The 288,358-nt window shown below is 40.2% G+C and overlaps 5 protein-coding genes across 5 annotated transcripts; 2 read left to right on the forward strand and 3 right to left on the reverse strand.

Annotated features, from left to right (window-relative positions):
* The first annotated feature begins 1,639 nt into the window (after window positions 1–1,639).
* Window positions 1,640–42,171, forward strand: Appl1 (adaptor protein, phosphotyrosine interacting with PH domain and leucine zipper 1). The gene is given in 25 exon segments (XM_038349839.1): window positions 1,640–1,772; window positions 6,159–6,257; window positions 8,934–8,993; window positions 9,665–9,736; window positions 12,970–13,057; window positions 14,533–14,574; window positions 17,423–17,481; window positions 20,956–21,102; window positions 22,182–22,264; window positions 23,179–23,337; window positions 24,527–24,715; window positions 27,458–27,476; window positions 27,478–27,501; window positions 29,153–29,162; window positions 29,165–29,196; window positions 29,199–29,210; window positions 30,800–30,891; window positions 31,843–32,025; window positions 34,902–34,954; window positions 37,116–37,290; window positions 37,388–37,424; window positions 38,013–38,159; window positions 39,313–39,363; window positions 39,773–39,862; window positions 41,128–42,171. Coding segments are annotated over 25 exon segments (2,124 nt in total). The 5' UTR covers window positions 1,640–1,718; the 3' UTR covers window positions 41,275–42,171.
* A 5,415-nt stretch (window positions 42,172–47,586) lies between these two features.
* Window positions 47,587–64,390, reverse strand: Asb14 (ankyrin repeat and SOCS box containing 14). The gene is made up of 10 exons (XM_038350090.1): window positions 64,254–64,390; window positions 64,011–64,065; window position 61,107; window positions 60,076–60,207; window positions 59,829–59,987; window positions 56,346–56,591; window positions 51,399–51,570; window positions 50,550–51,093; window positions 48,396–48,549; window positions 47,587–47,765 (listed from the first exon to the last, which is right to left on the reverse strand). Exons 1-10 carry the CDS (start codon window positions 64,373–64,375, stop codon window positions 47,587–47,589), a joined length of 1,764 nt encoding a protein of 587 aa, XP_038206018.1. The 5' UTR covers window positions 64,376–64,390.
* A 5,045-nt stretch (window positions 64,391–69,435) lies between these two features.
* Dnah12 (dynein axonemal heavy chain 12) lies at window positions 69,436–235,401 on the reverse strand. Its single transcript, XM_038349317.1, has 73 exons — window positions 235,232–235,401; window positions 230,765–230,846; window positions 230,594–230,620; window positions 229,173–229,362; window positions 227,653–227,725; window positions 226,619–226,777; window positions 226,215–226,410; window positions 223,809–223,997; window positions 221,704–221,860; window positions 220,702–220,793; window positions 216,478–216,656; window positions 215,097–215,232; window positions 211,966–212,091; window positions 210,678–210,812; window positions 210,139–210,332; window positions 208,982–209,225; window positions 204,732–204,917; window positions 202,657–202,857; window positions 198,358–198,552; window positions 196,175–196,296; window positions 195,797–196,079; window positions 189,601–189,720; window positions 189,186–189,342; window positions 188,830–189,002; window positions 184,294–184,446; window positions 183,812–184,051; window positions 183,054–183,299; window positions 182,592–182,711; window positions 177,499–177,608; window positions 174,427–174,610; window positions 174,153–174,293; window positions 170,065–170,148; window positions 169,352–169,540; window positions 166,818–166,937; window positions 164,776–164,964; window positions 161,865–162,016; window positions 160,484–160,622; window positions 159,274–159,440; window positions 153,608–153,863; window positions 150,271–150,570; window positions 149,343–149,521; window positions 147,919–148,111; window positions 145,627–145,788; window positions 140,726–140,920; window positions 136,891–137,024; window positions 135,364–135,526; window positions 134,626–134,706; window positions 133,653–133,841; window positions 129,891–130,022; window positions 129,137–129,226; window positions 128,195–128,335; window positions 122,565–122,806; window positions 114,205–114,352; window positions 113,746–113,891; window positions 111,164–111,378; window positions 110,299–110,491; window positions 108,604–108,796; window positions 105,551–105,723; window positions 104,843–104,983; window positions 101,395–101,553; window positions 96,202–96,346; window positions 92,459–92,609; window positions 91,852–92,105; window positions 91,434–91,574; window positions 86,996–87,133; window positions 84,376–84,609; window positions 82,056–82,244; window positions 80,550–80,653; window positions 76,888–77,092; window positions 74,629–74,766; window positions 73,657–73,748; window positions 71,653–71,720; window positions 69,436–69,626 (listed from the first exon to the last, which is right to left on the reverse strand). The coding sequence occupies exons 1-73, from the start codon at window positions 235,399–235,401 to the stop codon at window positions 69,436–69,438; spliced, it is 11,895 nt and encodes a 3,964-aa protein (XP_038205245.1).
* A 15,886-nt stretch (window positions 235,402–251,287) lies between these two features.
* Pde12 (phosphodiesterase 12) lies at window positions 251,288–256,392 on the forward strand. The gene is made up of 3 exons (XM_038349770.2): window positions 251,288–252,698; window positions 254,004–254,082; window positions 254,756–256,392. Exons 1-3 carry the CDS (start codon window positions 251,403–251,405, stop codon window positions 255,196–255,198), a joined length of 1,818 nt encoding a protein of 605 aa, XP_038205698.1. The 5' UTR covers window positions 251,288–251,402; the 3' UTR covers window positions 255,199–256,392.
* Window positions 256,393–260,463: 4,071 nt separating this feature from the next.
* Arf4 (ADP ribosylation factor 4) lies at window positions 260,464–275,297 on the reverse strand. The gene is made up of 6 exons (XM_038349416.1): window positions 274,949–275,297; window positions 269,244–269,324; window positions 268,966–269,075; window positions 264,301–264,372; window positions 263,597–263,722; window positions 260,464–261,423 (listed from the first exon to the last, which is right to left on the reverse strand). Exons 1-6 carry the CDS (start codon window positions 275,013–275,015, stop codon window positions 261,337–261,339), a joined length of 543 nt encoding a protein of 180 aa, XP_038205344.1. The 5' UTR covers window positions 275,016–275,297; the 3' UTR covers window positions 260,464–261,336.
* Window positions 275,298–288,358: the final 13,061 nt, after the last annotated feature.

The following is a 288,358-nucleotide window of genomic DNA, read 5'->3' on the forward strand; positions in this document are numbered from 1 at the left end:
ACCAGGCTGGTCTCGAACTCACAGAGATCCGCCTGCTTCTGCCTCCCGAGTGTCCTTCTTGATTATTATCAGTTATCTTTGTCTTTCTTTTTCTTTCCTTTTACACATTACAGTTTAAGCAAGAGGGTCACTTACCTTGAAGGTTTTCTTTCTCTTCTTCTTCCCTTTTCCCCCATGTCCTTCTCTCTTTATCTGGCACAGTCTCACTATATAGTTCCGGCTGGCCTGGACCCTGCTTGGAAGTTTTGTTTCCTTACAGCTGGTTGCATCCTGCTTGAGCTAGCTTAGTAAAAAGAGGTACCAAGAATAAAATACCCATAATACAATTTGGAACCTTTTATACAATGTAAGAATTGGCGTTGAACATCCTTTCTTCGAAACTAAGGGTCTCTTCAAGAGGGTGACTAGTTGGTGGAGAATCTAAGGGGTGAGTTCTCATAGAAGGATCATTAACCCTAAATTCTGTGAAACTATAATACAAGTCTATCATAAAACTTCTGAAACAATTTTTATCTTTCAAGAGCTCATGGGAAAAATCTAGGTGCTTTAATTTCAAACATGTAACTTCATGCTCATTGCCATATTTGGATTTGCTCTAGTATTTGGATTTGGTTCCATAGAAGTAGCTGGAGAACCAGGAAGCTAATGCTCTTCTTTCAGTAACTATACTTTTGGAATGACAGTGGAAGGAACTGGTGGGGTTAAATGGGTAGATTTTTCGGGAAATATTAGTGATTTTGTCACTTTCTCTGTACACTAATAAGCTTTGTGTAACATTACAGAGAAATAAAGCAGCGTGAAGCTGGAGAGAGGGTGCAGCAAGGCTGAAACAGTGAAAGGAACAGTGTTCTAACTCTTTCATGCCAAACCCCCCACCGTGTGAGCTTCACCCTACAGTCAAGGGCCATCAGGAAGCTATTTAAGTCTCTTCCAAACCTTCTGGGGAAACAAAAATGCCAATCAGTTTGCGAGATAAACACTTTACTGACAGAGTTCCCCAGCAACTGTATCCTTTTAATTTTTTATTATAAAAGACGTTTTCCTTTCCGGTGATCATAATTTCAGCACGTCAAAACTCCAAGGCCAGGTAAGAACTAGTGATTTGTCAACAAAAGCAAGGGTTTTAAACTAGTTTGAGTATGTGGATAGACAGCCAGGTGTACAGAAAAAAAACGATTTGGGGGTCTACTACCTACAAATGAACCGTAAGCCCCGCTAATGACAAAATTTCTGGTTTTAGAGATTTGTGAGTTAGCACTACTTTGCAGGAGTTAAGACTTCGAGCATGGGCCAGAAGCAGGGATTTTTTCCAAGGCTGCTGACGAAATACGGTGCAGATGTGAAACTGCCTCAAGTCCCCTCAAGCGGTCTTCAGGCTAGGCTCAGGTTCACCGCGACAGAGTCAGTGCCCTACACTCTCACAGCCGGGAAGGAGATGGACGCTCGCGGGCGGCCACTGCGGGCTGAGCGGGCGGTGGGGATGGAATCTCCCCGGTCAGCCCCGCAGCGTTGACGGGCGTCGCGGTGAGCCAATGGGCGTACGGGAGACGGGATTGACGGGCCGGAGGGGCGGGATTTCCCGCGCGGAGGCCTCTGAGCTCCCGGCTGGGGCGGTGGCGCCGGCGAGAGGGCGGGCCGGGTCAGCTGCTGCAGGCGGGGCCACGCGCGGAGCCGTGGGCGGCCGCCGAGTGTCCTGCCGCCGCCCAGCCTTCGCCACGATGCCGGGGATCGACAAGCTGCCCATTGAGGAGACGCTGGAAGACAGTCCGCAGGTGAGGCGCGAGCGGCGGCGGCGGGCAGCGCGCGGCCTAGCGGGGGCCTGGCGCCTCCGGGGCCCGCGGCCCAGTGGGCGCCGCCGCCGTTCGGGGTCGCTACCTGCCGGCCGGGACCGCACCCTATCCTCCGGGGCCGGGCTGGAGGCCCGCGCGGCCGGCCGCGGGCTGAGGCGGAGCGGCTGCCACTGTCTCCGGTGGGGCCTGGCCTGGCGCTGGAATCCGCGCCGGGTCTCCGTTGCCTTTCATGGGCGGTGCTGTTTGTATCGCGATGGCGAGTTAAGTCCTGGTAGTCGGAGGAGGCCTGGCGCGCAGGGGACGGCAGCGGCTGGTTTTCTTCGGAAGGGGCTGCGGGGCGGACGCGCCTGGCTCCCCGCGCTGTGGCGGTGTCCGAGTCTCTGCTGTGCGGTGGCTGTCACTTGAGCTGTGCACCACGCGGGTGACGGAAAGACGCCTACGCTGCTGAGCCTTGGCTTGCAGACTTGGCCCGAATAAACTCATCAGAATGGAAATCCTGCTTTCTGCGTTGGGGATGATGCTGGTGTGGTTGCTCTAGCTGAAGACAGTTTGGGAAAAATAGAACTGTTGGGTTTCTTCTTCAGTACTGGATGAAATCAGTTGTAATTTAAAGGTGTTAGGGCCTCTGACTTGCATCAACTTCCATTTTATATCCGCCTTTATATAGATAGTAAGGGCTTTTATAGATTGTTTTATATATAAAACAATGTTGCTGGTGGATTTCTTAAATATTACTTGCTGAGAAATGCATACTTCATGTGCATTTATAGTGTAATGTGCTCCCCTCCCCCCCCAAAAAAAAAGAAAAGGGCTAGAGCTTGTTTTCCATGGGTTTTGTGCCAATTTTGATTTCCAGGTTGAAATTTGGCTCTGATTGTAGAATTGATTTATTCTTCTCTCATTCTAAAAGCTATCTTTATAGGCCAGCTGCTCAGAGGTAATGTGCTCTTATCAGGCCTTATGAGAAAGAGACACCCCCATTCTGGGTTATCTCACGGCTGGTTTACATTTTGTTTAATGACTTTCTCAGTGTAAAATCTTAAGCTCTATTTATTTTAGATGATTTGCAACGATTTTGTGGTTGTATTGGTCAGAATAATTTTATCTTTTTGCTTTTTAAAAATTAAGACTCAGTACACTGAACTTCTTTTACCCAGTTTCCTTTTTATAGCCCATAAAGACTAAAAGAGAGTGAGTTGCACAGTGCCCTATCTGTGACTTTCAGTGTAGAAATAATCTTGAACTTTCTGTGTAGTTCATAACTTGAATCAGGCCCATTCTGTAGCCTAGGCTGGCCTCAAACAGGCCTCCTCCCGCTTCTGACTACTGATTGCAAGCTTGAACCACAAGTACTTTCAGTTGTTGTTATTTTTAATTTAAAATTTGTTTTTATGAATATGTGTGTTCTGGCTGCATGTGTTTGTGTAGCACTTGCATGCTTGTTGCCCCAACAGGTGAGCAGAGGGTCTTGGATCCCTTGGAACTGGAGTTACTGATTGGTTGTGAGCCACCATGTGGGTGTTGAAAATTGAACCTAGATTCTCTAGAAGAGCAGTCAGTGTCTTAACCACTGAGCCATTTCTCCAGCCCCTGTTTTTTAATTGAACACAATGATTTTTTTGGAACTGGAGACTGGATCCAGGACCTTGCACTTGCTAGGTAAATGCTGTATCACTAAGGTAAATCTTTAATCTTGCTTTTACTTATTTTTTGTATGTATATGTGTTGTACATGTATGTATATATGTGTTTACACATCTCTGTGTGTGTGCTCATGTTCATGGAGGCCCCAAATTGATTTATCTTCTTTTATTGCTTACCATTTATTTACTAAGACAGGGTCTTTCTCTGAACCCTGGGTTTGCTAATTCAGCTAGTCTAGTTTTCCAGCTTGCCCCAGGTTTCCTGTCTCTGTCTTATAAGTGCTGAGAGCACATATGATCTCCACACATGCACAGTTTTTACATGGGTTCTGGGGAAGCTGGACTCTGGTCTTCAAGGTAGCAGGGTAAGTGCTCTATCTACTGAGCCATCTTCCCAGCCCTTTCAGTGTGTGATTAAGTGTATGCAGCTACTCTTGTGTATGCATGCATGTATAGGTTAGATGACGGCCTGAGGTGTCGTTCCCTTAGAGACCTTGGTCTCTCAAGGGATCGTGTAGGCTAGGCTGACTCGCAGCAAGCCCCAAGGCTCGTTTATGCCTTCCCAACACTGGGATTACGTGCACCTGCCACCATACCCAGCTTTTACATGGCTCCTTTATAGCTTAAATCTCTTCATAGTATTCAGAATTTAAAATTCCAAGCCTGCATATTTCCTTAAGTGATTTAACAGGCATCTCTTAAAATATTTTATTAGCATATATTAATTACACATAACAATGAATCTTATTATGACATTTCCATTTTTGTTGTATTTTTCCCTTACCTCTCTTGTTCTCCCTTTCTCTTCCCAACAAGTTCTCTTTCTTTTTTTTTTTTTAAAAGCCATGAGGCTTTTAAAAAGACCTTTGTTTTGTTTTGAGAGAAAACTTGTGTTGCTCAGGCTAGCTCGAGAGATCCCTCTGCCTCAGCCTCCAGACTAGTTGAGGCTACAGCTGGTGAAGCTTATCCAGCTCTCACTGTTGTACTTTCAGAGTTTTTCCTAGTTCTGCTTTTATAAATAGGGCTAAGATTAATTTTTTTATATATGTCCTTCTCAGTTTATCTAGAAAGTAATCCAATAAGAATAATAAAGACTATGAAAATTCTCAAAGCTCCTAATGTACTCTTTTCTTTCTTTCTTTTTTTTTTTTTGTTTTGTTTTTTTGAGACAGGGTTTCTCTGTGTAATAGTCCTGGTTATTTTGGAACTCCAATTGTAGCCTAGGCTGGCCTCAAACTCATAAAGAGCCACCTGCCTCTGCCTCCTGAGTGCTGGGATTAAAGGTGTGTGCCACTATTGCCTGGCCTCTGACTTTTTTTTTTAAAGATTTATTTATTTATTATGTATACACTATTCTCAGTGCTCTGCCTGCAGTCCAGAAGAGGGCACCAGATCTCATTACAGATGGTTGTGAGCCACCATGTGGTTGCTGGAAATTGAACTCAGAGCAGGCGGTGCTCTTAACCACTGAGCCATCTCTCCAGCCTCGCCTCTGACTTTTTTTCTTTTAAGTTTTGGTTCATAATAAAGCTTTCAAAGTTCAAATCTAATTTATTTAACATAAGGGTATTATTGAAAGTTATATACTGGCAAAAGATCTGAAGGGATAAATTTTAATCTCTATTAGAACATGTTTTGTCTGTGTTGTTTTGAAAATAGGAATCACAGTGAATCTTGTTAAATTATTATTATTATTATTTGTTTTTTTGAGACAGGGCTTCTCTGTGTAGCCATAGATGTCCTGGAACTCATTCTGTAGACCAGGATGGCCTACAACTGAGAGATCCACCTGCCTCTGCCTCCCAAGTGCTAGGATTAATACCACTTATGCCTAACTTTCTTCTTTTTTAATGTTTTAAAACAGCACTTGAGAGACAGAGAATGGACCACTAGAGGGAAGAGGAGTCTGTTACATTTGGCCAGTGGCAGTGCATGTGTGTAAAAGTCTTGGTGAAGTAGAGTATGAGACTTCATATATCACAGAGGTCTTGTGCTACACCCTAAACCCAATTGCTTAAGTTTTTTCTTTGAATACAGGAAGTTAGTCAATAAAAATATAAAGTCTGTCCAGGTGTGGTGGCTCACGCCTGTAGTCTCAGCACTTCAGAGGCTGAAGCAGAATGAACACCGTGGGTTTGAGGCCAGCTTGCCATATCTTCAACCAACTATATGTGTGTATTGGGGTGAGGTAATATCATCCTTTAGATTTTAAGGTTTCATTGTCCCTTCATTGTCCCCTACTTTTTTTTCCTTTAATTTGGCTACCATGCATTGCCTTTTTTTTTTTTTTTTAAATCATGTATCATGTCTTTAGCTTTAATTTCAGGAATTTTAATTTGTAAAAAACACACCTTTGTTCTTCTTGCTTATGCTACTTTTGTTGTTGTTTTTGAGGCAGTGTTTCTTTGTGGTCCTGGTGTCCTAGAATTCTCTCTGTAGAATAGGCTAGCCTCAAACTCAGAGATCTGCTCCTCCTCTGTCTTCTAAGTGCTAGGATTATAGGTGTGCACCACCATGCCCAGCTTTAAACAGCTACTTTAATGAAATGAAGCAGAATAAAAAAATCTTTTGACTTCTTGACATTACTATCAAAAGTGTTTAAATAGATTACAAGTCAGAATTACTAAAGTTCTAGTATTTTACTGCTTTAAAAAAAGCATTTTATTGTCTGATTTATATACTGATTTATGTAAACTTGAATTTATTTATTTTTTATTTTTTTACAGACAAGGTCTTTACTGGGTGTATTTGAAGAGGATGCTACTGCTATTTCCAATTATATGAACCAATTGTATCAAGCTATGCACCGGATTTATGATGCACAGGTAAAGAATTAAAAGGCTAACACCATACTGGTTAAAAGAGACTCTCTTAGTCACATGAGGACAGAGGTAGTGTGTCTACATGACTTAACTGCTACGTACCTCACTGTTCTTAGGCATAGAGTAGTATCTATTGAAAGGACAAATGCATACTGTGGTGCTTTGAATAGGAATGGTCCCCAGACGTGCATGTGTTTGAATGGTTGACCCATAGGGAGTGGCACTATTGGGAGGCGTGACCTTGTTGGAGGAAGTGTGTCACTGTGGGGTAGGCTTCGAGGTCTCATGTTCAAGTTAGGTCTAGTATGGCATTTACCTCTGCTGTCTGCAGATCAAGATGTAGAACTTTCAGCTCCTTCTCCAGCACCATGTCTGCCTACGTGCTGCCTGCCATATTTCTGGCAATGACAATAATGGACTAAACCTTTGAAACTGTAAACCAGCCCCAGTTAAATGTTTCCTTACAAGAGCTGTGGTCATGGTTTCACTTCACAGCAGTGGAAGCCCTAACTAAGAGAAATCTACTAAGTATATTACAGAACTTACATTTTGTTAGATTTGTAGTATTAAAAAAGTGGCAGGATTGTAGGGTCCATTCCATCTCCTCAAATATAGTGAGAGCTTGCTTGCTTTTTTGTCTTTCTTTCTTTCTTTCTTTCTTTCTTTCTTTCTTTCTTTCTTTCTTTCTTTCTTAGATAAATATGCTAAGCTTTTTCTTTTTTCCTTTTTAAAATCAGGCACTTGTAAACAGGAGAGCATACACTAATTACATAACAATAGTTCTCGAGTAGCACAGTAAGCCATCGTATTATCATTAGCAGCAGCGCAGGACTGGAGGGTGCAAGGGTTTGGGCAGTATTGAAGGGAGAGGTGGGTTTATTTTTCTTTAATTGATGAAAATGTCATTTGAGAATCCTGACTTTAACACAAGAGCCCCCCTTCCCAGCCCTAGGGTGGGCACATGAGGAGGGACCACAGAGGATGCATAGGAATTGGGGTTAATGGGTGGCCGTGGAGGACACCACATGGGAAATGCCACAAGACGCCTCTGTCCCCTCTGGCAGATGAGCAATATTTCCTGAGTTAAAAACAACTCAGAAAGCAAGACAACCAGCAGGTAAGAAAAGTTTCTGGAAAAGGAGTTCCCATATACACGTATAATACAGTGGTGTGAAATGGGAAAACTACACGTGAGTTGTTTAACACTGGCTAGCTCTGTGTGAAAAGCAGGGTGTTGTGTTAGGAGTTAGCTGCTCACCAATGAGCGTTACTGCTGTTTTTTCCCCCCTTTGTTAAAAATCTTTCAGGATAGAAATGTTGAGTAAACCGATAAAGGGTTTAACATACAGGGAGAGTCGACAGCCAACATGCTGGAAACCTTTCCTCCCTTTCTCTGAAAAAAGATTTGCACCCTTCCTAGTAGGGAGGCAGGCGTGCAATGCCTGGTGCCGTGAGAGCTTTCTTACTGGAATCCACTCATGGATTAACTGAAAACCTCATATTGTTGTATTTCACTTGATCATGCTTTTAACTTTAAGGAGTCCCCCCCTTTTTTTTTTGATTAAAGACTTTGAAAGTAGCTAGCCTCTGTCTAGTTAGTAGAAGGCTATGACTAATTTTTCTTGTTGAATAGACATAAAACTTGAGGCTATGTTCATATAATTTATAAGCTTTAACAGCAGCCTATTTTCTATTAATGTACTTTATTTGGGATTAGTTAAGTCTATTAATTTTGTTTTGTTTTCCTTCTCCTGTCTATTGCTGTGATAGTTGTATCTCCCTCCATAGGTTTTGCAAAGCTTCATCCTGACCACAGATGTTCAGTTGATAAATGAAGCATTATTTTATTATATCATGACTGAAAAAAATTAATCAAAATACCATTCATCTGGCTGTGTTGCTTTGTTATGTCCTATGTTAAGCACATTGTTTTTACGTTATTAAATGCTCATATTTCTCTAGACTGATGATTAATCAATTATTCTCATAGAAACTACAAATTTCGCTGACATTACGTACAGTTTACTTCTAGCTTTTAATATATTTAATGTTTAGTTTTCACTAGCAGAAACACTCAAAACAAAAAGCAGGTAAAACACATAGACCTGAAGGTGGATATGGTAGTGCATGTCTGTGATCTCAGGAGGCAGAGGCAATAGGATCAGGTTGGAATTCAAGGTCATCCTCAGCTACTAGCAAGTTTGAGGCCAATATGGGCTACAGGAGTCCATATCTTGTTTGTGTTTCTTCTTTCCTTCCTTCCTTCCTTCCTTCCTTCCTTCCTTCCTTCCTTCCTTCCTTCCTTTTTTTTTTTTTTTGAGACAGGGCTTCTCTGTGTAGCTCTGGAACTTGTCCTGGAACTCCCTCTGTAGACCAGACTGGCCTTGAACTCATAGAGATCCACCTACCTCTGCCTCCCCGGAGATCACATCTTGAAGAAAGAAGAGAAAAAAATGTTACGTTTCTGTAATATTGCTGAATTCTTTGACAGTGCCTCTTTTCTGGTTTATATTTTCTTTTGAAGCATTTTTAGTGGTAGTTCATTTTCTATTGCTGAGAAGTTAAAAAATACGCATATAGTTTAAAGTGATAATAAATGAAGGTGGCCTAGATATCATCAGCTACATTTTTATTAACTCTAATCTTCTGCTGATTTGAATCCTGTTTTTTTTTTTTTAGAATGAATTAAGTGCAGCAACACACCTGACGTCGAAACTTTTAAAAGAATATGAAAAACAGGTACATATATTAAGGTTTAAAAGCATGATTTAACACATGTAACTATATATAACAATATATATGTAAAACTATATATATAACTATATGCACATATATATAACTATATATATGCACACACACATATATTATAACTTTTTTATCTGGAATCTTTTATGTTAGTTTTAGAGCAAGGGACGCACTATACAGTTCAGGCTATTCTCAAACTTATGGTCCTCCTGCTTTGGCCTTCTGAGTGCTGGGAATCCAGGCTTTCACTACCATAGCCTTTTAGGACTTCTTGAGTTTACAAAATATGCCATTGAAATTTTACTAAGTCCTTCTTGTTAGTGATTTAATGTTAGAACTAAGGTTGTCTGGCTTTTCAGAGTTCTCCTTTTTACTCACAAAGAAACTGAGCTTTGTTCAAGGTTATGCTGTTAGTTGTTGGATCAACCTGAGCTAAAGCCAAATTTTTGAACTTCTAGTATTGAGTATATTCCCGTATATCATGTAGTTGATTACTTTACAGACATTTGAAACAGTGTTTATTAATTATGTAGATTATTTTATCAAAAGGGTATTTTCGGATGTGTTCAAAATTTTAGAAGTTTCTAAAATTACTTGAAAGCACAAGTTGTGTTATTCATAAAAGTTTTTATGAATTTATCTCACCTGTGTTTCTTACTTCTCAGCGTTTCCCTTTGGGGGGTGATGATGGGGTCATGAGCTCTACTCTGCAGCAGTTTGCAAAGGTTATAGATGAGGTGAGTTTTGATCCTGTGTGAGTAGGTGGTTTATAATTAGTTACTCAAGTTATTTAGATTTTACTGAAAACTATAAACATTTGATTGCGTTTTATTTATTTCTGTGTGTGAGTACTAGGGTACCGTAGTTTACATGTGGCTGTTAGAGAACAACTGGCAGGAGTAGGCTCTCTGCTACCATCTGAGTCTTGGGATTAGATATCAGTCATCAGGCTTGGTCATAGGTGATTAATACCACTGCGCCATCTTTACAGCCTTTAATGGGGGAGCCAATATAGTTATGATTCTATAAGAAGTTTTGTTACAGAGTAGTATCAAAAGGCACAATTTTCACATGATGTTTGTTTTCATAAAATTAATATTTTCTTACCTAATTAAAACTTTTTCCCAAGAAAAAGCTTATATGTAGGCGTCTTCTATTCCTAGTCCATGATCATCCAGTTTTCTCACTGTTGTCTGATGTAGACAGAGAGGAGTGAAGCTGTCTGCTGTAGCTAGGCACTTTGTGGGTTTTCTTTTGCCCCTGAGCAACACTGTACTGTTCAATCCTCATTAATCCATAGCCAAATTAATCCAGTAGCCAAAATTAGTCCTTAATTTCTTAAACTGTTAATTGTAACAGATCATAAAACAACATGAAGACCTAGGAGTTAGAGGGAAGTAGTGAGATGCGTTTGGAGAACCATAACTGTTTTCTCCTCCTGCTGTGAAAGTTGTGAGTGATTGTGTGGTTGTTCTCGCGTGCATACATGCTTGGAATCCAGCCAGGGCCTCAAGCTTGCTAAGTCCTCCACCACCTAGCCCCAGTTTTTCTAATGTCCTAATAACTCATTATAGCAGAGTATTAGCTGAGGCTATCAGTATAAGTAACACTACTGGGTTTGGGATGTAGCTTAGTGGCTGAATACTTGCCTAGTTAGTATACGTGAGAACTGTGGTCTGACCTCCAGCACTTCAAATAAACAAAACAAAATATTTATAGGAGATGGAATATTTTTTATTTTTTTTAAGTTATAGTAAAATACATTAAAATTCATGATAGTTAATCCATTCACAGTGTTGTACAACCATAATAGTTACCTAGACCAAGAACATTTTCATTGCTGGGTGATGGTGGTACACGCCTTTAATCCCAGAATTCAGGAGATGGAAGCAGGCGGATATTTATGAGTTCTAGGCCAGTCTGGTCTACAGAGTGAGTTTTAGGACAGTCAAGGCAAAAGAGAAATCCTGTCTTGAAAAACCTAACCAAACCAAACAAAAATATCATCCTAAAAGAAATCTTTTCCCTTTAATCTATCACTTTCCCTCAAATTTCCCCAAGTCCTTGGCAGTGATTACATTTTACTTTCTGTCTCTATATATTTGCCTGTTTGGATAGTTCATATACATTAGTCTATATAATTTGTGGATTTTGAGATGTGTCTACTTTCATTTTGAATATAAGTTTATCTGTGCCAGTACTTTATTCCCCCCCCCTTTTTGGTTTGAATAAATTTTATTATAAAAATATATATTACCACATTTTGTTTATCTACTCATGGGTGTTCTGTTTAGTTATGACCATTCATATACTAGTTTGATCTTTTATTTTTTGTGTGCATTGGTGTTTTGCCTGCATGTATATCTATGTGAAGGTGTCAGGTACTCTGGAACTGGGGTTGCAGACAGTTATGAGCTTCTGTGTGGGTGCTGGAAATTGAACCTGGGTTCTCTGGAAGCACAACCAGTGCTCGTAACTGCTGAGCCATCTCTCCAGCTCCCTAGTTTGGTCTTTTAGACACCAGCTTTCAGTTCTTCTTTGGTATAGTCTCAGGAGTGGGATTGCTTGGTTTTATGATAATTTTATGTTTAACTTTTTTTTTAAAAGATTTATTTATTTATTATGTATACAACCTTCCTTCCCTGTATGCTTGCATGCCAGAAGAGGGCACCAGATCTCATTATAGATGGTTGTGAGCCACCATGTGGTTGCTGGGAATTGAACTCAGGACCTCCAGAAGAGCAGTCAGTGCTCTTAACCTCTGAGCCATCTCTCCAGCCCTATGTTTAACTTTTTGAGGAATCACCAGATTGTTTATGTGTGCCCTATAAGCAGTGTAGGGGAGTGCTATTTTTTCTTTATACTTGCTAGCAAGAATTTTTGTTTTAAAAATAATATTTGAGTTGGTTGATAGTGGTGCATGGTTTTTTGTTTTGTTTTGTTTTTATTCCAGAACTTGGGAGGCAGAAGCAGATCTCTATGAATTTGAGGCCAGCCTGGTCTACAGAGTGAGTTCTAGGACAGCCAGGGATACATAGAGAAACCCTGTTTTGAAAGAGAACCATGTAGTGGTAGTGAAGTGGTATCTCATTGTCATTTTGACTTACAGTGTTTGGATAACTAATATGATATTGAGCATTTTTTCATGTCATTATCAATCATTTCTAGTCTTTGGGGGAAGTGTCTGTTCAGATCCTGTGCCCATTTTTAAATGGGCTATTTTTTTTATCATTAAATTGTAAGAGTTCATTTCCTTGGTTCAGGTTTCTCCTGAGACGTGGCTGCCAAATATCTTCTCATTGTGTTTGTTATCTTTACTTATTGGTAGTATCTTCTGATGTACATTTTTCATTTTAATAGAGTTCATTTTAATATTTTATTTTGGTGCTTATGCTTTGATATATCGAAGGTAGTGTTGTCAAATAAAAGATCTTAAATTTTCTTCTAAAAATTTTAGGCTAGGCATGGTGAAGTGTGCCTTTAATCCTAGCATGTGGAAGGCAGAGGCAGATGGATCTCTGAGTTCAAGGGCAGCCGGGTCTACATAGTGAGTTTCAGGACTGGTACAGCTATGTAGAGAGACCCTGTTTTACAAAAGAAAACACATAGAAAAATAAGGATTTTTTTGTTTTGTTTTTTGTTTGTTTGAGACAGGGCTTCTCTGTAACCTTGGCTGTCCTGGAACTCACTTTGTAGACCAGGCTGGCCTTGAACTCAGAGATCCTTCTGCCTCTGTCTCTCAAGTGCTGGAATTAAAGGTCTGTGCCACTACCTCCTGGCACGAATTTCCTTTTTACCATATATTTCATATTATACCGCATAATTTTTTATTGTTTTCATATGTAAAATTATATCAGCCTTTTAAAAGACCAGATTCAAATTTCTATATAATTGGTAAATGTCTGTGTGTAGGCATTTATTAGTTGTGCCATTTGTTAGTTATTTGGTCTCTTTGGTTTTTCTTTACTAGCTTAGTTCTTGTCATGCGGTACTTTCAACTCAACTTGCTGATGCCATGATGTTCCCCATTTCCCAGTTTAAAGAGAGAGATCTGAAAGGTATGGAAGTCAACATTATGTTCATTTTCATCAGTGCTAGTAGAGTGCATTTTATATCTTTTAAAAAATATTTATTTATTTATTATGTATACAATATTCTGTCTGTGTGTCTGCCTGCAGGCCAGAAGAGGGCATCAGATCTCATTTCAGATGGTTGTGAGCCACCATGTGGTTGCTGGGAATCGAACTCAGGACCTTTGGAAGACCAGGCAATGCCCTTAACCGCTGAGCCATCTCTCCAGCCCCATGCATTTTATACATTATTTGAACCAGTTCTGACCACAACATGCCACTTTTACTTAAAGCAGTTACTAAACGTTTATGGAACTGCTTGATAGATATTTAACTAGTTCCTAACAAATAATAATGTTCTTTTCTCAAAAAGGAGATCGGTTAGCACTAGTCCGTGTCTTATAATTAGGGAATAGGTGCTCAAAATTAGGAAATGGTCAAAAAGGCTTCATCAATGACATGAATGAAGAAAACTGTGTTAAGAGAAAGGAGTTGTTCTGTTAGGGAGAATGGAATTCATAAAGATGTAGGTTGTAGAAATAGATCACTTATTTTGAGAATAATAAGAAATTCAGTGCTGGATGTGCTGAAGCAATCAAGAGATGAATGTAGAAATAGGTTAGATGGAACTAAAGCATGGTAAAGGTGTTGGATGTAAGTCTGTGAACAAAAACAAGCCAGTGGATTCTAAAGGAGTTAGGTGACACAGTCCATTTGTGTCAGAGGGAACACAGTGGATTTGATATCCAGGAGACTAAGAAGTTGTGAGTCCAGTGAGGGAAAATGAATACTGGAAGGTGATGGTGCTGAAGAGTGGAGGTTCATATGGGCTGGGGGAGCTAGGGGCACAGGCACATCCAGCAACCGAAGTAGTTAGTGGACTTACTAGTTGGTAGATAATGTCTCTAAAGTTGGTAGGTGACCAAATGAGTGTTTATTGATCTGGTTCTTTTTAATAATTTATAAACTCAAAGTAGGTTAAGAAAAATCAAGCACAGCAGTAAATAGGTTAGGTACTTAAAGACAAGTGTCTTTAAGAAGTGGAGCTAATAACTGAAATGATCCTTAAGAATGGTCAAGTCCAAGGTGGAAAGAATAACTCACAATCTCAGGAGACTGAATGGCACAATCTTTTCTTTTTCACTTAGTATTTGAAATTATTAATCATATATAAAAACATATTAATATGATAGATTCTAGTATTGCCAGTATTTGCATTTCTTAGCACTTAAAGTGACTTTTAATACTTGTTTGTCTTGTATTTGTGGTAAGTAGATCTTCTGGTGGTGTATTGTTAATGATTTTGAATCCTTTGTAGGCTTAACTGAAATTAACTTTTCCACCTTCAATATAAATTACTGGTTGAGTTTTAGTTATGGCTTGAACGGTACTAAGTGCTTTATAAATAGAATAAAACATTTCATAAGTATTGCTAAACTGAAATTACTTTTGAACTTTTTCAGAAATACTGACACTAAAAGAGGTATTTCAGATTGCTAGTAATGGTAAGCCCTAATATGTTATACACTAATTTCTTTTATTCATCTATTTATCAACATACATCATGGCTGACTTTTTGTAATAATTTTTAAAAACTAACTCAGCTCATTGGGAAATATCATCATTTATGCCCCAGCAATGCTTAAGCATGCATGGGCAGCCCGTTTATGATGGTTGTCTAGTTGTTCCTATCCTAGGCAGTCCTAGATGCTTGTGTTATTGTCATACCCAAGGTTCCACGTCTTCCTTTATGTTGTCTATCCAGCATTTTTTGGACCTTCCTCTTCGTCTTATCCTGGGCACTCCTCCAAGCAGTGCTATCTTCGGGTATCTGCCATTATTCATTCTCATAACATAGCTGAAGTATCTCAAGCGCTGATGCTGTTTCCTGTAGTTTACTTCCTTCTATAGATGGAGATATCTTTTAACGTCATTGTTGTACAGCCTATCTCTTTGTGTGAATTCTTCTGAGACATGCCATCGTAAACACATTTGGCCCCTGTGAGGAGCGTTTCATTGTCCAGGTTCCAGAGTTGTAAAGAAGGCAGCTCAAGACAAGCGTCTCATACACTTGTAATTTTGTTGTCGTATGTGTCTCTTGCTGACAAACCTTTCCTAGTGCCTGGAATGCAGCCCTCGCTAACCCTATTCACCTCTTGAGTCTGAAATAGTTCCCTCCTTTGAACTGAGCTTCCTGCAGGATAGACAAAGTTGACTGTCTGCTTGAGGTTCTGGTTCTTTATTGCAGTGTTAAAACCCTTGTGTGCCCTTCCCAAGTGTTGAATCTCAGTCTTCTCAGTGTTTGCTTTCACACCAAGCTTTTCACCACTCTGTTAACCATGGCCTGCAGCTCATCTGGACTTTCAGTAAGTAGTGCTGTATCATTGGTGAGATGTAAGTTATTGATTCACACACCACCTGTGTGCACGCCTATCTCCTCACCCTCCAGGGCTCATGCTATTAATTCCAGGATTATATTAAAGAGCAGTGGAGAGAGGATGCACCCTGCAGCACTCCTACGATTGTGGTAAACTGACCACTTAGTTCTCCAGAGACTTTGCCTAATGCAAAGGTATCTTTATAGGCATTTATCTAGTATTCTTGTGATTTTCTCTGGGTACCTGTAGAACCTCATTGTTTCCCAAAGTCTTCTCCTCCAAATGCTATCGAATGCCATCCTGAAGTTGATGTAACAGACATGTAAGTCTTTTCCAACTTCTTTGTATTTTTCTGCCAGTTGACTCAAAGTGAAGATCTGGTCAGTTGTGCTCCTGTTAGCTCTGAATCTTCACTGGGCCTCTGCTAGGATTTCCTCTGTTCTGCCCTGGATCCTCTGCAGGATAATGGAGCAGATCTTGCTGCTATGGCACAACAAACTCATGCCCCTGTAATCAGAGCAGTCCAGCTTGTCCTTCTTGTATATGGGAATTCTGACTGAGTGCTTCCATTCCGTGGGAATCTCTTCATGTTCCCATATCTCTCTCAAGAGTCTGAGAAGCCTCGGCCCCTGAGCCTATTGTAGCCACCTCTAGCTCCTCCACTGTGATGTCATCCACTTCTGGGAGCCTTTCTGCATTTGCTCTCTCTCTTTTTAAAAAATATTTATTTATTTATTTATTTATTTATTTATTTATTTATTTATTCATTCATCTATCTATCTATCTATCTATCTATCTATCTATCTATCTATCTATCTATCTATCTATCTATCTATCTATCTATCTATCTATCTATCTATCTATCATGTCTGCAGGCCAGAAGAGGGCTCCAGACCTCATTACAGATGGTTGTGAGCCACCATGTGGTTGCTGGGAATTGAACTCAGGACCTTTGGAAGAGCAGGCAATGCTCTTAACCACTGAGCCATCTCTCCAGCCCAGATTTTGCTCTCTTGATAGCTTCCTCTATCTTGCTCCTGTCAATATTTAATATTTCCTCGTGGTCTCTGGTGTACGAATAGCTGCTGAAGTGTTTGCCATTGTAGTCTACGTTGAAAGCATTAGGGTCATTGTATAGGGTGTCAAAGTTAATATAGAATGCTTAATATAGCATTATTTTTTTTCTTTCCTTTTTTTTGGGGGGGTGGGTTCAAGACAGGGTTTCACTGTAGCTTTGGAGCCCGTTCTGGAACTAGCTCTTGTAGACCAGGCTGGCCTCGAACTCAGAGATCCGCCTGCCTCTGCCTCCAGAGTGCTGGGATTAAAGGTGTATACCACCACCAGCTGGCTAACATTATTTAAATCAGTGGAGATACTTTGAATATACTTTTTGATAAAAAAATATTTGAATGGCCATTACATCAGTATTATAACTTGCTATTTTCATAATGCCTAAAGAGGTTGTAAATATTCTCTTTTACTTATTTCCTAAATAGTCCAGTTTTCTTTCTTCCTCTTTCTTTTCCTCTCATATTCTCTTCTCTTTCTGTGTCGGGTCTTGAAGCCAGGGCCTTGTGCATGCTAGGCAAGCACTCTACCACTGAGCTCTCCTATTTTTTTTTTAAAAAGAGTTTTCCAATTTAGAATTAAAAATATTCTTTCCTTTTTATTTATTCTTCTCCTATATAAAACATCTCGACCTCATCCTCCCCTCTCTCTATTCCTCCCAGTCATTTCCCCTCCCTCAGGTCCACTGCTTCTCCATTTCCCTTTGAAAAAGAGCAGGCACTTTTAGTAGATCATAGTTTTTTTGGAAATTAATATTTTCTATCAGTTTGATATATAGTCACCTAATTTAAGGGGGACTAGGCTGTGGGGAATTTGAACACAGTGGTCACGTGGAAGGGCATTCTTAACTAGCTCTAGTACTAGCTCTAGTACAGTTGTACTGTTAACGCTCATTTCTGTTTTCCAGATCATGATGCTGCAATTAACAGATATAGTCGATTGTCAAAAAAGAGAGAAAATGACAAGGTGTGTGTACACACTTTTAAAAACATTTTTAATTATTTTTTTATGTGTATAGCTGTTTTGTTGCAGGGATGTGTGTGTTAAATGCGAGGGGAGGCCAGAAGAGGGAGTCAGAGCTCCTGGAACTGGTTGTGAGCCACCATGTGGGTGTTGGAGTAGAACTTGAGTCCTCTGAAGAGCTGTGAGTGCCTCATTTACTGCTGAGCCATTTATCTCTCCAATCTCAGTATACGTTTTCAGAATCATAGTTAATGGTCATTTTATTAGGTGATTTAGTTTTTTTTTTTTCCTGTTTAAAAGTAGAGCAACAGATCATTGCTGGTGGTATTACTCTCAAATTATTTTTTCCTAGCTGTTTAGAATCTTTCTGATAACTGGTCTCTTAAACAAAATGCTTTTCTTCTGCCAGTATTTGATGTTATAATTAAGCATAACCATTTAAAAAATGTAGCTGATTTCCAGTATATAAAACTTATGGGTTTTTTTGTATTTTTATAATACTGCATATGTTCTGTTTTTCATTGTGATCACATATGTATTCAGAAATACCTTGTGAGATACAGTATATGCATGCAATAACAATGAATAAAAAAAGGGCATAAATTTTAAAGAGTACAAGGAGTGGTACATCAGAAACTTTAGGTGGAGGAAAGGAAAGGGAGAAATGTTGTGTTTATATTATAATCTCAAAAAGAAAGGAAAAAAACTACAAAAAGAAAAAGATAATTCAGTTTTGTGTTCAGGTTATATGAAAGTCTTTATGTAAGTATATAAATAAGTATTCATGGTGATTTGGGTGAGGAAAAGGTAACCTTAAACTGGGTAACACTCTGTGCTGGAAATTCATTAAAAAATTATATGATTAAAACAAAAAGAATAAGTCCCACACAACCTCAGTGAATTGTCACATACAGAACTCAATGAAATTCTGGTATGAGGTTTTCTCTACTTAAAGGAAATATTTATGTTTTGATATTTCTTTAAGGAATGAAACCCAGAAGTATTATTTGTGTACAAATGCACTTAAATAAAGATTAAATAAAGATTAAAAAAGAGAATATTACCAAGTTCTAGGTGATTTCAAGGCTTGAGATATAGCTTGTACTAATGCTTGCACATGAGTGTGTCTCTGTGCAGTCCTTGGTGTTTGTAGCCCTGGCCATAGCTGCAGGCAGAGGCACATTGACCGCTTGTGGGGACTGACAGCTGAGTAGCATTTAATGTGCAGCAGCCACTGTAACAGCAAAGGGAATGATTCTCACACAGTGATAATTCCTCCAAACTGGTTTTTGTTTCTAATTTAGTTCACAAATTGCCCAATAAAACATACACAGTTTGAAATTTTTTTGCCTTAGAGGAGTATATAAGGGTCTAGGCTATAACATTTGTCATATTTTATATTGCTTTTGGCTATTCCAAGTATTTTTAAAAAGCATTCATCTTTTTTTTATTAGAATAATTGTTGAACATCTATTTATCAAGCAGTATGTTGGATACCTTGGGGGAACAGTGTGAGTAGGCTCCACTCTTACTCTCATATACATGCCTTGGATGCTTTTGTGTGAATACGTTCCAGAGTACAAGGACGGAGAGACTATAGCTTAACATGAGATAAATGCAGTAATAGAGATTTTGCTAGTTGTACAGACCTTTATTGGTAAGTTGGAAAAAATACTTAGGAGGTGACATGTGCATTGTAGATAACTGGACAATACTTTGGGGATTAAAAAGGACTTTCCTAAACAAACAAAAAAAAATTCCAAACCAAAAACCAAAAATTCCTAAAACCAAAGCAGTTCTTCTGTGGAGGCATGTTTCTGGAGTTTGGGGAATATAAGGGTTTAGAATATTGGTGCTAGGGTAAGATTTTGGGGACATATCTGAGGTCTGCTACTACCTTACTTGAAATCACGTACTAGTTACTTACTTCCATTCCTTTATTCTCTATGTAAAACAAAAATCCACGAAACAATTGTGAAAATAAAATTGGATAATGAATGCAGAGTTTTAGCAGGTTTCACTAAATTTTAAGCATGCGGAGATGGGAGGAAACTATTACCTTCATCCTTCTTTGGATATGTCTGGGGAGAGATGGCAGAAATAACAGAGTAGGTGGGGGCTGGGTGTTGTAGCTCACACGTCATCCCAGCACTTGGGAGGCAAAAGCAGGCAGAGCACTGAGAGTTTGAGGCCACCCTGGAGTTCAAGCCTTGCCTGGGCTACAGAATGAGACGCTGTTTTAAAACAGAGCAACAGCGCCCCACCTCCCCAAGCCCAACAAAGAATAGTTTGGGCCCAAATTACTACATTTATGGCCTTGAAATTTGTGTTAGGGGAAGTAAGTAGTCATCAAAGGGTTTTAAGTGGGTAACATCATACAGTTATAAAACATAAGCTGTAATGAAAATGTGAAAGGGACAGTACTAGAGCAAATACAGTAAAAAGAGCCCTAAAATAGTTTGTATAGTTGTAATAAAGGTTCCTAGTAAAGGAGGAGAAAAAGGAGTTTTGAGAGAAGTAAGAAAAAACAAGGAAGGCAGGTGTCGTGAGGAAGAAGTGGTTTGAGTTTGTGTGTTTCTGTTGCATATAAAACACCCGTTTTTTATACTTAGAAGCACATGAAACCACCTATCCTCTGGTGCTTGAGAGTGCCAGGGAGGAGATGAGAATTTACCGCCACCAAGTCGCTGGTTGTGTGGGTAATGTGGGACTTGATAGGCTCCGAGGGAAGGGAGGGAAAGAGCCTAATACACATTAGACCTCTAGAGATGCTCAATGAAATTTGTTGAGCAAAATAACTCAGGGAAATAGGTTTATTTTAAATGTGAGTTAAGGAAAATGAGCAGGTACAGTATGAATAATAAAGACCCAGAGCAGATATTGGGGTTCAAGCTGAAGATCAGAAAAGGAAAACAGCCAAGCCACTAGAGAAGTCGTACCTCTGCCAAGACTGGGAGACTGCAGACTGAGCCCTGAGCCTCTGTCTCCTCCATCTTATAGTCCCCTTAGTGCTGGGACTAAAGGCGTGTGCCACCACTGCCTGGCCTCTAGTGGCTTAGTTTTACCCTCTGATCTTCAGGCAAGCTTTATTTATTAAAACATAAATAAACTATTACTATAAGCAGGTTCAAAAAAAGACTGGTAGTGAGACACCCAGAAGAGAGAATATGTGGTGTGAACAGAATAAGATAGGATATTACTGGCTAAGTATGATGGGCTCTCTTTGTCATGCTTGTTACAGATATTTACATTTGTAGTTATATGTAGATATTCCTTTTTGTAAGGGATATGGTTGGAAAACAGAAAAATCAGTTTACTCAGTGTGTATAATGGCTTTTGAATAGAGTAGAAAACAGAAAAGCTTCATTCATTGATTATTTATACACTGTTTTCCTTGGTAGACTCTTCTTCATAGCTTCTGTTGAAGATAATTCAAAATTATTTTACTCAAAAAATTATTTTACTCTTCATTCAAAGGTAAAGTACGAAGTAACAGAGGATGTGTATACTTCCAGGAAGAAACAGCACCAGACGATGATGCATTATTTTTGTGCATTAAATACTCTTCAGTACAAGAAGAAAATAGCTTTGCTAGAACCTCTACTTGGATACATGCAGGCTCAGGTAATACCATAATATGTTTTGGGTTATATCTGTTCTAAAAGCCTTGTATTAGGCTTGATATTTGCATTAACTCTAAGAATATTGTGAGCTGTTGTCAACATACTAATTTGTATTGTGGTTTTAAAATGTAAATTTAAAGACTGTAATGAGTATCCCATTTTAATGAGGTTGGGAGAATGGATTTCCTTTGCATTTGAAGTTCTAAAATGTTATAGAATAAATGAAAACACATTCTATTCAGACTTTTTCCATCACAGTTGGGTCAGTGAACAGAAAACTAGATGAATTTCAGTGTAATACCCACTGCTGGAGTTTCTTTTCATTATTGTTTCATAAACCTGAGAAAGGATGAGCAAGTTTGTATACTACCCAAGTCAAAAATAATAGATGAGGAGCCTGGAGAGATGTCTCAGTGGTTAAGAGCACTGACTGCTTTTCTAGCGGACCCAGGTTCAATTTCCAGTATCTGTAGGACGGGGGATCTGACACTCTTCTGAGCTCCAAGGGTATGTTCATACACATAATGAACAGACATGCACACAGGCAGAACACTGATATGCATGAAAAAATAATGTAGTTCAAATGCTCAAAAAGGTACGCCTTAGGAAAGAGGCTAGAAACTCAAGTTTGGGGAAATAGATCAGTTCCTAAAGAAATTTGCCAGGAGGTAGTGGTGCATGCCTTTAATCTTAGCAGTCTGGAGGCAGAGGCAGCCTAGTCTACAGAGTGAGTGCCATTCAGAGAAACCCTGTCTCAAAAACAAAACAAAATACCCCCAAAATTTCAATAATGCTTCGGGCATAAGAGTAGCCTGATGCCAGAGGCCACCCAGGGTTACACAGTGAGCAAAGCCCTCCTAAAATATGTAAAAAACTACATAGTGGAGTTTAATTCTGGTTTCCTCAGTGGCTCTGTGTCTGGTAGATATCATAAACCACAACCTGTTCCTTCAAAAATGGAACAATCCAGTATCATTTCTGTTTAATCTGTTGTCCTAGAAATTGTTGATGGGATTTACTCTGAATATCTTTTGTGTGCATGTTTGTGTTGTATGACCTTCCACTCCTCCTCCACCTTAGATAAGTTTCTTTAAGATGGGCTCTGAAAATCTCAATGGACAACTGGAAGAATTTTTAGCTAATATTGGAACAAGTGTTCAGAAGTAAGTATTTTGTTTCCATTAAAATGAAAGTATGGCACTGCATTAACTGCTGGATGCCATAATTTTAAACATTTACAATTTTTAGTTTTCCTGCCATGAGTGTATTTCTTAGCTTTATGACGAAATTTTGGAGTTTTTACTATTTTTTCCCTAGAATGTAAACTCTAGATTTATAACACTGTGAAATTTGACAGTTTTAATAATTGAAAGGTCGATTTTATATCTGAATAATAAAAATACATAACAGTAATTATTTCTAAGTGAAATTTTCTTTGAAGTCTCATTCATAAAAAATTACTTGGAAGATACTAAGCAAATCTTGTTTTTTGTGCTTCTACTGTTTAGGGAGGGACAACACTTGTGATCACCTCTGCTATCTGGGTAGCAGTACTGTTGATCTGGAGCACAGGAAAGATGAAATTGGGGATGTTTTATTTTCTTTTTTGCAGTGCTGAGGCTTGAACAGAAGTCTGCTATATAAGGAAGCATTTTGGGAACTGTTTTATAATTAGGTGTTTAGTTACTTCACTAGTGTTCAAATTTGATATTGTTTCCAAAAATCTAAGGTCGTTTTTGTTTGTCTTTTTTGTTTTGATTTTTGTTTAGTTTTTCAAATCAGAGTTTCTCTGTGTAGCTTTAGAGCCTGTCCTGGAACTAGCTCTTGTAGACCAGGCTGGCCTCCAATTCACAGAGATCTGCCTGCCCTCTGCCTCCTGAGTGCTGGGATTAAAGGTGTGTGCCACCATGACCTGGCCAAAATATCTAAGTTTTAAAAGGTGTTTAAAATGAATTTATGTTACTTTAGCTATCTTACAGTTTGCTTCTTTAAATAATTAAATTTATGGGCACATAGGATTGATACAGCATTCTTTGTTGGTTGTGGCTGGTAGTAACTGGTCTGTTTTCTTTATTAGTGTCCGAAGGGAAATGGATGGTGATGTAGAGACCATGCAGCAAACAATAGAAGACTTGGAAGTAGCCAGTGACCCTTTATATGTGCCTGACCCAGATCCCACCAAGTTTCCTGTTAATCGAAATTTAACCCGAAAGGCTGGATACCTAAATGCTAGGAAGTAAGAAAACTATTGCTATTTTTACATCTCATCTTGTAATATCCAATAAATATAATGTATAGTTAGTATTATTTGCCAGGTGTTTTGGTTTTACTAAAGGTTTAAACCTTTTTAAAAAATATGTTTTTATTTTCTTTGTGTGTACATATTTTTATTATTATCATTGTTATTTTGTGCATACGTGCTATAGCACAGTTTAGGAGTGGAAGGTAAGAGGACAGCTTGTTGGAGTTGGTCCTCTCTTTCCACTATGTGGGTGCTTGGGATAGAACTCAAATCACTAGCTATGGCAGGAAGGTACCTGAACCATTAGGGCCATCTTGGCAGCCCAAGGTTGAAACTTTTTAGTGGTGTATTTATATGAGCCTGATGACATATGAACATTTGTGAATACTTTTAAAAAAATACTATGTAAAGCCAGGTGGTTATGGTACATGTCTTTAATCCTAGCACTTGGGAGGCAGAGGCAGAGGCAGATGGATATCTGTGAGTTCAAGTCCAACCTGATCTACAAAGTGACTTCTAGACAGCTTAGGCTGCACAGAGAGACCCTGTCTTCAAAACAAAACAAAACAAGAAAATTTTTACCTTACTATTTATTGAATAATTTGGATTTATAAAAGAGATAAAACCAATTTGAGTCTAAATAAGTCTATCGTAATCACAACATTATATTAATAATAATTACATACCTAGCTATGTGATTATGTCAAGTCAAATTTGAGTTTTCATTTGAAACTGGGTCAAGTCCCCTCCCCCGCCCCATCTCTTTTATTCCCTTTATTTATCAATGTTGGCTTAGAACCCAGGCTCTTGAGTATCTTACACACATGCTACCCCATTGAGATAAGTCCCCAGCCTTCACTTGATATAGGATGGTGAAGCTGATTAATCCTAGAAATAAAATTGAATTTCTTCTCTTGAATATTGAACTAAAATAAACATTTTTGATGTGTCATTTCAACAGCTTCAACTTCTAATTTCTAGTCCTGTTTTTGAAATTGTACACACTTTCACACAAGTGAGTCAACGTGAATAAAATCATTTTAGAGTCAGAAAAAGTGGTATATCTTCTTGATATCTTTTGTCTTTTTGCAAGTTGCTTTGTTTTCACATGCTTTTTCTTGTGTCTGCGGATGATAAGGGATTGTTAGGTGTCACTATTAAAATATCTATGTACTTTCTTTAGTAAAACAGGCTTGGTGTCATCCACCTGGGATAGACAGTTTTACTTCACGCAGGGTGGAAACTTAATGAGTCAAGCACGTGGAGACGTGGCAGGAGGCCTGGCCATGGACATAGACAACTGCTCAGTGATGGCTGTGGACTGTGAAGACAGGCGGTACTGTTTTCAGATCACTTCTTTTGACGGAAAAAAGTTAGTATTTTTCTGCTGCTGCTAAGTCATACATTTAAAAATAAAATGCAGAATAATTCCTTTTTGTTTAATATAGACATTTAGAATTACTATGTATTGTTGGGGTGTTCTGTGTTGTGTGGGTTGGTCAAAGAAAGAGGTCACTCCAAGATGAAATTTTTAGGCCTGTGTGGCAGTAGGAAGGTTTAGCCTCTGATGAACTGAACACTCCCCAACAGCCATTCCAAGGCGTATTTATTTATTGTTCCACAAAGTTGCTTTTTGGGTGAAGTATTTCCTCATACAAGGTCTCTATCTCATCTGATATGCCTCTCTAAAAGAAGGCATTGCATGCCCTCATGACTTTAGTCCTTTTTTGTGTATATCTTTTGCAATACACAATAATCCCAGAGCCTCAGGTGTTCCAGACGCTTATAGTGACCAATGTCATGTGAAGGATGCAGTGCCCCTTCAGAAGACAGTTCTGCCATCACGGAAAACAATCACTGTTTCCCACAAGGTCAGAGGACTTCTAGAAAACAACTGTCTGCTGTAATGTTTACCTTGGATATAGTGAAAACTAGTCATTCTAATGTCTACCCTACAGTGACTGCTAAATTCCTACAGCGTTGTATTAAGGCAGTTTGCTTTCTAATTTAATAGACATGAGTTCATTTTTTTTCTGACTTAAATGACTTTTTTTAATACTTTGAAGTTGTCAAAGCAACAGATGGTGCAAACCTGTGATTTTGTGTTTGAGACTAGTCACTGAAGAATCCTGCATACTAGTGGGAAGACAGTATAAGTTAGAATACCAGCCAGGGGTATTATTTACTCTGTGTTCTTGGACAAGTTACTTATAACCTCTCTGACCTCTTTTTCTATACATCAAATATAGGGAGAGGAGCTGTCAGTTATTGTGAGTTGAAATTTAACACACCATATGTGACAGATTCTAATAATGGTTCTACTTTGAAATGTTAATCACTTACTTCCGGGTAGCTTATTTTGTCTATTATTATCATGTTCCTAAAAATTTCTATTGCCTCTGCATTAAATGAGAATCTATAGTGTAGGAAAATTCTTTTGAAAAGCATAAATATAAATAGGATAATAGAAAAAAATCCTATAATTTTATGCATTTTCCTTCCTTCCCTCTCCCTATCCCTCCTTCTCCTTTGCCTTGAACCCACAACCTTGAGCATTCTAGGCAATTCTTTACCACATAGCTAGAGCCACAGCCCTTATACAGTTCCATTTTGTGACAGGTTCTCAGTAAGTTGTTTAGACTGGCCTTCAGTTTGTGGTCCTCTTACCTTAGTCTCTGAAGTAGTTTAGGAGTGTGTCACCATGTCTGCTAAGTACATTTTCTTAAATAATTGAAGGCTATTCTGTATACATAAATTGCATCTGCATCCATTTAAAAAAATAAACAGGACTGGAGAAATAGCAGTTAAGAATACTGGCTACTATGTTGAGTCCATGGCCTGGAGAGGGAGGGAGTGGGAGTATGGGTGGAGGGGAGGGGGGTAAGGGGGAGGAGGAGGGAAGGAGATGGCAATTTTTAATAAAAAAAAATAAATAAACTGGAAAAAAAAAGAATACTGGCTACTTTTACAGAGCTTCTGTGTCCAATTCTGAACACCCACATCCGGTGGATCAAAACTGCCGGTAGTTCCAGTAACAGGGGAAACTGACACCTTTTCTGTCCTCCAGGGACACCTACACTCACGGGCTGCACATCAACTCAGAGACATATAAGTAGAACAAATAATTAAATAAAGTCTGTAATGGCTGCATTATAATTCTTAGATAAATACAACATAATTTAAACACTTTCCTAATGATATATATTTAAGTTAGCTGAGATTGATTTTGACCTTTGAACTTTCTTATTATTTAGACAGAAACTGGGGCTAGAGAGATGACTCAGAGGTTTAAGAGCACTGGCTGCTCTTCTAGAGATTCTGAGTTCAGTTCCCAGGAATTGAACATGGTGGGTCACAACCATCTATAATTGGATTCAGTACCCTTTTTCTGGTCTGCAGGTGTCCATGCAGATAGAACACTGCTACATAATGAAAAACACAGCAAATCTTTCAAAAAATGTATAAGAAAAAAAAGAAGAAACCTCTTGGTTCTCTGAAAGTCATTTTTTTACTCCATACTAGTAATGTACATTAAGGTACCCTTTTTCCATAATAAAGCTAATTTTGCTCAGTATCTTAGCCACATAGTATTTTCCTAGTTAGTCCTTCTACAGACATGCAGTTGAATGTCAGTGCTGTATATTAGAGTGTTCCTGTCTCCATTAGCAGGATTAGCAAGTTGCTAGCAAGTTATTATCAGTGTTTACATTTTTGTATTTTTAGTTTTTGCTAATGCTTGGCATAGTTTTCAATTTTTTCCTGAATTGATAGGAAACTAGAAAAACTGCAATTTTCTCTAAAATGTCAAAAACCATATATATATATTTGTGTTAGTGATTCATATGTTGTGAACTTTTATTTAACCTTATAGAGTGTGAAGCTGTCAATAATGAAGTTAGTGTTTTCTAGTCAAATCACCGGTAGACATGCCAGGAAGCTGAAGTGCATTTCTCTTTTACGTTCTGTCTTCTGAGTGTGGGTGCTCCTGTTTGATTTTGCACATTGTGCAGTAGAGAACCACTTGGATGGTTTTTCTTTCCAGAAAAATATTGTCACTGTGTTTTTTCTTTAATTTTAAAGTTGAAGCTAAGCTTTCACTCTCTTTTCCCTCTAGATCTTCAATTTTGCAAGCAGGAGAGTAAAAAAGACCACGAAGAGGTAAAATTTTTATAAAGTTAACTTTTCAGCAACATTTAACATTTAAAACTAGTTTTTTTTTTTCTGAGAACAAAACATATAAATGTATTCATTATAGAAAATTTGGAAAAATCCTAGTTTAATTAAAAAACCATTTTTAAAGTTTCTCTGTTCTCAAGCAGCAGTCTTAGTTTTCTAGCAGCTCTACAGCTGGAGGGGCCCCAGCCACCATCTCTGTGCGGTCTTAAGTCTTTTGTTCAGCGATGACCTTGACTCTCCTGCTCACTGACCTTGGGCACTCCTTGCTGTGGTAAGAGCGAGGTGGCCGCAGAGGAGCCAAAGCTTAGGACGCTGGGAAAGTGAAAGGCAGAAGAACAAAGGCTTGGGAGTCTCTGTTTCTTCCTTACAAGCCTTTTAGTTTTGGTCTCCACTTTTACTCCTAGTATACAACACATGGAAGGGTAAAGTGACGGCAAGACTGAAATAGTCTTCATGGAAATATACCATAGCTTACTTTCAAGCATTTTTATTTATATTATAATTTTATTGGTAAAAGACAGAGTTGGAAATTCCTTTATAAAATTTTTTTTTGTAATTTATTTTTTATTTTGTGTTCATTGCCTACATGTATATCTGTTTATATGAGGGTTGTCAGAAGCCCAGGAACTGGAGTCACAGACAAGTGTGAGCTGCCATGTGGGTGCTGGGAATTGAACCCAGGACCTCTGGAAGAGCAGTCAGTGGTCTTAACCACTGAGCCATCTCTCAAGCCCCTGTAGTTGGAAATTCTGTAGAGACCTACCTATATTTGTTTCTCATGGGAAAGAGTAGTTGTGGCTTTTGAGGACACAGATGTTTCTGCTCTCTGCGTTGTTTACCAGGGTATTAGTTTTGTGAGGCCTCTTAGGCACAGGGATCCTTGAGAGTGAGGCAGAAGATGTGGAATAGTGTTTTGTTTTTTTTTTTTTTTTAAAGATTTACTTATTTATTATATATACAGTATTTTCAGTATTCTGTCTGCATGTATGCCTGTAGGCCAGAAGAGGGCACCAGATCTCATTACAGATGGTTGTGAGCCACCATGCGGCTGCTGGGAATTGAACTCAGGACCTTTGGAAGTGCAGGCAATGCTCTTAACTGCTAAGCTATCTCTCCAGCCCTGGAATAGTGTTTTCTATTTTGAAAGAAGGAAGATATATAAAGTTCATTACCCAGAAAGAATTTGTGTTTAAATTTTTACATAGGTGTTATGGTGATGACTGAGTTCATAATACCATGGTTGGTGGGAACGAAGGGAAGATGTAGTATAAAAAGATAAATATATACTATTAAGTTACAATTTAATGTAATTACTATTTATAGCCTTATATAAATAAGTTTATTTAAAATAATTAATCTGATATTGCTTGCATGCATACGATTATAGCTAGGTCTCTTGTTTTGTTTTGTTTGTTTGTGGTGTTGGGGATTGAATCCAGAGGCTTACATGTTTTGTTAAGTATATGTTCTACCACTGAGCTGCATCCCCATCCCCAAGGTATTTTCTTATGAAGATTATGTGCTACTTCTAACGAAAATTCTGTTTTAGTTTAATAAAATGAATAGTCTTCCTTAGTAGAAAGAACTTTATTGAAAAAATTAGTAATCATATTTAATTATTTTTCCTTTTCAGTGGATTTGTACAATAACAACATATCTAAACAGATATACTTGAGTGGAAAAATCCAGAGGTATTATTTTTATTTTCTTATTCAGATCTATCAAAGTGAAGTAATTTTGTGATTTATGTTGCTGTTATTGACTCCTTTTTCAAATTATGTAATCTCAAGTACAGAATCCATACAGTATACCATGTATTGTCTGTCATAGAACAGTATTTTATTTTAAAATATACTGAAATCAGTTATTTCAACTGGTATTGACGGTTTAGCTTCATGGTGTAGGTAAAATGTGGGTGAAACTTCATGGCTTCCTCTAGGAGATATGATGGTAAGGGAAATGGTAGCAGTGTGACATTTTATGTACAACATGTTGGGATGAGAAACATGTGGTTTAAAAAACACACATGGTGATCACTCACAGGCTTACATTTTGAGAATGTTAGGATCAGTGAGGACTTTAATTTAGTGAAAATTCTGTAGAGATGATAGAAACCTGAGCTGTGTTGCAGATAATACAATAAAAACTAAAGCTTAGACACAGAAGTGACATGTAAATGAACCCAGCAGTGTAATAAAGTTTTTGGTCCAGAATAGAAAACTAGAGTCTACATACAGATAACCTGGAAATCTGCTCAAATACATATTGTGATTTTGGTACATCTGTAATGATAGCTTGAATTCTCAGCTTGTAAATTATTCTTTGAGCAGCAAGGGTTTCAACCTGGTGAACCTCAGCTTGTAAATTTAGCCATAGGTACAGTTCAGATGTGCAGGTAGAATCCAAAGGTACCGGTAATTGAAGGCGTTAGGATAAGACCATGCTGTATGAGAGTTGGGAAAAGACTTGGTCCTAGACAGGAGCTGTTCTGAACCCAGTCTTCGTGGGCTGGCTATGCTGTAAACCCGTGCTTCCCAGAGCTGGGTAGGAAATTGATGATTTCAGTTGAAAGTCTAAGTCTTAAGCTCTTTACGTACTCCAATAGGGTTTCTTAGATCTGCTTGTCTCTGCCCCTCTCCCCAGCCCAGATAATGGTTATGTTGCCACCATGCCCAGGTTAAGCTACCATTGACGTAATGGTGGATTTGATAGGAGGGTTCTGGACTAGTTAGTAATTGACTGAGTAAAAGGTAAATAAGAGAATGATAAAGATGACTTCCAGGTTTAAATTTAAAGACTTTTCATTTAGAAAAAAGAATTTTGTTTTTGTAACAAATGAGATTGCCATCCAGGATATTTACAATAATTTCATGAATAACTTTTCTAGAAGAGTTCTTTTATATTTAATGAGTATTTTCTATTTCTAAATTTTTATGTTCTATAAAATATTTTGAATTAGGCAGCGTGCTTGGTGATAGTACAAACCTTAATCCAAGATAACTGGTAGTTAATTAATGGAAGAGTATTTTCTTATTGTGTGTGTTCTTAGAAAGAAATAGAATTATTCTTTCAATTATAGGAAGTTCATAATGATTGAAATTATTGTACCTTACTAGTAAGGTCAGAGAATGGAAATATTCAGTAGCTTTAGTTTGTATTTTAAATGTAACTCAAAAACTTAGCGACCATTTTGAGAAATATACCAAACTTTTAGTTCTTATATTATTAATACTAATCTTTTTTTTTTTTTTTTTTTAAAAAAAAACCCAAAACAAAATAGGAAACTGCTGCACGAGTAAATCAGTCTGTTCTGGAAGCTGTCACTCCTTCTCCATCTTTCCAGCAGAGACATGAGAGCCTGCGTCCCGCAGGGTGAGTTAGTATACGGGGCTATGTAACAGACAGTTAAGTAAGCTGTAGTAAGCAATCTGATTTTAACAGTACTACTTAGATAAGTACCAGATCATCTCTGAATAACAGAAGAATATTTTCAAAACAGTAAATTCTCTAATAAGGATGTGTGTATATATGTACACATTCACATATATGTGCCTGTGCAGGCCAAAGGTTAATATAATGGAGAATTTTATTTTTGAGACAGGGTCTCTCACACACCTGGAGCTCATTGATTCGGTGGGCTGGCTGACCAGTGAGTTCCTTGAATCTACCTTTCTCGGCACTCCAGTGCTGTTGTTGCAGATGCCTGCTGCCATGGGCAGCTTTTCAAAATACAAGAATTTAAGATTAAAACCCAGGTTCTCTTGCTTAGGTAGCAGGGACTTTATTGGCTGACTCATCTCCCAAGTCCCAGTTTATGTTTTTTAATTGGAAAGAAACGAATCTTTTTGTTTTGTTTTGTTTTGTTTTGTTTTGTTTTTTTGAGACAAGGTTTCATTGTTTAGTTTAGTTCTGGCTGTTCTGGAACTCACTCTGTAGACCAGGCTGGCCTGAACTCACAGAGATCCACCTGACTCTGCCACCTGAGTGCTGGGATTAAAGGTGTGCACCACCACCATCCAGCAAGAAAGGAATCTTTTACTAAATAAATAGCTAGCTGACTTGGGATTAAGCTTTTACTTTTTGAGTCAGGGTCTTATTTTGAAGACAGGCCAGCCCAGGGTGGTGCCTCTGTGCCTTCACACCCTAAGTGCTAGGATAGCAGGTCAGTGCTTCTATACCTGCCTTGGTAATGCTTTTTATTGGAATTTGCTTTATACTTTTATTGACTTAAAATATTGTTTTCTTTTCTTGTAGTCTGTTAAGCATTGCACTTCTGAAATAAAAAACTAAATTCAGTGCCTTTTTGTTTTCCTTTGTCTTTAGACCATCTCGGCCACCCACAGCTCGGACCAGTAGTTCAGGATCCTTGGGATCAGAGTCTGCAAATTTGGCTTCCCTCTCTCTAGATTCTCTTGTTGCCCCAGATACTCCAATACAGTTTGATATAATTTCTCCTGTGTGTGAAGATCAGCCTGGCCAGGCAAAAGCCTTTGGCCAAGGAGGCAGGTGAGTGATGCTGTCATGAAGACAGGTGCCGTGATCTGTGAGAGTTAGGACTCTACCTGTGGTGCATTTCTGCATCAGCTGAGTTGTCTTTCATATCATTGTCTAACAACATTTCATAGGATAGAACCATAGAGATTCTTTTTTTTTTTTAAGTCTTCTATGTCAATTAAAGGTGTTTGGATAATCAAATGTCAAAAAATTTAATTCTGAATTGCTTATCAAGTCTCTTACTTGGGCATTTGCCCTGTCAATTGCAGGACAAGTGACAGTTTTATCTGCAGGTCATGACACTACTTTAAAACATCTATTTCAGAATAAGGGGTAGGAACGTAGCTCAGTTGGTAGAGTGCTCGCCTAGCATACTTGAAGCCGAACACCACATAAAACCTGGGCATGCTTATGCCTGCAATTTGGGAGTTGGAAGTAGGAGAATCAGAAGTTGAAGTTGCCTTGGCTGTTTAGTAAATTCAAGTCCAGTTAGAACTATGTGAGATTCTGTCTTGATGATGATGTTAATAATGATGAAGAATACTTGTCAAATTACTTAATCTCAGTGATGATGATGAAGAAGAAGAGGAAGAATACTATTGTCAAAGCACTTAATTTTGGGGAGGAAGGTGGACTAGAGAAATGGCTCAGAAGTTGAGAGCACTTACTGCTCCTGCAGAGTATCAGGTTCAGTTTATAGCACCCACATGACGGGTCACCACTACCTGTAACTCTGGTTCCAGGGGATCTGAAACCATCTTCTGGCCTCAGGAGTTCCTGAATGCATGTGGTGCACAATAATTTATATAGACAAACACATACACAAAAAGAAATGAAACTATGACATATCATTTATTAAGGAGTTTGGGCACTTAATACACTAAATTTGGATATGACATTGATATAAACATGAAAATTTGCATAAATATACTAAATATGCCTAGCATTTGGTATGATATACCAGGCTGATATAAGAGATCAGTATTGGGCTGGAGAGATGATTCAGTGGTTGACAGCACTTGGTGCTCTTGCAAAAGACCCAGGTCTGGTGCTCAGCACCTGTATGGTAGCTGGCAACCATCCATAAGTCCAGCTTCAGGGACCTGAAGCCCTTTTCTGGCTTCTGCAGCCACTGGACACATCAATAGTGCATATACATCATACATGTGTACACTCATCTGTATACCTACAATAAGAACAAATAAATGTTTTTTAGAAAGAGGTCAATATCTTTGTATGTGTGCGTATGCATGTTTATGTGTTTGCAGATGCACACGTACATTTATGTGCATGTTTGTGAAGACCAGAAGACAGCTCAGTTCCTCTGGTGCTAGTCCTCATTCATCTACCTTTTTCTTCTCCCACTGGCCAGGATCTTGCCAGGCTGACTGGCTATCCAGTGAACCCTGGGGATCTACCCATTTCTGCCTCCCCAGAGCTGGGATGACAAGTGTGCACAACCTTGCTTGGTCTTTTTATTATTCATCCATCCATCCATCCATCCATCCATCCATCCATCTATTTATTTATTTATTTGTGGGAGGGTGTTTGAGACAGGGTTTCTCTGTGTATCCCTGGCTGCCCTGGAACTACTCTGTAGACCAGACTGGCCTCAAAGATCCACCTTCCTCTGCCTTCTGAGTGCTGAGGTTAAAGATATGCATACCTGACTGCATGGCTTTTTTACATAAGTTTTGGGAGTTAAACCCATGTCTGACTGAGCCATGTTCTTAGCTTCTGTCCTGTTTCTAATGCCAACATTATTTTAGACTGCTGCTTCCAAGACTTCCTTTGAACTGAACTTTTTCCTTCTATCATTGTGGTTGTGTCATAAGCTAAGAATAGGAATGGGGGGAAGTAGCTTTTAATCTTTGGTTTACTTTTCCTCTTGCAATGTTACTTATATAAAAAAATATTTATTTATAGCCGGGCGGTGGTGGCACACACCTTTAATCCCAGCACTCGGGAGGCAGAGGCAGGCGGATCTCTGAGTTCGAGGCCAGCCTGGTCTACAAGAGCTAGCTCCAGGACAGACTCTAGAAACTACAGGGAAACCCTGTCTCGAAAAACCAAAAATAAAATAAAATAAAAATATTTATTTATTATGTATACAATATTCTGTCTGCGTACATGCCAGAAGAGGGCACCAGACCTCATTACAGATGGTTGTGAGCCACCATATGGTTGCTGGGAATTGAACTCAGGACCTTTGGAAGAGCAGGCAATGCTCTTAACCGCTGAGCCATCTCTCCAGCCCCCTGTTACTTATATCTTGAGAAATAAAGAGTTTAGTTTTGTTTATCTTTGTTTGGTGCTGGGAATCAAACCCAGGCTTTGTGTGCATCCTAGGCAAGCCTCCTAGTACTTATTTACACACGTAGTACTTATATATAGGCCCAGATGTAGGAAATACAATTAACAGGAAAAAGAATACGTCTTTTAAACTAGACAGTTTTCAAATCTTTTTAGTTAACTTGCAATTTGTACTTAACCCAGATTCAGATTTTTACAGTTCTAGGAAATCCCTGGCATTTTCATAAGTTTCCAGTATTGTTACCTTAGTCTCCTTTATGTTAGCTTGTTTAAATTTGAAAACTTTTGGAAAACAGTTTGAGAATTTTTGTTGTGTGTGGCTAAGTTTGTGTCTACTAAATAAATACAGCAACAGAAGACTGCAGTAGATGAATCAGTCAGTGCAGACCCATTGGGCTGGCCTGTTGCTCACTGCGAGAGTGATGCTCATGTACTCTGGCCGTCCTATTGGCCATCAACAGAGTTCTAAAACTTCTCTTTATAAACATGTAAATGTATGACTCACTTTTTAATTCTGTTCTCCATGTGGCTCATGGTGATTGACCTATTTGTTCATATTTTTTCCTAAACTTCAGACGTACAAATCCATTTGGAGAATCCGGAGGAGGCACAAAGTCAGAAACTGAAGGTAAAACTCATTGCGATATTCTTTTCGTATTGTTTGTATTCTTGCAATAACATCTGGGCATATGGACTTCTTAGTTTTGACTAATGTGAACAGAGCAAATTGGGTCACAAGAAAGGATGTACAGGTGGGTTAAGCCTAGAGCGGAGAAATGACTTAGGTGGAAGGAATCCAAGTGAACAGAGTGGATTGGGCTGGTGTACAGCATTTATTTTATGGTCCAAGCCTGGAGTGTAGGGCTAGGTATGGCAAGGCAGAGAGGTTGGATATGGTGTGTGAGGGGCTTGTAGGTTGCAGGTAGACAGAGTAGGTCTTGGTGGAATCCTAGAGGTTGGTTGAGGCTCAGCCTGGGGTGGCCAGACTAGGCTGAGACACTTGATGTGGGACCTGGGTGGGTTGGGTGGGGGAAGGGTATATGGAAGGGTGTGTTCCTTTTTTTTTTTTTTTTTTTAAAAAAAGAAAAAAGACAGTTCTCAAATAACTAGACTACCTTCAAATTCACTATGTAGCCAAGGATGACTCTTGCCTCCTTCCCAAGTACTAGGATTACAGGCATGTGCCAAGATACTCAGCCAGTAGTTGGGTTTGTTGTTGATTTTATTGTATGTATTGTATGTATGCGTGTTTTGTGTATCTGTGGGTTTTGTTTGTGTATGCGCAAGTGTGTGCGTGCGTGTGTGTGTGTGTTTGTCCTTGTGTAGGCCAAAGGTCCACACTGGTTATCTTCCTCTATCTTTTTTCTCCTATTTTTTGAGACATGACCCCTCACTGAATCTGGAGTTTGCTAGCCAAAAGTTCTCTCTCTGTGTGTCCCTTCCTTATGCCCATAAGCCCTGGGGTTATAGATACCCACTGTCTCATCTGCTCTGGAAGCCAGCTTTCATGTGGGTGCTAGGCATCTGAGGTTAAGTCCTCATGCTTATGCCGTAAATATGTAACCCATAACACACTGAGCCACCATTCCCAGTCCCAGCAGCAGCTGTCGTTCATTTATTCTTTCTTTCTTTTCTTTCTCTCTATAACCATCTGTCTTCCTCCCTTCCTCTCTCTCTTTCTTCTTCCTTCCTTTTTTTTTGCGGGGGGGGAGCTGGTTTGAAACAGGGTTTCTCTGTGTCACAGAGCTCTGGCTGTCTTGGAACTCACTCTGTAGCCCAGACTGGTCTCAGACTCACAAGTATCCATTTGCCTCTGCCTCTCAAGTGCTGGGATTAAAGGTGTGTGCCACCACGCCTGGCTGCAGCTATTTTTCTTAAATAAAATTTTAAACTTACAGTAAAGTTATAGGAATAGTACAAAGAATTCTTTTTTATCTGGAACTTAAGTTTCTATTACTGTGAGAAGACCTTATAAAGGAAAACATTTAATTGGAGTTGTCTTACAGTTCAGAGGTTTAGTCCATTGTCATCATGGCAGAAAGCATGGCAACATGCAGGCAGACATGGTGCTGGAGAAGGAGCCTAGTGTTCTGTACCTGGATTGGCAGGCAGCAGGAAAAGAGAGTGAGCCACTGGGCCTGACTTGAGCTATTGAAACATCAAATCTCACCGCCCAGTGACACAGTTCCTCCAGCAAGACCACACTACTACACAAGGCCATTCCTCCAATAATGCCACTCCCTGTGAGCCTGTGGGGCTGTTTTCATTCAGACCACCACAGACCATGTCACTGTAACATTATATTTTGCTGATTGAAACTGGGGCCTTAATTTTTCTATATCTTGAACACTGTAGTGTTAAAGGTTATTTTTTTAAGATTTATTTATTTATTACATATACAGTGTTCTGCTTGCATGTATACTTGCAGGCCAGAAGAGGACACCAGATCTCATTACAGATGGTTGTGAGCCACCATGTGGTTGCTGGGAATTGAACTCAGGACCTCTGGAAGAGCAGCCAGTGCTCTTAACCTCTGAGCCATCTCTCCAGCCCCTTAAAGGTTATTTTTAAATACCTCCTTTAGGTTTTATTTTTCATTTGAAAATCTAAAACCACACAGTATATTATTTTTCTTGGGAAAGAACTATGAGGTTTAAAAATACATAAATATTTAAGTAGAGTGGCATGTGCTTATAGTACCAGCATCTGGGATGCTAAAGCAGGAGAGTTGTGCTGCAGAACCAAAACCAAACACATCCCTCCACCATATGTACCATGTTGTGTTGCAGACTCTATTCTTCATCAGCTCTTCATTGTCCGATTCCTTGGTTCTATGGAGGTAAAGTCAGATGACCATCCAGACGTTGTCTATGAAACAATGCGCCAGATCCTAGCTGCTCGGGCCATCCACAACATCTTCCGTATGACAGAATCACATCTGTTAGTCACCTGTGACTGTTTGAAGTAAGTAGTAACCTCTCCAAAATAAACCTTACAGGAAAAATAATTTTTTAATTCAGCCTAATTAAAAAGTTGTTTTCCAAATTCTTAATTATTGTAGGTTAATTGATCCGCAGACCCAAGTTACAAGACTCACAGTGAGTTCTGTGTGATTCAAGCTTTAAGTATCTTTTGTTTATATATTAATTTTATAGTTTGATAATAATCTGACCCTATGTGTCCTAGTATGACAGTATCAATTAAGATTAATCTTTAGGCTATAGTTACCTATAGTGCCAGCTCCACAAAATTATTCAGCACTGTGTAACTTAAAGATTCAACACATTTTGGTGCAATTAATAGTTTTTATCTCTAGAGAGCTTATATGCCAAGGAAATTAGCAGTAGGAATCAAAACATAAACATAATTGAGTTTATTCTATAATTCTATATTTCTTTATAGGTGTAAGTGTATGTCTTTGTTTAATCATTTACTAAGTAGATTATTTTGTAGTTAAATTTGTATTGATAAATATGTTATTAAATAAGACTTAGTATTTAATATTGTTTTTGGTAATATCCAACCCAAATATGGTATTATTTGTTCCTAGATTATTATTCAATTGAAAATTTGTTTTTAATATTTTATTTACAATATTTTTAGAATTTAGCATGCGAGTTTATCATCTGAATGCTTCTGTAATGATTTGGAAGATCTCATATTTATTTATGGTATTTCTGTGGCAGTTTCCATTACCGTGTGTAGTTTTATATGCTACACACCAAGAAAATAAACGACTTTTTGGATTTGTTCTCCGGACATCAGGCGGAAGAAGTGAAAGTGGTTTGTCATCAGTCTGCTATATATTTGAATCAAACAACGAGGGGGAAAAGGTACCTGGCTTTCAGAATGTTTGTTTTATAAAATACCTATCAGAGTCACACTTTTAACCTAAAATTTTTGGAAAAAGCTCTCAAGTTATGCCTGGTCCAGCTGAGCTGCTTGATGAAAGCACGCTGCTCTGGAGAGAGCCACAGTGAGGAGTTGGGCCTGTCAGGTTCTGTAAGCTGTTGATAGCTGGTTCAGTTTTCTTGCCGCATTAACTTATCCTGGGAATATAATACATTCCCATAGTCATTTTTAGGTGTTACTAATTTATGTCAGTATCACCACCCAAAAAATTCATGTTTGCATGGCTTACTAGTTCAGTGATGATGTTGTAAAATTTTAAGTTTTTTTGTGTTTTTGAGAACTTCATACATGAGTGCTGTGTTTACCTCATTTTCTCTCCTCCCTCTCCTCTTTCCAACGCCTCCTTTGTCTGCCCTCCTTGAAAATTCATGACTTTAATTATTATTATTATTATTGGTGTATGTATGTGTGTATAAACCTTACTGAGTCCATTTAGTGTTGCTTTTATATGCATATCTTTAGGGCTGACGACTTAGAATTGGAAAACCTATTCGGGCTTGTCCCTGGACAAAACAGATTCTTCCACTCTTTGCAACCATTGGTTGCCTGTAGCTCTTCATTTAGGGATAGGTCTTGTTTAGGTAACCATATTGTTGAGATTTTATGGCTGCATCTTCCCTGTCCTGTCTAGGAGACACTATCTGCATCAGATATCCTGGTCTTCAGGCTCTTACAGTCTTTTCCACTCTCTCTCACATGATTTCCCGTAGCCTGAGGTATAGGGTTGTGCTCTAGATGAGTCAGTTGGGCCTGAGCACCCTACAGTCACTTATTGTCCGCACTTTGACCAGTTGTAGATCTCTGTAATCGTCTCCATCAATAATGAGTTGATAGAATGAGAAGTAGGATGGGCACATGATTGAGGGAAAAGCCAGCAGTAGAAGTTTCTTCAGAAGATTCTAAAGAAAACATGCTGAATTTTTTTTTTTGGCTGAAATATTTTTACATAAATTCTTATTTAAATTAGTATGTTATCTTACATTATTTTAAAGCTAGTTATATCATCCATTTGGGCATTTAAAAATTATAGTGTAATAGAAAAGTATCTGAGGTCTTTCTTTTTCCTCCTTTTAGATTTGTGATTCTGTTGGATTGGCAAAACAGATAGCACTGCACGCTGAACTGGTAAGAATCAGAGCCACATAAATTTCCAAGGATGTCTAAGCTAAAGCAGGGTAATAAAAACTCTTTCACACAAGCAAATAAATAAAATTGTTTTGCTAAACAAGATTAGCAGTGGTTGCTATTGCTCATATAGCATTTAGAACTGGAGGCAGGTGGTGGTGGCTCACGCCTTTATTCCCAGCACTCGGGAGGCAGAGGCAGGCAGATCTCTGTGAGTTCAAGTCCAGCCTGGTCTACAGAGTGAGTTCCAGGACAGCCAGGGCTACACAGAGAATCCCTGTCTGGAAAAACTATTGGTGTGCCTTATATAAAAGTACTGAAAAGTTACAAAGGTTATATTAGTTGAAACGTATAAAATTTAAAGTTGCTTCCTATTTAACATGTTTATTTTATTTCCCACCCCTTTTAGGATCGTAGAGCATCAGAAAAGCAAAAAGAAATAGAGAGAGTAAAAGAAAAACAACAGAAAGAGCTCAACAAACAAAAACAGATTGAGAAGGTATTCCTTTATGTGAGACTGGCGACGAGGTCAGCACTGTGACCCTCAGACAGCTTCCGAATGGAAGTCCATTTCCGCCTCCTAGCCGGATGAGGCATTGCATAGTAGCTGCCATGAAATAGAACATAACTTTCTCTATATCAGTAATAGACTTAATTGTCTTGCTGAAAGCCACAATGACTGTGAAAGGGAAAATACTTATATTATCAGTAGGAGTGTCATATTCTCATACACACACACACACAAGCATACATACAAACATGCAAGCACACTGCATTTAGCACAGGTTGGTCCTGGAAACCTGACTGGGGTAACAAGGGTTTGAAGAAAGGACAGACACTGAAGAGAGACAGACATGTGCACAGAAAAGCTGGGATGAGGTACTATTCCTGATGGAGTGGTGCCTCCTACTGCACAACAGCCCCAGAACTCAGAGTTTCTTATGAACGGTTTAGAGAAGGGTGAGCAGTCTGTAGGGCTCTCTAGGGAGCAGTCTCAGGTTGGAGTCATTCCTGAGGTTGGAGGCGGGACGAGGAAGCGGTTTTGCACACACTATCAACACAGACGAGAAGGTAGCTTTGCCAGTTCCCTTGGGTTTAAGACACTGTGGTCCCTGACAAGGCTGTGCTCATGTCAGTAATACACATTCACTCAGAGCTTCCTCCATTTTCCCTACAGCACACCCTAAAATTTTTTTGTGGTACTAATTATTAAACCTACAAAAGGGTAATTAAAAGTACACAATTTTCAGAGCCAAAACTTGATTAGGTGATTCTATTAAGGGTGGTGGCATTGATGGTAGAAAAATAAGAGAGAAAGTAACTGGGGCATACATATGTGAAGAGACCAGTAAGAACTGGAAGTGAGTTGCACAAAGACAGCACAGAAGGACAGCTTAACTGAGGGGAAGTGATATCTGGAGAGGAGCAGGGAATTGTGTTTGGAGGACAGTTTTATTCTCTGCCTGAGATACGAGGATATTCAGTACTTGGTTTTTAGCCATAGAACAAGAAAGGGAGGATAAAATAACACTTTTTTTGCATGTTTGTTTTTATGGTATTATTCATATGATGCCAAAGTTCACCCTGGTGTCTCATTTGCTGAAAATACTTAGCCTTTCTTTTAATCAGATTACCAGAATTATGCATGTGACAGGATTGGAGTGGCTCTCAGGTATAGTAAAAGTACATAGAAAACTAGGACACTGTGTAGTTTTCCATTTGACTGCTGACAGCTAACTTAGTTTCTTTTTATCTTTCCACCAGGACTTGGAGGAGCAGAGTCGGTTGATAGCGGCCTCCAGTAGACCAAACCAGACTGGTAGTGAGGGCCAGGTTGTTGTCCTTAGCAGTAGCCAATCAGAAGAGAGTGATTTGGGAGAAGAAGGGAAAAAAAGAGAATCAGAAGCATAATTTTTTGCTTTTTGATTGATTTTCCCCTTCCCCTGGAATGTGGCACAAGGTAACCATGTTAAAAGATCAAGGAGGAAGGAGACTAAGCTTTATATTTGCTGTTTCAGCTTCACTTAAGAAAGACTAAGCATGATAACAAGTCATATTGAGTATATACTTAAAAAATAAAATACTATGCATTGTCATCAAATTCTGCTTACCTAAATAATACCTGCTTACTTTCCTGTAGTAGATTGCCGAGAAGTCGTACTTGTTCAAGACATTTTACTTTGTGAACACTTTTTATTTTGCAGTGTAATTGGCTGTCTCCATAAGAAATCACTTATTCTTCAGATTCTGACATTGGTGTGTGTGCTCTCTCCCTTTCTTTAGGAATGTCTTGTTGGTAGTGAGGGAGTGTTCAACCAAATGAGCTTAAAATCCTTTCTGTTGAGAATTCTACAAGTTTGCTAATATTCTAACAATATTAAGTGTGCAGTAGGATTTGTATAAAATCACTAGGACAGTGGCAGATGGTGCTCTTGATTTCAGGGCATTTTCTGGACTTGCTCCATGTCTCTGATGTACTGTATCATGGTGTAGGAAAGAGACTCAAGTGTCTTTGCTGGTGTTTGATGCAGTCCTTGGTATTTTGTCACCATCTTCTCAGTTCTCAGGTTGGGACTTTACTTATTGCTGCAGAGCAGTGAGGGTTAGAATTTATTGAAAGATTTTTGTTGTTATTGTTCAAACATTTTATATTAGAGTTGACATGTAAAGGGAATGTTATAGAGTGATACATTGTATTTTCTGTATTGTGAAATAATTTTTTATTGATAATAAGTGACATTTCAAAAGATGTTGTATAACAATTATGTTTACTGCTTAGAATAAAAATGTGCAGTTTGGTTTAGAGAACATAATCTTTTAAATTTCAGACTGATAATCCCTGTATTTTCATAATCCCACATTTTGATAATGAATTGAATAGCCACTTTATAGCCACAAAGGCAAATAATTTATGAGTGTAGAATAATTTGTACTAATTATTGTAAATACTTTTACTTTTCAAATGAGCAAAAGATCTAATTCCATGAAAGACTGAAAAGGAATTAAACACCTCGTATAGTATAGGACCAAGGAAGGAGTTAGCTTGCTGCCAGGGTTGACATGTCCCTCAGTTCATCTTCTGTCAAACCTTTCCTCACTCAGATTTTAATCTTTGTTTATAGATTTTATTTTCATGTGTTTTACATGAAAAAGTGTATATATATGTATGTGTACAGGTTAAATATATTGAATAAAGTATTCTACATAGTCATACACTTATAGATTTTCAAGAGGTTAACCACTAATTTCACAAGTAATTTTCTCTTAGTTCTGAATTGAATATAGCTCAGTTTCACACTCTGTAAGTACAGTTTTCTGTAGCCAGGAGATAACTATATATATATTTGATCATGATACTTTTTTTAATTCATGTGCCAAATGGGACTAGTGCTTACTTAATACTCTTTAAATGTTTATGTTACCCAAATACACAGTTAATAAGTACCAATTTATGGAGCCCATTTGGTTAAAAGTCTGTTTTGTATTTTCTAAAGGGAATGTTTTCACATTCGTGTTTCCTTCTTGTTAAACTAGAACTTGACTAGTTGTGGCAAGTCTTGCTTTAAAGATTTTTTTGGGGGGGAGGGTGTTTCGAGACAGGGTTTCTCTGTAGCTTTGGAGCCTGTCCTGGAACTAGCTCTTGTAGACCAGGCTGGTCTTGAACTCACAGAGATTCACCTGCCTCTGCCTCCCAAGTGCTGGAATTAAAGGTGTGTGCCACCACCGCCCGGCTGCTTTTAAGATTTTTGAGATTGGTAAGGTTTCTGACTTTTATTGTTGGTTTTGTTTTGTTTTTGTTGTCTGTTTGATTTTAGCAGTGCTGGGGATCAGACCCAGGCTCTCATATATGCTAAGTAAGCCCTCTACACTGAGTTGCATCCCAACCCAAGTTTTCAGTTTCATGAAGTGTTTTCTTGATATAAGATGTCCTGCGTACTGCAGAGGAAATCTGTTTTACAGTAAGAGTGGTCACCATTAGGAGACAGCTTTAATTTCTGCTGCTATATATGGCAGCAAAATGCTGTGATTTGGATAAATATTCAGGCTAGGGGTGAGAGTTTTCTAATTCTTTTTAAGTCACGTTTCATAGGAATTCCTACAGTTGCTATCACATCCACAGGTCAGACCAGAATGTGTTCCGATGTCCTGGACATGTCCTGAGTGGACTGCACATTTTCGATGACTCAGCATCTGTCCTGTCGCTGTTGAACTTAGGGATTTCGATGACTCGGTGTCTGCTCTGTCGCTGTTAAACTGTAGGGTTTTGCACAGCAGCTTTAGTCAGCTCTCCTGCTCCAAGAGCGCTGCCCGTGAGCTCCTTCCTCAGCGTTAATGCTGACCTGTTCTCTTGTCCTGTCCTGCAGAATCTCTCCAGCTTCTTAGAAATTAACAACGTTTCTTTAAAAAGGAAGAGAAATTTAGCCTACCTAATTCTACTGTGCATTCTGTTACCTATATTGACAGTACTTACATAACTGTGTAATAAACTCAATAGAAAATCACTTCCTTCTGTATCCTTGCTAGAGACTTGCTGTAAACTTGCTAGAGACTGAAATTGTTCCTTTGAACAGAGTCCCTGAATCCCTGAAGCTAATCTTGTTTTTGTCGTGTATTTAAAGACTACTTGGTGTTTAATTTCAAAAAAGAATTCCTAGCTCCACAGTGTTGGAATGAGGAAGTAGCCATTATTTTTGAGAAAAGAATAGTAAGATGTACATAACATTGTAGGTAACATGGTTTTGTGTGGTGAACGCTTACAAATTACTACAGGAACCATACTATTTACAGTTGGAACTGACAACTCTGGCAGATCCTGAAAGCTAGTATCTTACAAAATCTTCTGGCATCTGAATGAAATGAACATATTAATTTGCTTTTGTTAACAAGTCTGAGCATTTGTAGTAAGCAAGCTTTTCATCTTGTTTTTAGCAAGTTTGATTTATATCTCTATAATGAGATTTTTATTCTACATTAATAACAGATTTGAAACTAGACCCATGGTGAACTTTTAATCAATCTCGAGCTACACTTGTAAGTAACTGACTTCAATTAATATGGATATTGGGGACTAAATGATAATTAATGTGCAAGACTGCTTTGTATATTCTGTGATTTTTATAATGTAAGTAAATTGATTAACTCTTATTTCACTGATGATATTAACCAACTGTGCAGTGTACATACAATTGAAAATCATGCAGCATCTCTCTTTAAAGTTGGATTTGTGATCATGTAGCTTGTGGGCAGAGAACTTATTTTTTCATTTGTCAAAATAGGTATTTGCTGACAGGGCTTCAAGAAGTATGTTGTTGGGTTTTTTAAATGTATAATAAAGTTCATGATTTTTTTCTATAAAGACTTTATGTATGAAATATTTGCTAGTTACTTTGAATTTTATTTCCCTACGTAATTTCAAATGTTTTCAGACTGGGGCTGGAGAAATAGGTTAGCAGTCAAGAGTACATATTCCTCTTCAGGGCCTGAGTTCAGTTCCCAGCAGCCACAGCAGATGGCTCACATTTGCCTGCAATTTCAACTTCCGTGGATCTGATACCTTCCTTCTAACATCAATGGGCATTGTGTTCACATGCACACCCCCTGCCCCCACATTACATATATATTTTCTGTAAAAAGACTACAAAAGTCACGGCCAGGTATGGTTGTGAACACTTGTGATCTTAGCTTCTGAGAGGCAGATGCAGGTGGATCTCTGTGAGTTCCAAGCCAGCAGAGGTACTTACTGAGTGAGAAAAGACAATCCTCAGAAGTAGCGTCTGCTATTTTGAGCACAAAGAAGTTGCATTCATACACTTATTATAAGATCAATACACAGTTTTAGAACTGGTTATATTTCAGTTACTTGAAATTTGTACTAGCTTCTAAGACAAGCCTAGTCGCCTATGATGACTTTGAATTCGAGGTCCTCCCCCTTTACCCCCTGAATAGTTTGGATTATAGGCATGTGCTACTGCATTTGGATGAGTTTTTGGTTTTTATTTTTAATTACCTTACAATTCTAGCCATGTGTTGAGAAACTATGTTCAAATTCTTTGTTTTGTTTTTTTTTTTTTTTTTTTTTTTTGTTGTTGTTTTCCTGAGACAGTCTCCTATAGCCAAAGCATCCTTGAATTTACCGTGTAGCCATGGATGACCTTGAATTCTTGATTCTCTGCCTCTATCTCCCAAGAGCTGGGATTACAGACGTATACCACCATTCCTGGTTTCAGAACTACTTTAAAATTTATCTTTGCCAATTTCACACATGTATATATTTTAATTATATTTACCCCCCATCACCACCTCTTATCCCCCTTCCATTCCTGCTGAACCTCCTTTTCCTCTTAATAAGTTGCCCTCATGCAAGTATGAAGACAGGTCAGTACAAATGTAACAAGTAAATAACCTGCTGGAGTTTGAACCACGTCCCAGGGTTACACCACTGAGGAAAGTGACTCTCCATTCCCTCAACAGCTGTTAGTTACCAGTAGCTCACGAGCCCTCTCTGATCTGTGATGGGTTTGTTTGTTTGCTTTATTCATTTAGAGAGAGAAGTGTGTGTGCATTTGTGTGTCATGGTGTGTATGAAGATCTGAGTACAATTTGCTGGAGTTGATTTTCTACCACTGGATTCTGGGGGTCAGATTCTGGTTATCAGGCTAATGTGGGGAGCATTTTTCCCCTCGGGCACCACAGTGGAACACTGGTGTGCTCCGTCTTGTGCAGATAGCCACAGTTTCTGTGAGCTCATGTGTCACAAGGACCATGTCAAGTACAGTGTTTCATAGCAACCCTGCCCATCCTCTCTCTCTGACTTGTGTGTGTGTTTCCTATCTTTTAAAATTTTATTTACTTTTTACATACCAATCCCAGGGTCCCCTCTCTTTTTTCCTGCTCTCCACCCTCCCAGTCCGCTCCTCAGAGAAGGGTAAGGTGTCCCCTGGGAGGCCAACTAAGTCTGTCCCATCACCTCATTGAGGCAGGACCATGTGTGTCTCATCTCCACCGCCCCCCCCCCGTGCCTAGGCTGAGCAAGGTGTCTCTCTATAGAGAATGGGCTCCCCAAAGTCAGTTCATGCACTAGAGTTAGATCCTGGACCCACTGCCAGTGTCCCATACACTGCCCAAGCCACACCATTGTCTCCTGTATTCAGGGGGCCTAGTTTGGTCCTCTGTCTCTGACCTGTAACAGGATTTCTGCCCCTTCTTCTGCTGTGTCTTTTGAGCCCCAGAGGGGGATATTATGAATGTTTTGTTTAAGGCCGAGCACTCAACAGTTATTTTATTCTTAGCATTTTCATCAGTTATGAGTCTTTACCTTACTTGACGCCTACCAGAAAAAGAAACCTCTCTGACCAAGGCTGAGACTAATTTAAGAATCTAATGTGTTTAAGAGGCACTTTGAGAACATGTTCATTTAGCAAAACAGCAGCAGGATTCTTCCTAGGGCTTATGACCTCTGCAGCCTGGGGCTTTAAAAACAACCATACACCTCCCCAAAAGCAGCCCAGGTTTATAGTACGAGGCTTGAATGAATACCTTCTTGTGGAGTGAGTCTCAAATCCAATCAGAGAGCAATTTGGTAGCTCAGGGGTACATGTTGCCTGGCAGTTCAGTACTGTCCCTAACATAGAGTCCCGACTGGGTAAGACAGTGATAGTTCCATACCCCGCCCCCAGATGCCTTCATAGAAGCTCCAGCTCTAGGAAAACTAGCCAGCAAGAAGGAAACTTCCGCTTCGTTTCTTAATATCTTTGTGTCCTGCAACAGAGTGCGTGATGTCTTCAGCAACATCATCTCACCATTAAGTCATAGTGGGCAGTCAGGAGCAAGAACAATAACCTGTATTGTCTGAGATACTTCTGAATCTCTGAACAGCTCACAGAGAAGAGTACCACACAGAATGGCTTTTTTTTTTTTTAGATTTATTTATTATGTATACAACATTCTGCCTCGATGTATGCCCGCACTCCAGAGGAGGGCGCCAGGTCTCAGTACAGATGGTTGTGAGCCACCATGTGGTTGCTGGGAATTGAACTCAGGACCTCCGGAAGAGCAGCCAGTGCTCTTAAACTCTGAGCCACCTCTCCAGCCCCCAGAATGGCTTTTTAAATGATGTAGACTACACTGAAGTTTTAATTACTGAGCAAAGAGAAAGTCATTTAAAACAAGTAAATTGTGAAGAAAATGCTGCAGATTATACCTTTTTCCTCCAGAATAGGTCCGCTACCAGGTTCCTGTAAAACTCTTTTGTCCGTAAAGGTCATATTCTTTATAAAGGATGTAAGCTTTTAGACGGTTGGGCAATGGAAGAAATGACATGAAAACAGGGCAACGCAGACGCAACCGTCCCATACACTTCCGGATCTTGAGGCGGCACAAGTGTTTTAGAGAACGAGGGTTTGCTAAAACAGAAAGAATCACTTTGTTTTTTGGTGACTGAGGGCTTAGTTGGCAAATGTGTTTGATATCTGTGTTAACAGCGTTGGTTGGCCATACTGTCTGTAGGGCAACAGCTCTTCAGTTCCACTGCTGTCTTCTGCAGTGCCAGAAGCACGTCAGTTGTGAGTCTGACTTGGTGAGACTCCCAGATATTTCAAGTACTTAAATATCAGCTCCCCCATCCTGTCTCTTGGAATTGGCTAAAAGCTCAAAGATCACCCCAGGAGAAGCAAGATATAAGAAAGTCTTATTTTGACCCAAGCAAGAGAATTCATTTGGGGGGAAGCATCATTTTATATGCTACAGGGTTAGAATGTAGTTTTCCCTCTTTCTATTGCCAGTTCATAACTTCTAATTCTTGGGTGTGTATTGTTCCCCATAGCCATAGGTTAAATGGATTGGGGAAAAAGTGTTATCTGTCAATAAAGTAAGTAATTAGATTTCATTTGATGGGAAAGATCACACATTATGAATAGCAAAATTAAAGGCTAGTATTTTTCTATTCTTTTTATGTCAACCTTTTAACCAGAAGAATGTCTAAAATAAAATAGATAAGTGTTTTGGTAAGAATTTTCCATAAGAAAGATACTTACTCAAGATCAAATGTATTTCTGGCCAGAGCTTCTGTTTTTCAAGCACAGCTTTCAATTTTGAGCAGATTTGCACTTGATCAACATAATCAAGCATCACACGGACAACTTTTCCAGAGAGATGCTGTAGCCATGACAAAGTTATGACTTCGCAGAACTGAGAGGAGAACAAGCAGAAAGCAAGTAAAAGAGCGCTGAGCATCTGCGGTTTGGCGGCGTAATGAAAAGAGCACTAAACTCAGTTCGTGAGCTCACCTGACCTCAGTGTGGCCCTGGAGCCTCACAAAGCAATGAGGTTTGGCAGGAAGTTACCTGTGATTGCTTCTTGGCTGTCTGCAATAAAGATGGCCTTGTAACTGACAGTTCTAGCCATCAGATGTGAGTGGGTAGCTGCCTAGATATCCTTAAAGTAAGACACATGCAGCCTTCTGGCTAGTTGGAATGTGGGTGTGTATTTCTCCTGTTAAACACAACACTGTCTAGTTTGGAAGATAACTTAGTTCTGGATCTTGTAGGAGAAAAGAATGAGACACTTGGGTTATTTTTAAAAGACATTTAGCATGAGTGCATGCTCATGCATGTGCATGTATTGAGGTCAGAGGACAATGTTCTGGAGTTGGTTTCTTCTTCCACTGTGTGGGCTCTAGGGATCAAACTCAGGTCATCAGGTTGGTGTTAAGCACCTTTAGTCGAGCCATCTTGCTAATCCTACTTTTTTTCTTTGGATAGACTTTACTATGCTGCTCAGGCTGACCTCAAGTCATGTCTCCTGAGCAGCTGGGACTGCACGCGCACGCCCAGTTGTCATTTCACTAAAGCTTTTCTGGTTTTGCATTTTCTGTTATCTATAACCTAAATCCGATCCTGATGCTGTTTCTGTCTTTAAATAATGTATGTGCCCTTAGACAAGATGCTCAAATGAGAAAGTTATAATGCATGTGCTGCTCAGAAATAATACCAGATGGTGTATGCCTAAATGCCCAATCAGGCCAGGCGGTGGTGGCGCACGCCTTTAATCCCAGCACTCGGGAGGCAGAGGCAGGCGGATCTCTGTGAGTTCGAGACCAGCCTGGTCTACAAGAGCTAGTTCCAGGACAGGCTCTAAAGCTGCAGAGAAACCCTGTCTCGAAAAACCAAAAAAAATAAAAAAAATAAATGCCCAATCAGTGTACAAAGTAACTCATACACTTATTCCCTGAAACACCACCTTTTCCTTCATCAAACTGTTTCAAAGTCTTTCATTCACCATCTTATTTGTTTTCATTTTTTTTTTTTTTGAGAGGGGGCATGTTTTGAGACAGGGTTTTTCTGTGTAACCTTGGCTGTCCTGAAACTCACTGTGTAGGCCCGGCTGGCCTCGAACTCATATGGAATCACCTGCCTCTGCCTCCCAAGTGCTGGGATTAAAGGTGTGCACTACCACCGCCCAACCCTTGTTTTCAAATTTTGATAATATAAGTTCAGGTGTATAGAACATCCACTGTGTACAAAGCACAGACCTAAAAGGCAACAAAATGAACAAGAACTGATGTTTATATATTTCTGAGGGGTTCAAAATAGTTAAAATGATAATTCTAAGTAAATGCTTTAAAAGAAATATCCACAGTAAGAGAATTGATTGAGGGAGGGAACTGTTAGGGTGGATAAGGAAGGGCCTGTGGGAGAGGACACTTGAAATAAGACCAGAAAAGTGAAAGGAGCCATTTGAAAGCCCTGGATAAAGTTGGTGAAGAAAATAACAGAGGAGCAATGGCAAAACCAAGAGACTGATGTGTGATTCTTTTCATCAGAAAGATGGCAAAAGGAAATGGGCTCATCAAATTTGAGAGCTAAAGAAACACAGTGATTATAGGTATGTGGAACTTGGAAACATTTTAGCTAAATAAATCAAAGAAAAAGTAGCTAGAGTACAAGATCTTTAAAACCTTGCTCTTGTGTTGAACTTTTGAAACACCTCACATTTCTGACTAAAGTCACTTTCTCCTCGGAGTTATTTTTCTACTTCTTACATCTTCCCGCTGTGGGTTTATCTTATGATGTAGCACACTAGAGTCTTCCCAGCAGGAGCTTCCCCAAGGGCGTATTGTATCTATTGTTACAGTTCCAAGACTAGAGACAATAACTGTTTACCAAATGCCACAAGTGCTGTGGACTTACCATAGTATCTTTAATAACTGTAGGTGTCCAGCCTTCAAAAGTACAAAAATGATGAACTCTGTCCCCGTGAGGACAATCAAAACATCGCTCTGTGTCATACCCATAATTCAATAGCATCCTGAGCATGACTTCGTCTTTCAATGAGTATTGCAGTGCTGATGGGAAATGCAAAGGGTTAACTCTGCAGAAGTAGTTGACGTTGGCCCCATGCCTCAGTAGTAGGCTTATGAGCTCATGGTTGCCCATCCTGAGAGCTATCTGTAGGCAGTTGACTGGGTCTTGATTGGGTAGAGCGCCAGCATTCAGAAGCAGTTTAACTGAAGAGAGGTCACCATTTGAAACAGCAAAATACAAGGCTGACTTCCTTTGATCATCATAATGTTTACGAATTCTCTGATCTAGCATGAAATTCACATCAAATCCAGCCTGAATGAGAATTTCCAGGCATCGGGGGTGTGCCCCAGCTGCTGCACAGTGAACTGGGCTGATCCCACTCCTCTTGATGGCAGCAATATCCGTAACTGGAACCAACATCTTTAGAGCTCTGGGAAAAAAATTTCAAATGCACTTCAGGTTGTTACAATGCAGAGTTAACCTATTTATGAGACTGTTAGCCCTACATTGAATGATATATGTTAACCAGATGGTATTTAGAACCCCTACCAAAAGTGTTAATTTCTTCAAGAAACTCAGATGTCAAGTAAAATTTAGTGGAACTACTGTTAAGGGAAAACTCTGAATTAGCCAGATCACCTGAGGCCCAAGGTTTCCCATGTTTCCCAAGCAGTTCTTTAAAGAAATTTGGTTATTACTATTTCCTGTTTTTTACAATTACAGAATTGAACTTACAATAAGTGGCCTTTGTCAGCTGCCACATGTATGGGCAGGTGGCCTGAGCTTTTAGGAATGTTGGCGTCAGCTCCATACTCTAGCAAGAGAGTCACAGAGTCTGGATTTCCTCCTCTAACGGCTTCAAGTAAAATGGAGGAAGAATCAGAGGCCTGACTGTGAACATCAGCTCCTAGAAAGAGGAGAATTCTCATTAGGTAAAGATTCTTTTCCACTATTGCTTAAACAATCTTAATATACCATCACCTCCACAGAGAAGCAGCTTCGCAGTTAAGAGCAATTGTTGCTCTTCCAGAGGACCAGTCTTTGGTTCCCAGCATCCACAAGGACAACCATCGGGAACTCCAGTTCCAGGGGGTTTGATGTCCTCTTCTTACCTCTGTGGGCACTATACATGCATGTGTTGCACATACATACATGCAGACAAACTCTAATACACTTAAATATAAAAATTTTAAAAACAATCAGCACTTGTTATAGTAATACACTAAGAACTGAAGACATAAAATATGTGCTTCCTTTTCCCACACGCTGTATAAACTAGTTGGGGAAGAAAACCATGGGATAAGTAGTTCAGTTGACTTTCAGAGTTGTTTAATAGATTGTTTGGCACTTGAAGTCCAGTAGGAATACTTGGTAAAAGGTAGCTTTCTTTCTAGACTGGCTTATAAAAGTCACCCTAACCCATAACATGCTTATATGCAGAGTGGCGTAAGCGGCTGGCTATATTTCTATGTCATCTAATGTTTTGATGACAAGCGGCATTAGTTATTTTTCAAATGATTACAGACTTCATAGTAAAAGACCCTAATTCTTCTTAGTTAAAGTTGAGGGCTGTCGATAGCTACAGAGGTAAGTGTATCCACACTTCGTCGAGTATGTAGGTTAAGTGTCCTCTAAAAGATCTAGGTCAGGGACTGGGAGGGGAGCTGGGAGCTGAAGAAAAGAAAGATGTCTGAGTCGATGCTAGAAGTCTCAATAAAGCTGAGCACATTCTGAGCATATTTGGAGCTCAATAAAAAGAATGTGCCTTTAATTTAGAATAGACTCCTTCATCACAAGGGCTGTACAAGAACCTCATTCCTAGAATGCAGTAAGTAATCTAATAACCATTTCTGAATGTTCACTATGTCCTGGTTCCTTTATATGTATAAAAATTTCTAAACTTGGGGCTGGAGAGATAGTGTAGTGATTAAAAGTACTTATTGCTCTTCCAGAAGACCTGAATTGAGTTTCCAACACCCAGGTTGGGTGATTCACAACCATCTTTAACTCCAGTTGTAGGGGTTCAATGGTCTCTTCTAGCCTTCTTGGACAGAGGGGGGGGAGGGGGAGAGGGAGAGAGAGAGTGAGAGAGGTAATTAAACAAAATATTGGACAAGAGTGATGATACACACCTCTAATTCCAGTACTGGAAGGCAAAGGCAGGTGGATCTCTGAGTTTGAGACCAGCCTGGTCTACATGGTGAGCTCCAGGACAGCCAGGGCTGCATAGAGAGGCCCAGTCACAAAATAGATTTAAAAAAATCTTATGGAATATCTAAACTTCACAATGAACCTCAGAAGTAGGTTCTGATATCCTCATTTAAAGGTAAAAAAATTCAGGCTTTCTGAGTTTAAGTTCCCCAAAGACACAGAGCTAGTAGACAAGCAAGGTGATTAAGATGAGAAAGTGGAAATTTTGATTGGTATTATTTATAAAGTAATAAAAAGAGGAAAAAACAGAACAACAACAACAAAAATTTGTGTGCACATCTCCATACCCAAGCTTACTTCTATGAGACCATGTTGCTACTGCGCTGCACAGGATGGTAAAGTATGATTTAGAGTCAGATATGACTTCAAATGCTGGCTCACTGGCTAGCAAATGATGGCTAATCTAAAGGGTTAAAAAAATTTTAAATTTGTTCTCTTTTCTCCATTTCTATATTTAAATCACTGATCTAAACAAAGGTTTACTCTTAGTCTAGAGATGTGGTTTATTTGAGTTCCTTTGAAGAATGCAAAAGACTGGTTTAAACCCTAGCAATACACACACACACACACACACACACACACACACACACGGAGGGAGGGAGGGAGGGAGGGAGGGAGGGAGGGAGGGAGAGAGAGAGAGAGAGAGAATCTTAAAGATGAAAGAAGATCTGGTATTTACTTTTTGTTATTCTAGCGAATAACATCTAACAATGTCTTTTAGATCACATATGTCAGGCATCATGCTAAAATTTAATAGGCATTTGATGGAAATCTGCTTCCTGTATAGAAAAGAAGTAAGTGTACAAAGGACAGAACTTTTCTTCAATATAGGGGACTCTGCCATCTAGAATATTGCAGACTGGGACTACCTATTACTAAAAACTAAAACTTCTGGATATAAGGAAAATAAAAAAGATACTTATACTGTTGGGACTTCATATACTGCTTCATTGGACACATTAATGATGATCTCAATAATCTATAAGTTTTCTGAGCCAAAGGTTCCTGCTAATCATCCCAGAATCTAAAATGGCCATCACTATAATTCAGTGTTGCAGTAAGGGAGTGGGTGTCCTGGAAGAAGTGTTGCAGCGGGTACTGCCTTTGATTCTCCTTCCTCAAGTGCAGGCTGAGGATGATATCTGCCTCACATATTTAAAGGACTCTGCATGGCACACAGCCTGCTAAATGCCTGTGGGACAGACAGTGCTCTGTAACATGAATTGTCCTCCCTGCCCCAGGAGTATGGCTGTTCAAGCAGAGGCTAGGACTCAAAGCAAAGCGGTCAGAAGGAATTTGCTCTTATCTTAGCAACTTGGTGACAAATTGCCTCAGTTTTGCCCTTGAGGGTGTGGAGGGAGAGAAACAGGGAGGGGATAAGCTAGCTAGCTAGATGATAGATAGATAGATAGATACACAGTAATATTAGTAGAATATTCCTTCACACTGTGTGAAGATACTTCACTGTGATTGATTTAATAAAAAGCTAAGCAGCCAATAGCTAGGCAGGATTTTTAGTGTAGTGAGAATGCTGGGAAGAAGGAGGGCAGAGTTGCTAGGAGTTGCCAGCCAGAGATGGAGGAAGCAGGAAAGCAGCATGAGCTGTGCAGAGTAAAGGTGGTAAGTCCATGAGGCAGAAAGTGAGTTAATAGAAATAGGTTAGTTTAAGTTGTAAGAGCTAGCTAGAAACAAGCCTAAACTATCAGCTGTGCTTTCATAATTAATAAGTCTCCGAGTAGTTTGGGAGATGGCTGGCAGGACAGAAAAAGTCTACCCATTCTAGTTGTAGTGGTTCAAGTAAAATGCTGCAGGTCCCCGAGGGGCGCAGAGGCAGAAATGCTGCAGGTCCCCGGAACCAGGGCCACGAAGGCAGCTGCATCCCAGGCAGGGAGCCCCCAAGTGTCCCGCGGGCCATGAGGGCCAGCAAGTCCTAGGCAAAGAGCTGCATGGTGGGTGAGAGACCAAGATGGGGTAGGCACACCATGTAGAGAAAGTGGGTATTTATTTAGTGGGTTATGGAGGGGTAAGGGAAAAGGGGAGAGGTGGGGAAGAACAGAGAGAGAGGCAGAGAGAAAAAGAGAGAGAAACAAAAGTTGGGGGAAGGGGAGAAGAGAGAGAGGCAGAAGCTGCGGGGTGGTGGGGAGGAAAGGAAGGACTCAGACTGGAAGCAGAGGAAGATCTGCCTGCCTAGTGGTGGATGGAGGGGAGTGGGCAGGGTTTGTCTCTTAAAGGGACAGGACAGACCATTACAGTAGTGTTTTTTTAAAAAATAATTTACTTATATTTTGTGTGCATTGGTGTTTTGCCTGCATGTTAGTCTGTGTGAGGGTGTTGGATCTCCTGGTACTGGAGTTACAAACAATTGTGAGCTGCCATGTGGGTGCTGGGAATTGAATGCTGATCCTCTGGAAGAGCAGCCAGTGCTCTTAACCACTGAGCCATCTCTCCAGCCTTGGTTAGTAGTGTTTTATATCAATGAGATATCTGTTTTTGTTTTGTTTTGTAAGCTGTGAGTAGGTACTGGATATTTATGTGGTTGAGACAAAGTTGAGAGTGAAGGAGAAGGAGGATTGTTGCAGAGACTTTGTAGAAAAGAACAACTAATGCAAAAGTAAAACTCTCTTAGCATGATGAGGGAGTACTGGGCAAAAGTCATCTGCAGCCTCAGAATTTGTAAAATTGTGTCACAAGAAATTCATTCCCGGGGCTGGAGAGATGGCTCAGAGGTTAAGAGCACTGACTGCTCTTCCAGAGGTCCTGAGTTCAATTCCCAGCAACCACATGGTGGCTCACAACCATCTGTAATGAGATCTGGTGCCCTCTTCTGGCATGCGAGCACACATGGAGGCAGAACACTGTGTACATAATAAATAAATAAATCTTAAAAAAAAAAGAAATTCATTCTCCATGTTCAGGCTTTTCTCTTTGGACAGGGTCTCATTGCATAACCTTGACTTGGCTGTCCTGGAACTTGCTCTGTAGACCAGGTTGGCCTTGCACTCTCAGAGATCCACCTGCCTCTGCCTCCTGAGTGCTGGGATCAAAGGTGAGTACCACCACCGCCCAGCTGAGTTCAGGCTTTTAACAGTCAAGATTCACATACAATTTTCTCAAACACTGGTCTTTATAAAAATGTTAACATGTATTATTTTGAAATACCCCATCAGGAGGAACTCTTAGGGAACCAGGAGAGATGGCTCTGTGGTTAAGAGCACTGGCTGCTCTTCCAGAGGACCTGGGTTCAATTCCCAGAACCCGCATGGCAGCTCACCACTGTTTTAATTCCAGTTTCCAGGCATCTGACTCCCTCTTCTGGCCTCTGTGGACTTTGCATTCATGTGGTAAATTTAAATAAGTATTAAAATATTAAACACAAATAAATAGATCTTTAAAAACAAGCACTAAACCCTTCCAACCAAACCCAGCCCTGGCTCTTAGTCCTCTTGTAATCAGTCACTAAGCAAATCTTGCCTTTCTGCAGTAATAGTTCCATGATTTCAGTATGTCCGCCTTGAGCAGCAAGGGCAAGAGGAGTAAATCCATAGGAGCTCCGTGCATCTGGGTGTGCCCCGGAAGTCAGCATCAGCTTTACCATGTCCCAGTTGCCTAGCTTGGCAGCTTCATGGAGAGCTGTCCTTTTGTTGGCACATTGCAGATTGACATCTGCTCCATGGCTGATCAGCAAGGTAGCCATGTCGTAGGAGTCTTTCAGAACAGCTGGGAAATTGTGAGGTAGACATTATAAGAGAGGCTTAAGATAAGTGGCCTATCAGCTAGTGCCCTTCAGTTTCTTAAGGACTTCCCCCTCCTCCCATGCTTCAGCATTCTGTTTAGTGTTATGCCCAAATCTGTGCAAATCCCGCAAGCCAACAAGGAGACTGAGTCCCATATGTAAAAGCAAAGAGCCTTTATTTTAACCAAGTTTGCAAACTTGCTCTTTCCACCTGTCCAACGTATTGGAATAACCGGAGAGCCCCGAGCTCATTTAGAATTGGGTTTTTATAGTGGTAAAGGTGGGGGTTAGGGGTCTCTGAGGTTCAGGACCGCTGATGGACTGACATTTGTCTAGGGATGTCCTGGTGAGGTGTGCTGGCAGGTGATCGTATCTACAGTAGTTGGAATGTCTGACTTTTCCTTTGAATGGTCTGCTCTTGGGTGGTGCTAGGGTGGTCTCAGTTTGTGGTTTTCTCTGCAACCAGGTATTGCCTCAGGGTAAACTACTGAGACTCAGGCCTCTTCTTTTTTTTTTTTTTTTAAATATATTTATTTATTTATTATGTGTACAATATTCTTTCTGTGTGTACATCTGCAGGCCAGAAGAGGGCACCAGACCCCATTACAGATGGTTGTGAGCCACCATGTGGTTGCTGGGAATTGAACTCAGGACCTTAGGAAGAGCAGGCAATGCTCTTAACCACTGAGCCATCTCTCCAGCCCCTCAGGCCTCTTCTTAAATTTATTGATGGCTGAGTTCTACTCTGGCGGGTGATAATGGTTGGAAGTAAAGAACTTCCTTTGGGTGATCTGTTCATATTTAGCTTATCATGGCTGGCCCCCACACTGTAAATAACCTCTCATCCATGTTTCTTTAAGCAACCCTAATTAAACTAACTGGATCATCAAAAACAAGGACATGAAGGGGGAGAGGTAGTGGCTGAAAAGAGGAAGGAGATTGGAGGGACAGGAGAGGGTAGTGTGGGAATAAACATTACAGAAATACATTGTACACACAGATGAAAGTGTCATGATGAAGGTGTATGCCTAAGTGCTAATGTAGGACCCAGGGCAGCTTGGTACACGCCTGCCAAGACAGGCTCTGTAGAGACCAACTGGAAAGTAGGCCTGAGTCTCAGTAGTTTACCCTAAGGCAATACCTGGTTCCAAGAAAGATCACAAACTGACCATCCAGTCACTGCCCAGGAACAGACCATCCAAAGGAAACTCCTAACATTCCAGCAATTGTAGATAGGATCACTTGACGTCCCTTAGGCCAGCACATACCCATCCCCTTTTCACCAGGGCATCCATAGACATGTCAGCCAATCAGGGGTCCGGAACCTTAGAAATACCCACCCCAACTGTGCTCAGGGCTCTCCAATCCTGCCAATACAGTGGACACACAGAATTTGAGTTCAAACTTGAGTAAGAATAAAGGCTTTTAGCTTTTACATACGAACTCAGTCTCCTTCTTGGTTTTTGGGGGACTCTGTGGATCTGGGCGTAACAGCTAAGTGAGTGTACAAACCAACCCCTCCTTGTGTTTACCACCTAAAAATACATCACAGTTTGTCACTTTGAAGAAATGTTAATGAAACCCAGTATAATGTGTAAATAATGTATGCTTTTTTTAAAGAATGAAAGAAAAGAAGGGCCTGTTATTATAATCCGTTGGCCTGGTCTGTCACCTGAGGACCCTGTCCCTTCAAGAGACAAGTCCCACCCACTCCCAACCACCCCCTTCTGCCTCCTCTCCAGCCTGTTCTTTCTCTTCCTGTCCCTCTTCGGAAGAGGTAACTACTGCCTCTTTCCCACTTCAGTTTCTCCCCTTACCCTCTTCCCCTTTCCTCTCCATAACCCATTAAATAAACTCTATACCCCAACCCTCTCTTCTGCATGGCATATCTGTCCGTCTCTCATCTGCTGTGGTCTCCCACCTGCCAAGGGGGTTCGCCACTGCCACACCAAGGCCTTGGGTGGCTCGCTGCTTCCCTGCCATAGGACAGCTGCCCCTCATGGGACCAGTTCTCCCCCCTCCCCACCGTGTGTTTATAAACTATAACACCAGTGAGATGGTCCAATGGGCAAAGGCACTTGCTGTAACATCTGATAACCTGTGTTTCATCCCTGGGCCACACATGATGGAAGGAGAGAACCAATTTCTGCAAGTTTTTGCATTGTAACCTCTATACAACTGCCCATACACGATGAGTAAATGAATGTAAAACTATTATGAAAGGGAAAGAAAACACATGTTCATCTATAAATCAATTAAGTGGACAGAAATGCTAAGGCAAGGTGACATCATTGTCTACTAAAATTACTCCTTCACCCATGACAGGGTGGTGGCAACAACTTTTATTTACATGTTAATTCTATTTTTGGAATTGTTTATGAAAAACATCTTTAATAAAAGTGAATTCTATATTTTTAATGAGAGTCTAAATTCTTAGTACAGTCCTAAAATGTCTGCAGCTGCTTAACAGGAGAACCCTAACAGCAACTGAAGCCACCTCAGCAAATAAATGGATAACTAAAATGTGATTTCCATCCTATATAGGAGAAAGGCTCTGCCCTGGGAAAGAGAGTTTGGACGTTCCCAAAGTTACAGTGCTCACTGATGTTCTTTCTGATGAAACTGATCATGGAGTTGCAACAACCAAATCATAGTACCGGCCTAGAGTCACAGCACCACAAACACAACATGAATAAATGAAAGGCAAAAATCCAGAGAGGAAGATAGCTGCCCACCATCACTGTGAAAGGCTTCAGAGTTTAATGTGTGTTTGCCTTTATGTGACTATTATCACTCCAGACACCCACAGTTTTGAGGGTGTGGGGCTGACCCGCACTCCTGTGGTGTAGTGCTCTGTAGCTTATGCATGGCCTTCTCAGAAAGACTCAGCCCCAGGAGACAACATAGGGGTGCTGGGAAGAATTACTTTTGTGCTGGGTTTAAAAAGCCAGCCATTATTATTCTTTGTCTTTCCCAACTATCTTTCTTCTTCCTCAGAGGATTTTTCTTTTTTAAGTTTTGTTTCTTGGGATTTGGTTTCAAAATCCATGCTAGTTTTCAGTTCACTGTGTGAGCTAAAAGCTGAGAATAGTTAGTTACAAGTGGAAGTCACTAGCTGTGTACAAGCTACAAAACAGGTTTCTCTGTCCAGCAGGGACCGAATGGACAGTGTGGGTGTGGAGGAGACCTAGACCCTTCTTTAAAGACGAGCTGCTCTTTACCTGTAAATAGAGGAGAATTGCCTTCAAGATTCTTAGCATTTGGGTTGCAGCCATTGAGAAGTAGAAAATGGGCATTTTCTAGGAGGCTACTGCTGACAGCCAAAAAAAGTGGTGTTTCTCCATTGTGGGTGGTTTGTTCCCACATACTGGGTTTGGAAGCTGAAATAAATCCATCACACCGCACAGGTTAAGATGCAGAAATAAACTTATTCTTCAGAAGCATCAAGGGGAGCGAAAAAGAGTTTACCATTCAGGGTTATTTCTAAGATGTTCCTATTTAACTGCACTGCCGCCATATGCAGAGGAAGCCAACCTTCCCCATTGGCTTCATCAAATGCAGAATGGTACTTGGTTAGGTGTGCCAGTGCATCTTCCTTACCTGGTAACAAGGAAAACAAAACAGATTCTTATTTGGCACACACGGGAACCCATGCTGCTTCTGGAATCTACACCAAAGCTGGTGTGAAGGAGTGGAATCCAAGCACCATCTTCAGTGACAGGCAAGTTTAAATGTCATGAGACCAACATTGAGGCCTTGTAACCAGCAGTCCTCACATCCAGACCCAGGAACACCCCCAGCTCTGTCTGCACAGGAGTTCTGGCATTCTTTGATAAGTTATGCTGAAGTATTTTATCCCAGAAAAGGCCACTTCAGATTCTGGGTCGTTCAAATGCCTTGTCTATAGGAGAATAGTAAAAAACCAGAGACAGATACTGGGGTTCAACCCGAAGATCAGAAAAGCAAAGCAGCCAGCCACTAGAGAGCTCTTACATCTTTGAAATCTTCAGACTGAAATAGGAGTGAGTTTCTGTCTCATTCTGCCTTATATTCCTCTCTAGTGCTGTGATTAAAGGCATGTACCACCACAGCCCAGCCTCGATGGCTAACTAGTATGGTTGCTGGGATTAAAGGTGTGTGTCACCGCTGTCTGGCCTGTGTGGTTGACTACTGTGCCTGCTTTGTGCGGACCTTCAGGCAAGCCTTATTTATTAAAACACAATTAATATACCAATATATTTCCCCTTTTTGTCTAAAAAATAAATAATATGAGAAACTATATATAGTAAGTTGGAATGGGACTAATGGAACATGCGACCAAACCGGACTCTCTGAATGTGGCCGACGGTGGAGGCTGACTGAGAAACCAAGGACAATGGCGATGGGTTTGGATTCTATGGCGTGGATGGGCTCTGTGTGGGCCTTGTCAGCTTGGTTAATCACCTTCCTGGACCTGGGGGGAGTTGGGAGGACCTTGGACTTAACATAGAGTAGGGAACCCTGATGGCTCCTTGGCCTGGAGAGGGAGGGAGTGGGGGTATGGGTGGAGGGGAGGGGAGGGAAGGGGAAGAGGAGGGGAGGAGATGGAAATTTTTAATAAAAAAATAAACCATGAAAAAGAAAAAGAAAAAAAATATATACAGGCAATAAATACATCAACAATATCTAGTCCACTTGCATTTGACAAATTCTGAGAAAATATTCCATATCTATACTATCTTGGTGAGTCCAAAGTCTTGTACCTAAATTACTTTCTATTATAACTTGCTTTCTGCATCTGGTAAATGGGGAAAACTATAACTATCTAGTCTTCAACTCCCTCAGAGACCCAAGAAGGAAATAATATTAACCAAGTAAGCAGGAAGTATGAGCAAGTGACTTCCAAAAAAATGTGAGAAATGACAGAAACAGCTGGTAGCCTGGACAGTCATCCAAAGTTCCTCTGCAATGTTGGGGCATCCATCTCCTACAGGATCCATCCATATCCTGTAGGCCTAGCACATCTGACAGACTTTTCTGTGAAGTAGGATATTCTGAGGGGTTGTCCCTCTTTGTCTTGACAATGTTTGACAGTCACTCTTTTGTGTCCTGCCTGTCTAATTAGGACAGCATACTGTTGAGGCAAGGGCACTTTCTTGACCAGTGGCTCACATTGAACACAATGAAAGTAAACTCCATGTGGAGTTTCTTCAATGCCCATCATCTTCTCCAAAGTAGATGGGTACTGCCAGGAGCAGACATGTCTCATTGTCATAAAAAAAAGAACCTATGTTATTAAACCATCTTAAATGGCATATTCTATAGATCTCTGAAGTGTTTGAAGGTGACCTGTTTATCTAAAATATATTTTTGTTTGACCTTGAAAACATACCTAATGTGACCACAAGTTTGATTATAATAGGTAATTCACTACTAACCTGCATTTTCTTATTATTCTAAACAGCAGTAATAATGTTCAAGGACTGAAAATTTACATTACATTGTTAAATGAGCTGTATAGATATAATACACTGACTAAGAGTAGAAATGTACATACAGTATGTTATAACAAAATTAAGTTCAAATTTGTATCAACGTACAAAATTTGTATACAATATACAAAAGATGAATGCATGCCATATGAGACTATTGCTTCCTTTAATCTTCTTTTTTTGTTTTTTTTTTTTTTGAGACAGGGTTTCCCTGTAGTTTCTAGAGCCTGTCCTGGAACTAGCTCTTGTAGACCAGGCTGGCCTCGAACTCAGAGATCCGCCTGCCTCTGCCTCCCGAGTGCTGGGTCCTTTAATCTTCTTAAATCTGATATTATTAGCACAGGAGTCTAGCTAGCTATAACAGAGCCACTGCCATTTGGCAATTCCTGTAAGGTTACTGGCTATATTAAGGTTAGTTCTATGAAAATTTTAAGCCGTTTCTTACTGTTCTTATAATGCAATGCTGAAACTGGCTCTCCATTAAATTCCTCTATCTGGATTTGAACATCTCTGTGACCTGTTCTATTTTATTTTTCTAAGGTCTGTATCTTAGCACTCAGATTATCTAACTTTTTTCTTTAGTGATAAGACAAAAATGATAAAGCTGATAATGTTTACAACTGAAATTACATAAATCCCATATAAATTAGATATCTTCTCATTTATTTGTTCCATTTTCAAACTGTCTAGAGTATTATCATACAGAGACCCAAATCCCTCCATTGTAATTATTTTTTTCCATTTTTAATGTGGGAATAATCTCTCTCTTTTAACTAACTAACTAACTAACTAGCTAGCTAACTAACTAACTAACTAACTCTTCCCTTTAAGAATTCTCAATTGTCTTACCAAATCTGCTAACGATGTTGATGAAGATGTGGGGTTTATCGCTTCTGTGTAGAACAGTAAAAGCCGGACTGAATTTCAAGTTACCTAGTTTGGCATCAGCCTGAAAAGGGCGTTCAGGGAGAGGGGCAACTCATGGTGGGGGGAGAGAGAGAGAGAAAGAGAGAGAGAGAGAGGGGGGGGGGGGGTGAGAAGGGGGGGAGGGGGGGTGGAGAGGGGAGTTGGTTATGAGGGGCAGGTAGAGAGAGCCGGAGATGAGATCGCGCGCTAGCCGAGCTACGACTAGATAGAGAGACGAGATCGACGTCTAGGAGAGAGCGATGAGAGAAGAGCTTGGCTCTCTGAAAAAGGACACGGGATTATTTCGAAAGCAATGTGTGGCAGATAAAGGTGTTGCGGGGCTGCCTGAAGGGCCAGGAACCAGCGACCATTCCAGGGCTGGTGAGTCCTGTGACTTTTGGAGCCCAAATTTTTCTGGAGTTTGTGTGGCAATTGGAGACTTTCAGAGAGGCTACAACAGGAAAATTCCAAACTTGCTCAGAGGCTCGGGGAAAAATAGAATAGAAAGCCTAGCCAGGTGGGGCAGGAGCCCCAGGTGCAGCTCTGGCCTGAACTGGTGGCTTTTTTGTGAATTCATAATCCAAATGTTGGGCACTAAATGTAGCATGAATAATAAAAGCCCACAGACAGATATGGGGGTTCAACTTGAAGATCAGAAAAGCAAAAGCAGTCAAGCGGCTGGAGAGTTTTTACCTCTTTGATATCTTCATACGGAAAGAGAAATGAGTTCCTGTCTCATCCTGCCTTATATTCCTCTCTAGTGCTGGGATTGAAGGCCTGCGCCACCACCATCCAGCCTCTGTGGCTAACTGGTGTGGCTGCTGGGATTAAAGGTTATGCCACCACTGCCTGGCCTGCATGGCTGTCTAGTGTGGCTGCTTTGCACTGACCTTCAGGCAAGCCTTATTTATATAACACAAATAATATGCCACTATAAGACTGTTTCCAGACTTTTGGAGCACGGAAGGAACACTGCCACCACTGTACCTCAGCACACATTGAAGGAGAATAGGAAGAGTACTTAACTGTCTCTATTGCTTCAACTATCTTCTTATGATCAGCACTCGAAATGGAATGGGACCTGCACAGAAAAAAAATATGTAGTTAGAAATATAATGTTTCTGATGGAAGCCCAAAAGAAAAGGCAAAAGCTTTTACTTGGGGCTGAATTCCTATACGAGGCAACCATGAAACCTAGCAGACCACTTGCCATGAGGGTGGGCATGCAGCCTAGTGTTAGAACTGCTTCTCTAACATGCACAACGTTACCTCTTGTCTCCTGATGTGTGCTGAGTTACTACTGGCTTGTAAATATCCAGCAAGCTCTGCTGAATGATGAGCTGGGTGTCAAAGTCGGCATCTGTGCCCTCATCACTGTTGGAGTTATCCATGTGGGACTCGGAGAGGTTCAGTTTCGACTCAGAATGAATTAAAATACTTTTCTAGTTGTGAAAAGATTCCCAACTGCTTAAAAATAGGAATGACATCTAGAAAACTAGAAAGTTTATAGAATTGATAAATGAAGAAAATGCACATTTTTGAAAACAAATATTCATTAAAAATTTTCCCATGAAATTAAAAGTTTTCTGGACTGCCATAGATTTGATATAAATTAGAAGTTTCTATAAATAGACATTTTTTGTTTGTTTGTTTTTCAAGACAGGATTTCTCAGACAGGATTTCTCAGTGTAACAGCCCTAGTTGTCCTAGAACTCACTCTGTAGACCAACCAAAAGAAAATGGCCAGTAAATATCTAAAGCAGTATTCAACATCAACCTCCTTAGCCATTAGGGAAATACAAATTAAAACTGTTTTGGAGATGGCTCAGTTCATACACAAACATGAAGACCTAAGTTTGCATCCCAGCACCCATGGGAAAGGAGGGTGTAGCAGCACAGACTTCTAAGACTAGCACTGAGGGGACAGGGTTACACATAGGTAGATTTCTGGAACTTCCTAGTCAGTCAGTTTAGACAATTGGTGAGCACAGGGTTTAGTGAAAGGCCTGGTGCCAAAACATAAGGTGGAGTAGATCTCTGCAGTCTCCAAAACAACACAGGCTGTTGCCATGACCCTTCTTTACTCACAATAACTGATAGTTCAGTGCTATCAAAAGCCCCCTGAGTCCAATCAGTGCTGCCCATTTCTGTACATGGGTGTGGGGCATCCCCTAGAGCATGAGCAACCTACCAGAAGCCACTTCCTGAAAGAGTTGGTGTGGGATAACTGTCTATATTCTGTCAATTATGTTTTAAATAAACGCTGATTGGCCAGTAGCCAGACAGATAGTATGGGTGGGACAACCAGACAGGAAGTAGAGGTGGGTCAATGAGAACAGGAGAATTCTGGGAAGGAGGAAGCCCATTCCTCCCCAGTCTTGTCCCAATCACAGAAGAAGGAAGATGTGATTGCCCCACTGAAAAAGGTACCAAGCCATGTAGCTAACATAGATAAGAATAATGGATTAATATATGTTATAAGGGTTAATAAGAAACCTGAGCTAATGGGCCAATTAGTTTATCATTAATATAGACCTCTATGTGATTTCTTTGGGACCTAATGACTGTAGGAACCAGGTAGGTCAGAAACCCAGAAAACAGAGAATGACCTTCCCTCGCTCAGCAGCTATCAAGTGTCAATGGTTCCCCAGTGAGATGCAGGGCCTTGCAGGGCCTCTCCTGCATCCATGCTAGCATTAGACGGGCTTCATTTTACGTAGGCACTGTGCTATAACCACAGCTGCTGTGCATTGGTGTATGCAACAGCTGTATCATGCCTGAAAGTCATTTGCAGCTCTCCTCCCCATCTGCGGAAGACTCTTAAAAACTTTGATGCAGGGCAAAAAAAATCAATCTCAAACCAACAGTAATACTCATCCCTGACGGCTAGCTTTCAGTAACACTCGAGACTCAGCAGCAGCCATGGTTACCTGCAGACCTGCACAAGGTCCGACTCTTCAAATTCAGGCTTAGATGGAGCAGACGATCTCTGACCCCATCCCCAATGGCACAACCATCGTCAGTTGCTATCTCCTAAGTGAGTGAAAATCATTTTTAAAAAGGGTGTGACTGATAGGGTGTCCACGCTCTGTGGGATGGCCCCACATCCACCCCCACACATGTGAACTTAGTGGGTTATAAAAGGAAAAAAAAACCCACAAAACAAAAGAAGGACAAGAAGCTGGGAGGATGACATGTTGGGGGACAATATATGATCGTATTTCATTGTATGCACCCACAAAAATGTCAAGAATAAAGGAAAAATTAAAGAGGAGTGGAGAGCAATCGAGAAGACACCCCACATCGCCCCGCCTCTCTGCCACACACATGCTACAGGACAGTAGCAAGGGACCAGAAGAGGATGTGGTCTTAAAGGAGGGGGAAGGGGACCAAAGGGAAGTGGTGAAAACATATGATATGAAAGTCAAAAGGGGACTGCATGGGCAAGGAAGGGCTGGGCAAGAGAGGCAGGGAGGGCAAAACCGAGAGAACGGAAGGAGGAAAGTATAACCTGTGTCTGAAAATGTCGTAGCGAAACCCATTTACATGCTAACTTCAAAATTCAAAGCAAGAAAGGTAAACCAACAACAAAAACAAACAAAACTACTTGCAAATAAATAAATGAAACTTGAAAGGGTTTTTTTTTTGAGCCCAGGCCATTTTTGCAATATTGAAATTGACTTATTTTAGACAGAACCTGTCTAAATGATTCTAGCACCCAGAAGATCTTCCGTATACACAGAGCATGTCGTGCTAATACGACTTTACGTGGTAAAGTGAAAGTGAGCACGCCATGGGAGTAAACACATCACAGAGAATAGGAAGGGCAGCCGCGAGAACAAGCCAGCGTATTAGGCGTATCTCCATGGTTTGAAAAGAACATTGCCATTCCAGTATAGAACAGGCTCTAAAGACTGACTTTACCTTTTGCTTATCCTCAGGACGGCTCTGGCTCCCATGTGGCAGGTGCATCTGAAGCTCCACTCCCCTCTGGCGAGCATTATAAATAGCTTTACTATAAATACTTGATCATAAGACAGTCTGGCATGTTCTCCTTGTTTTTCACATGTGGGTTTGTGCTGCCTGGAAATATGACCTCTTCTCTTCACTGCTAGATTCATCACATTTAAAAGATTTCATCCAATTTGGCAGATATAAAGTATTTGCAGGGGGTTGGCCATGGGAAAAAAGAATCATTTTGCCACTGGAGAGCAGAATTTCTCACTTAAGAGGAGGCGGCAGTTTTGCTCGGATGGCATTATCAGAGGTGACGTGACTCCTGATCCTAGTAGCACTGGCCTGCAACCCTGGCTGTTGGGAAGGCTAAGGCAGGAAGATTCTAGGCCCAGTGCCTGTTTGGGCCACATAGTGAGTTCGCAGCTAGCCTGGGCTACTTAGTGGCACCCTGTCTCAAAGTAGAAAGTAAAAACTTGGGCTGGAGCTCTAGCTCAGTGGCAGAGGACTTGCTCAGCATGCATAAGACCTCTGGTTAAATCCCCAGCACCACCAAAGAATAACTGCTCCACAGAGTCACTGTGTGGCCACACCCGCATGTTCCCTGCGCTGTAGAACTGTAGCCTTAAGCTCCCTTGGAACCCCAAGAAAGGGATGACATTACAGAAGTTATTTTTAAATTTTTGTGTGTGTTCAGGTATTGCACACATATGTGTACCTGTGTTCAGGCAGAGATCAACCTAGAGGTATTACTCCTCAGAAACCATCCACCTTTTTATAAGATTTTTATTTTATGTGCATGTGTGAATGTGTCCCTCTGTGTGTAGTGCCCTTGGAGGCCAGAAGAGGGTGTTGGATCCCCTAGACCTGGAGTTGCAGGTCGTTGAGAGCCACCTGACGTGTGGGCTGAGAACTGAGCCCAGTTCCTCTGCAGGAGCAGCAAACACTCTCAACCACTGGGCCATCTTTCCAGCTACCTTCTTGTTTTTGAGACAGTCTCTTTTGACTGAGAACCTAGGGTTTGCTAACTAGGCAGGCTGGACAGTGAGTTTCAGGGATCTGCCCGTCTCTACGTTCTCAGCCCTGGAATTACAAAGTGCATGCCACTACGTTCAGCTTCTTCTTTTTTTTCCTTTGAAGGTAAACATTTTATTTTTGAGGAACTTGTTACTGCATACTTCAGAGAGAGTTATGTAAGAAAGCAAATTCTCCCGTCATCCTAGGAATAAATAAGGGCAAAAAATTTCATCTTAAATCACCAGCATCCAAAAATGAACAACAAAGGAAAAAAAGCATTTACTATATATTTCAGATTTCTTTGGTTGGGGCAGTCCCCAACCATATCACCCAAACAGTAAAAACCCAGGAAAAAAATTATACAGCTAGTGGTTGCTGAAACTGGGGAGGCTCTCCTGCGCCCCTGCAGGTTCCTGGGATGCAGCTTGATGGACACTTGCTGACTCATTCCCTTTGTAGGTTAGCTTTCTAAGAACGTGAAGTTTTCAAAAATGATGCGTATGTGTGTTCGTCTATGTGTGGGTGTCTGCACATGAGCACAGTGCCTTCACAAGCAAGAGGAGGGGGTGCTGGATCCCCTGGGGCCACCTGACTCGGGTGCTAGGAACTGACCTCAGCTCGTCTGCAGGAGCACTGTAATATTTTAACTGCTGAATCATCTTTCCAGCTACCACATTTAGATTTTGCACTTGGGTTTTGGGCACTGAACTCAGGTTCTCGTGCCTGAATGGCAATCATAACCAAGTGATCTCCCCAGACCCACAGCAAAATGCAATTTTGATTAAATTCTTGTTTTGTTGAAATATTTATAAATCCACAGTGTATATTAATATTACCAATGCACACTAGGTAATAAGAATATTAATTATTAAAAGTAACAAAGGGGAGAGAGAGTCAGCAGGATGGCTTGGAGGGTAAAGGTGCTTGGTATGCAAGCCCGACGACCTGAATTCTATTCTCTAGATGCCAAGGCAGAAGTAGATCCTAACCCTCCACAATTATTCTCTGATCCTCACACAGGCACAGTGGCACGCATGCCCCTCCCAACTCTCGCTCGCTCGCTCTCCACGTTACACTGAAGAGACTAAAATACAATTCTAGTAATAAAACAGAACAAAAAATTAAAATAAAGGGAACGCTTGCTATTTCCAATGAAAAATGAAATGCCAAGAAGGGCAATGTTGCTGCAGCCATGGAAACCGGCACTGACCACCGGGCCAGCTTTACCGTTCCACCTTCACTTCCTTGTTAGTCACAAGAGTACTTTGAGATATTGGAATAATTTCTTAATAATACATATTATGGCCTTTGCCTTAATATTTTCTTCACTGTGCCTTTAAGTATTTAAAATGCTCGTGCGTAATGGTGTCAGGTAGCTGGGAAGAAAAGACCCGTTCAAGGAAGGACGCCGCCACACTCAGTTTGAGAATGTTTTTATAAGTGAAGAAAAGTTATCAGATGTTTTCTAAATTTGTTCAGTTTAGTTATCCAGCTGACAGAGCATCGCCACACCACGCTTGATCCAGTGTTGGACAGGCTGGTCCGTTTTTAGCAGCATTGCAATGACGAAGTTGGTGGAATGTCCTGTAGTGGAAAGAGTTCCTTTCCGTTCACTTGTCTTGTAGAGGGGACAGATATAAGCGTTTGACTTCACAACCTTAGATTTTTCATCTTGAAAAAGAAAAAGAGAGAGAGAGATATTTCCACTGAAGAAAGAGGAAACAGCGGTTGTTTCTAAAAGAACAACTATTTACTTTGTAGTAGAATGGCCAAGATCTTGAGTATGATATTTGAAAGAGGGAGATGTTTTAACAGTAGGTATATCAAGGCAAGCGCTTTCACATGCTTCATGAGTCTGGGTCTAGACATCAAGAGTTGATTATGAAGTTTTGCTCTTATGGGACTGGAGAGAAGGCTCAGTAGTTAAGAGCACTGGCCGTTGTTCCAGAGGACCCAGTTCCCAGCACCTACATCTGGCAGCTCACAACCTTCTGTAACTCTAGATATAGGATGTCTACTGTCCTTTGCTGACCCCCACAGGCACCTGCACACACATAGCATATACAGACAAACAAATTAATAATTAAACTCTTTAAAATAATTATGTGTATACATGTGTGTATCTTTGTGTGGGTATGAGAGTATGTGAACCTGAATTCAACTCTCCAGAGTCCAGAGAGGTCACTGGATCCCCTGGAAATGGAGTAACAGGCACTTGTGAGCCATCCAACATGGGTGTTGGGAAGGCAACTTGGGTCCTCTGGAAGAGAAGCAAGTGTCCTTAATGCTGAGCTGTCTCTTCAGCCCCATAAAAATAAATCTTACAGAGCAGTTTTGATCTCTGGGAAGGCATGAAAAAATCTCCGGAGGATATGGGATGGAGAAAGAAGACAAGATGGGGAAGAAGTCCTTTATATATAATCATATATAAAGTCAATTATAGTGTGTGATGGAGGAGATTTGGGAGAGACTGCCTGGAACTCTAATAGAACTCCTTAGAACTGCACTTGACATTTGGAAGGAGAAATGAAGCAAATGCCAAGAAGTAAGGTATCCCTGAAGGTGAGGCTGGCTTTACCTGCCAGCCTGCCTTAACGTGCCAATTAGAAGAAACTGAATTTCCTGCTTGTTTTTAGCAGGTTACTAAATAGGTAAAATATGCCAACTTCTGCAAACTCAAAAAATAACCGATGTACAATTTTTAGAAGGGTTTTTCTAAATGAAAGTCACCCTAGTCATAGTTGAATCACATCAATAGGGAAGATATTCGATAGCTTGGGTGGAGATTGCAGGTAATTTGTGAATATGTTCATCCACTGTATTTAAGACTAAGAAATTGGGGCTAGGGGTGTAACTCAGTGTTAGAACGCTTGTCTAATAAGTGTGAGTTCCTAGGTTTGATCAGAAGCACTTCAAAAGAGTGAAACTAAAAATAATTTTTTTAAAAAATTAGAAAAATGAATGAGTCTCACTGTTATTGTTTAGTTTACTTTTAGAAAGAAAGGATGATGGCAGAAAGAGCAAGCGCATCCTCTAAGGGGTAAAGTGGACCTCGATCCCATCTCCTGGTTGGCTCCAAGGCCTATGGGTCTCTTACAGCCAGAAAATGCTGGGCGCCAGCACAGTCTGCATCAAGCCCTTTGTACTATGCACACTTAGCAAAGGCACTCAGCCAAAGTGTGGGAAGGGAAAAGAGGGCTGTCACACTGTGAGATTCGTCACAAAAGTGTGAGGATGGAATAAACAAAATGGTATCTTAAGAAGATGGTTATTTTTTAATTTATATACTCTGTGTGTGTGTGTGTGTGTGTGTGTGTGTGTGTGTGTGCCAGGTGTGAGCTGGTGCCTGCTGAGGCCAGAACAGGGTGTCAGATCACCGGGAGCTGGAGTTACCACCAGATCCCCTGGGGCTATAGTTACCAGATGGCAGCTGTGGGGGCTGGGAACTGAACTTAACGCCCTCTGGAAGAACAGCAAGCGCTCTTTACTGCTGAGCCATCTCTCCAGCCCTTAAACCTCTATCTTATATAGGCTAATAGCATAAAGAAGCAGAGCAATGGTCCCAAGACATTTACAGCATAGACATTCCATCTTGTGTAAATCACAAATGAATTAAAACCTAGAAGGTTTCAGCAAAAAGTTATTCAGGGAAATATTATTCTCTGTAAAACTCTAACATATTCTGTTACGTATTTACTTGGTTTTATCCATATGATGGGCATCAGGTCAAACAAAAGTTTGGGATGTTGTTCAGCAAGCAATCCACTGCAAAGAGAAATTGATGGATATAATTAGTTATTTCTGAATTTTGCTATTAGAATGAAACGGCAATTTGGACACTGGCCTTCAATATGAGAGAGGACCAAAGATATTTTAAAAATTAGATTTATATACAAAGAGAGGAAGAGTGGAAAGGGGGAGGGGAACGGGAGAAGGATGGGGCAGTGGCGAGCTGAGGAACACTATGGAAAGACTATGGAAAGGCGAAGGACGAAGCGGGGAGCAAACAGGAGCGCCTGCCGGTTTTTAAGAATCGCTAATGAGGCAGACACCATGCTAGCACACTGCACCCTCACAATGATCATGTCCATTCCTACTCCACAGACAGAGGCTCGAAGACTAGACAATCCTCCAGTTCCCAACAGGGTCAAGATCCAAGCGTGAGCTGGGCGTGGTAACACAGCCCTGCAAGTTCAGCGCCCCTAAGTCAGGAGCGCTACTGAGCCCAAGGTCACTCTTGGACATAGAGTGAGTCTGATAAACAAGACAAAACAAATGTAAAATAAATCAAAGTTAAAAAAATAGGTCTGAGCCGGGTGGTGGTGGCGCATGCCTTTAATCCCAGCACTCAGGAGGCAGAGGCAGGCGGATCTCTGAGTTCAAGGCCAGCCTGGTCTACAAGAGCTAGTTCCAGTACAGGCTTTAGAAACTACAGGCAAACCCTGTCTCGAAAAAACCAAAAAAAAAAAAAAATAGGTCTGCCTCTCTAGAGAACCTGTTTTCTTCTAGTGTGCCACGTTTCTTGGGCAGGGGGATAGGAAGGCAAAAGAAAATGGCAATAAACTGATGAGGGGTGAAACCAGCCATGGTGGTGCACGCCAGCAGGACTATACTTAAGAGGATGAGGCAGGGGGATAAGGAATTCAAGGCCAGCCTGGAGTACAGTTGTGTGGGGAATATAACTCAGTAGTTTACAGGGGATTATTAAAGTTAAGAGATTGTTATGAGTCTCAGAGAAGACTTTGGACTTTTAAACAGTTGAGACTGTGATAGACTATGGGGCCTTTTGCAGTTGGACTGAATGCATATTACAGTATGATAGGATTATAAGCCCACAGAGGCTACGTAGTAGACTGGGCCTCTTCATTAACTCTGTCTTGAAATTATCTCTGTAGTATTAGTGTATTGCTTCTTCTTCAGTGATTTTCCTACCTCATTTCCCACGGATTTGGGAGCAAAGTCCAATCCTATCTTTGAACAAAGGAACGTGCAGGTAAATGTATTGTTAAGAACCAGGGCTCAAAGGGAAATGTCCTGCCTTTTCTTCACACCTTTACTTATTTTAAGCGGGGAAAAGCTTAATAGTTTCCTCTGTGTTTCAAAGAACAAAGCTGGGAATCTCTGTCTACACACACAAAGAGACACACACACACAATATACTCATTCATACACACACACATATACACAGACACACACATACACATACCCAAATTTTACCTTACACACAAACACAAAGACACACATGCAGACACACACACATAGACATACACATACTTATACATACATATTCACAGAGACACAAACATATATACACACTCATACACACATACACATAGACACACACACTTATACATACATATTCACACACAGACACACAATCAAATGTAAGCAGATTTCCAATCACTAAATGGAAGCTTTATTAACTGTCAGTTGTTTAAGATTGATTCAGTCCCATACATTACAAGATGGAAGGGAGCGGTTATCAAATAGAAGCAGGGAAATAATTTCAGCTAACTTCAGTACTAATGAGACCACTAAAATATTAGCTAAAATTGTTAGGAGCTAAAAATAATCACCCACCAACTGTCCCAGCCTGAATAATGACTTGCCTTGTGTAAGAATTCTGATAACAGAGAAGAGACCCCCTATCATAGCTATGATTAATCCATGGTGGTAAAGGGTTTGCACTTAAAGTACTAACCTGCTCCAATCCCAGCGTGCGCCATCCAGATATAACCCGTGAATGTAAACACCATCTTCTGGCGCAGTGTCAGAGTCATGGGAAGAGATCACCTGAGGAGAGACCCCCCCCACTGTCAGTTCCTCAGCGCCTGAGGAGAGACCCCCACTGTCAGTTCCTCAGCACACGCCTTCATCTCACGGGGAGAACTCTGGCTCAGCAGTCAGGCATAGCAAGAAAAACACCTGTATAGTATCTAAAAATATACATTATTATATAGTTGCTCTGTGTGTGTGCGCACGTGCGCGTGCATGCAGGTGTGTGAACATGGATGTGAATGAGTGTGTGGAGGCAGAGGTCAGAGGTCAACCACAGGTGCTATTCTTCAGGAGCCATCTCCCTTGCTTTGTTGGCCCAGGTATCTGCCTGTCCACCTCTCTAGCACTGAGCTTACAAATGCATGTCATCTGGCCAGAGGTTTTCTCCTCTTTTTTTTTCTTCCAAAGACAGGGTTTCTCTGTGTAGCCCTAGCTGTCCTGGAACTTGTTTTGTAGACCAAGCTGTCCTCAAACTCACAGAGATCCACCTGCCTCTGCCTCCCAAGTGCTGGGATTACAGATGTGTGCTACCACTGTCTGGCCTGGCCAGCAGTTTTACATGAGTTCTAGGGGTAGAATTCAGGTCCCCAAGCTTGTGTGGTAAGCATTTTACTAACTGAGCTATCTACTCAGCCTTGTATAGTTATTGTGAAGCATTTTATCACATTAATTTTTGTTAACATAAACACAATACTGGGTTATTTGTACCAGATATTGACATTATGAAAGTTCTAGATATAGTAAGACAAGAATTACATACTTTACAAAACATAAGGAATAGAAAAATAGTTTGGTTATATTGGACCTTAATATATAAAATTTGCACATTCTTCTTGCTTAAACATATGACTGATTTAATATCATACTGTTGAGTTAAAGGAGTGACTTTCTGTACCTCAAATTCGTAGCCTAGTAGATCAATCGGGATGGTATATTTTCTGGCATAATTCTGCATAGCTCCAGTTAAAAAAGCTTGGGTGAAAAAGAAACCAGAGATCCAAAACACATTGGGTTTTCCCGAGTTGTACCATTCCTATAAAGGAAACAAGATATGTTATATTTGTTTTCACAAAAGTGCCACTGCATATACAATCCCTGACTCGGATTTCACCTTTCTCCCTAACAGCAATTGCTCCCTCTCCTCTCTTTTTTCCTTTCTATTTATTTTTCTTGGAAATTCAAAAATGGTTTTAGCATTAATTTGATTAAATTTAACTTGAAAAAGTCAAATGTGCAAAAGGCCAACTGTAATTGTGGGTATTCATTATATTGTTGAGTGCAATGAAGAGCCACCGTCTTTAGAAATGTCAACCCTTAACGAACAGTATAACTCGCTATAGCTGGCGTTCTTCCAGATCTCGAGCCCGGATAATCCCCTTGTTTGCATGGGCACAGCCTATTCCGGATCAGGGATTCGTAATCTCCTTTCTGCTCCAGTGTGCAGGGTCCTCTTGTTCCTGTCTACCCAGTGTCTGAATCATATCGTTGAGACACATCAGACCTGTAGAGATGTTTTGTTTGTAATCTAACAAATAAACCTTGCCTGAAGATCAGAGTGCAGAGTTAAGCCATTAGTCAGCCTTAGAGGCCACACAGCTTTAATCCCAGCACTTGGGAGACAGAGGCAGAATCTCTGTGAGTTCAAGGCCACCTGGGCTACACAAGATTGAATCTGTCTAAAAGAGAAACAGCTCACACAAAGGTGATCCCAACACTTGGGACCACGTGTCTTTAATTCCACGTGAATTAAAGAGGGATTTAATTTAATTAGGGAGGTGGAGACAGGAGTGATATGGCTGGGCGGACAGAGGAATATAAGGAGGGAGGAGACAGGAGCTCAAGGTAGTCTGAGGATTAGTGGAGACGGATGCAGTCTGAGAATTTGTAGAGACTGGATCACGCTTTTGGTCTGAGCACCGGTAGAGGTAAGAACTCTCTAGGGGTTGGCTTCTCTGTTTCTCTGCTCTTTCAGCATTAACCCCTATATCTGACTCCGGGCTTTTATTATGAATACCAATTAGGATTCGTGCTACACTGACCATGCATAGTTTGGACCAGATTTATCACCTTGCATAATTCTTCAGTAGTCCACCAAAGAAAAACCAGACCTCCTAGTGTCCTACTCAAGATCCTTTTCGACCTGGAGCCGGGATGTATTTCAAGTGTGCCCTTTACTTTAGGACGCCTTCACTCTAAGCCGGACTGCAAGGTGGTCCTGTCTGTGCTGAGTGAGCGCCCGTTTTCTTTTCTGCTTCTGAGAAGGTATTACTGCCCTTCTTCCACTCTGCCTGCACGCTCAGCTCGAGCCTTTCTGGGGACAGAATTCTACCGAGTCCTCGAAGGGAGCACGTGACTAACGTCCGGCCAATCACAAGCTCAGTCACGGTGGCAAGAGACACAGCGTAAGCCAAAGATGCAGAAACACTGGCGGAAGCTCTTGCTACAAGTTCTACCCTGCTCTCAAAGTTCCCCCACAATTTTCCTCACACTCTACCTTCCTGTAAAAGTAAACTATCAGACGAGAAAGCAGAGGACTGAGGAGGAAACCAGTTTCTTGTCTTTTACTTTCCTGAGCGCTGAACATCTTTGTGTACTTATATGTGCGTGTGCGGCCTGGGAAGGGAGAGTCAAAGAATTTCATTTTTTTTTTCTTTTGAGATAAGGTAGAAAAAAAGCTCTGATTTTTAAGACGAAGGACAAATGTCGGTAAGTCTGAGCCTTGAGCTTTTTGTGACTTCTTCTGAGTGTTAGAATCACAGGACAACATTAAACAGTCGTGTTTGGGAATCTCAAACTTAAAACTTTCATAAATATAAATGTCACTTGAGTTTGACCAAAGTAAAATTTCCGTTTTCTACTCAGTACTTCAAACCATGCATTTTATATATTCAAACATTTTGGTCAGATAAACCAGGAAACTACTAGTGGCATTCCAGTCAACCTAGGGACCTTAAAATGACCCAGCTGATTACTAATATCTCCCTATTCAACAATGACAACTATATATTGTGCTATGTGGTAATTTCTGACAATACTTGAATGAATATTTTTATTTGAATAATACATATTTTAAGCATAAATTATCTATTATGCATCTACCATTTATCTATATATCTACATATCTATCTACACCCCCCCCCCCCCAATATTTTACCTTTAAAAAATTCAGCCGGGCTAGGAAATCTGTAATGTAACTTCCAAGGGGCTTCAGACTTGGGTAAGACCTTTCCGCCCATATTTCTGGAACCTTCCCAATGAGCAAGCTGCTTGAAAGCGCTTCCAAGGCAGAGTCCATGACAACCACCCCTTTGATAGCCTTCTTAAGGTCCTGCAGGGTGTTCCGTATCGTTCTAATTAAGCTGCAGGGAAAGAAACGGTGTCATCCACATCCACTTGGCATAAATACCCCCGTGTCATTGGCCAGGAAAGACAGCTGGATCAGTCCCAGTGCTACGGGAGTGTTTCCTGGAGCTGTGCCCACTGATAGGGAGTGTGTGAGGCAGCTGCAGGAGCCACCTGGATAGGGAGTGTGTGAGGCAGCTGCAGGAGCCACCTGGATAGGGAGTGTGTGAGGCAGCTGCAGGAGCCACCTGGATAGGGAGTGTGTGAGGCAGCTGCAGGAGCCACCTGGATAGGGAGTGTGTGAGGCAGCTGCAGGAGCCACCTGGATAGGGAGTGTGTGAGGCAGCTGCAGGAGCTACCTGGATGAACGTTTTTCATTTTAGCCATCACTTACTTTTTCTTTTTTGAGACAGGGTCTTATTACGCAGCTCTGGATGACCCAGAATTAGCTATGTAGACAAGACTGGCCTTAAACTCACAGAGATCCCCCTGCCTCTGTTTCCTCAGGGCTGGATTAAAGGTATACACCACCACAAGTGGCATACTATTTTGAAATATAGAATAAAGCAGTAGCATATCAATTTATTATTATTTGATACTGGTATCACATAATATCAAATACTTTTCTGGCTATTATTGCTGAGGACCTAGATAACTTTAAAAATTATATGCTGATAAATATAATTGTGTATTTATGGAATAAAGGTGCTATTATAATTTTTAATACAATTGGAAAATCATGCTAACTTCATTAACACATAATTTTAAATATTTCCTATTTTATGTTACAGAACATTGGATATTTACACTTTTATGATATTAAAATGTAATGTACAGAATTATTATCTGTATTATGCATGTTGTGTGATTGTTCTGACAAATCAGGGTTTCTCCTTCTGTCTAGCTGAGACTTTGTACACCTTGACTACCATCTCTCAGCTCTTCCGTCTCCCAGGCTCTGATAACTACAGTTGCACACTTCGTCATAGATTATTACTTATTGTGCACAAACACAAAAAGATGCAGGTATTTGTCTTTCTAGGTCTGGCTTATTTCACTTAGCAAATGTTCTTCGGTCCCATCCCTGCTGTCCCGAATGCCACAATGCCTTCCTCTGGAGGGGTAGATCCTGTTCACCTTGTGGTGGGACACATTCCCTTTATGTCTTCATGGATACAAGTTATCCTGTAACATTGTTATTGTGAGCAGCAGTGTAGTAAGCATAGGAATATAGACATCTTTTTGACATATTGATCTTTGGTAAATACTCAAAAATGATACTTCTGGGTCATATGATATTTTTTTTTGAGGCCCCTCAGTGCTCACATAATGGATACAACAATTTATTTTCTACTGGCTATTTTCATAAACGTGAGGGATGGGTCTTAGGACAGCGTTAGCCTGTCTTCTAATACCTGGCCTGTGGAGATCTCGTGTTAGAATGTGTGTTCCAGTCTCTTGCCCACTGATGAATCAGAGTATTTGTTTATTTTCTGGAATTTGTGGGAATTCCTTATATATTTTATAAATCTCTCATCCCATGATTGCTTCCTTTGATACAGAGAATCTCTGTATTTTGAGGTAATTCATTTGTCTGTCTTTGCCTTTGAGGGTCAGATCTTAATAAAAAAATAATCGCTACCCAGACTGAAGCTCTCAGCTTCCTCCATGCTTCCTCTGACCAGTTTTATAGTCTCAGGCCTGTGTGTTTGGTGACTGAACTCAGCACCCTGCGTATGTCAGGCACGCAGTCTGTTGGTGAAACACATGGCCCCAACACTTTCAGGGCTTGTGTTAAATCTTTATCTATTTGGAGTTAGTTTTGTATGTGGTATGATACAAGGTCTGATTTTATCTTTTGCCCTAACACACGCATTGCCCAGCACCACTTGTGCCGAGACCGTAGCTCCTCCTTGTGCTGAGACCGTAGCTGCTCCTTGTGCTGAGACCGTAGCTGCTCCTTGTGCTGAGACCGTAGCTGCTCCTTGTGCGAGACCGTAGCTGCTCCTCCGCGGGGTCACTGGCACCGCTGTCATCCATCAGTTGATTACAAACGTGTGTCTTCTGTTTCCTGGCTCTCTATTCTGTTCCAGGGGTTGAAGCTGTTGCAGTTATACCCATCTGATAGTATTCTTTGAGTTTAGGTCGTGCGATGCTCCGGCTTTGTTCTTTTTGCTTATAACTGCATTAGATATTTGAGATACTTTCTGATTCTTTATGAATTATATGAATTCTAAATTTTTTTCCTATAGCTATATGATGCAGGACATTTGAACTTTTATAAGGATTTCTTTTAATTTACGGACCATTTTGGTGAATACTATTATATATATGTGTATATATACACACGTATATATGTATTTATATACACACATATGTATATATAAACATAGTATTTGTATAAGAAATACTGAATTATGGTTGGAGATGTGACTCAGTTGTAGTACATCTTCCTAGCACATATGAGGCCCTAGGTTTCAGTCTTTAGTACCACAAAATAAAGAGGCAAGCAAATAAACAAACTACACCCCGCCAAAAAATCTAGAGTTAAATAGAGCAACATGGTATTTTAATATAATTTACTTTAATATATCAACAAGACCAGAAAACAAAACAAACATAAATATTACAGAAAACTCATAACAAAACAATTTCTCTTTCTTGATCTACTATTGAATTACAAAATGTTCATAAAAGTCAGAGCGAATAATTTGTTTATCATGGGATATCTAGCCAACTTCACTAAGAAAAGGGAGTCAGACATAGCGGTGCACTCCTATAATTCAGCAGCGTCTGCAGAAGTGGAGGCTGCAGGTTTAGTGGTTCAAGGCCAGCTTGAGTTACGTGGCAAGTTGGAGGCCAGCTTAGGCTATACTTTGTCTCAAATCCAACCAACACATAAGCAAGGGCAAGTCTGAGGTTACTGATGGCTAACCTGGGCTACATCACTTAAAGAGAGGAAGCACATGGTAGCAGCAGAAACTGGGAGAAAGGGCATGTAGATCTAATCCAGGCTCACTCTGTCTTTAATTTAAATTTTAAAATTCTGTGCATGTTTAGGTATTGGCGTACAGCTATGAGCAAATAAGAGCATTTGCCAGAGGAGTTCCAGGAGGTTGTGAGCTGCCTGCTCAGGCTCCCAGGAACTGAATTCAGGTCCACTGGGAGAGCAGCAAGTGCTCATAGCCACTGAGTCGTCGCTCCAGCCCCATCTTTACTTTGTGAAGAGAAGAGTAAGGGGAACAGATGAGAAGTTATTTGATTAATGACTGTTTCTAGCCAATAAGAGTAGAGCTCCTTTTTTATCATCGCTTTTACATTATAAAAGATTCTCTCCTGGGGCAAAAGGCTACGCTGCTTAAAAACAATAAAATTGGGTATTTGGATAATGTCTTAAGATTTTTAATTCAGTACCAGTCAACCACGTTTCCAGCTTTGGCCGGTTGCCTCCTGAGGTCCCGGGGATGTACTTACTTGTTGAAACGCTCCATCTCCTGTACTAGCACGGTGTTCATGCTCTCTTCGTACCTCACGGGGTAGCGCTGCAGCGCCGCTTCAATGTCAAAGTCGTTCGGGAGCTGAGAGAGCAGATGTTGAAAACCACGAGTTACTCTCAGAAGAGACAACAAGTTTCATTCGCTCTAAGATCAATAACAGTTAACATATAGGTAATTGTTATTTTCACTTTACAGATTGGACATTATAGTTCTGAAAATCGGTGTAGTTTCTTTTTGCAAATTGAGTCTTGTTTTCCATGGATAACATGTGTTTACAATTTCATAACCGTTTTGTGTTCATGTATAATCAAGTATCACTCTCTGATCAAATAGTTAATCTCGTAAATGCAGAAATGTTCTAGAGCATAGGGAGAGAGAAAGCCACTTAGAATGTGATTCCTATGCAATATTCATAAACACTTGAGGTGAGGAGATGGGGAGGTCTTTGGAATGCTGAAAGTCCTCAGACATTGGCGTTCATACCCCTGAAGTGGTCAGGGAGTTTCCCAATTAGGGAAAACTTGAACTGAGACTTGAGCTACCCTTTCTGTCCCAAGAATCTAAGTGGCATCCCTCCAGTGACCCTTGACTCAGCGCTCCCCCAAGTACATCTCAAATCTTCTTCCCGAGAACCTGCAGATTTTACTTAGATAACTCCTAGGAATCTTACTGGAGACAGCACTCATGAAGCCAACAGTCTTTCCCTGCAGAGGTGAACTGTAGAAGCAGGTTTGAAGGGAGGCATATTGCAAAATCAGCAGCTTGGTGGCCAGGACTGTTGGCCTCTATTATGGTGGCACAGAGTGCCACTTCCCTCCTTGTCTTAATGACCCTCCCTGCTTTAATGACCAGAGCCAGGATTACGTGGGAATCCTATAGTGGAATAGGGGCCAGATTCTGCTATGACAGGGTGCCTGTCACCGAAATATGTGCATCTTTACAGTAGTTACATTGGGAAGAGAACTATAAAAATTGCTGTTGAGGATCGCAATCTGTTTGAATTTTCCTTAGTCGCTGGACAAAGGTGGCAGCAGAGTACCATACCACTTCAGCTAGCATCAGTGCGCTGGGCTATCCCATGGCAAGGGAATTGATAGCTGCAGGCTGAGCACTGATATCACCTCCTAAGGTACAGATAAAACACCATGTTCACCTTGAACCAGCAAGTTCACAACACTCCATTTTTAAAAAAAAGTCTTTTAAGCTTTTTATTTAGAAATAAAAATAAATCCTGTGCACATTAGTTCACCCACAACTATAGTTACTAAGAAGTTGGCTACGTAGGAGGCATTTTACAAACTACTTCATGTTAATGTCCTCAAAGCCTTTCCCCCGCTGAAGCTACTCACCACCTAGCAGACTTGAAACAAACATTCAAGGAGTAAAGCTTGTTGCTAACGGTCATAGTCCGGCTTCATGGAGTTTCCAATGCAGTTGAGATTCCTATCACAGCATGAGCAGCACATTTTAAACCAAGTATTACCTGCTCCAGGATGTCTTCAGTGATTTCTAATAGGATCTGGTCGGTACTTCCTGAGGAGCCTGTCTGTTTGGAGCCTCCCTGGGTGAGGAGCAAGGACTCAAACAGGACTTTGGTTTGCTGGAGATCTTTGGAGATGTCAACATTTTCATGTAATCCGAATATCTCAGGCTCTTGAGTAAATGGGAGTTTCTGTTGGAAAACAGATTAAGCATGCACCATATGTTCACTGGCGATCAGGATATGCCAGTCCCAAACACACCACCTTTTTTTTTTTTTTTTTTTGGTTTTTCGAGACAGGGTTTCCCTGTATCCCTGTAGTTTCTAGAGCCTGTCCTGGAGCTAGCTCTTGTAGACCAGGCTGGCCTCGAACTCAGAGATCCGCCTGCCTCTGCCTCCCGAGTCCTGGGATTAAAGGCGTGCGCCACCACCGCCCGGCCAAACACACCACCTTTGTATAATCATTATTTTGAGCTAAAGGCCCAAGATAGGCCCTAATCTGTCTAACCGCAGGGTGTTTGTGTTGTGCCAAGAAGAGGCGAGTTCTTACTAGATGTATTGGGGTGAACCTGCAGATTTTACTTAGATAACTATCTTCCATTAGCTTCCCTCATGTGTTTCTTAAGCACTTTCTCACAATTTATTGCCCCTTAAGGTCCAAGGCTTTTCCTCTGTGTTATCACTGTGTTTAAATGGCCTTTGAAACCCCAAAGGAAATTGCTTCTTCTGGTTTTCAGTCTTTTCACCAAAGCTCCTGTATACATGAAATATTAACATGAACACAAATGATATGCTATTTCTCCCGTGAGCTGCCCTTCATCCAGAGAGGATCACAAGGGCAGAGGAAAGTGTGTTTTTTTTTCTCTCCTACTAAAAGCATTAATTTATAAGACAAATGTGCAAACAACAAAGGGTTAAGAATCAACTAAACATCAAGTACCCAGAGCTTCAGATTTTCTGATATCCAGAATTACCTGAACGAAATGAGCCTGAAAGTTCATTAGAATCTTGTTTAAACTTGTTTATTAGAGGGTATAACTCATTATTCAATTAAAACACACACACACACTTTCTCACACACTTTCTCGCCGGGACATACAGACACACAGCGCGCGCGCAACACACACAGACACACACGGCGCCCCCGGTGCGCGCGCTCTCGCGCTCGCGTGTCTCGCGCTCTCTCTCTCTCTCGTGACACACAGACACGGGTGCGCGCGCACACACACGGGGCGCGCACACACACACAGGGGCGCGCTTCGCACAAAAACACACGGTTCGCCCCTCTGCTCTCTTGGGTCGCCGCTCTTCTCTACTCGCGGCTCCCCTCTCTCTCTCCCCTGTCTCTGTCTCTCTCACACACAGACACACACTTTCTTCCCCTTCTCTCTCCTCTCTCTTCTCTATCTCTCGCCTCGCTCACAACACACACAGGCGCGGTGCTCACACACACACAGACAACACGTGTCTCCCTTCGGCGCTCGCTCTCGTCCTGCACCGACACACACACAGTGTCGCTCCACACACACACAGAACACACAGGGGCCCATTCTCGGCTCTCTCTCTCGGCTCGCTCTCTCGCGCCACGAACACACACAACACAGGGCGGGCTCACACACACACACACAGACACACACGGGCCCCAGGCGCGCGCGGCGCGGGCCGCGTCTCGCGCGCGCGCGCGCGCGCGTCGCCACCGACACACACACAGTCTGGGCACACACACAGACACACACTGGCTCTTCCCTGTCTGCCTCGCCTTTCCTGCCGAGGCTCTCTCGCATCACACACAACACAACATGCCTTTCTCCACACACACACAGACACACACTGTCTTCCCTTCTCTCGCCTCTCGCTGCGTAGCGCGCGCGCGCGCGCACAACACACACACACAGGCGCGGCGCACACACCACACACACAACACAAACACACACGTGCGGCCCGTCGCGCGCCGCCGGCGCGAGCCTCGCGCGCTCGGACTCGCGCGCTCTCTCTCTCTCACCTACACACACACATTCTCTTTCTCACACACACACAGACACACACTTTCTTCCCCTTCTCTCTCCTCTCTCTTCTCTCTCTATCTCTCTCTCTCACATACACACACACATTCTCTTTCTCACACACACACAGACACACACTTTCTTCCCCTTCTCTCTCTTCTCTCTCTCTCTCCTCTCTCTTCTCTCTCTCTCTCTCTCTATTCTCTCTCTCTCTTCTCTCTCTCTCACTAACACACCACACACACACACACACACACACACACACACTTTCTCCCCCCCACACTCACTCACTCGTCCTACCCTCATTTCAGACCATTTACCTTAATGAATTCAATGTAGTCCTCGTAAGTGCCTTTGGGAGGCGCGAAATAGTTCCCGCTGGGAGAAAACTTGTAGTGAGGGTTTTCAATGACCTGTGTGTTGTAGAAGTCGGCCAGCATGGTTAGCAGGAGGCGTCTGTCCCAGTCGTCTGTGACTCTCCCTCCGTAGTTGCACTCCCCAGTCAGGTAAGTGATAGCTTCGAATGGGATCGTGTCATATTCATTTATAAACAGCTGAGGCAAAGACGGAAGTGAAAAACAACTTTAAATTCTTTTACTTCATTTCTATTTTAAAATGGCATTCTCTTTTCTCTCTCTGCCTATGTAGAAAGGGGGTGGAAAGAATTACTACCATAATGCTCCTGAATGTTTGGTGGTCAGTATCTTATTTTCAATTACTTTGTCTCCATTCTCCGTTTTTTTTCTGTTATAAGTATACTGATATTTATTTATTTTCTCTTACTCCGTAGTCCAAGCAGGCCTCAGACTCAAGCCAATATACCCGCTTCTACCTCCCAAGGGCTGGAACGACAAGGGTGAGCCACCATGCCCGACTCATATGTTGACTGGTGTGTCTGAATTTCAAGGGTGTGACTATGGAGCCCAGATCAGGATACTGAGTGTCCTTCTCTACCTCTTTGCTTTACTGCCTTGAAACTGTAAAGCAAACAGTGAACTGGAAGCTTGCTTTCTTTTGGCTTGGCTAATTGGCCAGTAAGCTCTGGGGCTTAGCCTGTCTCAGACTCCCAATGCTGGGGTTATGGGGCAAAAGTCAGAGGCTCAGACAGATCAAGTGCTCTTTCCCAGTGGGTCATCCTCCTGCCCTCAGAATGCCATTTTCTTGGAAAAAAATTAAAAATCACGTGTGATCATGTGCATATGTGTGTATGTATGTAGTATGAGCACATGGGAGTATAGGTGCCCCCAAAGCCAGATTGACATTGGATCCTCTGAAGCTGAAGTTACAGGTTTCTGTGAACTCCCCAGCATGGGTGTAGGAACTGAACTCGGGTCCTCCGCAAGAGCAGCATGTGTTGTTAACCACTGAACCATCTCTCCAGTCTTCATGATGCTTTTTTAAATGAGAAAAAATATTTAATTTAAATAAGTAACATGGAAATTGCTAAAGCTTTTAAAAATGAATGCTAATAAGCCTTCTTGGTATGCAAGGGGACTCAGCAATGCCTGGAGATCAGTAAATTATAATTGTGGTGGGTGTGAGGTGCTGTTGGCACTTCTTGGGTAGAGATATGGGATGCTCTCCATGCACAGGATAGCTGCCCATAGTTCCAGAGGCCAACAAGGCCAAGGCTGAGATCCTGCGCCTGTTTTAGGGCACCTTTCACAATGAGATAAAAACAAAGTAATTTTAAGTCTTAGTGCTGGGTCCTTGTTCACATGGTGATATGGTTTCAATACAGAAGTTTCCTTATAATCACAGCAATCATAGTAAAGCTATGATTTGCATGGCTTTCCCATTGTGTTATACGTCTGCCATTAAGCCTGCAGAACATGAAACAGGAAAACATTTGTGAAGAGATGAGAAGACTTAAGTTTATTTCTTCTGCTTCTAGATCCTATGTTTTGCCCAGCATACAGAGGAAGTGTGCACGCTGCAATGATATGTTACTCGCTGAGACAGTTTTGTCTGTCTCTGAATTACAGAAGAAACAGCACATGGTAGAGAAAATATTTTTTAAGGTTTTGAGAGTCCAGTCAAAATAAGGGCTCAGTCTTTTTTGAGACTTTCATGTTTTCAAGAGGAAGAGAATTGCCAAGAGATCTGAGAGGGACTGAGGAAGAGGCAGTGTTGTCCTTTGAGGAAATGAATTGTGTGCTGGATGAAAAATTCCCCCTCCTTCTCTTTGGGGGAGGATACATGTATGGTAAACTGGGTTCCACCAAACTGGAGGAGACCCCTAGAGAACTGAATGTTAAATTTGTACCGTAGGCAGGAAATGGAGACAACTCTCTCCCTGTTGTTTAATCACTTAGCTGCCAGTTTCTGCTGCGGCCTTTTGGAGAGAGGTACCCTGCCACTGTGACCAGGTGAGGATGTCCCCCCACCAGGTGTGAAAGACAGATCTAGCTGATGTCTATGAATTTCAGTGAATTTCAGTGAATTTCTGGGAAGGTTGAGGTCATGAGACTGCCACCTGAGGCCTGGCAGATATCGAGTTCTCAGTTGCTTATATGTTGTATGGCAAATGTTTGAAGCAAAATATTCTCCGAATCTACTACTAGTTTCAAAACCAATGCTCAAATCGAAGTCATTTAACATTTAATTCATAAGCACCCATTTCAGCAGCTATAAGGATTTTCAAATGAAAGAAGACTTATTTGTGTTTAAGGTTTCTGATTCATTATTTTTAAAAGACTTGATAAGATACTAAATTTATTTTAATTATTTTTTCTCCTTCACTGCTGAGGTTCAAACTTGGACCACGTGTATACTGGGCAAGTACCTACTACTGAGCTACATCTCCAACCAAACATCAATAATTTCTATAAAAATAAGCTGTAATTTTTATTATAAAGCCTGACATAAATACCATTAAATGTGGCCCAGGGACTGTTAAGCAATACTCCTTCACAAATGCTCATTCTGTTCTCATTTTACCTGCAGCTGCCGGATACTGATGCGTAGGTCTGACTCATTAAATCCATACGGAATATTCCAACCCAGAGGACCGAATTTTTTTCTCTCTTGAACAAGGGCATGAAAAAAGCAAACTCCGAAAAGCAACTTCTCCCATGCCTTTAATGCGAAAATTGCACAAAAAGAAAATCTGATTAGATTTTCATCAGTAAAAGTAGAAAAGCAGACGCTCTTTCATTACAGAGTTCTGTGATCAGATGCCGCCGCCAACTTTGATTTTAAAAAGGCATGTATCAGGCCGGGTGGTGATGGCGCACGCCTTTAATCCCAGCACTCGGGAGGCAGAGGCAGGCGGATCTCTGAGTTCGAGGCCAGCCTGGTCTACAAGAGCTAGTTCCAGGACAGGCTCTAGAAACTACAGGGAAACCCTGTCTCGAAAAACCAAAAAAAAAAAAAAAAAAAAAAAAAAAGGCATGTATCATATTTTCTACAAAAGCATTCATGTTGTGCTTAGCTCAGATATCCAAAGCTAAGCAAACCACAATATTAAATGTTACTAAAATACAAATTATTACTATTTTATTAAAGTGTTGGTTAATGATACCTGCCATTCATAGCTCTCTCTAATCTCAGCACTCAGTATTATCTTGTAGATTTAGGGGCATGTGCTTGAGACTATAATTGCAAAAGAATGACTAAAGAAGAGAATATGAATAAATCCAATATAAAATTCTCAACTTTATCACTTTTCATTTGGAGAACACCAGTAAAAGCATTCTTCGTTGACCCCTCTGTGACGTCTTCCGGTGTAATACGGATGCTCACCCATCTCTTTGGTCTCCCAAAGTAGACTGCAATATACTGACGGCATGTATTTCAAATTAGAACACCTCAAACATAGCTCTAAGTCAATCCTTCCTGTGATAAAGTGGTATAAATGGTTTCTGTCCCTCCTTCCCTTCCTATTTGTTTTGAAATCTTGTTCTGCCGCCCAGGCTAGTCTCCTGGGCTCAAGCGATCTTCCTGCCCAAGAGCCTGGAGTGGCTGGGACTAAATCACACTTCCCAGTTTCTTTATTATTAAGATGCGGACCAGGCATGGTGGTATAAGTGTATAGCCTCAGCTGCTCAAGCAGGAGGACTGCTGTCCAGGAGTTTGAAGTTACTCTGGGAAACAACACAATTCATCTCAGGACTGAAGCAGAACAACAAAAAAACAATCACAACCCAGCCGACCCAGAAATGTAAGCACACTGTGCCTTAATGAATAGACTCCTTTACTGAAATATACATAAGTCAAAGTAGATGTTCATCTGCCAGGTAATGGTATAGTGAAATAGTCAGGGAGAGAAGAACCTTTTGAGAAAAATTACTTGATATATAAGTATGTTTCTTCCTCCAGATACTTACATAGTAGGTTTCTGTCTGCCACCAGCACTCTGCCATCTTCTAGTGTCTACTATGGGAGTCACATAGGTCTGTATCAGTGCTCCGGAGGACCTTTCCAGGTCTCTCACAGTAGGTTGAAGGTATACTCATAACATAGCTAGCTAGCTAGCTAGACAGAGATAGAGGATCTCCCACTGCATCTGTTTTCCAGCAAATGACATAATTTCATTCTTATTTTTGGTGGAATAAAACTCTTCTGTGTGTATATGCCACACATTTTTTTAAAAAATAATTCAGCTATCGGCAGATACTCAAGGGAATTCTACGGCCTCTCTGTTGTGAATAGGGCTTCAGCGAGCATAGCTGCACAGATGCCCTGTGCTGTGTTGCCTTAGACTCCCTCGGCTGTTGTGCTGGCTAGTCTAATGTCAACTCAACACAAGCCAAAGTCCTTAGAGGGGATGCAACCCCAGTTGAGAAAATGCCCCTGTAAGATCAGGATGTAGGCATGCCTGCAGGGAATTTTCTTAATTAGTGATTGATAGGGTATGGCTCATCCCATTATGGGTGACACCACTCCTGGGCGGGTGCTTTTGGGTTCTAAAAGAAAGCAGGCTGAACAGACCCTAAGAAGCAAGACAGCATCCCTCCATTGGCTCTGCATCGTCCCCTGCCTCCAGGTTCCTGCCCTGTTTGAGTTCCTGTTCTGCCTTCCTTCCATGATGGACTGTAATGTGGAAGTGTGAGCCAAATAGACCCTTTCTTCCCCACTTACTGTCGGTCATGGTATTCCAACGTAACAACAGTAACCTGAATGAAGAGCTATCCAAAAGTGCTGCAGCTGGGTCACATGGTGCAGTTGGGTCACATGGTGACTCTAGCTTTACTTGTTTGAGGAATCGTCATACTAACTCTGCAGGGGCCGAGCCAACTTGAATTTCCATAAGCAGTAAAAGTGTAAAAGGGTTTCCTTTTGTCTACATCCTCGCCAGTATTCTTGTCTTTTAGATAAGCATTCTGGGTGGGGTGAGATCAAATTTCTAAGTGTCTTTAATTTGCATTTCCCCGGTGGTTAAGATGCTGGAAAGTTCTCCATGTGTTAATTGGCCATGTGTACTACATCTCCTGGGAACTGTCTGTGTGCTTCCATAGCTCATTCGTTGCCTGGTTTGGGTTTATTACTTATTTTTAAGAGTTCATTGCATATATCCATTGTCATGGCATGCCATACATGTGGGCATCTTCATGCAAGTATATATTGTACATTGAGCGCATTTCCTCCATGCTCTATATTCTTCTTTCCCATTATCCTCCCTAGATATTTTTGTTTCTACTTTCATGTCACACACATACATGATTTATTATACAAAACGGAGAAAACATTTAAATAAGAAAAAATAGTTTTGACTTGGCCACTTAATACGTTTATATCCCCTGCATCCATTTTCCTGCAAATGATACAACTTCCTTCTTCGTTATGACTGAAGAAGTCCATTGTGTCTGTAAGCAAAGTTCCACAACCTGGCTACTGGCAGTAGTGCTGCAGAGGATATGTGTGCAGGGGTCTCTGTGATGTGGTCACTTGGGGTCCTCTGAATAAAGACCCACGTGTGTCGCATGGAAGATCTATTATTAGTTTTTAAAAAAGATTTAAACATTTTTATTTTATCTATAAAGTATATGTCTGATTCCCTGAATGTGCACCATGTGCATGCACTGCCCATGGAGGCCGGAAAAGGGCTTTGGATCCCCTGGAGTTGGTGTTACAGATGGTTGTGAGACACCCTAGGTGGGTGACTGAGCAGTCTCTAAAGCCTCTTGTTTGTTTTCTTAATGTCTGCCATTCTAACTATAATCTATTTTTATTTTACATGTATTGGTGTTTTGAATGCATGTATCTCTGTGTGATGGTGTCAGATCCCCTGGAATAGGAGTTACAGACAGTTGTGAGCCGCCATGTGGCTGCTGGGAATCGAACCCGGGTCCTCTGGAAGAACAGCAGTGCTCTTAACCGCTGAGCCATCTCTCCAGCACTGAGGAACTCTTAATCTAATTTTAATTTGTATTTCTCTGATAGCTAGTGAGGTTGAACATTTTTCATATGTTTATTGAATGTTTTATTTCATCCTTTGAGACTGTTCATCTCATTAGCCCATTTACAGACTGAGTTGACTAATTTCTTGTTGAGTTTTAAAAGTTCTTTGTATGTCCTAGATATTCATTTTCTGTCAGATATAGAGCTGGATATATATTCTCCAACCCTCTAGGCTGACTCTTCAATCGATTAACTGTTTCCTTTGCTATGCATAAGGTTTTTAGTTTCATGATGTCTCGTTTGTCGATTTCTGGCATTATTTCCTGAGTTCCTGGAATCCTATTTAGAAAATTCTTGCCTGTGTCCATATCTTACAGTGTTTTTCCCTACTTTTTTTTTCTCCAGAATTCTCAGAGTTTCAGGTCTTGGTTCATTTGGAGTTGGTTTTTGTGCAGGGTGGGAGGTGGGATCTAGTTTCGTTCTACATGTGGGCATCAGTTTTCCCAGCAACACTGGTTTCATTCTGTAGCCCAGGCTAGCCTAGAACTGCTTATGTCATCCAGGCTGGCCTCCGACTCGTAGCAATCATCCTGCATTAGCCTCCCGAGTACTGACGTGACGGGCGTGAACCATGAGTCTGAATGTGAGTTTCAGTCATGCGATGGAAAACAAAGTATTTGAAACCGTTATCGCTAGAATACATGTTCTTCAAAGGCGTATTTCTCGACATCTGTGTTTTCTTTGCTCTATATCTGGTACTTTGGAATGTGCTCAGCACACGTATTTGTTGAAAGAATGGTTAAGTTATATAATATAAAACACACTTGGGCTTTAGTTTGCAGACTAAACTACAGCCACTCAAAACTATTTATTTCAGTGTCCACTGTGCCAGAAGCAGAAAGACGAATCATATAAAACAATTCATGCTACATTAGAAAATATACCCAGTTTAAAAACACGCTAAGTAAAAACATTATATTAGCATATTTAATTACTATAAGAACACAACTGGAGAGTGCTGGAAGCTGGACATTACCGGTTCTTTGCCCTGGCATCCCTTGAAAAACTGAGGATCGGAAATTGGATCAGAGAGATATGATTGGAGGAGATTTAGCCGAAGACCCGTGGGAGGTTCATTGGTCATTTTTACTCCGTTCTGTAGAATTGTTACTGGGAACTAAGATAAAACAAATGAAGTATTATGAAAGATGACCGTCTTGAGCCCTAAAATTGCAAACATCACTGGATTAAAAAATGAGTAGAGAAGCAGAATATTTCAAAATTTCTGAGAGTTTTAAAGCTTAAGCAGAATATTTCAAAATATATAAAAAATTTTCAAAAAATATTTAAAACTTAAGCAGAATATTTCAAAATCTCTAATAGTTTAAAACCTAATTAAGAAGAACAGCACAACAGCTAAGTAAACGCACTGGGCTCTATTACAGGAAACATACCTTTGGAGACGGATAGCTTGTGAGCCAAAGCCTAAAAGATGAATTGCAGATTTCAGCTGAAAAATCTTCACATATTTTTTCCAGTGTGGGCATCCAGGAAACAGCAAGGTGACAGTTTTGTAGACAAACCCAAGTTCCTTCTTCTATGGCAGCTGTAATCATTTTTGCTGCAACTGGTCCTTGTCCTTGTCCCAGTGAAATAGCTTGGAACTTATTTCCGGACATAGATTTATCATTTGCAAACTTCAGCAGACCTATGAGGGCAGAAATAAATGACACCATTTTTGCCCTATTCGAGTTTACAGTTCCTGTGCATGTGTGTTTTATCATGGAAAATCCTGGTTATCTTTCCCTAAGCACCAGATTTGTTAAGAGATTTACAATCATATAACAAATGCATACTGAACAAAATGTTTTTTAAATTATAAATTAAAAGCATACAATATATGCTGGACACACAGTGCATTCATATAAATATATATACATTTATATATATATATATATATATATATATATATATATATATATATATATATATATATATATATACACATTCAGGCAAAACATACACTGACAATAAATTGTGTGTTGCAGCACATATACTTACTGGCCATAGGATCTGCTCCTGGAGACAGCACGAAAATCAAGGGAATGGTGCAGTTCGAATCCAAGTAACTCTTCGTCAAATCAAATGGTGGCGGTTCTACAAATTTTTTCCCTAGTTTGTCGGTTACATAATTTGTTATAGCTGGGGTTATCTGGGAATAGAGAAGATACAGGCTTTTGAGGAAGTTTTATTGCATACCACAGATTTACTGGAAAACAAACAAATGCTAGAGCGTAGGTGCGGTCTGCAGGGATCACGGGCAGTGAGATTGCAGCCCACCAGGGAGAAGGCCGACCCACCAGAACCAGTGTGTTCTGATGGAGGCAAACCCAGTTCGCAAGGCAGTGGGCCCACCGCCTTTTGCATATTGGCTGATTCTCACAGTGGATCTCTGGTGAAGCCATAAGCACTCTCCCTTGCTGCAAGTTTCAGCGGAGTATGGACAAGGGGGCACAACTCTTTCCCATGTACTGGGTCATTCCCCCCGCCGTGGGACCTCCAGTGGGAAACTCAGTCACGCAGTCAATAACCCTGGTCCCCACAGTCTAATCTCGACTTCATTCCCTGAGATACATCAGAAGCCACCCCTTGGCAACTATCTTCCATTTGGCAGGGCATGTAGTCAGGAGAGGAGTCTTTTATATAGATCATATTTGGATGTCCCTTTATCTTTGAAAGTCCCAAATATGACTCATGTGCGTACATAAACGGGAAACTTTACAGGATAGTGGAGAGCAGCAGCAGAGGAGCAGAGAGACTGGTGCAGGACAGCACATAGTGGAGAGTTCACTTCACCCTCAGCTCTAAGTCCCGGGCTTGCTGGGAGTCTTCTTCTGGACCCTGAGGGGACACTGAGGTGATACTCAGATGTCCCCGAGAGAGCATAATTTCCAAAAGGCATACAATGCATTGTAGAAAATCATTAATTTCCTTAATATGTAAAAAGTAATCTGTAAACTGATAGGACAAGAAAAACATTCCAAAGAAAAAATGGACAAAGGAGATTTTTTTTTTTTTTTTTTTTTTTTTTTTTTTTTTTTTTTTTTTTTTACAGAAAAAGAAATACAAGCAGGTCTTAAATATAAGGAAACATGTCTCTGGAGAGATGGCTCAGCAGTTAAGAGTGTTTGATTCTCCTTCAGAGGACCTGAGTTCTGCTTCCAACATCCTCATCTGTCACTCACAACCCTCTGTAACTCCAGCTCCCAGGGAACTCTATCCTCTTCTGGCCTCTGTGGACACGCACACACACACACACACACACACACACACACACACACACACACAAAATTTTAAAAGATACTTAAGAAATAAAATCCCGGGGCTGGAGAGATGGCTCAGTGGTTAAGAGTACTGGCTGCTCTTTCAGAGGACCAGAGTTTAATTCCCAGAACCCACATGGCAGTTCACACCAATGAGCATGAAATAAATTTAAATAAATTATTTAAAAAATAAGATTCGTTCATTTAGCATGACAAACTGCAAACTGTGATTTCTGCCCCCTTTAGGTCCTAGAACCCCATGTATTCCTCAGCATTTCTTGTAGATAACATCACATGTGACTGTTTTAGGTAGAAAGACAAAAGAATAAAATATTATTATTGTTCAATTTATTTTATTACATTTATTTATTTTTTTGTATGTGATGTGTAAGTCAAAGGATAACTTGTGGAACTGGTTCTCTCCTTCCACTCTGTAGGTCCTAGAAGTCAAACTCAGACTTCTAGGGTTTGGTAGGGTTTGGAAATAATCTAGAAATTATTTCCAGATCATATTTTTTACAAGGAAGTTTCCTTCAATATCTTATTTCCTTCTGTAACGTGTAGTGTTCATGAGAAAGCTCCAGTCTTGCTGATAAAGAGATTTTCTAGATGAGCAAGAGAACTTGAGTTTCCAGGTGATCTCCAAAGCAAAGCTAGCCCAGCAGGTAAGCCCGAGGCAGGGGAACAGTCTGATACCTGCTGGGGTTCCATAGCAAAATGTCTCAGAATAAGAATAAGCAAGGCTGGAGATGTGACAGCTTGGTGGTTAACAGCAGGGGTGGAGTGTGACAGCTCAGTGGTTAGGAGCAGGAGTGGGGTGTGACAGCTTGGTAGTTAGGAGCAGGGGTGGGGTGTGACAGCTCGGTGGTTTAGAGCACTTTTTGTTTGGCAGAGGACCTGGGCTTGGTTCCCAGGACCACATGGTGGCTCACGGTTGTTTAATACCAGTCCAAGTGATCCAATGCACTCTTCTGACCTCTGTGGGCACTTGGCATCACATGGTATACATACATGCAGATAAAACATTCACACTCATAGAATAAATAACTCTCGAAAGGAAGGAAACAAACATAAGCAAATATATTAGGCTACCTTGCCATTTGTCTTTGGGCTGTTGAGAGTGAAATTAGCTTCTCAGCAGCTGTACTTTTTATGTCTTTATTATAGTGTGTTATTTTATATTCTTATAACCATTATAAGACACATATAAATTATAACCATACTTAGATCTAATATATTGCCTCTCGTACTGCCATATAAACAAACAAAAGATGTCTTTTTAAGGCCATGAAACCCAAATATTTGGTCAAACAGTAGTCTACACTTTGTTGCTGAGACTAATATTTAGATCAGTAGACTAAGTAAAGCTGGTTTCCCTCTATAAAGCAATGTGGGCTGATCTCATCCAATCAGCGGAGCAGGTTACAGGACAAAACAGCAGGGGGAAGATGTCTTCTCAGACTGCCTTTGGATCTGAGCAGCAATCTCAGCGTTTCTCTGGGTCTCAGGTCTGTCTCCCAGGCTCCCTGCACACTTACCAGCGACACCATCTCATGACCCACTTCCTTAAACTCAATCAGACTGGAAAGCCCCACGTGACATGCTCTAATTCAGTTTAGTTCAACCCACTTTGTAGAAATTGGCTGACCTTATAATATCTGCCCGTGCAGTGCTTTGAGTCCCGAAGATACACATCAAAACACGATATGGATTTCCAACACCAAGAGTTCCCTCGTCTATCCCTAACAAATCAGCAGTACTGTGTGTTCTAGGGGTGAGCTCAGTGCTCTGCACACTAAGTTCAGCCTTCAAGGCATGGACAGCAAAACAGAACCCCACAAGGGGTGGGACTAACTCCCTTGCCACCGAGAGCCAATTGCGAGGCACAGATAGGTGTTCCCAGATGCAAAGCAAAGCAAGACTCTTACCAGGTCAGTTCAGCAGAGTTTCTCATTCTGCACGAGGAAACTACCCTTAGTTTACTATAGTTTTTTTTTTTTTTAGCTTCATAAACGTATACAACTTTGAAACTTTTTGACGCTTAGCTTACATAGACACTGCGTAGTATTCAAAAACATTTCCCTTTCTGGCCCAGCTCCACATGATTTTTTTCTACATTTAAATTTTTATTATTTTTATTTAGGATTTTTGAAGCTAGGTCTCACCCCATAGCCCAGGCTAGCCTGAAGCTCCTCGCAATCCTCTTACCACATGTTCTATAAGCAAGACCCAGAGAAATGGAGGAATTTCCCTCCTTCTTCTTCCCACTCTGGCTAAAATTGTAAGTAAATTCATTAGCTTATTGCTGTTTCTAGATTTTCACTACCAGTCACGGAGCAAACCTCGGATTCTGGTTACACGGTGTTTGGTGGTTAAGAGGCCATCACGGACCATGGCGTCATCATGCATCACAAGGCTGTTGTCTTTAAGACTGGCATGCCGCAAACTGCAGTTTATCTGAATCTCAGACTTGTCTTTTACCTTATCAGGCCTTAAACACCGAAGAATTATTATTTTCTGCAATTCATTCAGCGTCTTGTCCATTGGTTCTGGGAGTTTCACATTGTGTGGCTCTTTGCTGTCGTAGATCTCCCGCCACTCATTTGTGTGCTCACAGAAATGCTCCCTAGCGGAAAACCATTGCTTCATTGAGAAATATTTTAGGAGATAATCGAGCAAGGGAAGAAATAAGACAGTAAGGGGACCATGTTAAAATCACTAGACTACAGGAGTTACTCTTTTTTGTTGTTTGGTTTTTTTTCATGACAGGGTTTCTCTGTGTAGCCCTGGCTGTCCTGGAACTCACTCTGTAGACCAGGCTGGCCTCGAATCTCTGCCTGCCTCTGTCTTCCAAGTGCTGGGATTCAGGAGTTGTTCTTGAGGGGAGGCAGGGAATGCATTCTATGTAGGAACAGGTAAATAAACACTTCTGGCAGAGGAGGAGATGTGAGAGAAGAAGCCAGATTCAGGCGGTGCAGTTCTAGGGAGAGTTATGACATGGTTCTCCTACAGCCTGCAGGACTCTTTGACTTCAGTGACCTCACCTGTTGGGACTAATGAGTCCTGGCCTTCAGCTGCTCTTCCCTGTCTAGAGCTTCTAATTGAAGTTACTAAAAGCTGTGCTTTACCTCGGGGATCAGAGGATAGGATTTTCACCTGTTGGCCATTGACTGCAGTGTATTTAAGCCTCCATGGTGCTATTAAAGAGGGGCTTTTTGGTACCAGTGTTGGAAAGTCTGTGTGTCAGTCTGTCTCTGCGCGTGTATTCCTCAACCTACAGTCCCTTGCCCGAAGCTCGTGAACTGGGTTCTAGCGCATAGAGCGCAGACCGGGGCGCGGTGTGCGGCATCACCCAGTTGTGAGCTCCTCTCTGACAGATGTAGCATGGCGTCATCTCAATCCTGAAAATAAATGCCACTTTTCCTTGCTCCCTGGACATAGAAGTTGTAACAGCTTCACAAAGGAGAGCATCGTGTAAAAAGACGTGGAGAGTGATTAGAAGAAAAATTTAAAAAGCCAGAAGTGGGTTTTTCCAGTGTCATCAATGACTGCCAAAAAAGAAATGTCATCATGGTCTGAAACATTTGGGGCTGATGCCCTCCACCCACTTTGGGCCTGGATGCTTTTGTGCCCACTTGGAGTCGGGAGAAAGTAGTTGAGACAATGCCTGGGTAGGCCGGATGGAGTCTGCTAGGAGTGCACAGGCAGGAGAGCGTGGTGGATTCCCGCCACCATACACAGAGATACTTCCAGGCTGTGCAGTGCCCTGCAAGGCAGATTTAGTTATTACTCAGATAAAAAGGGTTTATGTGTTGCATGCTCCTTCTCAGAGTTAAAGTGCTAAGTGTGGCCCTTACCTGGTGGTCCCAGAGCGGCTGGTAATAGTACCTCCACCATATTAAAAGGCAATGAGTGGCAGAGCCAGCATCCAGAGCCACTGCAACCAAGCTGCTTACCATTTTAAAAGTGCTCCTGGTCAGAAAATAATTACAGATACGCAATAAAGACAGATTTGGATAAAAAAAGACCTCTAAATGGGTCAAAGTTTTGGATAAATGTATGTAGTCTTGGGAGAGAGAAGAAAAAGAATATAGACAGTTATAAAAGGAAGTAAATGGCTATAAAAAAGTCTTTAAAGAGTCAGAGTACAGACAGTCATAGATAAAAGGAGTAAAGAAAAATAAGCCACATAAAGATGGAATATACACAGAGAGTCTGGGTTATGTATATTATTGTGTTGAATGTTTTGACTGTGAAGGAGTTAAGTACAGAGAGACATTTCATTGTACAATTTTGTTATATATATATATATATATATATATATATATATATATATTTCTGCTCTTGATTAAGGCATTGTGTTTGTGCAGCTCACTTAAAAATGTAATGTATAGTTAAGAAATATAGGTTAATAGATAATCACCAATAATAATCAAGCTTGAGTCATGTTAGTTAGGTTTTCTAGATATATAGAGATGTATTTCAGTTAGATAGATAATCTTTAAACCTTTCAAAGACCTATGGAATATGGCATTTAAAATGTTTTAAGAACTTAGGACTTTTCATAACAGTGAGACACATCTGCTCCTGGCAGCACCAATCTACTTTAAGAGGATAATGGGAATTGAAGAGGCTCCTCGTGGAGTTCGTTAGTAATTTGAGCAAGAAACTGCTCTTGCCTGGACTGCCTGATGCTATGCTGTATGAACTGGACATGCAGGACCCACAGAGAGATGACTGCTGAACTTGCCTAATAGTGAGACAGTCCTTCAGGGTTCCTGCTTCATGAAAAAGTCTCCTAGACATTCTGCAGGACACAGAAGAAAGTGAATGACAAACTGCCAATATAGGTGGAACTGTCTTTCAAATTTCCTGCTTCATGGAAAAGTCTGCTGGATACTATGGGCCTGTAAGCTGAAAATGGATGCCACAATGTTACAGAAGAACTTTGGGTGGCTGTCCAGGCAGTGAGATGTCTCTGTCAATCCTAGAGTTTTGGAAGTTGCTTTCAATGTACTTCTTGTTTACTTTTATATTATACATACTATTTAAGTATATATATATATAATTATATAATAGATATATAATTATATAATAAGTATTATATAGTATATGTATAGGTAATATTATATCCTTCTGGAGTCTTTGTTGGAGTTGAAGAATAGATAATTATAGTTTTTCTTACGTATGATAAAGGTTAGATATAAATATTGTAACTATAATTCTTGCTTGATAACTGTTTTGTTGTATGTAGTTAAAGTTAAAAGCTTCCTTTTATTTAGACAGAAAAGGGGAGTTGATGTGGGAGTCCCATATGTATGCTATGAATATGTTTTATTGCCATTGGTTAATAAAGAAGCTGCTTTCAGCCAATGGCTTAACAGAATGTAGCCAGGCTGGAAAAGATATAGAGTAGGTGGAGTCAGAGAGACACCAAAGGATACAGATGCCTAGGAACTTTACTGGTAAACCACGAGCCTCGTGGTAAAGTATAAAATAATAAAAATAGGTTAATTTAAGGTATACGAGCTAGCTAGCAATATGCTAAAGTATTGGCCAAGCAGTGTTTTAAATAACATAGTTTCTGTATAATTATTTCAGGTCTGGGCAGTTGGGAACGAACAAGCAGCCTCCAACATCAGGGGGAGAAGGGAGGGTGGAAGGGGAAGAGGAGGAGCTGGGGAGAGAACTCCAGGGAAAGGGAGAGTCGAGATGGAGGAAGGATAGAGATGAGAGCAAGGAAAGAGATATTTTGATTGAGCCATTATGGGGCTGGCAAGAAACCTGGCACTGGAGAGATTCCCAGGAATTTACAAGGATGACCCCCAGATAAGACCCTAAGCAATGGAAGAGAGGGTGCCCGAACTGGCATTGTCCTGTAGTCAGATTGATGACTATCTTAAATGTCACCTTAGAGCCTTCATCAGCAAGTGATAGAAACAGAGACAGAGACAGAGACCTGCAGCTGAGCACTGGGCTGGGCTCCCAAAGTTCAGCTGAAGAGAGGGAGGAGTGCGACTCTAGGCAAGGAAGTGAAGACCATGATGGGGTCACCAATTGAAACAGCTTACCTGAGCTGATGGGAGATCACTGACTCCAGCCAGACAGGGAAGGAACTAGCATACGTCTAAACTGGTCCCTCTGTATATGGGTGATAGTTGTATGGCATACTGTGGGGCCACTGGCAGTGGCGCCAGGACTTATCCCTACTGATTAGACAGATTTTTTTGGAACCTATTCTCTTAGGATGGATACCTTGCTCAGCCTGGAGGTAGTGGTGAGGGCCTTGGACCTTCCCCAGGGCAATGTGCCTTACCCTCTCCAGGGAGTAGATGGGGTGGAGTGGAGAAGTATGTGAAGGGAGTGGGAGGAGGGAAGGGAGTGGGAGCTGGGATTAGTGTGTAAAATGGGGGTAAATGTTTTTTTTTCTTTTTCTAAAAAAAATAAAAGAAAAAAATATAAAGATTTCTCTGGGTCCTTTGCAGGCGTGGAGCAATGATCAAGAAGATACACCCTTGCCAGTGATGAGAACAGGAGACAGAAATTGGTCAGGTAGTTTAGGACAGAGACCTTAGTTCCTGTACTTGGCCAGCAGCTGGAAATATCTGTGATTCTGTTCAGGCCAGAGGCTAGAAACATCAGAAAAAGCAGGGCGGGCTTGATGCCTACTTTGATTTTTTACCTTGTTTCTTTTCTAGATGAACACTCTTGCCTGGAAACCGTTTGTGAGGGTACCACTGAAAATGAGAGGCATCTTGGTGGACTGACTGGACATTTCTCCTCTCCACGTCTCACCCCAGCCTTATGTCTGCATAAGCCTGACAAAACCCTCCTAGGCTGGACACCAATAGCGACTTGATCCCTGGAATCTGTTCCTGCTGTCAGGAGCTCTGCCTTCCTCATAGTAAGTTTGTTTGTTTGTTTGTTTGTTTTGTATACAATATTCTGTCTGTGTGTATGTCTGCAGGCCAGAAGAGGGCACCAGACCTCATTACAGATGGTTGTGAGCCACCATGTGGTTGCTGGGAACTGAACTCAGGACCTTTGGAAGAGCAGGCAATGCTCTTAACCACTGAGCAACTCTCCAGCCTCTTAGTAAGTTTTATATTAGGATCTATTCTAACATGTCTAAAGCTCACCCTTCTGGGGTTCGGGAATTTCGTTTTTCAAGTTTACAAGACAAGAACCTGGAGCTATGGACTCAGTGGAAGTTGTGTGTGTTTGTGAGCTTATACACCCTAACTCCTGGGTTAAAGCCAACCTGAGGCCAGGATCCTTTGTCACACTCAGAGACCCATCTTTTGACCTTTTCTCGGTGTTACTAGGGTAATTAATTACACACATTTCTTGTTCTAAGCCTTCCTCTGTAGACCTAAACCTCATGCTAGTACACAAAATATGGGCTTGAAGGAATGATTGGACCCCTGTGTTTCCTTTCCCAGTTACTTGGCCACGGTTACTTGTTTCTTTCATTGGTCTATCGGGCTAGATGACAGAGCTGAAGGAGACCTTGCTTCTGTCCTAAAACTTCCTTACATTTATGTGAAGTGTTACATTATGTGAAGAGCCTGTCTTTTCTACTAACCAATAAACTAGAAAGAATCATGGAAAAAAAATTAAGTTATAAATTTAGTATTACCATTCAACATTAAGTAATCAAATGTACACAGTTACCTGAGTCCTTGGAAGATGGGAAGTTCACTGGCTCTACAAATCTCCTCCCAGCTTTTATCCTGTAGCCATTCTGGAGCAGGATTTTTTTCAGCACTCTTAAGACTCACTCCTCCAGTTAAAAGAAACATCAGTTCCTGGTATTCAATCTCTTTCTTGGCCCTGTGTTCCCAAACAATTGTAAACTGTTGTAAACGGTTGATCTTCAAATGGGATTATAGCAGCGTCTGTGTCCAAGCCTGGATGGAGTAGCTCAGACTGTACTTAGCCTCACAACTAATGAGACAACAGTTGCTGTGGGAACTCAATACACCGCGCAGAACGTAGCCACTAAGAGGCAGAGAAGGTGGCTTATGGTTGCTCCGCTGTCTTCCCAGTGACATGCCCCAGATGCAGAGCAGAGGTGGTAAAAGCTAAAGCCTGGCAGTGTTGTTCAGACAGGGAGGCAGAGTTAAGGAGGGCTTGTCAGTGGACCCCGTCACGCACTGCTGCTAGTGGCTGTACTTCTGCTGCTTAGGGACCTGTGCTCAGGTAAAGCTGAATCTTTACCTATGCTACAGAAATGAATGTCGGGGTGGAGCAAAGTTAACAAAGACACTTCCAAAGATAAGGAAGAATAAAAAGGCACAGGAAACTTAGGGGACTGGGCAGGAGAAAGGCGTCTGCTGGCAGCCTGTCAGAAAGGAGTCTGGGAATCTCACACAAGTCTGCTTAGTCTTTGAGTAGAGTAGAAACATCTTAACTTCCTCTGTGACCCTTGTGACCTAGGATTTTACTGTATCAGTTGTAATCCCATCTAAGGCACACTAGGAACTATGTTCTCATTTACTGAAAACAAAGCCCTCTGAGATGTAACTTCAGAATGCAACAAAACCAGTGTATCTGGCTACTGTAAAGATGCAGAATTGCAACTCTCTTGGGAAGCCCAGAGCCACACCTGTGGATGTCTTATTGCTTTCCTTAGTGGCCCACTTTCAATTAACCCCTGTGTTTAAAATCTATGTTCAAGGCATCTTCTAGCACACTCAACTCTGATGCTGGCCCATCCTGAAACTGTTTCCTGTGGTGAAGCCAAGGATCATTGACCCAGCTTTACCTCACTGAGGTCCTTGACTACTCAGTCTGCTGGTGCTAGGGTGGGGTGATGGCTCTGCCCCACCACTGCTGACAGAAATAAGAGATTGTACACACTGTAATTCAGGTAGCAGGGGACAGAGAGAACACATTTACTTCACAGAAAGTAATAGCACTCCCTCCCCCCCCTCCCCCCCCCCCCCCCCCCCCCGTACACGGCACATTTCTAGAGAGGCGGGTGCTTAGGTATCTCTAATGGATACAATAGTTCTGTGTTTTCATCGGATACTGTTAAAAGCACATAATTTATGACAAGGATTAAAGATTAAGCAATATATAATTGAAGTCCAAAAATATAACCTAAATTGTTTTATTTTTTAACTCTCTCACTCTCTCTCTCTCTCTCTGGGTGTGTATGTGTGAGTGTGTGTGTACTCACTGCATTCACATATGTGAGTATAGGCACATTTGCCATAACACATGTGTAGCTGTCTGAGGATGACCTGGGGTGTTGCTCTTTGCTGTCTAACCTGTTTGAGATAGGCTCTGTTTGTTTGCTGCTTTTTATGCCAGGCTAACTGGCCCGCGAGCTCTGAGGGTGTCCTCCTGTCTCCACCTCCTGTCCCACAGATGGGGATTACAGATGCTTTCGTGCTACCTCTCCGTGGTTACCAGAAATTCAGATTTAGGTCCCCATACTGCCTCCGCGACCCACCTCCCGAGTCATATTCATTTTTCTTATGTTAAATCAATTTCTTTTGTAAATGAAATTTTGAGGTGGTTTTATGAATTCACTGTGCTCAAAGATAAGAAAGGAGTACCAATAAATTCAAGTTAAATTCAAGGGCACACACATCCTGATCTCAAGTAAACATAGTTTTTTTTTTCTTTCCATCCTTGTTTGAGATGGCTTTAGGAAAATGAGCAATATACAAAGGCGGACCTATAGAATAACACCTGACTTTAATGAGTGGATAGCTATAAGCTAAAGTTTGACATCTATTTTAGATTAAACCCACAGATCTGTTACGTCTGGCTTAGATCTAAATGTAAAAGGAAAATAATGAAGTTTAAAGATAATTATGAATATCTTTACATCAGTGGACTGAGGGCAAAGTGTTCTCACTAAGCACAGGCCACAGACCAGACATCATTAAAATTAAGAATTTGTGTTAATTAAGAGAATGAAATGGCATTCTAGATAGTGAGCGACAGTCACACATTGTTGGTGGGTTTGGATCTACATTATATAAAGGACTCATATAAGTCAGTTAGAAAACAACAAAAATCCAATAGGAACAATGGAAAGTGATAAAGATTTCTTCTTCTTCTTCTTTTTTTTTTTTCTTTTTGGTTTTTCGAGACAGGGTTTCCCTGTAGTTTCTATTTCTAGAGCCTGTCCTGGAGCTAGCTCTTGTAGACCAGGCTGGCCTCGAACTCAGAGATCCGCCTGCCTCTGCCTCCCGAGTGCTGGGATTAAAGGCGTGCGCCACCACCGCCCGGCCAACTTTTTTTTTTCTTTTTCTTTTTTTGTGATAAAGATTTCTAAAGTCCCTACGTGTGTGTGCATGTGTGTGTGTGTGTGTGCGCGCGCGCGCACGTGAGCTTGACATCATTCATCATCACAGAGATATAAATTGAAACCACAAAGGAATAGTGCTTATCACATACTGAGACATATTTCGAAAATGACAATAGATGACCATACTTATAAACCAGCACGTGGGGGGCTGAGGCAAGAAGATTATGAGTTCAAGGCCACCATCCGGCCACTGAGGGCCCTGATGTGAAGAGAACAATACAGGATTTGGTGCAGACCTAGAACGACAGCAACTTGACTGCTCACAGGATACAAACTAGGGTAGGCAAATAATTTACGTTTCTTTCTAGATCTCTTCCAAACCAAAGTGTGTGCACTAGAGCATCAAGATCTTCACACAGCAGAGTTTGCGGCACTGTTATTTAGATGAGGCCGAGGGACAAAAGCAGACAGAATGCCTACTTTTGGATACCGTTTATATAAAAGCAAAACTAAACTGCAAGATTGGAGAAGAGAAGAGCAGTCGCCCTCAAAGGGCGGATGGGGGTGAGGCGCACAGCGGTTCAGGGATGATGGGACCATTCTGTTTCCAAGTTTGCCTTTGTAAGAGCTGACTTAATTCTGTGTCATATTTTATGGACATTTATGTGATATATAAACATTAAGTATTAAAAATAAACACCAGAATATCAACACTATTAGGAAACTATTGTTATGAGGGAGATCCTGAATTAAATCAACCAAGGCATTATCCTATTCTCTAATAAGTTGTTTTGTAGATTATATTGCAAGGCAAGCTTTTAAAGTAAATAAAATATGAAAATCCAAGTCACGTACAGAAGAAGATTGGCACATAACAGAAAGGAGAAGAGTAGCTTGTCCTTCTCGAACAGCGAACGGCAAATGTTGCAATATAAGTTGTATGTGAAGTGGTCATTCAAATATCGCAGGCGCTTTTCCAAAATTTTGGACTTGTTACTAAAATGTTAAAAAAGAAAAAAAAATATGTTATCAAACCGAAATAGAAAAAATAAGTGACCTGAGTTAACTTATAACAAAATGTTTTAAATTTATTGAAGTACTCATCACTAGAAACATTTAAATCACTCATAGACAAATGTAAAACTTTTCAAATCTGAGTATTTGCTAAGAGTCCTAATTCCTCCATATCATAACTGAAACATGTCAGTTCTTCATCTTGACATTCCTCCATCATGAGCACTGTGTAAATTCACATTCTAAGCCACAACTGGGAAATATTAGGGATTTTGACTATTCAGGAACAGTTGCCAGAAGTTTGAAGCCAGCCTGAGCTAATAGCAAGTACTAGGTCAGTCAGGGCTACAAAGTGAGACCATTTCTATATGTTTAAATCTTAGGAACACGAAAAACATTTTAAGTCTTTCTCTTTCACTTCCTCACACTTAATATTCTACAATGAAAATACTAAAGAAGTAACTGGAAACAATTAGATTTTTTTTAAAATGGAAAGGATGGTAAAAAATCCAACCTAGGGAGAATGGCTGAAACTAGAACTCTGCTTACCTGTCATGAATAGAGTTGATATAGAGGTTCACAAACCAGATGAGAGAGTACTGGTACATGGGGTCGATGTTAGCCAGGTCTGCAATACTAAAGAATAACACTGATGAATGTTTAGCGATGGGTCGATAGCCTTCCCGGGACTCTGCTATTTTGAGTTCTGTTTTTTCTGCAACCTGGTAGAAGAGAAAAATCAAGATGAATGAATAGGGAGTGTCTTAATCATTTATTTTTTCATATAATAAATTTTATATATATTTGAAAATACTTTAGCTCAATAACAAATTACATGAACTCAAGAATATACTTTAAGTACATTCTACAAGAGAGGAGTTTCTTCCTAAAAGAAAGGAAAGGGAGGAATCACAGAGGAGGAAGAGGAAGGGGAAAAGGATGAGCTTTACACTAGAGATTAACACTGTGATCGCCACCAACCACGACTCTCTCATCTGAAGAATATTAGTCCTCAATCTCCGCCTGTGTCTAACATTATCTATCCTCTTTTGCTTTAATAGGTCAGAGGAAGGAGGAGAGGAATAGAGAACAGTGTGCACATGTCCATGTTGAAGATACTACCATGGGTACTAAAGCTCAGGACAAACTCTAATAGTGGTTTTATATACACTCAGAATATTTTTCTCAATTAGTTTCTCACACACTTCTTTGCAATTAAATAGTGTCATAGATATCCAACCCAATCTGCTAGGCTGATAGTCACTCTATGGGGAAAATGCTTAGAACACTGCCCCAACCCACTTTCCTTGTTTTGCTATGGTTTCCTATTCACCAGTTGATGGATGGGTTTGCATATGCAGCCTTGATTCCATGGAATAATCCCATTTGTTGTTGTACAGTCAGGTGACCCAAGAGAATTAGAACTTCAGTCAGGTGGTGGTTGTCATAAGTGCTAGCGGATAATGGGAAACTTTCTGTGTTGTTTTCTACATCTTAGATAAATGTATACAGAAATGAAGACAGATGTTTTGCGGAAGAAACTGACCTTTTGATAGTGTACAGAAGCATAGAAGAGCCACATAACGCCAGTAAGGGAAGAGACAGTGTGGAAATCCAGTGTTTCTGTTCATCCTTCAGCCCTTGATACACTTCATATCATAGGAAATAAAATATTCTAATGTAGATTTTGTATTTTAGATAGTCTAAATGGATTTCTATTCTTTGTCAAGTTTCCCCCAAATTGATAAAATATAATCACAAATGGCCTGAACGTTCTGAACCTCAGTCTTGATTATATAAGAAGAAAAACAAAGTTAGCGGCAATTGAGAATTAACGGTATTTTGGGCGAAGAAGCGCCCACCACTATGGCCACCTTTCCTCCTCTCTTCCACCCCCAGTCTTGCTTTTTGCCAGTGCCACCCTTGGGCAGGTGGTCCTGTGGTGCAGAAGAAATCAAACTGAGCAAGTCATGGAGGATAAGCCCTGCCTCCAGGTTCCTGCTTTGGTTAACTCTGATTATGGACCGGAACCTGTGAACCAAATAAGCATCTCTTTCCCAAGCTGGTTTCGGGCAAGTGATTCATCACAGCAACAGAAGCAAACCAGGACATCTCTCCTCTGATAATCAGTGTGGTGGTGGGGATGATGGGTTCATCGGTTTCCTCTGCTCTGATAAACAAGAATTGGGAAGGCAGACACCACAGGGTATCTCGGCCATGCTCTCAGACGTGGGCTGCCATAGAGTATTTATCTATGAATTTTGCTTTCTTGGTTCCTCAAAAAACACAAGACAAGGGATCAAAAACCTGCCAGAAAGAGTCCTTATCAACACATTAGTATAAAACCAAACCTCTTGGACGTCTGTCCCTGAGTGGAGCTGCACTGGAAGGGGAGCAGAGGGAAGAAGGCGAGTGATTAATGCAACCTCTGCTTGCTGTAAGAATCAAATGACAGGGGCTGCAGAGCTGACTCCGTAGTTAAGAGCCCTAGCTGCTCTTGCGAAATACCTGGCTTCACTTTCCAGGACCCAGACAGCAGCTCAGAACCATCTAACTCCGGTTCCAGGGAATCTGACCCTCTCTTCTGGCCTCAGAAGGCACCAGGCATGTAGGTAGTATATAGATATAAATGTATACAAAACACTCATATATATGTATATGTATCTATATAAAAACAAATCTTTGAAAAAATTTTAAATTATTAAGGCTATTTTAAAAGAAAGAGAAAAGAATGTAAATGTTTTAAAGGTCCCTAACTAAGACGGTGAGATGGCTCAGTGTTAAGAGCACTTCCTGACAACCTGAGTTTCTCCCCAGACCACATGTAAGAAGCCAGAAGAGGTGGCTCCCATCTGTAACCCAGAACTTCTATGGCAAAGTAAGAGGTGGAGACAGGAGAATCCGCTGGAAGTTTGTGATACAGAGGAGCAGCAGGAGTAACAAGAAAGATCCAGCTTCAATAATGCAGGAGGAGGGAACCAATTCCAGAAAGCTGGCCTCCGACTTGCCTGTGTGGAAGCCCTATCACTTGCAGTCCCGTTACATAGACACATCTTTGGGGGGAAAGAGATGCGCTATAGAAATAGCCCCTGCCTGTGTGATGAATTAGGAATACATTATCGGCTGTAGACCACCTGCCTCCTTCCTCCACTGCCACTTACGTCTCCTGTCCTCTCTCTCCCCCCCCCGCCCCGTCTCCAATAAGCACATGAGTGACAAGCTGATGTCAGAACATGCCCTGTTGGTTCTAAGAACCACTTATTGCTTGGTCATTCAGGACTTATCTCCACATACCTCAAACGCCAATCACCAACTGGGCAAGCCAGCTTTTACAGTTTTTAGAAGAGATCAAAACTAAACAAGCCCGATAGACTGCCCACGTAGAGAACACCTGTCCTTCTTCTGTGTACAGATAATGTGTGGATTGAACCAAGTTTAGATAAGTTCAGCAGTGAGATCTCTTCTAAGCTTACAACTGGTCTCTAGGTTTTCATATTTTAGCAATTTTTCTTTTCCTGAAAGCCTACTACAGCGTTTCCTCAGAGACTAGAAACAAATGGGAACGTTAGAGTCCAGACATTTCTAGGAGTCTTTCTTTTCACCTGCTGCTTCTTCGTTATCTCGTTAGACATGATTTTGGCAGAGTCTAAGACTTTTATTGCACTTTCATCTTCCAAAATGTTCCCTTGTGAGGACGACAATGTTTCCAGAATCCTCGTCTCTATGTCTTTCAGCTGCTTCTTATTAGCTGCAGACTGAAGAATAAGAGCATTCCGTTCCTCCTCTAATTCTGGTCTAAAACAGACAGAAACATCTGCTGTAAATTTGTAACAACTAACCTAATTTATACCTAAATATCACGTATAACATCTTGTGACTATTTGTATCATCTTAGAGCTGTAACAAAAACTAACCACGTTTATTCTGGTAAGGGCAACACTTGCACACCGTGATGGCTCATTTCACTGGCCAATGTGGTCTAATCTGACCTGCCTGGGAAGGGAGCCTCAGTGAGACCCTGAACCACGAAGAGGAGAGAGGGAGCTGAGTGCAGACAGGCATGTATCTATCGCTCTCTTCTTCTCATAGCTGGTGTCATGTGACGTGTTCATCCATTCTCTTGCTGCTCTGACTTCCTCGCTAAGGACTATAAACTGGAACCGTGGGCTAAAAGCAAGCCCTTTCTCCCCCAACTCCTTTTTGTCAATGTATTTGATCATAGCAATAGGAAATGAGAAGGCTCATACAAATATTGAGTTGAGAAGTTTGAACAAAGAAAACATCATTTGCATGCTTAAAATGTGATAGCAACTCTAAGAATGTATTAGATAAACCCTTATGGCATAGCTGGTCACATACAGGGAAATAAAAAGACTGCAAGGAGGAGTTTCTTCATTCTTTGGCTTTGTCATCAGTAACTCTTCTAAAATAGCAGTCACAGGAAGAAGGACTGGTCCTCCTGGCTTTTTTAGTGAAAGGCAAAATTGGCATTAAGCATTAATGAGCAAAAATAGCATCAAAATTCAAAATAATACCATCTGGTGTAGAGTGTGCTATAACATAGGTCTTGTTCATAGTTAAAGTTTTGAAGTTAACAAAGATACTTTTATATACTTGTAATTTGATCTCACTTAATAATAATGTCATATTAATCTCCAACTAGAATCAATTATTTTCTTCCAGAGCAGTTTTTTTTCTTGCATCTTTTCTGGGTATTGTTATTTTTTCTTGTTTGAAAAACAGTGCATTTTAGTAACAGAAAAATACCAAAATATCAATAAAACCATAAAATTGCCTATGCTCTTACATACTAAGCAAAATAACTGCTAATTTTCAGGTATATTGTGTCTTAATCTTTTCCTTTCCTTTTTCAGTTTTGAATACAGAGAGATTCATTCATCAATTTTTAAAAAAATACAATATTACTTATACTCATATGTAGTTTTATATGTTTTCACATCCTATCCCAAGCATTTCTAAATTTAATATTCTGTATAGAAGTCTTTGATACATTTCTGATTATATCTATGGCCTATATTACTATGGGCAAAATTTCTAGCTCAGTCTGATAGAAGTCACAGTATGTATTCTGAATCTCATCTATAATAAAAGGCCAATATAACATGACCTGACCTAAAAGTTATTACCGAAAGGCTATTTTAAAGGATTATATAATTGCTTTACTTAAAATGACAAAACATAAACTTTAGTCTTTTCAAAATAGTTACAAAACAAAAATGCTAAAGGCTTACAGACATTCTCTAAACTGCCAGAAAGCATCTCAAAAAACCCCATACCTCTCCTTTGCAACAACAATGCCCAGTAACTGGTCTTCAAGCCCTTCCGGTGTTATCATGAAGTTGAGCAAAGACACTTTTGTGGCCAGCTCTGGCATGTAGTGTGGGTTTCTCAATTTTGTGGTAATATAAAACTTAAAATCAAAAGAATATTCAATAATGACTTCACCAAGTCGGATGCAATCAATACCACCTATATTTCAGGAAAAAAGCAGATAATCAATGAACCCAAGTTACTTATTCTCTTTTCCTATGTACTCAATAAGGCCTTACCTAAGCTATAAGCAAAGAGACCCAAGCAGGCTGAAAGGGAAAACATGGGACAAAATGCACTGGGGTGGAGACGGGTAAGCAACTACACAGCAGGGCTCGCCCTGGAGCAGCATAGACGTTGCCTCCGGTTGTCATGGACTTTTGTAGACCAAGATACTTTTTGAGTCTTTTCTACCAAATTTTAACTGTGTTTCCAAAATTTTTGTATGATTAAAGCCCACCAATGCTCGTCAGCAGGAAGCTACATCGTGGGTAACATTTACCTGTGTCTACCTCTGGCCCACACTCTTGTCATTACTCAGAACTAAGTCCTAATCTTGACTTTCCGAGGTCAGTGATCATAAGACAAGGGGGTTTTGGCTTCAACTGTGTCATGCTCTCAACAGAGCTATTCCAGGTGGTACTGGCAAAGGCAAAGAAGGAGGGCAAAGTGCTGATCTTAGGATGCCCGGTCGAGGTCACTCTGAAAGCTGCTTTCTTTGCTTACATAATAATGCTACAGGAGTTCACCATTATCATCATCATCATCATCATTAAGCTTATGTATCATTTTTCTTTCATGCCTCAAAATAATCCAATCATTTAGTTCTACCTTGTTTAAAAGTTTGTCTAAGTAACAGCGGCTCCAAAGAGGGGTCCAGATCTTCACCAACATTTTCCAGCAGGAGTGGACTTCCAAACTGAATGCAGTTCTCCAGAGTTCTCATGTAGTCCGTATCTGAGAGCTTAATAACACTAAGCTGGTTTTCTTTCTCCGAGTTTTTGATCCACTTATTGGCTTGACCCTGGGGGTCAATCATTAAAGGCCTAGAAATTAAGAAGAAAATTACAAGAGGAACACATAAATGCTGCAATTTCTTAAAATCTATTCAATTTAATTAAATGTTGCCATCAGCTGTTACAAAATATTTTGTGCCAAGATTTATCTTCACAAAATCCCTATGATTATTTATGTATAGGTATGTAACAATAATAACTAAAGAAGAGGTCATGAATTTGCCAGAGAGGGGAGCACAGGAGGAGGAGAAGGGGGAGAATATGCAGTATATATACAGTATACACACACACACACACACACACACACACACACACACATATATATATATACACAAACAGTATTCATATATGCAATGCTAAAAAAATTAAAAATTTAAATTAAAGCAAAAAGTAGAAAAAGTGCCCCTGGCTAAATTGGATGTCACAAAGCAAAAACAAAAAGAGGGGAATGTACAATGGTGGGAGGAGCTGGGGGAGTGGTGGTGGGAGGAGCTGGGGGAGTGGTGGTGGGAGGAGCTGGGGGAGGACTGGTGGTGGGGGAGGAGGATAAGAGGCAGTAAAAGGATGAGTGGGACCAGAATATATTATATACATTTATGGAAGTGTCAAGAGAATAATTTTAAAAATAAAAAATTTATTCTTATAAATGAAGAAATTCAGTCTCACATTGGCCCAAATTCCAAGATTCTAAAACTAGACCAGTGTTAGAAGAACTAGGAATTTGTGAGTCTGTGAGCTGTGCTGTTTTCAATAACATTGACATCACAGCAATCTTAACACATGGCATCAGTTACTGTAATGTGAGAAATAATGCTGCAAAACATTTGCTACAATTTTAATATAAAAAACACACCAGCTAATAAATGATTCTTGCAAGTTTGTGAGTGAAGCTGTGTAGAGTGAGAGCCCAAGCCTAGCATATATTAAAACCTATTTAGGAATGCTTTTCTAGGACAGTAAATAAAAGCTTTGTGTGTGATAATGTATAATTGGTGGCTGGAGTGATGGCTCAATGAATGAGAACATTTGCTGCTCCTGCCGAGGACCCGTGTGGCAGCTTACAAGTGCCTGCAGCTCCAGTTCCAGGGGACCAAACACACTTTTCTGGCCTCTACAGGCAACTAGGCATGCATGTGGGTAATAGAAATACATGCAAGCAAACATTCATGCACATAAAATAAATAAACCTATTTTTTTAAAAAAGTATATAATTAATTAGGAGAGACCTTGGACCTGCTGGAGAGTGGAGGCTGCAGAAGAGAAATGGGTATTATAATCAACTTTAATATGAGGAGCAATTTCTAATATTTAGAAAATGACTCTCATTGAAAAAGAGTCTCTTCAGTGGTTATTCAGCCACATTATCATTCAATTTTAAATCCTCTCATTTCTTTTTTTGTTTGTTTGTTTTTGTTCTTTGAGACAGGGTTTCTCTGTAGCTTTGGGGCCTGTCCTGGAACTTGCTCTGTAGACCAGATTGACCTCAAACTCACAGAGATCCACCACCCTCTGCCTCCCAAGTGCTGGGATTAAAGGCGTGCTCCACCACCACCTGGCTAAGTCTTCTCATTTCTAAAGCATGCCATGATTATACTCTTGAGTTCTCATATTTATCTGGGTGAATATGGGGTACTATTTTAAGTACCCCACCACGTCCTCACAATATTCTGATTTAGGCATAATTATTGCCCCATTTTATAAATAGAGAAGCAGGCAAGAATGATTTAGAAATCTTTAATTTGATAGGATAACTGAACAAATGGTGGACTCATAAATGCTGATGTGTTTATACAATGAAATATAACCCTCCCTGAAACAATGTACGCATACATGGAGTAACATGGATGAATCCGAAAACATTTCTGCTGAGAGGAAGATGTTTCATACACATTTCAAGAAGTAGAGATGATGTTCTATAACAGGCATAACTAATCTACATTGAGAAGTAATTGGAATGATGATTTCCTGGGTGGGATGAGAGCAGGAAAGGGATGTAAAGGAAGTATCTAGGAGGTAGCTTTGCCCTGCATCTGGATGTATGCACAGGTGTAAACTCTTTTGAACTCACTAAATGGTACATTTGAGTTTTCCTATTTTGTTATATATAATTTTTTTACCTCAAAAAAATACAAAAGCTGATATTGATATAGTCGACAATATGCATGTTGAAGTGGCTAAGGGGAAAACACATGTCTGCAGCTCATCTGTAAATACATTTAGAAAGATGGGTTAGCAGAGATCTAGATGGATTCGTGATTAAGCAGCAAATAAAACACAACGCTAACCGGAGAGTCTAGGGGTGACCTATCACACCGGTGCTTCTGTATAAGTCTTTCAGCTTTTAAAGATTTTTGAAGACTTCCACATAAACGCAAGGAGACCCCTTATGTTCCTTACCATCGTCTGGAATTATTAACAATCACACCGTTGTCTATGGAGAATGCATCTGTTGGCAGCCCGGCAATATTCCAAGCTCTAATTTTTACTGGGTCGCCCAAGGTTTTACTCAATGAGAACTCCTCTGAACATGGGATTCTCTTCTCCTGTAAGAAAGAAACAAGAGTCTGGTGGTCTTTTTCACATTACTAATTGAAATATTAAGTTAAAATACATATTTAATTGCCATAACTAAGGACTGTATAAAAACTGCATTGAAAGTTGGATTTTGAGAGTATTTTACAAGTTAAAGAAGAGGAAGGGAGGGAAAGAGAGAGAGAGAGAGAGAGAGAGAGAGAGAGAGAAACTTCCCATATTTTTAGTGTTCTTCCTTTCACTGTCTTAATCACCATTACGTTTTCCAAATACACATAGAACATTCTGTTCTAAAACAAAATTTTCTAAGTGTGAACCTGGTACCTTGCATAACTTGCTCCAGTCTTCAGTGCATTCTTGCCGAAATCCAGAAGTGAAAGCACCAAGGTAAGCTATTACTCCTGCTGACACTAAGACATCACCAGTTAAGTTCTCATATGTTATTTGAAGGTCGTTGGCAGCTTGAGACCATCTGTGCAACAAACCAAAGGCAAACCAAATAATAACAGACAATTGTATGGGAAGGGCTGGCTGGGGGGAAGGCTCGGTGGCTAAAAGCACTGGCTGCTCTCCTAAAGGACTAGGGTTCAGTTTGCAGCATCCACATGAAAGCTCATATCTGTATGTAACTACAGCTCAGGTGATCCAACACCCTCTCCTGGCCTGCACAGGTACCGGGCATGTATGTGGTGCACAGATGAAGGTGCGTGGTTGATCGGCAGTTATGATTCACCAGACTAGCTTTAATATATATAATTCAGTTTTAATAAAGGAAAGGAAAGGGAACTTACAAATCCAAGGTTCCAGCGAGGAGTGCAGGAAAACAAAGAGCAGGCGGGCCACAGGCCCGCAAGATTTTATAAGTCAATATTAGCTTAAGAGGGACATGCCTTTAGCCAAAGGGGGACACGCCTTTAGCCAAAAGGGGACACGCCTTACAAAACAAGGTTTTTGGCTAGGCTTCTCCTTCATCTCCCCCTTTTGTCTAAATAAGACAGAACCAAACCAAACCAAATACAACTATATTCAATAGGAACAAATAATAAATATAAAATTACAAACAACAAATAATATTAAGAAGAAACATATAACAAAAGTTTTACTAAACATTCTATTTCAAGGAGTCTAAATAATGTAGAGGGTAACTACAATTATCTAATCTTCAACCCCATCAAAGATCTGAGAAGGGAAGTAATATTACTTAAGCAACCAGGAAGTACAAACAAGAAACTTCCAAAATGTGCAACAAATGACAGAGACAACTATCTACCTGGGCAGTCACCCAAAGTTTTGTTTTGCAATGTTGAGGCAACCAACTTTGGCTAAGGCCTAACACAACTGACATAACATTTTTCAAAGACAAGGAACTTTTTGTAGAACTGTCCTACCCTGTCTTGGCAAGATAAGACAATCCTTTTTTATCCACTTATGGATATTCTATATCTTTGTCAGTAGTTGATATGGGCTTTTCTTTGCCCAAAGGCCAGTTCTGCCAAGAAGAAGACAAGCTCTCAGTGGAGTGTCTTTGGTGCTCAACATTCTCTCGGGAGTAGAGCAGTGTTGCCAGGAGTGATTGTGTCTCATAAGTACAAAACTCTAGGTTAGATTAAAGGCCATTTTCTACAGCTCTTCAAAGAGGTTGAAGATTATACTATCTATACTAAATATAATTTCTATGTATCTAAAAAACCTGAATATCCTAAATATAAATATGACAAACATATATGACTATTGATATATAATTCTCGATACCTATCTAACTTGGAGACTAAGAGAATAAACAACTGTGCAATAAATGAGGACAATATCCCCAAACGTAAACAATGTCATTACACAAATAATATCAGAGGTAGAAATGTACATTTCAATATGATAAATATCTCAATATAACAATTGTTTTAAACAGAGGTAGAAGCATACTCTCATACAATAGATGCGAGGTCAGCACATCCTTGAAATAAACTGGTTGATTTAATTCAGCAGACTTTTCCATTATCCAATGTCTTTCTGCAGCCGTTGTCCCCTTCTCATTAGCTTTGAGAAAATTCAAGGTTAATAAAGCACTATGTAACCTATTTCAAGGGGTATTTTCCACCCCTTTCTGTTTGTTTAACATATCCTTTATAGTTCTATTTGATCTTTCTATGACTGCTTGACCTGTAGGATTGTATGGTATACGTGTAACATGCTTAATATTGTAATAAGCAAAAAACTGTTTCATTTTCCTAGAGACATAAGCTGGACCATCATCCGTCTTTATTTGTGTAGGTATACCCATGATGGCCATAACTTCTAATAAATGAGTGATTACTGAATCAGCTTTTTCTGAGCTTAAAGCAGTTGCCCATTGAAAACCTGAATAAGTGTCAATGGTGTGGTGTACATATTTTAATTTGCCAAATTCTGCAAAGTGAAACACATCCATCTGTCAGATTTCATTTCTTTGAGTGCCCTTTGGATTAGCCCCTGCAGGCAGTGGTGTTTGGTTATAAAAAGAGCAAGTAGGGCATTTCTTTACAATTTCCTTAGCTTGTTGCCATGTAATAGAAAACTCTTTCTTCAAGCCTTTGCTATTGACATGATGTTTTTTATGAAATTCAGAGGCCTGCAGCACACTACCAATCAACAATTGATCAATTTCTGCATTACCTTGTGCTAGAGGACCTGGCAGACCCGTATGGGATCGGATGTGTGTTATATACATAGGGCAAAGCCTGTTCCTGATTATGTCTTGTACCTGGATAAACAATGAGGTTAATTCTGTATCATCAGGTATAAATTCAGCAGTTTCAATATGTAAGATTACTCTTTCTGCATATTGTGAATCAGTAACTATATTAAGCGGTTCTTTAAAATCCCTTACCACCATAAGAATGGCATATAATTCTGCCTTCTGGACAGAATCATAAGGACTTTGTTCCACCTTACTCAAATCTTCTGATTTGTAACCTGCCTTCCCTGATTTATTAGCATCAGTATAAAATGTACGTGCTCCAGTTATCGGAGCATCACAGATGATTCGAGGAAGAATCCAAGAAGTTCTCTTTATAAAGTTAAGCCTCTTGCTTTTTGGATAGTTGTTATTGATTTCTCCCAAAAAATTAGCACAAGCTCTTTGCCATGGTTCGTTATCTTCCCACAACTTTTTTAGTTCATCAGCAGTGAAAGGCACTATAATTTCTGCTGGGTCTATGCCTGCTAGTTGACGAAGTCTCAATTTGCCTTTTATAATTAATTCAGAGACTTTTTCCACATAAGTTTTTATTTTCTTACTTGGTTTATGTGGTAAAAAGATCCATTCTAAGATAATATCATCTCTCTGCATTAAAATTCCTGTAGGAGAAATTTTGGAAGGCAATATGACAAGAATACAACTGAGCTCTGGATTCACCCTGTCCACATGTGTCTCTTGTAATTTCTCCTCAATCATTCTCAGCTCCTTTTCTGCTTCAGCTGTTAATTCTCTGGGACTGTTTAAGTCTTTTTCACCATCCAAGGTTTTATTTAAGTGAATTATCATATCAGGTGTTATCCCAACAGCTGGTCGTAAGCTGGAAATGTCTCCTAACAACCTTTGAAAGTCATTGAGAGTCCGTAACCGATCTCTCCTAATTTGTGCTTTTTGTGTCTTAATTTTTTGCAAACCTATTTTATAACCTAGATAATTAACAGAATCTCCCCTCTGAATTTTTTCAAGAGCAATCTGCAATCCCCATTTAGGTAAAAGTATTTTTACTTCTTCAAACAGTCTTTCTAAAGTATCCATGTTTGAATCAGGTAACAGAATATCATCCATGTAATGATAAATTATTGACTTGGGAAATTGCTTGCGTATTATTTGCAATGGTTGATTTACAAAGTATTGGCACAGAGTGGGAGAGTTCAACATGCCCTGTGGGAGGACGGTCCACTGGTATCTCCTTGTAGGTTGAGAGTTATTATAAGTAGGCGCTGTGAAGGCAAACTTTTCTCCGTCTTTTTCTTGTAAAGGTATAGTGAAGAAACAATCCTTTAAATCAATAACTATGAGAGGCCATCCTTTTGGTAATAAAGAGGGCAGAGGAATTCCAGATTGCAGAGAGCCCATAGGTTGAATAACCTTATTGATAGCCCTGAGATATGTCACCATTCTCCATTTACCAGATTTTTTCTTAACAACAAATACAGGAGAATTCCAAGGGCTGGTAGATTCTTCTATATGTCGAGCATCTAATTGCTCTTGTACCAGCTGTTCTAAAGCCTGCAACTTTTCCTCAGCTAAAGGCCATTGCTTCGTCCATATTGGTTTCTCAGTCAACCATTTTAGAGACAGTGCTGTTCATATCTCTGAAGGGCCATCAATTGCTTTGCGTTCTTTTTTTTTCTTTTTTCTTTTTTTGGTTTTTCAAGACAGGGTTTCTCTGCAGCTTTTTTAGAGCCTGTCCTGGAACTAGCTCTTGTAGACCAGGCTGGCCTCGAACTCACAGAGATCCACCTGCCTCTGCCTCCCGAGTGCTGGGATTAAAGGCGTGCGCCACCACCACCCGGCTGCTTTGCATTCTTGTACAGCCCGAACAGCCGGTTTCCACCTTCTGTAATATCTTTTAATATTTTCCTCAGTGATATAGGCTCTAGAAGCAGCAGGAATGTTAATTTGGGTATTCCATTGCTGCAACAGGTCATGGCCCCATAAATTCACTGCAATATTGGCTACATATGGCCTTAATTTTCCTATTTGTCCTTCTGTCCCTATGCATTCAACCCATCTCGTGCTCTGCCTTACTTGAGATAGGGTTCCAATTCCCAGGAACTGAACATTTACGTCCTGAAGAGGCCAATACCGATGCCAAGATTCTGGAGTAATGATACTTACATCTGCACCTGTGTCCAGTAGGCCAGTAATAAAAATGCCATTTACACACACTCTTAACTTTGGTCTTTGTTCATTTATAAAAGTCTGCCAAAATACACGTAACTCATCTTTCAGGCCATTTTTGCTTTTAACAGCAGGCATGGGGCTTTCTAATTTTCTTGATGAGGCATGTTCTCGGCAGTAACCGGAAATGACTGGACCACATTCGCCATGGGGGCCTGCAAGAGGCCCCCCATTGCGTTTCCCAGTGGCAACAGGTTGCCTTGTTTATCTCTTGTTGACCTGCACTCATTTGTCCAGTGTCTGCCTTTTCCACATCTCCTACATATACCTGAAGGCTGAGTCCTCCTACGTCTGTTATTTTTAGAAGAGGCATTATTATTATTATTATTATTATTATTATTTCTGAAAATCCGTTGTCTGCAATTCCTTTTAATATGTCCCATCTTGCCACAATTAAAACATTTGGTAACTTGATGCCTCCTTTTTGCATTAGAAATTGCTTCTTCTACCCATGCTTCAGTGCCATAGTCAAATGATTCAACATTCATTGTATGCAAGACCCATTCGTCCAAGGGCGCTGATCTCATCTTTAAAGGCCCCAGGATCCTTTTACACTCCACATTGGCATTCTCATAAGCCAAAGACTCAATTATTATACGTCTTGCTTCTGGGTCAGATATCCCTATTTGTACAGCTTTAGTTAGCCTTTGTAAAAAATCACTAAAGGGTTCTCTCTGACCCTGTTTAACTCTGATATATGATTCCAGTCTCTGTCCTGGGTCTTGAACCCTGTCTCAAGCCTTTAAGGCTGCTGTAGTACATATGGATAAGGTGTGTTCATCATAATTAGCTTGTTCTAGAGGATCGGAGAAAAGTCCTTCACCTAGAATTTGACCTAGGGAGATCTCAATTCCCTTTGCTCTTTCCTGCTGTTCTAAAAGTTTAGCCTCTTGTCTGAACATGCATTTCCAATTTAATTGTGACCCACTCTCTGGAACAGCTGATACTAATTGTACCCAATCATGGGGTGTTGCCTTATTGCTTATAGACCAAGTTTTGAGCATCTCTCTAACAAAGTACGAATGTAGCCCAAAATTCAAAATGGCTTGTTTAATTTCTTTGAGATCATTCATATGGACAGGTTCCCATGTATATTCCTTGATGACCCTAGGGTTTTTGGAACCAGTCACCTTTTCTGACGTTATTATTGGAAAGGCAGGTAAAACTTTATGGAAATTATCCCGGAGAGTTTTACTCATTGACGGAGTTAAATTTCGCCTTTCTACCGTTTGCTCCTGTTCATTACAGTCTATAATTTCCTCAATCTTTTCTAATCTGCTTACTATTGCCTTCTGTAAGGCCTGGATCTCCTGTCCAGAATTATGCTCCAAGGCCTTCATGGAGGATTCCAAAATATGAAGTTTGTCCAGTAGAGTTAGTATCTCATCCTTGGATAGAATTTTCATGGCATGAATTGTGCCTTCTTGTATTGACAATCTGTCAGCCAATCTGTCATATCCTTTAGACAAAGTCCGATTTTCACATTCAGCAGTTTTAATTCTCTCTGATAATGTTTCAGACAGGGACTGAAGTTTACGATCCAAATCAGCTGTTCTCTCCTCCACAGCAATGAATCTCTCCTTAATATCAGACTGTAGTTTTTCTAAATTTTGCTCATTTGATAGAGTCATATCAGACAAAGCCCTATTCCCTTCCTTGAGACCTTCAAACTCTTTCTTGGTGTCAGTCTGAATTGTTTTTGCAAATACCTCGACCGACTTAAAGTTGTCACTCAAATCAGTTGTGCCCTTTCTTAAGCATTCAACCTCTGTCCTAAGAAACCTGGTTTCATTCTGTAAGGACTTTATCATTTTTCTATTTTCAAACCATGTAAGGGAGAAACCAAATACGAGAAAAATTGCAAGCCCTATAAATATCCAAGTTATGGGAATATCATATGTATCCTGCAATATTTCTACCATAGTATAATTAAATAGGCTGCAGAAGCTTTCAACGGTGATATGGTCAGACATTTTTTTTAATCAAAAGAAATTTTACCTGTAATGACCGTTCCCTGCCAGTAGGTGGCGAGGGCAATAACCACTCAGCCAAACCGAGTCTGCAGTACCAGCAGAGCTCAAATGCTGGGACGCAGGCAGTAACAGCTAGTCTCTGGCAGGTCAGGGCCCAGGCCAAACTCAGCCGGGACTGGCGCTGCCTGAGGGGTTAGCGAGCTAGGACTGAGTCACCCTCACATGTCCTTTGCTCCGTACAAGCAGGGCTGGGGCGGGCTAGTCTGGGAAACTGCGCTGAAGCAATCAAGAGCCCAAGGCCGAATCCCTGCCACGCAGTGCGGGAACTGGAGCTAAAGGCTCCCAAATGCCCCACGTTGGGCGCCAAATGAAGGTGCGTGGTTGATCGGCAGTTATGATTCACCAGACTAGCTTTAATATATATAATTCAGTTTTAATAAAGGAAAGGAAAGGGAACTTACAAATCCAAGGTTCCAGCGAGGAGCACAGGAAAACAAAGAGCAGGCGGGACATAGGCCCGCAAGATTTTATAAGTCAATATTAGCCTAAGGGGGACACGCCTTTAGACAAAGGGGGACACGCCTTACAAAACAAGGTTTTTGGCTAGGCTTCCCCTTCACACAGACATACATGCAGGCCAACAAACAGATAAATAAAATCAAAACAATAGAAATGAAAGCGCAGGGGCCTTCTTTTCTAAATTCTGTAAGAAAAATATATGATGCTGGGTGGTGGTGGGCCACTACACCTTTAATCCGAGCACTCAGGAGGCAGAGGCAGGTAGATCTTTGTGCGTTCAAGGCCTCCTGAGCTAGTTCCAGGACAGCCAAGGTTACAGATCAAAAAGAAAAAGAAAGAAAGAAAGAAAGAAAGAAAGAAAGGAAGGAAGGAAGGAAGGAAGAAGAAAGAAAGAAAGAAAGAAAGAAAGAAAGAAAGAAAGAAAGAAAGAAAGAAAGAAAGAAAGAAAGAAAGAAAGAGAAAAAGATATGAAATATTGGGCTTATCTGTAAGATGAGGAGGGTTGGATCCCTTGTAGCTCTGCTATGCTACATTATATGAATTTCCACATTTCAATATTAGAGCAATAGGCATATCTTGTAGGACTCAGCCTTTCCAACAATGACAACCCCAGCATTTTTGCTTTGGAATTTTCTATTTGGTCCCACTGTTTGCTTAGGTATTTATGTTTAGAAAATTCGTAGTTCATCCCAGAAATACTATTCTGAAGCAAGACTCTTTGATACTCCTTAAATTAAAAAGTTGAGATCCTACAGATAAAGTCGATAGCTTTTCCATTCACCAAAATCATCATGATAGAGGTTATTTCAAAACCATCCGTCCTGGACTAAGTTACTACATCATGCTATTCATTGAATGATAGAGGTTATTTCAAAACCATCCGACCTGGACTAAGTTACTACATCATGCTATTCATTGAATAAGCATTACCAGTAATGAGATACTGACTGTCCAGTCCAATTTAAAGCTACATAGAAAACTGGAAAATATCTGCATAACCAACAATTACCACTTAGATTAAAAACTGTTAAAATTGCGTTTTCTTTTCTCCTCCTCCCCTCTCTGGTTTTTTTTTTATTATTTTTGGTTTTGTTTTTGAAAACAAGTTATAAATACTATCCTCAACACTTGGCTTGCTCCTTTGGAGAGTCCCAGCCAGGTGCTTGACAACATGCCTGCTCTTCTCAATCAGCCACTGTACCTGTGACCAACAACCAATAATGGTCCCCCCTTCAAGCCTGTTATCCTTAGCTTTCGTTAGAAGCGGCAGGCTCTACCTTGATTTCTCTCCTCCCAGCCCTCCTATCAGCTTTGAGGCGCGTTCCAGCTTCTTAGCACACAGCTCCACCTGATCTTCCAAAGCTGCCTTCTCCTCTGTTTTCTCGAGAAAAATCTTCTGTAAATTTTCCAAATGATGCTCTACTTCCGCAAGTTCTGCTCTCTTCTGATTCAAAAGCTCCATTGTCTCAGCTAAGGACTTTTGCGCCTCTGATAAGCGAGCTTTCTTAGGAGCCACAACCTGTTTGGGAATAATATGCAGATGTGTTCTATGTAAAAGTCAGATGCTATGGGTCAGACATGGGATATAACAATAAATTATACATAATACGTAAATCTTACATAAAACAAAAACGCCTATATACTTCAAAAATATACAAATTATTTGGTTTTGTAAACTATGGTTTTATAGTATGTAAAAAAAATTACAAGGCATTTTAATGTAGAGTAAAAAGTATCACAATATACAGCAATGTGTTTTAAAATAATGAGAAGTTGCCAGTCAACTGAAAATGGGGAGAGGGAGCCAGGTGGTTCTGTTTCTTCCTGTTCGTTTAACTTGTTGATTGTTCTTTTGAGACAGATTCTTTTTTATGATTTTTTTTTACATTTTAAAATTTTATTTTACATTCCAACCACAGTTCTCTCTCTCACCCCTTCTCCTGCCCCCCACCCCTACCTTTCCCCAAGCCCACTTCCTATCCACTCCTCCCAAAGGGTGAGGGCTCCCATGGGGAGTCAACAAAGCCTGACCCATTAAGTTGGGGCAGGACCAAGCCCCTTCCCCCTGCCCTAAGGCTGAGCATGGCATCCCATCATAGGGAATGGGCTCCAACAAGCAAGCTCATAAATCAGGCATAGTTCCTGATCTAACTGCCAGGGGCCCTCAGATAGACCAAGTTACACAACTGTATCCCATATGCAGAGGGTTTAGTTGGGTACTTTGGAGGCTCCACAGCTGTCAGTCTAGAGTTCATGAGTTCCCACGAGCTTGGTTCACCTGTCTTGAACTCACCATATTTCTCTCAAACTCATGACAAATTCCCTTGCCTCAGTCTCCCAAGCGCAGGTATTAGAGACATCAACCACCATACCTGGGTTCTCATTCTGTTTCTATGTAAGTTTTGTTTTGTTTTGTTTTAATGGTTTTTAAATTTTTATTTTTCTTCCTAAGTCTGTGGCCTTCTTCCAAGTCACACCAAGATCACACTGGCCTTGGAGAGATTAAGACTATGATAGCAAAAATACGAAGACGGAAAAGTTTTGTAGTAAGTCTCACTAAATTAAAATTTCCTCAAGAACTCTTAAAAAGACACTTTTCTTGTTGAAGAGAAAAATGATTTTTAAAATTGCTATCTTTGTGCCCTTAGAATATCAAGAATAAGCTTTAGTTAACTCCATCACTGAATCATGCCAAAAGTCAATGGTACAGAAAAAATTAGAAGATGATCAGAAAGTCCGGGCCAGTCAGAAAGTGGGTGACCCCAGCCCTTCCGGAGCATCCCTGTAACTCACAGCGATACTAGAGGTAAAGACGGGGAAACACTTAACAGATTCAAAGTGTCTCTTCTCTGGGCTAAAAGTCTAAGGAAGAATGTAGATGCCACGAAGCCCCCCTCCCTTCCAGTTCTGACTTCAGAGAAGACATTGCTAACGTCTCTCCATCACCTTCGTGTGCTGACACGGAACAGCTGCACTGGTATGGAAATGTCATGTAGAGGTACAGACAGGGAAGAAACGCTGTGAGGCCTCTGGAAACGAACTGAACGGGGCGATAGCAGACCTGTCATGACACTACTCCGTGGAGAGAAGTTAGTTCAGTAGGAGATCCTAGATAGAATCTGTTTTACTCCCTGAGCAGATCTACACAAGACTCTGCTCCATAAACTCAAACTCAAAAGCGCCTACCTCACTCTCAGCATATGCCAATGGCTGCAGCCTGGTCATTCGGTGCCTTGAGTTTATTCTAGTACACGCTACCAATAGTTCCAGCTCTCCTTTAGCGTATGCTCTTCCTTTCCTGGGTATATTCATGTGATGCCTGTGTTTTTTTGTTCCTTTACTAGACAAATTTGTAAAACATTCTTAATTAAATTCTCTTGATTTCCCAGGAATCTGGGCCAGTTGGATATTCCATTAAAAAAAAAAAAATCCCTGCTGAATTCAAGCCATTACTTCAAGGGATCTTCCTTCACTCTGAATTTAGCCATACTGGATCCTCTTACACCTGATGGATCAACTCACTTAGAATCTTTAAGATAATTTAAATTCTTAAATTGTATTTATTTATTTGTGTGGGCATGTCTGTGCATGTGTGCAGGATGGGTGCAGGCACAACATGCCACAACATACATGTGGAAGTTAGAGGACAACTAGTTGAGTTTTTCCTCTTATCATGTAGTCCCAAGGGGTAAACTCAGGTCATCAGGCCTAGTGGCAAGCATATATATATATATATATATATATATATATATATATATATATACATACATACACACACTAGCCCATTTTGCTTACCCTGAATCGACTTTCAAAACAGAACTTTATTGAGATATAACACATGTACAACAACAATTCTCTGTAAGTATCAATGGTCTTTAGTATGTTCATAGAATGCAACCATTATCACAATCAATTTTAGGATGCTTTTCACTACCTCACATGGAAACTTCATAACCATCATTAAGTTACTTTCCACTCTAGCTATCCCCTCATCCCTTCTCCTAACCAAACTTGACAGCACATGTAGAAGGATGAACTTGACCCTTCTAGAAAGAAGCACAAAATTCAACTCCAAATGGATCAAGGACCTTAACATAAGATCTGATAAAGAAAAGTACACTTGATTTCACCGGTGCAGGGAAGGATTATCTGGACAAACTCTGATAGCACAGACACAAAGAACAAGAATGAATAAATAGAACTTCATAAAACTAAAAGCTCTGTACAACAAAGGATACCATCACTTGAGAGAAAAAGAAGGCCACAGAATAGGAAAAATCTTTACCAGATATACATCTAACAGAGGATTAGTGTCTGGAATATACGAAACTAAAAAAACCCTAAATATCAAGAGACCAAGCAATTCAGTTAAAATATTGGATATGGAACTAGAGAGTTCTCAAAAAGAAGAAAAACAAGTAGCTGAAACATCATTTTATAAAAATTTTCAACATCCTTAGTCACCAGGAAAATATAATTAAAACTATTGAGATTTTTATCTTATCCAAGTCAGAAAGTCTATGATAAAAGAAAGCAAAAAGCCAAATTATGGCAAGTTCTTGGGTAGATATGGGGAAAGAACACTTATCCACTACTTGTGGAAGTGAAAAAATTATATATCTGATATGGAAATCAATGTGAAGATCCCTCAAAATACTGAAAATAGGTCTACCATACGGTCCAGCCACACCACTCTTGGACATATACCCAAGGACTTTGTATCACCATAGAGATACCTGCTCATCCATATTCATTGCTGCTCTGCTCACAAAGCCAAGGGATACAAAAACCTTAGATGTCCAACTGATGAACAGACAAGGAAATGTGGTATATTTTCATAATGAAGTATTATCCAGCTATTAAGAATAAAGAAATTAGCCGGGCGATGATAGCGCACGCCTTTAATCCCAGCCCTTGGGAGGCAAAGGCAGGCGGATCTCTGGGAGTTCGAGGCCAGCTTGGTCTACAAGAGCTAGTTTCCGGACAGGCTCCAGCATTACAGAGAAACCCTGACTTGAAGCAAAAACAAAAAAAGAAAAGAAATTATTCTTAATGAATGAAATGGATGGAGCTAGAAACAATCTTTGTGACGAAGGTAAACCAGACTCAGAAAGAGGAAGGTAGTTACATGCTTTCCTTCATTTGTAGCTTTGAATCTTCAGATGTGTATGTTTCATTTGGAATACCCACAGAGGTCACAGGATGGGGTAGAGTTGGACTTTCAAGGGAGGGGATATAGAAAGCACTGATTTAAAAGCTTAAAGGGGCCAGGCGGTGGTGGCACATGTCTTTAATCCCAGCACTTGGGAGGCAGAGGCAGGAGGATCTCTGTGAGTTTGAGACCAGCCTGGTCTACAAGAGATAGTTCCAGGACAGGCTCCAAAGCTACAGAGAAACCCTGTCTTGAAAAAGGGAATGAATAGAACAGAAAGAGTTTAAATTGAGGTGGGGGATGGGAGGGAAGGTTAGGGAAAGGAATACAAATCTTAACTCTAAAGACTTAAAAAAATCATATAGAAACCTACTATAGAAGCTTACTCTCTCTCTCTCTCTCACCCACCCCCACCCCCCACGGGAAGAGAGAGAGAGAGAGAGAGAGAGAGAGAGAGAGAGAGAGAGAGAGAGCATACATATATAATGCACTTATCCTACAGTGAGACAACAATGACCCTATTAGACAGCACAAGCTACCAGAAGTCCAATGCTGTTTGGAGCTGTTGGTCAGTGAAGTCCCATAGACCCCCCAAACACTACAGGCTGCTGCCAACACTATTGGTTACCCTCTAGGACTTAATGGTAAGACCCCTGCTGCTGAAGATGCCATGCACTTGAGTCACAGAACTTGGAGATTGCAAGTTGGCACTAACTCAGAAGCTCCATCCCATCGGCTACTTCCACAGGGCTGGGAGATGCTATGAGAACCACCAGAGGGAGAAAGTAACCCGCTGTCTTACCCAGCTGTGAACCCTGTGAGCTACAATAAGGATTAGCTTTGCCAAGGCACGACACTGGTGTAATAATGACACAAATTATGGACTAACCAACCACTTTCTGACTGGGTTTACGGCCCACTCCACAAGACGAAGCCCATGCATGAACTGTTGTTGGGTCAAGAACTTGTGGCTAGAATCAAAGGTCTGGGGAGAACTCCTAGTCTGCTAAACGAATAGAGTACTAAACCAACTCCTAATGACTGACATATTCGTGGAGTGGTGTATCTCTCAGCCTTCATCAAGGAAGCTTCCATGCGCAGTAAATGGTCATTAACAGAGACTCACAAATGACAGAGGTATAAAAGCCTGCAGAATACTTAGCCCTAAATTGGACACATATACTGAGCCTGCCCCTAAAACTTGGGGATCATTACAGAAGAGGGGGCAGAACGATTCTAAGAGCCAGAAACGGTAAATGAGGAAAAGGAAGCAGTGTCCTCTGATACAACAGAGCAGCTTCATATGTGAGCTCACAGCAGCCGTGGCAGCGTGCACGAGCCCACTGCAAGCTCAAGCTGGGCCGGATCCCAGGATGAACAGGGGAAGTGGACATGAAATCCATTTCAGCTGAGGAGCTACTGGCAACTGAGAGCTACTGGGAGAGGGAGGGTCAATTTCCTTTAAAGGAGTTGCCATCAGGGGTCGGCCAAGCTCCGGTGGAAGACCACACGTTTAAGAATGTATGGACAGCACGAGCTGGACTTGATGGGTAGAAAATAACAAAGAGAACACAAAGTTGGGTGGGTGGGCAGGGGAGGGGGTGGATCTGTGAGGAGCTGGGGGAGGTGAATACAGTCAAAACTCGCTGAGTGAAATTCTGAAGGACCTAATGTGGAATACATCTAAGACTTAAAGTTCACGTTTTTATTTATGGGACTGTGAGTCAGGATTGGGTGTGCGCGTCCTGAAAATACCTTAGCGACTCTGTCATACACCTCCATGGCCATGATCCACTTGCACAGCCCCTCAGCTGCAGAAGAAGCCTTAGCAACCTTAGGGGGATCAAACTCGGGGTTTGTCAAGTATTCACTGCGAATCTTCTGCATAACAGTCACCTGCATGCCAGAGATTTAGATTGTAAGATTAGCGCAGTCATCACATAATCACAAAGAGGAAGAAAATCATAGGTAATGAAAACATCTAGATTTTAAGGAGTTATACTGAGGGCCCTTGAGATGACACTTGCCACCAGGCCTGGTAATCTGGGTTCAATCGCTAGCACTCACATGACGGATGAAGAGAGCAATCCTTTGGCCTCTACCTGAGTGCCATGGGACACGTACCCACACTTATAACACACACAATAAATAAATAAAAATAAATAAATAAATAAATTTTAAAAAGTTATGTTGTTTTTAAAAGTAAAAATTTTGGGATAATTTTAAAAGTATAATTATAGCAGAAACAAAAATATTTATGATAAAAATACATCAATTTATAAATAATGAAGAAAGGTGCCTCTTCCAAAAATGCCAAGAAGACTGTGAATTGACAGAACATTTGAAAACAGAATAATTAACATTAATAAATAACAATTCAAATGGAAAATGTTACCTTCTTTATGTAAATATGAACAAGATTTTCTAATAAAGGAACTATTATATGAAGATATTTAGAGAACTTTTCAAGTCAACAGTACACTAAAATAGGAATTTATTGACTTTCTAATAATCTGAAAGTGTTTTTTGTTATAAAATGTATTCTATGGCCATTAATAAATGTTAGTACCCCTTTATCAATTATCTTAATCTCACAAAAGGATTATCCCCTTACGTCTTATAAGACAGTGTATAATTTAAAGCTCTTTGACGTCAGGACAAAGTCGCATTTTGAGAAGAAACTCTAATATAACTTACTGGAATATTGTCCTTGTCGTACTCTCTCAGATCTCTTAAGAAATTCATATCTCCCAGAAGTTTTTTGCTAGGTCCCCAGTAATCGAGTATCTACAAATGAAGTTTATGGAAATGTACTAGTTATACAACTGAAAGCACATATTAGTCAGAAAAGCATTTATATATTTAAAAAATCTCAACTTCTGAAAATAAAGGCCCATTCCGTGCCAGACATGCTGGCGCACACCTTTAGTTCCAGCATGCTAGAGGGGCAGGTCGATCTCTGTGAGTTCAAGGTCAGCCTGGTTAACTTATAGTGTTCCAGGGCAGTCAGGGCTATGGGTAAAACCCTGTGTTTAAAAATAAAAATAGAAAGAGACTCTTTTCCCAAGAACGTGTTAAATATGTAAAACACGATGTATTTTAAACATGGATATAAACTTAATATTAAAATTTTAATCGTTGACCTGAAGGCTGTATGTCACATTCTTACAATCTTAGCTATTAAATACAGGCCTCAGCATGTACTGACATAAGAATAGGAAGTCTGTATGGATAGAGAAGAAAATAGAAACAACTGGAACCACAGCTTTCTGATACCATATTTACTAGAATATAGACAGACACCATTTTCTGTAGTTAGTTATGAGTCCATTAAACCTGGAAAACAATATTTTCCCCCAGATTACAGGTTGTTAGTATTTAATTTAATAATGGTAAAACAAATTCTGTTTTGCCATTCAATAATATGATTTAATCTGTGCCCAGTTATTACCTTGCCCCCAGTTCCTGAAGGATCTGAAATTTTTTCTGGTTTTATATCTTTCATGACACAAACAGCAGCCATAACAAGTTTAACACCAGCTGGAGGATTCTTCATTGATTTCACAATTGTAATATCAGCTGGCTATATCAAAAGAAAAGAAGACATCCTTATAAAATAGCTTACTTTTAAATAGTGAGAATTAAAAAAAATAATGTTGGGGCGATGTGTGACAGTATTCTTCTATAACCTCAGAACTCAGGAGGTGAGGGAAAGGGTGATAAGCTGTGGCCAGCCTGGGTTACACAGTGAGATGCTATATCAAAAAATTAAAACAAAAAAGTAATTTTAGGAAATAAACATCTTGAGAGTGGAGCAGAGACCAGGACTACGTCCCGATGGAGACGTGTTGAGTGCTAGGAAACCTCCAAAGAATCACTTGTAAAATGATGTAAACTAGCAACAAGCACGTGTCAGAGCTACGATTTGCCACCTGTCTATCGTTAGGAAAGATAGCACCAGGTGTCTTATTATCCAGTGCCCTTCTGAGATGATCTCTGATATTGATCTCATAATGGATCAAGTGCTGGAAAGCTAGTGGGTATCTTGGTCCCTATGTGGTACAGGTTCTACTATCACAACCCCCAAATCTCACTAGAACTCAAACAATGGGTGGCGCGAGGAATTTGTCTCACTGCTATGGGTGAGCGTGGAGCCGTACAGTTCTGTAGACAAGGTCTGTGGGCTTCATTCTTGGAGAAACAGTTCCTCTATTAGACCATTCTGAGGTTTGTCTTGGTGTGTCGTTCTTAGTGGCTCAATCTTAAGATCTTCTGTTGTTCTTTCAATAAATTGTTATTTATTTATAAATTTCCTTAAAACTTCTTAACCTCTTATACTAAATAGAATCAACTAGGCCCTAACTCATGTTAATAATACTGCATAGCAGGAAATACAGAGCAGCAGACTCTGACCAAAAGCAGAGGCTTAGACCAATGTCCTGAACTGGCAGGACTTGAAGGGACTAAGACTCTTGAATTAGAGATTAATCTTAAAGTTCTTGGAACACAGTGATAAAATAGTTTCTTAAATAAATGGTCTTGGTTGCCTGGAATGATGTCTCTATTAAAAACAAGTTGTTTTGGGGTTCAGTTCTCAGCACCCACAGGGTGACTTACAATCATCCTTTACCCCACACTTACAGGGGAGCTGATGCCCTCTTCTTGCTAAGTTTCAAACCCAGGACAAATGGCTGAAGTGCCTACTTAACATATCAAAGTGGCCCTGGCAAACAGGTTCTCTGGGCATCCTTCAGTCCCTACCTGTTATAGAGTATGGCTGGCATACCCGCCCTCTGCCCTGAGCTTTCCAGCCCAGGGGCTGGGCTGCCTTTCCCTCAGGGGCTCTTCCCTACCTAATCCAGATATTATGGCTACCCATCCTTTTATATCTTTGGCCTCCTGTCCGCTGCACTGGGTTCCTCTCTCTCCAGTCTCCTTCTTCCTTCCCGTCTCCCACATGTCCCAGCTCCGTCTGGTCATGTCCACTCTGGACTCTCCCACATGTCCCTGCCTCTGACTGTGCTCTCCCGTATTTCTAGAATAAACATTTTCCTCCACCTTACCCAGGAAAGTCATGTCTTTTCCTTTTCATTTTTTGTTCACTTTTGACCTCTGCAGGCACCAGACAGACAGTACACACACATATGCAGGCAAAACACTCATACACATAAACTAAAATAACCTAAAAACAAAAAAAAAATCTTGTTAAATTCATCTGTTGTGACAAACCTCTACAGGGAAAATATGCGCCACGTGGCTTTTAAGTGTGGCAGGAAGCATAAAGGACAGTAACAATGGGCTCCGGGCGGTTGATTCTGCTTTGTTCTATAACAATTTCTAAGCTACACTGTTTATTGTACTGCTTGCAAGCAAACCAAGGTGACAATATGCTGCTACAATTATGCAATTTCATCTAAATCTTCACTACACTTCAAGTACAAAAATTTTGGGACACAATTTCAAAGAACTGATCCTTTTCAAAATGCAGCAAACATTTTCATTCATGCACAAGGAAAGGAAGGGTTCAAAGGGATCTGCAGTGAAGTCATTGCAGGCTACTTGTGAGAGAATTTCCGCAGCCAAGCACCTTTAACTTTAACCAATGGCAGTGTGTCGGTACATTTAAAAATCACAAGACCCCTTTTTACTGGGCATGTTGCCCATGACAAACTATTATAATACTGTGTTTTTAGAGCAAGATATCTGAGTACCATAAGTTCCATGGTGATTTGGTTTTCTTATGGAGGTTAAAGATGGTTTTGTTGGGATAAGTGCATCACAGAATACCATCCAGTTAACCAATAATGCCCCTTTTGCCACAGTCCGGGAACTTTTAGGATATTCACCCAACACTAGTTTTGTTTTTGAGGCCTCAGCCAGAGTTTTGAGGATTCCATCTGTGCAGTGTGACCTTAAGTGTATCTGTGAAAGCTGTCCTTTGACAGCCTAGATGAGAGAAGTGAATCGGATGATCCATTTATCTAGCGCCCGATTGTTAGTTGAAGATATTGGTTGATTTGATCAATTTGACATCGAATGATGTTACGTAACATGCACTGCATCAGGAAGCTCTCCATATTAACTACATCCTTCCTGTGTAAGGCTCAGTTTTATGAGCACTGGTGTCCATAAGAGTTTTGTAAAAGATCTCAGTGTGTGTTCTTATTATTGGAGTGTTCGTGATGTTGTGATTCGTGTTAAGACTCATTTCAAATTCAGTGATATCATTATCCTGACAGCCACTGACTTGATTTGCCATTCCTAGAATTTCTGTATGGCTTGGTTTTCTGTGGATCAAATGGATTTATCTTAAGTTTCATTTCATTAGTATATTTGCTGAGACCAGATATTTGAAATGAGTTGCAATTTTGACTTCCTGGTTGATTATAATTCCCCAAAGAATCAGCACATTCCTTTCTCTGCTCACCACTCAAGTGCGTTTTGCTAACCCACTGTGTTGCCCTCACTGGGAGGGACGGCAAACAGGACGGGAAGAGACTTCACAGGGTGCCTTAAGGTTTTTTGTTATCTGCCTGTATTCTCTGTACATTTGACTCTCCAAGGCAAACATTCTGAATGGCTTCCCCCAGCCCCAGGCCATCTTTTCTATACCAGTCTGGCTGCTGAGTTTATAGTTTTGTCAGGTCTCCCACATGGAAAGTTATGGTAACGATTAAAGAAGCAGGCAAAGAACAAGGTCTGGATACTGTCAGCCGCCCCAGTCAACAGGTCATGACTCTCCCGTTCTGTTGGGCGAAGTGTTCTGGTTTTGCCTAAAGAGCCTTAACAGTCACACACGATACAACGTACAGCAGAAAGTGCAACCCACAGCTGCATAAGATACAACTTTGGAGTTTTCTATGCACATATATGCAGGAAGCCGCAAGAGCAGCCACACATTTTTGTTCTTCCGTTTCCTTCTGGCCCATGTGCAGAACCTCTTGCGATTCACAAAGACCATTCATTGCATTTCCACTAAACTATCCTGACTGAAAGTTATACATAACCAAGGAAAAGCAAATATGTAAATATAACACTGTATCAAAGAAGAACCTGTTGAGATGTAAGTTTCATTTAACTTGACAAATGAACAATATAACCCAATACAAAACAAACATAAAATAGAATCGTATAAAATTTAAAATGGAGCCTTAGCCCATTAACCGAAGATGTGTATATTGCTTCCTTGTTGATGAAACCCAAGGTGGCAAACCCAAATGCTTCCCTTGAGCGTGTCTAGCGCAGACAGAGCTGCCTCCAGGGCTGGGATCGCCTCTGCCAGGTCACTCTCACACTCGTTCTTCAGAGCCTGGGCTTCTTCCGCCTTCCCACTGGCTATCTCTTCATCCAGTTTCACAAATTTTCTTTTCGCCTCTACTTGTGCAGACTCTATCTCAATAATCTAAAGAAAAGAAATAAGGTGAAACTAGAGACACATTTTCAAGCAGCCTATTGTTTCTGCAAGCCTAGAGACAAAGGACTGTTTGGGAATTAGGGAATTCAACACATCATTTTGAGTAGGAGAAAGGTTTGTTAGGTAAAATTATGTTGTGAAGTTTGAAGGCAAATGGGTAGAGCTGGAAACGATCATTCTGAGCGGTCGGTCACCCGGACCCAGAAAGACAAAGGTCCTATGTCTTTTGTGGATGTTAGTTTTGAATCTTTAGATATGTTCGTCTTGTTTAGAATGCCCACAGATGCAGGTAAATTAATAAGGAGATGGAGAAGGAATAGATTGCAAAGGAGGGAAGAGAGAAGTAGTGATATAAAGGGGGGGAAGAGGAATAATGGAACAGGAATGGTCAAATGGGGTTGGGGATGGGAAGGCAGGTTAGAGGGAGAAATACAGGGAGAGATAATTATTACAGGGAGAGATAATTAACACTAGAGACTTTCTGAAAAGAAAACCATATGAAAAACTACTATTGTGGAAGGCTCCTAAGATGTAGACATCCACATACATAGAGAACTTGAATAGATTTTCCCTATAATGATGCCCTCCTAACCACAGGTTAACTAAAAGCTCAGAGTCAGGAATGCGCAACCTCGATAGGGTTTGTTGGCCACTAAGGGTCCACAGACACCTACATATAACAGGCCGTGACAGAAAATTAAGGCTTAGTTTCAAGAGTAGTTTTACACACCTCAACTGTCCTTTGACATCAATAAAAATGTTGCTTTCCTACCTGCATCATGCGTGCATTTTCGATTTTAGCTTCCTCCAACTTGGGCTGTAATTCCACAAGCTCCAGTTTCATTTCCCCAACCTAAACAGAAGGTTTGTCATTAAGTTTTCCCTGCCGTAACAGGTGACATAGAAATTAGAGACTTAAATGCATCATAAAATTCTGGCCATGAGAAATCTTAATTTTTCCAGTTCTTTGCATGCTAAAATAATCGTGAGAGCATATCCAGTTCTTCTCACAAAAGGCTTTGACTATTTTAGGTATTTCACAAGGCACTGGCACAAGTGGCCACGGGGGAAATGAAACCATAAGAGAAGTGCCAGCTCAGGTACTCTCATTATACCGTGACATCCAAACAAAACACTAGTGAGTATTAATAGCACTGGACTCATTAGAAAAAGCCCAACTTACATTTAACGTCTGCTACAATAGAAGGCCAAAAATAGATTTCTTCTACTCTCAAGTGATAACAAAGTATTTAAAAATAAAACAATGTATTTTTAAGTCTCCTTTGGGCAACTTAATGAGTTTCTCTAAAACTCATTCATCCATAAAATGAGGACCTACGAGTCACCACCTCTTGGAGCTGCTGAAAGAAAAACTGAAACAATGTGAGTGGAATACGTAGCAGAACCTCGCACACAACTTACTGGCAGCCCACCGTTGCTCTCGTTTTTGTTATTAATATTTTACATTTATCAGTATATATTATTATTTTGGACAGCTTATCAAGCTTACCTGAGACTCAGCGAAAGCTAACTGGTCAAGTCCATTCACGTAGCGTTGTTTGGCTTCCATGACAGCTTGCCGTTTCTTAGTCAACAGCTGCCGGAACGAGCCAATAAGCTCAAGGTAAGAAGTAGCGGTGACATAGTTGTGTCTTCCCAGCTCTTCTAGGAACCTAGAGAGGAGTCAGGCAGCGGGCTACAGCGTAAGTATTCCACAGAGATGTAGATTCAGCGCAGCACTAACCATAGGCGATTATGAATAAAGGTTTCTACAGAACATGCTAAGTCTTTTAACTTCATTAAACTCCAGAAATCTATATATAACCATATTCAAAGTCCTTATCTGAAAAAATATCAAAGAATAATGACACATTTAAAAAGTTTAAATCAACCAACAAAGATGTCTAAAAAAGGTGAACTACAGCAAAAAAAATAGTTTTTATTTTTTTTATGTGTCCTACACTAGGAGGCGCTAACCTTGGTAGACAAGGTAAGACACTCAAACCATTGTGTGAGATGGGCAAGCGTCCAGAAAGGGAACTGCAAATGGGACAAGCATGAGTTACACTGTATGTTACATGTTGACTGAATGTATAAAGCCACACACGTGAGATATATATGCCTTAAAGTAACTCTTCTGTATTACTGCTTCTAAAACATGCCTCCTCTCAAGATTTCCTAGTTAGCTCTACATCTTCCTCTTGCTCTTTACCCCACTGCTGCTCTGCTTCCTCTGCTTCCTCACAGCCAAATTCCGGACAATTATAAGTTACATTCTCAGGGTCCGACCCATTCTCCAAACCCAAGAGAAGTAACTTCGTTTCTCATATATATGCGATATGTATGTGATATTACAGGGGATAAACACGGGATACAGACTACAGCACACTTCTAGGTACCACATTCCAAGCCAATCATCCTGGCTAACTGACTCTAGATGGTCACCACAAGAGCACTTGAGTTCATGCCTCTAGGCGACAAAAACATAGGGATCAATAGTTAGAACATACACGATGGAGGTATCGACCATTCAATTAACTCACCTCAGGAATTTCCGCCCAGTGTCTCAGCAACAGTGTTTTACCTAAGAAATCTGCCATACCAACCACGGTTGATCAGATCAGGGCTAGGCATGAGACACAATGATAATCACATTTGGGGATAAAATTGGAGCCAGCAGCTAGAAATAATTGGCTAGCTTCTTGCTCCAGCTAAAACTCCAAGAAGTATGCTCAGAAGCCAAGAGGCACGCAGCTCCCTCCAAACACAGTCAAAGAGAAAGCAAGGAAAGGCTAGAGGCGAGAGGTGATGCCCATCAGAGAAAAACCAGTTGTACGGTTCCCACAGATTCTAACTTTTGGCTGTTTTTCAGATCTTTGTGAGACAGACATTCATGGACTTTTATAATAATAAGTTCTTCTTTTCTATTACTTGCTAGTTGAGGGTTCAACTAATTACATAACCAGAAAGATTAGAAGACAATGAAATACATATTAAAACGCCGCACTTTGCTAGACATTGCAAGGCATTTCCTGACCTTTCTGAGAGGACCATAATGGAAGTGTGGAAGTGTTTACAGATCGGGACTATCTCCTGCCGCTCAACCTCAGTCAGCTCCAGGGTTTCCAAGAAATTCACAGCCACACGCTCAAGAGCATCTTCAGGCCATGGCTGGAAAGAAGGAGAAGAAAAATTTATGAAAGATGAGCAGTCTCCAGTGGTTGGGAGCACTGGTTGTTCTTCCAGTGAACCCGGGCTCAATTTCCAGCACCCATATGAGAGCTCACAACTGTCTGCGGCGCCAAGGTGTTACACCCTCACACAGACACACATGCAGGCAAAATACCAACGCACATAAAAGAAAAATAAATGAATTAATTTAAAAAAGATGAGCAGTCTCAATCCAACAACATAAGTAGTGACTTCATAGAGAAGAGTTTAGGAATATGAAGTTGAAAATTTAATGAGGAAAACAGAATTAAGCAGACTGAGGTCCCAATATTTTTTAGATTTCCTTATACATGACAATGCGAATAAGAGCAGCACAATAAGCGTTAACGACACGTCACATGTTCAGAACATAATTGTGTCACTTTCACCTCTCCTCTACTTGGACACCTGTTAGGCATCTCAATTTTAGATGTCCATTGTAGGAGATGCTTGCTACTCAATATTAATTAGTTCCTTTCCCCATATGAGAACAGAGCAATAAAACTTATTTAATTTGGATTTCTGTCATTAGAAGTCCTTCATAATCCCTATCATAACATCCAAAGCTGAAGTTTTTATTTTTTTTCTACCCAAATGTTCTTCTTAGCATCTTTTCCACATCGGTGAAGTGTTTTCTTCTGCTTTATCCCGAACTATGCCGATTGTCCTCTCGCTCCAGGCCTTTCTCTTTCTTTTTTTTTTAATTTATTTTATTTTTTTATTTATTAAAAATTTCCACCTCCTCCCAGCCTCCCATTTACCCCCCTCCCTCCTCCACTCCCCCTCCCTCTCCTGTCCAGAGAGCAGTAAGGGTTCCCTGCCCTATGGGAAGTCCAAGTTCCTCGCCCCTCCATCCAGGTCTAGGAAGGTGAGCATCCAAACAGGCCAGGCCCCCCGAAAGCCATTATGTGTAGTAGGGTCCAAATCCCGTGTCATTGTCCTTGGCTTCTCAGCAGCCCTCATTGTCCGCCCTTTCTCTTTCTTTTACCTCTGACCAGAACTCTGCTTTCTCAGACCTTCATATGGCTCCCTTTCTCACTTCCTTCATATCTATACCCCAAAGTAACACAAAGTGTTCCTAGAACCATCTTCTCTCCGTTATTATCCAGCCTCTTGTGATGAGCGCTGTCCCCAGAACATGCTAATACCTCATGCCCCTTTACTCATTTGTCTACGATTGGCTTCCGTTCAACCCTTCACAGAATTACAAAACCCATGGAGGCAAGCACTTCCTTTTTACCACTGCTGGATCTTCAGTGCCTAAAACAATACTTTGCAACAAATATTTCAAATGTTTAATTAAACAGGTTTTGCTTCTTTATGTTTTTATTAGAATATTTTCCTGATTTCCTTTCGTTCACTTTCAACAAGATGCTTGAAAGCTTTTCCTTTTAGAGCAGTGCACATTTTAAGATATTTCTTGTTGTTTGTTTTGTTTGTTGCTGTGGAATATTCCTTCGGTACACTGTGTAAATGAGGCTGAAATTGGTTTAATAAAGAAGCTGACTGGCCAGTAGCTGGACAGGATAAGGTTAGGCTGGAAAACCAGACTAAGGACACTGGGAAGAAGGGCGGAGCCAGAGGAGTCGCGAGACACGGAGAGGAAACAGGATGCAAGATGAAAGAGAGGTAATGCCATGTGGCAGAATGCAAATTAGTAGAGATGGGTTAATTTAAATGTTAGAGTTAGTTAATAATAAGCCTGAGCTATTGAGCAAACATTTATAATTAAGTCTTCACATTGGTTATTTGGGAACTGGTGAGCGGGAAAGAAAAGTCTGGGTATGGTTTGTTTATGTTTCTTAGGACAGGGTTTCTCTTTGTGGTCCTGGTTGTTCTGGAACTTACTCTGTATACCAGGCTGGCCTTGAACTCAGAGATTTGCCTGCCTGCCTGCCTCTGCCTCCTGAGTGCCGGGATTAGAGGTACAACCCACTACCCTAGTGTCAGTAGGACCTCTTTCAAGTAGAAGTCCTGAACCCAAGGAAAATGTTGCCCTTCTTCCAAATAAGGAGGAAATTCTCCTCTCTGACTGCCCTCAGGCTGTCACATTGGTTTTATTGTTGACTCAGAAATGAAGCAAGACAGAAGATCTTTGAAGTGTTGAGCCTCATGGCCTTCATACTAGAACTGTATCACTGACTCTTTAAAACCTGCAGCTTATGGACTGAAGATCTTGACAGCTGTAAGGCTCCATAATCCCGGGAACCAAATCCATTTATAATCCCCCACCTGCACACATGCACACGCACACACAACACACACACACGCACACACATACACACACGCACACACACGCACACACGCGCACACACGCACACACGCACGCGCGCGCACACACACACTTACTTTTCTTTGTGTTAAATTTTAAAATATGGGGGCTATAGGAATTGGGCTCGGTAGCTAAGAACACTAGCTGCTGTCCTGGAGGATCCAGCACTCACATGGCACTCACAATAACCTTTAACTCCAGTTCCAGAGAACTGACGCCCTCTTTTGGCCTTTTTGGGCATGATGGTGCACAGGCATACGTGCAGGCGAAATACCCATGTACATAAAATAAATCGAAATAAAAATAATCATTTAATTAAAAATATGGTAGTCTCGAGCAAGATGTGCTAATGGTGCAGGGTGAGGTTCTCTACCACTGTTCGATTAGATTGGAGGCCTGCTCCACAGGAGTAAACACACACACACACACACACACACACACTCACACTCACACACACGCACACACACGCATGTACGCACACACACGCATGTACGCACACACACGCACACGCACACACAGATGCACACGCATGCACACACATGCGCGTGCGCGCGCGCGCACACACACACACACACGCGCGCACGCACACATGCTCCTCAATCCTCAAATGGCAAGAACCAGCATAGGCCCAAACCAGAGTCTCTGAATGTGGCTGACAGTTGTGTGGCTGGGGCAGACTGCGGGGCCACTGGCAGTGGCACCAGGATTTATCCCTACTGCTTATACTGGCTTTTTGGAACCCATTCTCTTTGGATGGATACCTTGTTCAGCTTAGATATATTAGGGAGGGCCTTGGTCCTTCCTCAGAGAAATGTGCCTTACCCTCTCTGAGGAGTGGATGGGGAGTAGGGGAGAAAAGTGGAGGGAATGGGAGGAAGGGAGGGAATGGGAACTGGGATTGGTATGTAAAATGAAAAGAGATAGTTTGTTTTCTTTTCTAAAAAAAAGTAGAAATTAAACAATTAAAATTTAAAATGCAAAAACCATAAAATGATAATAGAAATTTGGATTAATCATACCACACACAATACACAACATATATGCATTATTATATATTATGTTAAACACACACACTATCCTATGGTTCCAAATCCAACCTTTGATGCAACTGGTTAATTTTTATAATTCAAAAGTTCACTGTTTTCACCAGTCCACACTTTGCAGGTCATCATCATGTCTCTCTTCTCTCTAACTATTGCTTTTATGCTTTCTAGTCCAGACTATGAACTGTCTCATAGTCTTATCCGCTCCTGGTGCGAAGTGCTATGCCCATCATTACAGTACCTTATTGATAAGCACGTGCTGAGTATTAATCCAGCTTAAACACGACTTTGGTAAAAAAATTTTCAGTATTAGCAACTCTAATCCCTCGAAACAAAACGAAACAAACCTGAAACCAGTCAATAGTACAGCAATTGATGAGGGACGGGAACTGCCTCAGCCGGTTGCGAAAGGCGTCTCCTATGGGGCTGAAGGCCACGACGACATGAAGGTTGTCTTTGCAGCGGTTCACGAAGAAAGCAAACAGGGCCAAGGGACTGAGCTCGTCATGCTTATTGCCAGCCTGAGCCACCGGACGGACCCCCTAAAGAAACCAGAAGATCGGGTATTAGGATAGGAGGCTTGTATCAACTGTCTTTAAATTCTTATTTTCATACCATTGGATGTTTTTTTTTTCTTTCTCATGGTTTATTTTTTTTTTTATATTTAAAAATTTCCATCTCCTTCCCTCCTCCTCCCCCTCCCTCCGCTCCTCCTCCCCTTTCCCGCCCCTCCTTCTCCCCCTTCCCTCCCCTTCCCTCCACCCATACCTCCCCTCCCTCCTGTTTAAAAGCAACTATCTGTTAAGAATTTACCAGGTAAAGATAATCAGAAAAACTCGTCAAGATTATATGTAGGCCTAAATGCAACATCTTTTTAGAGGAATAATGGAAACTAATATAATGCCGGCCGGTGAGAAACTGGCTAAACTCACAGAGTACCTTCCTCACTTTCACGCTAGATTTTACAGAACCTTTAAACAACAGAGAAAAACCAGACTCAGAAAGACGAGCCTCGAAAGCATGCTTTCTCTTATGAGGAAAATCTAGCGTGTCTGTGTGTGTGTGTGTGTGTGTGTGGTGTGTGTGTGTGTGTGTGTGTGTGTGTGTGGTGTGTGTGTGTGTGGTGTGTGTCTGTGTGGTGTGTGTGTGTGTGGTGTGTCTGTGTGGTGTGTGTGTGTGTGTGGTGTGTCTGTGTGGTGTGTGTGTGTGCGGTGTGTGTCTGTGTGGTGTGTGATCCACACAGTGTACAGTAGAAACGTGGAGAAAGGAGTCTAAAGAAAGGGTGGGGAGAATGAGAGGATGCTGGGAGGGGAAGGACAGAAAGACAAATACTGAACGTTCTCTCTCAAACGTGGAACTTAAATCTAAAGTAGAACGAAGCCTACGTGGAGGGAGGTAAAGGCCGGGGGCGGTGAGCAAAGCACAAAGTCATAAGAAAGCTGTTAGTGTGCACGCGTACGAAAACAGGGGAAACAAGGGAGGTCTTGTGTATGCGCTATGTGACACTACCAAAATAAACCAAAACTACGTTATGTAAGAATACACAAAATATGATTCCCTTGTGTTAACTTTAAAGATACGCAGTCCGGAGGTGAGGTATGCCCACTGGTTTAAGAGCAGCATGGCTGTAATGGGGAACTGATCGCTTTCTGATTGGACGTGAGGCCCGCTCCACAGGAGGGAATTTATGTCTGGGACAGTCAACTTGGTCAAACTCCATGGCGCGCAGGAGGTCCTAAGGCCTAAGGGAAAGCCTGCTATTGTTGCTTTGCTAAATGGACGTGTTGTTAACCTACCTTCTAAAAAATTATGTTTATTTTACCAGCCAGTGCTGTTCTCATCCTTGGTTAGTGAAGCTTCTTTCTGCAGTGGGCCGTGGTTAATGCAGAAACTCATGACTGGTTAAAATACTGCGGAGTCCACAGACCTAAATGGGCCATCTCTATCGCATTCCCCTGCCCACACCCCAAGGCTCAGAGAACATCAGAGAGGAAAAGGTGAAAAGAATGTAGAGGGAGGAGAGGGGGGGAGGTGCTGTGAGACGCTGTCTTCTGGCCATGAGTTGCACTAGCGAGCTCATGGAAGCTGTAATTACCTGCACCAAAAAGTCAGTCAGCATTCCAGCATGGATGAAGTAGATGCTCACTAGTCTTCACCCATACCTGAAGTGCTACTGGAGAAGGGAGAGTTAATTCTATTCAGGGGCATGGCCACTGAAGGCTGCCTCTGCCCCAGTGTATGGCCCCACACCCAGGTACATGCTGGTAGCACTAACTGGATTCACTGAATTATTTAAACAACAACAACAAAAAAAACATGAGGTAGGAGGGGGTTATATGTGGGGGGTCTGAGAAGGGATAAGGGAATTAATGAATGGACATGATCCAGATATGTTGTGTACATGTATGAAACTGTTAAAGAATAAAGAAAATATTTTTAAAAATATGTAGACTGGATGTACTGGTGCATACCTATATTCCTAGCATTTAATAAACTGAGGAGACCAGCCAGAGCTACAGTAATGAGACCCGGTTTCAAGAAAAAAAAAAAAAAACAGATATAAGCTGGGTGCGTTGCACATCTACTCAGATGGCTCAACCAGGAAGACTACTTGGGCCCAAGTACTTGTGGCCAAGCTCCAGCAACACAGAAAGTTCTCATCCCAAAAACGTATGCAGGAGATAGAGAGATGCCTCAGTGGTCAAGAGCACTCACTGCTCTTCTGGAGGACCAGGGTTCAGTTCCCAGCATCTGTGTCTGGTGGCTCACAATTGCCTGTAACTTCAGTTTCAGGGGATCTGAGGTAGGTACTGGCACACAATCAAATACAAATAAATAAAAGTAAAACATTTTAAGCCGAGCAGTGGTGGCACACACCTTTAATCCCAGCACTCGGGAGGCAGAGGCAGGCGGATTTCTATGAGTTCGAGGACAGCCTGGTCTACAGAGCTAGTTCTAGGAGAGCCTCCAAAGCTACAGAGAAATCCTGTCTCGAAAAAACAAAAAACAAAACAAAACAAAACAAAAAAAAAAGAAAAAGAAAACATTTTAAAAGTGTGTATAAAATATCCAAATAAAAAATAGTGAAGTAGAGAAAAGGTTAATAAAAAATAATAATAACAGTTAACAGCTAAAGTAAGCAGTAAAGTCAGGCAAAGATAACGAAGTCTTACCTCCATGATACAATATTTATATACTAATTTTTTTTTTTGTTTTTGTTGTATATAGTCTTACTATGTTAAGGTCAAAACCTTCCTTTTAATTAGACAAAAGGGGAAAATGCTGTGGAACAATATTTGTACACTGAAAATATATATTGCTCTTATTGTTACTAAAAAGGCTGATTGGCTGAGAGCTGGGCAGGAAGAGATTGGTCAAGACAGTCTGACCCAGAGAGAATCCTGGGAAGAAGAAGGGCAGAGTCTGAAATCACGAGCAGACACTGAAGGAACAGGAGATGAACTTACCATGCTAATAAAGGTACCTCCATGTGGTAGAGCACAAATAAGGAATATGGGTTAATTTAAAATGTAAGAGTTAGGTCGTAACAAGCCTGAGCTATTGACCAAGCATTTGTACTTAATAATAAGTCTCCATGTTGGTCATTTGGAAGCAGACGGTCAGAGCAGGAAAACTCTGACTACATCTCACTCCTCACAGGTAACTATTCTTTGTTTGGGGCTATGAAGAATGAGGTCTTCCTATTATTTGGGAACATCATCATTCAGGAGTTGTCCTGATGACATCACTGGTATTGCTCAGGAAAAAGCAAAAGCATTTTTTTTTCTTTTCAACCCAGGCCACGAACTAATAAACATACCAGGGGTTCCTGGAGGGTTTCTAAGTGTTAAACACTACGTTAAGTGCTTGTTTTGTTTGGTTCCCTTACCTCATTATAACCCTAGGTAGGGGGGACTGCTGTCTGTGCTCCTGTTTCATAGAAGGCAAGAGCAGAGGGCTTAGACTACCAGGCTGACTCCATTTCAATCCAGGAGGAAACATCCAGATCTAAGTAATTACTTCCATGGATAAAAGTAAACATAGTCAATGTAAAAGGAATAAGTCTTAGAAATGGGGATCAGAGTGTCTGACAGTTGACAGTAGTAGGTGCTATACAATTGTATCTTGTCATTTAGATCACAAAACCTGACTTTCACATGTATCATTCATATATATATTAGAACTGTAAGAAAACACAGTTTTAGTAAGACTTTTGAAAATTATACCGGACAGCAGAAAGCCATACAACTAATCAAGGTAGATATTAGTCATGTTTCCTTTCTTCCTGTGTCTTTTGTTTACGTCTTTGTTTTGTTTTTGAGATAGTATCTCAAACTATAGACCAAGCTGGCACCAAAATGATGATCCTTCTGCTTCAGTCTCCTGAGTACTGGCATTAAAGATCTATACCACCACACCCAGCTCTCATTCTCTCATCAGCTTAAGAGATGATAGTAAACTCTAAGCAACCATAAGTGTTATGGTTTTGGTCCCTGGTCCCTTTAAGAGACAAGCCACGCCCACTCCCTCCCCCATCCGCTGAGGCAGGCTGATCTTCAGCTTCTGGCCTGAGCTCCCTCTCTTTCCCGTCTTCCTCTTGGAGAGGCAGCTTTGCTTCTGCCTCTCTCCCCACTTCTCCGTTTCTCCCCTCTCCCCTTTCTCTTCTCCCTCCCTCCCTCCCTCCCTCCCTCCCTCCCTCCCTCCCTCCCTCCCTCCCTCCCTCCCTCTACCCCCCCCCTCCTCTAAGTAAAAAATGTCTACTTTTATGTCTACCTACTGAGCCTATGTGCCTTTTACCCGCCCCATGTCCACACCCGCCGGCAAGCTGTCTCTCCTGCTCGCCACATGGCGGGACCAGCTCGCCCGCTTGGGGCACAACCCGCCAGGGGATCTTGGGCGACTGGCTCTGGGACCGGCAGCCGTGTCTGCCTTGGGACTGGCTGCTTGCATAGTCCGCTGCCTGCCTACAGCTGCCGCCAGGGACTTTAAAGCATTTTTTAGAAACAACAATAAGCATGCTAAGTAACATATATTTTATGAAGATAATAATTATAGAATAATTTCTGACTTAAAACAATGCTAGATTTTAACTTCACTAAAATGACATATTAAACTAATATGCTTTAAATTGTATAAGCTATATTTATCTAATTGTTTAATTGTTATGTGTCTCCTGAAGAGCGGAGCAAAGTGTTTATGATAAGAAAATCCCTGTGCTGGGCGCAGGATTTTTCCCCAACGCACTTACCTCCATTACTTCTTGCTTCTCATCTGCTGCAAAAATGTTAGGAACCTCACCAGTATTGAGCACACTGTCAATATCTTCTAGGAAGGCTTCCTCTTTAATCTGAGTGTCTGTGATCAGAAAGACTGTCTTCTGGCCCTTCATGCCTACATTTCTTAACAAGGTCTTAAAGGAAAGAATGTACTTATCAGCAGAATGCAGTGGACTCTGTAGGTTTTGCTTTTCCCTTCCTTTTAGGCTTGAGTTTAAGGGTTTGATTCTAGTGGGGCTGTCAGTCAGCAACTCCATTTCTCCTATACTGTAGGTGGGCAATACAAACCACTTAGCTTCCTGAAGCTCCTGGACATAACAGTTGGTAAGAGGCATGTGATTAAGAATGGTCTATTACTTTAATGATTGAGTTGGACTTAAAATATGGCTCTTGTACTGAGAAGGATGCTTACCAAGACCAATAATACAAAATACTTGGATCAACGGTGTTGCCTCATGGACTGAACCAGCTGGAAAAGTGAGACAAATGAATACTTCCAGGGAGTATCGAGAAATTTCTAAACTGGGCCCTTAAATTGTATCATGTTAAATTACTATCCACCTCTGAACACTTGCATAATATAAACAACTTCCTCTTTTGCTTAAGTTAGCTTGAGCTATTTTTTTTTCCCATTGTTTTTGGCCAATCACAAGCACAATTTCCAACTGAAATGGGCTTAGTGGTCTGGTGGACATGATTTGCAGATATCTGTTTAAACTGACCACTAAAATTTCAAGAACTTCTTAGGAGATTATAGGTACAGCCAGGATTAAAACTAAGTGATATGATAAAGTTCCTCCCAGAAGCCATACATTATCAAAAGAAAAGTATCGTCTCTGGTGTAGGTTACCGCCTTTGGAGCTATTGGGCAGGGGCTTCCCAAGGATCCTCCCTTCAAAACAAACAAACAAAAACCAAAAACAAAGACCACACAGGCAAGGGAGTGGCGAAGGAGTCCTTGGTCACTCACCGGACTTGGTGGTGAGCCCTACTACTGACTGAAAGGTGCGGAGCAGACAGGAAAGGAAAGGAAAGGTCATCCACAGTCCTTCCGGGCTGTGAACCCTGGGAACTACAATGCCCAGTGCTCAATCAGTGGCACGGACATTACAATGTGGGGGAAACAACAGTTTTGATTGGTCTAAGGTCTGATCCACAGGAGAGAGCTCATGCATGGTACTTGTAAACTTGCCCAAAAGTCTTTGGTGGGGGGCGGTGATTTTTCCTAGAGGAATAGCAAACTAGTGTTATTTTTGATAAATGGACATAACATGTGTGCTGGATAGTTTTATGTCAACTTGATATAAACTAAAGTCCTCCAAGAGGAAGGAACCTCGATTGAGAAAACGCTTCTACAAGATCAGGCCGTAGGCAATCCTATAGGACATTTTCTTAATTAGTGATCAATGCAGGAAGGCCCAACCCATTGTGGATGGTGTCGTCCCTAGGCTGGTGGTCCTGGGTTCTACAAGCAGCACCCCTCCACAGCCTCTGCATCAGCTCCCACCTCTAGGTTCCTGCCCTGTTTGAGTTCCTGCCCTGACATCCTTTGATGATGAACTGTGCTATTGAATTGTAAGCCAAATAAACCTTTCCTCCCCAACTTGCTTTTGGTCATGGTGTTTTTTCAGAGCAATAGAAACTAACCAAGGCAGCATTAGACTGCTTCTAAATATTTACCTTTCTACCCACAGATTAGTCTCTCATCCCTCATTAAGAGAATTTTCTTATTATAGTGGGTGGTCATTAACACAGACTCACAACTAGTGAAGACGCAGAGAATAAGTGAGCGCAGTGTTCGGCCTCAAACAGAAAGTCCAGGTCTCTCTCTTCCCGGTGGGCTCAGGAAACATCCCAGAAGAGGGAGAAGAAGGACTAAGTGCCACAAGCTGGGAATGGCTGTTGTGAGATTCGGTTTGGATATGGGAATCATATATTCCTGTGAAATAAGTCTTCCCAAACCAGGATAAAGACAGGGGTAGGGGCAACTGTGAGAACGTGTGTTACAAAGTCTTGTTCTGCTGTATATAATTTCCTTTAGCTTCAGTGTCCACAGTGAAACACAGAGACATATATACCTGCCGTACCCCAGGGCTGTACCAGTGGAATGAGATCATGTAAGCAAAGCACTCATAGCACCTAATGGATAGAGCAGTATTACTATAACTATATATACTGTAGTAATATACAAATATACACAGCTACACAGGCCGAGTGCCCTTTTACTAGTCATTTTCACACTGGATATCTTCATAATTTTTTACCTTCATATCCTCTCTCCACTCATTCATACCATAACTCTTAGAAATTTCTGGTTGGAAAATCTGCATTTTTGCCATAGATGTCGCCAGACGAGTTAACGATTGCCGACCACTTCCTCCAAGCCCAATTAGCAAGGCATTTCCACCAGACTGCTTTAGAATGCGGCATATTCTTGACAAATGTTCCAAAACATACCTACCAAAAATAAGTTATTTTCCATAGCAATTTACATGTACCTTTACTTACCACTTTATCATACATATTTGATAACATCATGTTGCACATGATATTATACAATATATTATAAATATATACAAAATTTACTGCAAAACTAAAGCATGCAGGAACTGGGGTTGCGGAAGTTCTTGCCTCAAAAGCCTAATGACCTAAGTTCAAATCTCCAGAACTCACATAACAGCTGGATGGAGTGGCCTTTCATTTGTATTTTAATAAATGAAGCTTGCCTGGAGATCAGAAAAGTAAAACAGTCCCACTGGTCAGCCATACAGACCAGGCAGCAATGACACACACCTTTAATCCCAGTAGCCACACTAAGCTTGCCATAGACACCAGGCGGTAGTGGTGCACACCGTTAATCCCAGAACTAGAGAGGATTATAAAAGAGGAGGAGACAGCTCTCAGTCTCATTCTGGGATTCCTGGGGGCAGGATCATCATTTTGGGCTGAGGTAGAGGTAAGAGCCAGGGGCTGACTACTTTGCTTTTCTGGTCTCAGGTTGGACCCCAATATCTGTCTCTGAGTTTTTATTAATCATGTTTCAGCTGGATCTAATAAGCATTTGTGATTCCAGCACAGCTACAAGAAATGGAGGCACAGATCTGAGAATCCCAGACGTCTGTTAGGCCGGCTAGCCTGGCTTATGTAGTGGCAAAGAGGTCCTGTTTTAACAAGGTTCGCACTGACACCTGGAGGTTGTCCTCTGAACTTCATACTCTGTCTGAAAAAAATCAGGAGTTTCTTTTTATTAATATAGATTAAGGTGAGTGTTGGCTGAAACAGGCAACTTAATAAATTACTTGTACTTTATATTGTAATATATACGACAGGTATTTACTATATTTTTAAAATATTTCATGAAAATTTATAAATAAAAGTTTCAAACACATACATAAACACAGGTACCTAGTTTCTTGATGGCTTTTTGGACCCCATTTCCTATGGAGGGATACCTTGCTCAGACTAGATAAAGGGGGGAGGGCCTTGGTCCTGCCTCAAGTGGTGAGACAGACTTTGCTGACTTCCCATGGGCGGCCTCACCCTTTCTGAAGGGTGGAGGGGGTGGGGTGGGGGGAAAGGTGGAGAGAGTGGGAGGAGGGGAGGGAGAGAGAACTGAAATTGGTATGTAAAGTGAAAGACATTGTTTTAAAAAATAAAACAATAGAAAAAATAAATAAAATACTGGTACCTAAACACAACAAGACTCATCCTGCTCTTGTGAGTCTGATTATACTCATCTAGGCACTGGTCAACAACATCATTAAACTGCTGAATACTTGGAATCTCCACATAAATTCGGTCGTCTCCTTCAAGATCAGGATTCATATAATCCCCAAACATGAGATTTCTTAAGTCTTCTTCAGTTACCTGTAGAGCACAAATCATAAAGTTATAAAAGTTGAATTACAAAATAAAAATTTAATAAAAAATATAAATGGTTTTATTTACGTCATGGGTTGATTGCTAGCTAATTACTTTCAATATTAAGATAGCAAATAATGTTTGTCTAAAATTAACATCTAAAATGATAACTTTATTTGGCAACTAGAAAATTTTGTTGCTTTTTCTATAGACTGGGAGTAAAAAGGTTTATTTGTTTTTATTTTAGGAGATTTTTGCTGGTTTGTATCTAATTGTGTTGTGTGTGTGCTATGCCTGAAGAGGCCAGAAGTGGTCATCAGAGCTCCTGGAGCTGGGAATGTCGGTGGCTGTGCACTGCCAGGAAGGTGGTAGGAATCACCAGGTCCGCTACCAGAGCAGCCAGTGCTCTTAACTGCTGACCCATCTCTTCAGATGCATTTTCTATAGACCAGAAAGCCATCTTTTCTGACTCGCTTTGCTAAGAATAGTGTATGAGTTGGTACCATGCTATGCACTCTGTATGTTCTCATTAACAGCCATTATAGAATAACCTAAATACCTAAATAACTCCAAATAACCTCTATACCACATACATCCTTCTACGGACTAACATCAAAATAAACTCCTACCCATAGGAAAAAGTAAAAGAATGTGTTCAATAAAAAGCAAGTGCATTTTTGTAAGATAAGGTCATTAAAATTACTCACGAAATCTCGTTTTAACCTGACATGCTTTTGATTGCTAAATATACTCACTGGAGCGTTCTCTTTTCGCAGATGAAAAAAGATAGTATCAAATGGCTCCTTAAAGTGGTCCTTGATAACAGTCTTAATTAACTTGAAGAGCCAGTTTCGATCATCATCATTAATGAGGCGATCGTAAAACACGCGGAGAACCTCATGCACAAACAGGCGGATCATAGTGTGCCTGCTCTCTACAGCCTCTCTCTCAATGAGCAAGCAGCCCCGGATGACACGTGAGAAATCACGCAGATTGAAGGTATAATGAGACTTTGCAGGAGTGGGCAAAAGATTCTCCATAGATTGCTTATATATCTGTGGAGAAAAAAGATGCAACAATTCAAAAAATGAAATACCTATAATTAACAGCCCTAAAATAGTATAAATAGTATTTCATTTATCTTATTAGATTACATCGCTCTGGAAAGCATGTAAACAATGAACCTAGCATGGAGCATATGTTCATTTTGATCTCTAGCACTCAACCAGGTACTATGAAGCTGAATGAACTGAATAGGACCTCAACTTGGGTTCCATTTCCTCTTACTTTAGTTCCCATTCACTGTCATTGTTCCACTTACAGGCAGTCTGGAAGTTATTAAGCAGTTTAAAATCACAATAGAAATTAAAATCAGGTAACTCATTCTAAAGCACCCCAAATAAAGAAGAAATAATGTCTTTGAGATTAGCAATGACTTTAAATCTATCAATTCTCTCCCTTCCTTCCTATTAGATTCCTCTTATTCTTCTTTTATCTTAATTGACAAAATATAGAAACAAAGTATATTTTTCCTGAATGATGTATTCATCATGGAAAAGTTAATTCTCTTTAAAAAGGTTAATTGCGGGATGGGGAGAGAAAAGTGTGAAGTGGAGAATGGGAAGAGCTTGGGGGAATAGGATGGTTGGAATATAGGAAGGGTGGATATGGGAATAAGGAATTATATATCTTAATTAAGGGAGCCATTCTAGGGTTGGCAGAGACTTGACTCTAGAGGGGTTCCCAGGTATCCAGGAAGACGCCCCCAGCTAGTTCCTTGGACAGCTGAGGAGAGGGTGCCAGAAATGTCCAGATCAAATTGCCATACTCATGAATATCTTGCATATCACCATAGAACCTTCACCTGGCGTTGGATGGAGAAAATGACAGAGTCCCACATAGGAGCACCGGACTGAGCTCCCAAGGTCCTGATGAGGAGCAAAAGGAGGGAGATCATGAGCAAGGAAGTCAGGACTGTGAGGGGTGCGTTCACCCATTGAGACGGTGGGACAGATCTAACGGGAGACCACCAAGTCCAGTTGGAATGGGACTGATGGAACAGGAGACCAAACTGGACTCTCTGAATGTGGCTGACGGTGGAGGAGGACTGAGAAACCAAGGACAACGGCGATGAGCTTGAACTCTACAGGATGGACGGGCTCACTGTGAGCCTTGTCAGTTTGGTTGCTCACCTTCCTGGACTTAGGGGGAGTTGGGAGGACCTTGGACTTAACATAGTGAAGGGAACCCTGATGGCTCTTTGGCTTGGAGAGGGAGGGAGTGGGGGTATGGGTGGGAGGGAGGGGAGGGAAGGGGGAGGGGGAGGGTAGAAGATGGAAATCTTTAATAAAAAAATGAGAAAAAAAATAAAAAATAAAAAGGTTGTTTAATATATCATGACAAAAAAGAACGACAAGACTATTTTTCATTTGCATATGTTTGTAGTTTATCCCCCTGCCTACCCATGGTAGATCTCTAATGCTTCAATGAGAGAAAAAAATCTCTTCTATATGGCCAAGGCCTACTCACTTCAAGTAATATTTTAAATATTATATTATACAAATAAATCACTTTCCTATATCTGAATAAATCTTCCATTTAGTCATGGTTTGAATCTGAAATGCTCCCACCAAAGGCTCTCATGTTAAAGGCTTGAATGGCAGAAGATGGGCTTTGGGAAGAGATTATATCCTGCACTCTGACCTAGATGGGTTCATCACGCAGTGCATTATCAGGAGACAGAAGAAACTACAAGGTGTGGCCTAGTGGGAGAAAGTAAGTCACTGTAGGCATGCCCCTCAAAGATATACCTTGTACCAGACCTCTGTTTATCAAGCGTCCAGACAGTTTAGTTTGGTGAGAGTATTACTAAATTACCTTTGAGTGCATTATTTTCCCTGTTAACACTTGATATGAGGTTGGTTCTGGCTTATGAGTAAGGGCAGATAACACACCCTGAATCAGGAGGTGTCCTTTGACCACATGGGCATAAGTATTTTATTCCCATCCTTGCATGCTCTAAGTTTTCACCAAAATGTATGTGGTCCGAATAAAAGCAATGTGTATATAATAAGATGCTTACATTTATTTTCTTAAAAAATTACACCTATAAGACCAGGTCAGTCCCTAGCCTAATTGCCATCAAAGCGGTTTCCCCCAGCAGCTGATGGGAGCAGATGTAGAGATTTACAGTCAAATTTTAGGCAGAGCTCAGGGAATCTCACAGAACAGGGGGAGAAAAGATTGTAGGGGACAGAGAGGTTGAGGACACCAGTAGAACACATCACACAGAATCAACTAAGCAGGGCTCACAGGGCCTTACAGAGACTGAAGTGGCAATCACAGAGCCTGCATGGGTCTACACTAGGTCTTCTGTATATATGATACGGTTGTTAGCTTGTGGGACTCCTAACAGTGTGAGTGGGGGTATCTGTGACTCTTTTACTTGTTCTTGGGACCCTTTTCCTCCTACTGGGTTGCTTTACCCAACTTGATATGAGGGTTTGTGCCTAGTCTTATTGCATCTTGTTATGCAGTGTTCAATTGCTATCCTGGGAGGCCTGCTTTTTTTCTGAAGGAAAATGGAGGAGCCGTGGATCTCAGGCAGAGCAGAGGTTGGGAGGAGTGGAGGAAGGGAAGACTGCGATTGGGATGTATTGTATGAGAGAAGAATAAATAAAAAGAAAAAAGCATGAAGAACAAGAAGGAAGACAGAAAAGAGAAAATTTAACAAATACCACAGTGGGAACCTAACCATCAAGAAAATGATTATGATGTGGTAGGTACTGGTTATGAGCAAATTCCTTACAACCTTAGGAAACATGTATCATATCTCATTTTAGTGATTAAACATTAGGCCTCCAAAAGGTCAAACTGCTTGTCTTAGAACATCCAGTTAGGGATAGCAGCCAAAGCTCACCCCTAGTTAGGTTCTCCATTTTCGATATCTATGGTCTTCCTGCTCTTAAACCACCTGAACAGGATCTCTGACAAAGGAAACCACAGACGGCCCAGGGAATGACATTTTTTCAAGAAGACCAAGTAAGGGAAGTATTTGCCACTACCACGTCTTACGTTGCGCTACTTGCTCACCTCCATAGTCCCACTGACTATCTGGTTTCCAATTATAAAGTACTCTGGAGGAAATTCACGAGACCTAAGGTAGAAGGCCATGATTGAGGAGAAAATCCGGACCATAGTTTCATCACTGAAAGAATTGATGGTGCAGATATTGAAATGTCGAATAAAACGGGGTGTGACTGCATTCCTTCCACCACCTGGAGGACCCATGGCTGCTATCAGTTCTATGTCAACCAGTGTGATTTTACTGGTGTCCTTAAGGTCATACCTAGAAAACACACACAAAGACAAAGAGAGAAAAGATAAAATGAAGCACGGATAACCTTAGAAATTTAATCTTAGCGTTAGCTTTTGTAAAGATAACTGTAAGTTAGGGGTGACTGTTCCACTTTGCCTAGGACGAGTCTGGTTTGTGTTTGTTATCATCAACACTGTCCTTTTATTCTTAGCAGTGTCTCAGTTTGAACAATGAAGTATACATCACTCTGGTATGGTTAAGTCCTGATCTTCCCGTCATTAGGGTCTTTAGAGTGCATTAACAATGTCTAAATATTACCCACACAACTTGTATACAGAGAAGACTCCACTAGAGAAACATAAAGCTTCAAAGAAGTCCTAATCAGTTATCCAAATAACAGAATTTAGTTGACTACTTCCATCTGGTTAAGTTCTTTAATACTGAAGCTTTCATCAGAAGGTGTGAAGAATGGGGAGTTGGGTTTAAAGGCCTTGCAAAAAATAATGCTTTTACAGCAAATAATGCCAGGACATACATATGTAGAAAATAAATGTAAGCACTGACTTTATACACCTTTCATAACAATTAATTCATAATGGATCACAGACCAAAACATTAAGTGCAAAACCATCACAGTCTTAGAAGATAACATTGGAGAAAAATCCTAATGACTTTAGTTACAGCTGGTTTTTAAGCTGTGGTAACAAAAGTCCAAACTGTGAAAGAAATAATTGAAAATGGGATCTTCATTAAAATAAAAACTTCTTTTTGTAAAAGGCAATAAAGAAGATAAGACATAGATTAGGAGAAAATATATATACTGGATTTTACTTTGTAGGGCTAGCCTCCTGAGTGCTGGGACTATGGGACTGTATTACCATACTTGTCTTAAAACCAAACATAATATTACTATAACAATTTGTGAAGGTTAGTTTTAATTATCAAAATTTACAGTTCCTCGGGAGATGGACCTCTGAGAATATCTATGTGAGGTTATCTTAATTACGTTAATTGAAGTGGGAAATCCCGTCCACTTTGGGTGGTACCATACCCTAGGCTGGGGATCCTGGGTTGTGTAAGAGTGGAGAAAGCAAGCTACACTTTGTGCCTGCATTCTCTTCCGACTGTAGATGGACTGTAGACAGCTGTGTAAGTTCCTGATGCCCTGGTTTCTCTACACCATGGTAGACTGTAACCTGGAAGAGCTAAAATAATCTCCTTTTCTCATAAGTATTTTATCATAGCAACAGGAAAAGAAATTAAGATACTAATTACACTAGCTATTTATGTAGCTGGTGTTTATCTGATGCAGTTTAAAATATATCCACAAAATATTTTCATACAACTGTCTGTAGTAATATTAACAGTTGTCTAAACCTGAAAACAACCAAGATATCCTTCAACATGTGAGTGGGCTAATAAATTATAGAACATCTATACAAAGTAATATTAACCCAGCACTAAGAAAACATGGGAGAAATTCAAATGTGTATTACTAAGTGAAAGAAGGCAGTCTATAAATGCCATACACTGATTACAATTATGTGACTGCTACAATTTAAATCTGGAATAGTTTCCAAAGATCCAAAGAAAAAGCTTGGTAGCCAGCATGAGAAGCAGTAGAACTCTGAGAGATGAAGACTAGCAGAAAGTATTCAGGTTCCTGGAGATCTGCCTTTGAAAGGACAGATAGAAACCCAGAATCTTCTTTTTCTTTGCTTCCCAGATATAAGATAGGCAGCTTTGTTTTCCAGGGTACTCCTACAGCTGATAAACACCTTCAGCAAAGTTGCTAGATACAAGATTAACTCCCTAAAAATCAGTAGCCCACTTATATACAAATGTCAAACAGACTGAGAAAAAAATCAGGGAAACAACAGCCTTTGCAATATCCTCAAATAATATAAAATATCCTGGGTAACCTAACCAGCAAATGAAAGACTTGTATGATAAAAACCTCAAGTCTCTGAAGAAAGAAACTGAAGAAGATTTAGAAGATGGAAAGATTCCCCATGCTCATGGATCAGTAGGATTAATATAGTAAAATGACCATCCTACCAAAAGCAATCTACAGATTCAATATGATCCCAATCAAAATTTCAACATAATTCTTTACAGATATTGAATGGACAATACTTAATTTCATATGAGAAAACAATCAAACAAACCCTGGATAGCTAAAACAATCCTGTATAATAAAAGAAATTCTGGAAATAACACCATTCCTGATTTCAAGTTATACTACATAGCTATAGTAATAAAAACCACATGGTATTGGTATAAAAAAAGGCATTTTGATCATTAGAATAAAATCAAAGATCCAGACATAAATACACATATCTATAGACAGTTTTTGATGAAGAAGTCAGAAATACACATGGAAAAAAGAAAGCATCTTCAAAAAATGGTACTGGTCTAATGGGATATTGGCATGTAGAAGAATGCAAATAGATTAATATTTATCAACCTGCACAAAATCCAAGTCTAAATTGATCAAAGATCTCAACATAAAAACAGACACACTGAACCTGATAGAAGAGAAAGTAGGGAGTAGCCTTGAATTCACTGGCACTGAAGACCACTTCCTGAACAGAACATCAATTCCACAGGCACTAAGATTGACGTTATGGGACTTCATGAACTGAAAAGCTTTTGTAAAGCAAAGGACACAGTCACTAGGACAGTTTACAGAATGGAAAAAGATTTTCACCAACTCCACATCTGATAAAGGGCTAATATCCAAAACATATAAAGAACTCAAGTAACAAGACATCAACAAGCCTAATAATTCAATTAAAAATGGTGGTTACAGATCTAAACAGAGTTTTGTCAATAGCAAAATCTGAAATAGCTGAGAAACACTTAAAGGTTCAACATCCTTAACCATCAGTGAAATGCAAATAAAAACTACTTTGAGATTCCATCTTATACTCATCAGAATGGCTAAGATAAATACCACAAGTGACAGCACATGCTGGCGAGGATGTGGAGCAAGTGGAACACTCCTCCATTGCCGGTGGGAGTGCAAACTTGTACAGACACTATTGAAATCAATATGGTAGTTCCTCTGAAAATTGGGACTCATTCTACCTCAAGACCCAGCTATACCATTACTGGGCATATTCCCAAAGGATTCCCACTTGTTCAACTATGTGCTTTATTCATAATATCCAGAAACTGGAAACAACCTAGATGTTCCTCAATCAAAGAATGGATAAAAATATGTGGTACTAAAATTAGTGGAAAAAAAGAGAATATATGAATTTGAAGAAAAGCAGGAAAGGGTATGTGGGAGGGCCTGAAGGAGAGGGAAGGGAGAGCTGTTGTAGCTAAACTGTAATCTCAAATATAAAAAAGTATGACAAAATCTTTAAAAATGGAGTATTACTCAGCTGCTTAAAAAATGACATCATGAAATATGCAGGTAAATGGATGGAATTTGAAAAAAAAAATCCTGAGTGAGGTAACCCAGAACCAGAAAGAAGAACAAGATCTGTACTCACTTATAAGCAGATATTAGCTGTTAAAGATAATCCCACTATAATTCACAGACCCAGAGGGTGATGTGGGATGAACTTCTGTATATGTGTTGCTTTTATTGGCTAGTGAATAAAGCTGAATAAAGCTGTCTTGGCCAATGGTTTAGCAGAGTAAAACCAGGTGGGAAATCTGAACAGAGATATAGAGAAAGAGTAAGCAGAGTCAAGGAGATGCCTTGTAGCTGCCAAAGGAGACAGACACTGGAACCTTACCTGGTAAGCCACAGCCTCATGGCAATACACAGACTAATAGAAATAGGTTAATTTAAGATATAAGAGCTAGGTAAGAATACACCTAAATTGTTGGCCAAGCAGTGTTGCAATTAATATAGTTTCTGTGTGATTATTTGGGTCTGGGCAGCTGGGACACGAACAAGCAATCTCTTTCTACAAGAGAGCTAAGTATGGGCCGGTTGGTGGTGGCGCACGCCTTTAATCCCGGCACTCGGGAGGCAGAGGCAGGCGGATCTCTGTGAGTTCGAGACCAGCCTGGTCTACAAGAGCTAGTTCCAGGACAGGCTCCAAAGCTACAGAGAAACCCTGTCTCGAAAAAACCAAAAAAAAAAAAAAAAAAAAAAAAAAAAAAGAGAGAGCTAAGTAACAAATAAAGAGTTCTAAGGGGCACTACATGGATCTCCCTAGGAAGAGGAAATAGAAAGGATTATGTGGGTGGACTGAGGGTGGGTATGGGAACAGAAGGGATCAGGTAGAGAAGGGATGGATGGAGGAAGAGATGACTGGGATTGTGGGGGAGCACTTAGGAGGTCACGTGGAAACCTAGTGCAGTGGAAGCACCTTAGAACCTGTGAGGATGACCCTCGTGAGGACTCGTAGTAATGGAGGATATAGAGGCTGAACTAGCCATCATCTTCAGAAGCCAAGCAAGGCTTCCAGTGCTGGGACTGGGACACTGGCAGCCACCAAACCTTTGACCCACAACCTGTCTTGCCTGAAGTCCTAGGGCAACTGTGGCTCAGAATTTGGAGTGGGACTGGTTTTACTTGAGGTTCATGCCACAAGAGGGAGCCCAAACTAGACACTGTCTGGATCAGGAACTGGAAACTGGACGGCCCAAAATCCTAGGACAGATCCAAACAAAACTGGCAAAAAAAAAAGTCAATGAAGGGCTGGAGAGATGGCTCAGCGGTTAAGAGCACTGCCTGCTCTTCCAAAGGTCCTGAGTTCAATTCCCAGCAACCACATGGTGGCTCACAACCTAGTGTGCAGGTATACATACAAAGCACTCATATACATAAAGTATAAATAAAGTTTAAAAAAAAAGTCAATGAAATGATTCTTAATGATATTCTGCTATGCTCAAAGATCAGTGCCTATCCCAGTCACCATCAGCGAAGCTTCCTCTGGCAGAGACGCAGAGATCCACAGCCAGACATTAGGCAGAGTTCTAGGAACCCCATGGAAGAGGGGGAGGAAGGACGATAGGAGCCAGAGGGGTCAAGGACACCGGAAGAACACGGCCCACAGAATCAGCTAAGCAGGGCTCACAGGAGTTCACAGTAATGGAAGCAGCAAGCATGAAACCTGCATGGGTCTGCACTAGGTCCTCTGCATATATTGTTAGCTTGTAGGACTCCTAATAGTGAGAGTGGGGGTGTCTGTGACTCTTTTGCTTACTTTTGAGACCTTTTCCCTCCTACTGGGTTACCTCATCCAGCCTTGATATATAGGTTTGTGCCTAGTTTTATCGCATCTTGTTATGCCATGTTTGGCTGATATCTCTGGGAGGCCTGCTCTCTTCCAAAGGAGAACCGAGGAAAAGTACATCTGGAGGAGAGGGGAGATGAGGGGCTGAGAGGGTGGAAGAGAAGAGGCTATGGTAGGGATGTACTATATGAGAGGAGAATAAATAAAATGAAAAAGACTTTAAATAAATTATTTACCAATGTCCACAATCAAAAAACTGTCGTAATAACTCAATAGGAGGTTGGGCTCCATATTTCTCCAGTGAAGGCATATTCATATCATCTATAAACACTACACATTTCTTTCCCATAGGTGGTCCAAATACTCCCTTGCGCCTTTTGTCCAATCTAGCCATAATGATGTTCTAAAAATTTAAAAAGAAAAAGTGTATTTACCTATGACAGTATTACAAACTTAATATTATCATTGTTGATTAAGTCAGTATTAAGATCTATGTGGCCAGTATCCATTGTATACTAGTAACAGTTACTGTTTTTTAATTAGTCAATAGCCTAACATAAAAGTTAACATTAGAAAAAATTACTAACAATCTTTGAGAGGAAATAATGTTATATGTTTAATTATTTTAAGTTACTCTTACTTAAAATGATATTAAACTTTAAACTCAACATCATTTCAAATAACATGTGTTGAAATGTTCCCCTGCAGTTAGAGTTATCATAGGTATTTACATGGTCAGCTTGCATTCTATATACACATCTATAATTCTATAATCCTTTTTTTCACACTGGATACCCCTTTACCTAAGGTTTAAAAGCATTTGTTGTTTTTTATAACCAACATAAATGTATATGCTTTTTAAATATTTCTGATAGGTTTTAAACATGCTTGTCTGTTGTAAAACTAAATACCAAAATTATTCTATTCAAAAATTTTACAGTATGCCAACTTAGCAAGACTTTTAAATTAAGAACAGAAACAGGGTTGGGGAGAGTAAGAAGGTACAAATTTAGGAAGAGATGCTAAGTGTGACAGTTATAAGGAGTTTCACGAAATAGCTTCAGCTTGTTATATTTAGGGACAAAAGAAGATCATGCAATATTTTACAGTGGACCAACAGGTGAGCAGCAAATGCCCCTAAAAGCCACACAGAAGAGTATAGAAAAAACAAGTGGATATTCTCCTGTGCCTGCCCACCACTCTTCTATGCACACATGTGAACGTCTCTTAGACTTTCTTCTCCAGTTAAATCAATCATTGCTTCTCAAGTCAAAATTAATGATAAATCTTAAAGGGCTAATGTACAAGTGTTATCTTTCGATCCACGGATTTACAAAGTTGAATATTTAACATATAGCTTTAAATATTTTAATATTTATCAAATAAGATAAAGTAAAATAAGATAAAGATAAATGGTTACAAACCCAAATCTGGTTTTATACACACCTGAACCTGATTGGCACTGGTCCGTGCAGAGAAATTCACATAGAAAGGAAAGTACTTGTCTTTTTCCAAGTGATTCATTAGCTTATCCTTCACATACACTGACTTCCCTGTGCCAGTCGGACCCACAAAGAGCAGTGGCCTTTATAAAAACAACAAATAACATAATTCAAAATGGAAGAAAGTATAAAAGCATTTTTCTGGAAAAAACTCAAGTAAGTATTTTAAAAACTTTAAATAGCTGGGTGGCGGTGGTGCACGCTGTTAATCCTGGGGCTCGGGAGGCAGAGGCAGGCGGATTTCTGTGAGTTCGAGGCCAGCCTGGTCTACGAGAGCTAGTTCCAGGACATGCTCCAAAGCTACAGTGAAACCCTGTCTCAAAAAACCAAAAGAAACATAACAAACAAACAAGAAAGCCCAAAACAAAGAAAACAAAATCTTTAAATAGTAGTCAAGTCGTTTCTACCTAAAACTCCACATGTGTATAATTGTTCATGAAGACTAGTAAAGGCAGAGCCAAGCACACAGCTCAGCAGGTAGAAGCCTTGCCTGCCAGCCTGATGCCCTGGGTTTGGATCCCTGAAATCCATGTAACAATGGTCCTGGTAGCTGGTGTACGCAATCCCAGCATTACTAATGTGGGACGAGAAGCAGGGATAAGAGTATTCTCCAAAAGGTTACTGATCTACTCGTCCGGAGAGACTGAACCTGAACATAAAATGCATAGATTAGAGAGGTGGTGGTTTGTGCGAGTGCATTTGTATGTATAGGCATGCTCAGTGTGAGTGCATTTGTATGTATAGGCATGCTCAGTGTGAGTGCATTTGTATGTATAGGCATGCTCAGGCACCAGACGTATGGAGTTCAGAGATGACCATGGTGGTATTCCTAGGTATGCCATCTTTTGTTTGAGGCAGGGTTCCTCACTGGTCTGGAACTTTGCCAAGAAGGCTAGACTAGCTGGCTCATGCACTCCCAGGGTTCTGCCTGTCTGTCTTTCATCTTGCCAGGGCTGTGATTACAAGCGTGCACCACCATGCCTGCTGCTTTCTATATGGAGTCTGGTTCTGAATCTTATGAATAAATAATTTACTGACTGAGCCATTCCCCCATCCCAGAATATATAGCTTTTCAATAGTAACACTGCAGGTGATTTTTGGTGACGTAAGAGGTAATGAACTATAGGTCTGTTAAAACTTCAGAGAGCCGAATTCTAGGCTTCCCAATAGTAGCAAATGTTATTTAGAGCATGCTAATTAGTTCCCAGCCATGGTCTCGGTCACCTGAAACTCAATGACTTCAAAGTTCACTTTTTAAAATGCTACCATTTTATTAGCATGGTACGGTTTTATTTAGCGTTCATGTTTCCAGTAGAGTTTCTTACTTTGCATAGGTAATGCTCAGATCCATTAGGAAAGTGTATCTAATTGTGTCCATTGTAGGGATTATGAGATCTTGAATCTTGGTTCGTTTGTCTTCTAAATTAGAACTTTTAATTAATTCATTCCAGTGGAGCCAGCGACCTCGGTTTTTTAGCTGTAGGAAAATTATGTTTTAAAATATTACAACTATGCACTTGCTACATCTGAGAGCATCTGTTCAATACTTACACCATTTGCTTGTAAAGATGTGAGCCTTTAGCTAAAATGTAACAACTGTAACACAGTGACATTTGACCGTTGGCAAGGAAAAGTTCACTCAGTGGAAAGATGGGCAACAGACACAACAGAAGAACGGCCGCTGCGGTAAGGGTTTGTGACTGGAGACACCATCGAAAGGCCATTGACATCACAGCCGCAGCCTGGATGACAGGGGACTTTACTGTCTTTTTGAAAAGTAAGTTTTATTAAAAATTCTAAATCAGGGAGAGATGGCTCAGTGGTTAAGAGCACTGGCTGCTCTTCCAGAGGACCCAGATTCAATGTCCAGTACCCACGGTGTCAGCTAAGAACTGTCTGTAACTCCAGTTCCAGGAGATCTGACGCCTCTTTCTGACCTCTGCAGGCCCCAGGCACGCACATACATACGTGCAGGCAAAACACCCATACACATAAAAATTTTTAAATATTCTAAAGGAAGCTTCCCAAAATTAAAAACTTTAGCCTTTTCCTCCTCTAAAATGAAATATTGTAATAATTCATATAAAATATAAGTAATATCTTCAGTCATAAAGCAGATTAATAAATAAACATCCATGAAACTACCACCCAATTAATACAACCAATTTTTAATGATAATCCAAAGAAAGTAAGTATCACTTCATCATAAACTCAATGTATCTAGAATTTATGACCTTTATTTTTTGAGACAGCCATGGCTGTGGCGGTCCTGGAGCTTACTATGTAAACCAGGCTGGCCTTGAACTCACAGAGATCCCAGCCTCTGTCTCCTGAGTGCTGGGACTAAAGGCACACACCACCATGCCCAGCTGAATTTATGCCCTCTTAATATCTAATCTTCCCTAAATGCCTGTAATATGTCCTTTTGAATATGCTGAGTATTTGTTTCAAACTATTCTAGTGTAATTTAAGTTACAAGTTGCTAAATTTTGGTTTTGTATCTTTCATATCTTGCAGTAAATGAGCTATAATCTAACTAAAAATAAAACATCATTTGAGACATCTGTATTCCTTTGCCATTTTGCCTTTTTGACCTAGGCTGATGTTTAGACAAGATAATCAGCAGAGCTGTACAATTAAAGTCTTTTAATTCCTGCTGAGTGGTTAATTCCAACACTCTGGAAACACGGGCAGGTGAATCTCTCCGAGTTCAAGGCCAGCCTGGTCCTGCCAGCCAGGGATACAAGGAGAAACCTTATCTTGAAAAAACAGAAACAAAACAAAACAAAACCGAAATTCTTGAAATTCTTCTGAGCCACTGGCTGGACGTGCTGCTGTCCTGATATCTTCCAATCAGTACCAGCTCAAACAGTACTTTCTTCTGATTATTCTTCCCTTTCCCTGTAGATCCTCAAGTCTTCTACTATCTAATTATAAAAGTTAATTCTGGCAAAGTAGCCAGAGTCGAGGAGCTGCTCCAGTTCTAGAGCTGGGGCTAACGATTTCTGCTGCATTCTATTGGGCGAACAGGTGCCACAGCGCGCGTATGGAGGTCAGAGGACAGCTTCTGGGAGCCCGTGCTCTCCTCCACTGCGGGACAGACATGGCAGAGCTCAGTTCGTGTGCCAAGTGTTTTTACTCACTGTCATCTCACTGGCTCAATAATTCATTTTTTAAAAAAACTTTTAGAGTCAGATTAAATACAGACATGTATTTTAGAGTTAAAAGTTTTATTTGATTAAAAAAAAAAGATGCCAGATATGGTGGTGCACACATTTAGTCCCAGCACTCAGGAGAGCGAGGCAGGCAGATCCCTGAGTTCGAGGCCAGCCTGGTCTATAAAGCAAGTACCAGGACAGTCGGGGTTACACAGAGAAACCCTGTCTCAAAAAACAAACAAAAAGATTAAGCAAAATAACAGTTCTTAACTCCCATTTTCTCTTTCCCAAAGGCAACTACTTTTATCTATCTATCTATCTATCTATCTATCTATCTATCTATCTATCTATCTATCTATCTATTTTATTTTTAATAATAATTTATTTAACTTTATTTTATGTGCAGTGGTATAACTGTCAGATTCTCTGGAACTGGAGAACAGACAATTGTGAGCTGTCATGTGGGTGCTGGGATCTGAAGTCGGGTCCTTTGGAGTAACAGTCAATGCTCTTAACTGCTGAGCCATTCCCCTACTTTAACCTGCTTAAACTAGATATTTTGATATTTACTTTCACTTTTTATAAAGCATGCTTTATGCTATTGTCTCTTGATTATTTACTTTTAGAGATTATTTCACTGACTTTCCTCTATGACTAATAAAGATAAAACTGGTTTTGGTCATATTCTTAAAACTCTAAGTATGATTTGTGTGAAGGAGTGAGTTTTTTACTGCTAGTTGGGTTTGATTCCATTCTCTTTCTAGATTTCAGTAAATTAGGTAAAATAACAAGGCTCTAATTAGATCTTATAACCATAAAATGAAATTTGCATGAATAAGATGACTGATTAAATATTTTCTGTTTTAAAGAAAACTTTTGAGTCCTTTAACAGAGTGGAAAGGCAAATTAAGTTGCATGTGACATCATAAAGCTCTGACTGGACTGGGTCTACGAGAGAAGAGAGAAGGGACCAAGCACCTCATCACAGAGCCATGACTCTGGTGAATTCAGACACTGTGTGTGCTGACACAGGTTTTTGTGTTTCACGTTTTGTCCTGATATGCACTTTAAGTCATACCTCATACATGTAGTCATAGACCAGGCCTTTTTCATCAAATGGGCATTCCCATTTACCCACAGAGTTTGGCAATGGGTCTTCTTCGTTCTTCCCTGATATAATGGATCGTATGAAATTATCAAAAGCAAGGCGGCCATTTGTATCACAACTTGCTCCGATTGACCAAATCAAGGAGAATATAAAACAAGCCTGTTGGTGAGAAAGTTAATTTATAGTGATTATTTTTAAAGGAAATTTAGAGGAAATAACTAAAATTTAACATATTAAGACCTGCTTACATTACTGGGAAAGGTCATTCAGATGAATGAAGTAGAGCTTAGTACAGCTAAATTATATATAGAATCATTCCTTTGGCAATCGTGATGAAAAACTTAAATACCTACATCAAACGGTCTAGGGACCTCTACTTAATTCGTCCTTAAATACATTCCTAGCAGTGAAATGACACACGTATTTACGTCACTATTCCTCCCTGGAAGTCTGCGTCATTTAGAGTCTGACACACATGCTGATGGATATACAGCTTTTAAAAATGATGTAACTCTGTACCAAGACATACTGCAAGTGAGATGCAAATTAGTAAATATCATTTGTAATATAATTAGTAATTAGTGACACATAAAATACATACACAGGAAACTCTGTGTGTGTGTGTGTGTGTGTGTGTGTGTGTAATGTCTTTATAAGGCCATGTGGGGCACTAGAAATCATTGCCTTGAGGGTGCCTGGGAGATTGGTATGAATGGAAAATATGCTTTTGACTTTTGAATTTTATTCTATGTGCATGTCTTATCTGACTAAACAAAAAACATTGCCCCCCAATTTTTAATCAGGAATGAATCTACATAAGTCTTATGAAATGATCTGAACCATCCGATAAAGTTGCAAGCTTGGGTTTATTGAGAGAACAAAAGGTTTCTGAAAATATACAAAATTATATGCAGATGGACAATTCCTGTGATCATTTTATGAAGCTAATGATAATAACTGTGGAAGAATGTGAAGAGATTATCTTAAAAAGACAACCTGAAATGTAAGGAGAAACGGATAAACAAACTTCAAGTAACACGTTTGTACAGGGCAGGAAGGTACGAAGGAAGGCGTGAGGAGGGGTTTCCAGTCATCAGGATAGCCTCAAATGTGAGATGTCTGAGAGACTTTCCAAGGTGAAAAGATTGTATTGCACTTTATTTATTTATTTATTTATTTGTGTGTGTGTGTGTGTGTGTGTGTGTGTGTGTGTACACGTGCACACACTCACACAAGCACACGTGTGGCGGTCGGAGGACAGCTATTGAGGGTTGACTCTCTCCTTTCCACTCATGTGAGTCCCAGAGATTAAACTCGTCAGGCTTGGCAGCAAGTGCCTTTCCTTACTGAGCTATCTCCTGGCCTATGAGATAGATTTATTTATTTATTTTTTTTGTAGCAACAAGGCAGAGGAGAAACAAGGAGAGGGAAATGTTACTGTAGAAAGGGAGGGCAGAGCGCAGGAGAAACAAGGTGGCAGATTGGAGAAAGGCATTCACAGGGAACAAAGATTTTTAAAATCTTTCTTCTTCTGTTTCCCTTTGCTCACAACTGCCATAGTGTCTGATCTTCGAACTCTAGACACTAGCTAACAAGGGCTACTACTGATGTCTCCCTAAGTCCTCCGTGGACAGTGCCTGCATCCTCCCATCTGGCTGGATCCCTTCTCCCAGTCTGTCATAGTTTCTATGCTGCCTAGATGCCCACTTAGCACTAAGACAAAACATCAATGAATCTAAAGCACGTGAGGTTAACACCGCACCACCCCATCAAGGACTGTCAATGTGTGGTCTTTCACTGGGAATGTGCAGCTCGAGCTCATTCTGATGTATTTTATTTTCTTTAGAGTTGTTTCTAGAATCAGATGCCAGGTCAGGCAAACTTCGTGCCCTAGCTACTCTTCAGTGATCATCAGAAAAGCTGCTCTGGTTCATATAAAAGGTCTTCTGAAGACAAATATTATTTTCTATAACCACATTTTAATTTAAAACCACCTTAAACATGAAACAAACCATGATCCAAATACGCGTGTGCTTGCTAGTGGGCTCGTTCTCCAGCACACTACAGAGAAGGACCTCAAAGAGGCGTGTGAGGGAGACGACCGCGTTGATGTTACTTGTGGGAATCAGTTCCTGCAAAGCGAAAATGAGGAAATGCTTTTTACACTTCCCATCTCATTTGGAGAAGAAACGCAAATCATTTTATAAATACAGTATCGATATATTCTTAATAGCATTTAAACTCACAGAAAACAAAGTGTAGGCACAATAAAAACATCTCTCCAAGATTTTTAGTTTGGCTTATTATAGGACAAAATTGTATATAATGTATTCTTATTCTAAATCCCATGATAAATAGAAATTACGTGCTATACAAGAATAAATAATATCCTAAGGAGAGTGGAAATCAAGTCTTTTACAGCCATTATTCAGTTATCTATTCTGTTTATGAAGGACATATTATACTTAGAGCCAGAGAGCAAAGTGGGAGATGTGGAAATAAGAGACACGATCCCTGAAAAGGATCAACGCCGAAACAAAACAGGACCGTATAATACAGTGAGATACTTAAATGGAGGAGGCAGTCTCAGAAGAGAGATGGGGGCGAGAGAACTCAGGGCAGACGTAGGCCCAGAGATTGATTTCAGGGAAACTGGAGAAGGATAAGTAATAAAAGTCCTTCCCAAGGAAAAAGAAAGCTGAATTATCAAGGAAAATAGAGGAGGGGAGGATGTTTAGGGCAGTAGAATTATGTCACAAATACCAGCAGATATAGACTACTAAGGTGAGCCTTCAGGATAGAAAGGCAAGAGGACAAAAAAATTATGCTTGGGAAGCAGACAAGAATCAGACCCCAAGAGTCATATGGGCTTTGTTAAAGGTATTATAGGAAGAAGGCACCAAAGAAGGATTTTAAGTCGGGAATGAACAGCACGGGTGGGCATTTAGAATCTCCATTCTAACTGTGAGGTGTGGACTGGACCAGAGCAGTGCTGCTGTGATGGTCCAGGAAGGAGAGAAATCAGCACCGAGGCCACTCTCCAGGGAAGCCTGAGCCGTGGAAATAGCCGGAGAGACGACAAATGCGAAGATTACCAAGGAGGATATAAACCTGCATTGCTTTCGAACTGCTGCATACAGAAACTACGACAAGCATGGAAAGGAAACCAGCGGTCATTACCTGGAAAGACAGAGCTTATTCTGGATTATTTGCTTGTACAGTAGTAGGGATTTAAAACTGACAGATTGCTAAGAACTTTTACTTTCCCTATGAAGTCACCATAAATAATATCTGCAGTGTGGAATTGTCTAGTGTTCTCCTTTCAATACCATATCTTTTCTCTTTCTTAAATCCTATTATAGGATGGGAAGCCATTGAGTTTCTTTTTGTATCAATATATTAAGTGTTCATGTGTGTTTATGCACAGGTGATCATCACTGAATTGTGGTCTTCCGAAAGATCCTTCTATATTGTAACCCCAAAAAGTTATGGTAAAAGATCTTTGAAGGTGTAACTAAGAATCTGGAGAAAAGGACATCATTGTGAATTATCCAATAGGCATGAAACCTAAGACCCGAAGAGTGACAGAGAAGAGCCACAGAGAGAAGGCCAGGTGAAGCTGGAAGAAGGGATTGGAGCTTGTAGCCATGGGCCTCAGAACTGGAGCCACCAGAATCTGGAAGATAAAGGAAACATTTCTCCCTTAGCGTTTCCAGGAAAGGATAGCTCTGCCAACATACTGATGTCAGCCTCTAAACTCCAGAACCACGAGAAAGTAAAGGTCTGTTATTTAAGAGACCACATTTGTAGTATCTTGTTAGGACAGTCTCAGGAAAATAGCACAGCATGAAGAATCTTCATAAAATGCTAAAAGCTCATGTGAGTTTAAAAGGATACATATTTAAAATATTTTAAAATCTATTTTTATTAAAGTGTGTGTGCGTGTGTATATATGTGCACATTCAGTGTAGGTGAACTCCAGAGACCCTGGGGTTGGAGTTACAGTCAGTTGTGAGCCACTCAGCATGGGAGCTGGGACTGAATGCGGCCCCTCTACAAGAGCAGCGAGCATTCCTAACCACTGAGCTACCACCGCTCTAGCACCTAAAATAGTTTTAAAATATAGAAAGTAATTGGGATTTTTAAAGGTCTAGAAACTATGACTTGATATAAATAGTGTAGTTAAAGTAAATTTAACCTTTTAAGTTTTTGTAATTTAAGAAGTATAAAACCAAGGAAGGCTGGGCATAGAACGGACATGCTTGCAATCCTAGAACTTGGGAAGTGGAGGCAGGAGGATTAGAAGTTTAAGGTCATCCTCAGTTACATATTGGGTTTAAGGCCAAAAATAATAGATAGATAGATAGATAGATAGATAGATAGATAGATAGATAGATGATAGATAGATAGATAGATAGATAGATAAAACAAAGGTAAAGAAAAAACTAGCTTTAGTTAGTTGTTCTAGCATAGTGACTGTAGATTTAGTTAATTTGAACAGAATCTTCTGAAACTGAAGTAAGTCAGAGAATTATAGTGCTGTTACCTTGCATTTCTTCCTGCGGAATACTAAAGAAGGTTGTACTAGCCATTTGAAAAGTTCTTTCAGCAGGGTTTGATGATCTGGTTCGTTTAGAGGCTCTTTCAATGAATTCAACCATGAAGCCACAAGCGGTTCCCATCCTAACTGTGATGGTTCCAGATAAATCATGCCACAGCGACTCACAGTGGCAGGCTGGAGAAGAAGCAGAGTTCCTTTTACCTGACAACTCTCAGTTAGCACTGCTACATTCATTCACAGTCTAGGTCTGCCTGCTTCTACAGTTTAACACACACCAGGTGTCCCCTGTACAGAAAACTATTTTCAGCCAGGTCCTTAGACATTCTACACCTCTTCGTGTTTATACATCATCCAGTCACAATTTGAAATGCCCAAACCTAGTTAATCTCCTTGAAGACATCTTGACTCTTCCTCAAAACTAGGTCAAATACAAATATCTTCTAAGGTCTTTCTCTCCCCCATCACCCCCATGGATACCTATCTCTACCACACTCTTAGAGCACTTATGTGTAACTGTGCATTGGGAGTAGTTATTAGCATGCTTCTCATCCTTTTGAAACACGCATTGAGTCTTATTCCTCTCTCCATCCCCTGTGTTAAACCCATTTTAGGACACAAAATATTTCGATTCGATATTTTAACAAAATATTTCGATTCGATTAACAAACAAACACATCACTATTATATTAAGGACTTACGGAAGCCTGCGAAAGGTCCATCGTCTCAAAGATGAGGCTCATTTGAGGAGACATCTGAATGATTTCTCCACTCATAAGGCAAAGCTGAAGGCAAATATTTTTCAAATATTTTAAAATTTAGAATAATAAAAAAAAAACCAGAGACAGATATTGGGGCTCAAGCTGAAGATCAGAAAAGCAAAGCAGCCAAGCCACTAGAGAGCTCTTGCCTCTGTCCTCAGCATGACTGGAGACTGCAGCGACCTCCATCAAACTCAACCTGCGGAGTGTGATCCCAAGCTCCTGTCTCTTCCCCTCTTATAATCCTCTCTAGTGCTGGGATTAAAGGCATGCACCACCATCGCCCGGCCTCTATGGCTAGCTAGTGTGGCTGCTGGGATTAAAGGTGTGAGCCACCACTGCCTGGCCTGTATGGCTGACTAGTGTGACTAGTGTGACTAGTGTGACTAGTGTGACTAGTTTTGCACTTTGATCTTCAGTCGAGTTTTATTTATTAAAACACAAATAAAATACCACTATAAGATAGATGTTTCTAGATAAAACATGTGCTATGATATAAAAACATTAGTATGGCTGGAAATAAGAAAAAAAAACTAGTCTAGCCCCATATTTATGAAGTCTCCTTAAATTCTTTAATCTAAAACACTTCCTCTTTTATTAAATATGTTAAAAAAACTCATCAGCTGAATTCAGCCTTTTTCTCAAATACTTATCTTTTCCATTATTATTAAAGCTACTTTATCTCAAGCTTCTTGGCTTTGAGATTACTACATTTTAATAGTATTAGTAACTACTACTACTATTAACTATTAATATATCAAATTATTTTTGCTACAAAGTCTTTCCCACATATACATTTCCGTGTCCTCTTCGCTCCTACAAGCACCACTCTAGACTCAGGCTTTCCTTGTCTAGTCATAAGTCAACACTGAAGCATATAACATTTCTGGATTCAACTCCTTTCGTATAAAATAGAGTGGCAAAGAGTTGCATTGTGTAATATGGTAGCTACTAGCCATAAAGAGCTATCTGTATTTATCAATGTCAAATTAAATAAAGTTTAATGTTCAGTTCTTTAACACTTTTATTTTCCTGGTACGTATGCTAGGCCGGCGCCCCACTTCTGAGCTATCTCCGCACCCCACCCCACGCTGAGTTCTCCTACTATACTAAGGCATTCTGCAAATGAAATATTAACAAGCCACAGGTGGCTTATTGATACAGATTATTTCCAGAACTGTAGAACGTTCTACCTGAGAGAACTCATCTAGAATACTTTTAAATGTATATCAGGTTACAGCAATAAACACTCTTCCACTTGCTACCACGTTGGGATAACATCATCCCTCACCCTACTGTGTTGTCTGCTAACTACGTACACTTCACCATCCCGTACAAGTCAGCCGTCGGGCAACCCTTGCCTTGCTATAACCTACCAGGACCCAAGGATTCGCCTCTTAGCAAAACCCTCAGCTCTTGACCCAGTCTCATTCTAACAGCAGCCTGGGCTAGGCTTCATGAGAATGAGCATTTAAAACAAGAGCGAAGAGCGTCTTCTGTTCCTGACCACCTTGCCTTCATTTATTTACTTGTCCCAGTCATTCATTTCAGATAGCTAGAAATTTAGCTCTTGCAAAAACAACAACAAAAAACCCCAAAAAACCAACCAAACAAACAAAAAACCTAAGCAATTTACCATCCAGTTCTCCCTTCCCTCCGCCACTGACGCCACTTCCCCTCTACAAGGAGTAGATTTTCTTCTCACATAATATATCCCGATTACAGTTTCCACTCCTCCACGCCTACCAGTTCTCCTTCCCTAATATACTTTCTCTTCAGTTTTGTAAGGAATTTCTCATTATCTCCTTTGTTAGGTAAGTTCTGCTTATATCCATGGTTTTTACTATTCTCAGGCCATTGTCTTTGAAGTCTTTGTGCATTTCTAGGATTGCAGCATCACCTTCGCCTATGCCATGCTGCTTATCCGTATAGAATATTTCACAAAGCCAGCCTTTGGTAGAGAGATGGTGATTCGAGCATTTTAATTTAACCATGTCTTCAGTATTACCCACATATACTTCTATGTTTCCTTAAGCCAGTGGTTCTCTACCTTCCTAATGCTGTGACCCTTTAATACAGTTCCTCATGCTGTGGTGACCCTGACCATAAAATTATTTCATCGCTACTTCATAACTGCAATTTTGCTACTGCTATGAATTGTAATGTAAATATTTGATATGTTGGATATCGGATATGTGACTCCAAAGGGTCATGAACCACAGGTTGAGAACCACTGCTAAGCAGATCTGCTTCCCAGTTTGCACTATGGCTCGTTAGAATTCTCCTTACACCCGCCAGGTGCTGAGGCGTGCCACTACATGAAGACAGGCTGTCATAAGTTCGTTTCCATGTGTCATCATCACCTCGGGCTATCCAAACCTTCTGGCTACACTCCACCTTTCGTCTAATGTGAGCGCACCTTATATTTGAGTTTCAATTCTATGCTTCATCCTACTGATTAATTCCTGCTTTCTGACTAATCGGTGCTTGCCAGTTTACTTTTTACTCTGAGTACAATCAATATTACTAAGTGAAAATAAGGAAAACTATAATGACCAACAATGATAAGGTACTTGAATATAATTTGGAGTACTAATTAAATGAATTTATTACTTAGTAGAACAGTAATTTCATATTTGTATGGAAATAGAATGGGCCGGGGGGAATAACCTAATGGTAGAGTACTTGTTTAGCATATGCAAGGCCCTGGGATTCAGTCCCCAGAGCCACAAAACAAGTATAGAAATTAACTAAAATACAGCTAGATAAGAGAATACTAATACAGGCATGAAAAAGAATAAGGAATAAAGCAGAATACAACAACACAAATACCTCATTACATGGATCAAAACAGAAAAGCATTAAAGATATAAATCCATTAACAGGAAGCCTAAGACCTACTAAAACCAATTATTATTGGTTAAATGATGATCTCTAGAAGATATACTGACTTCTAGTATATCTACTTATACTAGATTATGGAAGGTGCATGAATGAACCTTTGGGTATAGAGAATTTTATGCATCTTTATTTTGGTAACAGTTAAGAAAGTGTACAAATACATTAAAATCATAGCATCTCTTTTTAGACTTTTATGCCCATTTACTCTTAATTAAAATAAATATTATAAGACTTCCATTGTCTAGCTCTTTTATATACTGCTCATGTCCTAAGGCAACATTTTACAGATTAAAAACTATTCAATTAAAAAAAGAAATAAGACTTCTTTTCTTGTAAAATATTAAAGTTCTATATGAAATCATATCATCGAAATAACCTCTTTTTATGGTATGAGTGTTTTGTTTACATTTATATCTACACACCACGTGTGAGCACTGCCAAGGACTGAGTTACAGGTGACTGCTAGCCACCATGTGGGGGCTGGGAACCGAACATGGACCCTGGGTCCTTGGTTCCTTGAGGAGTAGTCAATGTTCTTAAGGGCTAATAAATCTCTCCAGCCCAACTTGATTTGCTGCTAGATTACTGTGGTGGTTTGGATAAGAAAGGCCTCCACAGGCTCATACACTTGAATGCTGAGTCACCAGGGAGTGGTACTATTTTAAAGATTAAAAAGGATTAGGAGGTGTGTAAGGCCTTATTGGGAGAAGTTCGTCACCTGGGTGTTGGCTTTGAGGTTTCGAGTATCTCTCTCAGCCTATGCCTGATGTAGCTCTCAGCTCTGGTGGCCGCCTGCAGGCCTCCATACTCCCTGCCATGATGATAATGAACTAACCCTCTGAAACTGTAAGCAAGCTGTTAGTTAAATGCTTTCTTTTGTAAGAGTTGCATTGGTCATGGTGTCACAGCAACAGAACAGTGACTAAGACAATAATTAAGTCAACGCAGTAGCTTTAATATAATACATTTCATTCTATTAAAAACAAAAAGACTAACTATAGCATAGTCTTTACTGAAAAGACAATTTATAAACGTATTCAATTTTTACACACTTTAGCTTAAATATATAATCTTAGAATTACTTAATTATGTCTGAATAAGTTCTGCTCTAAACAATAGTGATTTACCTTTTTATTATCATCCAAGACTGTATTCATACTTTCTATCCACAAAGTGTCAATAGGACCATCAAATACAACCCATTTCCGGTCAGGTGATTCTGCTAAGGCAAATTCTCTAAACGTGTTCGCCACGATGCCATCAGTCCACTGAGGAGAGAAGAAAATGCTGAAAGGCCTCATTCATAAATTTAATTGGATTTATCATTAAAAACAGGAATACTTATAGTTTCTTGCTTTAATATACACTGACTACAGGCAAGAGTGTTATCTTGTAGATTACCTCATGAGACACGGGGTCAAACTGCCCAAAAAGCTGGCCCATAGTAATTGACTTCGGGTTTACAGTCCTGTACATGACCTTTTCTTCCTCTCCATAGTTGCGCTCATTCATAAGAGTTAAAGTATCAGCCAGCACTTGCAGAACTTTTGTCTTAGCAGCAAAAGGCTCTCCTACTAGCATAAAACTATGAAGGAGAATTATAGAATAAGATTGAAAAAATATGGCTAATTAAATTATTGATACCAGCATAGAAAACATCACCCTGTGTTAATCACCATAAATAAATTTTTAATTTCTAAAATGTTTCTTCTGATAGATGAAAATCACTTCTAAACTGATGGCGTGTACACTGAATTTTCCACATTCGTAACACTTATCAATAGTAGAGTATAACAGAAAGTCTTTAAATGACAATAAACTTTTATTATTTGCATATTCTTAAAATAAAACCCAAGGCAGGGGGAGAACTGTTTCTAAAGCTTTCAATTGCTGTAGTGGCAAAATGCTCTTTGTCAAAGATTTCCAGGCCACCTCCAGGCACATAGGCCTCCTTGCCACATCTGTGGAAACACAAGGTGACTGCAAAGAATGTCACACAAGGCAGAATATTGCCAGTAAGGGAACTGACGGGGCCGTCACCCCTCTAGTAAGAACTCAATCCACAATTTGAGATGGCAGCTACTCTGTGTGACTATTATAAACAGAGTCTCCCTGAGAACCTGTAAATGAACATACAGCATGCATGAAAAAGACACCTTTGTATTGCAAATCGCTAACATTTTGGCACTGGTTGTTCCTATGTAGTCAGCCTATCATAGGGAGGCTGTTCTTGTCATAATAAAAGAAAACCAAAATATATGACATTGACTTAGAAGCCAGAGCAAATTAAGTTTCCAGGGGATAAATGATTAACAATTGTAGTTATACATGGTAAACCATTTGATGAATTTAACCATCTAGATAAGCTGGAAGACAGATAATACACCTAATGAAGGAGGAAAGGGTAGCGTATACAGTATTATTAGGTACAATGGAAAGACTGCTGGGTTTACTAAGACACTATAAACACTGAGCACACAGGATGGGAGGGAAAGGTCTGCCTGAAAGTCGGGGGGAAAGAGATTCAGGGACCTGTAGAATTCTCATGCATATTGGTAAAAAATTAAGAATACTTTTCAACAATAAAAACTCAGATTGACATAAAGGATGAAATCAAGAACAGGGCTAGTTTACCACATTATTAAAATCTATGAAGGTTCTCAGTACAGAAGTCCTCCAGTCTTTAGGAGTTACATTCTAGTCCTCTCGTGGATACCCAAAACCATATTTTCTATAGAAGTGTAAATAATACTATGTTATTCCTGCATATTCATAACTATTACAAAGGTTAATTTATAAATTGGACATAGTAAGAGGGTGACAGTAGCTAGTCATAAAATAGAATAATTACAATAATATACTTTGAGCCGGGCGGTGGTGGCGCACGCCTTTAATCCCAGCACTCGGGAGGCAGAGGCAGGCGGATCTCTGAGTTCGAGGCCAGCCTGGTCTACAAGAGCTAGTTCCAGGACAGGCTCTAGAAACTACAGGGAAACCCTGTCTCAAAAAACAAAACAAAACAAAAAAAAATAATAATATACTTTGAGAAGATTAGAAGACAGTGCTCTCTCTTTCTCTCCAAATATGAAACTGTCCCCTTAGTATTTTTAGACTGAAGTTAGCTGTTGTGGGTAAATGAAGCCATAGAAATAAAAACTGTGGATAAGAAGGGCTATCGTAATCATTTTATGAGAACATGACTTGTTGTAAACACACTAGAGGTGTACGATCTACTAAGCCTGGCAGGGTTAAGGATACCACAAGGATTTAGAGAAATAGGACATTAAAACTGTACTTAGGGAAGATGGAGGGTAAAACACATAAAAGCTGATTAAATTTCTGAAGATGCCTACTGATTTCTACCTCCTGATTCTGGTCTAACCTATATAGGTGCTCAACCCTAGATGCATGAGGATTGAGTTATTATTCCCTCATTTTAGTATATGTTTGAAGTTTTGCATAATATAAAGGTTTTTTTTTTAACTTTACAAAAGTCGTGATTATTAAACCCTAACTTTCTGTGAGCACAAAATGGCTGGCATCATTTTTCAGTTACTATGAATAACACTTTTCTTTCTTCTTACTTCATGCATATTGGGGAAAGAAGACAAAAATAGGAAGAGCTTTCAAACATTAAGTTGAGCGCCTTGAAAACAACTGATTAGAAAGGCCTTCTCCAGGAAAGGAAAATCGAGCAGAGTTAGAAACAAGATGTTTTAAAGAGCCTCAAGTTCAATTTAAGTGATCTAGTAAAGGAAAAATATACATATAATTATGAACACAAAACTACATATCTACTTTAATAATGCCTTATAAAATAAATTATATATACAAAGTGTTTACAGCTGCTTGAATGGTTCCCTACAAGGAAGAGGTCCTGAAGCTTAAACTCCATTACTTCACAGTAAATGCCTCTCTGGAAATGGGCACCATGTGTCCAAGTGGATTTCAGAAATTGTTACCTAACAGTGAGCTGTGTTTACTTCAGTTTCTGAGACAGGATCTTCATATATGGGCCAATCTGGCCTGGAATACAAGATCCTCCTGCTTCAAACAGTCACAAGCTATGGTTACAGCTGTGCACCCCACTCCTGGTGGCTAGGGTTACAGGTGTGCACCCCCCACCCCGCTCTGGTTCCTAGGGTTACAGGTGTGTACCCCCCACCCCGCTCTGGTTCCTAGGGTTACAGGTGTATACCTCCCACCCCGCTCTGGTGGCTAGGGTTACAGGTGTGCACCCCCCCACCCCGCTCTGGTGGCTAGGGTTACAGGTGTGTACCCCCCCACCCCACTCTGGTTCCTAGGGCTACAGGTGTGCACCCCACTCCTGGTTCTTGGTGTTTGCTGTAAGCTACTGAGAAGGGAGAAGTCATTTGATCTCTAGCCCTCCTAATATTTAATGTTTATTGCCCTTTGGTTCTTTAGTTTAATTTAAAATAGCATAAAACTATGGCAAATCACCATTACTCTTACCCATGTCGAACAATCATCATTTCATACGTCTGAATAATTTTTTCAAGAAAAAATTTAACAGGCTGAAGATTATGTGCTTGGCAGACTTCATGTGTACATTCCAAAAATTCCTGAAATAAAATAAAAAATGGAATGTGCTTCTATGAAATGTTATTAAAATCATGTTAGAAAGTTTTATTTTTCGAATAAAAAAATAAATAAAACTAAAATGCCTTTAACATGCCAGGGTATCTTATTAATGATCACAGTATCCTAGCATTGGTTGTTAAATAAAAAACAATTCTTTTTAAAGGTGTTTGACAAAAGTCTAATTTTGGCTAAGACACAAAAAATATGCTAGATAATCCTTCATACCATAGCAAGTAGGAATAAACAGAAAAGCTAAAAAAAATCATTTAAAATTTAAGAGCCATAAGGTACTATAGATGCAAATCATTCTGAAGGAACTTAAGTTCAGAAATGGGTTAGTCTTTCCTGGGTGTCCTGGCTAGCTTTATGTCAACTCAACTAAACATAAGCTACAGTCATCTGAGAGGAGAGAACCTCAACTGAGAAAAGGTCTCTGTAAGATTGGGCTGCAGGCAAGTCCATAGGGCATTTTCTTAATTAGTGATTGATGTGGGAGAGCCCAGCCAACTGCAGGTGGCGCCACTCCTGGGCTAGTAGTCCTGGGTTCTATAAGAAAGCTGGCTGAGCAAGCCGTGAGAAGTAAGCCAGTAAGCAGCTCTCCTCCATGGCCTCTGCAATCAGATCCTGCCTTTTGAGTCCTGTCCTGAGAACCTTCAGTGATAAACTGTGATGTTAAAGCGTAAGTTAAAGAAATCTTTTCCTCCCCAAGTTAATTTTGGCCATGGCGTTTCATCACAGCAATAGAGACCCTAAAATACAGCTACAGCACTTTTAATGTAGTGCACACTTTTGATCCCAGCACTTGGGAGCAAAAGCAGGTAGATATATAGGAGTTTGGGGCCAGTCTGTTTTACATAATGAGATCCAAGCCAGCTAGTGAGACATTGTGAACCGACTCAACCCTACCCTGACCCCTCTTCCAAAAATAAATTTCTGCTGAAGGAAAAGACCCATACTATAGATGATTAGCACATCAAAAGATGGAAGAATGAAACTCACTGCCAAGAGTAAGTATACCCCAGGACCCAGCTATTGGACATATACCCAAACGATGCTTCATCCTGCCATAGAGACATTTGTTCAACCATGTTCATTGCTGCTCTATTCATAACAGCCAGAAATTGGAAACAACCTAAATGTCCCTCAACAGAGGAGTGGATAAAGAAAGTGTGGTATATTTATACAACAGAGTATTATTCAGTCATTAAAAAAAATGAAATCATGAATTTCACAGGTAAATAGATGGAACTCGAAAAAATCATTTTGAGTGAGTTATACCAGACCCATAAAGACAAATATGGTATGCACTTGCTTCTAGGTGGATATTAGCTGTTAAGTCGATGATTAACAGAGTGGCCATCTGTAGAACCCCAGCGGGTAGGTATGGAGTCAGGGAGTAAGAGGGACAGACAGATTTTGTTAGGAAAGGGAAACAGAATAGATAGTGAAGGATGGATGGGGTGGGACTGAAATGGGAGGAGCAAGTGGGAAGGGGTAAAGGAGATGGGGATGGACAGCTAAAATTAAGGGGCATTTAAAAGGTAGTTAGTGAAATTATTAAATAATGGGACAGTGTCCCAACTGGCAAATGAAGCTTCCAGTACCAGGATTGGGTTACATCTAATTGAGTTTTGGCCAAAGAAATCCCATGGGAACCCAACAACCCAGGCTGTTGCCAAGACTGTACGTAGTTCTCCACAAACTGAGAGCGGTTGGCCCCACTGCTGAAGACAACACCCACAGTTTATTGAGAATGGACAAGTCAAGCTGGTGAGCATGGACAAGTCAAGCTGGTGCCTGCACCGAGCCTTCACTCCTACTTCTACGATCTTTCCTACGGGAACGGATTCTGTGTGCTACCAAAGGAGAAACACAAAGACCAAGCCAGCTACAAATCCTTTGATCTACAATGGTGTCCTGCCTGTAAGATCTGCTAGGGCATTGGTGGCACAAAGCTTGTGGGTGTGACCAGCCAATGTCTGAAGGCTCGCTCCATGAGATAGAACCCATTGCTTAGGTCATGAATTGATGCTGTGAATCAGTTTGTGGGGACACTGTCATCTTAACCATTTTAATATCCCCAATCTATGAACATGAGATATCTTCCCATTTATTTGGGTCTTGTTTTGCTTCCTGTCCCTTCCTTTTATCCCTTCTTCCTTCTCTTATGGTGACTATTTATTTACATTTTAATAAATAAAGCTTGCCTGAATATCTGAAAGGCAAAGCTTTGTTAGTTTCCAGTTCCTGCCTTAGGCCCTTCAGAACCCCGACCTAGCTCCCCTGGCACCCTATATCCTAGGGCTGGGGTGAGCCCCATATTCCTCATACCTCCAGATGGGGTTCAGCACATTCCTGGGGGAGGAGGGTAGGTATTGAGGCCTCAGTTATGTTGGGACCAATGTAATGAATTTATCTTTCCGCTAGTCTGCCCTCCTGACCCTGGGTGTGTTCCTGCCATTAGAGGTCAGGCAGTGGTGGTGGACACCTTAATCCCTGTATTTGGGAGATGGAGGCAGAAGGATCTCTGTGAGTTCAGGTCCACCCTGGGCTACAAAAGATCGGTGCAGAAACACATCCAGGTGGTGGTGGCTCACACCTTTAATCCCAGCACTAGAGGGGAATATAAAGTGGGAGGAGAGTGAGGTTCTGCCTGCTTAGTCTGCTTAATGTGTGGTCACGTAGCCTTGGTAGAGGTAGGACTTTTCTAGTGGCTTGGCTGCTTTGCTTTTCTGGTTTTCAGGTTGAACCCCAGTATCGGTCTCTGGGTTTTTATTATTCGTGCAATATCTCCTTTCTGCTTCTTTCGCCCTACCCTCATCTTGAGGTACAGCCCAGAAGGGCCTTGAACTCTCGAGCTTCCTGCTTCATACTCCTTGATCACGAATGCTGGGATCCTAGAAACGCACTGTTTCCGTAAGCTTGTTTACTTCTGTTCGAGAAAATTTGTAAACTGCTGTGGGATAATGTTCTTGTACACTGTAAAGATTTGTCACTCGTTTTAGTTTAATAAAACGCTGATTGGTCGGTAGCCAGGTGGGAAGTATAGGCGGGATTACCAAACTGAGTGCTGAGCTTCTGTCTCCTCCCATTTTATATTCCCCTCTAGTGCTGGGATTAAAGGCGTGTGACTCCCTAATACTGAGATTAAAGGTGTGAGCCACCACCACCTGGATGTGTTTCTGCACTGATCTTGTGTAGCCCAGGGTGGACTTGAACTCACAAAGATCCATCTGCCTCTTTTTCCCCCCCGAGTGCTAGGGTTAAAGGTGTGTGATACCACTGCCTGGTCTCTAGGGGCTTAGCTTTACCTTCTGATCTTCAGGCAAGCTTTACTTATTAAAACGTAAATAAAATATCACTATAGTAAGTATTTTGCATTTTTTAAATCAAAATAATTCTTAAGAATTTTATTCTTTTTGTTGCTATTAAAAATGAACTCTTTTCTTAATTTCACTTTGGATTGTTCATTGTAAACATACAGAAATGTGGCTGGATTTTGTATAGTATAGCCTATAGCCTTGCTAAACTATGTATCTCTTATAATTATTATGTAAGTTGTTCAAGATTTTCTATACAAAATCATATCATTTGTGATTAAAGATAAGTTTCATTTCTTGCTTTTAAAAAAGAGTAAATACACTACCACATCCCAAACACTAATAGGCAGTAGGTAAACAAATTTTATCTCTAGTAAAACATTAAAAGACGAAACTATTAAAAGCAAACAAGTCAAATGTAATGAAGTTATACAAATTATAAGAAGTTATAAAGTGTGATACTAAAAGCATAAAATGTAGGAAAACAGGAATTTAAGTATAGTGTGTAAATATAAATTAAAGTTGCTACCAGCTTCAAAAAGCCAGCTCTAAATGCGTTTTATGTAAATCTTAGGAACGCATATCACTACAGGAAGCCTTTAAACAAGGAAGGAAACAAGGGAGAAACAGATGTGCAAACGGAAGGCAATTAGCAAATAGCATGAGTTACTCCTTACAGATCAGTAATTAACTGTGACTGACTCAGCAGGTGAAGACACCTGCACCAAGCAAGCCTGACACCGGTCTCAGTCCTGAGAAGCTGGAGGAGAGAACTGCCTCCTGCAAGCTCTTCCTTGGCCTCCCAGTGAGAGCTGTGGCAGGCATGCTTTACACAGACTCGAGAGTAAAGCGTTCGCTGCTCAGTTCATCTCAGAGAGCACCCTAGAGAAAGAGCAAAGGGATGCAGAAGATGTGCTGTGAACATAAACTGAAAGCAGAGCAGAGTGGCTACACCTATTTACAAGCAGTCAAAGAAAAGATGGCGAGATAAGCTTTAACTCAAGCACTCTAACATAAAGTAATAAAAATTTAAAAGACAAAGAAAGTCTTCAATGACGACAAAGAGGGCAGTTTTCCAAGAAGATAAAGCAGTTATAAATGCACACCCAGAACTGGATACCGAGTGATAAACAGCAAACACGAAGGCTCTCAATATCCACAAACAATCCAAACATCAAATCAATAAGGAAACAGACCTGAATTACACTCCAGTCCAAGTGGAGCTAACAGACCGGAACATTCTCCACAATAGTAACAGAATAGATATCCGTAAGTATGAATGAAAAAGCTTACATAAAGGACCATATATTAAGCCACAAATCAAAGCTTAACAGAGTTAAGATAAAATCATATCAAATATCTTTTTTATCTGTAAACTTTTTCTATTTCAAATTTTATTTGAATCTTGTGGATTTTGATGGTCACAATAATCACAGTTGGTTTCGCTAAACCTTTAAAGAACTAATGTCAATGCTTCTCAAACTCTTCCAAAAAATTTTTGAAAAATAAGAAATAACTCCAAACTCCACTTTACAAGACTATTCAAACAGAATAAGGTCCCCGATTTAATAAAAAGTTTACAAATAATCGAGCCATCAATTGAATTTACTGAACAGAGTAAGTCATTCTCTTGGATTCACTTACATTATAATCAGCTTCAGGAAGTTTAATACCAGGAAATAAGTCACTAGTTATTCCATTAAATAAAGGTATGTCATGTGATAGAAACTTTGGTTCATTTACATCTTTAATTGATCGAAGAAGCTAAAAATCACAAAAAGAACAGTGTAATTTAATTGCCTGCACTTATATATATGCTCATGGCACACACACACACACACACACACACACACACATCCTTAGCCAGCGTCAGTTTATTTTACATTGCCCATAGATTCCCCATAATGAAAGACTAACACTATCAGTATCAAACTGAAAGGCCTCTGTATTGATATAAAGTACAGTAAATAATCAAAACTTACAAGTTCAATCTTAAAATACTTGGAGCAAAACTCTCTCCGTTGCCTTGTTCAGTCCCTGGCTGATTTCACTAAAGTTATTCTGCCCGTAAAGTTTCCACAGTGCACGTATTTAATTAACTCTTACCAATATATCCTCGTTTTCCTCGGGATATTTCAACTTTAGATTTCCAGCTGCCACGAGCACGGCTTTCACTGCTCGCATCCCGTAGTCGTAGTGAAACTGGGAGGACAGCTGCTCCGAGCAAAGCCTGTAGGTCATCACTATCTTCACAGACAGAGGCTTCGCGTTCAGAAAGCCGTAGGAGTAGAGGGAGATCTCTGCTATCAGGGCGTAGTTTGGAACCATCATCGCGACTGTTCTAAAAAGAACCTGAGGCACATAATAAATGAAACACATTGCTCATGCAAAAGAATCCACTTTTAGAGCTAAGCAGAAACGGGATCAAAAGGTGCCGATAGCCAGTTTATTCCTAAAATGCAACGTCTATCTATAATTTTTTTCAGCAATAGTTAAATGTTTTTTTATGTGCTTGGTAGTTTTGGATTTCTAAAAATGACTTAGAAGGTGGGAATGGTGGCCTGTAGGCATAATCCTGGCTACTGGAGGGATTGAGGTGGGAGGATTGCAAATTCAAGGCCAGACTAGGCAATTTAGTGGGACTGTCTCAAAATAAAAATAAAGCAGCCTCGGGATGCAGTTCAGTGTTAGTATGCCTGAGCCCAAACCCCTGCACTACCAAACAAATGAGAGTTCGAGGTTTCCCTTATAGCAAAGGGAAAAGGGAAAAAGAAATGGCAAAATATATGAAGAAATTTATAACAGTTTGAATGGATTATGCTGCCATTTTTTTTATTGACAAACTAATACTCCCAACAAATTACCTTGAGGTTGTCTGGCAATTCAGAACGTCCGGCATAACCAGGGTTCATAGTAATAGCTACAAAACAGTTCGGATTGAGCTTAAGTTCTGTCCCTTCAAAGATGAACACATCCAGTTTCTGTTGAATGGCTCTCTGGATGCAAAGAATTTGCTGTGCCACCACTGATAACACTTCCAGTTCAATTCGATTAAACTCATCAAAGCAAGCCCACGCACCCGAAGAAGCCAAACCTTTAAAAAACTAAGGATAGCCAAGAAAAATGGTGAATATTCTTAAGAAAGGACATCATTTGTAAACAAAACAAACAAAACATTTGACCTTCTAAGTCCCAATTAAATGTTAAGCTTAAAAAGCTCCAAGGATATTGTCATTACCACTATAATCCAAGGTCAAGCGACATCGAATTACAAGCCAGTAATATTAGCACAAGCATTTCCGCAGTACACCCAGGCAGACCCCGCTGTAACATGTGACGTCACTACCTTTCCCATTGCCAGGTAGTCTAGCCCATCAGAGCAGTTGAACACCACACACTGCACAGCAAGCGCCTTCGCCAGGTCTTTGGTGGTTTCAGTTTTTCCTGTGCCTGCTGGCCCTTCTGGAGCACCTCCGAGGTTTAAATAGAAGGCACCGATCTGGAAGAAAATTATGTGTGAAAAGAAATCTAATGATTAGCTAGAAAAAAAAACTAGATAGTTGCTAGTCAAATGAATTTATTTGTATTCATAGCTTCAGGGAAGCCAGTTGTTATTATATTGTCCAGTTACTGTTCAGCTTAGAACCTTACGGCTGTAAAAAACGTCTAATACTTCAAATATACATAGTTCCCCTGCAAGAACAGAGAATCTAGCACTGAGGGAGGAAAATTAACTCAGGATGGTTTTCTTCAGAAAGTAGATGCGGAGATATTGGTAGAAGATAACAAGGATACCTTCCAGATGGCGAGCTGCCAAAAAGGGTAAACTCTGAAATAAGTGGTACAAACGGGGCCCATGTCTGGAAGACAAACAAACGTGTCATCTGGGATTTCCCGAGTTTTGCCTTGGTGTGTTCTTTATTTTCTGCATCCCCAAAGAAATGCTCTATATTTCTCTTACCAATATTATTGTTTTTTTAACTTTGTATTACAGTTAATACACGTTCCTTTTTTAAAACTAATCAGAGTTTAAATTCATCAGTATATGAATTATTTCACTAATAAATTGTATGCACAAGAATACTCATTTTATTTAGAACTAGTTGATGTTCTTCTTTTCTGGCGTGGGGTGTATCACAGAGCCGGAGGAAGGGAGACCCAGGACGCGACCACGTGCGTGGGAGGATTATTTATTAAGGAAGGGAGTGCTCGACAGTGCAGGTCAAGGGAGGGAGGAAAAAGGGAAGGGGATAGAGAGAAAGAGAGAGAGAGAGAGAGGGAGGGAGAGAGAGAGAAAGAGAGGGAGGGCGCGTGTGCACATGCAAAAGGGGGCAGTGAGAAGAGAGAGAGGGAAGAGATTTAGGACGACTCCAAGAGACCAGAGGTCGCTGGGAGTGGGCGTGGAAAGGGGCGGGGACCAAAAGAATAACATTCCCGGGTATTTCTTACAATAAAAAGCAAAAAATTAGACATCACAGTTTGAAGGAATTGGGGCGGCGAATTCTCAAGACTGCTTCCGGCTGATTGTGGGCGTCGTCTTTGGGGGGGGGGAACCCGAGAGAAGGCTGGGTGCCAGTCACATCCTGGCATAGCTGGTCTCTTTGCTTCTGACTGGTGTCTGTGGCATGGAAATGTCTGGTGTCTCTAAGGTATTGGCAGAACAAAGAACAAAGTTAAATGAAGGAAAAAAAATTTTTTTTTTTTTGACCAGGGAATTGAGCGGGTATCTGACCTGTTTACGATGAATTTCTTAATTCGACTCCCTGGAACTCACAAGAACTCCTTGGGTTTGTGAAAACAGAAGTTTTAAGAGATAAATTTGTTTTGAAATTTGTTTGGTGAGGTGACCTGGTAAAACCTCAACCTGGTAAAACCTCTCAGCTGTCAAACTGTCAGAGATCTTTGAGAAGGATAAGATTTTACTTGAGTTACCGATTAAAAAATGACAGAGAACTTACTTGGTTGGCACCCAGAGCTACTCTTTTTAGGTCCTCCATGGTCGCTGAAGGTTGTGCTTGACCTTTTTTATTTAGCGCAGTCCTGCCAGGTTCCAGGAGACTCTGTGGGCTAAGAAATCTGTAGGAAGACAGGCCTACCTTGACCTGAGCAGCTAGGCTGTCAATTCCAGTGATTCTGTCCACGTCTGGAGGTCTGCCTAATGGTCAGCGCTCGGCAGTTGAAGCAAACTGCAGGACGTTGTTCTGCGCGCGTCTGTCTTCTTGGTCAGCGCTCGGCAGTCGAAGCAAACTGCAGGATGTTGTTTCGTGCGCCGCATCTGTCTTCTTTGGAGGGAGCAGAGAGCTGCTGCTAGGAGCCAACCTGTCTCTTTTTGCTATGAAAAGTTTTTAATAATTAAATATTTAAATATCACATTCCCCAGATCTCTGAACAGTTGAGGGCTGGATTAAATATATAGCTGCAGTATACTGGCTCTTAACAGGTAAGATCCAGACTTGTAAAAAAGGCAGAAAGAAACTGCTGGCAATGGAAGTTTAATGTCAGAATTGACAATGGTAGAGAACAGCTTAAGGCATTTTTGTAAGAGACTTAAAAGTACATACCAGTTTAAAATATGAGATTTAGGATTTTGTAATCTGAAATGAGATGTAATGAACAATTATTATACATAGAGTGAACAGGAATTGAGCAACGTGGATGACTCTGATGGGCCCTATCAGAGACATACCATTTGCACAAAACACATGTAGCAGAGTTAACAGGAGAATTTTAGTGAAGACCTGGTGAAGAGGCAGGGTGAAATTGGGAGAGCTTGGTCACCTGACCTGACTCTCAGCCAAGATGGCGACGAGTCACCTGATCCACCTGGCCCTCAGCCAAGATGGCGGCAGCCACGTGTTGCAGGAAAAAAGTTACAATTTTTGAGCTGTAAGGACTTTAAGTTTAATGAGAGGGACCTAAAGGCATGATCTGCTCTGTTGCTGAGCCGCCATGACATAACAGAAGCCACAGAGGGGAGGGACAAAAGGCTGAAACCGAACAGCTTGGACTGCTTGGCTCCCATAACTAGACCGTGAACACGCCCGCAAAGAAAAACCGTAGCACTTCAAACCTGAAGGACCGTTCCTGGCAGGTGAAATGCACGCAGATGGAACGAACATTCAGGCGCGTGACCCAGCGTCCCAGTGCCACGCGCGGAATGTTATGCTTGGCTGGCTGAACCCACAAGTGTACGAGGGGTGCAGCAAGGCCAAGCCTCCGTCCTGGACGGGAGATCACACCGTAGTGATCACGTGGAGAGTCAGAAGCAGGGAAGGAAGAAAAGAAAAGAAAAGAAAAGAAAAGAAAAGAAAAGAAAAGAAAAGAAAAGAAAAGAGAGCCGGGAGCCCCGGGCCCCCGGGTGCGAGCGGAGTGAGAGGCTTTTTGCCGTCTCAATCACGGTCAGAGCTGGGAACGCAAGCTCCGGCTCCGCTATACACCCTACGCCAGAAAAGAAGAACAACACTAGTGAATTCAATTTTACACTCTAACCTACTCAGCCTTAAATGAGCTGCTGTTCTTTCATGTTTCTTCTCAGTTTCCAGGTGGGCAGATGTAGCAACTAAAAATACAAAATCCCTAGGAAAACTTAAATTTCAGATGAACAATGGATTATTTGTTAGGACTGCCCTTGCTTCCCTTGCACTATTTAAAGAAAACCACACACACACACACACACACACACACACACACACACCAAACACCGCATAATGATTCTGCTAGCAAGAGATGGTATGCTAGATGTCATATCGCCTCTCCTGCTGGCCTTTGGGAAGCATCTCATTTCACAAATGCAGATTTTTGTGGCACTTACATGGGACACAGTTGCCTAAGAATATTATGTAGAATGTTTTTCTATCCTTAAGTGACACATGAATAAAATTTTTCACTTGAAAGGTAGGTTTATCCAGGACAATTCTATCCATTATTACCCTTATCAGGGGTTTTAATACTTGTGCCTCTGTCTTCATAGCCTCTCAGCCGAGCGCAGCCTTGGGCAGTGTCCCCTACTTTTGGCTCTGTGGTTCATACTCTGTAGCAGTCATTGGGAGCTGGAATGTAGCTGTACCCTGACCTCCTGGTCAGCTCTCGGATACTCCAGAGCGGACTGTAAAAGGTGATCTACTTTCTGAAGCTCTGGCTTTGCCTTTTATCTTCAGGACCTTTCTTTTTCTAATTAGTCTCCATGGAAGTAACTCACAGCTTGTATACTACAGAGTCCAAATACTTTTGTATGCTAAACGGGGTGGGGAGGGGGCTGAAAAGTAAATACTCAATATTACAATTATACATAAAGAGAATTTGTGGTGCGACAGTACCTCCAAATTAAGCAGTAAATGTGCTTGCCACACAAGCCTGGGAACTTGAGTTCAGTCCCTGAACCAGTGGGGGAAGCAGGAACAGACTCACTCCTAAAAGTTGTCCTCTGTGGCATAAGCACACGCTGGGGCACACGCCAGCATTCTCGTTCACATGCTCACATTTTATATTATATATATGAGCATAATAATAGCATATATATACACATATATATGATATAATTTTTAAAAGAGAAGTTCGGGTTAGGAAAGAATAAATGCATTAGGTTATTATAGATCAGTTAACAGATGAGGAGCCAGGGAGATGGCAAGCAGGTAAAGCTGACACCAAACCTGATGATCTGAGTTTAATCCTCTAGTATCATAAGGTAGGAGAGAACAGACCCCTGAAAGTTGTTCTCTGACCTCTACACATGTACTGTTGCATGTGCGCAACCCTCTCTCTCTCACACACATATAATCATAAAAAAATGTTTTAAAATAAATGAGGCTAGTCAATAGTTGGACAAGAAAATAAATTCTGTATCAAAAGTATTATTTAATGTGTGAATAAAATAACTGCATACCAACGTCCTGTAACACCGGTCAGTCAGAGGGGTTATGACAAGCCGCGGGGAGTTACCGAGGTACTCATAAGCATACTTTACGTTGCAGTTAATGATGCGAACTCGGGCATTGTCATATTCCCAGTAATAGCGAAGCTGAGCAAGCCACTGGAAATCTGTATCATGTGAGACACCTACAAGGAATGAAGTAAAATCTTAAGTGAAAATAATTAGAAAAGCAATCTATTATAACAGCAAATATTAATTCATGTTTTCAAATTGAAGACCATTCCAAAGAATCCTATTAAAAAACGCACAAGTCTTTGTTTCTTAGAAGCTATCAATATTTTATAGTTTATATTTAAAAAATGACCTACCCATTTCAATCATGTCCATAACGACATCCCTAGCATGGACATCAATTGTAACCAAAGCGCCCAGTGTGATCCTGGTCTGTTTAGACAGTTTTCCTCTTACTAGCTCCACGATATCATTTAGTTGATACTGAAGTTCCTTGTAGTACCTCTTTAATCCCTACAAAATAATAAAACAGTTTAATTGATGTTATATATAAATGTATTGTATGACTCAAAACCCTCAAACTATTTCAAAGTATGAGTTCTAGAGTGAATTTATGTAATCCTAGTAAAAATAACAAGCTTTCTAAAATTTCTATAATTTTAATACCACATATAGAAATTGAGGATATTCTTTTCAAAGAACAGACAAGCAAACGAAGAACCATAAGGAGGAAGAAAGCATGTTGTTGTTCAGAATCAAACGAGGCTTTACCTCTGTCCCGCTGCTTATAACCTCCTGTGTCTCCGAAGTCCAGAACATCTGAGAAACACAAAGCACAACTTGGCCAGGCCACTCTCTGACCCAGTCCTTTCTTGCAGATTCTGGATAAGCCTGAAGAATGAAAGCGAATTTCTATCTTTAAAAAGTCACAAAGGGAAGGGGATCTGCAAACATCTAACAATCTTTCACAGGACTAGCTGTCAAGCTTTTGATGAACAATACACATTATTTATATTATAAAAAAATCATTAAACTATTTAAAAAGTCATGCATGGGGAAGGGTATGAAACTTATAACTTATGAATGTATACAAATGTAATATGCATACTGATGTTAAGTTTTAATTGCAAAGAAAAGTGCTGGATAGTGTTAATTGTCAACTTGATAGAGTTAATTGTCAACTTGATAGACTCTACGGTCACCTGGGAGACAGGCCTCTAGGCTTGACTACAGGGGTTATCTCGATTAGTTATCTTGATTCAAGAAGACCCGTCTTAACTGTGGGTGGGCCCATTCCCTGCACAGATGTTTCTGGAGTAAAATGGAGAAAGAAAGGGAAGCACTGGCAAGCATTCATGGCTCTTCCTCCTGGCTGTGGCTGCAATTTGGCCAGCCGCTTCTGGTTCCTGCTATCCTGACTTCCCTGCCACAAAGAACTGTACCTTGAGCCATGAGCTAAAATAAATGTTCCCTGCCTTCAGTTGCTTATATGAGGTTATTTTACCAGAGCAAGAGGAAAAGTAACTAAGACAGAAACCATATATTGTATTTCAAAGTTGGGCGAGTGTAAAATCAAAACAGGACAAATACACCTGGCAGGTAAGGGTTCTGTTTGCAGTTAAGTCTATTAAGTTCCTGTCTGTTTGTTCATCTGTACCAGAGGTGCTTGGTCACACGTGGGCCTGAGATATGTGGACATGAAATACATCAGTATATACATTTGCCCCTGGATGGGTATAGGCTGGGAGGTACGCAGGCAAGAAGTACATCAAGATACATGATTGCCTCTGCTAGAACCTGGTGGGAAGTATAGTGGCCTCATGGTGTAGTGATATTTTGTTTATGATTTAACAAATAAAGCTTGCCTGAAGATCAGAGTGCAGAGTTAAGCCACTAGAGGCCAGGCAGTGGTGGCACACACCTTTAATCCCAGTGATTTGGGAAGTTCTTCTGTATATGTATTGCTTTTATTAGTTAATGAAGAAAGAAACTGCTTTTGGCCAATAGCTTAACAGAATATAGCCAGGCTGGAATATATATATATATATATATATATATATATATATATATATATATATATATATATATAGAGAGAGAGAGAGAGAGAGAGAGAGAGAGAGAGAGAGAGAAAGAGAGAGAGAGAGAGAGAGTAGGCAGAGTCAATGAGATGTCATGGGACCACCAGAGGGGAAAGATGCAAGCTTCTAGGTGAAACCTGCCGGCAGGCCACAAGCCTTGTGTAAAATATAAAGTAATGGAAATTGGTTAATTGGTTAACTGTGGAGACAGTTGCAGGCTGAGGAGGCAGCCAGAGGACAGGACCGCCCCTTCAATCTGAGCATTGGTGTAGGTAAAAGAACTCTTTAGTGGCTGGCTGCTTTGCTTCTCTGATCTTCAGCATTAACCCCTGTATCTGACTGAGATTTTATTATTAATTCCAAGTAGAATTCATGCTACACCACAGTTTTGCCCTTTTAAGACCCTGCAAAACATGACTTGTGGCCATTTCCTGGGAACTTTAAGACAGTTCTGCCAGAGCCCAACCTTCTAGCCAGTATTTAATTAAATCTTGCTTCAAATTTAGTTTAAAATTATAGCAGTGGTCTTTTCAATGGCGCCCACGTGGATGACTGGATCCACAGAAAGCTTGAGAAAGCTTGGGAAAGAATAGAGTAAAGCATGTTTTCTCAGTAGCAGCAATTTCTCAGGTTTGGCTTTGCTTGCTAGAGCAAGCGCTCTCATCTAAGAGAGGCGTCCTGACTCAGCTTCAGCTGCAAAACCCTGCAGCTCATTAAGAAGTCCTGCCACAAAACACTTAAACGGTGTTGATGAAAAGCTTTTCAGTTTTCAGTTGTAGCAGGAAAAAAGTTGTGCTGTTTTAAAATGGCAGCTTTCTGGGCCGTCCTGCCAGGGCAAACTCTCTTTCAAGCAGGCGGTCCTGACTATGGAGCTTTTGATTGTTGTTTAACACTGTTGAAGCTTGCTTGCTGGCAGGGACCTTGAACGGCCACAGAGTTGTGGTGATTAACATGGCTACAGCCCATACCTCAGCCACAAGGCTGGAATCTAGAAAGCTAAGGAATTGGCTGGATCTAGCTGTCAAAGCCACGGCTTTAATCCTGATTATATTACTTGGTAAATTAAAGACTCGTGTGGTCAGAAAAAGAGAATTATACAGTAAAGAAAGAGTCAAAGACAAAACCTCTAAATGATTTACAGTGTGTTAAAATTATATGCAGGCTAAAGGTTAAAGTTCTTAAAAAAACAAACAAAGAAAAAAGAAAGAGAGAAGTTTGTTGTGGTGGTACACACCTTTAATCCCAACACTTGGGAGGCAGAGGTAGATTGACCTCTGTGACTTCAAGGTGTGGCAGGACACACCTTTAATCCCAATACCTGGGAGGCAGAGACAGACAGATCTCTATGAGTTCAAGGTGTTGCAGAACACACCTTTAATCCCTGCACTGGGGAGGCAGAGGCGGGTGGATCTCTGAGAGTTCAAGGACAACCTGGTCTACAGAGTTATTCCAGGACAAAGATATACAGAGAACCTGTTTCAAAAAGTAAAAGTAAAAATAAAAGAAATAGAGGTTAAAACAAAGCTGCACAAAGATGGAAAATACACAGAGAACCTTGATACTGTATGCTATTATGCTCTCTTTGAATTGTTTGAATGCTGAGGAAGAAGCAACAGCTGCTAAAAGATATTTGTCTATAAATGCTGCTGAACTAATCCAAGAAAGATATCTTGAAAATACCTTGACTTCACAATTTGGATCTAAGGATATGATACTTTGGAAAAGAGATTCTTCTTTTGTTTTTACAGAAAATGAGACTCTGTGGCTTGCTTCTATCCCAATATGGTATGATAGACCACGCCCTCCTGAAAGGTTGCTTTGAACACCTTCAGAAAATTACTTCACCCAACTGATGACTGAGATGAACCTGGCACACAGGTTACACCATGAAATATCTGATTAACAGCGTCCCCATTCAGCAGGAAGCAGTTTGGAGAGAAATAACTGCGCCCATGTTCCCAAATATTGTTTATAAGTGTTCTTTTACATTTAAAGGGGGATAGAATATGGAGATGAGTAATTTGCATTGATATGGATTTTGCTTTAGTGATTTAAATTTAAGGTCAATTTTGTTATATGTATATGTATTTCTGATACTGATTAATGTATTGTGGTTGTGAAGTTCATTTAAAAATGTAATGTATAGAGGTTGTTAATGGATAGTTATCAATAATAGTAAAACTTGTAGTTATGTTAGTTAGATTTTCTAGCTATATAGAGATATATTTAAGTTACATAGGCATTCTTCATATCTTTCAAAGACTACAGAATATCGCATTTTTGATGTTTTAATAACTTAGGGCTTTTCAGGACGAGACATGTCTGCTCCTGGCAGCACCAGCTACTTCAAGACGAAGATGGGCATCGAAGAGGCTCCTTATGGAGTTTGATAGCCATTGGGCAAGAAACTGCTCTTGCTTGGACTGTTGCATAAACTGGACACAGAGAACCCACAGAGAGGACTGCTGAACTTGCCTAAATGTGAGATGATTCTTTGGGGCTCCTGACTCATGAAAGAGTCTGCGAGACATTCTGCAGGACACAGCAGAAAGTGACTGAACTGCCTTTGAAATTTCCTGCTTCATGGAAAAGTCTTCTGGATACTATGGGCCTGTAGGCCAAAGATGGATGTCCCAATGGTACAGAAGAACTTTGGGTGACTGTCCAAGCAGCAAGATGTCTCTGTTATTTCTAGAGTTTTGGAAGTAGCTTACTTCTTGTTCACCTAGGTAATATTGTGTCCTTCTGGAGTCTTTGATGGAGTTGAAGAATAGATAGTCATATTTTTTCTTAGTTATGATAAAAGATAAAATAGATATAAATATTGTAACTGTAATTCTTGCTTTATAACTGTTTTTGTTATATAGTTTTACTATGTTAAAGTGAAAGCCTTTCTTTTTTGTTTAAACAGAAAAAGGGGAAATGATGTAGGTGTGTCTTCTATCTATCTGATGATTTCATTGGTTAATTAATAAAGTAACTGCCTTGGCCAGCCCTTAGGTGGGTGGAGTAGACAGAACAGGAAGAAGGAAGTGAGGTAGATGGCTCAGTCAGATGCTACGCCTCTCCTAAGTTAGTCAGACCGCCGTGCCTCTCCTCAGAGAGATGTGAGATGCAATGGAGCCAGCCGTTCAGACATGCTGAATCTTTCCCGGTAAGACACCATTTGTGGTGTTACATAGATTATTAGATATGGGTTAGTCAAGATGTGAGAAAGAGGCTGAAAATAATGGGCCAGGCAGTGTTTAAAAGAATACAGTTTCCGTGTAATTATTTCGGATAAAGCTAGTGGGTGGCTGGGAGCCGGGCGGCAGGAAGCGGGCCCACAGCTCCCCACTACACTTTTCCTCACGTGGGGAATTGACAATAGTAGCTAGGATGTCTATTTACTAACCCATAACTTTTCTAAAACTTATATAAGTAGGATATGCAATTACATTAATCATTTAAATTATTAGATTAAATTATTTTTAACAATCTGTACATTTGAATTTGAAATATACTTTCATCTACTACTAATACTTTCATGTTTCAAAAGTTTTAAAGATGTTTTGAAGGGAAGATTGAACAGTTTAAAAGGAGCTTCAATACAAATGGAAACAGCCAATAACAATTATACATTGAAAAGACTTCATGGGGTGAACTGTGAAGTTGATGCTAATGAAGAGTATTCTTTTAAACTAAATCATTAAATATAAGAATATAAATTTATTATTTATAAAATATTTCTTGTTAAAATACTTGCAGATAAACTCCAGTAACACAAGCTCTAAAGGAAAGCAATGAATGACAGATGTGGCAAGTACATTTTCTATGTCAGTGAGGGTGACAGTTCATGGACAACGTTGATGCTTTAGTATGTGTTTTCAGTTTGCTCGGAATCATAGAGAAAGGAGAAAAAACTCAGGATTTAATTGCATAAACATTGAAGCTGCAGAAAAGCCATCTCAAGAAAGCCAGCTCCAGGTTGGAAAGACTGCGTTACTCGGTGGACAAGAGCGGGTACTACTCTTCCAGAGGACCAGAGTTCAGTTCCTCGTACCCACGTGGATATGGCAGCTCACAAGCCTACTTTTCTTCCAGACATTCCCCCAGAGTAAACCGCACCTCTGTGCTCATGTAAAAATTATTAAGTAATTCTTGAGACCCTCTGCCTTCTCCCCTCTTACTCTACAACCAATTTGAGGCCCGCTGAAACTAGATTCTAATATATATTTCAAATATAAATTCATCTAATTTGCTTCATGTTTCTCAGCACCTGCCTACTGTCAGACCACACCATCTCTCTTCCAGGCTAATTCAAGGGTTTCCTGATGTGGTTTCCTGTTTTGACAGTCTGCTAATCCAGTCTTTATACCATAGTCTTAGTGGTATAAAAATATAAATCAGATTATGACTTTCCCCTAACTAAAATATTTTTTACCTCATTATGTAAAATAAAAATGAATCCCCTGCTCATCTTCCTTCTCTATTATCTTCCTTCTCTATTATCTTCATTCTCTATTATCTTCATTCCACTCCAAACGCAAATATCTTGTACAGTTGCTTACAAATCTTGAATCTTTCTGGGCCCAGAGCTACTACACAGAATATCAACATGTTCTTTAATTCACTCTCATCTATTTTCTGTTTATCCTTGAGTCAAACTTCCTCTATGAGCCTATTGCTGGACCCTCTCCCATTCTAAGTTGATAAACTCTATTATTCTCTCAGATAATACATGTTCCTCTTATAACACACCTGTATCGTTGATGTGTTAGTATATATATTATCCTCATCGATTTTTTTTCTAGTGATGTTAGAAATAAAGAGAAAAAATGTTTGCCAAACAAACAAAAAGCCCAGCATTTGTAGAACATAGAGTATGCAGTTAATCCTCGGAGACATACCAGCCTGGACGCAGCGATCACGTCATGAATACTCCTGAGCATTAGATCTTCCACTTGAATGAGCCATTTCTCCACAGCGCCCCTTGCGGCAGACGTGGAGATCAGGGCAATCAGCTCCACACGCTCACCTTCAGAGCTGTACATGGCTTTAATATCCAGATTGGGCAGGAACTCCAATTTAGCAATGCCTTCAAAGCATTTTTTTAGGTGTGGCTGAACTCTGAGAGGATCTTTGGTCTCTGACAAAATCTCTAACATTTCATCATTAGATAAAAAGAAAAATCTAGAAAAGAAATATGGGAATAAAGAAGTTTTAGTGGCAGTGCACCACACACCAGAAAGCCTTTGAAATTATAGCACAGCGATTGTCTACCATACCGGGGGAAGAAAAGTCGTTTCTTTTCTAGATATGCATTCAGCCCTTTCATGATTTTTTCCAAAAGGTCATTGCAGTTGAGGAGTTTTTCTAGCAAGCCTGTTAAAGAGGTGGCAGCGAGAACCTAAAAGACACAGATTCATACGAGACACACTTACGTGCTTGGTATAAGACTTAAGCATTAATACACACATGGGAAAATGTTAATGGTTTTGAAACTTTATGAAATTAGTAGTGAAAAATCCCCCCCCCCCTTTTCTTGAGACAAGATCTCATTCTGTAGCCAAGGCTAGCCGTGGACCGTAATTCTCTTCTTGCTCTAGAACCCCAAACGGATCATATCCAGCTTTGAAATTTCTTTTAGAATGTAAAAATTCACTAAATCATACATGTTGTAATCGGAGGACATTAGTTACAAATGATGTTATGATTATTGTATATATTTTATTATATTCTCTTAATAACTTTTTCATTTTTAATAGCGTTATGAAATGAAGGGATGTCTGAACACGGGTTTGTGCATGTGCTGAGGTCAAAAGTGTCAGACATCGTGGAGCTGGAGTTGCAGGCAGTTGAGTGGTGCTGGGAGCTGAACTTGGGCCTCTGGGAGAGTGAGACATACTCTCAGCTGTAGAGAGTACTCTGTAGTCTCTCTCTATTCTTGAGAATGCAAGGGAAGAGTCTTTTTGGATGGTGTGTGATTTAGTTTTAATTTTTACAGTTGTGAACTTTAAACTTAATCCAAAGCAGGTTTTGACAGTCTATAACTCACTGACCAAATCTAGCCAGTTGCTAGTTTTTGTGTGATCCTCAAAATAAGAATATTTTCATACTGCCAGAAGGTTAAAATTCAAAGGAGGCTAGCAATGTCGCTCAGCTGGTAGCATGCTTGCTTAGTATGCATGAGGCCTGGGCTCTATTGCCAGTGCCATGCACAAACTGCGTATGTGGCACAGCTGCAACCCCAGCATGCCCCAAGTAGATGCCAGAGGGTCACAAGTTCAAGGTCATTCTCAGCTACATAGAGAATTTGAAGCAACTTAGGCTTGATACCCTCTCTCCCAAAGTTAAATTAAATAATAAGAATGAAGATAATAATGCTATTTCAAAACATAAGTAGAAATGTTGTCAGTGCCTATAAGCAAAGCTTTATTATGGCAGAAACATATCCATTCACTAGATATTAGTTCTTACTGCTTTCAATATATAATGGTAGAAGTAAGCATTACAAAATTACAAGCATTGCAAAGCCTAAAATATATATTAACTGGCTATGTACAGAAAAATCTAATCCATAAGAAATCATGTACTGAAAAGTTCCTAAGGTCATAAATGAGATAAAAATGCTTGAAACTCATAAATTTATATAATTAACTTGCAATAAGTTTAGTACTTATTTGTTTTTTTCTCAGTATTGGAAAATATTATTTCTTAAGTTGAATATATTTTAAAAGAAGATTCATAGCTATGATTTATGCTAAATGTGTAAAAAATAATGTTTTTCGGCATTAGACCCCTGTACAACGTACTCTTAATAGGAAAGACCTATAGGGACTGCGTAATGAGAGTAGCTTCCTTCCCCAGTAATATTGAACCCCAATATCTGCCTCTGAATTTTTATTATTCATGCTACATTTTTCTGTAGGATAATACTCTGGTACACTGTAAAGATTTGTCACCCATATTGGTTTAATAAAACACCAACTGGCAGGGCGTAGAGGTGGGGCATCCAGACTAGGAGATGAGTGGTGAGAGGAAAGGCAGAGACGCAGTCGAGGCAGAAGAAGCAGGATGAGAATGCCTTCTAAGAAAATAACGACAACTTGTGCTGATCCAGCATTCTCCTCCCTCTTCTTTGTCTCGTTGACTTGTGTATCTGTTTACTTTGTGAAGTGGTGAACAGTGGTTTTATGTAGCGGCCGTCAAATGAGATAACTACATCTGAAGTAGTTGCACTATGCTTGTACACACACACACACATATTTATATGAATGAGTTGCAAGTAGTGTTTTTATAAAGTGAAAAATAAATTATTTTCATACTTTTGAACTTATATTTTTATGAACTTTCCATCTTGTATACAATGAGTAAGTATTATTTTAATAATCAGAAAAAAAAAGCCAAATACTTGCTTTAAACCCCGACTAAGGTTCACCGACTACAAGAGAGACAACAAGCACTTCACCTTCGGATCTTTCGCGCAGAACTTCATGATTTCCCTCCAGTGTCTGTCCACGGTCTGGAACTGACGGCCTTCTTCTGGCATCTGCTGCATGATGTCCTCAGAACAAAAGATGGGCTCTAAGTACAGCCACTGGGCCTGTACTTTTAACCATTCATCAATTGTTTCCTGGATTCGGATCAGACGCTCCTCCCAGGCCTTGATTAAAAAAAGCACACTGCACTAACTTCTGGTTTTTAAAAGAAAACTATACATTATAGCAAGAATAAGCTATTAGAATTTATAGTGCATATTATTTGTGTTTTAATAAATAAAGCTTGCCTGAGGGTAAAGCAGCCACACCAGTCAACCATATAGCCCAGGAGTGATGGCACACACCTTTAATCCTGGCACTCAGGAGATGGAGGCAGATGGATCTCTGTGAGCTCAAGGCCACCTTGGGCTACACAGATTGGATCTGTCTGAAAGAGAAACAGAGCTCACGCAAAGGTGATCCCAGACACTTGAGATCATACACCTTGAATCCCAGCACTAGGGAGGTGGAAAGGAAAGTGGCAGGGCTGGGTGGAGAGTGGACCATAAAGGGGAAGAGGCGGGAACCCAGTGGAGTGTGGAGGCTGAGGTTTTGGAGAGCACTGCAGAATCTCCCTTTTGTTTGTTTGAGCTTTGGTAGAGGTAAGATCTCTCTAGTGCCATGGCTGCCTTGCTTTTCAGGTTTTCAGGGTGAACTCCAATATTTGCCTCTGGGTTTTTAATTATTCATGCTATAAAAATTCTCTATTGTTTTAATGTCAATAAAAAACAACTTATACCTTAAGATCACTTATAGGACTCTTACATATGTGTAGAAAAAAACATAGGAGCAGTAAGTTTTCCTTAAATCAATGAAACTCACAGTTGGTAGTGATCATAAAATTATTTCATTTCCTTATCTCTCATGGAATTACTCTAAATCTTAATGTATATCCTGCTCTACACCAGATATTGTCAACTGTGGATGATGTTGTCCTCCATACCAGGCAATATTTCAGAGTGTCTGAAATATCACAAGGTTGGTTATTACAGCTAAGAGGAGGAAGATACTTCTAACACCTATCATCTAGTGTATGGACACCAGAAATACTGCTAACTGTACTACAATATGCAGGGTAATCCCCATATGTAACAAGACTTTCTCTGTCCCACCAGCCAGCTCCTAAACAATGACATGGAGACTTATTATTAATTACCAAAGCATAGCCTTTATTTTAAGCTTATTTTAACTAGCTCTTATTACTTAAATTAACCCATATTTTTATTAGTCTGTGTTCTACCATGTGCCTTTTTACCTCCATCCCATCCTGTGTCTCTCACGCCTAGATTCACCTCCTACTTCCTCTGCTCCTGCCCAGAAGCCCAGCCATACCTCTTGCACAGCTATTGGCCCTTCCACTCTTCATTAAAACAATCCCAGCACTGTATCCTCATACAGTGTACAATTATCCTATCACACCCATAACCAAGAATTATTCAGTCCAAGACCAGAGAAGTGGCTCAGTGGATAAAGGAACTTTACCCAGACATCCTGAGCTGGTGCCCCAAATGGCAAATGTGGCCACATACAATGGAAGGAGAGAACTGACTTCTTTTACAAGTTGCTCTCCGACCTAGTCACATGTGCCGTGGCCTGCCTGCATGCACACATGCACACGAAGAGACACACATGGTAATAAATAAACATATGAAGAAATAAATGTATTTAAAAAAGAATTACTCAGCCCCAAATGTCAATAGTGTAAAGTTGGAGGATTTTGCTCTGTATTGGGACAGTTTGGAGAGAACTGAACTTATATTTTTAAAATAACGTGAATCAAGCCTCCCAACTCTCAGAGATTGCCTGGTGTTAACAAAATATTTCTCAAGTGTATGGATGGCTTAAGGCCCTAGGTTTAGAACTTAATCTCTTGTTTTTTAAAACATAACATTTTAAATTTCTCTTCTTAAACTATAACCTTTTAACTAACACACACACATGCACACTCACACATACATGCATGCACATGCACACTCACACGCACACACATTCACACTCACATGCACACACATGCACACTTACACACATGTACACTCACACACATGTGCACACATGCACACACGCACACTGAACAAGAAAGGCCAGGCTAGCCTGGCTGTAGGACAGATCCAGTGCGCGATCTCTTTGAAAAGCACAACTGTTTTCTAAAAATGACAGCAACCAAGACATCTATAAAACACTGTTTATGCTTAAATCAAACCATTCACATTATAAAAATGTATCAAAACATCACAATGTATGACAGAAATATATAAAGCTGTTACTTGTGAATTAAAGTACTATTAAAATTATATATTGTTTTTTAAAAAAAAACTGCCTTGGTTTGAGTCTCAATAATATCATTTAATAGCTAAGTGAATTTGGACAAATTATCCATCCTCAGTTTTCTTACCTATTTAGATAGATAATAACAATGTCCACCATGAAGATCTGCTGTGGGGAATAAATCAGCTAGTAAATGTGAAACCACTAGACCATTGACTAGCATAATTAACATCAATCAACAATCCAGTATTTTGTCTTTTCCTCAATTTATGTAGCCCCCAGTTAGAATTCTGATATTATTGTTGTTACCTAACAGAAACTTAAAGGGTTAAAGTAGCAGTGCTTGGGTTGGAGGACAGAACTGCTGACTGCAAACACCCTGTCAAATAAAACCAAGGAGCTGGGTTAATCAACCAAGGTTACCCAGCTCCTCTTCCAGGTCACATAGAATAAGTTTTGGTTCTTATTGTTGTTTGTTTAAATAAGTAGAGTAATTCCTCTCAACCACCTTTAAACATCAATGTATTTAAAAGTCTGACCTCTTTTTCTTCTTATTATTATTTTTTACCTTTTTTTGAGACAAGGTCTTGTCATATAGTCCAAGCCGGGTTCTAACTCCCTAGATAGCCTAGGGTAGATTGGTGTGCACGATGATTCTCCTGCCTCAGGTTCCTGAATACTGGGATTACAAGCTTTGCCAGGAGCAGCTAAGAAGTTATCTCTAATTGTGTGTACACAAGAGTGTGCCTACCTGGCTACCTCTACACTAGATGACAAGGCTTTCCAGTATAAATGTCATCACACACACACACACACACACACACACACACACACACACACACACACACACTCAGTGCTTCCCTTAATTTATAAAGTTTATAACTCTTTCTTAGACTTTTATCTTCTGCTTGTGCTTTATTGGTTTTGTGCTCACAGAGGGGAAAACTACTGGACCTTGTTATCTATGAAGCTATGATCATAATTTGTATGTTTTCCATAGTTACCCAAATCAACAACAAAGATATATTATTTACTTTTTGAAGTAAACAGCAATTCACTAACTGCTTGTTGTTCAAAGTAGAATTAACAGTGAAAGATAACTTTACTGTGAGGATACAGTGTGATATGTGATTTGAGCTTTCTAAAGTTAGAAATTAGCTGTATTTAAAAATTCCCAGGAACGAAGTTTTTAAATTTCACTTGCAGTAAAAACTGCTTGTTAGTCTAGAGTGTGCACTTAATATGCGTGGGGACCTATTAGAGAAAGGAAGGCAGGAAGGAAGAAGGGAGAGAGGGAGGGAGACAGGGAGGGGGAGAAGGAAGGAGAGAGGGAAAGATGGAGGAAACAAGACCAGAGCTAGGCGTGGTGGCTCATCCTGCAGTTCCAGTACTCAGGACCTGAAGTAGAATAATCACCACCAGTTTGAGACCTGCTTGGCCTATATAGTGAGTTAAAGGGCAGCCTACAGTACAGAGTGAGTCCACGTCTCAAGACGAAGTAGGGAAAGATGAGAAGGACGGGAAAGGGAGCAGGAAAGAGCTTCAGAGTGTTCCCTTCTCTATCACTGGAGACAAATCTTAATAAAGTATGACTTTCCTCTCAAAAACATTAATTAATATATTATTTGTTTATTCATTTTTAAGCTTTTATATAGATGAGTGTTTTGTCTTTATCTGTTTTTTTTTGTGTGTGTGCATAGATAGAGCAGCCACGGAGGACAGAAGAGGGCATCAAATCCTCTGGAGCTGGAGTTGCAGGTGGTCTCTAGCCACCTTGTGGATGCTGGGAACTGAACAAGTGTTTTTACCACGGTGTCGTCTCTTCAGCCTTCACCACATACCAAGGCTCAGTTCTATCACTTGAATAGACATTTTAAAAGCATCCAAGAATATTTTCATGAGAACATACATGAAACAAGATAGACGTTTTTATAAATGACAAGGAGCTATCATACTTAACACACCTTGATCTCATTTTCAAATGGTTTGATAAAAGGTGAGCCTCTCATTGTCTGAGTTTTTATAATTTGATCATCAAGAATTGCCTGGATCTCGTCCACTGAAGAAAGGATGCAGACTCCAGTGTCACGATACAGACTTATATGGAAAGAGATATCATCCCAAGCTGCTATCATGGCGTTCATGGCTCTCTCCAAGGAAAATTCCTAAAAGGGAGAAATGGAAAAAGAAGAGGATGAAGAAAACTGGAGGCAAATAAAAATAGGATGATGGGAAAAGGAATTTATAGCCAGGCGGTGGTGGTGCATTCCTTTAGTCCCAGCACTCAGGAGGCAGAGGCAGGCAGATCTCTGTGAGTTCAAGGCCAGTCTGGTCTACACAGCGAGTTCCAGGAGAGCTAGGGCTGTTCCACAGAGAAACCCTGTCTTGAAAACAAAAAGAAAAATGAAAAAAAGAAACTTATTTATGCTATTTAATTTCCCTGGGCAATTCAGTGAGCATTTTTCTCATTAAATCATAATCTCCATAACTGTCTGCCTGTCTGTCATCTGTCTGTATCTATCTGTCTGTCTGTCTGTCTATTTTTTATCTACCATCTATCTATCTGTCTATCAAGAATGATTTAAAAGTTCCTTAGAGAAGTCATGAACCTAGGAGAGAAGCGGACACCACCGTTCTGTTGAAGGAGAAGAACAATAAAATGGCATTCTCCTATACCCATAGCTGCCCTGCTCAGTTACCATCAGAGCAGCTCCTTCCTGCAGTAGATGCGAACCAACAAACAACCTATAAATGGCCTGCCTGAAGAGAGTGGGAGACCTTGGAACACTCGATCCTAAATGAGATGTTTCCATCCAATTCCTCTTCTCTGTGGCAGAGGAGGTGGAAAGACCGTGAGAGCCAGAGGGGAAGGGGGACACCAAGGAACCAAGGCTTTCCAATACAACAGGCCTGATGCAAATATGAACTCACAGTGGTGGTGGCAGCATGCAGAGGGCATGCACGGCCTGTGCCAGTTGTCCCAGTGCTGGGAGGGAACCCAGAAGCTATAGCTAATTGATAACTTCTCATAAAGGAAAAATTAGCTTTCTCCAATGGCGTCTCACTGGGTATACAAACCACTCCTAAGGGCAGGCCCCATGCCCAGAAGCATATGGCTAACAGAAAACTAACTCAATGGCATTCTTTTTAAAAATCGTACAGGTCTTCCGTGTATATATTATGGTCTCTGATTTTGTGTTTTTATGGCAATCCTATGTGTGCAAACAAGTGAGTCATTGTGTCTACGTGTGCTTCTTGTGCTTTTTCTTTGGCTCTTTTCTTCTGTTTGTTTTGTCATATTCTAATTTATTGTTTTTATTTTACTTTAATTTATTTTATTATTATTTTTAGACACCTGTTTTCTATTGAGAGAAAGGAAAGATGTGGGAAGAGTTTAGGGAAGGGGAAACCATAATCAGAATATACTATATGAAAAATTCTATTTCCAATTAAAAATAGAAAAAATTCCTAAGAAAAATGAAGTGTTTTGAAGTTTAGTTGTTATGGAAACTCTTGTTGTCACTGTTAAAATGGGCAACAGAATAAAATACCTACTAGGTTGTCTCCAAAATGGCCTTTTTGCAAGTAGTCCGTAGCTTGAATTTTCTGTGTATTTCAAGAACCTTCTTTCTAAGGCCATACTTATTTGTTGGAACAAAAACACAGACACAGACACACACAGTCACAGACACAGACAAACACAGTCACAGACATAGACACACAGATACACACACACATACACACACAATGTGCTACATACATATCCATTCACTCAGGTTCTTAATAGAACAATCATATAACAATACTAATAATGTATCATCCAATTATATTGCAACATGGCAGAATGAGGAAAGTATCAAAGGGGCAGTTTCTAGTCTGGATCTCAGAGAAGCAAGCGCGTGTCTGCGTCATGAAAGAGTGGTCCTCTATCACCTTCCACTCACCATTGTTATCTGTACTGTATACACCACCGCTAAACAAAACTTAAACCCATCAGAGAACCAACTCATCAAGTATTTCAGTTTCTCTTCATGCTTACCTTGCTTGCACCTGCGCTTATCACTTCAAATTTTTCTAAATATGGTGTAAGGTTTAATTTTAGGACCTTCCTCAGTGTAGTTCCAGAATCTGGAGTTAAGTCATAACCCACAATCTCTGACATCTGTTTCCAGTGACGAGCTCTCATTCCTGGGTTGCACAGAATGGAGACAGTAGGGATGTACTCCTGAGGATGGAAATACAGACAATAATCTCATTTGACTAACCTTAATAATAGAACAATTCCATTTCTTTAAGTTATTTAGTATAAGTGCAATCAAAACATCAACTAGATTGAGAAGAAAGGAACAATTCTAAAGTTCACCTGCAATATTAGGTGTGCATAGCAATCAAGAAATTACCAAAGTAAGAATTAATAAGGAAAAATTCCATGAACCTTAGTATCACAAAAAATAAAGAGGTTAACAACACCCAAGGAAATATAAATAATAACACCAGACCAGCAAATCTCAAAGAGAGGAACACACACACGCACGCACACACACACACACACACACACACACACACAAAAAAAAAAACAAAAAAAAAAAACCAGGAATCAACAAATACTGCTCATTGATATCTTTCAACATCAATGATCCATGCTGCGTGCTCTTAAGAGTCCACAGATGCTACAGCACTATAACTTGTAAAACTTTCAATCCCCATAGATGGAGAAAATAGGATGCTCTGTGATAAAGTCAAAATTAAATATCTACCTAAAAATTCAGCCATACCGAAGGTGCCAAAGAGAAAACTCCAACCTAAAGAGGTTAACTACAACCATGAAAATGCAGAAAATAAATTATCTCATGCCAACAAAATCAAAAGAAGAGAAACACACACACCACCACCACCACCATCAAAACCACCACCACCAACAACAACAACAATAATAACAAGATATGAGGAATGAACAATCACTGCTCATTGCTATCTCTCATTATCAGTGATCTCAATTCTCCAAGAAAAAGACACAGACTAACAGAATGGATACAAAAACAGGAGCCATCCTTCTGCTGAATCTAAGAAACACACATCAACATCAAAGACAGACATTACCTCAGGGTAAAAGGTTAGAAAAAGATAACCCAAGCAAAAGGACCTAAGATGCACGTTGGTGTAGCCACTTTAATATCTAACAAAATAGACTTCAAACCAAAACTAATTAACAAATAGGGAAGGAGATTACATACTCACCAAAGGAAAAATCCATCAAGACATTTTAATTAGTTGCATCTACACCCCAAACACAAGGGCACCCAAGTTTGTTAAAGAAACACTACTACAGCTTAAGTCACATATTGATCCTCACACATTGACCGAGGGATCAATACCCTACTCTCACCAATAGACAGATCATCTAGATAAAAACTAAGCAGAAATGCTGGAGCTAACTGATAGCATGAATAAAATTGGCTAACAGATATTTAGAGAACATTTCACCCAAACACAAAAAAATATACCTTCTTCTCAGCACCTCACTGAATTTTCTACAAAATTTGCCACATACTTGAACACAAAGCAATACTCAACAGATACAAGAAAATTGAAATAATACACTGTATTCTATCTGACTACCATGGATTAAAACTGGATAGTAACAACCAGAAACAACAGAAAGCTTACAAACTCATAGAAATGGAACAACTCACTACTGAATGAAAAATGAATCAAGACAGAAATTAAGAAATATATTAAACAAATCCAATAATACATCAGAAAAATCATCTACCATGACCAAGTAGGCTTAATCCCAGAGATGCAAGGATGGTTCAACATATGAATGTTGAAAGAGGGAGCTGCTTGTTGGTTCCCGCCTACCTGGCCAGCTTAGACCTGAAACAATCACACAAAAACTGTATTGATTAAATCACTGCTTGGCCTATTAGCTGTAGCTTCTTATTGGCTAACTCTTTTTTTAAAAATAATTATTTATTTATTAAGTGTACAATATTCTGTCTGCATATATGCCTGCAGGCCAGAAGAGGGCACCAGACCTCATTACAGATGGTTGTGAGCCACCATGTGGTTGCTGGGAATTGAACTCAGAACATTCGGAAGAGCAGGCAATGCTCTTAACCGCTGAGCCATCTCGCCAGCCCTATTGGCTAACTCTTACATATTAATTTAACCCATCTCTATTAATCTGTGTATCATCACGTGGCAGTGGCTTACCAGCAATTCTCTGGCAGCTCCATGGTGTCTCTCCGACTCTGTCTTCTTCCTCCCAGCATTCCGTTTAGTTTTCCTAGCTCTGCTCCCTTATAGCTCTGCTATAGGCCCAAAGCAGTTCCTTTATCCATTAACCAATAAAAGCAACACATAGACAGAAGAACCTCCCACACCATATGAAAATTCATCAATGTAATCTACCATATAAACAAACTGAAAAAAAGCACTACATGATCATCTCATTAGATGCTGAAAAAGCCTTCAACAAAAAAAAAAAAAACCTTCATGATAAGTTACAGAGAACAAGAATACAAAGAACATACTTAAACATAATAAAGGCAATATACAGCAAGCCAAAAGCTAATATCAAACTAAATGGAGAGAAACTCAAAGTAATCCTACTGAAATCAGGAACAAGACAATGCTGTCCACTCTCTCCATATCTATTCAATATAGTGCTTGAGGTTCTAACTAGAGCAATAAGAAAACAAAAAGAGATCAAGGGGATACAAGTTGGAAAAGAAGTCAGACTCTTACTATTTGCTGATGATATGATAGTATACATAAGTAACCCCCAAAATTCTACCAGGGAACTCCTACAACTCATAAACACTTTCAGGAATGTGGCAGGATACAAGATTAACTAAAAAAAAAAAAATCAGTAGCCCTCTTTTATACAGATGATAAATGGGTTGAGAAAGAAATCAGAGAAACATCACCCTTCACAATAGCCACAAATAACGTAAAATATCTCTAACCAAACAAGTGAAAGACCTGTAGAACAAGAATTTTAAAACTCTGAAGAAAGAAACTGAAGAAGACACCAGAAAATGGAAAGATCTCTCCTGCTCTTGGGTAGGTTGAATTAACATAATAAAAATGGCAATTCTACCAAAAGCAATCTACAGTTTAATGCAATGTCTATCAGAATCCCAGCAAAATCCACAGACCTCAAAAGAACAATACCCAACTTTATATAGAAAAATAAAAACCCAGGATAGTCAAAACAATCCTGTACAACAAAGGAATTTCTGGAGGCATAACAATCTCTGACTTTAAACTCTACTACAGAGCTACAGTATTGAAAACAGCCTGAGCTACACGAGGTCCAGGCCAGGTTGGGCTGCACAATAAGATTGATGACATCAATTCAATCCCAAAATCCACATGAGGAAGGAGAGAGCTGACTCCTACATGTTGTCCTCTGACTTACACACACAGCTAAAGCATACATGTGCATGCATTTTAGGAATGACAGTGCTCTCTGGCCTCCATACATATGTGCATGGATGCCTCAATAACATGCTCCTCCATACGTGAATACACAAGAACACACAGAGATGTGCACATACATACATTAATATTCTTGTCTAAAATAAAGAAGGTGAGGATTTGACCAAAAGTTAAGGGGAAAAAAGTATTTCAAAACTACACACATACACACACACACACACACACACACACAAAAAAAAAAACCTCCACTGGTTATGTGGGTCTCTGCTTATCTCTGTTTTTTGTTTGTTTTGGTTTCGGTGAGACAACTGGGTATCTCACTAGATAGCCCACGTTAGCCCGGAACTTGTAATCGCTGTTCCTCAACCTCCTAGGTGCTGGGATGTGCTGCCGCACCAAACTCTATGTTTTCACTTTTCTTTAGGTATCAGAGTTACTCTATCAAAGCACCCATCTCGAAACCACAGGAAGATCATAACTCATAGCCTTAACAGCTTCTGGAGCAACAAACAAACAAACAAACAAACAAATAAAACCAGGCTCCTCGCATACAGCCAGTTTAAAAATGCCAAGAGGAATAACATTGGCCCAGTTTGGACTATAGGCGTATCCCTGAACCAATTCCCACAGCCAGAGAGACGACATAGTAGGGTCAACTCATCTTGCATCAGGCACGCCCAGGAGATACAACTGATTAGTTACTGACCCAAACTTTTTTACATGGAGCCAGACTACTGAATACACAGTCTTACTACTGGAGAGTTGATTTTATATTTTATATAGTATATAGCATGATACTGAAAGAGATGTATGATATTTAAATGCCGTTAAATACATGTATACCTTAAAAACCTTTATTTGCTCCATTACGATAGCACACATAGCAATTGTAGGATTCTCTTTTGGTTCTTCTTCAGGTTTCTCATCTATCAAAGATCGTTTTCTTGCTGCCTTTCTTCTTTCTTGTAATTCTTTCTTTTGCTTGGTTTGGAAGAATTTCAGTGTCTTAAAAACTTCCCGGGAAAACTCATCTACATCGGCTTCCATGCTTTCCCCATTAAGGTCCAAAAACCCTCCATCCATCCACCTGAATAAGAAGAAAAAATAATTTAAAACTCAGACTTTTGAACTATATATAAGTATTGGGAAACTTTTCTGTGGAATCATTTCGTTCTATACGAGAGACAGCTGAGTCACACAGGTAGAAATGATGGTAAAGGGACAGAGTTAACACCATCATTTAAACTGCAGAGCCTGCGGTAAAACATGCATCCAGTGACAAGCAGGTAACTAACACTATTCAGTAAAATGCAGACTTGACTGCGCACTTTTAATTTTGTTTGAGTATTAGTAAGCTAGCTCCATAAAATGTGAACTGGCTCTGATAGATGTAGCACAATTAATAAAACCCCCCGAGACAGATATCGGGGTTCAATCTGAAGGTCAGAAAAACAAAACAGCCAGCCACTATCTCTTACCTCAGTCTGAAATGGCGATCCTGCCTCCAGGAATCCTCAGAATGAGACTGACTGAGACTGTCTCCTCCTATTGTATGTTCCTCACTAGTGCTGGGATTAAAGGCGTGCACCACTACCACCCGGTTTCTATAGCAAACTCAGGAGAGTTTGCTCAGAGATTGCTCAGCAGCCTGTTCTTCCAGAGGTCCTGAGTTCAAGTCCCAGCAACCACCTGGTGGCTCGCAACCATCTGTAATAATATCTAGCCTGGCTAGCTCAGTCGGTAGAGCATGAGACGACCCTTCATCTCAGTGTTTTAGATTCGAGTCACACATTTGTGCCAGATATCATTACAGATAAATCCAAGCTCTATTGCACAGTTCAGCAGCAGGTTAGCACCATCTGAGGCTCTCCCATATGACACTTGCTTTTCACATGAGTAAATGAATAAGTACTACGTTGAAACCTTTAAGAAGAAATGCCTTATATTTATACACTTTTATATCACTTGCTTAATTTTCTTATTGTATCACCAAAAGTTACCTTTTTTCTGTTCTTTGCCACTTCAAAACAAAATTAAAAAACTTCTGGTAGGGCTCAATGTTAACTTTTAATTTTTCCAGCTCAGGATACTTTGTCAGTTCCCATTTGAAAAGTTCCTCCTCTTTATTAATAAACTGAACTGCTTCTTCGGATTCCTGAATGCGTTTCTGTAGTTGCCTTACGTCCATCACATACTAAAAGCAAACAAATGTCTGTTCCTGAAATATCCAGATGGTATTATAACAAGATCACATAATATTACATAACTAACGTTCTCCTGTTTATTTTTTTTCTGAGACAGGGTTTGGGAATGTTCTCCTGTTTAAATGTCAACTTCACAACATCACCATGTTGATGAGCAGGCTATGGTTATGCACATTGTATGGCAGTAAACTAAGTCATAGGTGTCAGGTTCGATCATCAAGGAAACCTTCATTTGACATGCTAAGTGCATGTTTCCTCTACATTTTAAAATGTGTTTTTCTGCCCTGTGCTAACCTATGGTTAGCTACAGTCACAGCCCTAACCGTGTATCTGACCTGCTGCATGCGATCCAGTTCTGCAAACTCCCTGAACTCCTCCATGCGACGCGATTCCTTCTCTATTTCCAAGATCAGTTTCTCTCTCTTGGCTACTAGTTCATTCTCCTTCAGACGCTTAGCACTCTCAATGAGCTTTACGGAAAGATGATTTAATAATGTTAACAAGCGTAGTAGAAAGATAAGAATTTTGAAATAAAACTATCAATGTTTTATAGTAATTTAGAGAAAATGGAAACAGAATCATTGTCTTTAAAGACCAATGTAAAAATGCAAAGAGTAAATCACAGAGACAAATTTTCCTACATCTTTTAAAACTCAAAATAGTTAATTATATAGTTTGACTGTTTAATGAGTTATGGTAAAATTAAAAGCCACCATTTATTGAGCATACACATACCATATATTAAGAGCTGTTTAGTACCTTTTCTATGTTATTATGATTTTCTCTGCAAAGATAAAGAAACCGAGATGTATGAAAATTTTGAAGCATGTTAAGGTTACAAGATTGTAAAAGCAAAAAGCTGAGATTAAAACCTTGTGCATCCCACACATTTTGTTACTGTTCTATTTTGTTTGGATAAACTGGCTGATTACTTTTCAGGATTTTAAACTATATCCAGTCTGATATAAAATCCTAAATCTGTTACCTCCAATCTCTGAGAATTTGAGCAAGTTACTCAACTTCTCTCAGTTACATTTTAATCATCTATAAAATGGGAGAAATTGGAAGAGCTGGGATTTTATGAGTATTTAATAATAAGTGAAAGTCACTTAGCTCATGTTTACTATTATTAGCTCACATAATGGTTCTGACCTCTTTGTTGTTCATGCTACACTTACCAAACCCGGAGAGTTAAGCCTAGAAGCCTCTTCAAAGCTGGCAATACCATAACAGGTGAAAGGCACTTACACTACATGTATGAAGCTTTTTAAAGTCAGATGGCAAATTGCTGTGAAAATTAAACCACCATACTACTTAAAATGTTAGAGTGAGATGGCTCTGTCAGGAAAGGTGTCGGCCACTAAGCCTGGTAGCCTGAGTCCAATACCCAGGATCCACAAAGTAGAAGTAGTACTAACTGCCACAAATTATCTTATTTCAACATGCATTCCATAGTGTTCAAACACACACACACACACACACACACACACACACACACACACACACTCACACACACAGACAGACAGACACACACACACATACACATACACTCACACGGGGCAGGGGAGAGAGGCAATAATAAAACTTCCAGAACACAAATTATAGACTTAAAAATATACTTACTTCATCATTCTCATCAAACACAGGGTTAATTTTTGTAGGCCACATGAGGACAGTTGCGTTTAAATTTAAGTCTTCTTGAGGAAATAGAAAAACATCTAAAAAGTAACTCATTTGCCGTTTAGATTCCTACAAAAGAAACTCTAGATATATCATATGGTGGCGCACGCCTTTAATCCCAGCACTCGGGAGGCAGAGGCAGGCGGATCTCTGTGAGTTCGAGACCAGCCTGGTCTACAAGAGCTAGTTCCAGGACAGGCTCCAAAGCTACAGAGAAACCCTGTCTCGAAAAACCAAAAAAAAAAAAAAAAAAAAAAAAGAACGTAGCCAACAATTTCTAATGTTCCTTCAAATTTAATATTTTGTGCTCTGTCCAAATCACAGGTATTTATTTGGCTTCAAGTCATACAACTGTACTTTAACAAGGGTTTTTTAAAAAAAAACCTTTAAATGCTTGTGCCTGGGGCTGGGAGGATGACTTAGTGGACAACATGCTTGCTGCACAAAACCTGAGTTTGGATCTCTAGCACCAGTAATAAACAGAAATAGTGGGGTGGGTGGTGTGTGTGTGTGTGTGTGTGTGTGTGTGTGTGTGTGTGTGATACCAGAGTGTGGGAGCTGGAGACAGGAGGATCCGAGGGGCTTACCAATCAGCCAAACCGAGTATGTGAGCTGTAGACTCAGTGACAGAGACTCTGTCTAAACAGACACAAATAGGAGAATGACAGAGGAAGATATCCACACACACAGCCCATGTGAAACCCCCTCTACACACACTCCCATACATGAGATCATTTTTCTCTGACTGCTGACTTAATATAAAGATAACTCTTTGACCTTCTTGTCCATGATTTTATAAAGTGATCAAGTGTTTGGCAACCTCTGAAACTTTCGATTTTAAACTATCTTAAGTTCTTTTTGTGCTTATGATTTGATTTTTTAATCTTTGATGCTAAAATACTAAATATTTTACCATCATTTGTGATTCTGTCTCCTTAGTAATATTATCATATTTTGATTACTTAGCATTATAGCAGGAAGTCCAGGAAGAGCTCCAGAGTGAATGGCAAAGGAAAAAAATTTAACACAGTAGATGAAATTGGAGAAGCACTATTTTTTGACCCCATGGATCTCATGATCTATATGTTATATGGCGCTGCTGTATCACTTCCTCACTTAACAAGACGTCGGGGATGACAAGATAGTTAGGAGGAAAAGCATGTGGTGCCACACCCCACACAGCCTGGGTTAGACTCCTGGGAACACACAAAGGGAGAGAACCAACTCCCTTGGGTTGTTCTCCCACCTCCACACATATGTCCTGTCATGTGCACACCCTCACACAAATTAATTAATTAACCCAGTAATTAAAAGGTAATTAAAAGAAGAAAAGTTGGATCTGGTGGTACCCCAGGATGCTCAGAAAGGAGGGGTAATGCTCAGAAAGGTCAAGCCCCCTCCATGACACCTGAGGGAAATGCATGAACACAGGCTCCAGGATCCACGCACAGAAATGTTTACAGTAGCACTGCCATTTATAACAAAGAATAATAATCAAATATCCAGAACAGTAAATTCTAAAACTCCTTTTGTGTGTGCAGATGTAGGTATATTTGTGTGTCCATGTGTGTGTGGAAGCCAGAGGTCAATCTCTGGTATCATTCCTTAGGAATGACCCATATTATTGTTTAATTTTTGTTTTTTGAGACAAGGTCTCTCTTTGTTCTGGGAACTCACTATGTAGATCAGGCTGGCATTGAATTCATATAGACCCTCCTGCCTCTACCTTTGGAAAGCTAGGATTAAAGGCATGGACCACTATGCCCAGCTTAAAACCACCTTAGTTTTTAAGAGAGTCTCTTACTGGCCTAGGGCTCGGTGATGAAGATAGGTTAACTGTTCAGCAAGCCCCAGGATCCACCTGCTTCAGCCTCCCAGGCACGAGCATCCTAAGCATGCAACACCAGGCCCAACTTTTATGTGGATGCTGGGGACCAAACTCCTCATGCTAGTACAGCAAATTTAAAAACTAAGTCCTTGCATACTAATACAGTATCAGAAATGGACTATACTGCAATGAAAATAAGCTGGAGGGGGCTGGAGACATGGCTCAGTGTTTAAGAGCATGCTCTTTCAAAGGTCCTGAATTCAATTGCAGGCAACCACATGGTGGCTCACAACCATCTGTAAATGAGGTCTGCTGCCCTCTTCTGGCCTACAGACATATACACAGACAGAATATTGTATGCATAATAAATAAATAAGTATTTAAAAAAATAAGCTGGAAAAAGTGTCATTAGTTGACATAACACTGGTGATGTGCAAAAGAATACAAACAAAATGATTTCTCTTAGGTAAATATCAAAGTCAGATAAAAATAAACTATGTTTACTAGAAATGCACTCTTATAGTCCGTAAAGCTATAAGGGAGAGTAAGAAAGCAAACACAATAAAAATGAAGACAGTATTCACATGCTAATGGGCCCGGGGCTGTGATGACCGGCTTCCGGATGTTGGTTCTATTCCTTCTCTGCGTTTGGAATTGTTTTACAACACCCCAAATTATGTTGGATGTGGTTTTTAGTAATCTGTTATGTTTTACAGTATTAAAAGCCTTCTAAACAGAATGAATGTTAAATATAGTTGAATAGAACCTTGTGCAGGTTTTAAGACTACTATTTAATGTAAAAGTCTAAAAAATTAAACTCCATATTGTTTAAGAATATAAACATAATTGGCAGTGATGGTGCACATCTTTAATCCCAGCACTCAAGAGGCAAAGGCAGGAGCATTTCTGAGTTCAAGGTGAACTTGAGCTACATAGTGATTTCTAGGCTAGCCAGGGCTACCCAGAGAAACCCTGTCTCAAAAAAAAACCAAAGGGAAAAAGATTATAAGCATAATTGACGACACTAAAGAAAATCAAAAACATCATTTCAGAGAAAATCAAGTAAAGGGCTTCTACAGGGGATGAGGAGAAAGAGAGCAGAAGCCTGTACTGGAGGGAGGAGAAGGGCAGCAGAAGGTGTGACCAGAAGAACGTGTGGGACCTTCTGGGCTATTCTGCTTTTTTTAACCTGGCTGTGCCAATACTGATATCTCACTTCATAATAGTTTCTAAGTATTTTTTTTACCTGAATCCTTGAAGCCAACTCACAAATTCCTTTAGTTCGAGCTTTTTCTACAAAAGCAATCAGTTCCATCATTTCTTCTGTGGTATCAGGAATTCGTAGAGCATGATCTTTGATCGCTTCAAATTCACTGCAGATACTGACAGAACGCTCTGATTATGACTCTGATTATTTATGACAAGTAGTTTGTAGCATATTTAATAAACATGTGCTACGATTGTTATAAAACTGAGACTCTCTATCCTAAAAACACCTGGCTGATTCATTAAGAGATCATATGATATTTAAACTTAGTTTGCCTGATGCCACCATATATCATATCAATAAAAATTAAGGTAACATTTTTACCTGAAATTATGGCATACTTACTTATTTTTCTAGTGATCTCTTAAGTTCTCTCACGAGTGAGACAGGGAATGTGGCAGACCTTAAATCTGCCAGTCCTGATCTGAACCCTGCCTTAGCTGCTGCGAAGGTGCGGGCTAGTTTTGTCAGCTAGACACATGAGAGAGAGAAAACCTCAACTAAAGACGGCTTCCACCAGACTGGCCTGGGGGCGCAATGACTGATTGACATAGGAAAGCCTAGCCCACTGTGGGCAGCACCACTCCTGAGCAGGCAGTCCTTGGGGCACAAGAAACTAAGTGGAACAAGCTATGGCGAACAAGCCATAGACATAAGCAGACTGTGTCCGTGTTGCTCCTTCGCTTCCTGCCTCAAGGCTCCTGTCCTGAATCCCCAAAGTTATTTTTGCCCTGGAGTTTATCACAGCAACGAGAAGACAACTTCAAGATCCAGTTTCTCTGTTTATAAAATGAAGCTACTCATCCTGCTGAACTGAATAAATGAATAAATCAAGGATAAATGGAAAAGGTATAGCATAGCATAGCTCATGTACCTGTGAAATAAAACAATTTAACAAATAAAACGATCTTGAACTCTATGATATCCTATGTATAGAAGTATGAATCTAGGTACCCAGTGTCATTATTCAACAAAAAGTATAAGTTTTCAGGCTTGCCTTCTTATGCCTTAAAATGTTTGTATTGATATACCACTAGAAATATCAGGAAAGAATCCAGCTAGGATGCAAAGTTTTTATTATCTGTGTGTTTGTTTGTTTGGTTGGTTGGTTGGTTGGTTGGTTGGTTGGTTGGTTTTTCAAGTCAGAGTTTCTCTGTGTAGCTCTGGCTGTCCTGAAACTCACCATGTAGCCCAGGCTAGCCTTGAAATCATAGAGATCCACCTGCTTCTGCCTCCCAAATTCTGGCATGAAAGGTGTGTGCCACCACTGCCCTGCATTCTTTTGTGTTTTGAAAGAGAGTGTTTTTAGAGAAAACTTTTTGGCCCTGTTATTCTGAATACAGTGATTAATTCTACTTACGATTCGTTTTCTTTTCTGTGTTTTGAAGCTATGTCAGTTAGCAACACGTTTGCAAAGGCGCGTGCTTTGTTGGTCAAGCCCGTCTTCAGGTCCTCGCAGTCCAGACGAACCATAGGGTAATGAACCCACTGAGGCAAAAGCATGATTTCTGTAGCAAGACTGAAAAACTTTTCTATAAACTTAAGAAGAGTGTTAAAAGGAGTTAGAATTTTATAATTAGTGATTTTATAGTACTATATTAGGATGAAATTCTTAATTATGTAATATATTATTTTTGCTACATGACTCATTCCGGTTGTTACACAATTTTTTTTTCACTTGGTGCTAAGACTAAACACAGGGTCTGAGGATGATTCTGGCCAAGTGCTCGACCACAGAACTAACACAGTCAGTGCCTAAATGTTTTTGTTCTTTTTATGGTGGAATTTGATCGACTGGTAAATACCAATTGTGTTGACTTGAATATTTCACAAGGTTTCTTCAATCAAAAAGTATGCCCAGAGTCAATTCATTTCTGTTTAGGAACAAACCTGTATTATGCTACAATGTTTGTAGCTGCATATATTTGCTTTGCCATTGTTGGATAGCTCTCTGAATGTTCAATCTTTAGGAAAAGAATTATAAGAAATCTTTTATGCTAAAATAGGACAGAAATACTATGGCCTACCATTATCAAAGATCCAATATTTTGGAATTTATATCAATTTCTTAATACTTAAAAAACTGGGATGATTTTCAAAAATCACAAAAAGTAGTATAAAATAAAACTTTGACAGCATACATTGTATTTTGTGCAAATAAAACATGCTTTTGAACTCTGAACAATCTTTGAATTAATGCCACAATCTACTTTTAATGCTCCTATCAGCCTTCTTCCTTGTTATCGTATTACACCCACAGCCAAAAATCTTGTTTCTTTTATTCTTTATGAAAAGATTTTCCTTCATTTTTAATCTCAATGTTATCATATTCTTCTATAGTTTACAGTATTTAATAAATGGGCTTTAACCTTTTCATTGTCTGATGGATCAGAGGACATTAACTAATTTAATGATTATCTTGAATAAATTGCTTTTTTGTTGGATGGAAACATAACAGAGAGCAAATAGTGTTGATATTAATAGAGAACAATGGGTAGCAATGAATTTAACAATAAGAAGAGAGAAAAATCACAAAAAGTGATCACTATAGCATGTTTTGTATAAACTTGTCATGTGACAAAAATTAAACAATGCTAAGTTCATATCATACACAAATGATGGGGGACATGGAAAAGCCCTATATGACACAGACGGCCTCTATGTAGTATACTTTAAATATGCTCAATATGTTAAAGAAAATAGAGGAAATATACATATAACAAGGAAAAATGAAAGTCAACAAAGAAACTGTGGAACACAAAACCTGAAATGGAAATGTCACTTAACTTTTCCAGAGGAACACAGAAAACAAGTCACCATATAGCTATCATAAGACCTTATCAGCAATTAATCAATGGATTAAATTCTACAACCAAAAGAGAACGGCGGATGGGCTGGGGAGATGACTCAGTGGTTAAATTGCTTGTTGCCAAGCATGAAGACCTGAGCTCCATCCCTGGCAGTCATGTAAAATGTGGGTAAAATAGTGTGTTCATAGGGTTTTTGTTCTTATAGGGGCAGCATAAATCATATGAACAGACTACACAACAAATCTCAACAAAATTTGAAAACTTGGAATCATATTAAATAGGCAATGAAACTAGAAATCAATATAAGATACTGTGGAAACTATATAAACACGTGGAAATTAAACAACTTGCTTTTAAATAACAAATGGGTCAAGAGAGAAATAAAAAAGGAAACAAGGCATCTGTGACCACTGGAGCCTTGGACCAGACTGACCCTGGAGAGGTTAGTGTCTGGGTTCTGTGCTGGAGGGCTCTGCTCTCTAGCCTAGCATTGGGAGGCACATCCTGTGCCAGACCCAAACCCAACAAACCCCAGAGACCCCAGAACAGATCCCCCACACATACAACAATTCCCCCTGATGGAGGACTCTCATTGGTTAATAAAGAAACTGCCTTGGCTTTTTGATAGGGCAGGATTTAGATAGGTGGAGTAGACAGAACAGAATGCTGGGAAGGAGAGAAGTTAGTCAGATGCCTCAAGCAGTTGCCATGACTCTCCTCTCCAAGATGGATGCAGGCTAGAATCTTCCCGGTAAGCCACCCCTCATGGTGCTACACAGATTACTAAAATTGGATTAATCCACTGCTAGTGTGGCAGAATATTATTGGCCCTTGTTCCTTACTCTGCCTCAACCCATCCCAAGTTTTTCCACCCCCATCACAATCCTATGTAAGTCACTGCTTGATACCATTAAATTAGATCATGCTTTGACAGACTCCCTACTCAGTAGGTGTGTTTCTCCCTGGTGGCCAAGGTGGGAGGGCAGCTGGTTGTTTTGACACTCACCATCCCGCTCAGCCCCAGGGAGAGTCCAGCTGTTCCAGCTCTGCCCCTGCTCTTTCTGCCAGAGAACCCAGCAATCCACCATGATCAAGTTGGTGTCATCCCAGAGATGCAGGGATAGTTCAACATACAAAAATTTGTCAATATAATCTACTATATAAATAAATTGAAAGAAAAAATGATCATCTCATTAGATACTGAAAAAGACTTTAACAAAATGTAACACCCCTTCATGATAAAGGTTTTGGAGAGATCAGGGATACAAGGAATGTATCTAAACATAATAAAAACAATATACAGCAAGCCAAAAGCAAACATCAAATTAAATGGAAAGAAACTCAAAGGGATTCCACTACAATCAAGAACAAGACTGATGTGGGATTTCCCTCCATATGTCATGAATATCATTGGTTAATAAAGAAACTGCCTTGGCCTGCTGATAGGGCAGAACTTAGGTAGGTGGGAAAAACTGAAATGAATGCTAAGAGAAGGAAGGCGGAGTTAGAGAGAAGCCATGAAGCCACTGCCAGAGACAGATGTGCTGAAACTTTGCTGGTAGGCCACAACCTCGTGGTGATGCACAGATTAATGGAGATGGATTAAATTAATATGGAAGAGTTAGCCAATAAGAAGCTAGAGCTAATGGGCCAAGCAGTGATTTAATTAATACAGTTTCTGTGTGATTATTTTGGGGCTAAGCAGCCGGGAACCAACAAGTGACCTTTTACTACACAAGACAAGATGTATTAATAATATAGTACTAGCTAAAGCAATAAAAGAACAAAAGGAAATACAAATTGGAAATGAAGAAGTCAAACTTTTGCTATTTGCAGATGATATGATAGTATACATAAGTGAACCTCAAAATTCTACCAGAGAACTCCTACAGCTGATAAACACCCTCAGGAATGTGGCAGGATATAAGATCAATTCAAAAAACCAGTAGCCCTCCTATATACAAATGATAATAGGACTGAGCAAGAAATCAGAAAAATCACCCTTTACAATAGCCACAATTAATATAAAATATCTTGGAATAATGCTAACCAAGGAAGTGAAAGACCTGTATGACAAGAATTTTTAAGTCTTTGAAGAAAGAAATTGAAGAAGATATCAGAAAATGGAAAGATCTCCCTCCATTCTCTTGGATAGGTAGGAACAACATAATAAAAATGGCAATCTACAGATTCAATACAATCCCCATCAAAATCCCAACACAATTTTTCATAGACCTCAAAAGAACAATACTCAACTTCATATGGAAAAACAAAAAACTCAGAATAGCCAAAACAATCCTGTACAATAAAGGAACCTCCTGAGGCACCACCATCCCTCACATCTAGCTCTACTATAGAGCTATGTAATGAAAACAGCCTGGTAGACCAGGACATCTACTGTGAGGCTGTGTCTCCTAGAACCGACAGGGAAGCTACACCCAGAACACCACAACCATAAGGCTGCTGAAACAAGATCTGGAAAAGGATAACACCAATAGTCACGCTTGTGTGAAAAGGGAAAAATCTCAAGGTTTGGGGGCCCACACTGATAGACAAAGAATTACAAGAACCTCACAAGACTGCTGAGTGAGGGTGCATTACTTTTCCCCAAGGATGAAGCCCTTAACTGGTTACCCAATACCAAGTGGTCAGCCCTGATTTTAGAGGGTATGAAAGGTACATGGGAGGGGCTGGAGAAAGGAAAGGGGGTAATAGTGTAATTATATTTTAATTAAAAATAAGAATAAAATGAAAAACCTAGAATCACCACTTACCTCTGTGTACTCATCAAAAGTATGGTCTTCTGCCTGGAAAGTCTCTATCATCTTTGCTGCAGTCCCATCAAGGAGCCAGTTGTATTTTTCAACTGAAAGTCAACATTCCAATTAAAATATGAATAACATTTTAATATAGCAAAATGTTTCTGTATTATCATAGAACAGAGTAGCCTACCCAAGCATGATTTTAATGGGGTGTTGACATATGTAGAATACAACATTTAGAGAAATAAGAAGAGGAAAAGAATTTAGCAGCCATTACTTTGTATACTAACCTAAAATAGATAATAAAAATGCTTAAAGATTCAAGAGGCGAACCAAGTAAAATAGGTTTTGAAGCCAAAAGCCAAGTTTATTAAGTACATTGCAAAGAGAGTAATAGGACTGTCTGCCCAAACCAGTGTATCTTTACATTTTTATGTACTACAATGGTCGAAACTTTGAAAATAATTTAGAGGAATATATGACGTCAGACAGCAGTTTTAGGTAATAGCTTGTCAACGGCAACTATCCATCTGATATCAGAGACACTTTGCATTAAAGTTAAACCTCGGGCTTTACAAAACTGTTCTCTCTTTTTTTAAAGAATATTTTTTATTGATTCTTTGGTAATTTCACATCATTTCCCAGTCCTTCCACGTCTACCCTCTCACCCTTGTGATTCCTCCCTCCACAAACCCTAAAAATTAAAATTTTAAAAAAAGGAAGAGAAAAAAATAAGTGCAATGTGTGTTATCTATATACGCACTGTAGCATGGCCAAAGTCACATGATTTCAGCCTTTTTGTAGCTTATTAATCCAGCATCTCCGATTTTCTTTTTCCCTGCTCCATTAATGTTCACCCCTCAAACCAGCCAATAAAGTGCAAATTTTTAGGTCTGATCCATGACTATCCATGATTCTGCTTATTTCTGGCTCTTTCATAACAGCACCAGAAAACCAGATATCTGCCTAAATCCTAGCTAAAAACCGAATGATAAAAATCCCCTTCATATATACCATATGCATCATAATGTGCTTTTGCGCCTTCTAGGTTCTGATTCACTGCCATCTTCAGAGTATTGAGAGCCCACTGTAACACGTGCTCTGGAAGTTCTGTGTCAAGATTCACGGGTGATGTCGTTCCTGACAGCCAAGACGGCACTGTTTGGACATTCTAACACAAATAAAAGCAAAATCAGATGTCATACATATGTAGCTGAACTCATCTATGACATTCTCTTTAAATTTCTGTGTTTGAAGAAAAGGTAACTCAACGAAAAGTATTAATAGTGAATAGTTTTTAATACAATATAAAAACAAATTGGAGCTGAGCATGATGCACATCTGAACCCCAAAAGTTTCTCTATGGAGGCTTAAAGTAGGAGGATAAAGCGCTCTAGGACAGCCTGGGCTACAAAATGATACCATGTCTCAAAATGTAAAACCTCAGAGATAAAATCAAACCACCTTAAGTTTAGTTAGTTTTCTATCATTTAACAGGTATTTATTACTACATCAAGGTGCTAATACTAAAAATCACTAGAAAGAAGAAATAAGGGTTAGATCATGCTTTCGTTTCTGTTTATTTGTTTTTGGAGACAGAGTTTCTCTATACAGCCCTGGTTGTCCCAGAACTATCTTTGTAGACCAAACTGGCCTCGGACTCCCAGAGATCCGCCTGTCTCTGTCTCCAAAGTGCTGAGATTAAAGGCGTGCACCACCATGACAGATTTTTCTTTTTAAGACATTTACAACTTAGTAGCAAGAAAACACATACAAAAGTATTAGTTCAGCTCAGAGAAGAGAAAATGGGAAATACACTTATATGCATTGGCACAGGAGACACTTCCTAAATATAAACTCAGTAGCACAGACACTGAGAGCGACAATTAATAAATGGGACCTCCTGAAACTGAAAAGCTTCTGTAAAGCAAAGGACACGGTCAACAAGACAAAACGACAGCCTACAAAATGGGAAAAGATCTTCTCCAACCCCACATCAGACAGAGGTCTGATCTCCAACATATACAAAGAACTCAAGAAACTGGTCATCCAAAGAACAAATAATCCAATAAAAAGTGGAGTACAGACCTAGACAGAGAACTCTCAAAGCAATCTAAAATGGCTGAAAGACACTTAAGGAAATGCTCAACATCCTTAGCCATCAGAGAAATGCAAATCAAAGGAATTCTGAGATTCCATCTTACACCTGTAAGAATGGCCAAGATAAAAAACACTGAGGACAACTCATGCTGGAGAGGTTGTGGGGTAAAGGGAACACTTGTGCATTGCTGGTGGGAATGCAAGCTGGTACAGCCCCTTTGGATGTCAGTGTGGCGATTTCTCAGAAAATTAGGAAACAACTTATCTCAAAACCCAGCAATACCACTTTTGGGTATATATCCAAAGAATGCTCAACTGTGCCACAAGGACATGTGCTCAACTATGTTCATGGCAGTTTTGTTTGTCATAGCCAGAACCTGGAAACAACCTAAATGCCCCTCGACTGAAGAATGGATAAGGAAAATGTGGTACATTTACACAATGGAGTACTACAGCAGAAAAAAAAATAATGACATCTTGAAATTTACAGGCAAATGGATGGAGCTAGAAAATACCATTTTGAGTGAGGTAACCCAGATCCAGAAAGACAATTATCATATGTACTCACTCATAAGTAGTTTTTAGACATAAAGCAAAGAAAACCAGTCTACAAATTACAAGCCCAGAGAACCTAGACAACAAAGAGGACTCTAAGAGAGATATACATGGATCTAATCTCCATGAGAAGTAGAAAAAGACAAGATCTCCTAAGTAAATTTGGAGCATGGGGACCATGGGAGAGGGTAGGAGGGGAGGGGAGCAGAGAAAAATGTAGAGCTCAATAAAATCAATAAAAAAATAAATTAAAAAAATATTAGTTTAGAACAATTAAAAAGGTAAGAAGGAGGAGAGCATCTCCAAATAACAGTTTTCAAAGAAAAAAAGTTATAACTTAAAATAACTGGCAGAGGAATAAAAATATAATATTTTATGTTTATACAAAGTGCAGTGAGATTCAATTCAAATATTCTGAAGCAGAATAGTATGAGGACGAATGGTGGTTAAGGATGAGGTAATACCTGCAGAGTTTCAGATATTCGTTCTATCAGACCCAAAACGACATCTTCCAAATCTTGAAAGGTGGGATAAAATTCCATTTTATCTTCATCAAATGTCAATTCCATCTTAAATATTGGAAGCCTGTCTTGGTGTTTTGGATCAAAGAGCTTTACAAATTCTTCTACCGTTCTCCGTAAGAGATCCTTTAACTACATGATATCACAAATTAGTATTACTTCAGAAGGTATAAAGTCAATCTTTACCTTAAATGAATAGTGTATAATTACATGATCTCCATAAACTTGCTTACTCCTGAAGTCATAACCATCCTTAATAAATAGATTATTTATTTATTGTCTAAACAATAAATAGAACAATATATGGAAACCAATATTTTTAATAGAATATCAGCACTCTAAACATGGCAGTGTAGAATTTCTGTATTTGCGTCCCTGGCATGTAAGACATTTCAAAGAACCAAACAATATGGTGGTGCACAGTCAATAAAAGCTCAGAGACAGATATTGGGGTTCAACCTAAAGACCTGAAAAGCAATGCAGCCAGTCACTGGCTCTTACCTCAACCTCAGTCTAAAATAGTGATCCTGCCTCCAGGAATCTCAGAATGAGACTGTGTCTGAGAGCTCTCATTTTATAACCCTCTCTAGGTCTGGGATTAAAGGCATGCCCCACTGAGATTAAAGTAAATCATGCACCGCCCGGTTTCTATGACAACTAGTGTGGCCACTGGGATTAAAGGTGTGTGTCATTGCTGCCTGGTACGTAAGGCTGGCCAGTGTGGCCGTTTTACTCTCTGAACTTCAGGCAAGCTTCATTTATTAAAATATAAATAAAATGTCACTGCAAATGGAGAAGACTGGGGATTAGAAGGTTTGCACCTTACACATGAAGGCAGGAGCAGACAATGGCCCTGATACTAAAGATACCTCCTATGGTCACAATCACAATCGTTGAACAATCACAAACTTGAGGAGTTGTTAAAATTATTAGAATCTTGAATTCCACGTGTTGAAAGTATTTATGCTGCAGAAATCAGTAAGCAGAAGAACTCCAGCTACTTTTCCTCCTGGAGAAGTCAGGTGTCCATCACGTGCTTGGTGACAGCAGAAGTAGAACCATGGTGACGGAGGAATGGGTACATGTCTAAGCGTGAAAGTGCATGCTTACTTCGGATCAGCTCTTAGATATTTGGTCAAGAAGACATGCTCGGATCTGAACAATCTCCCAAACATGCTTCATCTTTTCTTAGCAAATAATCATAGGCCTTAGGAGAGTGGCAGCAAGAGGAAAGGAAACCGCATACGCTCGGTACCATGTTGGCTACACTGCCAATTAAGAATTGCATTGCATATGGACGCATTGTACTCAAACAAACAAGGTTGACTTAATGACTTTTGTAGCTCCTCACTGAAACGGAATGTTTTCATTCAGAACATTTTCTAGAGTTTTTTTTTTCTAGAGTTCTATGTCTGGAGTAGTAGAAATGTAAGGGCAAATTACAAAATTGTGTACGGTTGGTGTTGCTTGTGTGTTTACCACCTAAAGATGATCGGAAGCATCCTAAAATCAACGTTTCCTGAGAATCAAATGAAAAGTAACCATCTTGGAATTTAATAAATATATTTTCTAAGCTAGTCTTTCTGCTAACACACTGCAGGAAAACTAGAGACAACTGGCTTACAGTCTTTCCGCATGGGTCGGGAGAACTCGCTGGCACACGCTGCCATGCTTTCTCGCTTTATTTTTACTTCACTATGAATGTGTTGAGTTGTCTTGGAAATAGGATTCTCATGTATGACAGATGAACACCATCACTAAGCTATATTACCAGTCCCTTCTCCCTTTAGGCTGCTTCTGAACGTGAGTATTTTCTGATACATTTTTAATTAAATTATAATAAAATATTTTCTTTATTTTTAAAATGTATTTGGGAAATGTGTATGTGAATACAACAGGCATTTTCATGCCATGGTACATGTATGTGGCACGGTACTTTTGTGAAGATCAGAGGACAGCATGTTGGAAGCCATTGCTTTCCTTTTACCTCGCTGAGGCAGGGCCTCTCTTGTTTCTCTTGTTGCACTGACTACGCCAGCATCTGAGCTTGCATCTCTACTTCCATTCCATCTCTACTCTACTGCTGTCTCTACTGCCCATTGTAGGATTACAGACGCAGGCTGTTGCATCCAGCTGTTTACAAGGGCCCCAGAAATAGGACCTGGGTTGTTGTATGGCCAGCTCGTTTACCCTCTGAGCCATTTCCCTGTCCTTATTTAATTTATTTTTAAAATTTTGTTTAGCACTGTGCTTTAATAAATTTTATTTTAAGTACTGAATCTAAGTGTTTATCACTCAAAAGGTACACATATAGCACATGTATCTGATTTGACACAATAGCACGTATACCTGATTTGACATAAGTATGGAAACACAGTTGTAAAAGGAATCCATTTTCTCAGGCTTAATGCCTTCTAGTGCCTCCTTCCTAGTAAAGAGATTTATAACCTTTGGGTACCATGTGTTCATTATTTTCTCTTCTGCTTTTTTAGCTTGAATTGATAGATCGTTTCTCAGAGTGTCACAATCAATTGGGCCTCTAGCTCTGTAGATGGACAAAGGAAAATAATTCAGACAAATGGCAGATTGGCCTTCTATACAATTGTTGAAACAGATAAGATAAAATTTTAAGTTCTAAAGTATAAAGAAATGTTTTAGAGATTTATAAATCAGCTTTAAAATTACACAATAAAATATTTCAGAAAAGGAGTCATTCAGCTTTTAAGTTTTAGTCAATACATATAAAATTTTACCTAATTCCCGTTAAGTCCAGCAAAATTGTATCTGCAAAAATTGTATAACCAAGCTCCAACAAAATTTTCATAGTTGGATGAACGATGTGCAAATTAGATAATATTTGGTTTCTTGCCTGCACAAAGCTAGAATGCCACGGATTGGAATAATCCAGTCCTCTGGAAAAAGCAAAATACCACATTAAACGTGACTGGAACAATATACCCTAAGCTTTGAGAAACTAACGTTAAAGTGAAAACCCTGGGGACTGGGAGGAAAGAATTGCAGTAAAGAATGGAAGCCTTCTGAGTTTGCACACACAGTTTTGAAACTACATTATCTTCAGAGGAGAGAGATCATTAGCAGCCGAAACAGACTCCTGGCGCTAGCGCATATGCCCAGTTAATGTCTACTTTGGCCTAGCTCAGCTACACAAAATACAGAATTAAGAACAGTGTTAGGAGCCGGGCGGTAGTGGCGCACACCTTTAATCCCAGCACTCGGGAGGCAGAGGCAGGCGGATATCTGTGAGTTCGAGACCAGCCTGGTCTACAAGAGCTAGTTCCAGGACAGGCTCTAAAAGCTGCAGAGAAACCCTGTCTCGAAAAACCAAAAAAAAAAAAAAAAAAAAAAAAAAAAAGAACAGTGTTAGGCTTATGGGAAAATCTATCTGGCATAATATATCAAAAATTACTCGAGGCTAAGTTGAGTTTTTGTGTATTATTATTATTCCAGGTTTCATGTAGCTTAGGTTAACCTCAAACTCACTATGTAGCTGAGGCTGACTTTGAACTTCTGTTTCTCCTACCTCCATATACAGAGTCCCAGGATTATGGGTGTGGGCCACCTTACAATGCTTATCAGGTTACTATTTTTCATATTGGTCCTCCTACTATTGTAAGTAGAATTCGATGATTAATGTAAAGAATAACTGGAGATTTTTAAAGGAAAATGCATTTGCACGTCATGACTACAGACTTGAATAGAAGGTTAGCTCATTTTAAAACTGTGCCCAAAGCTAGATGATATGGTGTTTTAAAAACAGTTTACTCACACAGGAGATTCCGGCAAAGGGCCCCCTTCATCTTCAAGCCATTTAACTTCTGGTTTCACAAGAACACTCTGTACTAAAATATACATATTGTGTTAATATGTATATATTCCAGGATCTATTCTCTAAGACTAAGATTTTTTTTTGTCTAAATCTCTAACTTGATACTGTAAGGTAGAATTTACTGTACATTAAAATGAATATAAGAAAAAAATCCCTTTCTTTCATATAATCAAACTCTTAGCATTATTTTTGCCTTCCTTTGGAGGTGAATTCAGATATAGGAACATTTTTATTATTAATAATTGTTATTATTACTATTATTATGTAATTGAAATTTTACATATCAATCCCAGTTCCCACTTCCTCCCTTCCTCCAGCTCCTTCCACCTCCCCCCTTCCCCACATTCACTCCTCAGAGAGGGTAAGGCTTCCCATGGGAAGTCAACGAAGTCTAGCACATCTTTGAGACAGGACCAAGGCCCTTCCCACTCTACTAGGCTGAGCGAGGTGTCCCTCAAAAGAGCCAGCATAGGAACCCTTTACTTCTCAGTTCTTTGCATTCTGTCTGTTCAGAGATCACTGGCATACACTTCAGAAATTCGTTCTAAGACAGCTACCAGGGACCGGGGAGAAAGGGAGTTAGGGGGATGTGGGCAAAATGTTAGAGAATTTCAGTTAGCTAGGAGGAATAGGTTAAAGAGATCTATTGTACAATAATATGAAGATAGTGAAAAATGATACTGTGTTTATAAATACTTAGCTACTTTCAATCATTTCTAGAACATGCATGGAGAAGTACACTTCAGTTGGTTCACCTTAGACGTTCACAAGGCCTACATTATTTTGAAGCAAACTGTATATGATAAATAGATATAATTTTGTCAATTCAAGAAGAAAAGGCAGAGTCTAGCATGGTGGCTTGTATCTGTAACCACAGTACTCGAGAGACTGAGGTAAGAGGATTGCCATAAGCTTTGAGGACAGCTTGGGCTGCAAAGTGACACTCTGTCTAAAAAGCAACAATAACAATATGCTAATAAAAATCACAAAGATTAAAATTTTTGTGATATTTAATCTAACGATCATATTTCCTAACAATCATAAAAAATTATGATTTTTTAAATCATAAAAAATAGGATAGCTAAGACTATAGTGAAAAAAACAAATAGCAATGAATAGTAGCTAATAAATGCAAAAGTTATCCTTAAATTAAAATCTTTGATTGGCCTGCAGTCTCAGAATATAGCTATCGGCTGAAATCACAGTGAAGAAATACAGGCATTTGAAATAGATAGTATTCAATACTTTGTCTTATTTTGCTTTTTTTGAGACAAGATCTCATGTATCTCGGGCTGGTCTCAAACTCACTGTGAGTTGAGGGTGGACCTGGAACTCCTCATCCTCCCACTTCCCCCTCAAGCGCTGGTGTTACAGACGTATGCCAAACACCCTGCTTCGTTCCGCTTCTGATTCATGAGACAGGGGTAAAAGAAGTTTGGGCCGTATCAAACGTTACTTACCCAAATATCTCTTCATGCTTTTTTCAAAATCACTCGACACCTCCTTTACGAGACTTCCAAGCAGTTCTTCTCTCTTTTTCCCCTCCTTTAAGTGCTCAGGTATCAGCATCAACATGTGGTCCAGCCATTCTGACTGAATAGGCACTATAGGACTACTCTCTACGCACTGCTTCATAAAAATGTAGTTTAGCTTGGGAACATTAAAAGGACAAGCCAAATGGGTCAGAACGATAAAGCATTTCTGTGTAGCTCCTAAATTCTATTTTCTAAGACAGTATTTTTTTTAGAATAAAAAGTATTCTAAAAGTCGTACACGCATCTCCTCCAGCACCAGCAGCAGCAGCAACATCAGCACCAGCACCACCACTACCACCAGCACAACCACCACCTGCACAACCACCACCAGCACCAGCAGCAGCACAAACACCAGCACCACAACCAGCACCAGCAGCACCAGCAGTTCCTCCACCAGCATCACCACCACAAGCAGCACCAACAGCACCAGCATCAGCACCAGCAGCACCAGCAGCACCAGCAGCACCAGCAGTTCCTCCACCAGCACCAGCAACACCAGCAGCACCAGCACCAGCAGCACCAGCACCAGCAGTACCACTACCCCTACCACCCCACCTCACACCATACTACACCACAGTATAAATAAATGTAATGGATTTTTTAAAAAAATAGATAAACTAAACCAAAACAGTGACTAATCAAAGGATGCTGTTTCACAGTGTTCTCAGTTCATAAGGAGAATTTCATATTCATATTTTCAGTCCTTTATCCCAAAAGAAAATCTTGATGGACTTAGAAAATTTACAGCCCCATCTGTAAATATGCTTTATAATGTCCTCTTATATGTAACCAGCTCCAAAAATTTCTGGATCCTTTACTATTAAATGAATTTTGCATGCTTGCGTGTTTCTTTCTATCATTTCCCAGTCCCATGTTTCTATTCATGCTGTCAGTGGCTGCCCAAAATCTCTAGCACCTGGCACATAGGCAGTATATAGTAACTCTCTATAAGTACTTGTTAAGCAAAAAATAAACATTATATTAATATTAGGATAATTAGTTATTATACTATTTTTACAAGAGAGATGTATTTTTTCTATAATTGATATTTTGAATATTTTTCAATAGTTTGGGATAAGAACTAAAATATTTATACATTTTATACAGATTTATAAAATTTATAATTTTATACAGATAATCCTCAAGTAATGGATGGCAACACAAATACAACTCTTGAAAACCTCATTTGTGGCCCACAACATGCTTGCCCCATTGGGTGTAGAATTATAAATTTGTCTATGGAGGTCTTTCTTGGAGGAGGCTCGGTGGGTGGTCTTAGGAGAATACTTTGTAATAATTATTTTGAACATTTTCAGAACATTTTCAAAACAAGAATATCCACTCACTCCTTTTTTTTTAGTATCACTGGTCATCTGTGAAAAATAAAAGACAAACAAGGAATAAGTTTAAAACACTTAAATCAAACAAAACCTTAAATATAACTGTTCTAAATGTGTTCTATTGAGATTCACTTAAGAAATAAAACAGTACAGGGTGGTTTTAAAGAGAGAACTCACAGTTGGAGGGAAGTCTGGCTCTGGTAATGGAGGTATTCTTTTTTCCAGGGTTTTGTCTAAATTTTTTTTTGCTCCAGAAATTCTGAAATTTATGGTTAGAAAAATGTATGATAAAATGTAAATTAACTACTAAAATACTTGAAGTTGAACATTTTAGATATCTATACTAATACTAAACAAAGAAATTTCAAGAGATTTTTAGACTGCATTTTCATTTCCTTTACCTTTTTTTAAGGAGGGGGAGCGGGATACTGAAGACAACCTCACCCAGGCTGACTCTGGACTTCCTGTGTTGTTGGGGATGCTCTTCTATTTATGACAATACTACTGCCTCAGTTTCTCAAAGTGTTGAAATTACAGGCATGAGCCATCATATCTGCCTCTGAAAGAACTTTTTTTCTTAATATTTTTATCTATTCTTCTCTCATACATCTCCACCACAGCTCTGTCCATACATGACTCTTCTTTTTAACATTTTAATTTTTTGTTTATTTTTGAAATTACAATTTAATTACATTTGTCCATTCCCTTTCCTTTGTCCAAACCATTTGCTGTACTCATCCCTAGTCTCCTTCAAATCAATGTCCTCTTTTTTACTAATTGTTATTACATACATATATAAATTTTCATTCCTGAAGTCTCAACTGAAATTTTACTTATTTAGAAAGACCTTGAAACACTATGACTACATTAATCTCATAATGCTATTTTCACACATCTCCAAGAGAATGGTTTTGAAAAAACTTTTTTTATGAGAAACAAACTCTAGTGGCTATTACCAGTGATATCTTAAATTTTAAATTATTCAAAAATACTGTAATACTAAAAATAGAATAATTTTCAGTTTTAACTTACTGATAGTTTTAAAATGACTAATATAGACTAAGCCATGTCTGTTAAAAAGCCAACATGTCAGAGAAAGCTCCTCACTCCTTGTGTTAAGAAACACCTCTTGAAGGCTTCACAAAGCCTCCCTCTGTCTTTCAGCTGACATGCCAAGGAGAACAAACTCACACATGAGCAGCGGCCATATTGAGGAAGCACCAGAAATACTTAAGAGGCCATAACAATGATGTTGGCATCCAAGAAGTTGAAGCAAATTAATAATTAACTCCAGCCTTTTTTTGTAAATAAATACATGGAAATTCTACTTTCATTATTATTAATGTGGTATTATAGTTGGGAAACTTTGAGGCAGTATATTTTATCAAGCAGCAAATGAGAGTGGTACAGATCTGTAAGACCCTGTCTTGAAAAGCAAAACACTGTCTTGTGTCCATACAGTTCTGTAAGTAGCACCCCCTTCCACCTGCTGTTTATTAAAATATTTCTAATAATTTCCTGTTACATTCCTGTTTGGAACAGTTTCTCCCTCCTTCCCTCCCTCCCTCCCTCCCTCCTTCCCTCCCTCCCTTCCTCCCTTCCTCCTCTCCTTTTCCTTTCTTCTTCTAGCCCTGGCTGATCTGGACCTTCCTATATAAACAGACTGGTCTTGAAGCCACCTGCCTCTGGCCCTCAAGTGCTAGGATTAAAGGCATGCACCACCACACCTGGCTTATTTAGAACATTTTAATGGCATCCGCTGTTCTAAAAATAAATCTTGAATTCCTTGTTATGGCCTATAAAGCTCTGAACAAGCTGCTCCAATCTCTTCTTCACCTTCTACCAGTCTTCCCTAGGCCTATGGTACCTTCATGATATTGGCTATTGCCAACCGCTATGTACACAAAAAACATTCATATTTCATGGCTTTTGGGCGTGCTATCTCCATCCCCTGATTGAGTTTCTCCTATCTGTTTAAGTGGAAGGTTAGGGGCTGGAGAGATGGCTCAGTGGTTAAGAGCATTGCGTGCTCTTCCAAAGGTCCTGAGTTCAATTCCCGGCAACCACATGGTGGCTTACAACCATCTGTAATGAGGTCTGGTGCCCTCTTCTGGCCTGAAGACATACACACAGACAGAATATTGTATACATAATAAATAAATAAATATTTAAGTGGAAGGTTAGTTTCCATTCTTTAGCTCTCTACTTAAATGTTGCTCCTACAACTCTTTTCTGTGGTGCTCCTGGGATAATCTTTCATGTTTCTATTATATTATCTTATTATTTATTTTTATTCATACAGGGTCCCACTATATAACCCAGGCTGGCCATGAACTCGCAGCTCTCCTGTCTCAGCTTTCTCAGTACTGAGATTACAGGTATGGATTACCACATTCTTTCTCTATCTTGTTTATTCAAAGTACCCATCATCTAAAGCAATGGTTCTCAACCTTCCTGCTGCGATCCTTTAATACAGTTCCTCATGTTGTGCTGACCCCAACCATAAAATTATTTTTGTTGCTACCTCATAACTTTAATCTTTCTATTGCCATGAATAGTAATGTAAACATCTGTGTTTTCCAATGGTATTAGGCAGTCCCTGTAAAAGAGTCGTTCGACCCTTGAGGGGGATGTGACCACAAGTTGACAACAACTGATCTAAAGGGTAATGTGTTTTTCTTATGTTTACTATCTTATCCTGCTGGCAAATAAACTTGTGTTAAATGCAGTCCTTTCTTATTGTTTTTTATGATCTTCCTAGTAACAGGCACAGTGTACAAGTAATTAATAATGCCACATAAAGTGATATAAATCTGTAGAGAGGATTAAAGCAATGTGGAAGGGATTCAAACACTTTCTAGACAGGTTAATCTATAAATTAAACCTTAATTGCAAAGCATATCTTTATTTATTTATTATGTATTTGAATAACATGTTTTCATTTATTTTACATACCAACCAGTTTTCTTCCCCCTCTGATCCTCCCATTCCCTCCCCTTTCCTATCTACCTCCCTCCCCATCCACTTCTCCTCCACCTCTATTCAGAAAGGGACAGGCCTCCCATGGGCTGGCATAAAACACAAAACATATCTTTAAACTGATAAAAATATAGTATATCCATGGAACTGTGAGTAGCTCATGGCAATAAGAAACCATAACTCTCTGCTGAGTACCACCCTGAGGCATCCCTTCTAAGTTCCTACAAGATCAAGGAAGATCTTCAGAATGAACCCGGCAAGAGGCTAGCGAGAGGGCTCAGTGCTTCAGAGCTCTTCTACTCCTCCAGAGGTGATGGAGGAGGGTCATCTGTCTATGTGTTACTTTCACTGGTTAATAAAGAAACTGCCTTGGCCCCTTTAATAGGACAAAAAATTAGGTAGGCGGAGTAGACAGAACAGAATTCTGGGAGAAAGAAGGCAGACGCTTCAGGCAGTCGCCATGCCTCTCTTCTCTGAATCGGATGCAGGTTAAGATCTTTCCTGGTAAGCGACCATCTCATGGTGCTACACAGATTACTAAATATGGGTTAGTCAAGATGTGAGAGCCAATAAGAGGGTGAAACTAATGGGCCAGGCAGTGTTTAAAAGAATACAGTTTCCACGTAATTATTTTGGGTAAAGATAGCCCGGTGGCTGGACGCAGCCCCGCCCCTCCATCTACACAGAGGACCAGTGTTTGGTTCCCAGCACCCATATGAGGACAACTGCCAGGTGATAGGATGTCCTCCTATGGTCTCCGGGGCTCTTGCATACACACACACACACACACACACACACACACACAAAATGAAATATTGTGTAAAAGAATGAAGAGGGCAAAGGGTCTCTAACAGCATAAACAATAATATTCTTTGTAAATTTAGGTTTAAAAATGAGTAAGTGAAGGATAGGCTTATAAAAATATAAGTCTAAAGATGTTGTTATATGATTCTATTTATTCCTGTTTAACGATAATGTATAACTACCAAAATTTAAATGGTTATTTTTGGCAATATGACCATCAAACCATGTGGCAGTAAAATTTAAGTCAGCTGCAAAACTACTTTTAAAAGAAGTTAACCAAGAAGGAAAAGTCCTGGTTCTTTCCCAAAATCCGTCAAGTTATGACATAACAGTAACAAGATACTTGACCCGCAGAATTAGACCACTCGGGACAAAACCTCAACTGTGTGAGCAAATTACTTTTCTGTTCCTTCGTTCACTCATTTAAAAATACAGATAAATGAGCTGGATAAATGGCTCAGGACCCAGATTCAATTTCCAGCACCCACAGAGCAGCTCATAACTCTAGCTCCAGGGGATCTGACCCCTCTTTTAGCATACATGTGGTAAACATACATAAACTTAAGCACATACACATACATATAAAATAAATATTTTAAAAATAAGATTTAACGACTATTTTACCAATAATATACACCTCATGGAGGGGCTGTGAGAAGCACAGGGAAGGCGATCTGGACAAGCAAGCACTTTACAAAACTAGCTATCATTATGACTGATTCTCAATTGTTTTTCTAAATAATTTGAATTTTCATCCTTATTTTATCCATTGACAACCTATATAGTTTTTAAATTTTTTTACGAGTCTATTACATTAATCATTAATTCCAAGTAATAATTATTTACTAATATGCAACTTACACTAACTGGTTAATTTTCTTCTGCTGCTCCTTAGATCTTCTGTAATTTAGCAGCTCACTTTGTTTTGGTGTGTCAGCACCTATGTCTTTGGGGGGACGGACAATAGGGGGCAACTTCAAGTTCAAAGCCTCCTTTTCTGCTGTAATGACATTTTTTTTTTGGTCTGACATCTTGGCCTCCTAAGGATTAAAATACTCTATACCCTGAAAAGAAAAAGGTCATACAGACATAATTGCATGAAATCAAGCCTCAATATATTCAGTGTATCTTACACACCGATAGCATAAATGAAATTCCATACCTTCTCAGATTAACTTGCCAACTATAGTAGTGGTTAAAGAATGACAGTTGAAATGAGTGGGTAGGGGTTCTAAACATCGCTCTACTGGTCACTTCCTATGAAGAAACAAAACCAGATATTTGTTCCTTACGATCGGAAACTAAGGAACTGAATTAAGTGCGCACTGAACAGCCTTTCGACTCTGAAACCTAGGGTTTGTTGTTTCCCCTAGAGGCAAACCACAACAAAACCTAGTTGTTAAGAGAGAATGCCCCTCCCCCAAGCTGGTATTTAATATCATTAACATTTTTCAAAACATTATTGAATCAGTCTGGCTAACATCACAGAAAGTGGTACAACAATTGCCAAAAATAGTCATACTTAATGCAAAGCCAATGTAAAGCATCTAAACACGTTAACTATGTTATCAACTACACTTCCTCCAAAGCCCCAAGGGTTTGGAGATTTTTCTGCAGGCACCCAATTAACAGATCTCAGAGGGATAGGAGGAGAAATACAAAGGACTGGTACCTATTCAACCGTCTTATTCATCCTGTAGAGACAGACTTAGGAGATTTTCCCTCTGGTGGAAGGAACTTGGATAAGGAAGGCTGAAACCTCCAGCAAGTATCCAGTGGAGGGCGTAGACAATCCAGTAGAAACAATTTAGTCACCAAGGAAACTGTCCTGGTTGCCCGGAAGGGCTGCAGGTTGTTGGAAGAGGCAGTTGCTGAACTAGGACAGATTTAAGATTAACGGTCACACAATTTTTTCACTCAACTGAATGGAGGGCGAGTTGTTTTCTTGTTGCTGCTGCTGTTTAACTGCCTTCCCTTGCAAGGAGCCCAGGAAATAAGATTTTCAAATCTAGCACGAGCAGATCCACTGGAAGACACAGATTTATGTAAATATTCCAAGTGAGGAATGCAGCCTACAAGTACTCTCATAGTGACTTTCTGTAGCTATGTAGCTTATGCTCAATATAATTTATCTTGTTTTTATATTTGATATTTATTTACACAACACCTTCAAAAATCAAACAGGTTAAGGTGCAAACTTTACAGCTATGCTTGAGGAAGGGATGTTGTGATTTGAAACTCCTGTGTATGGTCCAGGAAGACTTGTGGAGCATTTTCTCCGTTAGCATACCAAATAATGGGTTTCACGATGAGATGTCAATACATATTTATCTTTCACTTTTATGCATCATCCTCCTGTTTTCTCCTCACACTGGCTCCTTTTCTTTACCCTTCCAATTTTATCACTATATATGTATTTAAATAAACATTCTGCACCTGAGAATACATAAGATACAGGCCAATGTCTGGTTTATTACATTTGACATGACCTGTCACATTTAATACCTTGTCCTCCCACCAGCCACAGCCTGCTCTCTGGTGGGTCAGGGGTAGCATTTTATATTGGTGGAGGCAGGCAGCAGAAACACTGCAGGTCCCCAAGCAGTGGTAGTGGGCTATGTGGCAGCAGGCAGTGGGCTCTGAGAGCAGCCAGTCCCAGGCAGGGACAGCTGCAGGTGTCTGAGCTGTGGCTGGTCCAGGGCAGGGAGATGCACGGTGGCAGGCAAGAGACAGAGACATGGATAGGCACTGTCATGCAGAGTGAGGTTGAATATTTATTTAGTGGTTATGGAAGGGAGGGGAGAAGGGGAAAGAGCAGAGAGGGAGAGAGAGGGAGGGAGGGAGGGAGGAAGGGAGGGAGGGAAGGATTGAAGGGGGAAAAGGGAGAAGTGGGGGAGAGGCAGAAGCTGCCTCTTAGAGAGGGAGATGGAAAAGAGAGAACTCAGGCTGGAAGCTGATTGTCTCTTAAAGAGACAGAACAATCATTACACCTAGTCAATATACTACTTGAAATCTTAGCTAGAGAAGACAACTGAAGGGATACAGAATGGAAAGGAAGAACTCAAAGTGCCTTCATTTGCAGGGCATATGATTTTATATATAAAAGACTCTAATGACTACGCCAGGAAACTTCTACAGCTAAGAAACACTTTCAACAATGTAGCAAGATACAAAATTAACATATAAAAATCAGTAATCTTTCAATATATAAATGACAAACATCTGAGAAAAAAATCAGGAAAACAATGCCTTTCACAACAGCCTCAAGCAAGTGAAAGACTTGTATAATAAAAACTTTAGAAACTGGGCAGTGGTGGCGCACACCTTTAATCACAGCACTCAGGAGACAGAGCAGGTGGATCTCAGAGTTTGAGGCCAGCCTGTCTACAGAGTGAGTTCTAGGACAGAGAGGGTTATACTGAGAAATCCTGTCTTGAAAAACTAAACCAAACCAAACAAACAAGCAAAAATTTTAAGATAATGAAGAAAAAAAATGAAGAAGAGAAAACACCAGAAGATGGAATGATCTTCCATGCTTGTGGACTGATAAGATTAATATTGTGAAAACGGCCATCCTATTAAAAGCAATCTACAAATCAATGTAATCCTCATCAAAATTCCTACACAATATTTTTTTACAGAAATTGAAAACAAAACATCTTCAACTTCATATGGAAACACAAGAAATCCAGGATTGCTAACTCTCACATCATGATTAACCCATTTCTATTAATGTTTATAGCACCACAAGGGGGTGGCTTACCGAGAAGATTCTAACCACCATCTGTCTTGGGTAGGAGAAGCAAGGCATCTGTCTCATTGCTTTCTTCCCAACATTTTGTTCTGTCTACTCCACCCACCTATGTTCTGACATATCAGGCCAAGCAGTTTCTTTATTAATTAACCAGTGAAAGCAACACATAGAAAGACCCACCAATATCATTTCCCCTTTTTCTGTTTAAACAAAAAAGAAAGGCTTTAACTTTAACATAGTAAAATTTCATATAACAAAACAGTTATCAAACAAGAATTACATTTACAATATTTATATCTATTTTATCTTTATCATAACAATGGAAAACTATAACCATCTATCTATTCTTTAACCCCATCAAAGACTCCAGAAGGATATAATATTACCTAAGCAAACAAGAAATAAGCAACTTCCAAACTCTAGAAATGACAGAGACATTTTGCTGCCTGGACAGTCACCCAAAGTTCCTCTGTATCATTGGGGCATCCATCTTCATCCTATAGGCCCATAATATCCAGCAGACATTTCCATGAAGCAGGAAATTCCAAAGACAGTTCAGTCACTTTCTGCTGCGTCCTGCAGAATGTCTCACAGACTCTTTCATGAATCAGGAACGCCAAAAGACCATCTCACCTTTAGGCAAGTTCAGCAGTTCTCTCTCTGTGGGTTCTCTGTGTCCAGTTTATGCAACAGTCCAGGCAAGAGCAGTTTCTTACCCAAATGGTTAAACAACTCCATAAGGAGCCTCTTCAATGCCCATCTTCTTCTTGAAGTAGCTGGTGCTGCCAGGAGCAGAAGTGTCTCATTGTCATGAAAAGCCCTAAGTTATTAAAATATTAAATGCCATATTCTGTAGTCTTTGAAAGATACGAAGAATGCCTATCTAACTGAAATATATCTCTATATATCTAGAAAATCTAACTAACATGACTACAAGCTTGACTATTATCGATGATTATCCATTAATAACCTATATTTCCTAATTATACATTACATTTTTAAGTGAACTACACAATCACAATACCTTAATCAATATCAGAAATACATATACATATAACAAGATTGGCCTTAAATTATTATCAGTAAACCAAGATTCATATAAATGTAAATTATTCATATCTATATCATATCCCCTTTAAATATAAAAGAACATTTATAAACAATATTTGGGAATATGGGCACAGTTATTTCTCTCCAAACTTCTTCGTGCTGAATGGGGGTGCTGTTATTCAGGTCTTTCATGGTATATAACCTGTGTGTTAGATTCATCTCAGTCGGCAGTTGAGTGAAGTAATTTTTTGAGGGTGTTCACAGCAACCTTTCAGGAGGGCGTGGTTTATCATACCATATTGGGATAGAAGCAATCCACAGGGTCTCATTTTCTGTAAAAACAAAAGAAGAACTTTTCCAAAGCATCATAACTTTAGATCCAAATTTTGAAGTCAAGGTATTTTCAAAATATCTATCTTGGATTAGTTCAGCAGCATTTATAAACAAATATCTTTTAGCAGCTGTTGCTCCTTCCTCAGCATTCAAACAATTCAAAGAGAGCATAATAGCATACAGTATCAAGATTCTCTGTATATTTTCCATCTTTATGTGGCTTCATTTTAACCTCTATTTTGTTTATTTTTACTTTTATTTTTGAGACAGGTTTTTGTATATCTTTGTCCTAGAATAACTCTGTAGACCAGGATGTCCTTGAACTCACAGAGATCCATCTGTCTCTGCCTCCCAGGCACTGGGATTAAAGGCGTGTGCTACCACACCTTGAAGTCACAGAGGTCAATCTACCTCTGCCTCCCAAGTGTTGGGATTAAAGGTGTGTACTTCTGCTCCTTCTTTTGAATAGAAGGTTTGACCTTAGGAGTGGCTGCCTTCAGGATACTTGGTCTAGGGTGGGTTCACTGCCTAAACATCAGAATGCTTTTCTCATGAATTAATGGCTTGATGGCTCAAAGTACTGAAGCAAGCAACTGTTGGAGTTGTCCTTTGTATCATGTTAAAGCTGTCTTTTGTTTGCTTCCCCCTGTTGTACTGGGGTATAAAAGTGTATGGAAAATTAAGCACAGGCAGATTTCAGTATTCACTGGAACTCCCTCCTGGTACTATGTTTTCTGTTTTATTACCTTCATTAGTGTCTTCACACTCTTTACTAATTTTTCTAATCCCCATACCCCCACCCTGGTAAGTGGTATACTTGTTGAAGATGGCCCCCATCAACCAAGTAAAACCTCCAGTGGCAGGAATGGGTTATATCACATTAAGTCATTGGCAAAGGGGTCCCATAGATTTGTCCCCAAACATACACACTAAGCATCACAGGCTATGGGTTACCCTCCACAACCCAACAGTAAGACACCACTTACTTATTTGTCTTTGAACATGGAGAAATCAAGCTGGTGCCGGACTGGAAGCTTAACCTCTACTGACGAGCATTTATGATGCTGGAAGGTATACCACACGCTACTGGAAGAGAAAGGTAGTCATCAATATCACCCAGATACAAACTCTGTGACCTATAACAATGACCTGCCCACAGTATACTGCTGCAATAGTGGCACAAACAATACAGGAATAGACAATGACTTTTAATTGGATGAAATGCCCACTCCATGCAATGAAAACCTCACATGACACTGTAAAGTGACCAAGAACCTGATACTAGAGAGGTCATAGACTTAGGGGAAAGACTGCTACTATTACTCTGCTAAAGAAACATGGCAATAAAGGCTCCTAATGACATATCTCTGTACCCAAAGATCAGTGCATCACTCAGTGCTCATCAGAGAAGCCATTTCTTTCAGCAGATGAGAATTAGACAGAGACTCACAACTAGAAAATGGGGAGGTTATTAGAAACAAACTGAAATTAGACAAAAAAAGATGTGCAAAAAATGAGATTTTGAAGCATTCAGCCCCAAATGTGTGTCTTTGTTGTCCTCTTTTTTTTTTTTTTTGGTTTTTAGAGACAGGGTTTCCCTGTAGTTTCTAGAGCCTGTCCTGGAACTAGCTCTTGTAGACCAGGCTGGCCTCGAACTCAGAGATCCGCCTGCCTCTGCCTCCCGAGTGTTGGGATTAAAGGTGTGTGCCACCACCGCCTGGCTGTTGACCTCTTTTTTTAAAATTAAGTTATTTTTTAATGCAATCTTTTCTCATTCCAAACAGCCATCCCTGTTACACTCCCTCCCCCTCCTGCCCCATCCTTCTTCCCTCTGTACATTCCCCAGAAAGTGCTAGGCTCCCCCTGGTGAGTCAACAAAGCCTAACTTCAAGGCAGGACCAAGGCCCTCCCCCCATATCTAGGTTTAACAAGGTATTCCTCCAAAAAGAATGTGCTCCAAGATGCCAGATCAAGTACTAGGGATAAGTCCTGGTCCCACTGCCAGTGGCCCCACAGACCGCCCAAACCTCACAACTGTGGGCCGAGCTTGGTCCCATGCAGGTCCCCTGATAACAGTCCAGACTCAGTGAGATCTCTTTACCTCAGTCAGCTGTTTCTGTCGGCATCACGACCACGGTCTTTATACCCCTGCTCATATCATTGCTCCTCCCTTTCCTGGACTGGCCCCTGGAAGTTCGGCCAAGTGTTCTGCTATAAACCTCTGCATCTGCTTCCATCAGGTGCTGGATGAAGGTTCTATGATAACAATTAAGGTAGTCATCAATCTGATAACAGGGGAAGGCCAGGTGAAGCGTTCTCTCTGCTGTTGCTTAGAGTCTTAGCTGGAGTCATCCTTGTAGGTTCCTGGGAATTTCCCTAGTGCCATGTTTCTCTCTGGCCCCTTAATAGCTCCCTTGATCAAGGTATCTCTTTCTCTTCTCTCCCTCTGTCCACGCCCCTTCTGGAGCATTCAATTCCCTCATGCTCTCCTCCTCCCACCCCTTCTCCCCTCTCTTTCCCCGCCCTCAACTCCCAATTTTCTCAGGAGTTCTTGTCTCTTTCCCCTTCCCAGGGGGATTCATGTATGTCTCTCTTTGGGTTCTTGTTACCTAGCTTCTCTAGGACCATGGACTATATAGGCTGGTTATCCTTTCCTTTATGAGTGAGCACAGGCCATGTTTGTCTATCTAGGTCCGGGTTACCTCACTCAGGATGTTTTTTCCAGGTCCATCCATTTGCTGTCCTCTTTAATTGTTGCTGCCCTGTAAGCTATGGCTATCCTAGTCAGCAACTGCAATTCTGCTGCTGCCAGTGGGAGTCTGGCTGCAAGAGCTGCAGCCTGAGGGAATTCTGTTCCCGCAGGCACTGACTCTCAAAGCTACAAGGGAACTTATCTAAATCTCTGTCCCTCTAAAGAACTGGAAACTCAAATCCTGCTTCCCAGGGAGGCTGAATAACAAGCAGCTCACCTCTTCATAGAGAGGGGAACAGAGAACCACAGACCACGTGTTCATTCTCTTGGGGGGGGCAGTTTAAATAGCCTGTGGGAGTGGTTTTGACCTTCCCTGGGGAGGGGTCACCGGTTGGTGGGCTTTCTCGGAGGTGGAATCTGAACTGAGGCAACTTCCAGGGAAGGGAGCTTATGCCAGGAACTGGGGTGAAGCCCCCAGCCAAACAGGAAGAATTGAGCACAAAATCCCACTACTACCCAAGAAGGTCTTCGTAATTGAAACATGCTGGGAAAGGGAAAATCAGTTTTCTCCAGTGGAGTGTCACTAGGTATCAACTCTATCAACTCTAGAACAGTCCCCAAGCCCAGTGGTTGACCAACACACAACTCAATGGTTTTTTATGGGGGGGGGGGGGAATTTTTGTTGTATTGATTGTTTTTTCACTTTTTTATTCTTTCTTTCTTTCTTTGGAAAGAGAACATGAAGTTGGATGGGTAGGGAGGTAGGAGGTAGGAAAAACATGATAAGAATATATTGTATGAGATTTTTTATTTGTTTTTGTTTTGTTTTTTTGGTTTTCCAAGACAGGGTTTTTCTGTAACTTTGGAGCCTGCCCTAGAGCTAGCTCTCGTAGACTTGGCTGGCCTCGAACTCACAGAGATCCACCCACCTCTGCCTCCCGAGTGCTGGGATTAAAGGTGTGCGCCACCGCCGCCCGGCCTGTATGAGATTTTTTAAAATAAAATTAATCAGGTTGAAGAGATGGTTCAGCTGTTAAAGGCTAGATTCACAATAAAAATTATAAAATTAATAATCATTTTATGTATTACGATGGAGTGAGGGTAGCAATGTCATGGCATACCTGTGAAGCCAAAGGACAACCCTGAAACATTTTTTTTCTTCTATGCTATGGAATAGTCTTTTTGTACACTGTGAAGATGTGTCTTTGCCTAGACACCTTCTGATTGGTTTAATAGAAGAGCTAACTGGCCAATAGCTAAACAGAAAGAGATTAGGTAGGAGACCCAAACTGAGAGGATACTGGGAAGAAGAAGGGCAAAGTCATGGGAGTCTGAGGAGTCTCACGGAGATGGGGAAAGAGAACTAAGATGAACTTGCCATGTTGAGAAAAAGTACTGCCACATGGCAGAGCATAGATAAGAAATGGGTTAATTTAAGTTATAAGAGCTAGGTAAAAACAAGTCTAAGCTATTGACGGAGCATTTATAATTAAGTCTCTGTGTGGTTATTTGGGAGTGACTGCTGGGACACAGAAAAACTCTGCCTACACTTCTACCTTTAAATGGGTTCCAGGCATTGAACTCAGTTTCAAATTTCATGGCTGTTTTTTCACCTGAGCTATCTCAACCAGCCTCAATTATTTAGCTTTTGAACACTGAGTTTTAAGAGTTCCTTATATATTCTAGATATAACTCTTAAATTAGATATTTTGCAAATATATGGTCTCCTGTTCTTCATTTGGTCTTATTTTTTTCTTAATGGTATCTTTGAAGAGCAATCAGGTCTAAATTTAATAAAGTCAATGTGTATATATTATGTATTTTGAGGTAATCTATGAAAGGCAGTTACACCCATGAAGATTTTCTGTTTTCTACTAATTTTATGTTTTATTCCATTAAATTTTTGCATGGTTACAAATATTAACATGTTAATATTTTGCATAAGAATATATAAATGCAGGGGCTAGATAGATTACACAGGAATTTAGTACACTTGCTGCTGTCATGGGGGACTCAGGTTCAAGTTCCAGCATGCACAGGGTAGTTTACAACCAGCCTTAATTCCAGTTTCACAGGGTCTGATGCCTCTTCTGGCTTTCTTGGGCACAAGGCACAAGCATGGCATATATACATAAACAAATCTTCATAAAAAGAAGAACTATACTCTAGTAATATTTTCTGGAAAAGATTGTCTTTTGCCACTGATGTGCATTGGCATCTTTATTTTTAAAAAAACCGCTTGAGTAGCCACAGATGGTAGTATACATGTTTATAGCTTCAGCTACTGAGGAGGCTGAAGCTGGAACTTCAGGGATTTCCAGGCCAGATTGGACAACATAGTGAGACCCTATCTCAAGACAAAACAAAACCAAACAAAACTTGACTATAATGTAACCATAAGGTTTTCTTTCTGAACTCTCAGTCTGTTTCATTGATCTGAATGCCTACCTGTACACAATGCAACATTGTCTTGATCACTGTAATTTATTAAAACAATTACAGTCAGCTGGGCGATGGTGGCGCACGCCTTTAATCCCAGCACTCGGGAGGCAGAGGCAGGCAGATCTCTGAGTTTGAGACCAGCCTGGTCTACAAGAGCTAGTTCCAGGACAGGCTCCAAAGTCACAGAGAAACCCTGTCTCAAAAAAACAAAACAAAACAAAAAACCAATTACAGTCTTAGAATCAGGTAGTTTTCGTTTTCTTTGATCTTTTATAAAAAAAAAACCTATTTTTCACTATTGTAGGTCCTTTATATTTCCATTGTTTAGATTGTTCATAAATGTCTTTTTCTTTCAGATAAGATCTCACCACTATTATGGCTTTGACTACAAGCCTAACTATTAACAATGATTATCCATTAACAACCTATATTTCCTAATTATGCATTACATTTTTAAATGAACTATACAATCACGATACCTTAATGAAGATCTGAAATACACACACTTATAACAAAATTGACCTTAAACTTGTATCAATACGTCAAGATTTATAACAATGCAAATTATTCATATCTATATCATATCCCCTTTTAAATGTGAAAGAACATTTATAAACAATATTTGGGAATATGGGCGCAGTTATTTCTCTCCAAACTTCTTCGTGCTGAATGGGGGTGCTGTTATTCAGGTCTTTCATGGTATATAACCTGTGTGTTAGATTCATCTCAGTCGGCAGTTGAGTGAAGTAATTTTTTGAGGGTGTTCACAGCAACCTTTCAGGAGGGCATGGTCTATCATACCATATTGGGATAGAAGCAATCCACAGGGTCTCATTTTCTGTAAAAACAAAAGAAGAACTTTTCCAAAGCATCATAACCTTAGATCCAAATTTTGAAGTCAAGGTATTTTCAAAATATCTATCTTGGATTAGTTCAGCAGTATTTATAAACAAATATCTTTTAGCAGCTGTTGCTCCTTCCTCAGCATTCAAACAATTCAAAGAGAGCATAATAGCATACAGTATTAAGATTCTCTGTGTATTTTCCATCTTTATGTGGCTTCATTTTAACCTCTATTTCTTTTATTTTTACTGTTACTTTTCAAGACAGGTTTTCTGTATATCTTTGTCCTGGAATAACTCTGTAGACCAGGTTGTCCTTCAACTCACAGAGATCTGCTGGTCTCTCCCTCCCCAGTTCTGGGACTAAAGGTGTGTGCTACCACACCTTGAACTCACAGAGATCTGTCTGTCTCTGCCTCCCAGGCATTGGGATTAAAGGCGTGTACTATCACACCTTGAAGTCACAGAGGTCAACCTACCTCTGCCTCCTAAGTGTTGGGATTAAAGGTGTGTACCACCACACCCAACTACTCCCTTTTTTTTTTTTTTTTTTTACTTTTAAGAACTTTAACCTTAAGTCTGCATATATTTTTAACACACTGTAAACCATTTAGGTTTTTTTTTGTCTTTGAATCTCTCTTTACTGTATATCTCTCTTTTTCTGACCACACAAGTCTTTAATTTACCAAGCAATATAGGTAGGATTAAAGCCATGGCTTTGACGGATGGATCCAGCCCATTCCTTAGCTTTCCAGCCTCATGTCAGAGGAACGGGCAGCTGTAGCCATGTTTATTGCCACAAATCTATGGCGTTTCAAGGTCCCTGCCAGCAAGCAAGCTGCAGCATTCTGCTCACAGACCACAGTCAGTGGACTGCCTGCTTGAAAGAGTCAGAGTTTGCCCTGGCAGGATGGCCCAGAAAGCCAGCATTTTTAAATGGCACAGTTTTTTTCCTGCTATGGCTGAAAACTGAAAAGCATGCATTCAGCTTTTCATCAACACCATTTGTTTCGTGGCAGGACCTCTTAAAAGAGCTGTAAGGTTTTGCAGCTAAAGCTGAGTCAGGACACCTCTTTTTTTTTTTTTTTTTGGTTTTTCGAGACAGGGTTTCTCTAAAGCTTTTTTAGAGCCTGTCCTGGACCTAGCTCTTGTAGACCAGGCTGACCTCGAACTCACAGAGATCCGCCTGCCTCTGCCTCCCGAGTGCTGGGATTAAAGGCGTGCGCCACCACCGCCTGGCTAGGACACCTCTCTTAAATAAGTGTGCTTGCCTCTAGCGAGCAGAGCAGATCTAGGAAATTGCTGCTACCAAGAAAACATGCTTTACTCTATTCTTTCCCAAGCTTTCGCAGGCTTTCTGTGGATTCAGTTATCCACATTGGATACACATGCACGTACTCAGTTCCTGAACAATTACCCATATACATATGTTTTGATTCAGTCCCCTGGGAAATGGGGTCAAAATGACCTCTTACCTCATCTGATCTGGCAACAGCTCTCCAGCCAATTATTGGTAATAGCCCTTTTGAATAAGCCAATCATAATAGTTAAAGAACAACCCCCCTTGATTCTGTGGCCTTCTCCTTTAAAAGTAGCCTGTACCAGCTATTCAAGGTCTCTCGGCTTCCCAAATGTTGAGGGACCCTGTCATGACAGAATTAATAATTGCAGCAGCTGTGGTGTGAGAGGTGGTCTCTGGGGGCGATGCCTCCCCAGTGTTTGGACGCTAGAGTCCAACAACATCATCCTAGTTATGGGAACCTAAAGAAAATTTAGAGTTATACTCCTGACTGAAGTATCCTGTGAGTCTTGATTGTCTCAGGCAGCAGTCTTGAATCTGTTCTGGATGTAGAACTCAGACATCTGGGCCATCTGTTTCTATCGGAGATTTTTCAGGTGGTCTTCCTTGATTGAACCTGATTTTTCTTAACTCAGAATGAATCCACAGCCTCTCATTTTCTGTGGAAACAAAAGCAAAATCTCTTCTCCAAAGTAACATACCTTCTGACTTCAATTTTGAAGTGAAGGTATTTTCAAAATACCTATCTTGGAGTAATTCAGCAGCATTTATAAGCAAATATCTTTTAGCAGCTGTTGCTCCTTCCACAGCATTCAAACAATTCAAAGAGAGCATAATAGCATACAGTATCAAGATTCTCTGTGTATTTTCCATCTTTATGTGGCTTTACTTTAACCTCTATTTATTTTTACTTTTACTTTTTGAGACAGGTTCTCTGTATATCTTTGTCCTGGAATAACTCTGTAGACCAGGATGTCATTGAACTCACAGAGATTCACTTGCCTCTGCCTCCCAAATGCTGGGATTAAAGGTGTGTACAACCACACCTTGAACTCACAGAGATCTATCTGCCTCTGCCACCCAATTATTCTTTCTTTCTTTCTTTCTTTCTTTCTTTCTTTCTTTCTTTCTTTCTTTCTTTCTTTCTTTCCTTTCTTTCTTGGGCTTTAACCTTTAGCCTGCATATATTTTTAACACACTGTAAACCATTTAGAGGTTTTCTTCGTCTTTGAATCTCTCTTTACTGTATATCTCTCTTTTTCTGACCACATGCTTTATGGAGAGGATTAAAGCCATGGCTTTGATGGCTGGATTCAGCCCATCCCTTAGCTTTCCGGCCTCATGGCAGAGGTACTGGCTGTAGCCATTTTTATTGCCACAACTCTATGGCAATTTAAGGTCCCTGCCAGCAAGCAAGCTTCAGTATTCTGCTCACAGACCACAGTCAGTCGAACTGCCTACCTGAAAGAGTCAGAGTTTGCCCTGGCAGGACGGCCCAGAAAGCCAGCGTTTTAAAACAGCACAGCTTTCAAATGACCCAGGTCTCTTGTGTGTTCTTTCAATCTTCAGACCCTTGCCCGACTAGTGGCGCGAACTGTACCCAGGGGGTAACACAGAATTGGGTGTTACAAGAAACTAGTCATTCCGCAGTGGTGACACATCTCTTTAATCCCAGCACTTGGGAGGCAGAGCTCTGTGAGTTCAAGGCCAGCCTGGTCTACAGAGTGAGCTCTAGTGCACCACACAGAAATCCTGTCTTGAAAAACAAAACAAAAGGAAAAAAACTAGTCTTCAAATGTAAATATTGGGAGATTTATAAATGATATATGGGTAGACATAATTCTGATTGGTAAAAGCATGTTTCTTTTGTGTTGTTTTATTGTTTATTTTGAGATTTTTGTGAGGGCCCAGGCTGCTCCAGAACTGGCTCAGTCTAAACTTCTTGAATAGTGGTATTACAGATATGTGCTACAGTGCCTAGCTTAGTTTTGTAGGCTTCCTTTTTCTTTTAAAACTTAAAAAAAGAGCCGGGCGGTGGTGGTGCACACCTTTAATCCCAGCACGCAGGAGGCAGAGGCAGGCAGATCTCTGAGTTAGAGGCCAGCCTGGTCTACAAGAGCTAGTTCCAGGACAGGCACCAAAAGCTACAGAGAAACCCTGTCTTGAAAAATACCAAAAAATAAAACCTTACAAAAAGAAAACCGGTTGTGGTGGCTCACGCTGATAGGATTTGGAGAAGGAGGCAGAGGCAGGAGGATCATGAGTTCAAAGCCAGCCTGGACTACACATTTAAAAAACAAACAAACTTTAAAAGTGTCTATGTGGGTATATGTGTTGTGTGTGTATGGGGGATGAAGATGAAGTGTGTGTAAAGGTGTGTAAAGGCACAACCACCCTGTTTTTTTTTTTTTTTTTGAAACACAGTATCTCATTGGCTTGTAATCAGGCTAGGCTTGTTGGCCAGTAGCCCTAAATCTCCACCTGTTTTTTGCATTTCCAGGGCTGGGATCACAAGTATATACCACTGTGCCAAGCATCTTCACCTGGGTCCTGGGGATCAAACTTACATCGTCATTCTTGTATGACCAACACTTTACTAAGTACGCTATTTCACCTAGGCTTGTCTTTCTGTGTAGACTTTTAGTCCTCTCACTTGTTAGCCAAGTACTCCTCCACTGAGCTACATCCTTAGCTCCTTTCTTGACACGGGTTGAGACTAGGTGAATAAAGTTCTTCCTATTCTCCTCACCTCCCCATATGCATTACCTAAATCATATTACTGCCCAATCTCTCAATTTCAAGTTTCAATTACATAATTTATAGATAGAGCTATAAATTAATCTCATAAAATAAAGCGTCAGACATGGCATTTACTCACTCCTTTCAAGCTTGTGAATTACAAACATGCTTTCCCTGAAATCTGACACTTCCTAATAATTCTTGGAAAAATATAAGACCACGAAAACAAAAGATCTGGGCAGGCAAAATGGCCCAATGGGTAGAAGCGCTTGATGTCAGACCTGACGATCTGAGTCAGTACCGTTGGTGAGTCTTTCTTATACGCTAATGTCCCCTGGGTTCACTGTCCTGGTCAGGCAGGGCTTCGTTTTGGTCTACAAATATGTCAAGATCATTCATTCTTTAAGAGTTTTGAAAGAAATAAAAATCGGAAGAAAACTCTCAGCTAAATTTAAACTTCAGACAAAGTAATACGGGGAGGAATTAAGCATTTTCGTTTTTGAAAAATTCTCTAAGTTTTACCTGAGCCATATATTTTTATTTGCTAAATCTTGCAGCCCTACAAAGACAAGGCCTTCCAAGTTCTTTACAACTTAGTAACAGCTTAGTAACTTGTCGGGACTCCCTGACAACTTCCTATGTTGTGTGGCTTTGACCCAGTCTTTCCCAGTTTTGCAATTCTAAGCCACGGAATGGAGACCTACCTCAAAAACAACAATGTGAGGCTTAAGTAAACCGTGTGCCCTCAGTGCTCACTGCATGGGTAAGGGACCAGGCCGAGCTTCATTCTGAAAGACCCCCAAAGACCCCTGGTATGGGGAGACTCTCACTCAAGTCTTGGGATAACACAACCACCCCCCCCCCCTCAGTAACTCACGAGAGACCGTCCTTGATGTAATCACACGAGGTTTAATAGACAAGACGGGAACCAGTGCACTGGGGCCGAGACTTATAACCTATGCAGGAAAGAGTTCAACCCCAAGTCACTGGGAGAGGGGGTTTTTAAGGGAAGATACCACAGCCCAGTGATCCAAAGAGGGTGTCACAGAAAATTCAGAAAATACCAGTAATGAACACAAGGGGCAGCTCCCTGTTTCTCAAGATTATAATCAGCTAGTTCCAGAAACAGAGTATTCCAAAAATACCAATGATAATCACGGGGGGGAGGGGGGGGAGGGGGGAAGCTCCCTGTTTCTCAAGTTTATTCCCAAGATTACACTCTAACTTTATCTTCAGCCAGTTCCTGAAACAGTCACCGAATCCGGCTAATCCTAGATTTCTGATTCTTCTCTCCCTGCTTAGATTTTTGGCTCTATTTTTTCCTGCTAGGGGGATCTGGATTTATCCAGGTCTTTCAATTCCACCCGCCACACCTCGAAACTCGAAAATCAGGGGGCAGGGCGCCCAAACTGTGAGAATTGTTGCACTCCTGATAGGGTTCCCACCATTCACACACCCAGGCCATGCAGTGCCAAGAGAAGTGACAGAAAGCCTAGTATCGCTGGGAGACCAACACGTGACGACACTGCCCAATCACTTCCGGTTCTGGAAGCCTGTACTTTCGACAAAACTCGGGATCTGGTATCCACCCTACCCCCCCGGCGCCTTTACACTTCCGCCTCTCTTTGCTTATAAATCACGTTGAACACACAAACATACAAACACACCAAGGCGCGTCCATCTAGACACAGGCGGCTCTGCCAGAAGCGAGCTGGTGAGTGAGTGTGGCGAAAGTGCGCGTCGGGAACCCCATGAGCTTCCATCTCCCCCCACCGACCGGAAGTCCCCGTTCTGAATGGGGCAGGAGCCGGTGTCCTCGGCTCCGCGCGGACTCAGGGGCGAGGAACTCTGGCTCTCGAGTCTCGCCGGCCGCTAGGTTCATGTGGAGGCTCCCGGGCCGCGCCGCGCTGCGTGGGGTCCGGTCGGTGGTGGAGCAGCGCAGCCGGGCCGAGGCGGCGAGCGAGCAGGCGGCCTGCGCCATGGAGCGCGCGGTGGTGCGCTGCGTGCCCTCGGAACCGAAGCTCAGCCTGTCGTTCGCGCTGGCCGACGGCAGCCACAAGAACATGCAGCGCGACCAGAGCGAGCCCCTGGGCCGGGCCCTCAGCCGGATCGCTACCAACGCCCTGAAGGGCCACGCTAAGGCGGCGGCCGCCAAGAAGAACCGAAAGAACCGAGCGCAGTCGGGCGGCGGCGCGGCCTGCGCTCCGGAACCGGCCGCGCCCTGCGAGCCGGTGGTGAAGCTGTACTACCGCGAGGAGGCCGTGGCGGACGACGTGCTCAACGTGGATGCCTGGCAGGACGGCGCTGTGCTGCAGATCGGCGACGTCAAGTACAAGGTGGAGCGCAACCCGCCCGCCTTCACCGAGCTGCAGCTGCCGCGCTACATCATGGCCGGCTTCCCGGTGTGCCCCAAGCTCAGCCTGGAATTCGGGGATTCCGCCAGCTCCGTGTTCCGCTGGTACAAGGAGGTCAAGCCCGGTGCGGCCGAGCCCGGGGACGGCGGCCTCGAGTCGTCGTCTCGTCCCGGGCCGTCTTCGGCTTGGATCGAGACGGGTGTGGCCGAGCGCGTGTACACCCCGTGCAACGCGGACATCGGGCTGCGGCTCAAGCTTCACTGCACGCCGGGCAATGGGCAGCGCTTCGGGCCCAGCCGCGAGGTGGAGAGCGTGTGTCCCGTGGAGGCCGGGCCCGGCACCTGCACGTTTGACCATCGGCATCTGTACACCAAGAAGGTGTCGGAGGACTCCATCATCCGGACCGTCTCCTACAACATCCTGGCAGACACGTACGCCCAGACCGAGTTCTCCCGGACCGTCCTCTACCCGTACTGTGCGCCCTACGCGCTGGAGGTTGACTACCGCCAGAACCTCATCCAGAAGGAGCTCACCGGCTACAACGCAGACCTCATCTGTTTGCAGGAGGTGGACCGTGCCGTGTTCACTGACAGCTTGGTACCGGCCCTGGAGGCCTTCGGCCTGGAGGGCGTGTTCCGGATCAAACAACACGAAGGCCTGGCCACTTTCTACCGGAAGTCCAAGTTCAGCCTCCTTAGCCAACACGACATTTCATTTCAAGAAGCCTTGGAGTGGGACCCGCTGCACAAGGACCTACTAGAGAAACTGGCTTTGAATCCTCTAGCGCAGGAGAAAGTGCTCCAGAGATCGTCCGTCCTTCAGGTCAAGTAGCTCTGCCTTCTTCATATTCACCCACGGTTGGGGCCTTCGGAGTGGAGGGTGGTGGTACTGTCTAGATCGCATGTCTCAAGTATGCTTGCCCTAGCGTCTTCTACAGTATGGCTTGTTCGTTAATCCAGCACATACCAGACACCTCTAGTGTGTCTAACCCCGACGCGGGGCGCCTTGAACAAGAAGAATAGAGCAGTCTTAGTGCTGACAATCCAGATAGGGACGAAGTGCAGCCATGGTCAGAACGTGCCAAGCACTCGTAGCGCGCTTTAAAGCGGTTACAGTTAAAGGCCTGTTTCACAACTATTGCTAACCTAGTATGTAGAAGAAATTTTGGTTTGTTTTACAGATACTATTCTTATTTCATACATGAGAAGATACTCAAATGCGCTTTCTCAGGTTCATAAAAGGCTGAACCGGGATTCTTAGCCAGTTGACTAGCTTTGTTGTTCAGGGTGTGAATTGCTTCTTAGCTTAAAACTGTCTTTGTTATTTTTTGCCTGTTGTTTGGTTTTGTTGGGTTTTTGTTTTGTTTTGTTTTTTTGAGGCATGGTGTCACTGTGTAGCTGTGGATGCCCTGGAACTGGCAATGTAGGCTAGGCTGGCGCTGAGATTCACCTGCCTTTGCCTCCCAAGTGTTGGGGTTAAATTATTGTTTTGGTCCAAAGCATTTAAGTAAGAGATTTTGTTCTGAGTAAAACAAATATCTACCTGTTTTTAAGCACTATTGTGTTCTATACACTTGTGTGTAAACTCATTTAATTGAATGCACACATCTATGAGGTAGGTGATACGGTTTCTTTGCCATTTGAACACTGAGTGTCTTGCTCCACAGCAGAGCACTGTAAACACTAGACTGTTGAGAGACCTGCCTGACTCCAGGGGCATGTGCTCTGTCACACTTGAAACTAAAGTGTGTTTTCCTAATGGTTATGTATACTGGATGATTACTAAAACGTTACTACCTTTTCTCATGTTAGCATGCCTTAAAACATGCAAGATCAGATTTTAGAAATATCATCTTAGTTTTCAAGGGACTATGAAATAAAGTAGCCCAGTCGACAGTTTTAAGTACAAAACCTTCTGCAGGGTGGGTTGTTGTGGCACCTGCCCTTAATCCCAGCACTTTGGAGGAAGAGGGAGGTGGATTTCTATGAGTTTTGAGGCCACTCTAGTTTACATAGTGTGTTCCAGGACAGCCATGGCCATCTGGTGAGAAACTGTCTCAAGCAACAAAATCCAAGTTTTCAGGAGGTTGGCAGACACCAACTGAACTCTTGATGTTTTCTATTGTAGATTTCAATTCTTCAGTCTACAAAAGACTCTTCTAAAAAGATATGTGTTGCTAATACCCATCTCTACTGGCACCCAAAAGGTAAGTTTTATTTAGTTTTACAAGTGTCTTGTTATTGAAGCTGTTTTACACACACACACACACACACACACACACACACACACACGTACGTACGTACGTATATATCTTGCTTTTAGTTGATTTTTTTGATAGAACTTTGAAATGTATGTTGGCCTAGAACCTGAAACCCTTCCGCCTCAGCCTCCTCAGAGCTGAGATTCCAGGTATGCACCACCAGCCCAGCCCTATACAAACATGTTCTGAATGTCACTCAGATGTTGTAGGTGTTTATTTAAAGTTGCTAAAGCTATTTTACAGAAATGTCTTGGGCCTAGGTGGCTCAGCTGGTAAAGGTGCTTCCATCAAGCCTGATGGCCTGAGTTCAATACCAGGGACCCTTGCAGTGGAAAGAGAACCAACTCAATGTAAATTGTCCTCTGACCTCCACACAGACACCGAGGCTTATACCCCATCTGTCTCTCTCACTCTCACACACACAATGTAAAAGTGTGTTTATATGCACATACATATACATATTGAATGTTTATATGCACATACATATACATATTGAATGTTTATATGCACATACATATACATATTGAATGTTACCTAGGTACCATAATTTGTGAGAGCCCTCCCCACTTTCTTAGGGAGTGCTTTGAAAAGTACTTACATTAATTTTGTTTGTTTGTAGGTGGATACATTCGTCTCGTTCAAATGGCAGTAGCCTTGGCTCACATTAGACATGTTTCATGTGACCTGTATCCTGGCCTACCAGTTATATTTTGCGGAGACTTTAATAGTACACCATCTACAGGATTGTATCATTTTGTCATCAATGGCAGCATTCCAGAGGATCATGAAGACTGGGCTTCCAATGGGGAAAAGGAAAGATGCAATATGTCTCTCACACACCTTTTCAAACTGAAAAGCGCTTGTGGGGAACCTGCTTACACCAATTATGTTGGTGGCTTTCACGGATGTCTAGATTACATTTTCATTGACTTAAATGCTTTAGAGGTTGAACAGGTGATTCCGTTGCCTAGTCATGAAGAAGTTACCACCCATCAGGCCTTACCGAGTGTTTCTCATCCTTCTGATCACATAGCACTGGTTTGTGATTTAAAATGGAAGTAGATTTTTGCTGCATTGACTGAAAAGAAAGCGAGTTACTTTTCAGAAAATTTAATAGGAATCAGCGCTTATATATAAAAATCTTCAAAGAGGACGTCTAGACACTAAACTTCATTATGGTCATTCCCTACTAGTTATGTTCCAGCTGACTTTGTTACATACCAGTTCATAATGTTTGCATCATATATCTTTATCCTCTTTTTTAATTTCCTACATTTGGAGGAAAATATATTTATGACTAGCAAGAAAACATGAACTGTTGTGTACAGTTTATAGGTTTTTTTAAGCTGGTAATTAAGGTTTTTAAGTGCTATTTGAATAATCTCAATTTTTCTTTCATAACATTACATTGAATTATGTTCATATAATTGGAGGGGGACATGCAGGTAAAAGGTGAAGACATGGGATACATTAGTCTATCACTACCTCAATTTAGAGCTTTAACAAAAGATTAAAATATACCATTACCAATTTTTATAGCTTCTTCATTTTTCAGTTAGCAGGGTATTTTCCTTATTTCTAGCAGTTTTTAGTGCACATATGGTCGCACTAGCGCGCCTAATTTGTGTTCTCATTCACAGTTGAGCCATTTTAACAGTGAGTGTCCCAGGAGCAGCGACAGTCTGGTCCCGGTGCCATCACTCTTCCTCAGCACACAGGGTACTGACTATGCGACATGAAAGAATAAAGCACAATTATCTTATGAAAATTTCTGATTGGGGCTTCAAATTATACTTAAACCATCGAGCATCTTCAAAATGGTAATTTATAAGCAGGAAAAAGGGAGCCTAGCGTGGTGCTTTATTATAGCTGTAATCTTAGCACTCAGGAGTCTGAGGTAGGGCTGCTTTGAGTTCAATACTAGTCTGGGTTATCAGTTTGGGCTACATAACTGGAATAAAAGGGAACAAGTGGGCTTTTCTCAATATCTGAAATAAACTTTTTATAGACTTACAGATAATGAAGTATAAAAAGATTTGATTTAGTCAAATCTCCAGCATACAGATGTCAGGACGACTGGAGTGCAAAGATAGGGAACACTACAAAAATTCTATAAATACAATACCCGGATTTATTTGTACTTACAAATTAATACAAGGTGTTAATCAGAAGTGTTTAAGCTATCTTTGTGACTGAATTTTTCTACTACTTTTGGAATTTTTAGTACATTTGATTTTAATAAATATGAGAAATCTAGCAACTTTGTGGTGAAGCACATTTTATGTCATAAGTTCTTGCTGAAGAAAAGTGACAGTTTTGGAGCATGTTATTCTGTGAAAATAACTCTTATGCAGTTGTCCCCATAACAGACACTACAGTTAGTCATTCATCAAAAGAAGCCATTTCTGACTCCAGTGTTCTGGCTTTATTCACTTGCATGTTTTCCAGGTTCATCCATGTTACAGTATGCACCAACACTTCATCTTTTTTTTATGGCTGAGTATTTTCTACTGCATGGATAATGCATCTTGCTTATCTGAACATTTAAACTGTCTCTTTGCTGTTGTGTCTAGTACTTTGGGTATTTGTGCCCAAGTTTTTGGTTCAACATCCTTTTTGGCAGTGCTGGGGAATCACATCCTGTCAGGCAAGTACTCTAACTCAGCTACACACCAACCCAAAACATCTGCTTTCAGTTCTTTTGAGTTCACACTTCAGAGGAAATTGCTGGGTCCTGATTCTCTTTAGCTTTCTGGAGTACTGCCAGATGTTCTCGCCATGGCAGCACTGTCTTACTCGCTGGCTCGCTGCAGTGCACAGGTTCGGTTTTCCCTCCATCCTCTCAACCTTATTTCCACCACTAAGACAGCCTTTCTCTGTGTAGTCCTGACTGCCCTGGAGCTCCCTTTGTAGACCCGTAGACCGGACTGTCCTCAAACTCGGAGATAAACCTGCTTCTGCCTCCTGAGTGCTGGGATAAAAGGTGTGTGCCACCGCCAGACTCTTAATCCCATTTTTTAAATAGTCTTCCTCGTTAATATGAAGTGATATTCTAATGATGGTTTCAACTTCTGAATTGAAATTGTTACAGTCATAAACATACTTTACTCTCAATAGTTTACCAAACCCTTTTTCAGAGCCTACTTCACCAACTGCTACTTATTTTTATGTGTTTGTGCCAAGTGGAAAGGGCCCTTCTTTTAAAGAAAAGTGTAAAAGTCCAAGTTCAAAAATACAGCCTTGAATGTAAATGAAAATTATGGTAAAAAACTAAGATGTTCACAACAAAAGGCTATTTTTTAACTTCAGCAATTTCAGAACTTACTTTTAAATGGGAGCACTTTAAATCCAGATTGGTAGATAGCAAGAATGTATTAAAATACTAATTACTGAGAAAATGAGATAAATATAATTGAGTATAATAAATTATGTATAATCAAAAAGTTCAAACTATTATAGTTTTTTTTAATCCCTAAATTTAAGGCAATTTTTAAGGTGTAAGCCAATAAATTAAGATGACATTTTTTCTGTTAAATAACGGGTGGGGAACTATTATTACTTGACTACCTTTAGTGTATTAACATACAGATGCTAAAATTTATATAAAAGTTATTTTAACATTAAGCTTACCAGCTTCTATAGAACTACAATGAATGACATCTGAAACATTAAAACTTGAGCCTGAAGAGAGCGCTCAGTGGTTAAGACCTGGGGTTCATTTCACAGCCCCACAGTGGCTCACAACCTCTCAACTCCAGTTCCAGGAGTCCACCATCTCTGGGAACCAGGCGTGTGCATGGCACAGGCACACGGCAGGCCCATACCCATACACTAAAAAAGCTGTCTGTTCAGCTGGCTTAATACCACTTCATCTGATAGGAAGCTCTTGTTCTGTCAAAACCCAAGTTCTATAATGTTTTGGTTTTTAAAGACAAGGTTTCTCTGTAGCTCTGGAACTCTGTAGACTAGGCTGGCCTTGCATTGCCTGCCTCTCCCTCTGGGGTGCTGAAAGTAAAGGGGCAGCCACCACCACCCGGCTTAAACTGGTGTGTTTGTTAAGAGCTATTGTTATTTGGGTGTCAGACTGACTAAGTCTAACAGCTGAAAGAAACCCTGAGAAGAACCCTTTACCCACTTTGTCTCCATGAAATGTCTATTTTGGACTTTTCACAAGTGCAAAGAAATATGTCCTTTTGTGACTGGCTTCTTTCAGTTACTACCATGTTGTAGCGTCAATACTGGGTAGTTTATTTTTTTTAATGAATTTTCCATTGTTATACTACCTTCATCTACTTATAGATCAATGGGCATTTGTACTGCTTCCACAAATAATGTTGCTATAAACAGTTGTGTACAAGTTTTGTGTGGGTGTTTTCATTTTTCTTGAGTATCACTCTTACACAGGAGCAAAATTATTGTGTCATGTGAGAAAATATTTACCTTTTGGGAAATTGCTAAAGTATTACTGAAGGCAGGTACACTTCCCCACCAGAAATACATGAGTGCTCTAATTTCTGTACATCCTCAACACTTACTAGTTTTATTCTTTGGTAATACTCTATGTATAAAGTGGTACTGGTTTTGCTTTTTAATTTAAATTCCCTCTAGGGAACATGTCTTCTCTATTTATAAGACTCCTAATAGATCCCTAAAACAGGATCACAGCCTGGATATTTTTGTGTGTTTACATACTTATGATAAAGTTTAAGTGATAAATTAAGCACATGTATTAACAATAAATAGAAAAATCACAATGTAATAAGTTATTTAAAACCTAATTATTTTTAAAATTTCCACTTACTTTTTTAAAACAAGGACTGAAATTGTAGAGAGCAAAAGTGTAGATGAGAAAACTACTGTACATTCCTATTTGAATGGTTCTAAGTCTGGACAAAATAAGCAAAACCAAACTATGTGACTAAAGTCAGAATAGCTCCTGAAGTGCCCAATAAACTAAATGCACACTACTCATAGGCAAAGTAGAAACTACTGGCAAGACAGAAGGGGCCCTCGTTCACTTCTGCGACAGTGATGTACAAGGCCACAGCTGCTTTACTTATTTTTTGATGAGTTTTGGTATTGCTGTTCACTGAATTCAATTTAGACACCTAAACATAAATTTTTAACTTGGCTGGAAATAATTATTACTTATTAATATACGTTTGCCTAAATGTTAAAAAAGAATCTTTAAATGGCTCTGCTTTAAAAATTACTATAACTTATAATTCCTACCCCTGAACTTATGAAGTCTCACATTTTCTACTTTATACACCATAAAAAAAATATACTGTACTGTATTTTAGTTCTCTAACAAGAAATAAGAAAGTTTCAATAACATCAAATGAAGTAGACCAAATGAATACTTTATTCCAGTAACCTACTTCAGATATTCATAAACTGCTTAGTTTCAATTTATTTTGCTAAATCTAGTTATCAAAATTTTTTTACAAGTACAGAAATAAATTTTTGAAGCCGGGCACAGTGGCTCACATCTTTATTCCCAGCACCAGGGAGGCAGAGGCAGGTGGATCTCTGAATTTGAGACCAGCCTGTTCTACAAAGCAAGTTCCAGAATAGGCAGGATTGTTAAAACTGTCAAAGTAAAACAGCAAAAAATTTGATCCATGAGTTTATATAAACCTCTAAGAGTCATAAAAAGCAGTTTATAACATGAGGCATTAGAGAAAAATCCACTCCAAGTAGAATAGTTATGACATGTACCACTGTTGTCGCCTTAACACCTAAGTTGCATACAGCTGACATGGTGGAATGCTAAGTTACAAAGCCTGCAGCCTGTTCTCTAGACTAGCATCACTTACAGCGATTATTCCACCCAGTGCTAGCTGCCAAATGTACGGACACCACTTCTTACTTTTTTTTTTTTTTTTTTGAGAAAGGTCTTATGTTTCCTAGTATGGCCTCAAACTCACTAAGGAGACAATGACAATTTCTGGCATGCCTGTCAGACATGCCTGTCACCTCCATGGGACATGGTACTGGGACCAAACTGGGGGCTCTGTGCATACAAGTCAAGCACTCCACCAACTGAGCTTCATACCCTATTTCTGGAGTTCAAATTAGGACCACTTTTTACTATTGATCTGTTGTTTGAACTTTACAGCCTTAAATTATATTCTACTATAAAAAAGTAGTACAATACTTTGATGCACTTAATAAACCATGGTTAAATTTACTGCCAACTTAAACCATTAGTAAACTCCCCGGGACTTATATTATTGACCATATCATGTAAAACATGAAAATCAACTTTGTCTTGTAAGGAAATCAGTGTCAAATATTCCAAAGACTGAAAAGAACACACAATCATATTTTTTTATCATTTTATTAGGAATAATTTCAAATGGGTTATGAAGAAAACTTATTCACTGAATTTGATGAGTTTTCAAAAAATTCCTTATGAAGATAGGTTCATCAATAAACAGTAAAATATCAGCAGAACTATCATATACTGGGCAAAGAGTCAGGTTGATTCCAAAAGCAACATGCAACATAAAAAAGGTAACAATATAAAGGAAGACAACTGCTGAGTATTAAAAGTTATCTCAATATGAACTCTTTGCAACCAGCACAGAATTAGTTATCAAATGCAGACCACATTAACGAGGTAAGTTTGGCTGATGGAAGCCAGGAGTCAATAATGGCTGCTGGTGGTGGGGCATCCTCAGTCCAAGAAAACTCAATAATGTTTTGGAGCACTTCCCTGGCTGGTACAAGCAGTATTAGAAAAATCTTTTTTTTTGGCAAGGGGCAGAAATAAATACAAATGGAATGCTACATTGTTACATCAGCAGACTGTCCTAGGAATGATCAAGGTGTCAGTAAAGTACCAAGGGAATAACTTTATAACATTATTGGTGTGGGCTCAAAAAACACTCAAAACAGATTTGTTTAAAGGTGTCACAATAGCTGTATGTCCAGGGATTTAGGCTTCAATGAAGTATAATAGTGGATACTTTTTTTTCCCCCAAGGAGAATTTCTCTTACACCCAAGCATATTGCTAAATAGCAACATTGTGCTTGGTAAACAATAATTGGCAACAAAATAAGCTTTAAATGCTGTAATATTCTGCCCAAACCTGTCTCAGATATTCTTTAATAACCAAGATGCAAACTAATTTTGTTGTAACAAGTCTAGACCAATTCTATCAAACATGTCCTTGGTTGGATATCCAGGTTCATTTAACGTTTTGAAAGTTCATTTGACAGCCAATCGAGTCCCTCATACAGACCAGTTCCTTGTGTAGCACAAGTGGCTTGAACATACCACTGTGAAGAAAGGACAAGAAAATACTTATTAGCAAGATAATACCTACTTTCATTTTTAAATAGAAAATATTAAGTCCCTCCCTTCCCATAAATGGCCAAGGGCACTACTAAGACATTATAAGCATAAAAATGGAAATGATTAAATCACAGTAATAAACATTAAGAATCTAATCTAAACACTAAGTAATCTACTTGCATCCCACGAACATGAATTTAATGCTTTCAGTAACTACAAAGGTCACTCAAAAGTATTCTTTAGGAATTTCTTCACTCTATCCATTTAAGACTACATCTGTTATTCAATGGCTTTATTAGTTTAGCTTTCCCTCACATACTCTGCAGAGTAACGGGAGCATCTCTAACACATGACCTACCTGGTCCTTAAGACCCTTTCATTGGGGAGGCAGAGGCAGGCGGATCTCTGTGAGTTCGAGACCAGCCTGGTCTACAAGAGCTAGTTCCAGGACAGGCTCCAAAGCTACAGAGAAACCCTGTCTCGAAAAACCAAAAAAAAAAAAAAAAAAAAAAAAAAAAAACACGCCGGGCGGTGGTGGCGCACGCCTTTAATCCCAGCACTCGGGAGGCAGAGGCAGGCGGATCTCTGAGTTCGAGGCCAGCCTGGTCTACAAGAGCTAGTTCCAGGACACAGGACAGGCTCTAGAAACTACAGAAACTGCCTGTCTCGAAAAACCAAAAAAAAAAAAAAAAAAGAAAAGAAAAGAGAAAAAAGACCCTTTCATTGTATCCATACTAGGAGCTGTGCTTTGTGTAATTCTCATGCCCAGGCCCTCACATGTGCTGCTAGGCAAGTCCTCGGCCATTAAGCCACACCCCCAGTCTAAAAGGGGTAAATTTCTGAAAGATATTTGCTGGTATTCTAAGAACTAAAACTTTTCATATAATTTTACTTCTTTATAAAAAGTAATTTTAGCATCTTTGATCTTACATATTCCAAAAAGTTTCACTTTTTAAACAGTAAAGATTCTTAGTTGCTTCTATGAAACACGATAAAATCTAAATAATAAAAGATATGTCTCAAAAAACCAAAAACAAAACCCCCAGAAAACTTGAGACACCCAGAAACTAACTCTCATTAAACAGATAATTTATTCATTTTTAACTGACTAGTCTTATTTCACCTTAGAAGAAAAAAAACTTATTTTAATGTTGCAAAGTCACTACTGTAGGTTTACCATGTTGCCAATCATCTGACTATCAAATACCCTAGCAACCCAGAAGGGAGGAAAAGGACATAAATTCCTATTTCCACAGTTCAAAAAAAGTCTTTTACAGTGTATATTTTTTAATTCAAATGGGACATCACAACAGTCTACAGAGTAAACAGTATCTGCCTTGTTAACAGAGTGTAAAGCTGCTGCTAAGTGCGGGACACTGGGGTTCTGACAGTTATCTTTCTCTTTTGAGAACATGGTCTCATGTCTGTGATAGTTTCCATGTGTACATCGGACTTTGCCAATATCAAATCACTACCTGATAGGAGGCAAAGTATTTCTCGTAATTTTGTATTAGAAAAAGGTGTCAGCAGAGGTTCCTCCATAACGATTTCAAGTTTAACCAAAGACAAAGACATTAAATGATATGATTTAAAATATAGCTGCTATAAACAGCACAAAACATAAGGCTTGTTAAACTGCACATGCCTCTAATCATAGCTCTTGGGAAAGAAAAACAGAATGGCAAGGCCAGCATCGACTACTCAACTACAGATGCTGCTCAGCGGTAGGGTAACGATCCTACCACGTGAAAGAGTCACTCAACCCAAAACACAAAAAATTGTAAAAATAAAGGCATTAAAAAAAAAAAAAAAGGTGGAGAGCTACTTAAATGGCACAAACTAAGAATGTCTGTAATCTCTACATATTCAACTCTTAGTATTGATAATGTATCAATACAGAAGATATATAAAATATATTACCATATTCTTATAAATGTCCTGTCTGTCTAAAGGAAATGATTACTACACATTTAAACTGGGCAGGCATGGTGGCATATGCAGAGGCATATGTGCGTTTGAGGCCTGATCTACAGAGTAAGTTCCAGGCCAGCCAGGACCACAGTTAGACCCTATCTCCAAATAGTAACACAATAAAATACTAGTCAGCAGCTGAGTATTAGTCTAACTACCCTAATTTACCAGCGAGGAGGTACTTACTGTTCTGTTGCGGAGAGACTGGAGACCTAACTTATCCGTCATCTCACTGATGGCCATAGCGTTTGGCAAATCCTGTTTGTTTGCAAACAGCAGCAGCACTGCGTCCTGCAGTTCATCTTCCAGAAGCTGGGGTAAAGTTCAACTGTTAGCTGATTCTAAAGTCAAACTGACGACTCACAAGTCTTCCTAAATATACATTTTATTCAACATTAAACAAGCTATTAAACATCAATTAAATTTCTCTATGTAAATTCCAAGCACTCTTATAAATCTCATATCCCTCACTTTGAGCAAATAATGATTGGCCTTTAAGACGGTGGTTCTCAACTTTCCTCGTGTTGTGACCCTTTAATACAATTCCCATGTTGTGATTCACAACTATAAAATTATTTTCATTGCTACTTTGTAATTGTAATTTTGTTATTGTTATGAATCGTAATATAAATATCTGTGTGTCCCGATGGTCTTAGGTGACCCCTGCGAAAGGATCATTTGACCCTCAAAAAGGGGGTCTCGACCCACACAGGTTGAGAACTGCGAATTACATAAAGAAATCAATAGCCCTTAGAAGGCTTTTTTGTGCACTCTTAAGAACTTGGAAATAACGTAAGTTTCCCAAGCTTATTTTTACCTCTAAGTATGTAATCACTGACAGTACCCCCATAATAAATCTTGGAAATGATCAACTTAAAATACATACTTACCATTTTCTGCAGCACAGCTGCTCCTTCTTGAATTCTTTCACGATCATTGCTATCTACCACAAAAATAAGACCCTAGGGAAAAATTTTTTCAATAAATTATAACAGTTAAACTTAGGGGCCACATTAAATATTAAATACACTAGCAAGACACCACGGAGAGTTTGACGTGTGGTAGAAAGTAAGTTCTGCGTCCTGACTAGGTTTACATCAACAAGCTAGATCATCTAATACGGGGAACCTCAAGTGAGAAAATAAATACCCCCGTAAGATCCAGCTGTGGGGCATTTTCTTAATTACTTACTGATGTGAGCGTGCCCAGCCCATGACGGGTGGTGCTGTCCCCGGGCAGGTGGTTCTGATGCTCTGACCATGCTTTATCACACGTAGTGACCTAACTAAGACTGAGTGCTTAAAAATTGTTTTTACGGCTGAAGAGATGGCTCAGAGGTTAAGAGCATGGGCTGCTCTTCCAGAGGTTCTGAATTCAATACCAGCAACCACATGGTGGCTCACAACCATCTGTGATGAGATCTGGTGTTCTCTTCTGCAGAGCACTGTATACATAATAAATAAATCTTATAAAGTTTTTTTAAAAAAATAGTTTTTAAAAGTCTCTAACACAGGGGCTAGCAACACACCTCAGCAGGTAAAAGCACATAATGACCTGAGTTTGGCCCCCAGAACCCACAGGGTGAAAGAGACTTATTCCCACAGGACAAGTAAGTGGCACACCTCCTTCCCCCATGCACTCTCCCCACTGACACACACACCAGAAAATAAAATGTGACTTTAAAATTAAAAAGAAAAAGGTTTCCGTTATGGCTAGTTTTATGTCAGCTCGATGCAAGCTGGTCATCTGTAAGGAGGAACCTAAGTAGAGAAAATGCCGCCATAAGAGCTGACTATAGGCAAGCCTTTAAGGCATTTTTTTAATTAGTTATTGAATATGTGGAAGGACCCAGCCCCATTGTGGCTGGTGCTATCTCTAGGTTGGTGGTCATGGGTTCTGCAAGCTTTTCCTCCCCAAGCTGCTGCAGTCGTGGTGCTCCACAACAGTAACCCTAACTCAAACTTTCTTGTTGGAATAAAAACCAAATAAACAACACAAAGTAAGTTCAAGGCTCACCTACTGAAAACTGAAAATAAAACCCCAAAACTCCAAAATTATTAACCAATGAGTACTTTTCTCAATGCTAAGAGAAACAACTGTAACCTCCTTTCTCTCCCCTATCATATTTAAATACAGTAACAAAAGAGTTCCAGGTCTAGGGGTCTAGCTTAGGGGGTAGAATGCTTGTCTGGCATGCAAGAAGCCCTGAATAAAAGTGAGTGTGGTACTGCACTCCACTGTGACTCCAGCACTCAGGAAGCAGAGGCAGGAGAGCACAAGGCCCAAGGGACCATCAGCTATACTTTGACTTCCAGCGTGGCATGGGCTATGTGTGACCCAGTCTCAAAAATAAACAAAACAAACAGGCTATGTCGTGAAGACAAAAGGAAAATAATAAAGGATCGTCAAAAATGTATGAACTATGTGGATCTACACATGCAGTAAAAGGCACATACAAAATGTAAAAAGGAGAGATTGACACACTTTGATAGTTTTTTGTTTTAAATAAAGAAATTAGAATTGAGAATTGCATGATGGTATTAACATGTTCTTTCCAGGTGTATGATTACAAGAATAACTTCCTGGTTAGTTTAAAGCTACTCATCTTTTTTTTTTTTAAATTTTTATTTTTATTATGTATACAGTGTTCTGACTGCATGTATGCTTGCAGGCCAGAAGAGGGCACCAGATCTCATTACAGATGGTTGTGAGCCACCATGTGGTTGCAGACCTCTGGAAGAGAAGCCAGTGCTCTTAACCAGAGCCATCTCTCCAGCCCCCAAAGCTAACCATCATTAAGAAAAAGCATTTTCATTAGTAACAAGAGAACTGTATAATGTATTTTTCTTTAAATTAAATTATATATATTTTTATTTTTTAAGAATATAATTACATTGTTTTTCCTCTTCCCTTTTCTCCCTCTAGGCCCTCCCATTTGCCCCAGCCTTTTGCTATCTTTAAATGGCCTCCTTTGCTTTGTTAAGCTGCTCAGTCAATAGTTTCGTTTATTTGTTTACTTATGCTTGGTTTTTCAAGACAGAGTTTCTCTGTGTCTCAGCCTAGTCTACAAGAGCTAGTTCGAGGACAGGCTCCAAAACTACAGAGAAACCCTGTCTTGAAAAACAAAAAACAAACAAACAAACAAAAGAGGGCACCAGATCCCCCTTCAGACAGTTGTGAGGCACCACTTGGGTGCTGGAAATCAAGCCCAGGTCTTTTTTTTTTTTTTTTTTTTTTTTTTTTTTGTGAGAGCAACAAGCATTGTTGAGCCCATTTCCAGCCCCAATTTCATTTTTTTTAACATTTCATTTTAATTTTTTTCTAAATGTAAATAATGTCATCTATTCCAAAGTAAGAGAGAGATTTTAAGAATAAGTTCAAAGTTGGTCCTTTCCTGTAACATCACAGGATCAACAATATGCAAGAGTTAAGCTTCTGAAAGCACGTCTATCAGTTCTAAGATTACTTAAAAAGCCAAACTAACTGGGGTCGGTCAGGTGGTTATAAGCACTTCTGTTCTGATAAAGGATCCAGGTTCAGTTCCCATCACCCACATGGCAGCTCATAACCATCCTTAGCTCTAGTTCCAAGAATCTAACAACCTCTTCTGGCTCTGTAGGTACTAGGCATGTATGTGGTATGTGATGCACACACACACGTTGTGGGAGGGAACCACATACACACAAAATAAAAATCAACCTTTTTGAAAAAGCCAAATTATTTAGAAAAGCAAAAGAAATGGAATTATTTAATGAGGGGAGAGGAATTTACCACAATAAACAATTAGTTTAAGTGTTAGGAGTTAGAACTGATTAGGAATGCTAGAAATGCAAGCTAAAAGAGCTAGCTTAGCTGTACTTAAAAAGAGCTTTCTCTAGAAAGGGAAGAACTATCTAGGATGAAGAATGCTCTGGCCTTTAATTCTAAAGGCATCCAAAGAGACCAGGATAGATTTAATCCCAAATTCATGATTCACATGTCTTACAAAACATTCTAAACAAATATAAGGACAAGTCTATTATTATAAGGTAATATAATATTTACATCATTTATAATTTATAAGATTTACATCATGTCTGATTTTACTTCAGATACATGGTTTATTGTGTTAGCTTCTATTTCCACAATGGAGTTTTTTAAAGCTTATACTTTTGCAAAAATCTGTTTTCTATCCAAAGCCATGTGAATTAACACGTTCTTGGTTTTAGTAAGAAATTATGCCACATATTTATTTTTATATTCATACACTTATTAATAAGATATACTACTTAAGACAGGATTGTTCTAGCCACTCAACAAGAGTGCTTACTGCTACCAGGCAACAATGTACCTCAATGGAGAATAAGCACAACACTAAAAATCTTAAATATCTCAAGAATTAAATATACTACACTTCAAGAAATTCTCAACTCTGGTAGTAAAACAAAACCTGATGTGTAACCCCTCATTATAGTAGAAAAGACAAGAGAACTGAGACCAGGTTAACAAAAACAAAAAAGAACCCCTCAATCTTTTCTTTTTAAAGACAAGCTCTCCCTATGGAGCCTTAGCTGGCCTCGAACTTGCTATGCAGGAGCACACTGGACTGAATTTAGATTTGTCTTCCTGGTTCCCAGTTACAGGTATGTGCCACTGCTATGTCTTGAAGTCACTTCTAAGTCTCAGTTTCCTCACTTGTAGAAACCCTAGCACACGGTACATGTCTGCGATCTCAGCACTCAGAGGGCAGGCGGAGAGGAAACATAACAACAGGAGAACTAGAAGAGCAGCTCTTACCAGGAAATAATTTTGTCCCTAGGGAGGTTTTTTGGTTTTTGCAAGCATTTGTAGTTGTCAAAACTTGACTTGGAAGGTAGAGTGGCTACTAGCATTTAGTAAGCAGACACTAAGGAGCTGTTAAGCATACACAATCCAAGAGAGGCCTCCCCACAGTTCAAAAATGACAATAGAACTTTTGATAAGAACCCAAACTAGCCAAATCAATAGCATAAGAGAACTTACTAGAAGTATCAAATCTAAGAAGCTTGTCCCAATAAATCAATCTGTATCTTTTAACAGATAGCCAGGTGAGCCACACACACACTAAAGTGTGGAACACTAAGCCTGCTGGCCTTGCGTGTTCAAGATTCTGACTTACAACAACTTTAGAGATTTTCAAAACTCCCTCTAAACTAAGAGATTTTGACAACTCCTTATCTACATAATCACTAAGGTCTCTTTCATGCCAGTATATCCTGTATGATAATATAAAAGTCTTATAAGTTAGCAAAGCAGACTGAGTTAAACCAAGTTCTACCACTGTGATATATAACATAATCTCAAAATTAAGAACCAAAAGAACTACTGATGAAATATGTAATTCATTCTTGAGAACTCCTTTACTCCTGTCTAAAATCTCATTGGAGCAGCTACATTTACCTCTTCCACACTATGCACCTGAACTTTCAAAGGCACGAGTAAGTGCATACTAAAGAATGTAAACAAGTCAACATTCAATATAAAATTCAGACTATGAAATCTATAAATTAAAGTTACAAATACATGGCATATCTCACCTGGGTATTCTGGAAGTAATGCCTCCAGAGAGGCCTAATTTTATCTTGACCACCGACATCCCATACTGTGAAACAGATGTTTTTATACTCTACTGTTTCCACATTAAAACCTATAAGGAAAAAAAAAAGACCACTGTTCATAATAAAGTACTAAGAAATAAACCCCTGCAATGTGAAATTCTCTTAGAATAGCTTTTTAAGTCTTACCAATATCATCTCTTGAGATTAACAAAAACAAAATTGTATTTTCATTGTACAGAGTTATCTATAAATCTTACCAATGGTAGGAATGGTGGTGACTATCTCCCCTAATTTCAGTTTATACAGAATTGTCGTCTTGCCAGCAGCATCCAATCCAACTAGAAGAAGATATTATAGATTTAAAATCTGAATCAAATATATATAAGCAATTCAACAATAATTTAGTTTCAAAGTAAAAGTTAACTCTTTGATACACAAATGAGTTAAAATGTACTGTGTCAGCAACTAGCTGAGTGCCTTTGTTGGAGACAGGGTCTCTCATATATCCCAGAGTGCCCTCAACTCATTATCTATGGCTGAGGATGGCCTTCCACTCTTGATACTCCTGCTTCTCTCTCCTTGAACACTGGTGCTAGGATTACAGCTGAGCTGAGCCTGTTAGAAATGGAGAAGCTAGTACAGCACACCAACCAAGCCACATCTCCAGACCAAAAATTAACCTGCTGCTTAATATTTACACAGTCTATTTTGAATAAATGTTCTTCATGCTGGAGAGATGGGTTAGTGGTTTAGAGCAATGTTGGTTCGGTCCTGGCAGCCATCATCTCGTCTTCGAAGTGCCTTCACTCTAAGGGATCCAATGATCTCTTCTGTCCTGCACAGGCACAACACTCAATGTGCACATACCCACACTCTGACACACATATACACACAATTAAAAATTAAAAGTGAAATCTTTCTTTTAAAAAGTTCTTAATGCTAAGAGGGAACATATATAGCCATGCCAGTGACTAGTCTGCCCTCACTTATAGACCCAAGAAAGGCTAACTGTTACATAAAGTATTTGGTTTTCAAATGTGAAATAGTGTATCAACAAGATGAACAAATCGGAAGATGGGAACTCAGCCGTAGAGCCCTCGCATATAGCAAATATAAGGCTCTAGAATTGGCATCCTCTGCGAAAAGACAACTTGATCTTTCAACTCTTCTGTGAAGAGTAAGACCTCTTTGACTGTGATCAAATTTTATTAACATCAGAATTGATCTTTGGGCCAGGTGGGGTGTCGGGCTTTTAATCCCAACACTTGGAAGGCAGAGCCAGCTGTGTCTCTGAGTTTGAGTCTACAGACAAACTTGTTCACAAACACACTAAATGGCATCATTCATGACAACTAAAATAACTAATTTCCATCAACTGATAAATGGATAAACTGTGAGTTTCTAAACAATGGAATTATCATTTGGCCACAAAACATTATAGAATACTAATAGATGTTACACAAATGTTGAAAACAACTATGGTAAGTGAAAAGGCCAAACAGAAGAAAGCCATATATCATTATTCCATTAGCTGAAATGTCCAGAACAGAAGAAACCTACAGAAGCAAAGACTACTAGTGGCTGCCATGGGTGGTGAAGGGAAACTGGGAACGACGGATAGTTATGGGACTCCAATGCCACCGAGACGAATGGGGAGGTGGGAAAGATGAAGAGTGGAAGTGGTTTTTGTTTGCTTTGCTTTGTTTTAAATTAATATTTTTAAAATTTTCTTTTGGGGGGGATGCTACAGGTATGAGGGGCAGATATGGAGGGACTGGGAAATGAGTGGAATTGGGGTGCACAATGTGAAATTCCCAAAGAATCAATAAAAATTATGTTTAAAAAGTTATAGGATTCAATTTAGACAGTCGTGAAAATATTCTAGAATTTGATGATGGTAACTGTTATACAACTTTATAAACATAAAAATTATACTTTAGGGTGGCACTTTTTTTTACAGTTTATTTAATTATTTTGTGTATGAGTTTCTATGTGTATGTGCGTGTACATGAATGCCCAGTGCCTGTGGAGGTCAGAACAGCTTGCAGGAGTCACTTCTATCCCGCCACCATTCCACTCCCAGGGATTGAATTCCAGTGGTCAGACTTGGCAGCAAGTGCCTTTATCTGCTGGGACATCTTGAAGATTCAGAGTAGCTTATGATTTATGAACATATACCTCTACTTACAAAAATCAGAAAAACTAAACAGCTGGTCAGTGGTGTAATGCCAGAATATGGGAAATGGGACAGAAAAAAAACAGGAATTCAAACCCAGCCTAGGTTATATGTGACCTTGTGTCACAAAACACCCACCAACCTACGATAGCTAATTCGAAGCTCAAGCTCTCAAATCATATTTATATACTGTGATCATACCTTAAGGTTTTCTTCAGACCACCATATGGTAATATTTTATCTAGCTCTTCAGAGCTTTGACCATTTAAACTGAAACTACCAGTTACAGAAAAAATAAATTTAGATTTTGCTAAAATGTTTGGATTTTGCTTCTACCCAACAAAATTGAGGAGTATTTTTCCCTTTTATGAATGAGCTAATTAGTAACAAATTATCAAAGGCTAGTAATTATGTTTGCAAATAATGGCATAAGAAAATGCTTGTAATACATTAATTGAAAAGAAAACAAAATAATTTAAGAGGAATAAAACCTTCTAAATGTGGAGAATAAGCGTGACAAGTAGGAGTTGGAAAGATGGCTCAGTTGTATGCATTTGCTGTTCTTCTAGTGGACCCAAGTTCAATCCCCAGCACTCACACTGGGCAGTATACAACCACCTGGAACTCCAGTTCAAAATAAGTAATAATAGTCAAATGGTTGAATTATAGGTGATGATCACCTTTTTTCATATCTAAGTTTCACAAAAAAACTTTAAAAAAAGAATCAGAACCAAGAATTAACTAATAAGAAAATTTATAAAATGTTTTTGAGGAAAAAAAAACATGAAATATCACTCTACCTTAAAGTCTCACTTATTAAGACACTACATTCTCAGAAGCCCTTTTCCCAAGTTCAAAGAAAATAGGTTAAAATTAGTAACTCCTCTACAAATTCATTAGTAATTTCAGAATTAAATTTAAGTATTAATTTACCAAAAACACACCTTATCATAGACCTCTAAAATACAATTCAGAGCGACTGCTTTCTAACTCTGGCTTCCTGAGTAATCTAAGGTAGAAATTAGTCATCCTTGAATTTAATTTTTTTATTCAAATGAATAAATTTCCCTTATAAATAACTTATACATCATTTCTGTTGATCAATAGTCTAGAAGATTTTAAATTCAATGTATTGTATTGGCTATTTGTTAGTGTTTGAAACACTGGCCTCCTTGGTGCTAGGGTTACAGGCACACGACCTCACACTAACCCAGGCTTAGCTTTATTTAATTATGGTTAACTATGAGATGTATCTTCAAAAATCTTCTCAAATTAATTTTGGGAGAACAGCTAGTATGGAAATTAAGTTTTCATCTCCACAGAAGTTGGGCAAACCAGACACATTGACTAACTACCACTGTCTCTTAATATGCTTTTAAACAGTATTCTAGGACTTCAGAGTAGCTCAGTGCTTGTGTATATGCTCAAAACTCAAGAGACCCTGATTTTAATCCCTGCTCCAAAAGAATAAACAGACTATGGAAGCTGTTGACTCAAGGAGGCATATATAAGCTTGATAAAGAAAGAACAAGCTGGGCAGTGGTTGTACACACCTTTAATCTCAGCACTGAGGAGGCAGAGGCAGGCGATCTTGGTGAGTTCGAGGACAGTCTCATCTACAGAGTGAGTTCTAGGACAGGCTCCCAAGCTATAGAGAAACCCTGTCTCGAAAAACCAAAAAAAGAAAACGAAGAAGAAAAAGGAAATAGGAGCCCATTAATGAAAGAGAGAAATAAACAAAACAAAAATACATTCAGGGATAAGGAGAGGGCAGAGTTCATACACAAGGTCTTGAGTTCCAGTTCTCAAAACCGCACCACAAAGCAAATACGTAATACATGTGCACACGTGTACATACAACCATCCACTCACTAATGTTCCCAATGCTTGAATAGGGAAAATACCATAAATGTGATTATTCATTATAAGGTCACTCATAAAACCACAAAGAAAAACACAATAACAAAACCCCCAAAACTCTTAGGAATGACCAGACTTCCTAACCACTGTGCTCTTCATGCAGATAACCCTGACACTTTCTTGGATGAGTTATCATAAAAGTTAGTTTTCTGAACCAGTGCTGTTAAACAAGGAAAACTTCAGGTGTGGTGACACCACCTTTACTCCCAGCACTCAGGCAGAGGCAGGTGGATCTCTGTGAGTTCAAGGCCTGCCTGGTCTACAGAGTGAGCTCCAGGACAGCTAGAGCTATGGAGAGAGAGAGACCCTTATCATAAAAAAAAAAAAGCAGCAAAAGCGGAGCAAACCTGAGCGATCACACCCCTAACACGAAGAGGAATCCCACCCGTGATTCGGGCCCTTCCTGCCAATCACTACTTGGGATGGATGGAGAATTTCTCAGACACAGTAAAGCTCATAAAGCGCCTATCTCCCTTCTCCCTATCCCTTAGGCCATCACAAGACTATAACAAAGGAAAAACAACTCATTTATAATAAATTCTTTAGTTACACACTCTTCTACTGGCTAGCCTCGAAGAAAATCATTTATCTCAGTCTCAAGTCCTCCCTTTGATTTCAGATCCTTTTTCATACGGCCAATTTCCAAGCATTTAAGGCTTAAATAACACACCGGCCCTCCTAAAAATAACTGTCCTCTTCATAAAGGAGATCTGAGTAACTGTGAAAGAAAACATTTTCACTTAGCTTTGTGAATGAGTCACGAACAATTGTTTTTACGGCTGTAAAGACGCTGAACAAACGAGAGAGGCACAATAACCAGCTTGTACCCCCATACGATGCATCACAGAAACTGAAGCACTCCGTAGTAGTGCGTGCTCGAAATGATCCTTTTCTCTTCACACTCGACAAGTGTCAAAAGATACTATTCAGCTCCTTGAAACTCAGCTGTGAGGCAGGCTGCTGTAGTAGGGACAGAACTAATCCCTCACTCTAGTGAATGGCCTCAGTGGGCAATAAAACCTGCCACTGGGAAGCAGTTTAAACAAACGATTTTAATACATTACCCCGAACTCAAGAGTCTTATTCAGTTCAGGTGCTTTAGAATTATCTGGATAAATAACTTTTTCATTTCTAATAACTGACTTTGTCATTTTATTATTATCCAGGCCAGATGGATTAAAATTAGTTTGAAAGATAGTAAACCAAATAGGTTTAGTCTTTTAGGTTTAGAACGAATAAATCCTATTTTCACAGAATAAGCTTCATAAGCATGAGAAAATAAAGCCGAGTGGAGAGCAAGGCAAAGTTTAGTGACATGAGCTCAGAGGACTCCGGACTTTTTCCTCAAGTCTTGGGTGCTCCTTCGCCACAGTGGGCCTGGTCACTTCCTGCCCCAGGGCTGCTCCAGGCTGGGCTCACATACCAATGGTGTGTGCAGAGGGCGTACACGACCAGGAAAGGGGGGTGGGGGGGGGGAGACGGCTGGAGTCGCCCAGGCTCACACTCTCGACCGCTGCCCACAGCCACAAACGTGGGGCGGAAGATTGCACCCTTAGAAAGGGCCTCGCCGGGATGAACTAACCCTGGATCCCCGCTCCGTCTTCCCAGGCTCTCAATTAGATCAGGAAGAAAGAGAGAGACACAGAGACACAGAAAGACAGAGACACAGAGAGAGAGGCGAGCGTGCAAAGCCGAGAGCGAGAAAATCTGGCTCAGCGTCTGTGGGAGACACCGCTAGCCCCTCGCCCCCATTGTTCCCCCGAAGGATTCTTCTTGGCCGCCCTCCCCCACCCCGGCCGGGGAAGGCTGGGCTGGAGGCCACGGCGCAAACGCCTGGCCTTCCCCGGTTCCCGGCTGCACACTCACCCATCAAAATGCGCATCTGCTTCTTGCCGAAGAGGCGAGAGAAGAGAGAGGAGATGGTGAGGCCCATAGCGGCGGTGGCACGAGCGACGGTCAAGAAAGGAGGTCCAATGCGTCCTCGGGCCTTCTCGGTCCCGGCTCCCGATCAACCGGGCGGCGGAGGAAGGCAGAAGAGCAGGCTCGCTGGCGGCGGGTCGGCAGAGCCGCGGGGACGCGACGCAGCGGGACCCGGAGCTGCTCGGCGACTGGTGCGGCGGCTCTGGCGCGGCGTTAAGTGTTCGGCTGTGCCACGTCACACGGCGGCCGCGGAGACTCTGGCGGCGGCCCGCCCGCTCCAACGCGGACAGAATCGCGTCACCGCCGCCCCACCCCCCGCGCTGCGGACGCCGCCCGGCCCACCGCGCCTGCGCACACGGATCCCGAGCCGGCGTCGAGCCGGCGTCGCCGACGTGCGCCCTGGCGGAGGCGGAGCCGGGCGAGGACGTCTGGCACGGGTGGACGGAAGGACGGGCGGGCTCCCCGGAGTCCTGGTTTCATCACGTCCAATGGGGTTCCAAGTGGACGGCTTCCGCCCGGATGGGTGAGTTGTAGTCCGAGGTTCCAGGAAGGCGACATGTGCATTGTGGGCTAAGCAGTGACGTTCTTGGCCTTTGGGTGACTTCCTCCTTCCGGGGAGCTTTGGTAGTTACCCCACTCCCTCTAATGCCGTCGAGCCTTGCACGCCACCAAGGTGTTTACCGCAATGAAGAAGCGAAGATGACTCCGTTTCAAACAATAAAGATTCTTTCCAGGCTAGGTGAGGAGATGCGCTGAGACGAATTTCATGTGAAATAGCCTTAAAACCCGGCCGCTCACAGCAGTCTGGGATAGATCCAACGACAGCCCGCACAACAAAGGAAATTCGTACAGAACTTTATTTATTACTTACAGACCTCTGAAGTCTTCCACGAAGGGGAGAGAGGTTTAGCAGTTTAGTGAAAGTATTAGATAGTAAATAAAGTGAAAGTATTAGATAGTAAATAAAGCGCATTAAGTAAAGTATCTAACAGCCCTTAGCTTCTCCGGACATAATTAAAAATAGACCTGCTAGCAGAGGAAAGGTGAAAACTCCTAGCCCCAACGCCAACTTATACTGAAATCACTAACTCCATTAATTGCAAGACGAGAGTGCTCGAAGGCTTTTCCTTCCCCTACCAACACTGACATTGGAACCCAGGATCTCAAGCGTGCTAAGGAACATTCTACCACTGATGGGCAGAAATGGCAGACCGACCTCGAATCTGTGGTCCTCCTACTCCGGAGTGGCTGGGTTTCCAGGCTCGTCGCACCACACCCAGCTAAGTATTTACACTGTGAGAAGTCAAGAAAAGACTGCTTCTCTATGATCTTTTCATTCCCGGAAGAATAATGAAAAATACTGTTTTACTGGTTGCAAAATAAGGTGTAAATATCGTTAATTTTTTTGAAAGAATTTCACCTCCTCCCACATATTTTCCCCCCCACCCCATTGCTACAGTTTACTGTGAGTAGTACCCACAATCCACCTTAGTGTTCACCAGCTCTGAAGGTTTCTAAGCATTTTCTCTGGGAAGGTAGGTATTTTTTGACAGAGAGATTTCCCCATTTCTTAGGCTCAAAGTGTGATGACTTCTCTTCAAAAATATGGCCTCATAGTTAATGTTATTGGCAACAGCCCGGGTTTCCCCTCTTGTCTGAAGAAAGCATTATGAAAGTACAGAAGCTGACACACCACAGTGATAGATTATTAAATAAACTGTGGGCTAGCCATACTCTCCAATACCAGGAGGAATTAGAATGAATTACAACTATACACGTATCCTAATAAAAAGATCTCCAAAGCAGGGCTAGTGGAGCGGAGGAGGAACAAATAGAAAAACAATAAGGTGATATAAAAATAGATTTCTGGGTATATAGCTTGGTTAGTGAAAGTCTTGTCACACAGCTTTGGGTTCATTCATCCCCTGCACTGCATGAAACAAGTTGTGGCATATACCTGTGAACCCAGCACTTGGGAATGGAGCAAGGATAATCAGAAGTCTAAGGACATGCTCCACTACAAAGTTTAAGGGCAGCCTAGAATGGCTTTAAAACAAAACACAAGTTCCTGCGGCCTGTGATGGGGCACATTTGTGATCCCAGCACTGGGGAGATAGAAAGTGGAGGGTCAGGAAGACAAGGTCATCTTGACTAGATAGCAAATGTGAGGCTAACCTGACAATAGGAGACCTTACCCCACAATAATACAGATTGTCATTACGTGTGCATGCTTGTATGCATGCACGCATGTGGATGCGGCACAAAAATTTCAAATAGAATTCAGCAATCATTAGCAGTTCCCTGATTAACTGTGGAGGAAGGGACCCTTTCCAGGGAATAGAGAAACCCGCACTGAAACAGTCAAAGCAGAGCTTTATTTGTACTTTAAAAAATTACTTTATTGCTGGGTGGTGGTGGCGCACGCCTTCAATCCCAGCATTCGGGAGGCAGAGGATCTCTGTGAGTTCAAGGCCAGCCTGATGTACAGAGCTGGTTCCAGGACAGCTAGGGCTGATACACAGAGAAACCCTGTCTCGGAAAACAAAACAACAACGAAAATCACTTTATTAAGATTTAACTTAGCACAATGATTCGCCAATTTTAAGTGTACAATTTAATAACATATTATTTCTAAGGCTGGTGAGCATGGGGATAGCTTGGCAACCTAGGACCCTTCTTAGCTGGAGCTACACACACGTCTTTCCCAATAATGAACTTTGCAACCTGAGACCCTCACGTGCATCAAGCTGAAGTAGGTCCTGAGAAACTGTTAGTAACTCCCCCTTTTCGGCCACATACAACTTGGGAACTAAGAACAATGGGGCAACCCAGCTTGAACCGGCTTTGGATGCATATGCTGTAAGGCAAACTGTCCTGTGAGTGAACTTTAGGTGGAAATCACCTGTTGATTATCTTATTACTGTTTATGATGGGGCATGCATATAATGAAAATCAGATCCACTATAAGAAAAGGACATGTTCAATGAACAAAGACTTCCAAAACACAAGCCTGTATATCAAAACAAAACAAAAAACCCACTCATATACCACCCGCAGGAAATAACTCCTCTGTTTCTTGGTCCCACAAAAGAAAGCCCCAAGAAGTAACCAGGGCTTTCTGGGGCACATTGCTCCCCTCAAGCATATATATATATTTCACTTTGCCTTGAGTAAAAACATTCCTATTTGTGAGGCCACTGGTAGTATTTCTGTTACCCACAAAAGCAAGCTTACCCATACTCCTTTGTACTTAACCTCTCCTTGCTAACAACCTCTAGCCAATTACGGACTTCTAGTGTTTTTTTTAAGGTTTATTCATGTGTATATAAGCATCTGAGTGTTTCTATTATACGTGCATGCAAGTCTGCAAGGAAGCCAGAGAAGGGTGTTGGATCCCCTGAGACTGAAGTTACAGATGGTTGTGAGCAGTGAGTTCCAACTCTGGTCTTTTGCAACAGCAGCAAGTACTCTTAGCTATCTCTGTACACTGAGCTGTCTTTCCAGACCCTGTTAAATAATTTCTTAAAGCCCCAAATGAAAACAAGACGCAAACAAACTAGATATCTTTTTAAAAATTGTAATAATAAGGAAGCACACAGACAATCCAGATAACCTTTAAAAAAGATAATAAAGGGTACTGGACGGATCGGTCAGTAGTTAATAGTACTCGCCATTCTTCCACGTGCGCTGGCGCGCTTTCTCTCCTCCTCCTCCTCTCTCTCTCTCTCTCTCTCTCTCTCTCTCTCTCTCTCTCTCTCTCTCTCTCTCTCTCTCTCTCTCTCTCTCGTGTGTGTCCCAGCCCCCATTTCTCCCAGAGTCTCATATATTCTAAGCTGGCCTCAAGCATGCTATGATGGGCTCTAACTCAGGGCTTCATGTATGTTAAACAGACACTTGCCAGCTGAGCGACATCTGCACCACTGAAAAGATTTCAGGTTTAGTCTTTAAATTTCTCCCAGTTTTGTGCAAGTCCCCCTCATAGGGCCTGAGTTCTGATCCCAGAACCCAAGAGAACTTCTGTATCCTCTTTAGTTAAGAATAAAAGAAAAAAAAAGTTCTATAATTCTGTTCATCTTTTCGAAACTTAGACAAAAGGAATAGTGATGTCAAAATATTTTCAGATTTCCAACTAAAAATATGTAGACAACTGATATATCAGTATCACGTACGCAACTACTCACAAAAGAGAATACTAACAGCTAGAATGTATTATACAGATTATTCAAGTTATTCAGGATCAGAGAGATTAAATAACATACCCAAGGTCACATGGTAAAAGCAGTAGATAGGAACCTATTTCTTTTTTAAAAAATATTTTTATGGTGTATTTATTTTATATGCATTCATATGAAGGTGTCAGATCCCCTGCAACTGGATCTTCAGACAGTTGTGAGCTGCCATGTGTGTGCTGGGAACTGAACCCAGGTCCTCTGGAAGAGCAGTCAGTGCTCTTAACCACTGAGCCATCTCTCCAGCCCCCAGGATCCTGTTTCTTCAGATGATATATAGCTACTACACACAGTAACTTAGTACTTTAGGAAACTGAGCTCCACAAGAAAAAAATTGCTACTGTTTATCCAGGTCAAGTCCTATACTTCTAACTACTATGAGGAAGATGTGATAAAGTTACCCCAGCTCTCATCAACACACTAGTGCACTCCTCATGCCCTTCCCCGTCCCCTCTTTTTGCTTGTGTATATGTGTCTACATATATTGTATATTTGTGGTATATGTGCTTATGTGTGCTGTGTGCATTTAAAGGTCAGACAAAAGGAGAAATGTAAGTGATATTTCTTTTGTATCTTATAAATAAAGCTTGCCTGAAGTTCACAGAGTAAAACAGCTGCACTGGTCAGTCTTACAGACCCGGCAGAGGTGACACACACCTTTAATCCCAGTAGCCATACTAGTTTGCCCAAAAAAACCAGGCCAAAAAAATAGTGACTTTAATCCCAGCACTAGAGAGGAATATAAGACAGGAGGAGACAGCTCTCAGTCAGTCTCATTCTGAGATTCCTGGAGGCAGGATTGCCATTTCAGACTGAGGTAGAGGTATGAGCCAGTGTCTGGCTATTTTGCTTTTCTGACCTTCAGGTTGAACCCCATTGTTTGTCTCTGGGTTTTAATTAATTTTGCTACAGGGTCAGCTGTTTCTGTGGGTTTCATCATCATGGGCATGTCCCCTGTGCTTGTAATATCGCTCCTTCCTCTCTATGGCTGGACTCCAGAAGTTCAGCCCAGTGCTTAGCTGTGAATCTCTGCTTTCTGCATCTTCTTCCATCAGATTCTTTCTACCTTTGTTTATAAGGTTCTGGTTAAAGGAATGAAGGCAAGAGGAAATAAGAAAGGGTGTGTGTGGTGGTGGTAGAGGGGTAGGGGAATCAAACCTAGGTCTTACACATTAGGTTTCTCAAAGCTAAATGTCTAAATCCAACATTACCAAAAGGTCATGTCTCAAAGCTTCTCTTCATACAAATCTATGGCCTTTATGTGTTATGAATGTTTCCTTCTGTTTATTTTCACTTTTTGTTTGTTTGAGACAGGCTAACACTGCAATCCAGGCTTGCCTCTACCTCACTATGTAGCTGAGGCTGCCCTCAAACTCATAGTAAGCTTGCCTTAGCCATGCTGGGATTACAGATAAGAGTCACCAGGTCTACCCAACACAAATGTTTTATATGCTGCTAATTATTAAAATAACCCCTGTGCTTCAGAAAATTGGGAATAAGCTATCTAACAAATGTTCCCTAACCCTCCAATTAGATTTAATGAGTCACTAATCATATCTTCAGAGCTATTAGTGAAAAACAATTACTTTGTGTTAACAGGATGTGGTAGTGTAGATACGTAATCCTGGCATTCAGAAAGCTGAGGTAGGAAGATCACAAGTTTGAAGTTACCTTGGAATGGCAAGTTCCAGGCTAGGCTATATAGCAAGATGTTGTACTTTTAAAAAAAACCACCTACTGTTAAATTTATACGTATATGTTCTCAAATTTTAAAACTTCTCAAGCCTAGAAACCATTGAAACTAGCTTGCTAGGTCTTCTTACTAGCGAAGATCAAGGAAAAGGATCAAATTTATCACCAGAACAGCACAAACACCAAGCCAGCAATATATGAAATAATGGTTTTAAGATGCAGTGAGTACTGGAGACATGGCCAATAGTAAAAGTGCTTGACCCACAACCAGTGGTGTCTGACCCACATGAAAGGTGTATGCATGCTCCTAAGGGGAGAGGAGAAGCAGAAACAGACATAGCCCTGAAAGCTCACTGGCCAGCTATCCTGGCAGATGTAGCATCCACGCACCTGTGTGAGTGAGTGTGCACATGCACACACACACAAGCAAACAAAAGGTAAATAAATGTAAAAGAGCTTGTCAATATTATACTTGATTAGAGACTGCATATTTTCCTTTGATACCAGGAATAAAATAGAGGTGTCTACCCTTATCAGAAACATTCGGTATTGTACTACAAATACTAGCCAATACAGTTTAGACAAGAACAATTAATAAAAAGCCACCCAGACCAACGGAGAAGTAAAAATCCAGTCCTTATTATATGTGGCACAATCTTTATGTAAAAAGTCTGAAGCAATATTAAAGCTTTACAATAAAGGAGTTGTTGGATAACAGGATCAGTATATCAAAATCAGTCACTCTTCCACATACTAGTATTTTACCTGAATTTTCAGATGAAGAATTCCAAATTGAAAACTAAAATTTTAAGAACAGCATTTAAAACTTCAAAATATACAACAGGCTTGAAGACAAATCTGACAGAAATGGAAAGCTGCACCCTGAAAACTACAAAACAATTCTGAGCAAAGTTAAAGAATACATAAATAAATGAGAAGACATGTTCTGCTCCTGTTGCAGAAGCTCTGTGTTAACATGCCAGTTGTCTGCCAGTTGTGTGCTGCTGGAACCCCAGCACTTGAAAGGCGGAAACAGAAAGATCAGAAATGCACTGTCATCTTTGGTTACATACTGAGCTGGAACCTAGTCTGACAAAAGAAAGATTAAGACAATTTTAATAAATATGTTAATAAAATGTGGAAGGGAGTTACAAACAGAGAGAAAGGTAGAACAGTTTCTAAATCATGTATCTGTAAGCAGTAATTAAAATTTGTCTTTTGGGTCAGGCTTGGTGATTTATGCACACCTTTAATCCCAGCACTCAAAGACGGTGAAAGGCAGATAGATCTCTTGTGAATTTTTGACCAGCCTGGCCTATACAAGACATTCCAGGCCCAGCCAGGGCTACATAGTGCAACCTTATCAAAACAAACAAATAAACCAGAACCAAATGTATTTCCCAAGATGGCTCAGAAGATAGACATTTGCTGTGCAAATCTAGGGACCAGAGCTTGATTGCACCTCATTAAACCTTACAGAACTTATATAAAGGTGGAACAATTCAACAAAGTTGTCCTCTGACTTCTGCACACACACGCACACACCCATACATACACAATCATTTAAAATTTTAAAAAGAAATACTCTAAACCAAAACTTTGCCTTTGGAGGCTGCAGAGAAAGATCAGAGGGTATGAATGCTGCCTGTGCAAGCAGGATGGGACATATGAGTCTCCAGCAGCCACAAAGCTGGCGTGGCCTTGCCAGTAGAACTGAAACTGGGCTTTAGGTTCCCACAAAATAAGGTGGAGAGGGGTAGAGAAAGACATGGGAAGCCTTCCTCTGGCCTCTCTGTTATTGTTCTCATGCAAATGCACCTGCACACATGGGTGTTCATGCACCAAACACCCCATGAGAAACTGTCTTTTTCCCCCACTTGCTCTTAGTTCAACCCATTTGTTCCTACACGTTTGAATTTTCCCATTCCTCATAACTCAAAGGAAAAAAATACCAATTTTCTAATATTAGTTCTCCCAAAGTAGTTGAAGAACGCAAAGGGCTCTGTAATTACAAATAATTTCTTTGTTTTAGACCAGGTCTCACTATGTAGCCCAGGTTGACCTCGAACTCGAGATCCTCTTGTCTCAGCCTCCCAACTTCTAGGATTAAATCATATTCTACTCTGGATAAATATTTTAATGTAATAGATTAGCTTTTTAAAAGATTTATTTATTTTATTATATGAGTGCTCTATTTGCATGTATAACTTTATGGGAAGAGGGCATCAGATCCCACTGTAGATGGTTGTGAGCCACCATGTGTTGCAAGGAATTGAACTCAGGACCTCTAGAAGAGCAGCCAGTGCTCTTAACCACTGAGTGAACTCTCCAGCCCCTAGATTAGCTTTTTTTTAGCAACTGCATTATCATATTGCTTAACATCTATTTAAAATACAATACTTAAACACCCAACTTGGCCCAATTACTATACAATATACCATATTTTATATAAGTGGAAATTAACATTTTAAAAATAAAGCTATTAGAAGTTTTTCCACTTACACTTGCCAGTTTTAAGTAGGTGAAGCAATTTGACACAAGATACAGAATTGTAAGCCATGCTTAGTTTTGCACACCGGTAATCTTAGCACCTGGGAGGCTGAGGGTGAGTCCTGAGATCAAGACCAGCCTGGCAAGCCGGGTGGTGGTGGCGCACACCTTTAACCCCAGCACTCGGGAGACAGATTTCTGTGAGTTTGAGGCCAGCCTGGTCTACAAGAGCTAGTTCCAGGACAGATAGGGCTGTTACACAGAGAAACCCTGTTTCAAAAAAGCCAAAAAAAGGAAAGAAAGAAAGAAAGAAAGAAAGAAAGAAAGAAAGAAAGAAAGAAAGAAAGCAAGCAAGCAAGCAAGCTTGGCCTAGTGAAGCCTTGCTCCTCTGTCCTATTCCCCCCCATAAAACAAACAAACAAACAAACAAGAACAGAATTGTATTGCTAGTAAGAGTTTCATATCTGCTTGGAAACAACTTTAGGATTAATGAAATAGGCATATTTCATAGCTTTTCTCACACTATATCGAGGCCTACTGTACCTTTTTCTCCAGTGTTTCTTCTGGATTTCTAAGTCCCAGCCTTTCTCTGCTACTGGAATGCCATGACTTTCTCTACAAGTGGATCATAATAATCTCATTTTTTGTTTGCTAGTTTATAGTGGTATATTTATTTATATTTTAATAAAGCTTAACTGAAGATCAGAGAGCAAAGTAACCATACTAGTCAGCCACACAGGCCAGGGAGTGTTGGTACACACTTGGGAGACAGAGGCAGGAGAATCTGTTAGTTCAAGGTCACCCTGGGTTACACAAGATTGAATTAGTCTAAAAGAGAAACAGAGTTCACACAAAGGTGATCCCAGCAATTGGGATTCTATGCCTTTAATCCTAGCACTAGGGAGGTGGAGACAGGAGTGGTATGGCTGGGCAGAGAGAGGAACATAAAGGGGAAGAGACAGGAACTCAGCAGAATGTGGAATGCTGAGTCTTCAGGATTTGTAGAGATAGGATCTCACCCACTTTTAGTCTGAGGTAGAGGTAAGAGTCAGTGGCTGGTTGCTTTCCTTTTCTAATCTTCAGGTTGAACCCCAATATCTCTGAGTTTTTATTATTCATGCTACATTTGGAGCCCAAGGTATGGGATACAAATTAACAAAAAAAGCCATTTGCCTGTGACTTTACAGCCACTGGCATAAATAAGCTAGAGCTACAGGAGGCCAGAGTCACTGCCCTACTGACTAAGTTTTTGTTTTTGTTTTCTCTCCTGGCATGCTCTTCCGGAACTTCTTTTTGGGCTGCTCCCAAGCTAGGTAGCTGCTTTGAAAACCAGTTAGGCTTTTACTATTCTATACAGCAGCAATCAGCCTCACATGTTCATCAACACCAGCAGGAGATTTGGTAAGACAATTGGGAATTCTTAAAGGGAGGAGTTAAAAGAGAGACTTTTTTCCCACATTAAAAAATGGGAAACACCATTACATTGGAGGGATTTGAGTCTCTGTAAGATAATATGCTGGACAGTTTGAAAATGGAACATTAAGAGAGAATAACTCATTTATATGGGATTAATGTAATATCAATTGTAAACATTATCAGCTCTTATCATTTTTATCTTATCAACTAAAATAGTTGGTTAATCTGAGTGCTAAGATACAGGTCTTAGAAAAACCTAATAAAACGGATCACAGAGATATTTAAATCCAGAGGGAAATTTAATGGAGAATGAATTTCAGCATTGCATTGTAAGACTAGAGAAGAACAGTCTAAGGTTTTCAAACAACCAACCTTAATATATCCAATAACCTTACAGCAATTGCAAAATATTAGAAGCTCCTGTGCCAATGTTAGATTTAAGGATATTCAAGGAAACAATAGTCTCATATTACATGCATTCACTTTCTGTGAATGTTTAACTCATGGTTAGTTTGTAATGGAATTATCCCTAAAGACTGGATAGAATTGGTTAATGGTGTTTTAAAGCCTGTTTCACAATTGCAATTGAGTACCTGGTTCAGAGAAGAGGCTAAGGTTATTGAACAATAGAGTGAAGCTAGAGGTATGGTAATCTTCCAAGATCAAATTCTTGGAGAAGGAAACTATGCCACTATAGAAACGCAATCTTTATTTGATGTTCACATCCTAGATTTATGCCATGCAGCAGCTTTGAATGCTTGGGACAGAATTGGAGAATTAGGAATTGAGTCACTTACTAAAGTTAATACAGGGTCCAAAAGAAACCTTCATGGATTTCTTACAAAGATTGACAGCAGTAAATAAAATGATTACAAATTCAGAAGCTAAACAAAGAGTAATTGAAACTTTGGCTTTTGAAAATGGTAATTTTCAATGTAAAAGGATAATAAGGCTGTGAAAGGCAAGGAGGAGGAATGGATCTGAGATACAATTAATATTGAATCTCATGACCAGGATGATACTTGGATAGGAGAGGTGATTTCCAGAGGTTTGAGAAAAAAATTGAAATGTCAAGGCAAACAAGGTCAACTTAAAAGGGATTTCAGACAGGCATTTCTAAAAACAATGTTTTTCAAAGCATAATCCATTCAAACAACCCTTCCTCTGAATTATGCAGAAGGTGTGGCAAGGGCAGTCATTGGACTAATGAATATAGGTCAACAAAGGATATTGAAGATAATCCTTTGCTGTTGGGAAGCTCCATGAGGGGCCTCTCACAGGCCCCTATTACAAATCCAGTATAGTTGTTTTCTGCTATTGTAGAGGAAACTTCTTCCCCAAAAAATTAAAGAACCTAATGTCTATTGCAAGAAACCATACTGCTCTGAATAATAGAATAGCTAGAGAATACAGAACAAAAACTTCAGGGAAAACCATAAGGCAAGTTTTTGACAAATTTCTATAGATGAACAAAGACCAAGATAAAGAAATATGAATAAATGGTGTCACTGAAGGTCTAGTAGAAACAAGTGCAGATGTAACAATCATTTTGTCAGAATCTTGGCATTCAAATTGGCCTCTTCAGGATGTAAATGTTTAGTTTTTAGGGTTTGGAACTTTATCTCAGGGAGTGAGATGGGTTGAATGTATAGGGACAGAAGGATAGAGAGGAATATTAAGATCATATTTGGCTAATATAGCAATGAATTTGTGGGGATGTGATTTTTTACAGCAATGGAATATTCAGATTAACATTCCTCCACTCATAGAAACAAACCATAAATTGACGTATGTTTCTGGGGAAAATATTACAAGATATATAAAGAACAGACAGTGACCATTCAGGTTGTACAAGAAGAGGGTACAACAGCTACTGATATTTCAAAGGAGCCGACAGCCCTACCTTTAAAATGGTTGACAGACAAACCTGTATGGGTTGTGCAATGCCCTTTAATGACAAAGAAGCTGCAAGCATTATAACATATGGTACAGGAGCAGCTAAATGCTCAGCATATTAAAGAACATTGGAATTCTCCTGTATTTGTTGTTAAGAATAAATCTGAAAATAGAGAATGGTAACAGATCTAAGAACTGTTAATAAGGTGATTAAGCCAATGGGTTCTGTACAATCTTGAATTCTGTTGCCTTCTCTATTGCCTAAAGGATAGCTTTTTACACTTGTTTATTTAAAAGATTGCTTCCTCACTATACCTTTAAAAGAAAAAGGCAGAGAAAAATTTACCTTCACAATGCCTACTTATAATTCTCAGCCTGCTTAGAGGTATCAGTGGAAGGTTCTCCCACAGGGAATGTTAAATAGCCTCACCCTGTGCCACTATTTTATAAGTAATGATTCATAAGCAATTTCCTAAGCCTATAGTTTACTATCACATGCATGGCATCTGATTCAAATGTTAGATACTTTAGAAAGAATGTTTGAAGAAGTAAAGAAAATTTTGCCTTATTTGGGGATTTTAAATTGCTCATGAAAAAAATGCAGAGGCGATTATATTAATTATTTAGGCTATAAAATGGGTTTATAAAGAATTAGACCCCAAAAGGTGCAAATTAGGAAAAGTTGATTGTAGATTCTAAATGACTTTCAAAGATTTTTAGGAGACATTTCCCATCTATGGCACACTATTAGGATAAAACCTTATGGCCTGATTAATTTAAACAAAATCTTAGATAGTGACACAGACTTAAATAGTCCCAGGGAATTATCAGCTGAAGCTGAGAAAGAATTTGCTTTGATTGAAGGCATATGTGGATCATGTGGATATAAATATTAACTGCATTCTGGTCATATTACCCTCCAAACTGTGCCCTACAGGAATTTTAATGCAGAGGGAAGATATTATCTTAGAATGAATCTTTTACCACATAAATCATGTAAAAAAATAAAAACTTATGTGGAAAAAGTCTGTGAGTTAGTTCTAAAAAAATTGAGACTTAATCAACTAGCAGGAATAGACACAGCAGGAATTATAGTACATTGTAATAATGATAAAATTGTCAAATTATGGGAAGAAAGTGAATTCTGGCAAAGAGCTTATAGTAATTTTTGGGAGAAATTAACAACAGCTATCCCAAAAGCAAGATAATTTAACTTATAAAGAGAACTAACTCAATCTTTCCTCACATAGTATGGGACACACCAATAACTGGAGCCCCTACATTCTATACTGATGCAAATAAATCAGTAAAGGCAGGTCACAAATCAGAGATTTCAAGTAAAGTAGGTAAAAGCCCTTATGTGTTTGTTCAAAAGTCAGAATTATATGCCATTCTCATGCTACTAAAGGATTTTAAAGAACCTCTCAACATAGTTACCAATTTGCAATATATAGAAAGAGTTGTTTTACTTATTGAAACCAACTTTTTGTTTTTTTCTGTATCATTTTACTTAATGATACAGAATTGACTTTATTATTTATTCAGTTATAAGATACAATCAGTAATAGAAATCATCCCAAATACGTAACAAACACTTGATCCCATATGGGTCTGCACAAAGTAATGCAGAAAT

The sequence above is a fragment of the Arvicola amphibius genome, chromosome 12 (genome assembly GCF_903992535.2).
Source record: "Arvicola amphibius chromosome 12, mArvAmp1.2, whole genome shotgun sequence".
Taxonomy (NCBI): domain Eukaryota; kingdom Metazoa; phylum Chordata; class Mammalia; order Rodentia; family Cricetidae; genus Arvicola; species Arvicola amphibius.

Coding starts and splice junctions, on each gene's coding strand:
- Pde12 (XM_038349770.2), top strand. CDS start 251,403: ATGTGGAGGCTCCCGGGCCGCGCCGCGCTGCGTGGGGTCCGGTCGGTG. Junction 252,699..254,003: donor AGAGATCGTCCGTCCTTCAG/GTCAAGTAGCTC, acceptor TTTCTATTGTAG/ATTTCAATTCTTCAGTCTAC. Junction 254,083..254,755: donor TCTCTACTGGCACCCAAAAG/GTAAGTTTTATT, acceptor GTTTGTTTGTAG/GTGGATACATTCGTCTCGTT.
- Arf4 (XM_038349416.1), bottom strand. CDS start 275,015: ATGGGCCTCACCATCTCCTCTCTCTTCTCTCGCCTCTTCGGCAAGAAG. Junction 269,325..274,948: donor GCAGATGCGCATTTTGATGG/GTGAGTGTGCAG, acceptor ATCTTCTTCTAG/TTGGATTGGATGCTGCTGGC. Junction 264,373..268,965: donor ATTACTTCCAGAATACCCAG/GTGAGATATGCC, acceptor ATTTTTCCCTAG/GGTCTTATTTTTGTGGTAGA.
- Asb14 (XM_038350090.1), bottom strand. CDS start 64,375: ATGGATAACTCCAACAGTGATGAGGGCACAGATGCCGACTTTGACACC. Junction 51,094..51,398: donor GCTGACAAAGGCCACTTATT/GTAAGTTCAATT, acceptor TTTTTTTCCCAG/AGCTCTAAAGATGTTGGTTC. Junction 48,550..50,549: donor CAGTTATTAAAGATACTATG/GTAAGTCCACAG, acceptor TTCTCCTCTCAG/TTCTGCGAAGTCATAACTTT.
- Dnah12 (XM_038349317.1), bottom strand. CDS start 235,401: ATGTCAGACCAAAAAAAAAATGTCATTACAGCAGAAAAGGAGGCTTTG. Junction 162,017..164,775: donor TCTATGACTACATGTATGAG/GTATGACTTAAA, acceptor ATTTTCCTACAG/CTAAAAAACCGAGGTCGCTG. Junction 92,106..92,458: donor AGGAGCAGATCCTATGGCCA/GTAAGTATATGT, acceptor CTGCCCTCATAG/GTCTGCTGAAGTTTGCAAAT.